General features: G+C 45.6%; 1 protein-coding gene across 2 annotated transcripts; it reads left to right on the forward strand.

The window, feature by feature from the left end:
• Positions 1 to 27,140: 27,140 nt before the first annotated feature.
• LOC146866026 (cytochrome P450 1A1-like) lies at positions 27,141 to 224,783 on the forward strand. Of its 2 annotated transcripts, none has more exons than XM_085633042.1 (7): positions 27,141 to 27,283; positions 111,540 to 112,367; positions 173,006 to 173,123; positions 174,194 to 174,283; positions 174,385 to 174,508; positions 191,586 to 191,672; positions 223,219 to 224,783. In XM_085633042.1, exons 2-7 carry the CDS (start codon positions 111,558 to 111,560, stop codon positions 223,499 to 223,501), a joined length of 1,512 nt encoding a protein of 503 aa, XP_085489168.1. In that variant the 5' UTR covers positions 27,141 to 27,283; positions 111,540 to 111,557; the 3' UTR covers positions 223,502 to 224,783. The 2 variants fall into 2 exon arrangements, with proteins under 2 accessions (XP_085489168.1, XP_085489170.1); XM_085633044.1 differs by lacking the exon at positions 27,141 to 27,283 and adding an exon at positions 32,956 to 32,970.
• Positions 224,784 to 288,358: the final 63,575 nt, after the last annotated feature.

Genomic DNA, 288,358 nt, shown 5'->3' on the forward strand with positions numbered 1-288,358 from the left:
CATGAAATTCCTTGTGGGATCCTTCATTCCTCTTGCCTTTGCAAAAAAGGATATGGCTGTGATGTGGCGTCTACCTGCCGCTACTGTGTGCCCTTCCTCCCTCAAGAAACCGAGATAATTGACCACCGTACACGGGTCATGCCATTCCTGCTCCCAACTGTCCCCCAAAATCTGACAAAAAGACCAAAACGCCCCTTCATACGCTCTCCTTGTCCTTTGCGTTAGGTTGGCTGCCACGAGGTCCGATAACCAAGCTGCCAAAGTAGTTCGGGGAAAGGTGTTGGGTGCAGTGCTGCCTCTGGGAGGTGGGACCTGAAAGCCTGCATTTTAAAATGAGACAATGCATCCGCGGCATGATTTAATACACCCGGTACCTGTTTAGCTCTAAATAGTATATTCAACCTCATACATTGCAACACGATCTCTTTTAACAGTCTCAGGACCAAGCTGCACTTGGCTGCTTGGTTATTAATGCATTCCACCACGGCCATGTTGTCTGACCAAAATATCACAGATTGATCTCTCAATTGCTCAGGCCACACCGCCAACGCCACCAGTATGGGGAAGAGCTCCAGAAAGCTAATGTTACTTATGAGTCCTGCATCCCTCCACCACCCTGGCCACCTCTGTGCCACCCAAGCAGACCCCAGAATGGCACTGAAATCCTCACTGCCCGCCGCGTCTGTAAACAGACCCAGTTCAGGGCTAGTTCTGGGTGGGCTAGGCCACACCACTCTACCATTGAAATTGCTCAGAAATGCCTTCCAAATGAGCATGTCCTGCTTGACCTCGCTGGATAGCCTAGTGTGGTAGTGCTTCTCTCTGCAGCCGGACATGGCATGTGCGATGGTGCAGGAAAATGGGCGTGCCATGGGAATTATACGAAGTGCAAAATTCAATTGACCCACTACTTGTAGCTGATGCAGAGTCACCTTCTCCCTAGCTAAGCACTGCTGTAGCGTTGCCCTGAAAGCCTCAACCTTCTCCTCAGGTAACCTGGACAACCCTTGGACGGAATCCAACTCGATTCCCAGGAATTCTATCGTAGTGCTAGGGCCCACTGTTTTGTCAGGTGCCAATGGCACCCTGAACTCTTGCATGAGAGCGCAGAACCCTGTCAAGGCATCCCCGCACTCCTCTGATTCAGGTGCCCCCAGGAAAAGAAAGTCATCAAGATAATGCAACACTCGTTGGTGACCCGAGCCCTGCCTGAAAGGCCATTCCAAGAATGAGCTAAATTTCTCAAAATAGGCACAAGACACTGAGCAACCCATTGGCATGCATTTATCCACATAGTACTGTCCTTGAAATTGGAAACCCAGCAGGTGAAAGTCCAACGGGTGCACAGGCAACAAACAGAAAGCGGATTCAATGTCACATTTTGCTCGCAATGCCCCCTGCCCTAAATGCCTCAGCATATCTACCGCTAGGTCAAAAGATGCATATTTTACTCTGCACAATGTGTCAGAAATCGCTTCATTCACCGAATTCCCCCGTGGTGCTGACAGATTGTGTATTAGGCGGAATTCACCTTGCACTTTCTTGGGCACCACTCCCAGGGGTGAACATACAAAATCAGTCATTGGGATGCTATCAAATGGGCCTGCCACTCTCCCCAGTCAGATCTCTTTCTCAATTTTTTGCGCTGCAATAGTACCATTTTCCCTAACTGATATCTGATTTTTGCAGTACGCCACCCCTTTGTAACCCTGCGCCGGTATCCTAAAACCGGTCAGGAATCCCTCTCTGATAATTCGTGCAGCTTCTGGACATTTGTAAATGTTTAACCAAGGTATCATGGCGGCAATGTTTACGGGAGAGCTGGCTAATTCCAGTGAAATACCCTCAATCCTGCTTCCTGGCACCCCTCTCCCTGGACTTTTTGAGACACTTGGACTCTGGGTGGGATGCGTTTCCACAGAAGCCACAATTATGTTTGAACCGACACGTGTCGGGAGCCCTGTTGCAGGTCTTTTTATTGAAATCAAAACACACCCCTTTTTGCCTGCGTTTCCTGTCCTCCCTGCGACACCCCCGCATTGCCTGAGGGGCCTGCGCGAAAGGGCAGAAACCTACCGTTTTCTGGCACTGACCCGCTGTGGCCCTCTGTCTGGCCTTGCACCAAATGCCTCAAATGGATAAACATTTCTGTCTGATTCCACCTTAGGGTTGGGTCATGGGCCTTAGCCCTTCTAAATTCTTTATCATATTGCTTCCACTCATCACCCACCTGGGAGGCCTGTGCTACCGTTAGTCTGTTTTGGTAGCACGCCATTTCTGACACCATTTCCGGGAAACGTTCTAGCATAATTGCCGTGTAAATGGTGAATGCCTGGACCCAATTTGCCAAATTTTCCTCAACTCTGTATTTCATGGCCACACTCACCCATTCCCGAGGGAGCAACCACTCTTTGCTTTTCCTATCTTCTTCCCTGTCTGCCTCGTCTATCAACAAAGAATAAATGTTAAGATACACCCCTTTCCATATTTTTTCCTTTGTCTTTTGAGACAAATGCCGCCCCAACTGTTCCCTAGACGAACGCAGTTCTCCCAAACCTAGTGGCAGGAGGGTTTTTATCATACCTGCTGCAGCAGAGTCAGGCGGCTTCTGTGTTTCTGCGACCGGTGGCGCACCTGCCGCTGCTGGACTTCCACCACCAGTTACCGGTCTTGCGCCCCCTGGTAATTGTGCTCCTGTTGGAACTGCCGGCGTTGAACCTTCTGCTAGTACTACCGGCTCTGCACTCGGTTTTGCCTTCCCCATTTGAGACATTATTTGTCTTGCCTTCTCCCCGCTGCCCGATGACCCATCCTCTTCATCATCAAAAACACTTTATTCGATTAATTGAAATCATAAAAAGGACAGATTTCATACAATAGATAATACAATCAAAAAATCATAATGTATACCATCAATATTAAAAACATATCTTCAAAGTTAAAAATACCATGCCGAAGAACAATCGTTAAAAAGTCAGTCAGGATTACACAAACTGGTGTAGAATTTTTGGGTTGCAGCGCACGGCTGCCACCAAGAAATTTGCCACGCTAAACACAATGCGGGTACTGCTCAGCTGCTGAAGAAATAACAAAGCAGGTCTAACTTGTAAAAAACTGGCTTCCTTCAGAATCGGGAATAAATATTTTTTTCGGCTAGCAGAATAAAACTCACAAAACATGATAAAGTGCAATGTATCTTGATATGAAAAATTATCACATTGGCACAGCCTGCTGCATTCAGGTTTACCCCAGGACGGATAAAAGCCTAATAAGTAATGGATCAGGTTAAATCTAAATCTCAGCAGTAGAAATCTATGGTGTGGATTAGAGACAATACTTAAATAGGGTTCCAGTGAGGGAGATAAGAGAAGCATGTAATGCGCTCTAACACTCGGTTTTGTGAGTTCCCTCTCTTCCCGATCCAATTTTGCCCTGTCTGTAAAGGACTGCTTAATCCACGCTACGTCTGCCTTTACAATATGTAATGGGGATGAGAAAAGCTCAGGACGTCCAAGACGGTAGAACGCCGCTCTAACGTACTCCAGCCAGGGTATTCTTTTAACATTGTCCATAGCTAGGATGTCATTAAGGATCATATGATTGAGAGTGATTTCCTGATTTAACCAGGTTTTCACCCAGCACAGTAAAGGGGCCATCTTCAGTTTGTCAGTAACATATCCCAGGCCAACCTCAGAGTGAATAGAAAAAGTAGGGGTAGATTGGGGAACTGAGAGCAAATGTCTTGGATCTTGTCCTGGGCGACATAGCCCCACAATGCAGCGCCATATGTGGCAATAGCTAGGCATTTCGAGGTATAAACTTTCAGCAGGGCCTCCATCGGCCGTGCCGCTAGTCTTTTGGCATAGCTCATCAGCGCTGAAGTGGACCTAGCTGCAGAGTTACTTTTAAGCTTAATTTGCGGGCCCCAGGTGCCTCTCTCATCAAAGAGGACCCCCAGATAGCAAAAGGCCTTTACTCTCGAGATCTCTTCCCCATTACAGAAAAAGGACCTAGATTTAGGTTTTTACACTGTTTCCCCACTACCATAAAATGGGATTTCTTTATATTCACCTTAAGGTCTAAAGCGACCATAAAGGCGCCAAACACATCCAGCAGTCTCTGATGCCCCACGCCTGTGCGAGCCAACAGAACAGCATCGTCCGCGTATAGAAGAACCGGTATAACTGAGTCTCCTACACGTGGTACGTCCGCCCTCAGGTTCCCCAGGGACTTTTCCAGGCCATTAATATAGATGGTAAAGAGGAGTGGGGCCAGGATACACCCTTGCCTCACCCCCCTCTCTGACCTAAAATGCTTCGTGCATTTTCCATCCTGGGTGACCCTTACAGAGGCGGAAAGATCCTGATGAAGTGCTGCCAAAAAACTCACTAGGGGGGGGGGTCAATGCCTATTTCCAGCAAGATATGCCATAACTTGGACGATTGACTAAATCAAAAGCTGAAGATTTAAGCATTGATCCAGGGTCCCCCTATTCTCTCTAAACCCATATTGCAAATTAGACAAAACACCCCGACTGTCTAAAACAACCCTAAGTTTATGGAGTAAGACCCTGCCCAAGATCTTCACTGCCGAGTCTAACAGGGATATGGGTCTGTAGCAAGAGGGGTCTCGACGCTGACCCTTTTTAAAAATTGGTATAATGACCGCAGTAGCCCATGATGCAGGAAACCTGTTACCTGGGACGGCATTAAAAACATTTGTTAAGATCCTTGCCCACAGTTTGGGGAATGAGCCGTATAAATCCACCGGTACGCCGTCGGGGCCCGGCGCCTTGTTTCTAGAGGATTCCTTTATGGCTCTCTCCACATCCAAAATGTCAAAGGATAAGCGAAGCGGAGAGTGGGGTTCGAGGGAAATACTACTGCTTGGGGGACTTAAACCACCCGCACCACACATATTACTAAAATGGTCAAACCATTGGTCGTCCGGGATCACACAATCCAGCTCTTTGCCCTCAATGCCCGAAAAGAATGGGTGATTAATTGTTGCCCAAAACTTTCCGCTGTCCCGTAGGACGTCGATTGATAGGAGATTATCCCAGGCCTCCGATTTTATCACCCTTTTACGTAAGGCAATAGCTTCTTTGTAAGGCCCTCTAGCTACGGCAATTGCCGCCTTGTCCCTGGGGCTACTTTTCAGCGCCTGGAGCAAGACACTATGGGCCCTAGAGCAACTTCCATCAAACCATTTTAAAGAATTGCTACATCTACGGGTATTGGTGGAAGTCAGGTCCCTAGAGATCTGTAAACAGATTGCCTCGAAGGCGCTGATTACCTCCGCTGCGGGTGAATTATCATTAAGGCAAGTGGCCCAAGGCCCATCAATTTTTGCACAGAGATCCTCCAAAAAGGTTGCGGGGACCACCTTAGCCCATTTGATCCTACGACCCTGATCTTTCGTGATCAGGGGAGGATCACTATGGTAAACATGGCACACGTCGCCTGTTCTCTCGGCCATATCCAGCTCCAAGTACACCGGATTGTGGTCACTAAGAGCAGACGGGACGGCTTTGTAAGCTCTGGCCCTCGCTAGGGCGCCAGTGGACATAAAAATATAATCGATCACTGTCCCTGAAATAGAGCTTTTATATGTGACAACCCTGCCCCCAACCTCTATAAGATTGGACTCATAAATATTGGTAATGGCAAGGAATTCCTCTAGAGCCTCCCCATGCTTGGAGTGCTCAAAATGGGAGGCTGCAGCACCTATTGGCCCCTCATGAGCCTCCTGGGCCCTAGCATGATACTCAGCATCACAGGGATGAAAATTAAAATCGCCCATGAGGACGATCTCGAAACCAGTGTTTTGTTTTTGACTATATTCTAAAATAAAACATTGCAGAGCGGCCACATGTTGATTAAAATCGACACAGTCTCTAGAATTATAAAAATTGATCAGTAGAATTTTCAAAGAGTGCGAGACGGACCATTCAAAACAGAGAAAATTATTCGAACCAGAGACCAGTCGAGTAAATGTACCCTTCAAGTGTAATGCAAAAAGAAGTATTAGACCCCCTTTCGCTCGTCCCGCCCCACCCGTGACAGCCGGTACCGCAAAGCTAGAATAGCCATCCATACAGAAGTTGCTTAAGGGGTCCCAAGATTCCTGCATGGCAATAATATCGTGTTTACCTAAAAAATCAAGCCAAATTGCATCCGCTCTCTTAGATCTAATCCCAGAAACATTCCAGCTAATTAATTTACACATAGCCCCTACAACAGGGTTAGCATAACTGTGTACGAGTGGCTGGTCCGACACTGTCAGTCAATCATTTGTCTCCAAATTAGACAGTGGGGTATAGCGATTATTCAAAATCGGGTTAGTGGGGTGGGGCAAAGGAACATTGGTGGGTAGCTGCCAGTCTCCAGACCTTAAAGTCTCCCCAGAACTTTGACTCCCCACTGTGGTTTGCTGTTGGCAGATAGATTGTGGCCAGGGGGGTAGGGGAGGAATTTTTTTTACAACGGGGGCAGCTTCAAAATGAGTATGTATACCACATGACAATCGAGCTGGTGGAGGATAGAAATACCCTAGGGGGACTGGTCTAAGTCCTATTTGCGCTACCTCTGACCCATCCCAAAACAGTCTGTCTGCTATATCAGGGCTGTTAAAGTTGACTGTTACGCAGTCACCCGCGTGCCGCTTGGGCCTCCGCCCAACCCACCCCACCCTTCTTGACATGATGATATTAGAAGATATGTCCAGGCCCCCACAACTGGAGGCAGTGCACCATGATTTGGACTCCCTCGGCAAATCATAGGTTGATTCCATCACTCCCACACGGAGCGGTGGGACCCCTACAAATACAGCCACCAGCGGGGCCGCTTCCGGGGGAAGGTCAAGGGTAACCGAACAACCCCTTGCCTGCCTCACACTGTGACCCGAGGGCTGGGCTACATCATGGCTAGCCGCAGGCGGCATGTTACCAGAGTTATGCCTGCCTAATGGCGGCTGCACGACAGAAGGAGATTGGCCCACACTCTGCAACCCACCTAGGGTACTACAATTCACCCGGGGACTTAGTTGATTCGTTGGCCCAAAAGGCACTCCCATGCCCCCCTCTGGTCTTTGTGAGCTATGCTTAGCCTGACTATCCCCCTTTTGTTGTGAGCTAAAGTCATTGATGGTGGCAATAATTTTGGAGCATTTTTTAAGCAGGTCAGCAACACAAGCGTTCAAAGTCTCGACAATATCTTTAGCAATGCCCACAAGTAGCGGTTCTATACGTGAGGTAAATAATTTGTCCAGTAATTCCACGAGAAGTTCCCTATTTGACCCTCAGTAGTTTGCGGAGCTTTTGGGGATTTGGACCTTTTGGCGATCTTCTTCTTACAGACCCTTACATGCCCCACATTACCATGGACGTGTGGCCCCAATTGATCAGCGCCATCCTGGGTAAAGTTAACAGTCGCTCACGATGGGTGGGTTCGACACAACCACCACGGGCTCCAGGGGTATACTAGGCACTACCACACAGTCAGTAGATTCGTGAGGTACAGAGGGAAGTACCAGACCTAGTTCCTGCTCTGCATTTGCAATTTCTTTAGTTAGAACCCCTACTGCGGTGGACAGATAGGAGATTATACTTTCCGATTTTCTGGCAACCTTCGCTTTATTTTTCTTCCCCTCCTCCTCCCCATTAACTGCTTGTTTGCGCTTACCCATAGCGACACCTTGGGGGGGTGGCCCGGCCCGACCTCTTTCGGCCTCTGACAGCCGTAGACGGCCCGCCCTTTGCCCGGGCTTTGCCCGGCACTGCCCGCGCGCGTCCCGCGCGCGTCCCGTGGGCCAGAGAAGGCTGCTGGCAATATCCGGTAGGAGGGGGCAGGGCCGGGTAGCGCTGGTGCCTCTCACGCTGCTTCAACCTGCCGCCCTGCTCTGCTCGGCTGGTCCCGGTGCCGGAGGCTGTGTCTCCCGCGAAGTGGGAGGCGCAAGGTGTTTTTCAGGTGGCCGGTGGGAGGGGGCGGGCCGGGTAACGCTGGTGCCTCTCGCGCTGCTTCAACCCACCGCCCTGCTCTGCTCAGCTGGTCCCGGTGCTGGATGCTGCGTCTCCCGCGAAGCGGGAGGCGCTAGGTGTTTTTCAGGTGCCCGGTGGGAGGGGGCGGGGCCGGGTAGCGCTGGTGCCTCTCGCGCTGCTTCAACCCGCCGCCCTGCCCTGCTCAGCTGGTCCCGGTGCTGGACACTGCGTCTCCCCGATGTCCCTGCTGCCGGCAGCCAGTTCCCCACTGTCTCTAACCATGGCAATACTACCGCCAGGTTGGCTAGAATATCTGGCTGGACCGGTGCAGTCCCACCCGTGCCTTCCACTGTGGGAACCCCTGGGGCCTGTGGCTGTGTCCCTACCGGAGGGGCCCCTGGGGCCTGCAGCTGTGTCCCTACCGGCACCTCAGGGATAGGGGGCATCTCTCCGGTATCTAGCGGGTCTGGCGTGGGAACGGCAGGTTGGGGTACACTCTCTTTAGGGGCATTCCCTGTCCCGCCTCTGGGCCTGCTACTGCCTGACTTGGGCCTACTCCTTTTTGCCACAGGTGGTGAGTATGGCCTAGGAGGTATAATAGGCCACCTGGGACTCCCCCCCCCCCACTCTGGACCATCGACTTTATCTTGTAATCGCGTCAGGGCCTGCCCCATAACCTGCACTTGCCTCCAACATAACATCCGTGCAGGATCTCTTTACCATATGTCTTACTTTTGGTGCCATTGTGCCCCCGCTAAGCGCACTGCGTACTAGGTGACGCGCAACCCCCTTTGCCCACTGATCTGGGACACTACCCAAACCCTTACCTGAGGGTAGTTGCGCAGCATCCCCTGCACCAATTACGCTTAGAAGTTCAGGCTTGCCGTTGTTAGCGCCTTCGCAAAACTCTGACCCCACTGTATTCCAGAGTATTCCTGAACCAGAAGAGACACAAATTACCAGTACCCAGCCACACAACTAGATGATGCCCTATTGACCGTCAAAATTGACCCCTTCCAATGTTACATGCAGCGCAGTTCCAGCATTCATGCACTGCGCAAACTTGTTCAAAAGGGTAGATCACGCTAATCAGGGACACGATATGCTGGCAACAACAGATCTGCGCAATCAGGGAAAAAACGGATTGCTGACAGGCTAAAGATCAGGAACAGCTGATGCCCCCACAACAAGGCACACCAATCAGATTCCCCATATAACAGTAGGCGCTGCTGATAACCGATGGCACCCCTCACCTCAACTTACGCCAACCCACAATTCAAACCTCAATGCTCCCGATGCCTTGCACACCCAATTACTGCTGCTAAAAATATTTCCCCACCTTACTGAAGGAAATTCCATTGCCTACACTTTAGACTGAGCAAACAGTGACATTGAAAGACCAGGGATCGAACACCTAATCTTCAGAGTAAGAGTCTAAGACCTTAACCATTAGGCCAGAGTGACTCCTTGATAGTGGTACACCAGGGATTCAAACACTTTGCCTTGAGAGATAACAAGCCTTTAACGTTTACTTGCTTCCCCCTTCTGGGCCAGCGCGAGCCTCGTGCTACACACCGCCCCACTCAACTGCACAGACGCGACTCACCGGGCAACAGGCAGCGGCCGCTCGCGGCTCCTCCTCCGGATCAGGGACACGCACACCGAACAGCTGATCCAGCTGCCGCACTCCTCGCTGCTCCGCCCGTCGATGCCGGTCCGCCTCGAATGCTCTGCTCCTCGCGACAACAAACGTCCCGATCCTCGATGCTCCTTCGATAACCAGCAGACCAAAACGCCTGATCCGTTCCTCACTCGATGCGTTGATACCTGCAAGATAAAAGAAAATGAGTTTAAGGGGCCGCTGGTGGCCCGGTTACCCCTAGGTGCAGCGGGAGAAGAGAAGAGACTACTCTTGCTCCCGCTGTCCCTTTTTAAAGGTTGCTGGGGGCAGGCTGATCTAAACCGGCCTGCCCCCCGACGTTGGCCGAACGCGAGAACCGGAAACACCTGAAGTGCTTACGGTTCACGCCCCCGGCCAAATTGCCCGCATCGGATAGGGTTGTTGAGGAGTTGGGGCAGGGCCGCGTCATCCAGTGGCGCACGACCCCTGCCCCTCCTTATCGGGGGCTGGCCAGACCGCCATAATGGCGGCGCCTCTATGTATCGCTCGCCTTGCCCAGTGGGTACGGTGCAGAACTGAGCCGTAAACTGCTTCACCATAAAGCACCCGGCAAGATAAAGTACTGCGAAGCGACTGGCTAATGGTGAGCGAAGTCTTTACATGATTTCAGGAACGCAGACCCCCGCACGCTATAACTGAAGGACCGCGCTGCTGCAACCAATCGGACCTGGGACGCAGAGGTTTGAGATCACTGAGCGGATGGCTGCTGCTGGGTGGCTCCGCTGCGTGCTGTGCCTGGGGAGGGCCCTTCGCAAAGCTGATCGGTGTGTTGGCCACCCCCCTGGGTGACACGGACTGGCTCTGAAGGAGGTACGGGGAGGTGAGTGCCATTGGGCCCGCTGGCCGTGGGATGTGGCCTGAGTGCTGCAGCTGACGTTGTGGGGCCTGGCCCGTGACTCTAGTGGCTGCGGGGCATGCTGTGGCGGGCGGACCCGCTTGTGGATGGGTTGCAGGCTCTGGTTGATCTTAGGCTGGCCCACCCCGAATAACCACACCAGCCGGAGGTTCGGCAGTAGCAAATAAACACTGATGGCGCTAGCGTCGCATAGATAGAAGAGAGCTGCACATTGATGCCTCGCTTAGCAGAGTGACAGGAACAATAGTGCTACATCATTAAAGATTCCCCAACCAAATTGCACAATGAGGTGCAGGCACAGATCAAAAAGCCAGATTGAGCAACGCTGCTAAATACAGGGCAGAAGTGAGTACTGCGACACAACAATTACTAAAGGTCCTGTGAAATATTACTGCCCCTAAGGTCTCATAATGGGGAGAGTGGACAGCAAGCAAGCGAAGATACCCTTTAAGCCTCGCAGGAACACGAGAGGCCCGGATGGTGATCAAACCTCAAACACGCTTGAAGGCTCTCTAGAAATCCTCCTTCTCCAAGGTGTTGACAGTGGAACGAGCACACTGTTCCCTAGCCTCGAGATCGCCCCCGCGATCCCCCCCCAGGCCCATCACAGCACGTCTGGCATGAGAAAAAAGAGACCTGCAACAAGATGGCCACTCCATCTCAATATTCCAGGACTTGAGTCTAATGGTCCAGTGAAACAAAAGTTACAATAGGCCAACATCCAATATGCGATGCTGTATCCAGCACGGTTAAGTTTTGCTCACCAAGGCAGACTACATGTATTTACCAATCCTCAACAGGCACAGGACTTCATCAAGAAGGCATTCTCTCGCAGCGCCAGATCAGACAGAGACGACAATGAATCCAGACCAAGCTCTCCACTACAGAACATTGACTGAAAAACAGACCTGGCTATATCTTACATTCCTGGTAGTCGCTGGGCGAACAATATGCAGCTTTATAATGAAGAAGAGACCAGGCCACAAACTGAACACAGGCACAGAGGTCTAGATACTTATACTTAGAAAACTCCCTTGCAGTTTGATTATTATTGATGTGCTTAGAATGCACCCAAAATCTATCCGCCTCCGGGCACCCGCGACCAACTGAGGTGGAATGTCTGGTACTCTTGTGTATGACCCCGCTATGGGTAATCCCCCACATCTAGATAATGGTAGATTGTTTTGTTTCTTGTTGTCCCACATATATGCAAGCTTATTTGGCCCACATTTGACTGTACAGGGCTGTATATGTCAAACTGTTGCACTTTAATTGCAGTCTGCATATTATGCCCTGAGGGACATCGTGATCCTTGTGTGTGACACCAACTTTTCATGGACACTTTGTGTGGGTGACATGTTTGGGGATTTGTAGGGAAGAATTTCCACCTGCTGGATTGGGCCATGGGTGTGGGTGGTGGGGGGAGGGATTGTTGTTTGTTGTAGCAGAATAGCAAATGTAAAATACGATGAACAAAGCAGTGGTACGACCACATGCAGGGAAGGTAGGGCTTGCCGTGGCACCAAAATGAAACTTGTTCAGATTACAAATCAACAACTAACAAATGAGTGCCCCTAGCAGATCTATTAATCGTGACATTACGCTACTAACTTGGAATGTCAGGGGGCTGCACGACCCTCGCAAGAAAAGGCAAATACTTAACTACTTAGATAGACATCAAGTCCAAATAGCAATAATCCAAGAAATGCACCAGGACCCAGGATCTGCACCCGGGTGTGCCGGGAAATGAGCCGCGCATATATGCTTCGCCTAATACTAGACATATTCAAAGGGCACTGCCATACTTATCAAAGCTGGAGTCAGTTATAGCCCTGCAGGCGCGATACAGGACCCCCTAGGAAGGTACTGCTTTATGTGTGGGCAGTTATCTGGTCAGTCCTTGACATTGGTCAATTGCTATGCACCAAATGTCGACGATGAGCAGTTTTTCAACACAGTACGGGGTCGCATTTTAGAAGTGGGTTCAACACACTTAATATGGGGGGGAGACTTTAACCTTGCCCTACATCCCAATAAAGATCGCTCTTCAGGCACAGGTGAATCTCACGCTAAGGCAATGCTGAATTTAAACACTATTATTGAAGAGAACCACATTCTCGATGCATGGAGGGTTAGACACCCAGAACGTAGAGAGGGTACTTTCTACTCCTCTGTACATGCTAGATGGTCAAGAATTGACTATTGACTATTGTCAGTGGGGCTGTTTATGTAGCTAAAAGAGGCAGAGTATCTCGCCTGCACGTATTCCGATCACTCCCCTGTGTTGCTTTGACTTTGCCCCCCTACTGACACCTCCCCATACCACTCCTGGAGACTGCAACCCACGACGCTCCTGGATGCTAACTTTTGAGAGGAGTTGAGGCAGGAGATTCAAGAATTTTCCCCACGCAATTTGGGTAGCGTGCAGACCATTGCTAGCGTATGGGAAAGCTTTAAGGTCACTGTCAGGGGTATCTGTATTTCCAAAAGCGGGGGGCACTGTGGGATATCAGAGGCACACTAAAAAGGCTGGAATAAAATATTAAGGAAACTGAAACCACCATAGCGGATACCCCCACTCTCCAATTGCATGTACAGTTAACGGAGCTACTGATTGAATATACAGACACGGCCGAGCGGGAAAGCCTGTTTCGCTCTAAATACACTCATGCCTGAGTGTACGGAGAAGGCGAGAGACCTGGCAAGGCACTCGCAGAAACAGTACAAGCCCCCTGGTTCATAAATAACATATTCAGAATAGAAACTGAGACAGGCGAAGTACACACTGACCCTACAGCAATACTTAACGCCTTTACTTCCCACTACCAACAACTGTATAGAACGCAAAGATCTGGGCAGATTGATGTGGCAGCATACTTTGAGGACATGGCTCTCGGTTGGATTAGCGACAGCCGCAGAGAGTTCCTTAAGACAGATATCGAGGAGGAAGAAGTGAGGGAGGCCATCATGCCATTACGCTCTGGCAAAGCCCCAGGCCCCGATGGCCTACCAGTTGATTTTTATAAATGTTATGCAGATGAGTTGGTACCTACTCTCAAAAGGGTATTTGAGGAAGCAAATGAGACTGGTGCTCTCTTGATATCCATGTGACAGGCCTTAATCATATCGCTCCTTAAACCTGCCAAAGACACAACCAAATGTGATGCTTACAGACCCTTGTCCTTGAAAAATTGTGACTCTAAAATCCTAGCTAAAATATTAGCTAACACACGCAGCTTGCTGATGAAGGGGTTGGTGCTGCCTGATCAAGCAGGGTTTATTCCTGGAAGGGCAACATCACACAACTTGCACACTATCTTTGCGCTTCTGCAGTACATTGACCCTGAATCCAACGCAGTAGCTGTATTCCTCGATGCTTCAAAAACATTCGATTCACTAGAATGGGACAACCTGCTCGCAATTCTGGGTAGAATGGGCCTACCGTCTGCATTCCTCAACTGGATAGTGCTACTGTACCATCAACCCACGGCCGTTGCACAGGTTAGTGGCCTAAACTCGGCCCCTTTCCAGATTGGCTGCCAAACTACGTCAACACCACAGAGAATTCGCTAAACCATACCCCTCAAGACACATCCTAGTTTCGCTCTATGCTGATGACATCACCTTATACCTCCTGAAACCGAGCATAAGCATGAACCCGGTACTCCGACAATTCCATCGTTTCGGCATACATCTCGGAGATACGAATCAACTAGAGCAAGTCTCATATTTTCCTTCTGACTCCATCTACACCAGAATTCCCTCTAGATTTCCCACTCACAAGTTGTGACTCGGAAATAAAATACCTGAGAGTGAGAATTGCCCGGAACAGGGAAGAGATGCTGAAGGCAAATTATGGCACCGCATTAGACGCCATTACTTCCTAATTACCCGCTGGATATCCATGCAGCTATCCCTTGCAGGCAGGATATCATTAAAAATGATAATCCTGCCAACGTTACTTTATTTATTCATTAACATACCATATCACCCAGGCCTCGCCTTCTTCAATGCGTTTAATTCCCAACTCATCAGACTGGCATGGGGAGGTTAACAACCTTGAATCAGCTGGCAGACATTGACCCTCCCATATTCACGTGGCGATTCAGGGCACCCAACATGGAGCTCTACTTCTTGTGCTCCCAGGCGCATCATGCCATCTACTGGCTCCATCCGCCACCCTTCATGCCTCACTTGTCTATCGAGCAGGGTTATATGATTCAATTGCCCTCGACTGCATTTCTTGGGGCGAGCGTCCCAGAATGGAGCACCAAGCATTCCACTGTAGCATGCACAAACCTTGCATGGGAACGTATAGCCAAAAAAGTGTGAAAGCCCTTCTTATACTCTCCATTGATGCCTCTCCCATGCCTCTCTCATACCTCCACCTTGCCCTGGTCACTCATGAAGCACCCTGTAAAAAAATGCTTAAAGAACACAATCTGAATACCCTGGGGGATCTATATCAGGATGGGACATTCAAGAATAGAACTCCTCTAGAAATCTACATGTACATCAGGCTATGTCACAAGATCAAGGCCAACACTCCCATGTTTCCACAAGAGCCCTCTAAATGTGACACACTATAGTCTTCTAATGAATGCGGCAACACACGTGGTGTTTAGGTTATATCGCATGGGTTTATTGGAACGACCATGGACGCAGCAAGAGGCGAGAAGGGGGTGGGAATGAGATCTCAGCTTCACACTCACAGATAAGCAGTGGGATTACTACTGTAAGCAAACAGAGGCTCTCACGGGGAGCAGTCGGCTAAGAATTATACATCTGAAATTCATTCAACGTGTTTATTAGACCCCTAGGCGACTGTGCAGGTATAAACTGCGCGATAACGGCCGATCGTTGTAAGAGTGAGGGAGCGGTATTTCTGCACTAGGCTTGGCAGTGCAAAGGCATACAGAACTACTGAGTAGAACTGCTGAATGAGATATCTAAATGACTGGAATACACATTACAACGACCCCTATAGTGGCATTATTTGGCTACACAGAGGAACTGCCAACGGCGTGTAGGAAGTTTTTTGCCCTGAGTATGCTAGCTACTAGCGAAGAAACGGGTGGCCTACAGATGGACTTGGGGTCGTGCTTCCAAGTTTAAGTAATGGCTCACTGACCTAATATTATGTAAGGACCAGCTCTCCATCTACGCAGAGCTATTACCCCCCTCTTCACACCCCAGGGACATCTGGGATCCATTAATGCCATATCTGCGCAGTCAATCTGATTAAGCACTTATGAGACATTCTGTTGTTAACCTCAGTACCACACATTCTAATGTGCATAAAGCGAGCGGGAGATGAAGCACCCCTTCATAACTGTGTTTAAGCAACGAACCAGCAACATTAGTTCCACTATCTCAAAATGGCCGCTGATGGAGGAAAAACGGTTGAAGTTCACTGAAATGTATGTAATGCACTGTGGGTACTCTGTTATATTGTAACTTGACGAACATACTGAGAAACTGGCATGGACATAACAGCTGTAAAGTGCCATCTCCTTGTAATTATGTGATTGTATATGCTGTATATTGCAAGTTCCTAAGACCATGTGCCGTACTGCTATTTATACTTAATAAAATTCAATAAAAAAGAAAAAAAAGTGTATGATTTCCTGCTCAAATCCTTCTTAAACCCACTCAAAATCCACAAATGTCTGATACCAACACTCAGGAAACCAGAGGGAACACAGATGTGCGCCAAGCCTTGGCTGAGATATTTTCCTGTGATAGGGAGTTATTAGGAAAATACCATGGGGGATATTCACAACAAATGGCAAAAACTATCGCTAACCTCAGTTAGCGTGCATTTTCCTATCGCCGTGTACAGCGGGAAATTATCCGCGTGTTAGCGGCATATGCACAACACGCCACTAACAGGCGATAGTTTCTCCTACCCGGTCAAATGTCTGGTGATAAGGTTAGCGTCGCAGCGATATAATTTGTCACGCGAACGTGAAAAAAGTGGCGATGGGCCAATTAGCGACCAGGAACGGCATGCTAATTAGCGTCAGCGCACCTTTTTTCACGTTAGGCATGAAAAACCACTTCAAAATGCCCGCTATGCAGCCCCAACACAAAAGAAACATTTGAGAAGAACCATGGAGGAGCCTGGACCTAGCACAGAGGCCAACAACAACCCCACAAACACCCAGGAGAACCAGCCAGAGACCCAGGGTAAGGGCAAGGAGAAGAGGAAGACACGGTTCAGTCAGCAGGAAAACCAGGTCCTGATTGCGGAGGTGACAGAACACGAACAACAACAACTTTTTGTCAGCTCCACTGTGACATTGGCAACCAAAAATGCAATATGGCAGTCCATCGTGGCCAAGGTGAATGCTGTCAGATGCTGAGCGCAAGACCAAGCAGAAACTTGCAGCCAACCTGAAAGTAGCAATGCAGACTGGAGGTACGAGTCCAGTGCCACAGGAGGAGCTGGATCCGTTGGAGGAACAGGTGTCTCAAGTCATCAGTGAGGAGACGGTGGTCGGAGACCGGGACAGGATACTGCTCAACACGACCAGACACAACAGCAACAAGGTGAGTACCAACCAGGGACTGGTGGGACGGGGGAGATGGGCCCAATGGCACTCATGCACAATTGCAGTACACACCCACAATGACTGCGGATCATGTCCCGGATCCCCTTGGCCCTGGTGGCATAGACACATCTCACCCTGCTCAACCAATACATTGCAAGACACATATTGGTGGGCACACAGACCTGTAAATGTTCACATAAAAGTCAAACAAATATAGTCAAAGTATCATATTAGACCACAAGATAAGGGCTACGTGAAAGAGCAAAGGCCCATATTGATCGGAGATGTGGCAGGCTGTCAAAATGGCTCCCTTGCCTCAACACGATGCATATGCATGTGCCCGTATGTCAGAGTTGTGTGCAAGAATGTGCATATGCATCAAGGGTGACACAATTGCACATACACAATCTTGCACACAATGCAGACATACGGGCACAATGCTGCATGTCTGCTGACATTGGTGGTGGCATGCCCATTCATTCACATGATCAGTCACACACACAGTGCATCCACATGTTAAGTATCAGAGAGATGGGGCCCTGTGCAGACGATTTGTAAATGGGTCATGTTGAGGAAAGGGGGCCATGTAGACATCCTGCCACATCTCCAGTAAATGTGTCCACCTGCATGTCCATGAGATGCAGTCCTGTGTACACAGTGACGGCTCGCAGCATGAGTCCTGTGGGGTGGTGGTGCGGGGCAGTTGGGTGGGGTAGGGGAGGGGCAGGATGGGTGTAGTGGAGTTGTACACACGCCATGCTGGAGTTAGGTAAGTTAATAAATAAATCCAACTAATTATCTTGGGCTTACTGCATCTCTAACTCGGTGGTGCAGCAAGTGCAAGGTAAATAGTTGGATTCATTTATTGAATTACCTAACTCAAGCACCTTGTGTGTCCAACTCCACTGCCCCCATCCTGCCCCTCACCTGCCCTGCACCAACCCTCCACACCACCGCCCTGCAGAACTCCTACCGCAAGCCGTCACTGTGTGTACAACAAGTGAGAAACCATCTAGTGAGTCTGCATACCAGAAACACATGCAATGTCATAACAAACTGCTCATGCAGCTAAATGGCTCAAATGTGCATATCCCACTATGCACACAAACAGCAAACTTCACTCAAAAGTTGATGTAATACAATGAGCAGGGGGGCTATTTGGATCTTCCATTGTGACACAGTGCGTAGAGGCCTCAATGAGGATATCACTTGGATTATTACATAATCAGGCAAGCCATCTATGTGGACCGTAAAACACTTATACACATATACACATACATTTATTATTCTTTGCCTTTCACTTCATTTGCCTCAAATACACTATCTTCATGTCTCTCAATTCTTTTAATGAAAACCTCTTTTCTACCCAAATTCTTTGGGGTTTTGATACTATCCATACCCTGTATTATATATTAGTGCTAAAAGTAAATAGTTACTTGACATTCCTTGTTTCCATATATACACAAATTGAACTTTAGTACTATGGTAATTTGGTGTTTTAACCATTCCAACATGGCGCCCAAATTTTGAACAATCTATAGTATAGCACACTTCAGTGCTACATACCACTCATGTATGGTACTAGGGAATGTAAACTGATCATCATCTTATTCACTGCTGAACCATTTCAATATGGCTCCTACAGCTGCATAATTCATAGTACAGTTCTACTTAGGCTGGCAACTATTAGAAAACTCCTAAATAACACACACACTCATCATGGCTACCGGAACTTTCCTTTTGGGGCCTCTCAATTTCTTTATCATAGCGTTCTTAGTTCTGTAAACACTTCTTAGTTCGGTGCCAATTTTTATTCAGGACTATCACATATATCTAAGATGGTGCTGACTACTACGGAACAGGGCACATTGTAAACTCCCCGCTTCATACATCCCGGGATTTCGGCCTATTCAATCTCCCTCCTATTTATCCAAACACATTTTAGGAACGACAGCCTTTCAAAGATGGCGGCTAGAGTCGCTCGATTTTCCTCATTGACATTTCACACATTGCGAGCCTTTGTGCTATTCTTTGAGACTCGCAAGAGTATTTAACATCTCGGAAACCTGGCGGGCATTGGCAAAGCATGTTACCCGACACAGAATGAGATGTCCGCACAGAGGTATGCTAACGTATTCCGCCTGTCCATTTCACGCATATATTAGCTTTAGTTTCTCGGCGCGATGTCTTTGCCGCCTCCTAGTTCCAATTCATCTTACAACCGGTTAGTGTTGTTTGTTTTTCCCTTCCCGTACCAAATAGTGGGTATTTGCTTATTAGGACACCATACTCAGAACGAGATGTCCGGTTAACGACAGACTCGCGTACCCCGTTTATTGGCATTACATGTAAATCAGCTCAGTCTGTCAGCGTTGCGTCTTTGTTGCTTTTTTCTACGCATATAACTCTATGGCTAGATGTCGGCAAGCCTTCAGGCGCCTATCAGCTACTTACTGCATGTTGACTGATGGGGGTCTACCTACAGAGAAACTGCGCTATTAGTAACAACGAGGGGCTTTCTATAATAGTCAATTTTTCCTCAAACACACAGCATGTACACCTAATAAAGGGCTCTAAACTATATAGCTGATAAGATGCTAATTCACATTGTACAACCATATCATTCATAGTCCTAACATCCCCATTATCTGTTACCTGTGTCTTTTACTCACAAGCTTTATTTAACACTTGTTAGGACATCGCAAGAACATAGGAGAAGATAACCCTCATCTGAAAAGAAGGTCTGTGACTGATAGACCCTCTACCTTGGATCCATATTAGGAAATGAGGTTTCGCCTCTCTTAGGGGTAAAACAATAGTGCCTTATACAAATACCATAACTGTGCTGACATAATTACATCTGCGAATTACCAGCATAGTAAAACTATTTATTTATATCTGCAGCTACCTGCCTTTGATTTACCGTACTTCAGCCTGAAAAACTTTCCTAAACAATTCGCATCTAACTATTTGCTGGAGGTACAGTCCACAATACATGCATAAAGGACTTTCCTAACTTAATTTTAATTTGAATTTACCCGAGCTTGGATCCGTCCATGTTTCATGTTTTCTACTTTCCTTTCCAGAAATCGATTCTCTTTGACACGCAATATAAAACTTCTCTTGCAAAGACAAGTGTTTGTTATACCAAATGAAGGTTAGCGAAACGTAGACTTTACTAAGTTAACATTTCTCTCCCATGGGTGTCTGCTTTCCCTTTTCTTCAACTTTTAAAGTCACTGGGCCAGTCTCTTTGTACTTCATGACTATTCCTTCTAACATAATGTGGGTTTTACTTCTGGCCATCCTTCCTCCTGCACTTGATCCTTGCATGATACACCCAGATATTTACATCATTCACAGACAACAGAGCACCTAATATAGCAGAGAGTTTAATTGATTTCTCAAGCACTATTACAATAATATAAGTATTTATATAATAAGGATTTATGACCTACCAAAACCTTCTGTTAGCTAATGTTTGCTCCCCTCTTTCCACAGACATCCCGTGAATGTTTTTATTGTTCCATCAACAAATCTCGGTCCTGAAGAAGGTGGTTTTCCACTGAAACGCGCGTAGACCGCGAACTGTTTCCTGTAAAGTGGTTTTGGAGATTTGTTTATCCCTTATCAGACGGTGTTGCGATTTGAATGTAACAGACCGCCTATTGACATTCCTGAGATCCTCCTTAGGATCTCACCATTTATTTTAGATAGCGTATTTAGCATTGGTGTAGTATGTATGCAGGTATGTGTGAGTATGACAGCAGAACTGAATGATTGATTATAAATAGTATTTGCACTTTTAGGTTATTTGATATTTAGGGGATGTCGTTTGTGGACCTAATGGTATATAAATCTCATGAAAAAGAAATTATGTGATATTGTTAATTTTGCATGGGCTATGGTAACAGATAATTGTGAAAAAAACTTTTATATACATGCATTTAAAGTTGTATAAAATCAAAAAAATGCTTACAAAAAGATAACATTTGTTAATAAAAAGTCTTACCAAGAAAGGTATCTCACTGACCTACCGTAAGCTGGTGAATCATCAAAAAGACCCCACGGAGCTCCTCAAACAAAACTGGGAGGCGGCAGTGGGTCCCATGGACGAACTAGAATGGTTTGAAGCGCTGGCATCTCCCCGGGAGGTGGCCATCCCGTCCACACTAAAGCTGGTGCAGCTAAAAATACTGCACCGGATATACTACACCAGAACTACACTTCACAAAATGGGGAGGGCACAGAGCCCGCTGTGCCTACGGGGGTGTGGACTGCGGGGCGCCTTCTATCACACTCTATGGGATTGCCCGAACATAGCTGCATATTGGGGGGGGGGAGTGGGGACGCTATCACAGGTCACCGGTCGCGTGGTCCCACTGGAACCCCGAATGTGTTTATTGAATGTATGGGATGATACTGACCTTAACCAGGCTGATCAAACCTGGGTGACTATCGGGCTAGCACTGGTGAAGAGGTCCATTGTGCAATACTGGGGGGCGCAGGCAGCCCCCTCGCACGGGAGATGGGCCCGCGACATGGACAGTGCCATGACAGCGGAGAGGGTGGTGTGTAAGAACAGAGGCTGCCCCAGGCGCTGGCAACGAATTTGGGGAAAATGGAACACGTTTAGAGGCAATATCTGTGAACCCCCGGTGGCGGACTCAGAGTCCGAGCTAAGTGACTGACACCGCAGCTACGCCATTCTTGCGGCCTAGGGAGGGATGTGATGTGGGATGGAGGTGTGGGCGGGAGGAGGCGGGGGGTGGCTATGGCGGGAGGGAGAGGTGTGAATATTGGGGTGTTTTTTGTTATATGTCAGGACAGGCTACTATGCTACCAGAAGTACTGCCTTGAAATATGCTGTAATGATCAAAGGTGCATCTTTGTTTTTGTTAATAAAATGTTTTCAAAAAAAAAAAATTAAAAAAAAAAAGTCTTTCAAAAATATTTCATGATTTCTATGTATATGTATTCCACACAGAAGGTCTTTTGGTAATTCTGAACCCTGTGGGGTCTAGTAAAAAATTAAATAGGTCAGATTAGAGGTCTTTATTTCGATCTCCCGGTCCCTGTCCATCTGACAGTGCGCGAAGATCTCCCAGGACAGAAGTGTTGTCACCATGGTCACTCCTCTGGGGCTCAACCTCCTGACTGGCCCTTGACCCACTGATTCTCCCACTGTGGGCTCTTTCCGCCTCTCACCCCTCAAGCTGGACTTCTCTCCACCCTTTTCCTAGGAGTGGCACTGTCAGACACAATAACTGATGGAGGCCTGACTACAGGCACTCCCAGCTTACCTAACACGGGGAGAGTCCCCATAACTGACGGTCCATCCGGACAGACTGGATTCCTTACCTGGTGTTCCCTCATGAAACCATCCAGTCCCGGAGACTTAGGTTGGGGCACTTCGGGACCTATCCCAGTCTCACTCCTGCTCCCACGAGACAGGATGTAAGGCCCTACAACCTCCTCACAACTAGGGGACCTAGCTGCATCACTCCGCACCTCTCCCACCACTCTGGGTTGGAAGACATCTGAACCACTCCTATTAGGGTCATTCCCTAATGCCTCTACAGAGCCTCTGGTACTCACCCAGAGGTCTGCCTCCTGTGCAAGCTCCCTATGATCAGAGAACTTGCGCTCTAACAGGTGTTGGTTTAGCTCTGGAAAACAGGAACTCACAATATGCTCTCCCACAATTGGATTACACAGTTCCAGGCAGGTGCTAACCTTCACCTCACAATCCAGTGCCTCACATACGTACCCCACACCACTCTCCTGAAATGGGCTAGACATTACATGACTGTCTCTATCACTCAACCCATACTCTTCTGGGCGATTCTCACACTCATACACCAGGACTTCAACCACGGGGGAACCCCTCTCCCTGCACCTCACATCTAGAGTCAGTAGGGTGTCCTTCCCCTCACTAGGACTATGGGCCCCTGCGCTAGTTCCCCAATCCACCTCAGGGACACTGCACACCAATGGAGCTACCTCATATCCTTGAATCCCCTGGTGAAGATAAACCCCCTTCTTCAAGTCAGGTGCCATATCTCTGGGTGGGTGTACTACACTGTCACCATTACATAACTTAATTTTGCTGCCACCACTGGACCTCACACTCAGTGGTGAGTCCAGACAATTAAAACTGCACTCAGGGGACAATCCACCCTCCCAAGCTAACTTCTCCTTTACTGCTATCTGCGCTAGGTGTGCCTCTAGCTGGGCAATCTCAATTTGGAGCCTCTCTAATTCCAGCTGGTTCTCCCTCTCCCTCTGTCTGTCCAACTCCTCTGGGGACCATGAAGGGGATTGGGCACTACTCTGGGCACTAGACCCCGCAAGGGACTCCCTACCTATGGGACCCTCCCACCTGTCCACCAACTCCTCTGGGGACCATAAAGGGAATCGGTCACTACCATAGGCACTAAACTCAACAAGGGACTCCCCACCTCTGAGATATTCCATAACACTTTCTCCGTCCTCTTCAAATTCTCCAGAGCCACCCTCAGACCAACTACCCTCTTGGTAGGTGTACTGGGACTCCAAGAATCTCCATCTGTCTTGTTGCCAAAGCCTCAGGGATGTCTGCAAGGATAGCTGAGTCTCCTTCCTACTCACTGTTAAACCTCTCTCCTCACTGAACCCCCTTAGCTCTTCTAGACTGTATGTCAACAGATCCTCTATATAAAAAGTAGGTCTCATTTCAGCAAGACATATTGTAGCAATAGCTGGCAATATCAATCAAAAATAGAATTTAAAAAACCTCAAAACCTTATGTGGTTATGTTATGGTCTGCACTCACTAGTAGTGTACACTATAATTACTGTATGCAATCATAATTGCAAGTCCAGATCCTCACCGCTGACCACCAATGTTAGAAATGGGGGTCTCTAGTTGGTAATGGCTGGCCACTGTCCAAGTAGGGACCCTTCTTCCTAAGTCAGAGTAAGCGGGCTACACCCTTTGATAACCCCTGCTCAACCTTGTGGTAACGTAGCACGAGCAGCTAGGCTTATCTCAGAGGCAGTGTGTGAAGCATTTATGACCATACACAGTAACACAGTGAGGAACACTACAAAGGGACACCACACAAGTAGTTATAAAAATAATTATCTTTATATATAGACTTAACACAAGACCAATAACAGTAAAAATTCACAATAGAGGGTTACTCTTGAAAGGCTGCAAAAATAGTTCAAAGTGTGCAAAGAGAAGTTCAGTTCAAGGCAGTGGTCTCTGCGACCCTTTTACTCACAAAATACCTGGATTCTGTAGCAAAGCAATCAAAATGTCGCTAAGGAGCTGTAGCGATGATTTTCCTCACGCATGACCAGCGATGTGTTGAATCCTTGCCGCAAGGGAGGATGATGCGCTGATCTGTGTGCAGGACAAAGCGACAAACTTCTCCGCACTAATTCGGCGAAGCGTTGAAATCCTTGCTGCAAGGGAGGATGATGCGCCGAGCCTGTTGCATGTGTGATCTTGATGCGATGAAAAGAAATGGCGCTCCGTGAGGGAGCGACGATCCTGATGCAATGCGATGAAAATGGCGGACGCTCGGCGACCGTGCTGCGATGTCGTGAAGCGATGAACTCGATGCGATGATCTCTGGTTAGCGAGCCTTTGGCAGCCCGCAAACAGGTGATGCGATAATCTTGAGGTTAGAGAGCATTTGGCACCCCGCAAACATGTGATGCGATGATCTCCGGTTGCGAGCACTCAGCGGCAGCAGCGCGATGATTTTTCATACATGCTTCAGCTGCGGCAGCTCGCAAACGGGCGTTAGCGATGATTTTCAGCACTCTCTTCTCCACAGTAGAACTAGAGGCCCTGGAACTCACAGGAGCCTCACCTGCAGATAGAAATCCTCACTGGGAGGAAACAGGAGGCTGGTGGTTGAGTCTGATGTGCATGAGACTCCAGCAGGAGGCTAGCTCTCTTCTAGCCCTTGGGTGATTGCTGTAGCAAAAATAAAAGTTCCTTCAAAGTCCTTTTCCTCTTCTTCCAAGTCCAGTAGAAACCACTGCAGGCCAGTCCAAGAAACAGCACACAAGCACAAGGACAGTCCTCTCCTGCAGATTCCTTCAGTTACACAGACAGAGGTTCTTCTTGTTGTCCAGGAGCAATACAAATTGTAGGGGTTTCAGCACAGATATTTATACCCCAAGTCTTTGTTCTCAGAAGCTACAAGTCACTGAACCCAGCCAGAACCAGTTCTGCTCCGTCTTGGAGCACTTTGTTTACCAGGCTGCTTCTTTCCTTTCAGAGTGCAGGGCAGAGACATCAGACGCACCACAGGAGGTGGAGCCAGCATTGTGGAGGGAAGGCACAGCCCTATTCTGGTCCCAGGTGCAACTCCTCCCACCCATCTAGATGCAGATCTCTCTATTCACCACTGGGACACCTCACCCTGTCTCCTGGAATTCCCCAGCCCTGTCACTCCAGAACCAGACAGCCATTACACATAACAGCAGAGCACACTGGAAGGGTTAGCCAAGGGAAGGTTCAGGGGCTGGGAAGTGGGTGCACTTCACAGCCAAGATGGCAGTTCTGGACTGCACACAGACTCTGCAGTGACAGGTCTGAGACACACTTTACAAGCTGCTTCTGTGGGTAGCACAAACCAGTGCTGCGGGCCCACCAGCAGCATTTGGTTTACCAGGCCTGGGCACACACAGGCCACGCTACTAGGGACTATCAGGTAAACCAAAGAAGCTAATCATGGAGATACCAATTCACATGTCATATTTACAAAGGGAGAGCATATGCACTTTAGCACTGATCAGCAGTGGTAAAGTGCCCAGATTCATAAAGCCAACAAAAACAGGTTCGGAAAAATCCAAGAGGAAGGCAAAAAGCTTAGGGATGACCCTGCAAAAAGGGCCATTTCCAACAGTAAGAGACACTGGTTTGGCTTTGATGAGACGCATGAAGCGTGATTTGGCTTTGATAAGAAAGCAGTGGTCCGATTGTGCGGTTATCTGAACGGAATTTGTTCCTCGTAGGGTCTGGAGAGGAGCGGTCAATCCGGCAGCTGTAGATAGTGCCAGGAGAAAGCTCAACACGGAAATGGTGTGTTTTTGTGGGCACTTGGGTGTTTCTAGGATCAATCACAGGGACTTCAAGTAAGATACTCCGGAATTTTTCAGGGGGGATGGGGTTCATTTATCCAGGCTGGGAATGGACTTGTACATACTAGAAATCAGGGAAGTCTTGGCCCGGTCGCTGAATGTGCAAAGACGCTAATAGGTCCAACCTAGGAGGCAGGGGGGGCAGGAAAATGGGGAGGCGGCATTTCTGCTTACCCTCCCGCCTTTTCTTGGGTGGCGGGGTTGTTGAAAGTTGGCCAAGATTGGCTGAAGTTTTAGTTAAGTGTTGGTAGTTTGTGAGCAGGGGCAGGGAAGGGGTAACCATGAAGGCTAAGTTTAGATTAGAGGTGTGTTAGTTACAGTTGCACAAAGGCAGGTAGGGGTTTGGGTCATTGAAGGATAGGATTTTTAAATGAAATATTGTGTAAGATTGTGTAATATGGTTGTTAGGTAATATTATGTAATGGTATGTAATGTTATTTTGTATTTGGCAGGGTGGGGGATTTAATGTGGGGATCGTAGGGGTGGGGGTGGAACAAGGGGTCAGGTAATTCTATGTATAGTGAGGTTTTAGTTTTGTAAGGCAGTTGCCAGTGTTAATAAAATGTGATATGCACCTGTTTCAATAAAGCGGCCTTTTCCACACACAAAAATTGGTCTTGGTTTGGCTTGCCCCTCTCCCTCCCAATGATAGTAGCTTCCAGTTATGGCACCGGCCCTCGAGGCCCCCTTCTGGGGAGGCTGCTGCGAAAACATTTGTAACAAACGATTTACAAAATACAATTTTTATGGGGGTGTATCACCCCAAACACACACCCTGAAGCTTCTCCTCTGCCTATGGCTTGCAGGTATCAAAGAAATCTCAGCAGTTAAAACTGTGCCTGCTGAGCAATGTTGCCGGCTGTCTTTAGAGCTAGAGAGCCCCTGCAACAACGGAGTTTGCACTGTCCCTTTAAAGGAAAGGAGTGGCGAAGAGCTTTCTCCTGAGGTCTCCACTGGCTATCTTCAAATCTACAGAGAGGGAGCTCGGTGAGCGAGGGCAACGGGTGCACGTTACTAGAGAAGCCTGCATAACACATCAAATCCCGCTTCGACCCGGTACTGAAAACAAAGGTAATTTTACTACAAGATAAGCAAATAATGTTTAACTAACAAGACTTGGATGAGGTAATTGGTTTAAAGGAAATGTTTTCAAACGTGGAGGACTGGAGATTTTGTATTTTTTTTTAAAGCTGTTCAAGGCTAAGGTATTCGTTTTTTTCCCTACAACATTCTTTCTCATCGTTTCCCAATATTTATTCTCAATTTTGTTTTCAACATCTTTAGGTTTAAAGTGTATCTGACTATTGATCGGAAAAAAACCTCTAATACTTACTCAAACGTTTTATGTCTCTATTACAAAAGATGCCCCACACCCTTTTTTATAGTTTCAAACATCGGAAGGTGCCCCTTTTCTTAAATTGGTTTCTGAACTACAGAACCCTAGGAAAAATGTCAGTGGAAGAAGAATCCAGCCTTACAAAGCGAAAAGAAAATATTTAAATGACCACCAGCCGCTTGTAACTCAAATCTGGAATTGTTCAAATCATCCATGTTTCAATCGCGTGAGAATGAACACTAAAACCATGCCTTTTGGAAGTGTCGCTCTCCTTTCAGCCCCAGGCCTTTGACAAAGTGAGGTTTAAAGATCAGGTAACATGCCTCCAGTCTTGGTCTGCTCGGGCATGTTCAGTGAATGAATGTTGCTGTGCAAGGGGTTGTTCCTTACCGAGCAAAATATCGGTTCGTTAAGTAAGAGTATGTAAAACAGTACTCCTTTACGTACAAGTATGTAAGAGGGGAATAATACAATGGTAATCAAATAGTAATATTCATATACAATTAACACAAATTAAAGCGACCACATTCTTTGCACGTTTCCCAATAGAGCGATGGACATATTCGGGCTAATTCACAAAGGTATGTGGTGTACACAAAAGATAGTCCTGCAGTACTCCTTCCCATACTCCTAGATGCTTTTGTGAATTTACCCCAATGTCTTCAAAGAACACAGACTACTTTAAAGCATGCTTTGGCATATTCAGACTGTAAATGGACCTTTTTGACATACCTTCAATTAGTAAAGATCCAGATTTTGGAATAAAGAAAGCCTGCGTTATAGAAGGTTTTTTAAAAAAAAAAATAGATAATTGTTGGTATTTTCTGTCAACTGGAGCGATGTTTGAATTATATTTTACTATATGAATTAGAAAAAATGTTTGGAAGAAGTATATAAATTAAATGCATTTTCAGTGCCATGTGAGGAGACAACCTCATCCAGTCCTTATTTAAATTTTCGTCCTGGCACTTGTGTCTGCTTGAATAAAAGAACCAGAATGCAAAGCTGAACCCAGAACTGGATCATTTGCTGCCAGCTGAATTGATCTCGGTAATCATGCTGTATTCAAAATAGACTGTGTCAATTCCTAATGACGAAGGATAATTTGGGAACAATTATGTTATGTGAAATGGGCTCAAATGATTGTAATATCTCAAATTTTCATGCTGTTGACGGTGCATACTATGTCAGGCTACTTCTCAGAGGTCTGTGGGATTCCACTGTAACGAGGAAACCATGATAAGTCCTGGCATTGTCCCTGAAGCATCAGGATGCAGATACTAGTGGAAACTCACTGAATTTCCAATTGGCTCATTTTTAGTGCTTGACTTTCAGGGAGTAGTGAGATTGAGCAGTCAATGCTTACTCTTGAAGTTTGGATGGGAAGTATAATGTTAACTTCTGCTAGCACTTGCATCTAGCACAGTGACAAAAAATTCCAGGCACTGCCATGTCTTGTATGCAAACATAAAGCTATATTTCAGTTGAGTATTAAAACCTACGTATTGTTATATAGCTCACAATACATCTGCAGAACTCTATAACAGCTTTCAAGTTTTAATGATTCCTTCTATAGTTCTCTGGGATTGCTAAAATGGATTACGAGAGAAACGGACAAAGCAGCATTTTTCGTTTTGGGCGATACACATGTCTTTTTTTTTTTTTTGTTTTTAAATTTTTTATTAAACAGGCTGACAAGAGAGACATACATAAATACATGCATTGGTGAACAAAGAGAAAAAGATATATCATTAAAAAAATTATATCGTTCATTCATCACAAAGTCGTAGTGAAAAAAAATATTACACATTGCTAGACATATAATAAAGGCGCTTCATTCCATAAAAGTTCCCCAATTATTTTCATGTGTGCTCAGAGAGCGTATCCCTCTTAGATTTGCTAGTGCTAACTCCATTGAATAGATCTCAATTACCAATGCCCACCAATCCCATTCCGTAGGTGGGTCGGGACGAATCCAGGCTCTGGCCAGAGTTAACTTAGCACAAGACATAAGAATTAAGGCCAGAGGAGCCTGTGGGAAAGAAGTAGGATAAATGTCTAACAAAACCGAGGCAGCAGTAAATGAAGGTAACTGAATAAGCTTGATTTTGAGAACCTTCTGGATGTCCCCCCAGAAGACCTTAAGGATAGGGCAGGAAAACAACATATGTGTCAAATCCGCGGCCTCAGCAGAGCATTTTGGGCATTTGGTTCGATCACCATTTAAATTGTTAACAGACCATTTAGAAATTATTTCAGGCGTGTAATACAGCATACAAGTCGTTCTAAACTGTTGGAGCCTTAAGCTGGATGATCGAACCCGTTTATTAATATTTGACAGAGAGCACTCTATCTCTCTCACTGTAATATTTTGGCCTAATAACCTGCCCCACTTATCAGCTAATTTAGAGCAATCATTTGATTTAAGGCTAGTCAGAATACTATAGGTGTCACTAATTATTGATTTTTTTTTACCAGAGTATAGGCAAGTCCATATATCGCTATCTGAGACCACCAAGAGCTGTTTTGGGCGATACACATGTCATAAGTTTTTAGTCTCGATCAATCTTATTGGGAGCAACTATAGGACTGTAAGTAGCACCTGGGCTCTCATAAGTAGTATCAGCAGTAAAGGGGTTATATCTTCTGTGAGTTATTGTCAGGGGCGCAACTAGACCTCAACTGTGAGGGGCTAAGCCTCCCAGCAAGGGCCGGCTCGAGCGCTGGTGGCGGCTGTTACAACAGTCTTTTTTGGCCATCTCCTCCCCCATATCCTCCTACTCCATGAATTCCCTCACTACAACTCTACTACATTGCACCTCATCTCTCTATAGACTCTCTCTAACTTGCATTTATTTGGTTTATAGTGCTATTCATAGCTCAGTCACACTCAGTTCTGTGATCTCCATGGTACACTTTCTTTGCAGCAGGCCCACTAACCCTCCGTGCTACTGAATGATGAGCCAAAATTGCAACTAGACAAAATTCTGAACTCTCACTAGTAGGAACATTAATCACCAGAGTTAGCTTGATATTTTTATTGTTGCCTGAAAAGTACCTCATGCACAAGGAAGTTCATGTGCTTTTAAACCAAAAATTATTTTTAAACATAGCGCCCTCCACCAAAGTCAACACCAGGTGTGCCTGCACCGGTCGCACCGCCCTAAAGCCATTCCTGCTCCCAACAATGGTACAGGACAAGCATTTCCAGAAATGGGGTGAGAGCTAACCTCAAACCCATTATAAGAGGAAAAAGATCTATGTAAGTGGTTGGATGTGATACATCCTCCAAATTCCAGGAAGCAAAACAAGTTAACCGATTTCTTGTAGATAATTTAAGGGAGAGTAGATCGCTCCCCTGCGAATTTTTTGTAACTTTAGCCATCAAAATTTGCTGAAACCCGCAGATTCTTATGGGCATTCATGAGAAATTTCAGAACTTGTGCACCAGGGAAGCCTGGCCTTTCCTAGGAGTGGATCTCGTTTTTCCAACTGTCTTAAGCCATTAATTTCTTCCACTGTACCAATGTCATCCTTTTTTCATGGGTGAGCCCCTTATGCCAAGGAATACATTCAGTATGACAGAGACAGAAATATACCACGGATAAATCAGCCACACCCACGGGTCCCTCTAAAAATTCCATCTGGTTTACAAGGGTCAGCATTTTGCCATTGACACACCCTATAAAATGAATACAGGAAATCTTATGACAATAGTTACCTCAAATATCAGTTTTAACATTTTGCTATGGATCCATCCAGTATGCTAAAAATTATGTGCATTGTCTCAGGGCCATCCACTAGGTGTGGTGGTGCATGTTTTGTCTCCCTGTCGCTGCTTATAACTGGGCTAGTGGCTTTTTCAGTTAGACAGTTCGAGTCCCCACTGCCAATGATGGTGTGTTAATAGAAGCATGTCAGGGCCTGCAGTTTGCCATATGTAACACCGCTCATCTATATTCTGTTAGTGCCCTTGTCCATAAGGCAAGAATACCCTCCATTATGCCATACCACCAGCATACTTGCATGCCTAGCACACATACACTGACACTCATTCTCTCGCACACACATTCTCACTATGTCTTGTACTCTTTCGTACATTTGCACACTTGGCACCTGCCACTCACACTTTCATTAGTCAATTTGCTTTTGTTGTGTTGAAAAAGCTTACCCTGCTGCTTCTGCTATACTTGCCTTACATTTTAGTGAAACTTAGTAAAAAACATATTCTCTACGCTATTAAAAAATAATATATTGCCTTGTAAATGTTTGTTACAAGTATGATGTGAATGAAAAGTAAACTTCCTTAAAAAAGCTGTAAGGGGCTTATATTTGGTTTCACATGGAAATCTAGCCGTTACAGTATTGGAAATGAACAAATCCACATTCCAGCATGTAATATCACAGCATCCAACTGATCTTATGAAATGCTTGACTTCTTCTGCAACCATGGATTTTATCCAGTACAACTTTGCATTTTTTTATTTTTTAGACCCAAAATACAATGTAAAAAAAAAAAATCAAAATCCATAAGTCCTAAGATAAAGCATTGTGTTGAATGGAAAGCCAGGAATAGCGGAAAGTGTCACATGATCCTCAAACTATCAGCATTCCCCAAAGCCTCAGCCCTAGTCTCCCTCCTCTTGCCATCCCACATTCTCAGTCCACTCTCCCCTCTTGCACCAGCCCCGTTGTTGCAGACGAGGCATCTAGTACTACGGAATGAGCAGGTACTCTGTGGGTACCATTGTAGAAATATGTGCATATTCATGAGTGTTGTATGATTTTTATATGTGCAGAGTAAAAGGTGTGCTCATGTTAGTGCTGGGTGATGTTGAATTGTGTAAGTTAGTGCAACGTGAGTGGTGCAAGTGTAGAGTGAAAAATATGCTGATGTTTCGGATGAGCTACAGGAATGCAATGAGAGGTGTGGCCATGTGCATGTCAGTTGAAAGTAGTGCGTGCAGAGTGACAGGAGTGAGTACAGGCTGGTGTGAGCAGTGTAAATGCAGGGTGAGTGGTGTGCCTGTGTGTGGTGCAGGGTGTGCGGCAAGAGTGAAGGGTGATCTGTGAGTGACTGGTGAGTGTATGGTGTGACGATTTAGTGCAGAGTGAGTGATGTGTCCCTACGAGTTCAAGCAGATTATTGTCCCTGTGTGCAGGCAGGATGAACAGACTGTTGTATGAATGCAGGCTGGGAGGCTTGTCAGTGTGAGAGGAGGAAGTGCAGTTTGAATGGTGTGATTGCAGATGAGTGCAGAGCCCATGTGAGTGAAGGTTGAGCTGTGTTGGTGACAGGAGTGCCTATGTAAGTGCACAGTGAGCGATGTGACAGTGTGAGAGTAGGGTGAGAAGAGTGACTGCAGGGTGAGTTATGTGACATATGAGTTTGGGTGCAGGTGACCCGGTACTGAAAACAAAGGTAATTTTTACTGCAAGATAAGCAAATAATGTTTAACTAACAAGACCTGGATGCGGTAATTGGTTTAAAGAAATGTTTTCAAACGTGGAGGTCTGGAGTTTTTTTTTTTTTTTTTTAAAGCTGTTCAAGGCTAAGGTGTTAGTTTTTTCCCCCACAACATTCTTTCTCCTCGTTTCCCAATATTTATTCACAATTTTGTTTTCAACATCTTTAGGTTTAAAGTGTATCTGACTATTGATCGGAAAAAAACCTCTAATACTTACTCAAACGTTTTATGTCTCTATTACAAAAGACGCCCCACACCCTTTTTTATAGTTGCAAACATCGGAAGGTGCCTTTTTTTAATTGGTTTCTGAACTACAGAACCCTAGGAAAAATGTCAGTGGAAGAAGAATCCAGCCTTACAAAGCGAAAAGAAAATATTTAAATGACCACCAGCCGCTTGTAACTCAAATCGGGAATTGTTCAAATCATCCATGTTTCAATCGCGTGAGAATGAACACTAAAACCATGCCTTTTGGAAGTGTCGCTCTCCTTTCAGCCCCAGGCCTTTGACAAAGTGAGCTTTGAAGATCAGGTAACATGCCTCCAGTCTTGGTCTGCTCGGGCATGTTCAGTGAATGAATGTTGCTGTGCAAGGGGTTGTTCCTTACCGAGCAAAATATCGGTTCGTTAAGTAAGAGTATGTAAAACCGTACTTCTTTACGTACAAGTATGTAAGAGTGGAATAATACAATGGTAATAAAATAGTAATATTCATATACAATTAGCACAAAAGAAAGCGACCACATTCTTTTCACTTTTCCTAATAGAGCATGGACAATTTCGGGCAGTTTCACAAAGGTATGTGGAGTACACAAAAGATAGTCCTGCAGTACTCCTTCCCATACTCCTAGATGCTTTGGTGAATTTACCCCAATGTCTTCAAAGAACACAGACTACTTTAAAGCATGCTTTGGCATATTCAGACTGTAAATGGACCTTTTTGACACACCTTCAATTAGCAAACATCCAGATTTTGGAATAAAGAAAGCCTGCGTTATAGAAGGTTTTAAAAAAAAAAGAAAAGATAATTGTTGGTATTTTCTGTCAACTGGAGCGATGTTTGAATTATATTTTACTATATGAATTAGAAAAATGTTTGGAAGAATTAAATGCATTTTAAACAGCCTCTCAACTCTTCAGTTGCCAGGTGAGGAGACAGCCTCATCCAGTTCTTATTTAAATTTTCGTGCTGGCACTTGCATCTGCTTGAATAAAAGAACCAGAATGCAAAGCTGAACCCAGAACTGGATCCTTTGCTGCCAGCTGAATTGATCTCGGTAATCCTGCTGTATTTAAAATAGACTGTGTCAATTCCTAATGACAAAGGATAATTTGGGAACAATTATATTATGTGAAATGGGCTCAAATGATTGTAATATCTCTAAATTTCATGCAGTTGACAGTGCAAACTATGCCAGGCTACTTCTCAGAGGTCTGTGGGACTCCACTGCAACAAGGAAACCATGATAAGTACTGGCATTGTCCCTGAAGCATCAGGTTGCAGATACTAGTGGAAACTCATCGAATTTCCAATTGGCTAATTCGTAGTCCTTGACTTTCAGGGAGTAGTGAGACTGAGCAGTCAATGCTTTCTCTTGAAGTTTGGATGTGAAGTATAATGTTAACTTCTGCTAGCACTTGCATCTAGCACAGTGACAAAAAATTCCAGGCACTGCCATGTCTTGTATGCAAACATAAAGCTATATTTCAGTTGAGTATAAACACCTGCGTATTGTAATATAGCTCACAATACATCTGAAAAACTCTATAACAGCTTTCAAGTTTTAATGATTCCTTCTATAGTTCTCTGGGATTGCTAAAATGGATTACGAGAGAAATGGACAAAGCAGCATTTTTCGCTTTGGGCGATACACATGTCATAAGTTTTTAGTCTTGAGCAATCTTATTGGGAGCAAGTATAGGACTGTAAGTACCACCTGGGCTCTCATAAGTAGTATCAGCAGTAAAGGGGTTATATCTTCTGTGAGTTATTGTCAGGGGCACAACTAGACCCGAACTGTGAGGGGTGGGGGGCTAAGCCTCCCAGCCAGGGCCGGCTCGAGCGCTGGTGGCGGCTGTTACAACAGTCTTTTTTGGCAATCTCCTCCCCGATATCCTCCTACTCCATGAATTCCCTCACTACAACTCTACTACATTGCACCTCATCTCCCCATAGACACTCTCTAACTTGCATTTATTTATTTTATAGTGCTATTCATAGTTCAGTCACACTCAGTTCTGTGATCTGCATGGTACACTTTCTTTGCAGCAGGCACACTAACCCTCCGTGCTACTGAATGATGAGCCAAAATTGCAACTAGACGAAATTCTGAACTCCAGAGTTAGCTTGATATTTTTATTGTTGCCTGAAAAGTACCTGATGCACAAGAAACTTCATGTGCTTTTAAACCAAAAATTATTTTTAAACATAGCGCCCTCCACCAAAGTCAACACCAGGTGTGCCTGCACCGGTCACACCGCCCTAAAGCTATTCCTGCTCCCAACAATGGTACAGGACAAGCATTTCCAGAAATGGGGTGAGAGCTAACCTCAAACCCATTATAAGAGGAAAAAGATCTATGTAAGTGGTTGGATGTGATACTTCCTCCAAATTCCAGGAAGCAAAACAAGTTAACCGATTTCTTGTAGATAATTTAAGGGAGAGTAGATCTCTCCCCTGAGAATTTTGTCAAACTTTAGCCATCAAAATTTGCTGAAACCCGCAGATTCTTATGGGCATTCATGAGAAATTTCAGTACTTGTGCACCAGGGAAGCCTGGCCTTTCCTAGGATTGGATCTCGTTTTTTCAACTGTCTTAAGCCATTAATTACTTCCACTGTACCAATGTCATCCTTTTTTCATGGGTGAGCCCCTTATGCCAAGGAATACATTCAGTATGACCGAGACAGAAATTTACCACGGATAAATCAGCCACACCCACGGGTCCCTCTAAAAATTCCATCTGGTTTACAAGGGTCAGCATTTTCCCATTGACACACCCTATAAAATGAACACAGGAACTCTTTTGACAATAGTTACCTCAAATATCAGTTTTAACATTTTGCTATGGATCCATCCAGTATGCTAAGAATGATGTGCATTGTCTCAGGGCCATCCACTAGGTGTGGTGGTGGATGTTTTGTCTCCCTGTCGCTGCTTATAACTGGGCTAGTGGCTTTTTCAGTTAGACAGTTCGAGTCCCCACAGCCAATGATGGTGCCTTAATAGAAGCATGTCAGGGCCTGCAGTTTGCCATAGGTAAAACCGCTCATCCATATTCTGTTAGTGCCCTTGTCCATAAGGCAAGAATACCCTCCATTATGCCAGACCACCAGCATACTTGCATGCCTAGCACACATACACTGACACACATTCTCTCGCACACACATTCTCACTATGTCTTGCACTCTTTCGTACATTTGCACACTTGACACCTGCCACTCACACTTCCATTAGTCAATATGCTTTTGTTGTGTTGAAAAAGCTTACCCTGCTGCTTCTGCTATACTTGCCTTACATTTTAGTGAAACTTAGTAAAAAACATATTCTCTACGCTATTAAAAAATAATATATTGCCTTGTAAATGTTTGTTACAAGTATGATGTGAATGAAAAGTAAACTTCCATAAAAAAGCTGTAAGGGGCTTATATTTGGTTTCACATGCAAATCTAGCAGTTACAGTATTGGAAATGAACAAATCCACATTCTAGCATGTAATATCACAGCATCCAACTGATCTTATGAAATGCTTGACTTCTTCTGCAACCATGGATTTTATCCAGTACAACTTTGCATTTTTTTATTTTTTAGACCCAAAATACAATGTAAAAAAAAAAATCAAAATCCATAAGTCCTAAGATAAAGCATTGTGTTGAATGGAAAGCCAGGAATGGCGGAAAGTGTCACATGATCCTCAATCTATCAGCATTCCCCAAAGCCTCAGCCCTAGTCTCCCTCCTCTTGCCATCCCACATTCTCAGCCCACTCTCCCTTCTTGCACCAGCCCCGTTGTTGCAGATGAGGCATCTAGTACTACGGAATGAGCAGGTACTCTGTGGGTACCATTGTAGAAATATGTGCATATTCATGAGTGTTGTGTGATTTTTATATGTGCAGAGTAAAAGGTGTGCTCATGTTAGTGCTGGGTGATGTTGAATTGTGTAAGTTAGTGCAACGTGAGTGGTGCAAGTGTAGAGTGAAAAATATGCTGATGTTTCGGATGAGCTACAGGAATGCAATGAGAGGTGTGGCCATGTGCATGTCAGGTGAAAGTAGTGCGTGCAGAGTGACAGGAGTGAGTACAGGCTGGTGTTAGCAGTGTAAATGCAGGGTGAGTGGTGTGCCTGTGTGTGGTGCAGGGTGTGCGGTAAGAGTGAAGGGTGATCTGTGAGTGACTGGTGAGTGTATGGTGTGACGATTTAGTGCAGAGTGAGTGATGTGTCCCTACGAGTTCAAGCAGATTATTGTCCCTGTGTGCAGGCAGGATGAACAGACTGTTGTAAGAATGCAGGCTGGGAGGTTTGTCAGTGTGAGAGGAGGAAGTGCAGTTTGCATGGTGTGATTGCAGATGAGTGCAGAGCCCATGTGAGTGAAGGGTGAGCTGTGTTGGTGACAGGAGTGCCTATGTAAGTGCACAGTGAGCGATGTGACAGTGTGAGAGTAGGGTGAGAAGAGTGACTGCAGGGTGAGTTATGTGACATATGAGTTTGGGTGCAGGTGAAAGGGCAGAGTGAGAGGAGTGAATGAATGCATGGTGAGTGATGTGCTTGTTTGAGTGAGATTGAAGAATGAGCATTGAGAGTGACAGGTGAGTGAAGTGTCACAAGTGCAGGGTGAGTAGTGTGCTCGTGTAAGTGCAGGTTGGAAAGCGTGAGTGCATGGTGAGTGGTGTGAGTGCAATGTGATCACTGTAAGGGCAGTTTCCAGTGAACTTGCAGTCCCGCAGCTGACCAGCTACACCGACGCTATGAGCAGTGCAGCAGCCTGCACCATGCTGACGTGGATTCCACCGCTCAGCTGAACCTCTCTTAAGTCCCCCTTGGGGGGGCACCTAGTTTTTTTTTTTTTTTATATATTATCTTCTTTATTCGGTTTTTTACCGATTTAAAAACCATAAAAGAACATTTTTAAACAGTAGAATACATAATGAAAACACATTTTAAAACAGAAAAATGGTAATTAAACCAAACAGATGTGGTATAATCTTCGACCGAGGATTCACGTAATTTCGCTTCGTCAACAGGGACTAAAATCAAAATCCATTTTACAAGTTATTCCTATGTTTCACGATACATCTTAAAAAGTTAAGGACATGATAACAGATCAATTCAGATTCTAACATTTGAAGACGTAGCATCGCCGGACGACATTGTCTTAATCCCCATCGCTTTAATACAGGTAGTAACCAAACCTTCCTATGTGGATGATAACATTTACAAAACAAAATTGTATGTAAATTTGACTGCATTGATACTTCATCACAAGGACAAGTGGTGGGAATCAAATCCCATCTATTTCTCTCGGGGAAAGATACCAGTCTATAGAAAAAATCTAGTCTGAATCTTGTCAGTAACATTCTGTGATAGGTGCTAATCTGTAATATTAAATATGGTTGGATAGAATGAGTGGTCTGAGTCAAATTGGCGTGGAGGACCGATGATTTTGTTGCCTCAGATGTCAACCTCAGAGACTCTAAATGAGTTAGAGCCAGTTTTTTCAGCTCTCTCTTCGGTAGTTCAATGATTTTTTTGGGTTCGGAATATTATTTCTCCAGGCCGAGATCCTTGAAGAAATTTCTTATATACCGAAGCCAATTTATTTTTAGAGAATGATCAATGGTCATTGAGTCGATCAAAATTTCCTGTGATAAGTCATTATTATCAGAGGTCCAAATACGCCGCCAGAGCAATAAAGGCTGAATTCTTATCAGATCCTCGAGATAGGAGATTCCAAGTTCCAGATGGAGAGCATAGACTGAGGTACTCCTTGGTACAGCTAAAAGAAATCTAAGAAAATTGTTTTCAGCGACCTGAAGAGCACCAACATCTACGAATCCCCAAACTCCAGCTCCATAGAGGGCAATCGCCTGGCATTTGGCTAAGTAGATTTTTAATAGCTCCACTGGAGGCCTTTTCCCTAATCTCTGTGAGAAACTCGTCATGGACATTATGGCTCTTTTGAATAGATGACATCTAGCCTCAACTGCTGGTCTCCAATTAAGCCTATCGTCAATCATTATTCCCAGGTAGCAATACTTAGTGGTCACCTCCAATTTTTGTTCTTTGAGGTAGATGTTCTTTACTCGTTTTTTGGCTCGACCAGCTACCATGACAAATGTTTTTTTGACATTGACTTGTAGGTCCAGGCCACCCATAAACTCAACATATCTATTCAGGGACTTCTGCAGTTCACGTGGAGTGCGTGCCAAGATGACCGCGTCGTCCGCATAGAGCAAAGCAGGTATCAAACGGCGTTTTACCCGAGGTAGGTCCAAAGCCCCCCTCATCATCTCCACCTCCAAGCCATTTGTGTACAGAGAGAAGAGGAAGGGAGCGAGGACACACCCCTGCCTAACTCCTCGCTCCACGCCGAAGGGCGCGGTCAACTCCCCCTTCGTGCCAAAGCGCACCCTTGCAGAAGCCCCTGAATATAGCTCTCTCATAAAATCTAAAAGAGGGGGGTCCACTCCCATATATGTCAAAATTTTCCAAAGTTTTGTGTGTGAAACACAGTCAAAAGCGGCGGATAAATCTACGTAGGCCACATATACCATTTCTTTTTTTGCTTGGCAATATTTTCCCATGATCAGGCTAAGATTAAGGGCCTGCTCCACCGTTCCAAACCCCTCCCGAAATCCAAATTGAAGGTCTGAAATAATATCTCCCTCCTCAGCCCACTGCCGGAGTCGTTCAAGCACGACTCTACCAACGACCTTGCCTAAAGAGTCCAGTAGGAAGATAGGACAATAACAATTAACGTCCTGACGATCTCCTTTTTTAAAGATTGGGACCATAATTGAATTTGTCCATGTTTTAATCAAACCCACCTTTGCCGCTGCGGTGCATACTCTGGTAAGGATGGGGGACCAGAGATCTGGATTGAATTTAAACAGGTCTACTGGGACCCCATCAGGGCCTGGGGCTTTCCCACTCTTACTTGCTTTCAGGGCCGCTAGGACCTCAGTAATGTCAAAGTGCAGGGAAATAGGATAGTCAACTTTTGGTAGAGAGAGTTCTGGTCCTGTTATTACTGTTACTGTTTCTTTAAAGATCTTGGAAAAGTGTGCCACCCAAGTATCTTCATCAATAGCCACTTCTATCTTGGGGCTATCTAAATCCAAGAAATATGGTGTTTTGACAGTTCGCCAAAAAACCAAACTATTCTTTGAGATGGCACTAGAGTGTAAGTCATCCCATAATTTCTTTTTTAATTCAAGGATTCTTTGCTTCCGTGCGCAAACATATTGCCGCCTCAAAAGTTGGATCATTGCCGGAACTCTATCTGTTTTCTTCAATTCCTTCTTTAGATTTGTTAGGGCCGTGGTACAGCAATGATTGAACCACCCTTTGTTAGTTGGATGTGACCTCTTTGAAGTTGTGGTAAGAAGTACCTTGATTTAAAATTTCTACATCAGATTGTGATAAATCAAGGCATTTAATTATATTTATATATGCCTCTTTTACCAGTTTTCCAGTAATTACTTCCGGATTGATCGCCTCCCACTTCAGTGTATAACCGTTTATCCTGCCTAGCTCCAGGTTGTTCTGTGCGAGAGTTGTCGCTATAGCAGCAGTTGCAGGTTGACCCTTCGTTCGATATAGCTCTAATCTAAGAGCAGAGTGATCACTTAAAGTGTTTAACAAAACCTAAAAAGACCTCACTCTGGGGGACAGACCTGACGAGAAGAAAATATAATCTACTGTCGTACTATGGCCCCTGCCCACATAAGTTGGTTGCAAAAGATTTGACCCTGGAATTAGTTCATTTGCTATTTCAAGTTCCAAGTCTAATAACACATTGTTCATGGCGGTCCCCACTTTGCTATGGGTAAAGTGCATAATGGGAGCATTATCTTCATCCACAATCCCACATCTGTTTTTCCCAACGTGTGGGCATGGATGTAGATTCAGATCTCCACCACATATAAGGTGGATTGGCCCTTTACCAGCCCTAGAATTATTTATCAATTTCTCCTTAATATTGGAGATAAGAGACAAAAATTGATCGTCCTCTAAATTATTATACAAGTTAACCAAGAGGATAGGCTCGGTTTTATCGAAAACAAGCTTAAATAGTTGGAAATTTGGGTCAGATGCAACTAAAGATGTTTTGAAATAATTTACTGTGTTAGCAATATAGGTGGTCAGCCCCCCCTTGAGTCTGCCAATGCCACCTCCCAAAGCTGGCGTAAAGTATGTTTGAAAATCCGGGAGATGAAGCTCCGTCAAAGACCAAGTCTCCTGTAGACATATAATTTTACCCTGCTCTAAGAAGTTTGCTGCCGAACCACCTTCAATTTTGGAGCGAAGCCCCGCTATGTTCCAAAAGAGAATAGATAACGGCTGCGGTTCTGCATTTGTCACAACTTCATGTATTGGGCAATTCGTTATAGAATTAGACGTTGAATGTAATATACTATGGTTGGTAACTTTAGATGAAATTAGTGGTCAGTCAACCATTTCAAGGACACTGAATCTATTGTCCGTTGGAATACTGGACCAGGGTTCCCTTTGGGGTGGCTCTCTGTTTGGCATCCGCTGTGAGTGGGCACCCCATTCATCTCGTCCTCCGCCCCAATATCGTGGTCCCGGTATGTACCGAGAACCACCATGCTCACGGAGACGGGGACCCACTACTTGCCGTTGGTTGAAATATTTGCCGTGAACTGGAGCTGCTGTTTCCCAAGGAGGAGCATTGTTATTGGGAAACTCCCTAAGAGACATAGAGGGATAAAAAAAGGAGAGTCGCCAGGTTCCTATTTCACCGTATGCATTCGGAAACTCCCATGAGCATATGTAATCCGCCACCCAAGGATGTTCGAATGAAATCAAGATACAGTCTCCCGGTATCATTTTCCTACTATTTCCCAACCAAGGGGTTCTACGAACCATCAGAATCCTAGATGACCCAGGTTCTGAGATGGGGCGATTGTTGTTTAGCCAGTATTGAACCTTATTTTTCAACGACCATGTGGGTTCCACGACATGGTCTTCCAGCTCGGGCACTCCTGTCATAACTACAACAAATGGGCTTGCTTCCGGTGGCAAGTCTACCGCCAGTCTACTTTCAGGGAATCCCCCCATATCGGCTCTGCTGGTTTCAGTTGTTACTATTTTAGGAGCCTGTTTATTTAGGGTCAGAGTGTTAGTTTGAAACAACGATTTTTTGGGGGGAGGAATTTTAGGACCTGAAGTTTTTACTATCGGGACATTATCCTGGAGAGAATTTATATTAGTGTTAACGGAAGGTTCTTCTGCTCTATCTATATTTCGTGCTTCAGAAGGTTGTAATTTAGATGGAATTTCTACGGGTGCAGTTTCATGTTTTTTGTTTTGCATGTGTGGCATCTTTTGAGGAGGTGACTTAATTCCCCTCTTTTTTTTATCCCCCAGTACTTGGTTAGGTTTCATGATATTAACAAGGTGCAGTAGCTGGTGCTCCATCTGGGACAGTTTTAATTCAAGTGGAGCAATGACGGTTTTTAGAAGCTCTGCGATGTTATTTATCAATTGTGAAATTGCATTGTCCCTTTGCGTGTTACTAGATGGAGAATGGGTGGAGATTCTCATGTATGGACTGGTTAATGGCCGACGAGTCAGGAAGGTAATCAACATGTAGAGGTGTTGTAACTTTTTCTTCATGTTGGATGCTAATATCATGGTGGATAGGATTTTTTAAATTTGTCTTTCGTTTCCTTATCGCGCCCTCCCTCCTGCCTCTAGTATTCCTTATTTCATCTGGTGTTAGTTTGGGAATTAATTCTGGTGTCCTTTCTAGATCTAAGCTTAGTTTAAAGTGGGAAAGTTGGGAGGCCGACAGGTCTACATTATTTGGAAGGCTTCTCCTGCCCTTACAGATCGGCCCGCGCCCACTATTATCCGGCATATCCGGGGTTTTTGCGTCCCTTAAATTTCCTATAGATGACCTTTTTGCCAACGCAAGATCCAAAGACACCCTGCCTTCAATTAGACTAATGCTTTGGTCTATAAAAGTATTACCCTTAATGATAAAATCATCCATAGGTCCTAGAGACTTTCCCCCACCCCCCTTTACTTTAGTTTTGCTTCCTCTCGTTACAACCATATCTACTACGGCCCAATACAGTTACTTGACGGCTAATATGAATGGAATCAAACAATTGCAGTCAATTAGGGGGCGCACACACACAAAGATGGTAACCTGGCGATGTCGGTGGTTTTCAAAACGTAAACCACTACATATAGCAGGTTCGTTTTTAAGGATGGGGCCCGGTCCGGTCTCTTCCGTTCTCTGACGGCCTCAGACGGCCCGCCCTTTGCCCGGGCTTAGCCCCGGGCGCTCCCGCGCTGCGGAAGGGTGGGTCCTTATATTTGGGAGGTACGTAGGCACGGAGGCGTGTCGTCCAGGGAGAGCATCCCAGGTGTAGGCAATTGGGCACGCAGGGACTCCTGGACAATGGAGTCCCCTGCTGCTCGCAGCCCTGTCCACTAACGCTCACCCCGCTTGAGGCAACCCCGTTCCACACCGCCCTTACGGCGTTCGGTGGACGCTGCGGGACCCGCGCAGCAGGTCCGGCGAGATGCTGGAGCTGGAAGGGCAAAAAGAGTCACGCTGTATTCCCACGTCGATCTCAAAGCGAAGGTAAATCCCAAGGATAGAGACTTTGCACTCCGTTTTTAATGGCAGCTGTGCAGGGGGGCGTGTCGTCCAGGGAGAGCAGCCCAGGTGTAGGCAATTGGGCACGCAGGGACTCCTGGACAATGGAGTCCCCTGCTGCTCGCAGCCCTGTCCACTACAGTCACCCCACTTGAGGCAACCCCGTTCCACACCGCCCTTATGGTGTTCGGTGGACGCTGCGGGACCCGCGCAGCGGGTCCGACGAGATGCTGGAGCTGGAAGGGCAAAAAGAGTCACGCTATATTCCCACGTCGATCTCAAAGCGAAGGTAAATCCCAAGGATAGAGACTTTGCACTCCGTTTTTAATGGCAGCTGTGCAGGGGGGCGTGTCGTCCAGGGAGAGCAGCCCAGGCGTAGGCAATTGGGCACGCAGGGACTCCTGGACAATGGAGTCCCCTGCTGCTCGCAGCCCTGTCCACTAACGCTCACCCCGCTTGAGGCAACCCCGTTTCACACCGCCCTTACGGTGTTCGGTGGACGCTACGGGACCCGCGCAGCGGGTCCGGCGAGATGCTGGAGCTGGAAGGGCAAAAAGAGTCACGCTGTATTCCCACGTTGATCTCAAAGCGAAGGTAAATCCCAAGGATAGAGACTTTGCACTCCGTTTTAAATGGCAGCTGTGCAGGGGGGCGTGTCGTCCAGGGAGAACAGCCCAGGTGTAGGCAATTGGGCATGCAGGGACTCCTGGACAATGGAGTCCCCTGCTGCTCGCAGCCCTGTCCACTAACGCTCACCCCGCTTGAGGCAACCCCGTTCCACACCGCCCTTATAGTGTTCGGTGGACGCTGCGGGACCCGCGCAGCGGGTCCGATGAGATGCTGGAGCTGGAAGGGCAAAAAGAGTCACGCTGTATTCCCACGTCGATCTCAAAGCGAAGGTAAATCCTAGTTGCGAGAAGCAAGACAAGGCAGTAAGGCCACGAACGAGCCTGCCAACTGTGTCAACTGTGTCAATGCAGCCCAGGCAGCCTCAAGGCGACGAGTGTGGCTGCCATTAGAGGTGGTTGCTGAGCGTGTGCCGGGGAACCCGCGGAGACAGTCCAATAAGGTTGGGTGCAGCCTGTGGCTTCCATCCCAAGTGCCACGCTCGTTTGCCTGCTATGCCACACTGCCACTTGGGAGCCAGAGGCAGAGAGGAGCCAGGGGGGTCTCCACTGCCATCAAGCAGCTGCAGAGTGCCACTTCGTGACACAGGTAGGGGGCGCCCCGCTGGGGGAGGCCCAATCTGCAGCTTCTAGAGGCGTTTAGCGGCAGGAGCTGCCATCAGACATCTGCCAGCAGACATCTGCCCCCCCTGCCATCTGCAATTTGCCAATCCACCAAGCTTTTCTGGCCTTTCTGGTCCCTCTGAACTCCTCCTTACCCTGGGCTGTTGGCAACTGGGCTGGACCAAGGGTTTCCCAGGAGCCCAACGCAGCTCAGGGGTGCCAGGAGAGCCCCTGGAACACCATTAGGCCGCTGAGGACCTGCTGGTGCCCCCATTCACCAACATCCCACTTAACTCCACCCGACCTCACCAACATCCCACTGAACTCCACCCAACCAGGCCAGACCAGACAAACACCAGACAAATACCTGCAGACCTGCACCATAGGCAACTTGGTGTAACCCAACACAAGGGGACCAATTGTGGCCATTTGTGGATAGGAAACAGAACCTAACGGTCCTCAACGGCACTCCGCCAGTCATTACAACTCCTCAGCGCTTCGCACCACTTTTGAGGTCCCTTCCCTCAGTGGGGGTGTGGGTACTTGACTGCGCAGCAGCAGGCAAACGGCTGCTTGGAGGTCAGTCTATAGAACCAAATATTAGACAAACTACTCAGACAGGGGCTCAAGCCTGGAGCACATAGCCACCTTCTTCTTCCCACCCTGTCCAACCAGAAGTCCACAAGCAGGCACAGATGAGGTCGGGGAAAGCAAGAGTGGCCACTTCCCCGAGGCCAGGGGCAAAGAGAGGGAAAAAATCAAAATAATTCCTCCCCTGCTCAAGCTAGCGCCAGCGCCGCATTATTCACAACTGACTCTGCATCAAAAGATTTGCCAAGTGGTTTTACTGTACTAACCTAAAAAGAATCTACACAAAATTCAGCTTCCTCACTGACTCAGGCTCTGCAATATATTCTAGCAATGCTACCCTCAAAGGTCTGCATTCCCCTCTGCTCCCCTCACAAACTGAGTTGACCAAACAAACTTCTCAGACACAAGAGAAGACCTGCCCAAGCACCACGGAGCAGCCAAGCTTGCCACTAGCTAACAACTCAGTCACAAGAATGCTTACCTCTCCAGTGGGCCCAAGGCCCTCTCCAGAGACCTGCAACAACCACCGCTCCCCTTGCTCCACCTGCTACAGTCAGCTGGGACCCCCAAAAGGCCGCCCCACCACAGCAGACAAAAATCAGCCCTTTTCCAGTCCCGCAAATCCCCACAGAACCTGGAGCTCGATCAACTTACGACAAGTACAAGCACAAATACACCAAGGTAAAAATAAGTCATGGGCAGCCAACTGTTTTGACTCAGAATCCGAATTAGCACTGGAACAGGCCCCACTGGAGGCCACAGCGGGGGGGGGGCAATATCTCACGAGCGCTCACCCCTAAAGGCTGCCTGCCCACGGGTCCCAAACAAGAGTATCATCGCCAAAAAGTACCATGCTGTCAAATCAACTATAATCTGCCTCAGAACGCCCCCCAGAGTGCGACTTAAAGGACTGCCCTTTCCTGACACAAAAGGAGAACAGTGCCTCATGCCTGACACGCTCAGAGAAAATCCAGCAGGCAGAACGAGACCTGGAAAGCTATTTCAGCAACTTACTGACATGCAGGGATACCATACTGGCAGCCTCGCTGCGGCCGGCTGACACAACTGTATCAACCCCAGACCCTCCACGTCCACAACTTTGGACATTACCCATCCCGCCCAGACCTTCTGAAGAAACAGGTTGGGTCTGCTGACCTGATCCACCAAGTGTGGGGGGGGGGAGTCAATGTGTAGAACCCTATCCTATCTGAACACACAAGAATGGGAGAAAATGCTTGCCTCTTATTCACTTGGCCCGCAACAGAGCGCTACCCCAGCCACAGCCCCTCAGCTGTGCTCCCTATGCTCCAGCCAATCACCTGGGGAGGAGTCCGCAGATAAACCTATAAGTGGGACACTCCCCAAAGAGCAAGTCAGCAGCACCTGGGCCTCCCTCCTAAACACGATTCAACTAGCTGTGGAGGCGCTCAAATATCAGTCTGAAAAGATGGATATCCAACTCTCACCCTTCAACACCTTGGCTCTCTTCTCCGCAGGCATCGACGAGAAATTGGGGTCCCTCAACGGCCTAATTATGAGGGCTTAATCTGATGCTCTACTCAACTGCGGCTGTAACTACATAGTGGATAAACTTTCCACCCTGCCCTCAATGTTACACAACCTACTAAGGGAGATGAGAACCGCAACAATTGGACCTGAAAACAAGCCGCTAAGTGGCATCACTACGGCACCAGGGCCGACCGAGGGGCATCAGGCAACTCTGAACGGTGGGCTGCTGAGCCACCAAAACTAGCAGCCTGGATCTGACACCAAGGAATCAGCCGGGCCGCCAGGGCCTCACAAGGATTGCATGACTTAAAGCAAAACGCCAAACAGCGACGCCAACAGAAAAGGAAAGTCCGCAATCAGAAAATCACTGAGAAGCCCACAATCTTCTACCCAATCTTCTCCCGTCAACACACACAGCTGCCCACTAAACCTGGTTCAACCAATTTTCAAACCAGAGACCTCCCGCCGAATAACTATCCGGACCAAGTAAGTCCCTTTTTTTTTTTTTTACAAAACCCCGAACAGGAGCTCAAGCCAATCAAAAGAGACAATGGAAATGGGAACCTAACTTCATCTAAAAAAAAGAAGGCTCTCAAGAGCAGCAGCCAACCAAGGCCTGAACGACCAGAACCAACACAATCCCAGATCAACCACGATGATCTACAGTATTGGATTGGCCTAGACCAGTGTCACTGGGGGCAGCCTCAAAGAGTTCTAAGCCACAAAAGGTTATAAGCGAGGAGATCGGCACTGAATTCCTCAACAGCAAAATTGAGCAGCCCTGGATGGTAGTGCACAATTCGAAAACCCTGCCCTTACCGGCCATCCTTACGTCTGGAAGGCACCTTGTAGATCAGAGTGAGAATCACGCAGATCTGCCCGAACTGAATGCTCAGCACCCCCCTAAGCATCTCTCGACAGAGGCAGGCTCTGGGCCATTAACACTTGAGATAGAGCCAAGGAATATAGCTGCAAGTTTGCTGAGTAACGACTGGGATCCCCTGCCAAAGGCAGTACTACAAAGTAGCTGCCTTCCTGGCACACAAGCCAGTCAATGACCTCCAACAGAAAACTCCTTCGAAGGGAGACATGCAGATGGCGATCATGCCCCTCTCCTCTACTCCATGTTTACATCAAAAGGACTTCAGGACACCCTGAACAGTGAGAATATTCTAAGGCTACTGCAAGCGATTCCAACCCTCACTGATCTGAGCTCAACTGACATACTCTCGATTGAATTCATTTGCCCCGCAGACCCTTCAATGCCAGAGACCACAAAGGCCACTTGGATATCAGCAAAAGTTTCCCAGGAGGTACTAGCTGGACAGGGCACCTTCAAAGCCTGGGGGATAGATATTGCTCAGTATCTAACTGCCAGCAGTCACCAAACATCAGGGGGGTCCAATTTCAGTGCTTAGAGGGGCCCTAGGCCAATCACCTCAGCGGTGGGCCAACCTGAGGACGGACAGACAAAACAGCTCCTGCGCAGCACCGGTCACACAAAGCAAACCGCCCGCCTTCAGCTCAATTATACGGACAATAACCATCTCCGCAGGAAGGCAATGATGATCAACACAAAATGGTCTTGGGGATAGAACAGACGCCAACCCTCTCCGCTTATGCTCGTGTAATATAAACAGCTTGTTGCCCAAAATCAAGGATCAAAACTTCTTACAATATCTCAAACTTTTCAACATAATCATGCTGCAGGAAACATGGCTCACAATACCGCATCACATCCTAGGCTATATGTGTTTCTTCGCACCGGCCATAATGAGCAACAAATATGGACACCACTCAGGAGGGCTGTTGACCTATGTCTCCACAACGAGAGTCACCTCAGTGGCTCTGGTTGGCCCCCTTGCACCGGCTACCTCCGCAGTGAAGATTGCCCTCTCTATGGCGGGCAAGATGAGGTGGTCCTCGTCAATACTTACGCCAACCCAAAACGGAAAGCCAAAGATTCAGAGAACTTAACAGCCAAAGTATCCAGTTTCACAACTGAAATGGAAACCCAATATTTCATAGTAACCAGAGCTTTAATCAACATCACCTTGGCACATGGGGTGGTGAAGAGACCGCCATCCTTACTTCACTCTGCAACATCCCGCCACAATCTGCTTCATCAGCCGCAAGCAAGATCCGGAAAAAAAAAACGTCTCTTAGAAGACCTAGAACATCTAAATCTAAGGGCTCTCAATGGCAGATTCCCTGAGGATTCTCCAAAGCTCCCTCACATTACACTAATTCATCATGCTCAATTTTAGATTACATGTTCGCAAGCCTATCATTGTTTCCCTTTATTCATGGGTTCAGAATGGGGGACAAGTGGGAGAGCGACCATCGTCCACAGGAAATCCTACTGTCAGCCACCGTAACCTTCGCCACCCAGCAAGAACTAGCTTTGGGGCCTACCTACACTTCAAATTTAAGGAGGATCAAATGCGCGGCAACAAATACTTAGTCTCTGTCAAAAACAGCAACCAAGCTTTTTCAATCAACAGTAACAGGTACAACTGACTGAACAGAACACAGGGAACACTTTACTGCAAGCTCTTAAGCCTCTGGGGCACAACACTGCCAAAAGCAGACTCTTGCTGGATAACTGGCCTGAGCAACAGGATCCCCAAACTCAAAGGGACCAACAAAAAACACTCAAGAAATCAATAAACTTCACCCTAAGTTGCTTGTGGAGACATCCAGGGGACTTAAGTGCCCGCACATTCTTGCAAGACTGACAGGAGCTTCTGAAGAAACTAAACTGGGAAATCAAGAAAGAGCAAGGAGATGAAATCTGGGTACATCTGCTCCATGATGCTAATCACAACGACAGCGCCCCATTCTGGAAAAAGGTGAATGCTATAATCCGCCCACATCACAAGGGAATCTCATCCCACATTTCAGAGGAAATATGGCTCAAACGTCTATCTGAGTAGTTTAACAACGGAGCCAGGGACATATGCTCAATGGACCAAAACAGACGCACGCAACAAGATTGCCTGGAAGCAGGCCCAAGACAACGCGGGCATTGAACATTCTTGATCCAGAAAAATTATCAGGGCACGAGTCAGGTGACCCACTCCCATTGGCAATCAAGCAGCAAATCACAAAAGGGAGAAGAGAGGGGGCTCGGGCCCGAATGGAATCCCACAGGCCCTGTTCAAACACAAATCAGCCGTCTGAGCTAACTTCCTGCAACCTCTATTTTCGGAAATCCGGTCACAAGACAGAATACCCGAATCATGGAGAGGCTCAATGATCGAGCTGATCTACAAGAGCGGCGACAAAGCCTGGCCAAGCAACTATCGCCTAGTGGCCCTGATTGACAATGAGGCAAAGTATTTTGCAGGTACCATCTTGGAGGATCTTGTAGCCTGGGCAGACTCCAACAAAAAAATCCAGCCAAACCAAACCGGCGTCTGAATAATGACTCGTACGACAACAAACATCCACACACTCTCTCTTCTTATCGATGCAGCCAAAACCGCCAACTTGCAACTATATGTATGCTTCATTGACTTTAGTGCGACTTTTGATAACATTGAGAGGGGGAAACTCTGAGGGAAGCTGGCACGTTCGAAAATCCCTTAGGACATCTTTGACATTCTGCTGCTTCTACACACTTCAAAAAGAACTGTTCATGGACAGAATGCAGAACAATGTCATACATTCACCCCAGTACAGAGATCTGGGCCTAAATCCATCGTTTTTTTGCTCACTATGCCATTCCAGTTTGGACCCAGCCTTATGCAAATCAGTCTTGACCCTGTGCCCTATGGAAACAGTCCAGCCCGAACTGCCAGGCCAGATCCTCCCTGGACTGTAAACAAGCATCCTAGGACTGGTTTTGGGGTTTCACCCCTCTTCAGCCAGGATAGCTTGATTCCAGTGGCATGGAGAGCACGGGACTCAAGTCTGAGCTACCCGTCCCGCTCGGGTGACTAATGCAAAAAGAACTGTTGATGGACAGAATGCAGAACAATGTCATACATTCACCCCAGTACAGTGATCTGGGCCTAAATCCATCGTTTTTTTGCTCACCATGCCATTCCAGTTTGGACCCAGCTATATGCAAATCAGTCTTGACCCTGTGACCTATGGGAACAGTCCAGCCCGAACTGCCAGGCCAGGTCCTCCCTGGACTGGAAACAAGCATCCTAGGACCGGTTTCGGGTTTAACCCCTCTTCAGCCAGGATAGCTTGATTTCAGTGGCATGTTCGGGCTGGACTGTTCCCATGAGGCACAGGGTCAGACTGATTTGCATGTCTGAACTGGGGTGGTGGAGTGAGCTAAAGAATGATGATGGATTAAACCCAGATCAGTTGACTGGGGGTGAGTGTTTGATTTGCTCAAACGATCCGTCCATCATCCCCTTTGGTATCGCTTTTACACACTGACACTGATAGGTGAAACTGGGAGAGGGAACTTATCTCTCTAGAAAAGTTCCTACAACCAAAGGCTTGAAGCAGGGTTGCGTGCTGGCACCCGCTCTGTTCTACCTCTATTTGGACGACCTCCCTCAGGCTCTCAACATCAGCAACACACACACACCCAGGCTCGGAGGAAAACCACTGACAAACCTTATGTATGCTGATGACGTGGTGCTGCTCAGCCGTACATATGTTGGTCTTCAGCATTTACTAGATGAAATGCAGAAGTACGCTGTAGGAAACTGGCTCTATATATACTACACCAAGATGAGGTATAGTGTGTATAGAGTCCAGGTGACCCCAGAGGTAGGCAGAGGCTAAAGTTAGATAGAACCTTGCTCTCTATTTGTGGTAGAGTGGTCGAGCAGGCAGGCAGTATCAGAGGACAGTGTTAAGCATTTGATGTACACACTCAGTCAGCAAATGAATACACAGACGCAAGGACTGAACTCTAGACCAATTGTTTTTGAATAAAAAATATACTGTTGTATTATTTTTAGAACCAAGCAAGCCTGGCATAGGTAGGCATTAAGTGCTTTACAGTAATAAGCTGCTGAATGTAGAACAGTTTGAAAATGCAATAGGACTTGTACTTTGTTTGATTTACAGGGGATGCAGTAGGTTGCAATACGTAGCAAATACAGTACATTGAAATGAATAGGCTTTTTCAGTAAGTTACAGGTAAGCTACTTTTTACGTTACTTTTCTAACTCCATGCTGGATACCTAGATTCCGCACTGGAACATTTCCTGCAAACAGGTAAGTAAATAGCTTTTGGGTATTCGTGCGATTTTTAAAGAATATTTTTAGATTTCAAAACTCCACACTTAAAAACATTTTGGAAGAAAATTGTCAATGTTATCCTATGGAAGAAAAACAGGTTATCGGTTCGCAGGTAAGTTATCGACTGTGGGAGTTAAGGTTCTCGGGTTAGACTCGGGGGTCCCCCAGGGTCAGTGATGCATGTTTGTTACATCCTCAGCGACACTAGGGCGGCTGAGTGTTGAGGTCCAATGTTATCCAATGGTGGATAGGGGCCTCCGGTTGGTGGCTGCTGGCAAGCAGGCCACTGGGTTGTGGGAGCAAAGCTCCTAGGGTTTAGGTCAGGGCAAATGGGGAAACAAAGTAGCACAAAAGGTGCACCCTCAGCGGCACTGAGGCGGCCGGGTGCAGAGTGCTGTTTCGACGTCATGCGCCCTGTTGTTTTCAATAGAGAACCACCGGTTTGCAAAAGCACTGCTGGTAGGGAGACAAAGGACTTCTTGGTGCGACCACCACTTCGAGAGGTAAGTTGGGAAGTTAAGGGTTGGTTAGGCACCGTTGGTTTGGGCACACAAGGCCGTGGGGCATTTTTCTACTCGAGCTCGATTCGGGTTCGGCGAATGCAGAGTGGGCTGGATTCGCAGGTGCTGGCTGCTGCCAGAGGTTTCAGTGGAACAAATCCGGTGTTCACGGGAGAAGCAGTCTTTGGAAGTGAAGGCAGGCAGGTCCTCCGGGGTTATCGAGGTTGCTGGCTGCAGGACACACTGGGATTTCGCAGGAGCAGGTTTGAAGGGAGACAGGCCTGTAGGGCTGGGGCCAAGTCAGTGGGCGTCTTCCTCTTGTTAGCTGGCTGCGCGGCTTTTCGGTCCTTCTTCTTCTTTTCTTCTTGTGGTTTCTGGATCTGAGGAAACAAGGTTCAGGGTGGCCTCTAAATACTAGATTTAGGGGCGTCACAGGTAGGTAAAGGGCAGGGACCATTGGGTCCCTTCCCTTGGGTGGGTACAACCCCTATTGTGGTTCTCTCCAGTGGGAGGGGGGCAGGAGCCTGTCCCTGGTTGGTTGGGTCCCCCCATCCTTAAGATGGCGGGGACACAGAGTAGTGCTTCACCTCGCCTCCCCCCACCTGTGGGGTGGAGTTGGCAGAGGTGAGCACACCTCTTTTCCTCACTTGTTTTTGCCGCTGGTTCTCCCACCCAAAGTGGGGGGTAGAACCAGTGGGGACCAGTTGCTGAAAGCAGCAAATGGTCTGAGGAGGCTCACAAAGGCAGCATGCCTTTGAAGCTTCCCCTTCGTGAACCCTCCCCATCCTGGGGGAGGAGGCTTGGCACCTCGTCCCAGGATGTGCATTGTTAGAGGCTCCGAGAGCAGCATGCTCGCGCTCCAGAAACATGTCTGTTGGTGGGATGCCCTCTGTTGTGCGTTTTACATTAAATCCCACACTCGCATCAGTGTGGGTTTAATGTGCAGAGAAGTTTGATACCAAACTTCTCCATTTTCAGTGTAGCCATTATGGTGCTGTGGAGTTCATAGTGACAAACTCCTAGCCACATATACTCTTAATGGCAGCACTGCACTTACAATGCCCAGGAATGGACTTGGACACTGTAGGGGGTACAGGGCTCATGCACTGCGGTGCTGGCATGTTTCGTCTCACGGGACACATAATTGAACTGTAGAGTGGACGAATTTCTCAGACTGGCGAAACAAAAAATGAATCAACATCATAGGAGCGCACAAGTCGCTCTAGTATTAAGCGGACAATAAGGAACCCGACATGCCAACCGGAAGCTGCTTCCTTAGAACTTAATTATAAAAAAAAAACTTAAAAAAGAGCCCACTGAGAAGGGAAATTCCGTCCTGTCGCTCAGCCATCAGGAGCCTCCTCCTGATAAGAACTATGAGAAGTTGGCCTGGCATATGCTGGTCACTAGTTATAGTGGCCACCTTGCACCAGTCCAATTCGACTCTTATGGTAGATAGGCTTAAGACAACCTTTTAAAGATAGCTATCCTAGTGGTAGCTGTGGAGAGAAGCCTTCAGCCTAAGTCTCAGAGGAATGTAAAGCAGCTTGTTTACCTTATAATCTCTTGAAATACTAAATGAAAGGACACCACACAGGTATATATATCAAATATATATGCATTTATTTCTAGACACACTCTACTAATCTCTTTAAGAGATTAGAAGCCAGGAACGCATTCAAATATCAACGTTTCACAATAAGTTAAGCACAAATATGGCTGGGGCCCTAGGGGCATAGCAGACCATATACTAAAAAAGAGGTTTAGGAAAGTCGACTTGCAAGGGGACAAGGCCTAGGGCCAGTAGAATCGTTGGGGCTTCACTAATGCAGCAGAAGCAGGTTCGTAAAGGACCCACAGGAGACGCGTGCAGTGTGAGAACACAGCCGTGGGTTCCCTATTGATTACAATGGAGCAAGTCGCGGTTTGATTTTTAAAGTTTTAGGGTACTTCGAGGAAGTCTACAAGCAAGCCACTTACAAGGTAAGTAATTCGAGGGCCAACACACAATAGGGCACCGGAGTGCACGAGTTACCTCACCCAGGGAAGCCGGGTGCATAGGTGTCTTTTGGTGTCGGGTCGCGTCGCTGTTTTCTATGGAGACCAAGGAAGATTTGCTGCTTGCGAAGACTGAAGAAGAGTCCGGTGGAATCCAAGGGTGGATTCAAGATGAAGATGACCTGAAAGCAGAAGGGACAGTGTTCACAGTCACTTGCCAGTGACCCTGGGCCAGGAAGATGGATGCCCACGGAAGTCGGGTGATTTCAGGTGATCAAGGGTGTTTTGACTCTTTGCTCACGAGGTCCAATAGGGATCGACGATGACCAGCAGCTGGATTTGGAGTGTCCCACAACGTCTGCAGCTTACTGAGGCAACCAGATTGGAGCCAACAAGCCTTGGCAGCAGCAAGTCTTGTGGAATGTGAAGAAAGTCAACGGTGCAGACCACAAGGTCTGAGAGACTCACCCAGCAAGGGTGAGTGAGGGCAGGCCTGGAGCAACCAAGTTCAAGTTCAAGTTTATTTGTGTGATTAATTAAAATCTTACAAAAAAATGATTAAAATAGCCTTCAATATAAAAAAACATTAAAACGCTATAATCACAATTGCTATCATGCCTCTAATACAATATCCAATATATATATAAAAAAAAAAAATAGAATACATTATTATTCCCCTAATTTTTTATCCACAGTGCTCAAAAATTTTACAAATGCAGAAATCATGAATATATCTTTAGGGTTTAGACATGCCATCACTGCTTGTCTGCATGACCTTAGTCCACGTTCATTAAATAGTCTCTTTAAAATGGCTTTTCTTTCCTTTTCTAACCCAGGGCAAAGACATAGTAAATGTATAATATTCTCGTTACCACATTTACATAATCTACAATCCGTATTGATTGCGTTTTTTTTCCATATGGGTACATGACATAAACCCGGCAGTAACCCAAAGCGTGCTCTGATAAAGATTTTCTTGTTTTTCAATGACCATGGTATTTCTAAATATTCTTGGACATGTTTTTTGATATATCCATTTATGATTGGCCATGCATGTTTTCTTTTCGCAAATATATCTTTATCTTTTATCAGAGAAAAATGATTGGTAAGTTTGTTAATTGTTTTTTTAAAACTTTCTTGGGTAATCGTATTCTCCCAGATCGATATTACACCAAATTCTTCTTTTGCTTTATTTAGATAGGACCAAGCTTGCAGCTTCTTATTATATTTGACTTCTTGCCATAATAGCTGGGACATTTGATTTTCTTGGTCATTTTTTACTCGATTCCAAACTTTAAGAGCTTGTCCTTTTCTTGCTAGAAGCTGGTTATTTATCTCAAATTCTAGCCTTACCTGAGCTTGCGAAGCATTTTTTGGCAGGGAAAATAAGATTTTGTACGTTTTTGAAATTGCATTATTAATAATCTGTGCGTCTTTCCCATTTAATACCTCAGAACCATATGTTAGTGTAGGTAATAGCTTTGCTGAGATGATCTTTAGTAAAGGACGAAAAGACAAATCAGATATTGAATTCTGAATTATCCTAAAGGCTGCAGTCATAGTGTTAGTGTTAGACCTGACATCCTTGGCGTGGGTTTTTCCCCTATCTTTCGCCTCTGCTACCTGGATTTTTGATGCTGTGATGGATTTCGTTTTGCTGGTTTAGATGATTTGGACACTCTGCCACTGCTAATCAGTGCCAGAGTGTAAGTGCTCCCTGTGTAAAATATCGTATTGATTGGATATACCTGATTGGCATATCTGTATCTCCATGAAGTCCCTAGTAAAGTGCACTGTGTGCGCCAGGGCTGGTGATGACAGATGCTATAGTGGGTCTGCAGCGCTGATTGCGCCACCCACCTGTGTAGCTCTAAAACCGTGTCTCAGGCCTGCCGCCGCAGGCCTGCCTGCAGTCCCCGGACTGCCACGTCTTCCTGGCCAGTGTCCACACTGACCGGGCCTAACCCTTCCCTTTTTATACACGTCAGTCATCCCTATGGAAGGCCCAAGGTACCCCCCTGGGCAGGGTGCAGTGTATGTAGAAGGTAGAGCATGTACTAGTGCAGGTAACATGTTCTGGTAGTGAACAACGGCCATTTTGTGTGTTCACTGCTGCAAGGTTATCTTGTTCCATAGGCTAACATGGGGGAGGCTGGTGCCAATGGCTATCCGCCTATCTTCTCATAGGAACAAGATAAGACATGAGTGTTTGATATCCCTGAGCTCAGCATTTAATAACACATCTTTTAGGAGAGGTTGTTTTTAAATCCTGAGTTGGAGAATAGTACTTATTAGAGAGTAGCTGTTCTCTTGTCTGACCCTTCTGTGTGCCTGGGCGTGCTTGTGGATTGACTGTCTGGTTTGAGAGTGACAGGGGCTGGGGATCCCCCGGGAGGTTGGCTGAGTCAGCCCTCTGCTGAATGGCGACATTTACAAGGAGAGTGGAGGGAGGAGATAGCACCTGGGATTGAATAGGGCTGTGCCTGCCTGCCACTCTGCTGTGTGCTGACCCTACCCACTTGACCAAACAAGACTTTGCTGTGTGCTGTGTCTTCAACTGAATATCCAAGGGCCTGAGAAGAGCTGGCCTCCTGTTTCGCAACCCAGGGATAGAAAGGTTGCCAAGAACTCAAGACTCTGCTGTGTCCCCCCTGCGCTGCTGTGTGCCGCAGGGACCGTGGACTGTTCTACCAAGCTTCTCAACATCTGCCTGTGAGGTGGGCTGGCTGCTCTCTGTCTTGCTGGAGAGTACCGCACTGACCCGGGCCTGACACCGGTTGCCGCATCAAGAAGATCGACGTGCTCATCGGCACGTGCCTTGCCGCGACCCGGAGGCCTGAAGCAGATCGAGAGTCGTACTTCCCTACTCTACGAAGCCGCGCTGTGAGTGGCTGACTCCGGTGACGTCGACATCGTCACTGGGGGCTCGTCGAGGGAGTTGTGGAATCCTTGCACCGAACAGCCTGAGGAGCGCTTGTACAACGAGTGCAGCGACACCGCCGGAGCAACGTAGCTGCCTAAACATCAAGAGCCTACAAACTGATTCATTCTCAGTGAGTATCGAATCACACAAGAGACTAGAGACTATCGTCTTACGATCCCAACCAACCAAGAAAGCGAATATTGTGTAAACCTTTGATGCTTGATTTCAACTGCGGAAACTAGATAAAGATATATTATTTTTGATATAACTCACCAGTGTGGTCTGTTTGTGGTGTGCGGAGGGGGGATCATTGTGGTGTCTACGTGCAAATACCTTACACATTGCCTTGGGGATAAGCCTGTCTGCTCGAGCCAAGCTACCTAGAGGGTGAGCAGGGGTTATCTACCGTGTGTGTCCCTGTACCCTGACTAGAAGCAAGGGTCCCTATTTGGTCTAAGGTGTATACCTCTGCCAACTAGAGACCCCCAGATCTAACATTGGTGGTCAGCGGTGCGGATTAGAACCAGTATTTGCACTGACCTGCAGTGATTCTTCGTACATCACTAATCTAGTAAGCAGTTGCATCGCACGAAGTTTTTGCGAAGACTATTCTTGGAGGATCGACGAAGCATCATGTCTCTGAATGGAGTAGGTGAGGAGGTAGAATTGCAATTTGAAGTAGAAAAGTTGCTCACGTACAAGAAGGATCAACTAAAGCAATTCTGCAAGCAGCTTGGATGCCCAGTGAAGGGCGGCGCCAACAAGACGGAGCTACAGAAAGCTCTAAGGGCCTGGTGGGAGGCCAAGAATGGCGCAACCGAGGAAACTACTGAAGGGGATGGCACACCGGAGCACGGATTTGGATCCGATGATCTGCCAGTGAATAGGCCAGCGTCTAGGGCTGGCAGCGTCCATTCCAGTAGGAGCCTTTCTCCAGAGGAGCTGGAGGAAAATCAGAGGGTTAGGGCCCATGAGATTGAACTTTTTAAGCTCAAAGCTCAAGCGGAAGAAAGGAAACTGCGCCTTGACAGTGAGAAAGAGGCGGAGGAGAGGAGGAATGCTCTCGCTTTGGAAGAGAAGAAACTCCAGTTGGCTCATGAGTTGAGCATGAGGGAGCTGGACATTAAAGCCAAACAAGTGGCGTCCAGTCCGAATGGTGGCAGCGCACAACCAGTACAGGCGGGTAAAGTATACATACCGAAAGATTTGGTGCAGAATTATCAGAGGGGTGAGGATATCTATGCATGGTTTAGATCCTATGAGCTTGCCTTGAAGATGAATGAAGTGCCTGAGAAGAGTTGGGGAGCAGGTTTGTGGAAGCATTTTGAGGCCTCTGGGAGGGATGTCTTAGCACCCTTAGAAGCAGCAGGGACCTTAACCTACCCCACTATGAAGGAGGCCTTATGCCTCAGGTATGGGCTTACACCAGAACAGTACCGCCAGAAGTTTAGGAACTTCAAGAAACTTGATTCAAGTACGTGGGTGGAGTGTGTGAGTATGTACACGCGTGCACTGGAAGGTTGGATAAAGGGCAGCAAAGTTACTGATTATGTGGGGTTGTGTCACTTGATTAGTTGGGAGCACTTGAGTAGTCTATGTGTTCCAGAGCTGCGCCAGCATCTTTTAGACAGCAAGTTAACTGATCCCAGTGAGCTTGCTAAAGAGGCAGACCGCTGGACTAGCACCAGGGTCAACAAAGGGGTGGTAAGTATGCCAGCCAAGGGTGGACAGGGTCCCCAGCAAAAAGGTGGGGAGGACAAGGGTAACAGTAAGGAGTTCTCTAAAGGGCCCCAAAACAGTTCCCAGGAGAAGGAGTCCCAAGCCCCCAAGCCTAAGAGGTCTTGGCCCCCTAAGGGCAACAGACCACCACCTACTTGCTATGCTTGTAGGGAAGTGGGGCACATCGCCCCTAAATGTCCCAAGAAACCCCCAGCACCAGCTGCTGCTCCAGTCCCAGGGTTAGCTAGTGTAGCTTTGGGAGGGGATTTGATTTCCAGTGGGGAAGAGGGATTAGCTATGATGACCCTTGTCTCGTTAGGAGACCAAGAGATGGTCCAGGATACCTTGATACCCGCTAACACTAAAAAATACGGGCAAAAGGTGACCATCAATGGGAGGGAGATAGAGGCTCTGTGAGACACCGGGGCTAGTGTGACATCTGTCAGGTGTCAGTGGGTGTCTGAAGAGCAAGTCATTCCCAATGTGCTCCGCCCAGTAGTGGCAGCTGACACTTCAGTTCGCCTCTGCAAGATGGCGCGTGTTCCCTTTACATGGGGGGGAGTCTCTGGTACCTTGGAAGTCTGTGTCAGTGATACCTTGCCAGTAGATTGTCTGTTGGGTAACGACCTGGAGAGTTCTCCATGGAAGGACGTAGAGCACAGAACTCACTTGGAGATGTTAGGACTGCCAGCGTGGATCTGTGTATCCACACGTGCCATGACAGCCAGTAAGGGTGGATTAGTAGAACCGGAGCCTGGAACAATGGCCAAGGAACCTGCCAGGAGAGGAAGGGGCAGAGGGCGCGGGAAACCGGCCCCCACTGTTCCCACGGTCCAGGAGGAAGCAGAACCTGAGGGGGATGCCCTGGAACCTACAGGGGAGCAGGTGGCCGAACTGGGGGAGTTGCCTGAGCTGACCCATTGGCAGCAAGAGGGTGGCCCCTCCAGGGAGGAATTCTGCCAGGCTCAGAAGGAGTGCCCTTCTCTCATCGGTGTGCGGCAGCAGGCTGCAGACCAGGCAGCAGGCCTAGGGTCCAAGGAACATTTGATTTACTGGGAGGATGACTTACTGTATAGTGAGCCTAAGTTCGCTGAGCCCGGTGCAGCCCGTGTGCTGGTGGTACCCGAGTGCTTCAGGAACTTCTTACTGGGTCTGGCTCACTACGTGCCTCTCGCAGGACATCTGGGGCAAAACAAGACCTATCACAGGCTTGTCACCCACTTCTACTGGCCCCAGATGAAGAAGCACGTCGGTACCTTTTGTAAGTCTTGCCAAACCTGTCAAGCCAGTGGTAAGAGCGGAGGGAAGTGTGTGGCGCCCCTCCAGCCGTTTCCTGTAGTGAGCACCCCTTTCGAGTGGGTGGGCATTGATATCGTAGGGCCCCTGGATCCCAAGACCGCCTTAGGCAACAGGTTTATCCTGGTCTTGGTGGATCACGCCACTCGGTACCCGGAAGCAGTCCCTCTCAGGACAATCACAGCACCCGTGGTGGGCCGTGCATTGATGGGGATCTTTTCCCGTGTGGGGTTCCCCAGAGAGGTGGTCTCCGACCGGGGTACCAACTTCATCTCTAGGTATATGAAGTCTCTGTGGGAGGAGTGTGGAGTAACTTATAAGTTCACCACTCCTTACCACCCTCAAGGAAATGGGTTGGTTGAAAGGTTCAACCACACCCTGAAAGGTATGATTATGGGCCTAGCGGAGCCCATGAGACGTAAGTGGGACGTCTTGTTACCATGCCTGTTGTTTGCCTACAGGGAGGTGCCTCAGAAGTCCTTAGGGTTCAGCCCCTTTGAACTGCTGTATGGCCACCCTGTTAGAGGACCTCTCACACTGGTGAAGGAGGGGTGGGAGAAATCCCGTGGGAAAACCCCCCAGGATGTGTTCAGCTATGTGCTGGCCATCCGCAACCAAACGCAGCGCTTCAGGAAGCTCGCTCAGGAGAACCTAGAAGCCAGCCAGGAGGAGATGAAAAGATGGTACGACCAGAATACCACTCTGGTAGAATTTCATCCTGGGCAGAAAGTGTGGGTAATGGCGCTGGTGGAGCCTTGTGCGCTCCGTGACAAGTGGACCGGGCCATATGAGGTGGTAGAGCACAAGAGTGAGGTGACCTACCTGATCAACATGAAGACTCCTAGGCAGCCCCTTAGAGTCTTGCATGTGAACCGCCTCAAACCCCACTTCGAGAGGTCTGAAGTGACGATGCTCATGGCTACAGATGACGGTGGGGAGGAGGATAGTGATCCTCTCCCTGACCTCCTGGCAACAAAGGAGCAAGACGGGTCAGTGGATGGTGTGGTCCTCTCGCCCACCCTGACCCCAGAGCAGCAGAGAGACTGTCGCCAGGTCTTGGGTCAGTTTGCCTCCCTGTTCTCCCTGACCCCAGGTGTCACCGATTGGTGCGTCCATGATGTGGACACTGGAGATAGCCTGCCTGTGAAACAGAAGTTTTACAGAGTAGCTGACAAGGTCAGGGCCAGCATCAAGGAAGAAGTTTCCAAGATGTTGGCGTTAGGGGTAATTGAGCCCTCTAGCAGTCCCTGGGCTAGCCCAGTGGTCCTCGTTCCCAAGAAATCTGCTACTCCCGGTGGCCCGTCAGAACTTCGGTTTTGCGTGGACTACCGCGGGCTCAATGCGGTCACCAAGACTGACGCGCACCCCATCCCCAGAGCTGATGAGCTCGTGGATCGGTTGGGAGCTGCCAGGTACCTCAGCACCTTCGATTTGACTTCGGGGTACTGGCAGATTGCCTTAACTGAAGGGGCAAAGGAGAGGTCGGCATTTTCCACGCCAGAGGGGCACTTCCAGTTTCGCGTCATGCCCTTTGAATTGAAAAATGCCCCTGCCACCTTCCAGAGACTGGTCAACCGGGTACTGACCGGGCTGGAGCAATTCAGCGCCGCGTACCTGGATGATATTGCTGTGTTCAGCTCCACTTGGGAGGAACACTTGCAACACCTCTGCGAAGTGTTGAGGGCGCTGCAGAAGGCAGGCCTCACTATCAAGGCCAGTAAGTGCCAGATAGGGCAGGGATCGGTGGTGTATTTGGGACACCAGGTGGGGAGCGGCCAGGTGGCGCCCCTACAGGCGAAGATCGATACCATTCTGGCTTGGGAACCCCCCAAGACGCAGACAGAAGTGAGAGCCTTTCTAGGACTCACCAGGTATTACAGACGGTTCATCAAGGGATACGGCACCATTGTTGCCCCCTTGACAGAACTAACCTCTAGAAATCAGCCCAGGAAAGTGAATTGGACCGAGGCCTGTCAAACTGCTTTTGATGCCCTAAAAACTGCAATGTGCACAGCACCGGTGCTTAAGGCGCCTGACTTTTCAAGTGAATTCGTAGTGCAAACAGACGCTTCAGAGCAGGGTGTGGGAGCAGTACTCTCACAGATGGACGACGAGGGTGGGGACCAACCCGTAGCTTTCATTAGTAGAAGGCTACTTCCCAGGGAACAGAGGTGGAGCGCTATTGAAAGGGAAGCATTTGCTGTGGTCTGGGCCCTGAAGAAGCTGAGGCCCTACCTGTTTGGGACTCACTTCCGTGTTCAGACCGACCACAGGCCCCTCAGATGGTTAATGCAGATGAGGGGCGAAAATCCAAAACTGTTGAGGTGGTCCATCTCCCTACAGGGAATGGACTTTACGGTGGAACACCGTCCCGGTACAGAGCACGCCAATGCTGATGGTCTGTCCAGGGTTTTCCACCTTAGCGATGAGAACTCCCAAGAGGGTGGGTAGTTCTCCCCACTTTCAGCTGGAGGGGACACGTGTTAGACCTGACATCCTTGGCGTGGGTTTTTCCCCTATCTTTCGCCTCTGCTACCTGGATTTTTGATGCTGTGATGGATTTCGTTTTGCTGGTTTAGATGCTTTGGACACTCTGCCACTGCTAATCAGTGCCAGAGTGTAAGTGCTCCCTGTGTAAAATATCGTATTGATTGGATATACCTGATTGGCATATCTGTATCACCATGAAGTCCCTAGTAAAGTGCACTGTGTGTGCCAGGGCTGGTGATGACAGATGCTACTAGTGGGTCTGCAGCGCTGATTGCACCACCCACCTGTGTAGCTCTAAAACCGTGTCTCAGGCCTGCCGCCGCAGGCCTGCCTGCAGTCCCCGGACTGCCATGTCCTCCTGGCCAGTGTCCACACTGACCGGGCCTAACCCTTCCCTTTTTATACACGTCAGTCATCCCTATGGAAGGCCCAAGGTACCCCCCTGGGCAGGGTGCAGTGTATGTAGAAGGTAGAGCATGTACTAGTGCAGGTAACATGTTCTGGTAGTGAACAACGGCCATTTTGTGTGTTCACTGCTGCAAGGTTATCTTGTTCCATAGGCTAACATGGGGGAGGCTGGTGCCAATGGCTATCCGCCTATCTTCTCATAGGAACAAGATAAGACATGAGTGTTTGATATCCCTGAGCTCAGAATTTAATAACACATCTTTTAGGAGAGGTTGTTTTTAAATCCTGAGTTGGAGAATAGTACTTTTTAGAGAGTAGCTGTTCTCTTGTCTGACCCTTCTGTGTGCCTGGGCGTGCTTGTGGATTGACTGTCTGGTTTGAGAGTGACAGGGGCTGGGGATCCCCCGGGAGGTTGGCTGAGTCAGCCCTCTGCTGAATGGCGACATTTACAAGGAGAGTGGAGGGAGGAGATAGCACCTGGGATTGAATAGGGCTGTGCCTGCCTGCCACTCTGCTGGCTCCACCTCCTGCTGGGCGGCTGATGTCTCTGCCCCTCACTCTGAAAAGAATGTAGAGGCCAGGAAAACAAAGTGCTCCAGCAACACCCAGAACTGGATCAGACCGGGCTCAGGGCCCACTTGCACAAAGACTTCAAAGACTTTTAGGGGTATAAGTATACGACCCCTGACAACAGATTTTTAGATTCGACCATCAAGAGGAACCTCTGCTGAAAGACGGACCGCTGAAGAACTAAAGGAAGATTGCCGTGCTGTGTGCTCTAAAGGCTGACCTGTTCTGCTGTACAACTGAAGCTGAGGAGGAGAAGGGGTCTTGCTGTGTGCTGACCCTACCCACTTGACCAAACAAGACTTTGCTGTGTGCTGTGTCTTCAACTGAATCTCCAAGGGCCTGAGAAGAGCTGGCCTCCTGTTTCGCAACCCAGGGATAGAAAGGTTGCCAAGAACTCAAGACTCTGCTGTGTCCCCCCTGCGCTGCTGTGTGCCGCAGGGACCGTGGACTGTTCTACCAAGCTTCTCAACATCTGCCTGTGAGGTGGGCTGGCTGCTCTCTGTCTTGCTGGAGAGTACCGCACTGACCCGGGCCTGACACCGGTTGCCGCATCAAGAAGATCGACGTGCTCATCGGCACGTGCCTTGCCGCGACCCGGAGGCCTGAAGCAGATCGAGAGTCGTACTTCCCTACTCTACGAAGCCGCACTGTGAGTGGCTGACTCCGGTGACGTCGACATCGTCACTGGGGGCTCGTCGAGGGAGTTGTGGAATCCTTGCACCGAACAGCCCGAGGAGCGCTTGTACAACGAGTGCAGCGACACCGCCGGAGCAACGTAGCTGCCTAAACATCAAGAGCCTACAAACTGATTCATTCTCAGTGAGTATCGAATCACACAAGAGACTAGAGACTATCGTCTTACGATCCCGACCAACCAAGAAAGCGAATATTGTGTAAACCTGTGATGCTTGATTTCAACTGCGGAAACTAGATAAAGATATATTATTTTTGATATAACTCACCTGTGTGGTCTAAGTTTGTGGTGTGCGGAGGGGGGATCATTGTGGTGTCTACGTGCAAATACCTTACACATTGCCTTGGGGATAAGCCTGTCTGCTCGAGCCAAGCTACCTAGAGGGTGAGCAGGGGTTATCTACCGTGTGTGTCCCTGTACCCTGACTAGAAGCAAGGGTCCCTATTTGGTCTAAGGTGTATACCTCTGCCAACTAGAGACCCCCAGATCTAACAGTTAGCTTTTCTTGTAATTTCTCTTTTTTGCGGGAGAAAATTTCCATTATCGTTGAATATAACTCCAAGATACCGGTAGGAATCAACTTGTTCTAATTTCGTTCCCTCCAGGTTCCAATTATATTTATTTTTTAGCCTTATATTTTTCGTAACTACCATTACTTTGGTCTTTGTTTCATTGATCACCATATCATTTTGTTTTGCATACACTGATAGACAATCAATTAGCCTTTGCAACCCAACTTTAGTGTGACTTATAGGTACAACATCGTCCGCGTAAAGGAGATTAGATATTTGTTTATCTGCTAATCTAGGCGGATGTGTATTTACCTTATTCAATGTAGTTGAAAGATCTGCTAAAAAAATATTAAATAGCAGAGGTGCAAGGACACACCCTTGTTTTAGACCTCCCGTTGTAAGTATCTTGTTGGTTAGTGTTGGCCTGTCACCAATTCTTACTCTAATCCAGGTGTCAGTGTACAGTAATTGTATCATTTTCAATAATAAGTTTGGAATTCCTTGCTCTTCAAGTTTTTTCCACAGATGGTCCCTGTTCACACAATCAAAGGCCGATTTGAAGTCGACGAAACAAAAATACAAAGGTTGTTTAACTAAAAGTGCCTTATCCATTAATACAGATAGAATCAATGTATTTGTTGAGGTTCCTAAACCTTTGATAAATCCAGTTTGGTTCGGTGGCAGTATCCTTTTATCCTTTACCCAGTTAGTCAAACTGGATAATAAAAGCCCTGCGAACAATTTTGCATCAGTGTCTTGAAGGGTAATCAAGCGATAATTCTCCGGTTGTTGCCAATTTCCTTTTTTAAAAATTGGAGATATCAATGAACCTCTCCATGATTTTGGGACCATCCCTGTTCATGTGACTTCCTTAAATACCTTTGTCAAATAAATAGCCCAGTAATCTGGTTCTTCTTTGTAAAGAGAAAACGGAATGCCATTGGGTTCCGGTGCACCATTTTTTTGGTTCTTTATTAGTTTTACGAGTTGGGTTTCTGTAATAGCGATTTCTACGTCACATTCTATCAATCAATCAATCATGGAATTTATATCGCGCACGAAGGGTCTCAAGGCGCTTGGGGGAGGGGTCTGCTACTGCTCGAACAGCCAGGTCTTGAGCTGTTTCCTGAAGGCGAGGTGGTCCTGGGTGAGCCGCAGGCGTACGGGCAGGGAGTTCCATGTCTTAGCCGCCTGGTAAGAGAAGGATCTTCCTCCGGCGGTGGCTCTCTGGATGCGAGGGATGACGGCGAGGGTGAGTTTCGCGGATCGTAGCTGGCGGGGGGGGGGGTGTAGAAGGTCAGGCGGTTGTTGAGGTACCTTGGGCCCAGGTTGTGGAGGGACTTGTGTGCGTGGGTGAGGAGTTTGAAGGTGATCCTCTTGTTGACAGGGAGCCAGTGCAGGTCTCTCAGGTGGCTCGAGATGTGGCTGCCTCGGGGAACGTTCAGGATGAGTCGGGCGGAGGTGTTCTGGATGCGCTGAAGTCTTTTCTGAAGCTTGGCTGTTGTTCCGATGTAGAGGGTGTTTCCGGAATCGAGTCTGCTGGTGACGAGGGCCTGGGTGACAGTCTTCCTGGTTTTGGGCGGGATCCTTTGGAAGATCTTGCGGAGCATGCGGAGGGTGTGGAAGCATGATGAGGAGACGGCGTTAACTTGTCTGGTCATCGATAGGGAAGAGTCCAGGATGAAGCCCAGGTTGCGAGCGCAGTCCGTTGGCTTGGGTGCGGTGCCTAGGGCCGGGGGCCACCAGGAGTCGTCCCATGCGGAGGGCGATCGTCCAAGGATGAGGACTTCTGTCTTGTCCGTGTTCAGTTTCAGGCGGCTGATGTTCATCCATTCGGCGACGTCTTTCATCCCTTCGTGTAGGCTGGTTTTGGCGGTGTCGGGGTCTCTGGTGAGGGAGAGGATCAGCTGGGTGTCATTGGCGTAGGAGATGATGTTGAGGTTGTGTTGGCGTGCGATGGCAGCGAGGGGTTTCATGTAGACGTTGAAGAGGGTGGGGCTGAGTGATGATCCTTGCGGGACGCCGCAGATGACCTCGGTGGCCTCAGAACGGAACGGGGGAGGCGGACTCTCTGTGTTCTGCCGGTGAGGTAAGAAGTGATCCATTCCAGGGCCTTCCCTTGGATGCCGGTGTCGTTGAGGCGTTGGAGTAGGGTGCGGTGGCAGACAGTGTCAAATGCTGCGGAGAGGTCTAGGAGGATTAGTGCTGCTGTGTCGCCGTTGTCGAGCAGGGTTCGGATGTCGTCGGTGGCTGCGATGAGGGCGGTCTCGGTGCTGTGGTTGGCTCTGAATCCGGACTGCGATGGGTCGAGGGATCCGTTCGTCTCGAGGAAGGCGGCCAGTTGCTTGTTGACGACCTTCTCGATGACTTTGGCAGGGAAGGGAAGGAGAGAGATGGGGCGGAAGTTCTTCAGGTCGGTCGGGTCCGCTGTTGGTTTCTTCAGCAGTGCACTGAGCTCGGCATGCTTCCAGCTCTCCGGGAAGATGGCTGTGTCGAAGGAGGTGTTGATGATGTCTCGGAGGTGGGGTGCGATGGTGGAGGCTGCCTTGTTGAAGACATGGTGGGGGCACGGGTCGGTCGGAGATCCGGAGTGGATGGTGTTCATCATGCGGGTCGTGTCTTCGGGGGTCACCTCGGTCCATGTCTGGAGGGTGGTGGTGGGGAGCGTGGGTTCGACCGATGGGTGTGGGGGTGGAGCGCCGAAGCTGTTGTGGATGTCGGCAATCTTGCGGTGGAAGTACGAAGCGAGGGAGTCGCAGAGGTCTTGTGAAGGAGTGATGTTGTTGCTGACGGTGCTGGGGTTGGAGAACTCTTTGACGATGGTGAAGAGCTCCTTGCTGTCATGGGCGTTGTTGTCCAGTCGTTCCTTCAGAGATTTCTTCTTGGTGGTGCGGATGAGCTGGTGATGTCTTCGGGTGGCGAGTTTGAGGGCGGTCATGTTGTCGGCGGTCTTGTTGAGGAGCCAGGCCTTCTAGAGGGTGCGGCAGGCCTTCTTGGAGTCCTTGAGTTCGTCGGTGAACCAGGGGGCCTTCTTGCTTCTGGGCCTGGTGAGTGGGTTCTTCAGTGGGGCGAGGTCGTCGGCACATGAGGTCAGCCACTGCGTGAGGTTGCGGGCTGCTGTGTTGGGGTCCGTTGTCCTGACAGGTGGGCTCTGGCTGAGGGAGGTGGCGAGCTGGTCGGCGGTGATCTTGCTCCAGTTTCTGTGGGGGACCTGCTTCGGGTGATGGTGGACCGTATTCTTTCTGAAGCTGAAGTGGACGCAGCTGTGGTCAGTCCAGTGAAGTCCGGTGGAGTGGCTGAAGGTGACGTGCTTGCTGGATGAGAAGACAGGATCAAGCGTGTGGCCGGCGTAATGGGTGGGGGTGTTGACCAGTTGCTTGAGTCCGAGGTTGGCGAGGTTGTCCAGCAGGGCGGTGGTGGTGCGGTCGTTGTTGTTCTCCAGGTGGAAGTTAAGGTCCCCGAGGAGGATGTAGTCGATGGAGGGGAGGACGTGAAGGCTGATGAAGTCCGTGATGTCTTCGCAGAACTGTGTACGCGGTCCTGGGGGTCTGTAGATGAGGGTGCCTCTGAGGGTAGTCTTGGGGTCGGTGTGGATCTGGAAGTGCAGGTACTCGGCGGTGTTGAAAGCGTCGATGGAGTCAGTCGAGATGCGAATGGTGCTTTTGTGTACGATGGCGATTCCTCCTTCGGTCTGGTTGACGCGATCCCTCCTGATGATCTTGTAGCCGTCCGGGATGGCTATGGCGATGTCGGGGGCTGAGGAGGCGTTCATCCAGGTTTCCGTGCGGAAGGCGACGTCAGGAGAAGCGGTGTCGAGGAGGTTCCAGAGTTCCACGGCGTGTCTGTGGACGGAGCGGGTGTTGATTCTACATCGATCTTATTTGCCCTTAAGTATTTGTTGTCTTTCGTAACTGATTTGTGTTCCTCAATATTCACTTCTATATTAGGATTTAGGATTTTTATGAGATATATGGTCCATTCCTCTTCAGTTAAGGAGGATGTGACTACAGATTTATTTGGCCTAGTTAATCTGTTGGAGGGAGGATTCATTACGGGTCAAGGAATCTAGGGGCGGTACTCAGAGCCCCGGGAGCCACCACAGAACTGAGCAGGAGAGTGAGCCAGGGACAAAAGGGGCACCTTAGTTTGAACCGGGGTGCCTAGGAATGCTTGCTCTAAAATTGAAGAAAATAGACATGTGAGACATGGAATTGGAGGCAGAATACAATGGCAGTTTAATGAGAAGATGCAACTTCAAAGAAACTGCAAGACAAAGGCATAAAATACAGAATACAGAATTCAGATAATCACATGGAGCTCATCATGATACCCTCTGTATCTGCACTATTGTACTGTCAGAGAAAGAGAACGCATCTATAAGTGCAATTGAAGAAATAGGTTACACCAAGGAGAAATGTTTCAGAGTATAAGAACTCTGTTACCTAGGAACTCTCACGTTTACTCTAGAGCAAGCATTCCTGCAATTACAATGAATACATTATGTGAATACAAAAAGGAAAAACAAATAAAGAGAACAATGGTTAAACATGACAAGACATTTCATATGGGTAAAATACAACATAATGCTAAGCAGACGCAAGAGCTTCTTTTGCTCTTGGGGAAAACTCTACGCAGTCCGTAACCCACATACAGACCGCGAGGTAGTCCGTCTATGACTGTGGGTGCTCCCTATTTATACTATTTTCTGGGCTCCTTTGCACGCAACTTCTACCTACGTATGCTACCCAAATAGCTTCGTCTGCAGTATTTACCAGACGTGTCGTCATTTACCCACTTAATGCTGACAATGAACTAGGTGAAAAAGGTCAGTGTCTCAGGCCAATCGCTTGTCGTAAATTTCGCAGAGCAAGCAGAAACTATAAGCAGACATTGTACGCGACTCAGAAAATATAAACAGATATTGTGCGCAAATTGAATATGGACACATATAAATCTCTTCAGTTCTCCTAACTTGACACTCTGCGGTTGCCACTTCCCTTAAAAGCGGGACCCCTGCTCAGGAAACAAGTGCCATGCCAGGATGCAGCTTACTGTATGTCGAAGTCTCAAGGGGATGCTGAACTTTGATTCCGATCACAGAGCACGGCAGGGTGGGGGCTACTAGTTTGGAGCGGGAAACCTCGCAGAAAGAGGAACTGAATATGAGTTGGGTCAGACCTGCCATCAGCCTGCAATACACTAAAACGGCAGAGCTATGGTCAATGTAACAAAGGCCTATATTTCGAACAGAAGGGCCTACACAGCAGTTTCATGCTGGCTAAGTGGGAGGGATGTCCCAGGGTGACTATATAGCAACACAGGACCCGCTGGTCAATGTAATACGGCCTACAAATTAGGCTGGCAGGGCAAGGACAAGGGTCTCATAATTCAGGTGTGGCCAGAACGGGCCAGGGGCCCCCTATGATACAAAACCTACCCTCTCTCAAATCCCTTAATCACTTAACAGAACTCCCTTGAGTTCGCTTGATTACTGGCATAGAAGATTTTTGCCCACAATCCCTGATTAATTTAATTTTTTTCGTTCCAAATTGGGGTCTGGAGCAACCAGGGGAGCCCTTTGGTCAAAGAAATAGTCTTCGGGGGACCCCCAAGCCAACGGGCAAGGGATCGCGAAGATGCCTTGAGAGGAAATGCTTCACAGGAGCCCACGGTCACTTGGGATAGGGTAGGCCTTTGATTTTCGCTGCAAAACCTGCTGGAGGCTTCGGCCACAAGTGGTCCAATGCACAAGTTCATAGAAAGTCGTGAAGGGGTTGCACTCGACAATAGTACACGGTACCCGGGTATTGCTGTTCCTTGTCACTCGTGGCGTCCACTCGCCACAGCTTTGCTGGGGACTCACAATGGCTGTCGAGAAGTCAGGAAATCCACTTCTGGGGATGCAGGGATTTCGGACTCCAGCGGGAGCGGGAAATTTTGCGACCGTTGATTAGAGTTTTTGGTGCCTGCCAAGCAGGGGAGTCACTCCTTGACTCCAAGGGAGATTCTTACGTCTTCCAAAGGTAGTGGAACGTCGAAGGGCCAGGATACTTCTTGTAAAGTGTCGTCCAGGGTTATCTAACTTGCAATGGCAAGGTTTCCCTATCTTATACCGAAGGTAGGGGAGGGACTAGCTCTATGACAACTCCTCTGGGAGGGTCAGGGTAGTGGGTGGTTACACCCACTTCCCTTTGTCTGTCCAGTTTCGTGCCAGAGCAGGGACAGGTAGCCCCTGAACCGGTTTGAGCTGGCATATGCACAGAGGAGCCTAGTGCAGGACTTCAAAGCACTCTAGAAGTGCACCCACTCAGCCCCAATACCCTAAATCCTGTCTGGAAGGTAGTGACACCTCCCTGTGACAGGATGCCTATTGTTGGACCTCCTCCACTGCGAGTTTCAGTCAGCAGCAGGAGGGCAGCCCAGTGTCTGTGCTGGTGGCATCCATTTTGTGATGCCAAGGCTCTTTCAGATTTATACCGTGTTACCACAGTAGGTACATGTCGTCCCCTCTAGAAGGGTGGGATCATACTTTCACACCAGTTACTGGTGTGGGGGTATGATTCCAAGTTGTTTGACACCAAACACAACATGTTTTGATGCAGTCATTTCAAAGTTGGCATTTACCATTGGGTTATAATGCACTTAAGAGTATATGGTTTAACCGTATTCACAAACAGCCACAGAGAATAGACTCTGCCAGCTGCAGATGGGTCCTGCTCATGCAGAGGCACCCCCACACATTGTAAACCAAGCAACCTGCCCTCAGGATTGATAGGGCCTGCCATAGGGGTGACTGATAGGTTTATATGTGTGTGTATGGTGAGATATAGAAACCTATACCTCAGTGAGGAGTGCTAGCACTACCTCACCCAGGCTGCACTAACAGGCCTGTGGTGTCAGATTGAGTCTGCTTCCCAAAGGGTGGCATAATACATGCTGCAGCCCCTGGTAGGCCCCTGGTAGGCCTGTGAAGTACCTATGCCCTTGGTACTTAGGGTACCATATACTAGGGGCTCATAAGGTACCACAGTATCCAATCACTAGTGCATCTAATATGCACACCAAGTCGCTTAGAGAGAACAGAGACTGGGGCCCTGATTAGCAGGGACCCAGCCAGACTATAGCCAGAAACCAGTGTAATACATCAGAAAAAAAGTGGGAGCAACATAAGTGCAGATCCTACTCTCCTACAAGAATGCACTCTCTGCACTCTGCCCTGTGGTTGTTTGGCACCATTGCCTTGTACAATAGATGCTCACCACAGGCCACACTAATCATTATCATCACAGCCATGTAGTACTGCAGTGTACACTATTTCGGGCCCCTGTGGGTTTTTTTCTTGTTTTTTTTTACTGTTTTTACTATCATACCTTTGACATTCACCAAATGTTTTTTTTTCAGTCTTATAAACTTGTATGTAAGAACGGAACAGCACTTTTGTCATGTGTATCAATGTTTTACTGTTGAACCATAATAACATTTTTATCTTGATAGCACATAATTGTGCAATGGTTTTTAATAACTATGCAGAATAAAATAAACCTAATCCTAAAAACCTGTGAGTGCGGGGTAAGCGGTGTGCTCATGTGACTGCAGGGTAAGTGGAAGGAGATCACCGTGAGTTCATGGCAAGGGGAATAAGTGCAGTGTGGTTGCTGTGAGTGTAGGGTGAGTGGTGTACTTGTGTTAGGGCAGGATAAGAGGAGGATGCACGGTGTGAGTACAGGGTAACAGCGTGAGTGCAGTGTGATCACTGTAAGTGTAGGGTGTGTGGTGAAAGTGACAAGTCAATGGAGTGTCATGTGCTTGCAGGCTGAGCGGTGTGCTTGTGTAAGTGCAGGGTGGAAAGAGGCTGAATAGCGTGAGTGCATGGTGATCAGTGTGATTGCTGTGAGTGCAGGGTGAACATCAAAGTGAAGGATCAGTGCCGAAAATGAGGAGGGTGTTGTCTGAATGCAGGATGTATTCCCAATCACCTGGGGTAACTTGGCGTTGTATTGACGGCTGGCGTAGGGTTTCAGATACAAGTTAAACTATTGCTATTATGGCATCAATCAGGGATGGAGGGTGAAGGAAATAATGTGCTGATCCTGCAACAAACTTAGGTCTCCAGATTAGGGTTGCCAGCTGATTGGATTTATACCAGCACCACCAGTTTGATGTCCCAGCCAATACAATTATAAGCAAAATCACCGGTATTTTTAGCATAGTGCAAACAGTAAATATAAATAGCACTCTTAAATGTGTTCTAGGGCTGCATTAATAATCCATGACTAATAATTAAAGGAAAGAAAGACGGAAAAGTCATGTTATAATAAAATACATACCATTTTATTTACAGCCTGTTAGAACTGGGGGTCTCTATTTGGCAATGGTATACACATTTGGCCAAATAGGGACCCTTGCTTCTAAGTCAGGATAAGGGGATTACACTCCTAGATAAACCCTGCTCACCCCCTTGGTAGCTTGGCACGAGCAGAAAGGCTTATCTCAGAGGCAGTGTGTTAAGCATTTGTGAACACATACAGTAATACAGTGAAAACACCACACAGGTTTTATAAAAATAAGTATTCTTTATATAGACTTAACACTAGACCACAAACGACAAAAATCCACAATACTGTACTTAAGATTGACTTAAAGATGGTGAAAGTTATTTAGTTCAAGTTGATAAGTGCGACACAATTCTCACAAAAGTACCTGGATGCGTAACGCAAAATAAACAAAAGGCTCGCAGAGGGAGACGCATTGGTTCCGTGCTCCAGGAGAGATGATGCGTTGTGCCTCAATGCTTGCACAGTGTAGGGGATGCGTCGTTATCCTTACCGGTGCGGGGGTAATGCGTAGGTTCTCGGCTTGTGGCCCGGTGGCGATGCGCAAGACGGCGCCTCGATGCGATGCAACAATCCTGGTGCGATGCGGGAAGATGGCGCCCTTGATGCGTCTATGCGAGAGCGATGCGTTCACGCCCTGGCAGCCTTGCGATGACTCTTTACTTTGGAGCCGCGACAGGCCCTGCGACGCGCTTCTCCGGTGATGCGATGGCGACCGTCTCGATGGCGTCATGATTCTCCGGTGATGCAACAGCAGACAGCTTCGATGAAGCCACGCTTCCTGGGAGATGCGGCGGCACACTTCTCCGGATATGCGACGACTACAGCTGCGGCGGCGACACGCTTCTTCTCATTGCGTCACGCTTCCAGCGATATGCAGGCTTCTGCAGATAGATTTCCCAGCAAGGAAATTTAGAGGGGAGCTGGTGGTGAAGTCTTTTGTCCCCGAGACTTCATCAAGAGGCAAGCACAAGTTCAAGCCCTTGGAGAAATATTCTGTAAGATGATGAAAGTCCTTTGAAAAGTTCCTTCTCCTTTCCTAGGCAATGAAGAGACCACTGCAGGCCAACCCAGCAAACAGCACACTGGCAGAGGGACTGTCCAAACTCCTGCAACTTCCTTGGTTCTTCTCCTTGGCAAAAGGTTTGTCTTGTTCCCAGAAGTGATCTAAAGTTCTTGGGTCTGGGTCCCAATATTTATACCCCAAAATCCTTTGTTCTCTGAAGGCAGAGAGGCCTCTGCCTAGTCCAAACCAGTTCTTGAGCACTTTGTTTACATGACTCCTTCTTTCCTTTCACAGTGCAGGGCAGAAACATCAGACGCCCCACAGGAGGTGGAGCCAGCATTGTGGAGGGAAAGCACAGCCCTGGAGCACTTTGTTGACATGATTCCTTCTCTTCTTTCACAGTGCAGGGCAGAGACGTCAGCCGCACCCCAGGAGGTGGAGCCAGCATTGTGGAGGGAAGCTCCAGCCCTATTCAGGTCCCAGGTGCAACTCCTCCCTCCCAACTAGATGCAGATCTCCCTATTCACCACTGGGCTGACTCATTCTGTCTCCTGGAATTTCCCAGCCCTGTCACTCAAACTCCAGACAAGGAATACACAACCTAGCAGAGACAGGCTGTTAGACAAGAAAATACCTACTTTCGAAAAGTGGTATTTTCAAACACAGAAGGTTAAAACCAACTTTACTAAAAGATGTATTTTATCATTCTAAGTTCAGGCATACTAAATTCGAATTTCTACCATATTCCCTGAGTCAGTTAGGATTATAAAATGTAATAATCTAACTGCCCATTCTGGCCTATAGAGAACTGGTAGCCTTGCAATAGTGAAAAACGAAAATGGCTGTAATTCACTATTAGGACATGCTACACACACACCAGGGCATGTCCTACCTTATACGTACAATGCACCCTGCCCATGGGCCTACAATAGGGTTGTCTGATATAAAGAAAAGGGAAGGCTTAGGGACAGGCAAGTGGGTGCACTTGGACAGTCAACATGGCAGTACCAGACTGCACATAGGTTCTGCAATGGCAGACCTGAGACACACTTTACTAGTTGCTTCTGTGGGTGACACAACCAGTGCTGCAACCCCACCACCAGCATTTGATTTACAAGCCCTGGGCACACATGGTGCACTGTACTAGGGTCTGAAAAGTAAATCAAATAACCCAATCATGGAGTCACTAATCAATACATCAATTTAAAATAGGGAGTACTTGCACTGTGGCACTGAATAGCAGTGGCACCGTGTCCAAAGCATATAACCAGCAAAAACATATCAAAAACAGAGGAGGCGATCCGACAAAATGGAAGTGAGACTCACGCCAATGATGCCAGGCCTAACATGTGTCCCCTCCAGCTAAAATATGGGGAGAACTACCCTTCCCCTTGGGAGCTCTCATCACTAAGGCAGAAAAATCTGGACAGACCATCAGCGTTGTTGTGTTGTGTACCAGGGCGGTGTTCCACCATAAAGTCTATACCCTGTAGGGAAATGGACCACCTCAACAACTTTGGGTTCTCACCCCTCATCTCTATTAGCCATCTGAGGGGCCTGTGATCGGTCTGAACCAGGAAGTGAGTCCCAAACAAGTATGGTCTCAGCTTCTTCAGTGCCAAGACCACAGCAAATGCCTCACGCTCAATTGCATTTTACCTCTGTTCCTGTGGAAGTAACCTCCTACTGATGAAGGCTACAGGTTGGTCTAGGCCCTCTTCATTAATCTGTGATAGAACAGCCCCCACACCATGCTCTGAAGCGTATGAACAATTAATTATTTTGAGAAGTTGGGCGCCTGAAGCACGGATGCGGTGCACATGGCAGTCTTCAGGGCATCAAAAGCCGTCTGACAGGTGTCAGTCCAGTTCACTTTCTCGGGCTGCTTTCTGGAAGTCAGCTCAGTCAAGGGTGCAACAATGTTGCCATACCCCTTGACAAACCTCCTTTAGTACCCCGTGAGTCCTAAAAAGGCTCTCACCTGTGTCTGAGTCTTTGGGGGTTCCCATGCGAGGATGGTATCAATCTTGGGTTGCAGGGGCGCCACATGGCCGCTCCCTACCTGGTGCCCCAAGTACACCACAGAACCCTGCCCGATCTGGCACTTACTCGCCTTGATCGTGAGGCCTGTCTTTCGCAGAGCCATCAACACTTCCTAGAGGTGGCGCAGATGTTCTTCCCAACTAGAGCTAAACACTGCAATGTCTTCCAGGTAGGCGGCACTGAAATCCTCCAGTCCAGCCAACACCTGGTTGACCAACCTCTGAAAGGTGGCAGGGGCATTCTTCATCCCAAAAGGCATCACCTGGAATTGGAAGTGCCCATCTGATGTGGAGAATGCGGACCTCTCGAAGGGCCCCATCAGTCAAGGCGATCTGCCTGTACCCAGACGTCATATCAAACGTGCTGAGGTACCGTGCAGCACCTAACCGATCAATGAGCTCATCAGCTCTGAGGATGGGGTGTCCATCAGTCCTGGTGACTGAATTGAGTCCTCGGTAGTCCACACAGAACCGAAGGTCAGGCGTGGCACCAGGCGAACCACCCTTTGGGACAAAAACCACTGGGCTGGCCCTAGGACTGTTTGAGGACTCAATCACCCCTAAAGCAAACATCTTGGAGACTTCCTCCTTGATGTAAGCTCTAACCTTGTCAGTTACTCTGTAAGCCTTGTGCTTCACAGGAGGACTGTCCCCGGTGTCCACATCATGGAAGCACCACTCAGTGATACCAGGAATCAAGGAAAATAGATCAGAGAACTGTCCTAACAGTTGGCGACTATCTTGCTGCTGATCAGGGGTCAGGGTGGCAGAGAGGCTGACTCCATCCACTGACCCATCTTGCTCTGTCGCAGACAGGAGGTCAGGAAGAGGCTCTGTATCCTCCTCCATTCCACCATCTGTCGCTAGGAGCATGCCCACTTCGGACCTTTCTAAATGGGGCTTCAGGCGGTTAACATGTAGGACCCGCAAAGGGTTCTTGGGAGACCACAAGTTCACCAGATAGGTGACATCACTCTTGCGCTCCACCACCTCAAATGCACCGGTCCACCTGTCCTGGAGCGCACAAGGCTCTAGATGGGCCATGACCCAAACTTTCTGTCCAGGCTGAAGCTCAATCAGAGTGGAATTCTGATCGTACCACCGCTTCATTTCTTCCTGGCTGGCTTCCAGATTCGCCTGAGCGGGCTCTCTGAATCACCGAGTCTGGTTCCTGAAGGCCAGCATGTAACTGTATACATCCTGGGGAGGTTTCCTGGGAGATTGCTCCCAGCATTCCTTGACCAAACTCAAAGGTCCTCTTACTGGGTGTCCATACAACAGTTCAAAGGGACTGAACCCTAGGGAATTTTGTGGCACCTCACGGTAAGCAAACACAAGGCATGGCAAGAGGACGTCCCACTTACGCCTTATTGGTTCCTCAAGACCCATGATCATGCCTTTAAGGGTCCGGTTGAATCTTTCAACCAGCCCATTACCTTGGGGTGGTAAGGAGTGGTGAACTTGTAGGTGACACCACACTTCTTCCACAAGGACTTCATATAACTAGATATGAAATTGGTGTCACGGTCTGACACCACCTCTCTGGGGAACCCCACACGGGAGAAAATCCCCATCAGTGCACGTCCCAACATGGGGGCCGTCACTGTCCTAAGCAGGATGGCTACTGAGTAGCATGGTCCACCAAGACCGGGATAAACCTGTTGCCCATGGCTGTCTTTGGGTCCAGTGGCCCCGCAATGTCAAGGCCCACCTGTTCAAAGGGGATACTGACTACAGGGAAAGGTTGGAGAGGGGCCTTGTGCCTCCTTCCACTTTTCCCACTTGCCTGGCAAGTTTGACAAGTCCTACAATGAGTATCTGAACTCTTCCGCATCTGGGGCCAATAAAAGTGGTTGGCAAGCCTTTCAAAGGTCTTGTTCTGCCCCAGATGTCCAGCTAAAGGTACGTCATGAGCCAAACCCAGTAGGAAGGCTCTGAAGCACTGGGGTACCACCAGCACACGGGCTGTCCCAGGCTCAGCAACCTTATGCTCGCTATACAGGAGGTCGTTCTCCCAGTAGATCCAATGTGATCCAGACTGATCACCTGCTGCCTGGTTTGTGGCCTGTTGCCTCAAACCCTCAAAAGAATGGCAGTTCTTCTGCTCTGCACAAAATTCCTCCCTGGAGGGCCCCCCTTCTTGCTGCCAATGGGTCAGCTCAGGTAGGTTCCCCAGTTCAGAAACTTGCTGCCCTGTAGGTTCCAGGGCATACTCCTCAAGGTCTGCCTCCTCCTGGACCGTGGGAACAATGGGGGCTGGTTTCCCACGCCCCCTACCTTTTCTTTTTAAGGCAGGTTCCTGGGCCATACTTCCAGGCTCTAGGATCTCTTGAACACCCTTGGCTGCCATTGACCGAGTGGTCACACACGCCCACTCAGGCAGACCCAACATCTCCAAATGAGCCCTCTTCTTCACTTTAGCCCAAGGGAAGCTCTCCAAATCATTGCCCAACAGACAATCTACAGGCATGGCTGGCCTCACAGCTACCTGAAGAGTACCAGAGACCCCATCCCACTCAAAGGGAACCTGAGCCACCTTGCAGTGGCTCTCTGTGTTGTCAGCAGCAACAACTGGGTAAAAGGCATTGAGGACCACCTGCTCTTAAGACTCCAGGTGACACTTGACAGCTGTCACATTGGCTCCTGTGTCTCCAAGAGCCTCCACTCTATGGCCATTGATGGTCACCCACTGCCTGTATTTCTTAGTGTTATCAGGCAGCTGAGCTTGAGGGACCATATCAAAGTCTCCTAATGAGACAAGGGACATTTCTGCGGGACCACACCCACCTTGGGCACCCTTCTCCTCCACTCCCAGGGCTACACTGGCCATCTGACGGGGGTGCAGGAGGTGGCACATACTGACCTTTTGGGGACATTGGGGATCATACCAACGGAGTCCCACCTGCTTACACTGAAATCAGGTAGCAGGCCCTCTATGAACAGGTTTACCTGTCAGGGGTTCTGACTTCTTCTCAGGGGGAGACTGGGAACCCTTACCTTGGTTCCCTTGGGAATTACTTTGGGGCCCTTTCTGGAACTTCCTCTGTTTACCTCCCCCCCACTCTTCTGCTGGGGACCCTGCCAACCTTTGACCGTTGTGGAACCTGGTACTGACCCAGCAGTCCGCCTCCTCAGCAAGCGTCCTAGGGTTAGTCAACTTGCTATCAATAAGGTGCTGCCGTAGCTCTGGAAAACAATTAGCAGACAAGTGCTCCCTTGCAATCAAATCATAGAGAGCTTCAAAATGCTACCCTTCACCCAACCATCCATAGCTCTGCAAAAGAAAGATACATATTCTACCCAAGTGGTTCCCTCCAGCTTCTTACAATTCCTGAACCTCTGTCTATAGAGTTCTGGTGTCAAACCATATCTTGTCATCAGTGCCTCCTTCAGGTGGGCATAAGACATCCTATTCTCGCTGGGTAGGTCTAACAAAGTATTTCTCCCCTCACTCACAAAGCGGCCCCACAAGCCCGCTCCCCAATCTTTCTCAGGGACCCGAGAAAGATTGCTATTTTTATTTCATAGGCTGCAAACCACTGCCCAATATCTTCATGCTTATGGAAATTTTTGATGAAATACTTGGGAATATATACCCTGCCTTCTGAAGGCAAAGACGGTGTGCTGCCACCAGAGGGACTGATCTCTAAGCCCTTTGCCTTGATCTCTAACTGCCTCAACATCCTCTCATGTTCCATTCTCATTCTCTCTCTCTCCAAGCACAATCTGTTATTCTCTGCTTCCCTTTGACCCTCCATCTTAAGCTTAGCCATCTCCAGCTTTTGTGCCCTATTTCTCTCCCTGTCTTCCAACTCTCTGGGGGACAGGTCTTTGGAAGAGATACTACTGCCAGGTGGGGACGGTACCCCTCCCCTGGCTGTCAACACTGGTCTATCCAGTTGCCCATCTGCATCCCCAACTGGCTCCACCACAAGATCCGGGGCATTTCTTGCTTCTACCCAGGCCCTCAGCGCCTTTTGGTATTCATCCTTTTTAGAAATGCCTGGTCTAGCAACTTTCAATTTCTTGCAGAGATGCTTGACCTGTTTCAAAGTGTAGGTTTCCAACCTCTCTTCCTCAAAATCAAGATCCAGAGATGCAACAGATGCTGGTCTACTCATTGCAGTAAGAATTGGTAGTTCTCAGGAAAAAAATAACAGTCCAAGGAAAAAATTCTACTCAAAAAAAGTATGTGGTCGCGTTTGGTCTGCACTCACTAGTAGTGTACACCAATCACTATATATGAGTCACAAATGCAGGTCCAAATCCTCACCGCTAACCACCAATGTTAGAACTGGGGGTCTCTAGTTGGCAATGGTATACACCTTTGTCCAAATAGGGACCCATGCTTCTAAGTCAGGATAAGGAGATTACACTCCTAGATAACCCCTGCTCACCCCCTTGGTAGCTTGGCACGAGCAGACAGGCTTATCTCCGAGGCAGTGTGTTAAGCATTTGTGAACACATACAGTAATACAGTGAAAACACTACAGATGGACACCACACAGGTTTTATAAAAATAAGTATGCTTTATATAGACTTAGCACGACCACAAACGACAAAAATCCACAATACTATACTTAAGATTGACTTAAAGATTGTGAAAGTTATTTAGTTCAAGTTGATGATAAGTGCGACACAGTTCTCACAAAAGTACCTGGATGTGTAACGCAAAATAAACAAAAGGCTCGCAGAGGGAGCTGCGTCGGTTCTGTGCTCAGGGGGAGATGATGCGTCGCGCCTCAATGCTTGCACAGAGTAGGGGATGCGCCGTGATCCTTACCGGTGCAGGGGTGATGTGTAGGTTCTCGGCCTGTGGCCTGGTTGCGATGCGCAAGATGGCACCTTGATGCGATGCAACAATTCTGGTTCGATGCGAGAAAATGGCACCCTTGATGCGACGATGCGACGGCAATGCGTTTACGCCCTGACAACCTTGCGACGACTCTGTACTTTGGAGCCGCGACAGGCCCGGCGACACGCTTCTCCGGCGATGCGATGGCGACCCTCTCGATGGTGTTACGTTTCTCCGGTGATGCTACAGCAAACAGCTTTGACGAAGCCACGCTTCCTGGGAGATGCGGCGGCACACTTCTCCGGAGATGCGATGACTACAGCTGCGGCGGCGACACGCTTCTTCTCGTTGTGTCGCGCTTCCAGCTCCCAGCGACACGCAGGCTTCTGCAGATAGAATTCCCAGCAAGGAAATTCAGAGGGGAGCTGGTGGTGAAGTCTTTTGTCCCTGAGACTTCATCAAGAGGCAAGCACAAGTTCAAGCCCTTGGAGAAATATTCTGTAAGATGATGAAAGTCCTTTGAAAGTTCCTTCTCCTTTCCTTGGCAATGATGACACCACTGCAGGCCAACCCAGCAAACAGCACACTGGCAGAGGGGCAGTCCAAACTCCTGCAGCTTCCTTGGTTCCTCTCCTTGGCAAAATGTTTGTCTTGTTCTCTGAAGTGATCTAAAGTTCTTGGGTCTGGGTCCCAATATTTATACCCCAAAATCCTTTGTTCTCTGAAGGCAGAGAGGCCTCTGCCTAGTCCAAACCAGTTCTTGAGCACTTTGTTTACAGGACTCCTTCTTTCCTTTCACAGTGCAGGGCAGAAACATCAGACGCCCCACAGGAGGTGGAGCCAGCATTGTGGAGGGAAAGCACAGCCCTGGAGCACTTTGTTGACATGATTCCTTCTCTTCTTTCACAGTGCAGGGCAGAGACGTCAGCCGCACCCCAGGAGGTGGAGCCAGCATTGTGGAGGGAAGCCCCAGACCTATTCAGGTCCCAGGTGCAACTCCTCCCTCCCTATTTACCACTGGACTGACTCATTCTGTCTCCTGGAATTCCCCAGCCCTGTCCCTCAAACTCCAGACAAGGAATACACAACCTAGCAGAGGCAGGCTTTGGATAGTTAGACAAAAACATACCTACTTTCTAAAAGTGGTATTTTCAAACACAGAATGTTAAAACCAACTTTACTAAAATATGTATTTTATCATTCCGAGTAGAGGCATACTAAATTCGAATTTCTACCATGTCCCCTGAGTCAGTTAGGATTATAAGATGTAATAATGTAACTGCCCATTCTGACCTATGGAGACCAGGTAGCCTTGCAATAGTGAAAAACAAAAATGGCTGTAATTCACTATTAGGACATGCTACACACACCAGGGCATGTCCTACCTTATACTTACAATGCACCCTGCCCTTGGGCCTACCATAGGGGTGTCTGATATGAAGAAAAGGGAAGGTTTAGGGACTGGCAAGTGGGTGCACTTGGTCAGTCAGCATGGCAGTACCAGACTGCACATAGGTTCTGCAATGGCAGACCTGAGGCACACTTTACAAGCTGCTTCTGTGGGTGGCACAACCAGTGCTGCAAGCCCACCAGCAGCATTTGATTTACAAGCCCTGGGCACACATGGTGCACTGTACTAGGGTCTGACAAGTAAATCAAATAACCCAATCATGGAGTCACTAATCAATACATCAATTTAACATAGGGAGCACTTGAACTGTGGCACTGAATAGCAGTGGCACAGTGCCCAAAGCATATAACCAGCAAAAACATATCAAAAATAGAGGAGACAATCCAACAAAATGGAAGGGAGACTCACGTCAATGATGCCAGGTCTAACACAGCCCAATTTAGTGTCACAGCGAGTCCTTTGCAGACTCTTTAAACAACAACCAATGGCAGGTATTTTTCTCTGGGAAAGATGGCATCCCTACTCCTGAGATTTCTTTTCACTAAATGCATTATTCCACTGTGGAAGTAAAAATAGAATACAAATGAAAGGAATAGGCAGAATGCAGACTCAGGAGGTACTGGAAACTGTGAAAAATTAAAAGCCTTGTTAACAAGTTCATAAAGATATGTAAATGTTCTTTTAACCCCTTCAGCGCGGCACGGATTCCCGCGCCACGCTGAAGGTTCGTTGCGCGGGCGGGCTCATGACGGAACGGTTCTGTCATGAGCACAGCCCAACCGACGCTCATGACGGAACCGTTCCGTCATGAGCGCCGAAGGGGTTAAAGACCTGTGAAAAACTTGGGTGTGGTAGAGATAAGACTCCAGACACTGCTCAGTCAAGCGCACAGCAGCTCAAGGTGCAGCAGCCTGGGCTGAGACACTTGACAGGAGTGGTCGCGGACTGGTTTTAGCCCTATGGAGGTTGCGCACCTGGTCAGTGTAGTCACTGTAGTGATAGCCAGGCCAGGGTGCAAGCTCAAGGGGAGGCGCCACCAATGGACATTTTCCAGGGGCAGCTCACGGGCAGTCTCTTGCTATAAGGGGTTGAGAAGGGCCTGGGCAATTTGTGACATTCAAAGTGGCTTGCACGGTTAATTTCTTGACCTTGCTCACACTCACCCTTGGCCATGCAATGTTATCTTGATTTGAGTTGGCCAGTGGCAGGACTTTCTAGATCAAAGTTCCTCATTACATTGCACTAAACACTTTATTCTTTTGGTTCAATTAAGCCTTGCTCTCTACACGCTGTGTAGTACATCTGCTTCTTCCTTTAGTTTGCAGCAGCAGCAATTCTTTTCCACAGTCAGGAGCATATTGCCTATTCCTTCTGGATAGGCAGACAGATTATAACCAAGAGTTTATCATATATATAGGAGTGTATGCCTTGCCTGGCTCTTTACCCTTCTGGCCTTGCTCCCGTCCCTCCCTTTTTCCTACTTTCTGTTACTCCCCCTCACTATCCTAGCTTACACCTTGCCTCCCTGGTCCCTGCTCCGTCATTCCCCCATCATTGCTTTCGGTCTTGTCTCTTGCTCATGTTACCCCTAGCCTCCCTTCATCCTGTTCATTGCTTCCTTCTTGCCCAACCTTTCGCCATTTTCTAGAGCCTGCAGATGTGCAATGGTCTAGTGGTCCATTTAAATGGATCTGTGGCTCTGTGACACATTACACCATATCACAGATTGTGGGTGAGCAGTCTAATGAGCTTCATTTTAGCATCTTAGGCATGGTTTTAGTCCCCTTAAAGTTGACGGTTACTTATTGCTCTCTTTTAATCTGCTCTTAAATTGATTTATTTTGCTATTAAAATATATAAAATGTCAAAGTCTTATCAGAACAGTCGGTGCTAGAAAGAAAGTGGGCGGACATGCTCGCCTTCATGAAGTATTTCTACCTTTCTTGCCTGCGTATCCCTCTAGCAATGGCTTGCCACCTCAGCTGTCTGTGCGGCACAACAAAGATCACACAGCTCTGTTCTCCCTCATCAGGCACTGGAGAATGGCAAGTTCGCTAACTTAGGCACAGACAATCAGGGGTTCCTTTCTTTGAATACTTGTGTTATTACAGGAACAGGGCCTGGCTGTCGCAGTTCCGTTTGTGGCTCCTTCAAAGCACTATGCACATAATCACTGTCATGTCTTTAATACAAGAAAGTGGATTAATAAAGGGAATGTGATATCTGTTGTCTGCCCAACCTAAAGAGAAATGTCAGCTTTTGAGCACAAGATCCGAGCCTAGTTTAGTGGTTTAAGGTGGTCTTCTTGAGATCACTGCTTCGTGAGCATATCTCCTACGGGAAGATTCCTACCAGACATGCTATCTACCTCTAACCTCTCTATCCCCTGCCTAATGCCCTTGACCCACAGCATCCAGAAGAAGAATACACTCATAACATTGAGCCACATTCAGGTAGGTATGATACGTCTTTATTTAGCCGCATCTGTTGCCTGCAAACTATGTCACCTGGAACTGTTAAATGGAAAAGTAGGATGACAACACTTATTTTGTACCATTATGTTGCTGGCACGCTAACCGCTACAGAGACCAGTACAAAAACTACTCTCTTTGAAAATACCTATGGACTCTACTGAGCCTGCTTCTTCTACAACATCAACCCAACTTAAAGAGGGTTTTCAGATGACTCCTGATGAAGAGTTGTAGAGTGGAGAGTTCCCCATTATACTCAGATCGGCTCTGTGTGCAACTCAATTGATCCTCTAACTTGATAATACTAATGGACCACAATTGGAACACTTCCGCTTATAATTCTGTTTGGGACAATGTCTTTCTTGTGTAAGTTCATGTTAAATATGAATTTAATTAATAGGATGTGCTAGGCGCCACTGAAAAACGGTAATAATACAATTAGCTTTACCTAGCCTTATTGAAGACTTCTTGCCTACCAGGGCTAGACCAAAACATGAGTCTGCTAAAGCATTTGTATGCAACTAGGGCCAACTTTAGCGCTGGTGGAATAGCATTCGTTACATCACATAGGAATACCACGCATGCCTTTACAACGTGGGTATTACCACGCGATGTCAATTACGAGTACCATTACAACACAAAATTATACCACGACTATACCTTTACAAGGCATGCGTGGTAAAGGTATACTCCTGGTAAACGTTTGCAAGGTAAGTGACTCCAACCTACCCTACCCTAATCCCTAATGTAGTTCCACTGCACAAGCCTCCCCGACCCCCAGTCCTCTCCCTACAATAACACTACAGTACCCTGTACAACCCCCCAACACTACACTATTCCTAAATACTACCTTACACTACACAAACAACACACAACACGACCCTAAGCCCTAAAACTCTACCCCATGCACGACCCTCCCCCTACCCCCAGTCCGGTCCCTACACTCTAACACTACCCTGCATGACCCCCAACACTACCCTAAATTTTTACCCACTACCCTACACTACACAAACACCACAACATTACCCTAAACCCTGACACGCTACCCCCAGTACGACCCTCCCCTTCCCCCAGTCCTGTCCCTACACTCTAACACTACCCTGCACGACCCCCCACACTAGCCTAAACCCTAAAACACTACCCTACACAAACACAATACTACCCTAAACCCTAAAACACTATCCTACAATATGCAAACACCACAACACTACCCTAAAACACTACCCTACACTACACAAACACCACAACACTACCCATAACCCTAAAACACTACCCCCACATGACCCCCAGTCCGGCCCCTACACTCTAACACTACCCTGCACGACTCCCCTGACACTACCCTAAATCCTAAAACACAACCCTACACTACACAAACATTACTACACTACTTCGACACTTCTCTAAACCCTTAAAAAGTAACCCACAACCCAATCGCAATCCCCCTTACCTTTCTCTCCTCGTGGTTCCTCTCTCCTGGTTCCAGGGTCGACAGAGGGGTGGTGCACGTTGTTGTGAGGAAACGGAACAGCCATGTTTTCTCACAACGATGTGGATAACCATTACATCGCATGCGTTTTAAAAGTGCATGCGATGTGATGGTTTGCGTTGTAATGGTAGTCGTTGTTACATCGTGCGATATAACAACTTCCCTGGTAACCGCCTCGTTGAACCCCTACTGACCTCCTTCTCCACTGATTCCATCACTGCCATCCTCCACCAGTGACCCTGATCTCCCAATAGCCCCTCTCTCACATGCATTTAATTTTTTTAACGTGCTGGTTGAGATTGGTTTTACTAATATTTGTAACTAACCCTTTTTAGAAACATTAGAAATGGGGGGAAATGCATAATATTGTAACTAACCTATACTATGTAGTTTACATGCAGCTCCTTGATGGCGGTTCATAAGTCACTGTGATGTATAAGGATTGTAACTTTTGGACTGCAAGTAACAAAAGAATCTCTGTGACAAAAGCGATAACCCACTGAACTATCCACATACAATACAATTTTGTGGTCTGCATACTACACCTGCTTTCTGTGCTATGTTAGGAAGAGTCAAAACGCCACTAGACAAAACTCCCATCTCTCTTCAGCAGGAACATTTCTCACCAGAGTTATCTAGACTTTTTTTTTGTTGCCTGAAATTTAAGGGGCACACGGGAAACTCTGCAGCATGTGCTCGGAAACCCATAGTTATTTCTAAACACATCTCCCCAAGGTCAGCGCAGGTGCGCTGCACCTGTCGCACCACCGTAAAGCCAAACCTGGCTAAAACTTTAGAATTTCATCAAGCAGGGATGCACTAGCAGCTTGGCAGTGGGGGCCCAATATGCACTTCAGCTTTCTTCTCCTATTAGGAAGTTCTCATGAGCATGAACTCCCCGAATTCAAACAAAATATATGATTTAGCACTGCTCCCCCTCCCAAGTGCATGCTGTGCAGAGACACATCCTTCTTCACTGACTTGCTGCACTCCATGTGTAACATGTGTCTGTTGCTGTAGTTGTTTGCACAACATATTGGGGTACTGCTGTCTTAGTTCACCAATTGATTGATTGCCATGATGCTCACTTTCATCTGGATAATGGTAATTGCCAGAACTAGCGTGCTATCTTTTTCCTATGACTTATTTAGGTCGTGGACGGCTACTCATGTTCAGCCAGAGTACGTGTTTGGTGCCTTCTCCTTGTTCATACGTGATTCATCCCATGATGTTCATGGTTCACAACCTTCTGGCACAGAGCGTGTGTATCAACATGTAGTGTCCGTTATCCTGTGTCAGAAACATTCACCAATCGAGTATTTTGTGAAGACAAGTTTTTCTCCTATGTACATACCCTTCCCCCATGTACTGATGCAGTAACTGGCGGCGGCATTTCCCTTTGCAATTGCTCGTTTATTTTGGTGTTTCTTGTCCTTAGAAATGACCTTGGATTAAAACACACACTCTGGAGCTGGACCTGGAATACAGCCTACAGAAGACAACTAGTCTACTGCTGCTCTCCAGGCAACTGTGTCCTTTCAATCGCGTGTTCTTGCGTTGGGCCAGAATACTTACAAAACTGTACCACTGCTGTATAGGTGGGGAACTAGTCTATAGAAGATGTCAGTCACCATCAACATCAGGATCACTGGTCATAGGTCAGGACAATCGTCAGTTACCAGTTGATGATAAAGTCTGCACTCTGACAGCTATAATGTTAGTAAGTGTACATGTCTCTGATCTGGGAGCAACTGCTCAACTCCCTTTACTGTAGAGTTTGTGGGCGGATGATACGTCTTTATCTTACTTTTATCCTATCGGCATCTGAATCTAAAGATCTTAGCCCTGGTCGTGATTGTATACCCTCTGGATCATGTTCAGGTGGCAGAAGTGATGTCACAGTTGCCCTTCTGGATATCAGAGGGGTAAATATCACATTTGCTAGTTAACATTACATAGCATAGATTTAGCAACAGATACCCCACTTTGCTCTGAAAAGGTGATCTGCTTTGGAGGGAGGACGTGCTAGTGACGTTTGCAACTGGTTTTGTATTGCGACTAAACAAGTCAGGATCATCATTGATGAATGAAGCTACAGTAGTATTTGCCAAAAAAACAAACTTATCCTTATTTCCCTGCAGACATGGGCGAAAGAAAAGGCATTTTCATTAGGGGTGGCCAATAAATTCTGCTCTGCCGGCGGAGATTTGCCCGGTAAAACTGCGTTAACCATTGCATAGCGGAGTTTTTTTTCTTGTGTGCAGCTCACCAGTAAGTTGGCGAGTGAGAATTGTTATCTCCTAGCGTAATTTTCAGGCACTAGGATGGCACCCAGCGAGATTTTCTCAAGGTGGCAGTTGCGACTGTTTGCTGTTAGAAAGCTGCTGCTAGAGTAGAAAATCTACTCGAGCGGCAGCAAAGAAGCAGCATCCACTGGTGCACCGCATAATGCACTTCGTGCTGATTTTGCAGCGTGAAACAAGGTCCTGGCACTAAAAATCAGTGTGACATGCTGATTATGCCCGCTCGCAGAAGTCCACGGAATACCACAGAGTTTCTAAGTAACGCTGCGAAATTCCACAGAGTGAAACTCTGTGAGTTCCACCCACCCCTAATCTTCATAGTCGCCTGAAGTAGCGGGTGTGGGGGTTGCTGCAGCACCCCTAAAATAACCATAGTAGTGTGCAGAAGGTGAATGAGCAATAAAGATGCCTTTACATTTTGTTTTTATCTTGTCACATTTGCTGTGTGTTCAAAGACAGAGGTAAAATGTCTGGCTATAGCGTCTGACAAATTACTCCTTATTGTTTTAAAATGGAGATTGGTGTTTTACGTTTCTTTCTCTGACTACAAAGTGAGTTTTCTGTAAAGTGAATTATGTAAACTATGTGACCGTCTTACTGGCACACATGGAGTGTGAAAGGAAAGGTTGTAAGATTTCTATTTTTTCTAACACACAATACAATTTAAATACCTGTAAATGAAATGTATACAAAAATTAAAAGCAAATATCAATAGTTGGCACCATTCTTTTTTTTTTTTAATTCTAAAGCGTGATGGAATCAAAGATTTTAAATGGATCAAAACAAATCAAGAAACTTTACTGGCTGGGCGCAAATCACAAATATCCACTAAAATCCAACACATTATTTATAGTTTTATTAGTAAAACTGCATGTGTGTGCAAATGCCATGGTGAATTAAATGGCATTTATGCTGTTTCTAATTGGCAGTGCACTGTCACACCATGCATTAGTAATACATTTGCAACTATGTGCTCTCAAATCCTCTACTGGCTACATGCCACATTCCTGCTGAATGAGTGTGGCTCATTTACTACACTTGTATTTTTGTGCAACACTTCTATTTTTCACTATACGTTTCATGATGTAATATTGATGGCCGCATCCCCACTGTGAAAATTGTTCCAGCACCACTGGACATTTTATGTTTTTACATAGTCTCACTCATTCAAGATAATCTTCTTCTGTAGAATTAAGGAAGAAAAACAGACTTCCTACTGCTCTCCACTCACTAGTGCAGTGTTTAGTCACAAATAACATTTTTTCGGAATCAAATTCTTTTTTCTTGCTATGTTCTCACTGATAGTGTACAGTTAAACGGAAGAATGTGATAAAATATTTTTGGAAAGAAATAGTTTCATTCGTAGAAATGCCTTTTTATTAAGTTATTGTCACAATCCCATACCAAAGGTCTGAGAAATAATTGGCTGTTAAAGAAAGATTTTTAGCTGTTTCATAGAGAACACCGGCTGTGTTGAATCATGCAGCAAGCGTGCAAAGCTTGAACGTCACACATTTTAGCCTCTTAAGCAGTCACCTACAGTTTAATTTGAAAACCTACTTTGCCTGCTTTGCTGCATTTGCCACAGAATCCATCTGCTGCATAATTTGCAAATTGTAGCAAAAGGAATTTTGTTTGTAGCTCAAACCCTTCAAAAGTTATTAAAAGCGCAGCAACACTTGCTGCCCGGCCTACTATGACTCTTTGCGAAGGTTGACTGGTCACCTTTCTGCTGCTTATTACTATAATGTGGGTGCTAAACTGGTACTAATGAGGTGCAACAAGTGTCCAGGCAGTGGTAATAAGTGTAAAAATTACTAAATAATTATATAATACTATCACAAAATGTGCTGCGGTATGACGTATGATTTGCCTTTTCTTGGTGCATAATTTCTTCAACCCTGCTGCATAATTTGGCCAGCACCTGCCGCATAATTCCGGTGGCACTAAATATAATGTCTGTCACAGTAGAGTTTCTCTAGGCCCAGTTTAAATTTCAAAATTGCTGTTTAAGCAACTGTTATCTACCAAGAAATTCAATTTTAGATCCAATTGTTTCTAATAAACTACATATACTTGGATGCCCATCGTTCATCCTAATTGGTGTTCTTTATTGGATCTCTTAGGTGTCTATTTCAGTTGTGTCCTATTGATTTGGTTGCTTTCCTCCCTGTACTTGTGTTTGTACCACTCAGGAGCATTTCATTCTCACAGTGTTCAAATTGGATGATTTGTATCCTTCCATTGCATTCTTGAGGGACTCCTGTTTAGGTCGAGCCTACCAGACAGTGCAGCTCTCTCATAATGACCTATTGTCAGTTTATCGACAACTAACAATGGGCTTAAAGCCTGCCCTTTTCTTACCATTGGTGGTTTAATCGTCCTTCTCAATTGCTTTCTTCTTATTTTATGGTTTGCCTTACCCATTTTGTGTTTGTCCATCCTCTGGGGCATAGCCTCTTTACCTGTGCTCTTCCACTGCTCACGTTTTTGGGAACTACGTGTTTCTTTTAGCTCAAGCACTCCATGAGACTGCATGTGATTTCCAGCTGTCTCCCTTCGTTTGCTTCTCTCCCCGTGCTCCATGTTGTTTCCCTCAATTGTGTGTTCCCCTGCTCTATGTTGTTACCTCTCACCCATGTGCTTCTCTCTTTTGTGCTCCGTGCTGCTCTCTCTCTTGTTTAGGGTCTTACCTCCGCCCCGTGTTGCTGTCCCTTGTGTTTGACTTTTTGCCACCCACACCCCCATTGCTTACCACCCTACACGTATTCTTCCATTGTCCCCCAGCAGTCCATTTTTTAAAATTACGTTTTTTGAGAAAATATATACTTAAAAAGTGCTTCCGTACTACCTTTTTAAAAAATGTATATTTGATTTATATTCACAAACAGTTGAAATGTATTTGAGCACCTATTGCCACTTCTTACTTACACCTTGAAGTTTTAGGAACAGATGTTTGGACAAGTGCACCAAATATAGCTAATGTCAGAGATAAATTGGAACTAGCAGATTTTTAAGGGAAAACATTCACAAAAAAATGCTCTTTCAGTTACAAGCCTGACCCATTACGTTTGACAATACCTGTCATCTGAAGCCCACTGTCAAGGTGACATGGAACCACTAGTTACACTGAAAAGTTAGATGGGTACCCGAGTCTCAGCAGAAGGATAAGCAGATGCATTGGTCCCAGTGACGGAATGAAATTTGACTCCCATACAGACTGAAAGCTAAGAAGCCTCGCAAAATTAAGACTTCAGTACAGCATCTCTTATTTGGGTCGTCAAGCAATGGGTGGGTGGCAGGATGAAAGGAGCCACTAGGGGCGCTGAAACATAGCAAGAGCCCAGCATCAGGACAAAGGTGAACTGCTGGCGTATTCAAAGGTAGATGTCCACCAGAAGTCTTTTGACATTGAGACTTTGAAGGTGACCATTTTAGGGTCATAGCATCCTCATTGTTGGAAGCCGGAGTCCCAGTCCCGCACTACTGTCACCAAATGCGTGAACCGAGACTCCTCACTCAACGTTAAGCCAGGTAAGGGCACCGTTTGAGATAGCCCTGCTCACCCCCTTAGTAGCTTGGCACGAGCAGCCAGGCCTATCTCCAAGGCACAAGTGTATAGTATGTGCAACCACGCCCACAGCAACCCACTGGTGACAACACAAATGGACTCCACGCAAGTTTGATAAAACGAGTATAAACTTTATATCAGAAGATATACTATCAGACCACACGATACAAAAGCAACCATATAATAAAGGGTAATATTTGTTCCGGCTGGCTGGCTGGTAGGTTCAAATCCCAGCCACCGCTTTCACAATGCTATACTGGTCGCAATGCTAGAATCACACACACGTTGCAATGAATAAACAATAGTGCGCTGCGTAACGAGACAATCCTGTGCTGGGCAAAGGAGAAATAATGCAATTCATAACGATACACCCCAGTACCTTGCAATGGGAGAAATAATGCAACGTGTACCGCTACAATCATGTACTGCGCAACGAAAGAATAAGGCAATGCATGCTATATACAAATAATTATTTGTATATTTTTACTGCGCCCTAATTTGTTGCTTTTGTCAACACTGGAGTACAAGTTTGACCCCAAGCTGGCCACCTCTATTTTTGAAATGTATGTAGGACTTGGCCTTTATGGCTAAAGTTCCCTAAAACTTATTGCTTTCCCCCTAGACCATTTTTCTGACCTAGAGTAGCCAATTTAGATGCTTTGGGTACTTTGCCACTGCTGATCAGTGGGGAATTCAAAAAGAGAGGAGAATACTCTAAGGTGGAGTGGGAGGCAGTTGCACGCTTTAGGAGTGATTAAGAGAATGCCCATCCTCTTTATCCTGTTCTGTGTAAGAGGGAGTGTGTGAGAGTAAGAGTTCTGCCCATCAACGGTGTCTGGGTGCTTGGTGAAAGATGTTGCAACTATTCAGGTAGGTGGGGCTTGAGTTGTATTGTGCCTTCAATTTGGTGTATCAGAAGCTTCCTAAGGGATGGTGTGATATGAGTTCTATGTGAGAGTTTGAGGATGAGTCTGGCTGCTGAGTTTGGGAGGGTTTCTAGTCTTCTAGCAAGTTGCTTGGTGATCTCAGCATTGAGGGGTTTCCCATAGTCCAACTTGCTGGTGACTAGGGCATGAGTAACAGTTTTTCTAGTGTTGCTTGGGCGCCATTTGAAGATTTTCCTTAGCATCTTCAGGGTGTGGAAGCAGTTTGCAGTGACAGCTTTGACTTGTGCGGTCATGATCTGTTTGCTGATGGTGAATATTCTAAGGTTGCTGGCGTAGGTTCTGTGTGTGGGTCAAGTTCAGCCAGCCACCAGCTAGAGTCCCATTGTGAGTTGTTCAGGAGCAGGCTCCCGGCCCAGCTCTCCCGCGCTGCTGCACCACTCTGCTTCCTCACTGTTTTTCTGAGTGCTTTCTCCTGCTTTTGCATCGTTTTTTTACTTTTTTCTCCTTCCTCTTGCTCCCATTTTTCTGGGTGCTTTTGCTGCTTCGCCTCATTTTTCATGCTTTTTCCATCCTCCCTCCCCATTTTTCTGACTGCTTTTCCTGCTTTCGCCTAATTTTTTTCCTTCCTTTGCCCCCCATTTTTCTAAATGCTTATCCTGCTTTTGCTCTTATTTTATTGCATTCTCCCTCCTTTCCCCTATTTTTCTTGAGTGGTTTCTCCTACTTTAGCCTTGTTTTTTACTTTTTTCACCTTGCTCTCCCCCATTTTTCTTAGGGCCTTCTCCTGCTGTTTGCCTTGTTTTTCACTGCTTTCTCCATGAAGCAGCTAGCAGCCCCACCACCATGAGACCCTCACAGGTGATTTGCCCCACTTTGTAAATTCTGACTGATTGATTCTTGCTGAAGATCACTACCTCTGTCTTGTTGGTGCTGAGCGTAAAACCGGGGCTTTCATCCAGTTAGCGACTTCAGGTAAGCAGGCGGTGAACTTGTTTCTTGTGTTGTGGGCCTTGTCCGAGAGGGAAAGTCTGAGTTGCATGTTTTCAGCATAAGAGAGGATGTTGATGTGTGCTGATGTTGGCCAAAAGAATCATGTATATGTTGAAAAGGGGGTGGACTGAGTGATGAACCTTCAGGTACTCCACAGATGAGTTTGTGGGCTTTCGAGGAGTAAGGTGCCTAGCTGACAGGGGCTTCAGAGGAGTAAGGTGCCTAGCTGACACCTTGTGGTTTATCCATTAAGGAGTGGATCCAGCAGACAGCTGGTCCTTGGATGCCAGTCTTGTACAAGCCCCCAATGAGAATGGGGTGTGAGACTGTCTCAAATGCTGCAGATAGGTACATGAAAATGAGTGCTGCCTTGTCTTCTCTGCCAAGGGTCATACAAATGACATCTGTGGCAGCTATGATTACTGTTTCTGTACTGTGGTTGGGCATGATTCTGGACTGAATGCATTGATGAGCTGGTGGTTGTTGAGGTGGTCAGTGGGGCGTCTGTTGATTAGTTTCTCTAAGACCATCACCAGGTATGAAAGGAGAGAGATGTGTCTGTAGTTGGAAAGCGTGGCTGGGTCAGCGGATTGTTTCTCGAGCAGGAGCATGACAGTGGTATGTTTGCTTCTTCTCTTGCCTTGAGCCATGTACCTGAGTAGGGATGGGTTGCTGCAGCACTCCTGCTACAAGGTGTACCACACGAGACATCCTCCCTGCAGCAGGAAATCCTAACGTTCAGTGGACCTGCTAAGCACAGTTACTTTAGTTTAGGTGGAATCTGAAGAAGGCAGAAATCTTTGCCTGGTATCACCAGTGACAATGTATTCACTTTTCATAACTATTCTTGCAAATATTTTCCCTTTGCCCAGGTCAAATGAGAATTCATACAGTAGACAATATTCAAATGCACATAGCTAAAGGGTGGAAAGGAAGCTCATTTCAGAATTGGTTGTGAATTTCACACATTTACTTGAATAATTTATGGCTTGCAATTTCTGACCATGTGCAAGCGCAAATTATGATTCTCCTAATTTAAAAGTGCTTTGTGAATCTGGGCCCTAGTTCGCTTTCTTTTTTACATGCTGGTTGTAGTTTGTTATTCACATTGTACCTACATCTCAATACGTTGTTGCAGAGCTTGAGTCTTGAGCTCCGCCAAGCTCCTAGAGAGTTGAGAGGTTCTGAAGGCACCTTTAGCTCGTGAATACAGGAGTTTTGGGATTGTGGAGTCCTGGCCACAGTGATTGCAAAGAATCATTTATTTTCCCTACCTCCATTTTTCATTTAGAAACGTCTTCTTAGTACTCTTTCTGTAATTACCAAAGTGCTGCCTGAGGCCAAGCTTGGGTGCGTTGCATTAGTGGATCATCTGAGGAATTCCTATTGAAGAGGAGTGAATCTTTGTATTCGTAGTGTTTTTTTCTCATAAGAAAAGTGCCAAAAGCAAAATCTGGTAGATAGAAAGACAGTATGTTTTGTACATTTATAGCACAATAAAGGCAATTTTGGAAGGGAATACTAGGAATCGTTTGGACTACCCCCCCCCTTCTGCTAACGGGCTGCTGTAAGTTTCCTGGTAAAGAGACGGTAGGGCTGTCTGGATATAGAACGGAGCATAACTGCACCAACAGGCTCCACTTAAACGCCAGAGGTGGACATTTGTTGTACTTTCACAGAGTGCTGGGTGAGTCATGCTGTATATGAGTGTGTACCTGCACTTTGCAGTGCAGATTCAGTCTTTATTAGTAAGAGCATGTGGTCCCAACCAGAGCTCTGACTTTTTAACACAAATTACAGTGAGATTCTTCAACAAGTCTGGACAGATTTAGACAGTCACTGCATAGCATCATGCAATTCAATCCACTAACTTAGTTTACAATATGACCAATAAGGAGGGTGTTTAATTATTTGTTGATCAATAAAGGCTATTCACTGAAGATTATGTTAAACTTTAACTGCAATGTGTCCCCACTGCCACATCTGGAGCCGGGGTTTGGGGATTTCATAATGCTGCTGATCCAGCGGAAAGGGGGCAAATTTACATATCCTCCCTGCGTCACAGATCCATCAACCACACTTATTCATTCGCACATGCATACATTGGTGGGGCTCATAACACCAACACTCACACTTCTCACTCTGAATCTGCACGCAGGAGGATGACGTATCCGCTGGACATGTGGGGGGGTGGTACCTTATTACCTATAGAGAAGGAAAACTTGTTACAATATATATATTTACATCAGTACTTATAGGATCCTAACCTTAACATCAAGGCACTCCACCACTTGGTCGACGGACCAATTAGTTGGACTGGTTGATGGTGATCTAGAACCAGCTAAAACACATTAAAGCTGCGGAATCGGCATGCAAATAGCAGTTAGTCCCGCGTGTAATTCGTGTTTATCAAGGTGCACTTTATTGATTAGTATATCACGGCACACAGTTAATATGGGGTAATATGTAAACTGATTACGTCATTAATATTTTCATGCAGAAATAGAGAAGGTATACACATTTTGTTTTATCTGCTTCATCAATCCCCCCTTCGGTGATTCTTAATATCACCACAAATTCCACTAAATGTTGATATATTTTTTACGCAAATGAATTCAGTTCTTTTAAGTTTTGTTACATCACATTATAGTTTCCCCTGTCTCATCCTCTCTTGTTTTCTTATACATATTTTCTTTCCATTCTTCCAGTCCTATGTCTCTTATTTCTCTTTCCTTTCTTTCTTTCTCTCTTTTCTTAGCGACTTCTCTTGTTTATTTTATTTTGTAATTTTCTTCTTTTTACACATACACATCCTAACCTCATAATTAATATTAATATTATCACACAAGTTACTGGAATTAGAATCTTACCTATAAATGAGCTACCTAGTTTTATCAGAAATTTTTTAATAGAAAATCCTTTCCCAATCTTCTCCCAAAACACTCTCAGCCTCCAATGAAACAATTTCCTCATGCAAATCCGTAATATTTCGAATATATTTCTTTAAATCATGACTTTCGTCAGGAATATAAGTACAACAATGTTGTACTTTCAGCATTCCACAGCCTCCTCCCTCTTTTGCCAAAATGATATCAAGGACAAGTCGATTCTGCATTATCATGGCTCTCATGGCAACCATTTCGGTATTTACCAGCAAGAACCCTCCAGCAGTGCTTGTCGATAAGCGATCCACTACTGTAGACAATTTTCTAATTTTGTGTGCATTCAGAGATATTCCAACGGCTGGTATCAGTGCTCCAAAAATATCCCCTACCATTTCTGACCAAGTTTCCCTCCTTCTACGTGTTAGTTGTTTACCTATCTCATACGCACCATCTTTTCCCCTTCCCACATGAAATACCTTTGGGAAGACCAGGCCTAGGCAACATGTGCCATACTAATGGTCCGGTAGTTGATAATAAGCTTTATTCCCACAGATAAAATATAATCCAGGGAATACCGGATCATTTCCTCCTTTAAATCCCCATCCTCCCATGATTCTATACGTATCATGGCATTCACTCGTACCTATAAAGTAGTTACCATACACAGTTTAATTCCTTCTAATACACAATTTCCCTCTCAAAGGCCAATCTAAAACCATAGCCTTACTGGTTTCTCCTTTCAATTGTTTTTCTCTTTCAACGTCCCAGACCGTCTTTTCTCCCTTTCCCTCAGTTATCTTTCTTTGCATCTTGATTCTCCTCTCTTCCACCATATCCAAAAAAGTCTTTTCTTCCCTCTTCAGACTACAAGTGAGATTATTCCTAGATACTGCTTCTAAAGTTAATTCTCTAGTTTCTAAGAAATATTCACCTAAAACTTTACCAGGTTTTATCTTATTAAATTGAGGAACTCCAGGTACTTGTGAAAAAATGTTATCTACATCAGAGAAGTAATATTCTAGTTTCCCTGTTTTATAAAACAAACTTGCTAATACACTACATGTTATTCCATATGTCACAGGAAGGTGGTGGTACGTAACACCTTCAGACACTGATGCAGGCAACTGCATGCAGACGTAAGAATCTCTCACATCCATAGTTTTTACGTATTCATATAATAACTTTGAGAAAACGTTGTTACAAAATTAGGTTATGGACCTATCCTTATGTAAATCAGTTCTGTCTATCACTCCAGTTGGATGAGTATCATGAATCTTTTCTATATTAGTCTTATTCTCACTATGACCCTCTATCATTTTGAACGTTACTTTAAATGAAACTATTAAAGCTAATACACTCCACAGAAGCATTAGTAATCCTGTACAACAACAACACACCTTGCACCATCCTCGAAGGAACACACATGTAGATTTTCTACCTTCTGTATTTGCCATTTCGGAAATAATCAGTGTCTTTTGACTTAGCCTCATTTACTCACAACTAGTTTTGTCTAAACCCAAGGCTCTGAGCTCCTACTTGGTTCCTTTCGGGTATGTGTCTTACTCAGTATTTCAATTTCTCTGGAACACCTTCGTCCCTTCAATCTGGCATTTGATCGTTCTTCACTTCATTCTCACAGTCTTGGTTCAGAATTTCCTGAACATCCGTCTCTTCTCCGATGTCGGACAAGATAACTCTCAGGATTTCCGAATCTTCGTCTTCCTCAACCACTGCTGGTATAGTCACACCTAGACTTCCTTGGCTGTCTGCTTCCTCGTGTACTTCAGGAAGTGCCACGTATGTCAATTCTGGTGACTTATACTTCTGGTTGGGTTTCCTTGTCCGTTTTCCCTTTTCCAAGGGTGTCTGATCAATGTTTTTTGATTTCTCTTGGCTAGACAACTCATTCACTTGTTCTGCTCTAGATGACTTTACTCATGTCAATCGATACCTTAATCTCTTTATCTTGTTTGGCCAAATTTCCTCCTTTGCTGGCCTTTTCAACTTACTTCCCTTTTCACTTCTTGCAGTTTTCCATGCTCTTTTTCTCAGGACTCTACCTTCTTGTACTTCTTCTTCACTGTCTTCAGTTTCGGTTCCACCTTGACCCTTGCCTTAGTAGTTTTTCTTTCCACAACTTCCTGTTCCTTATCTAATTCTGCCCCTCCTCGTGTTTCTTCCATGCAATCTTTCTGCTAACTAACTGTCCTTTCTTCTACCTGGATGTGTGGTTTCCCTACACCTCCTCGGGGGTCTTCCGCAACAGTCTTACCCTTACTCTCTGTATCTAGTACCTCGCCTTCTACTTCTGTGACCTCAGGTGTAATTTCTCTCGTATTTACATGTGGAGCTTCTTTATCAAGAATTTCCTTGACCGTTTCCTCAATGTTTTCTTTTACATTCTCATGTACTTGCACTTGTTCCGTATCTGATTCTGAGCTAGTGTCAGAAATCTCCAATCTCATTATTAAGGGCAGATTCTCTGGTGCTATAACTGGACTTGATTCCAACTACCCCCTTCCAAGAGTCGGTTTTGTTCTTGCATCTTCTGAATCCGACTCGGAACTGGTATCAGATTCTTCCAAGTATTCCTCTTCAGGGTTATTCACTGGATTAGGGATTCACAAGGTATGACTCACATGAATCCAATTCTTCACTCTGGCACATTTCACAGCTGTCGTCGTGGTCAAGATCACTTGACGTGGTTTTCCCCACCGTGGGACCAGACAATTTCTTCTTTTATGCACTTTAATCCTTACCCTGTCTCCTGGCTGGCTTCTTTTCAAGAGTGGTTGCATCCGATCCAACCTGATGAAACACAGAATGAATGGAATCAGCCAACCCCTTGCAATAATCCAACACTAAGTCATCAGATATAGGCAGTAGTTTGTTGACAGGAACGAACACGTCTCATTGCCCTCCCCATTATAATTTCGTGGGGACTCAGTCAAGTATTCCTATCAGGGATAGATCTAATAGTCATGAGCACCAGAGGCAAGATATCAGGCCATTTCAAACCTGTGGCCAAACACATTTTCCCCAATCTATTTTTAATGGTGCCATTCACTTGTTCTACCACTCCAGAAGCCTCTGGGCAATAAGCACAATGCAGTTTTTGCTGTACATTTAATGCTTCACAAGTCACTTTCATGATTTCATTATGAAAATGTTTCCCTCTATCTGATTCGATCAGGACTGGGAAACTAAATCTGGGAATTAATTCTTTCAATAGGAGTTTTGCTACTGTAATTCCATCACTCCTTCTAGTCGGGTATGCTTCCACCCAACGTGAAAATAAGCAAACTACTACTAGAACATACCTCAGCCTATTGCAGGGGGGCATTTCAATGAAGTCAATCTGCATTCTGGTGAAAGGCCCTCCTTCCTGTCCTATCTTTCCTAGACTCACCACTCATTTTCTTCCAGGATTGTATTGCTGACATATAAGGCATCTCTGACACAGGCTCTCAGCTACAAGTCTAAATTTGGCATTATACCATGTCTGTTTGAAAAGCCTAATCATAGCATCCTTTCCTACATGTGTCTGTCCATGATACATCCGTGCCATGGTAGAGACCATGCTATCAGGCATGACTGGTCTTCCATCCCTATAAACCCAAACATGGTCTGTCTCTCGGGGTGCTCATCCTGATTTTATCCACTGTTTCCTTTCCTCATCTCCTGCCTCTTCTTGTAACTGTCTCACCTCCTCCCACGTATTCACTGTGTTAGTAAAATGTAAGGGACATGAATTCATTTCTTTTTCCCTGCCTCGATTAACCGAATTCTGGTTGCGCGCACAATATTGCACCATGTTATTTGCAAATTCGTTCCCAGCCGACACATAGTCAGTGATCTTCGAATGGGCAGCACATTTTACTACTGCCAATTGCTTAGGCAGCTGTATCGCCTCAATAACTTTCCAACCACCCCAGCATTCCTTATAGGAGTTCCCCTTGATGTCAAGAACCCTCTTTGGGACCACAACTGCCCAAAGTCATACATCACACCAAAGCCATACTGACTATCGGTAATCACAACTTGCACGCTCTTGTTAATGCAAACAATTCAGCAACCTGGGCTGATCTCACTCCTTTCAGACAAGACGCTTCCAGAACAGCCGCTACAGTACATACCGCATACGCTGCACTCAGAATTCCCTCGTCCGTTCTCAAACATCATATAGTCACTTTGTTTCAGAGGCACATCTTTTATATCAGGGTTTGGTTTAGTGCAAAAGTCAATCATGATCCACGTCATCCCTTACTTCCACATTCTCAGCATCAGGCAACAATGTCGATGGGTTCACATTTAGACATCTCACAAGGCTCACATTTGTTGCACCTAAAATGACCTTCTCATACTTAGTTAGACGACTGTGTGTCATAAACTGGGTGCGACTCCTAGTTAAAAGGATCACCACGTCATGAGGCACAAACACTCTCACAGGATATTCCATCACAATTCTTTCACTCTGTTCCAAGCTTTTAAACAACCAGGCAATGCCACAGCCACAGGATCTATTATAGACGAAAAATATGCAATTGGGCGCCTCAATTTTCCATGTTTCTGTACTAGTACAGAAAGTGCACACCCATTTCTCTCGCTGCAATAGAGTTCAAACTCCTTTTCATAATCAGGCATGCCAAGAGCTGGGGCTTCACACAAACCGTCTCTTAATTGTTTGAAAGCCTTCAACTCCTCCTTATTCAATTCAAGGGGGTCTTTCACATCACTCTGTCAATCGTACCAGAGGTTTTGCAATCAGTGAAAAGTTGCTGATCCACTGACGGCAATATCCAACCATTCCAAGAAACATTCTCACCTCTCTTTGAGTCATTGGTGCTCTCATTCCTTTGATTATACTGATCCTATCTGCAGTCACCTTTCTCAGCCTTTTTTAAATTTTATGGCCTAAATACTGTACTTCTTTTTGGCAAAATTGTAATTTTGATGGGGATACCTTAAGTTCTCCATCCGCTAAATGATTCAGCAACGCAACAGTATCCACTACACAGGCTTCTCGAGTTCTCGATGCCACCAGTAGGTCATCGAGATATTGGACTAGTACTGAACTTTCGGGCATTTTTATATCTTCTAGGGACTTCTTCAGAATCTGATTGAATATCGATGGACTTTCTGTATACCCCTGTGGCCTCAATAACTTTCCAACCACCCCAGCATTCCTTATAGGAGTTCCACTTGATGTCAAGAACCCTCTTTGGGACCACAACTGCCCAAAGTCATACATCACACCAAAGCCATACTGACTATCGGTAATCACAACTTGCACGCTCTTGTTAATGCAAACAATTCAGCAACCTGGGCTGATCTCACTCCTTTCAGACAAGACGCTTCCAGAACAGCCGCTACAGTACATACCGCATACGCTGGACTCAGAATTCCCTCGTCCGTTCTCAAACATCATATAGTCACTTTGTTTCAGAGGCACATCTTTTATATCAGGGTTTGGTTTAGTGCAAAAGTCAATCATGATCCACGTCATCCCTTACTTCCACATTCTCAGCATCAGGCAACAATGTCGATGGGTTCACATTTAGACATCTCACAAGGCTCACATTTGTTGCACCTAAAATGACCTTCTCATACTTAGTTAGACGACTGTGTGTCATAAACTGGGTGCGACTCCTAGTTAAAAGGATCACCACGTCATGAGGCACAAACACTCTCACAGGATATTCCATCACAATTCTTTCACTCTGTTCCAAGCTTTTAAACAACCAGGCAATGCCACAGCCACAGGATCTATTATAGATGAAAAATATGCAATTGGGCGCCTCAATTTTCCATGTTTCTGTACTAGTACAGAAAGTGCACACCCATTTCTCTCGCTGCAATAGAGTTCAAACTCCTTTTCATAATCAGGCATGCCAAGAGCTGGGGCTTCACACAAACCGTCTCTTAATTGTTTGAAAGCCTTCAACTCCTCCTTATTCAATTCAAGGGGGTCTTTCACATCACTCTGTCAATCGTACCAGAGGTTTTGCAATCAGTGAAAAGTTGCTGATCCACTGACGGCAATATCCAACCATTCCAAGAAACATTCTCACCTCTCTTTGAGTCATTGGTGCTCTCATTCCTTTGATTATACTGATCCTATCTGCAGTCACCTTTCTCAGCCTTTTTTAAATTTTATGGCCTAAATACTGTACTTCTTTTTGGCAAAATTGTAATTTTGATGGGGATACCTTAAGTTCTCCATCCGCTAAATGATTCAGCAACGCAACAGTATCCACTACACAGGCTTCTCGAGTTCTCGATGCCACCAGTAGGTCATCGAGATATTGGACTAGTACTGAACTTTCGGGCATTTTTATATCTTCTAGGGACTTCTTCAGAATCTGATTGAATATCGATGGACTTTCTGTATACCCCTGTGGGATTCGGCACCATGCCAAAGTACGTTCGCCAAACCGGAACGCAAAAATCTGTTGGCTGTCAGGGTGCAATGGGATGGAAAAGAAAGCATGACACAGGTCAATGACTGTGTACCATTCTGCATCATGAGGAATCTGGTATAGGATCACAGACGGATTTGGTACAATGGGACAACATGATACAACAATCTTATTCACTTTTCTTAGGTCTTGTACTATCCTAAATGTTCTGTTAGGCTTTTTCAGACCCATAATCGGTGAATCTGGGCTGCTCATTATCTCTCTCAAAATACCTTGTTTAATCATGTTGTCTATTAAAGGGGTGACTCCTGCAATTATTTCAGGTGTCAATTTATACTGGGGAATATTTGGGTAACTTATTCCTTCTTTCACAGTAATCTTTACGGGATCTACATTTCTCATTAGTCCCATGCCTTCTCCCGTGAAATCCCATACCTCAGTTTTCACTGTTTTCTTTAATTCCTGAGGTAATTCTTCTGGGTCAAATACAGCAAATGCCTCAGTAATCTCGGGTTCCATATTGGCCATGGTAATTTTGAACAGTACATCCTCGTCAGGAGTCTCAAAAGCTATGCCATCAGGAGTACAGAAGATTGTACAATTCATCTTACACAACACATCCCTCCCTAACAAATGTACAGGGCTGGTGTCGCAGACGACAAAGCGGTGCATGTCGGAAAAATTCCCTATTTTAACCTTAACTAGTTCAGTGAGATATGTTTTTATCTGTCTGTTTGAGATTCCAACTACTTGGATTGTGTCATCCGAGAGAGGAAGATTTTTAACGTCAGCTGATCTAACAGTTGAGCGAGTAGCACCAGTATCTACTAGGAAAGTAATATTTTCATTATTTAGCTTTCCGTCCACAAAAGGGCCTGTCTGGTCTACTTTCAGAGTTGCGCCAAGTACGCACTCTTCTTCCTCTCCTCGGCACCGTCAATAACTCTCTTCTGACTCACTCTCATTGCGTTGCAGCCAATACTGCGAAACAGCACTAGTGCGCGGCAGCTTAGTTACCTGTTCCTCGGAGTAGAATCCTGTCTCATTACTGTATCTCTGTGGATTTACGCTCTGTGGGAAAGGTGGTTTTGGCACCTGACACTGTTGGGCAACAACCTGCTGCTGTCGCTGTGGTTGACAACTCACCTCATTCTGCACCTGTGGATTTAATGATGCATTATCGCCATTAGCACTTGGGGGTAATTTACACTCTGATTTCCAATGCCCTATCTTTCCGCAGTTATGACATGGCCACTTCGTTTTGGCTTCGTCTAAACTAATCTGTCCTTTCCCTTCCCAATATTGGGTTTTTGTTTTACATGGCTCATGCCATTTGCCTGTTCAAACAGTTGAGCTTCCTGTCTTTCCGCCACCTTAACCTGAGCCCACATGGCCTTTTCTTTTAGCTTACGTTGCTTGGCTTCAATCTCGTCACTAAAATATTTTGCATGCCTCAATACTTTGTCTATCTTTTTATTTTACCAATCCACAGTATGCTGCTTTATCATTTCGCTTAATTCAGGTGGCAAGTGGCAACCCGTACACAAATCGATATACAAAATGACTTCAATCTTTCTCACTCAAATTTTCCTCACCACTGTATTGTTTAAAAGCCAATAACAATCTCTCATAATAGGCATGTACAGATTCCTTTACTTCTTGGTGAGTTCTATCAATTTTTACCTAATCAGTTTCTTTTGGAGGTACTTTATTTTTCAAGAAGGTAACTACCTGTTTGTATTTTCTCATTACTTCTGGATCAGGGGCACCTGTTTTAGGATCTCTAGGGTATTCCTGAGTGGGCCAACCTACTGTAATTTTACAATCTGCCCATAGATCTGCTGGCACAATTATGTCGAATAGACCATTCAAATATATCCATAGTACTTTGGATAATTTAACAAACCTATCTACCTGCCGGTACTATTCCACCGACTTCTCGCGAAGTCGGGGGAAGTCATTTGTAAATGATAAAATGTCCTGCCTAGTCCAAGGAACATGCACATAGCCCCCTCCTGGGATTTCCCTTATGGGACATTCAGTTACCACTGTCTCTTTCTCTCTCACTGTGAAAGCTGAAAAAGCCTTGTCTGTTACATTGTCTCGTTTCTGAAACCACCTGCTCTTCGATTTATCTACATCACCCCATTTCCTTAGCAAAACAATCAGTTCTTTAATTTGAGTTAATCTTCCTGCGGTATTCAAATTCTCAAGGTCCTTTTCAGCAAAGTCTACTCTGTATGGTTTCTGTAACGATTTTATTGTCTCAAAATCAATACCCGTTTCACTCGCCACTTCTTCCAATTTTTCATGCAAACTTCTCGCCCTCCATGTTATACTTTTACATAGAAACATTAGCTCTTCATCCTGATATGCTTTTAACTTTTCTGTGGGAATAGTCCCTACTATCAATTCTTCCAAAGTTATTTTTAATTTTGCCACATCTAAAGGTCGAGGTTCGGCATCTTTTCGCTGTAGGCTCCTTAACTAATCACTTACTTCATCAGAAGTGGGACCTACAGGGATAGTTTCATTCCTTACTCGCTCTAGACTCCTCTCTGGGGATTCTGGTGCCGATTCTGTTGTCATCAATGTTTTACTTGCTGGACTTTGATTTACTGTCAAATTTTTAGGAGTACTTATCCCAGAAGTTCCTACCAAATTTCCCCATGGATTTTCTTCTGAATCCCTTTTCCCCATTTCAATTTGTTTATTACTATTGTAAGGAATCGTTAGACAATGCTCACCATCTTTCTGCTTATCAAAGACAGGCATCACTGGTCCTATTGTTACAGGAACAGTTATGGCTTCCATATTTTTGGTCAATTCCCTAATCTTTTCAGTTAACTCCAGGGTAGTTCTAGCTAAAAACTTCATTTGCTATCCTAACGGGCTGTTTATTTTCAGATTCCTTAAAGGGATTATATTTCCCTAAATCATGTGGTGTTGGCTCAAAATTCTTATTTCGTGGTGCTTCTTTTACTGGCGCACTTGGCGTTAGCAACGTGGAATTTGGTTGGTACGGGGGAGGATTTTTATAGAACATGTCCTGGAGTACATCATCCTCCAACTCATTCACACCATACTTGTAGCCTTCTAGCCCTGTATTGTTTCTCTTCTCTGTAAACTTTCTACTACTAGTCTCTTCAGCATTTCTCATAGGGAACATCGCATCAGCCATATTTGCACTCCACTATCTCCTCATCCTGTCATCATGACTCTCCTGTCCACACGGTCTCCCAAACATGTATCTATACCTTCTGCCACTCCGCTATCGCTCCCTTTCATACATCTGATCTTCCCATTCTGTTAAAGCTTCAAACTGAGGAGGTCTAGGTTTCAGTTTGAGTCTCATCATCCTTTCTCCTAAATTCCTTAATACCGCTAAACTAAAAGAGCCATTATCTGGGAATACTCCAGTATATTTCGCTCAATTATCTAACCAAATACACGTATGATACCCATATTTCGCCACCATAAAGGATGCGGGCGATTTCGGCGGGGGAATTATCTGTCCTTACCTAGTCACAATTGGCTTATCCTTTTTAAATAGGTTCTTGATTTTTCCAAACCATGATTATTTCTCTTCCTCTGGTGGATCGTAATACATCATTTTCCTTGTCCTGTATCGCTAGCTTTCCTCTATGACTAGTCTGTGTTCTTATCCAATCGTAGCGCGACACTAACGCACCAATCCGGAGCGTTTACATCACTCTGTAATTCTCCACTCCTAGCGTGGCCTACACCAGCGCACCAATCCGTGAAGACCTCGTCTTCCTATGGCTGGCCAATCCCAGCGCGGTCTTTCACACGTCAGCTTTTTCTCACTACTCCTGCTTCTGCTGACCCCTCCTTTACAATTTTTATCGGCAAACTTACTTCACGTTCTCTTTCACTCAAAATCTGTTAGTAACGCCATAAAAAACACCACCATTGTCCCCTTCGCTAAACCAAAGAAATAGTTTTGTCCTTTTACCCAAGAATTCCGTATTTCTCGAGAGCAGCGCTTACCTCTGCCCTTCCACAGAATTATTCCATTTGCCGATAAACTAGCACTTCCCTCTACTGTACCCTTCTAACAACCAAAGGCTAACCGTTTCTCTCGGGATAAAACACATGTGGAGACTACAATGCTCCTGAGAATTAAGGCCAGAGTTTCAAGAGAAAACCGAGTGCTATTTCACTTACACACATTCATACAGAAATGTAGTCCATTTGCACAAGAATTCCATATTTCCCGAGAGCTGCGCTTACCTCTGCCCTACCACCGAATTATTCAGTTTCGTCGATAAAGTAGCACTTCCCTCTACTTTACCCTTCTTACAAGCTTAGGGGAGACCTATTACCCTTCCAGTGATAAGTGTAATCAGAGCTCACAATTGACTCCTGAGCTTAAGACCGAAATTTCACAGGTGGCCTTTGCTATCCATACACCACTTTCACACAGAAAATGTCCCTACCGATAACACACGACGATGTTACCAATTTGAACCCAGACAACACGTTGTGCGACTCCAAACGTCACACGTTTTCCCCGTGTAAATATAGGGCAACAAGACAATACACCGTGCGACTTCACTTGCCACACGTTTTCTCCGTGTACCTACAGGGCATCCAAATTCCAACATCCCGGAAGTCTTCAAAAACAACATAAAACGCGACGTGACTCAACATAGAATGTTAGAACATAAATCAATAATCAATCAATCATTCGATCATCAATAGTCAATAATCAACAAACCAAAACAATAAAACCATAACTCTGCTACCAGAAAAACTGATCCAGCGGAAAGGGGGCAAATTTACATAACCTCCCTGCGTCACAGATCCATCAACCGCACTTATTCATTCGCACACGCATTCATTGGTGGGGCCCATAACGCCAACACTCACACTTCTCACTCTGAATCCGCATGCAGGAGGATGACGTATCCGCTGGACATGTGGGGGGGGGGTATCTTATTACCTATAGGGAAGGAAAACTTGTTACAATATATATATATATATTTACATCAATACTTATAGGATCCTAACCTTAACATCAAGGCACTCCACCACTTGGCCGACGGACCAATTAGTTGGACTGGTTGATGGTGATCTAGAACCAGCTAAAACACATTAAAGCTTCGGAATACTTATTTAATGTCCTACTTAAAGAACCACAAACTCATTCTCTGTTAATCAATGTTTAGTTTATCTAATTACTTGCTTTCAGTTGCATAATTAGCATTTCGGTCAACAATGTTCATATTTAATTATTCAACACATGACATTCATGACATTTATATTTACCTATTCTTGCTATCGGGGGTCTTTTCTCTAATTCTGTTAGCTCTGCATAACTCAAATCTTTTCTGATAAATCGTCCCAATCAAATGCAGGCCAAAACTCAACAAGTCCGAAAAGTTCATTCGCTCAGCACGGCACAGTCCCAAAGATATCTAAAGGACCAAGCAATCGTGCAAGCAAGGCGATCACACAAATTCGGGACACCCCTTCGGAACGCACTAACCTTTCTCTATTCTACTATGCTTTTATAACAAATCCCGGGGAACGTGTAACATTTACTGAATTGGGAACGTTTTGCGATTGGTTGAACCCTTTAAAGTTGCAATATGGTCCTTTATTTCTCATAGTCCGGAGTTCTAATAAAATTTGCTATGTCATTCTCTTAGCTCATACAGTTCTTATGCGAAAAGGTCCGATGTATCGACACGTTGACCTTCCGTTTTAGGTGGTTATTTTTCTTTTCGGGTCATTTACAATGGCTGAAATCTGGCAGTCCTCCACGTTCCTATCCTTGACCAGGAACACTGTGCTCTGAGTTGAGGATGCCTGGAGATCTTCGGAGCCATCCGAGTCTCCGCAGTAGACATCGCGCTCACAAGACGGTTGCCACTTCTGAACTCCATTTTGAATATCATAGCTTGGTAGGCCCGAATGCCAACTTAAGCAAAACAAACATAAAACATAATTAATGTACGGAAATGAAGATTCTAATGTTTAAACTCACACTAATCCCATTATTTATTAGTATTTTCCTAGCTCATAGCTACATTTTAAAGCAATAAAACTCACCATTTGGTCCCAACAGGAACGCAAAACATCACCAAAGCAACACAAATCATGCAATTTCTATCGCCACACCTTCTATTATTAATATGCGTACCACAGTTAGTCATTATAGTTATTCTGCCAGGCAAATAGCAATTAGTCCTGCGTGTAATTCGTGTTTATCAAGGTGCACTTTATTGATTAGTATATCACGGCACACAGTTAATACAGGTTAATATGTAAACTGATTACGGCATTAGTATTTTCATGCTGAAATAGAGAAGGTAAACAATTTTTGTTTTACCTGCTCCATCTCTGCTGCCATACAAGTAGAAGAAAACAGAATTTGTAGAAGACTGTTGAACCTTCCGCCATCAGGTGCCAATTTTCTTTTGTGCTCCAAACTGAACCTAGAGTACATTTCATATACTGTTAAACTGGCACCCCTCCTGCTTTGGGTGAGCGTATGGAGTAACAGCGAGGCACGTTTCAATAGGGCAGTTATTGAGGACTGTCGGAGATTGGATAAGGTGCTCCCCATTCCCTGGCTGAACTATATCCGTAAAGCCCTAGCTGATATTGGCCTTCCTGATTTGTTTAGTAACCCTGGTTTAATTACTAAGAACTGCAAAAAGGATGGTCAAGCAGAGGTTTGCTGAACGTACCTCCTCACAAAGGATTCAGAAGGCTATTAGTAAACACAATATTTGCCATTGTTATTCCATTTCTGCCACACATGATACTGGTATGTATCTTATGCTAGATTTAACACGCTGGGAGAGGTATGTCCTTTTTAGGCTCAGGTTGGTTGGTTTTGCGTTTGGGAGAGGTCTGTCCTTTTTAGGTTCAGGTCGGTTGGTTTGGTGTTTAGCATGTTTTTATGAAAGGGCTAGCTAATGTGTGGGGGAGCGTGCTGTCCCCCTTGTCCCCGTAATGGTAAGGTGGGACAATCCTTGGTGCATTTTATGTTTTTCTGTGGCTTCTATCGTAAGTGTTTTCAGCTTTGTCTTAAACCCACATTGAAAAAGTTAGCCTTTCAGAAGTGTAGGGTGTTCTTAACTTTACTTTTTTCTTAAGATGGCTACTCGCAGCAGAAAATCCATGGAGGGTAGGTGAGGCATCTAGAGAGACAGTTTCATACTCTTTTAAATAAATTTGCTGTATGTGAATGATTGATGTGATTTAAATGTTTTTAGCTAATCATGAATACATTCAGAATGTTATTTATGATACTGCATTTATTTTTATAGGTTTTCTATTTGTGTTGTTTTTATGATCTTTTTAAGATCAAATAAAGATCTATTGAATTAACTAGTGATTTAAAATTACATTTTAATAAACAAAAATGTGCTAATTCTTGCAGGTGACCTACAGTACAGAAATGATGGCGGTTGATTTTACATACCCAGAAGTGATGATTGCACTTATAACTTTTGCACTAGTCTTTAAGGTCCTAAGAAACATGAAAAAGGAGGGTAAAACTCCTCCAGGGCCATGGGGACTGCCAGTGTTCGGAAATATATTTCAGCTTGGGGCTCTGTCTCATATCGCTCTTTCAAAAATGGCAAAGCAATACGGAGATGTGTTCCTCGTCTATCTTGGAACTGTGCCAGTCCTTGTTATCAGTGGTCAAGAAACCATCAAAAAAGTATTGGTGAGGCAAGGAGACAGCTTTGGTGCCAGGCCAAAGTTGCACTCGCTGTCTTTGATGGCAGAAAGCAGCATTTTGTCGTTTGCCCCATACTTTGGAGAAACGTGGAAGCTTCATAAGAAAATTGCCAAAAATGCTCTACGGACATTTTCAAAATCCGAAGCAAAAACATCCACGTGCTCTTGTCTTCTTGAAGAATATGTGTCTGCTGAGGCGGAGGGACTGGTGACAACACTGTCTGAGCTCACGGAGAGAAAAGGTTATTTTGATCCCAGTGGAGAAATCGCCCTTGCTGTTGCCAATGTTGTTTGTGCTCTCTGCTTTGGCAAGCGTTATGATCATACAGATGAAGAGTTCATTGGTATGGTACAAAACAACGAGGAAGCGCAAAAAGCAGCAGCTTCGGGGGCTGCAGCTGATTTTATTCCACTGATACGTTATTTGCCTCTGCCAGGCCTTAAAGCGCTGACAGAAAGCTTTAGGCGTCTTCAGAACTTTGTCAAGAATCGTGTCGATGAACATTATGCAACATGCGACGAGGTAAGTCACTAGCAATGTGAGTTGGACTATTGTCTGGATTTTAGTTGGATCTATCAATTTTTGTAACGTTGGTGGCTTAAGTTATCCATCTTTACCCATTAAGTATATTTCACATAATCTATTTTTTTTTGGGTAGTCGGTTTGAAAACACTGTTTTGTCGAAGTGCAGCTAATACGATCCACTGAATGCAATTTCCCTTTATGAATAAATTGTTGATAAAACAATGGCAAATCTTGAAGGTCACTAGATGTCTGAGCAGTATGTGAGTGTGCACATGAGTCTGACTGCATGAGTGTTTGAGTGGGTCTGTGAGTGGGTGCATGAGTTTCTGAGTGGGTATACAAGTGAGTACATGATTGTGTGGATATACAAATGGGTGTAAGAGTCTCTGAGTGGGTATGTAAGTGGGCACATGAGTCTCTGAATGGGTCTCTGGGTGTACGAGTCTTTGGGTATATGAGTAAGCACATGAGTCTCTTACTGAGTCTGTGACTGGGTGCAGCACTGTCTGAGTGGGTATGTGAGTGAGTGTATGAGTGTCTGAGTTGTTATACAAATGGGTGTACAAGGGAGTGGGTCTGTGAGTGGGTGTATGAGGCTTTGACTGGGTCTGTGACTGGGTGAATGAGTCTCAGGGTGGTTCTGTGACTGGGTGCGTGAGTGATCCATAACTTTTAGTGGGGCTATGAGTGGGTGCATGAGTTTCTGAGTGGACCTGTGACTGGGTGCATAAGTCTCCGAGTTGGTATGTGAGCGGGTACAGGAGTCTCTGACTGACCAGCAGGAGTATGAATGTGTATGAATGTGTGTGTGTGTGTGTGTGTGTGTGTATATATATTTTTTTTTTACAAACCATTGTCAAAGGACACACAGGACTGCGCACTTGGGCTCATGAAAATTAATGTAGATTTATTCCAGCTTTCTTCAAAGAATCAAAAGCTCCACCTGGCCTTTGTTAATGTTAGTTGCCACACTGATTATTCACCTTTTAATAACAAAGCTAATCATTCGTCAAAGAAATTCATTGCAAAAATAAAAAAAGGACTTGTGTAAGAGTGGTTTCTTTAGGTGTTTCTGTGTCGGCCATCTTAGCTTGTACCATTATGGCTGATCAGAAATTCATTTTTAGACAATTAGGAATAGATTCATGATTTCAAATAAATTTTTAAACATCATTGTGTGTGACAACTTGTAAATTGCTTATCACAGTTTCGTTTTCCACAATATTATAGATCTTTCATAGACTTGCGCCAATGCACTGAATCCCGCCCTAAATGGGCTTGTCTTTGTGCATATAGACCCAAAATTAGTTCTCATAGCAATTTATACGGCTGATGTTTACCCTTTCCATCGTACTATTGAATAAAAATAACAAGTAACAAGTAACAAATGACAAATAACTATTCTTGTTGATGAATGTCATATAAATAGGATTATTATCCATGGACAAATTGCGCCCTCGATGGGCAGAAGAGCCATTCAATATTCATTATGTCATCCTATTGCCTAATTGTCTACTTGTCCCTATATTTACCATAAAATAATGGGCAGCATATGGTAACACGAAAAAGTGGTTCTTTGATCAGTGACACAGATAAATAGAAAAGAAAGAAACCTATGAATCAATAGAGCCCTGAATGGGCCAATACACAACTGCGTCTTTTTATCCCACAAATGACCAGAGTCCCTCCTCACTGTTAAGCCCCCAGGGAGTGCGGGTTCGGAGCTCGATAATATATCTTGCTTCCAGCTGTCGCAACAGTTTTACCTTATCTCCTCCTCTCTCTTTTACTGGAACTTGGTCCAGACAAAAGTAACGCAACTTGTCACTTCTGGAGTCATGGGCTTCCACAAAGTGTCTGGCCACTGGATATGAATTATCATGATTGGTGATTGCCCTTATGTGCTCCAGTATACGTTTCTTTGCTGGATGAATCGTCATTCCAATATACTGGAGACCACACGGGCAAACCACATAATACACCACAAAATTGGTGTTACAATTGAGAAATTTGCTGAAAATGTGTTTGACTTTTGTGCCTGGGACTGCGTACTCCTTAACCTTGATGCTATTTTTACAACCTTTACAGGTGATGCAAGGATAAAATCCTGAAACTGGTGTTCTCATTGTTATTCCCTTCTCCAAGAAATGGCTTTGGATCAAAATATCTTTTAATGACACATTCTTTCTATATGTGATATCTGGTCTAATTGGTAACGATCATCCAATTACACTATCTGCCTGCTGAACTTTCCAATTCCTTTGTAATAGACCTCTGATTTTATGTAATTCAGCTGAAAAGCCAAGGATCAACCTCACAGCTGATGTATCATTCCCAGTGTCAGACAATATAGCTGGTTTATAAGTCAGCAGTTCCTGTCTTTCGATGGAGTGTACCTTTATTACAGTGTTATACAGTATGTGATTCTTGTACCCTCTCTTTCTGAATCTTCTAAGGGATTCACCTGCTGCTTTAGAATAATCCTCTGCAAGTATGCTGTTTCTTTTAAGTCGCAATAGTTCCCCATATGGGATACTATGAATCAAACTATGTGGGTGCTGGCTTTTAGAATGAAGTACAGTATTGCCTGCTGTCGGCTTCCTGTATAACTTTGTACAGATTCTATCCTCTGCCACAAAGACCATAAGGTCCAGGAAAGGCACCTCTTTACTGCTAATGTTGCTGGTAAACGTGAGATTGAGGTCATTGTTGTTTAGGATCTTAATGTATTTTTCCACTTCTGAAGCGGAGCCCTTCCAGACGATAAAGGTAGTGGATATATCTTGCCCATAGGGCTATCTTCTCGACCCACCCCTCATTGTCTTTCACGTGCTTCTCCCACCAGCCTACGAAAACAGTTGCATAGCTGGGGGCGAAGCACATGCCCATTGCAATTCAATTCCCTGTGTCAGTAGGTAAAGCTGCCCTCCAAACAGAAATATGTTGTTATTTAGGCAGAGGATAGGCAGAGGATAGAATCTGTACAAAGTTATACAGATAAGAGTGAATGTCCAACACAATGTGATTAATACTTAGTTTACACAATTAAAATGTATACATGTGATAATTACGAAACTCTGAATATAGTAATTGCATTGCAATTGTTAGAATTATAAAAAAGAAAAAGAGAAAAGAAAAAATAATAGAAAAAAATAAGGGTAAAAAATGTTTTGAAACAATGATGATGAAGTAAAGATACACATTAATTCTAAGAATTAGTATGTTCTCTATATTCATTTGTCACATGTCAAGCATGGAGCACTTTAACTGGTGAACTGTCTTTTGTATCGTTGTCATGTGATCAAGGCCGGTGAACGGCTGAAACGTGTAATGACAACAATAACTCTTCAGATGGAATAAAAGAAAAATTGCACTTCTCTGCGGTCATCACTCGTTTCTTTGGGAGAATATGTGAGTGTTGGTGATATTTTGACCGTGTTGACTTCCTCCGGTATATCCGGACCCCACCCTTGCAAGCAGGCTCTGTATTCGCCAAGTCAGTCTTCAGGCAAGTGCAGTGTCCTGGTTGCGGCATCTCTGTACGTGGCTGTCGTCACTGTGCGAAACCGGAAGTAGTATCCGGTATTCTGGGTCTCGGAAATCACGGAGGCCCCTTGACGACATGGATTAAGGAAATATTCTTGGTGGATAGCCGACAGCGTGTAACGAGACCAGCGCGTGCTGGCGGCATTGATGAGCTGAGGACTGAAGGTCATAACGCCAAAACCACAGGAACAAGGTAGGCGAAAGACTGTGTGCAATTTGTCAGGAAGGGAGGTGGACCTATGGGGATCATAGCGGGAGTGTACATTATCAACCGCGTAATCCCCTGAGGTGTCAGTACAACAGGCTGGAGCGGTATTATGTCTGCCAACACGTTAGGAGACAGGGAAGCAGCTGGAGAGGAGATGTTCTCGGACTCTCCAACAGCGCAATCAGATCAAAGCAGAGGGGCAGCAGGATCAAGTGAAGGGACTACTGGAAACATCAAGGAATTATTTTGCAAACTTGAGAAGGCAATGAAGCAGGAGCAATCCAAGTGGTGGGAGTTTAAGTCCCTCCAAAGATACTTGGATGTTGGCAGGATTCCTAGGGAGCTGAGGATCATGATAGCCCCCAGCTATGAAACCCCAAACCTGCGAATGATGGCTGAGTGGGCTGGATTCAACCTTGAGTCGTCGCGCAAACTAGTCCAAATACTGGTGAAGTATGCAGACATTGACAGACAGGAATTGCAAATCAAAATAGATGCATTTAATGAAGATATTAAAATATTAGGGGAAAATCAGCAGACTAAAAAGTTGCGTGATGAAATGATAACTAGATTAAGGAAGGAAGAAGACAAGATAAAGTCCAGAAAAACCTATAAATTTAAGAAAGATAAGGATGATTTTGACAATGGTCAAATCATCACGTTCTCATGCAAATTCAACTCACTGAGAAATGCCAGGACCAACAGGCAAGCACAAAAGGAACAACAAAAGAATTCTAACCAGATTTATGCCAATACACCATCAGCATCTGATTTAGGTTCGGCGCTGGACAGTGATTCTGAACCTGAAACAAATGCAGCTAGTTTGAATAAGAATCCAATTAAGCTCTCCCTGGGTGAAGAATTGGATTTTTTGAGGCAAAGCAGGAGAGAGACACTCTGCCCGAGGAACAGCAGTCAAGCAAAAAGCGGAACAACAAGAGAATACACGAGCAAAGGAAAGCCTGCAGAAAACGGTCCAAACAAGAAGCCAGCTCAGGGTCGAGGATATTGGAAACGCAAGTAAATAAAACTATATTAAAATCAAGCAGTAGTGCTAATACAATAATCATCTTAGCGCACATAGATCTTACAGCAGCAGAAGAACAACTACTTGCCTTAGGTTTGTCCTACTGTCCAGAGAGTAACTTTGATTATACGCAGACTAGTACAGATGTATACAAGTTCATAAGAAAATTCAAATTAAAGAAATATTATTTGCTCCAAAATACAACAAAAAATTACAGCAATGTGGCATCAAACCTAGTATTAAGGGACAAATCAAATCTGACACAAGAATTACCTCTATTACAAGACCTCGAGCGCCTACAAAGAGAAAATGTAATCCAATTCAATCTAGGAGACTCAAATGAATTACAGCACGCTACTAGCATCCCTAATGCGACACTCAACGAAATATCGGCCAAACCCAATACCCTCTTCAAAATGAAATTGAAATTTACTCCTATTGTGCCTCAGGACTCCTTGGATATTTTTAATGAACAGTTGGTAGCAGAGGTTAACAAATTAAAAAAAAAACAAAGATTGAATGGGAACCTACAAAGGTTTAAGAAAAAATATACCAACCAAGAAATAAAATATCATCAACTAATTGAGAGGTTGCAAAAGGAAAAACAAATGGTCTTCAGAAACTCTGATAACGGAGGTAATATTGTCCTGTGGCCACTTGTGGATTATATGAAGGAAGCAGTCACAACTTAATGATATCGAGTGTTACAGGAAAAGTTCATTTCAAAAAATGAAAACTATAAAAGATGATCTCTTTTCCAAACTTCTGGCATGGAAAAGCATGGACCTTTTGAGTATGGATGAATATAAATACTTAAAGAAAGAATATCCTACAATACCTACCATTTATTTCATCCTGAAAATTCATTATTGCGGCATGCGATGGTCTTTTAGAAAACATGTCCAGATATTTAGGCTTTTTCTTACAAGATCAGGTGAAAAGTTTACAATCGTATGTGCAGGATACTGGTGATTTTTTTAAAATGAAATTCAGAAGGTGCATTGGCAACCCGGATATCTATCTATTGCACTCAATGTCACATCGCTCTACACAAGTATTGGAAATAAGGACGGAATTAGAGCGGTGGAATACTTCCTTAACAGTTGTGATTTAAAATTTGCACATCATAATAAAATGCGGATCAATATGCTCACGTTTTGTTTCGAAAATAATTTCTTTATGTTTAAGAACCAAGTCCACCAGCAGTTACGAGGTGTGGAAATGGGGGCCAGCTTCTCTCCCACCTATGCTTGTCTACATATGGGCTGGTGGGAGGAGCTGGTCCTCAAACAACAATATGATCACACACTCAAAGACAAGGTTATAAGTTGGTTGAGATTCATCGACGACTTGTTTATAATTTGGGATGGAACTGAGCAGAGAGCATTAGATTTCATTTCACAAACCAATGTAAATCATATGAATTTGCATTTTCCAGCTACCATCAGCTCAGGTAACATTTTTAGATGTACAGGTGTACATAAATAATAATTTAATGAAAACATAATTGCCCCGAAAACCTACAGCTTTTGGAGTTTAAATTTGGAGTGCAACCTGAACTTAGTTTCACATATGGCCCCAATTTAGATGACGTGGTGTTGGTAAATCCTCTAAAAAAATGGGATTGAATGGGTCCCATGAGTAAATTTGTGCTGTTCCTCCCTCTGTGTCCCCCAAATTATGTAGGATGGGTAGTGTCTCAATGTCAGTGATAGCTAGATTGGTTAAGATTGGGGGTCTGCTGGTATGGCGGTTCTACTCATTCTTTTGTTTTAAGCAGTTTATTTGATACAATTTCAGCCTGCTGGCAAACTTTATAGTGGTTAAATCTCAATTGTTCATAGTCTATTCTCATATCCGGGCAAAACGAGAGTCCCAATTTCAAAGTCCCACATTCTATCCCTGATAGTTTCCATTTAGACAGGTTAATTACCGTGAGATGCTTTGTCGGTTCTTCCATTATTCTTTCTTCCATTACTGGCCTCTCTTCCCATGCCAGTGTTCTTCTCTGTGCCTATGTTCTCGTCTTTTTTTGGCTTCGTATTTTCCAGCCTTTTCCTTGTCCTCTTGATTTTCCTCTGAATGATTATATTTAAATATTTTTTTTTTCGCCAATATTCACGATGTCGCTGCAATAGTTGTGACTTTCCCACCATTGTACACGATGGACCGCACTGATGGTCAGGGTGTCATCACGAATATTGTGCGTAATTTAAAAAAATCTATTTTTGACACAAAGCTTGTGTCACTATCACCCCTGTGTTTGAAACATGGGGGTCAGAATACCACCACCCTGACCCCTTATGTCAGGTGTCACAGAAATTTTCGGCCCCAGGAACCATTCCTCGATTGATAAAATGGTGGCCGCAACTTTCAGTTCAGGTTACAGCCAGCCAATCACAGCATTCCTGTTGGTGCGTGCATTCGTAATTATCCACTATGTTGCAGCAAAATATCCTCAAACAGATATCACTATATTTTTCAACTTAAATTTCTCAAGAACTACTGAACGGATTGACACCAAATATCAAAAAGCACTATCAACGGAACTAAATTTAGCTTTTTGCCAAATTGGGTGTAATTCTCTCCAGTGGTTCGGGTTGTAGTCGTGTTGACAGGTCCAATGGGAATTACCATTGCAAATGCACCCTTTTTTCAACCCCATTTTCCTCAGCCACCACGTCACGATTCGCCCCAAAACTTTGTGTGCAACAAGACTCCCCAGAGCTCTTTTTTTCACATTTTGTGAAGATTCCTCGAACGACGCCAAAGTAAGCAAGTAAAAAAAAAAATCCTAAAAAAACATGCTCCTAACTAGAACTATCTCCTGGCGACCATGATATATTAGGAACACAGGCAGTTCCGATTTCACTGCAAACAATAGAGCGCACTCTCGAAGCCGATTTGGTTTCAATCATTTAATCCACATCATACCAGGATGACAGACGGGTTTCGGCACGCTCGCCTTCCTCAGTGTCAATAACAATGGTTCATTTACATGAATAATAAAGTTGTCTTAATACAAAAAGAAAGTTCATTGAAATCGAAAGAGGATGAGTATGTGACTCATTGTGATGACTGTGACGGCCATCTTGTAACATGTTGGTTTATATACCAGATGTATATAGTGCTAGCCAATAAATGCTTGATGCATTTTCCAACTGAATTGGCATCTGTCGCCTCATGGAATAGATGTCCTACATAGATTGCTATGCTACCCCTGTGGTAAAGCCCTGTATTGGCAGTTACATTGAGGACAGTCTGTCCTCAATCTGATGCATCAACGAAGATTACAATTGTGCCCTGGATGGGCAAAACATCTGATTTAAACCATATGTATGTCAGCGGTACTTCTCTTATTATCCTATATGGATCCACATTTCCTCCTCATTGTTCAGTCCTCTCGGGGCCTTACTCTGCATTTGAATTATAAATCTTGATTCCAAGGTTCGGAGTTTCCTGACTCTAACTCCTCCCCTCTCGTCCTTACTCACTTGGTCCAGACAGAAGAATTTCAGGAGACTGCTATTGCTATTGTGTTCTAGCTCAAAATGCCAGGTTACCGGATAAGTTTGATCTTTATTTGCGATTGCCCATAAGTGCTCAAGTATTCTTCTTTCAGTGGAATGGATTATGCTCCCCACATGCTGCTTGCCACATGGGCATGTTAAGCAGTAAACTGTATGGTCCGAGTTGCAGTTAAGAAGTTTATTTAGCTGTATCTTCGATTTTCTGCCTGGCACAGTGTACCCCTGCACTTTCTGACTATATCTACAGGCTTTGCATCATGTGCATGGGAAATACCCTCTAATTGGATCTTTACTCTTCGCCCTGTCTGTGAAGTGACTTCTAACTATGTGTTCCTTAAGTGAGGTGCTCCTCCTGTGGATGATAAGTGGTGCATCTGAAGTACATTGCCCAATAGTATTGTCAGTCTTAAAGATTTGCCAATTTCTTCTGAGAATTTGGTATAGTTCCGATGCCTTTTGAGTTTAGTCTGTGGTAATTCTTGCATTAATTTTCTCCTGAGTGCTATCCATTGTGTCTTTTCATTTACCCTCTTTGTTCAGAACTCCTTTACAGTAACCCCTCTTTAGAAATCTCCATCTAGCACTTGCTTTGGATGTGCTGTATTAACTGAGCGTGGAGCAATTTCTTTTGATTCGTAAAAACTCCCCAAATGGGATATTGTCAATCACACTTCGTGGATGACAACTTCCAGCGTGGAGAATTGAGTTACCTGCAGTAGATTTTCAGTAAAGAGTGGTGTATAATATGTTATCTTCAACGTATACTGTGAGGTCTAAGTATACCACTTGTTATTTACTAATACAGCTCGTGAATTTAAGATTCAAGTTTTATTATTTTTAAGAGCTGTTATATCTGTCTTCTGCCTCTCTCTGGGTGCCTCCCCAGATGTTGAATAAATCATCTTTATAGCGTGCTCATAGGGCCAGGTTCAATCAATCAATCAAGAAATTTGTATAGCGCGCTACTCACCCGGAGGGGGAGGGGGGACCGCTACTGCTCGAACAGCCAGGTCTTGAGTTGCTTCCTGAAGGAGAGGTGGTCTTGGGTCAGATGGAGGTGGATGGGGAGGGAGTTCCAAGTCTTGGCTGCCAGGTAGGAGAAGGATCTTCCTCCCGTGGTGGCTCTTCGGATGCGTGGAACGGCGGCGAGGGCGTGGCTGGTCGATCGTAGCTGGTGGGTGGGAGTGTAGAAGGTCAGGCGGTCATTGAGGGACCTGGGGCCCAGGTCGTGTAGGGCCTTGTGTGCGTGGGTGAGGAGTCGGAACGTGATTCTCTTGCTGACGGGGAGCCAGTGCAGGTCTCTCAGGTGTCCGGAGATGTGGCTTTGTCGGGGGATGTCCAGGATGAGTCGTGCGGAGGCGTTCTGGATGCGTTGGAGTCTTTTCTGTAGTTTGGCTGTGGTTCCGGTGTAGAGGGTGTTTCCGTAGTCCAGACGGCTGGTGGAGAGTGCCTGGGTGACCGTCTTCCTGGTTTCGGTGGGGATCCATCGGAAGATCTTTCGGAGCATGCGTAGGATGTTGAAACATGACGATGAGACGGCGTTGACTTGTCTGGTCATCGAGAGGGAGGAGTCCAGGATGAAGCCCAGGTTGCGTGCGTGGTCCGTTGGTTTGGGTGCGCTGCCCAGGGCAGGGGGCAACCAGGAGTCGTCCCAGGCAGAGGGTGATGATCCAAGGATGAGGACTTCCGTCTTGTCTGAATTCAGTTTCAGGCGGCTGTTCATCATCCACTCGGCTACGTCTTTCATCCCTTCGTGTAGGTTGGTTCTGGCGGTGTTGGGGTCGTTGGTGAGGGAGAGGATCAGCTGGGTGTCGTCGGCGTAGGAGATGATGTTGAGGTTGTGTTGGCGTGCGATGGCCGCGAGGGGGCTCATGTAGATGTTGAAGAGGGTGGGGCTGAGTGATGATCCTTGTGGTACGCCGCAGATGACATCGGTGTCCTCGGATTCACCCATTTCTTATTTTCTCCTGCCCAGGCCACGTGCTCCACCCACCAGCCTACAAAGAGATTTGCATAGCTGAGGGCGAAGCACGTGCCCATAGCTGTACCCTGTGTTTGCAGGTAAAGTTGTCCTGAGAATATGAAAATGTTGTTGTTGAGACAGAACGCAATGTGTTCTAATAAGAGCTGATTATGTTCCTGGTATTTTAAGGACCTCTTTTTCAAAAAGAAACTCATAGCTGTTAAGCCGTTCTCATGTGATGCACGTGTAGAGACTGGTTATGTCTAGTGTGATCAGAAACATATCATCCCCCCATTGTATCCCTTCAATGATTCTGAGAAAATCTTTTGTGTCTCTGACAAATGAACTTAAAACTTTTACCATCGGTGCAAGAAAAAAGTCTATATTGAGGTGTTCTCCAACAAGCTGTTCTTTGAGGACACTATTGGACATCCTGGGTGGAATTGCATGTCCTTATGTATCTTTGGGTGAGAAAGCAAAAGACACACAATTGATGGACAGAATGCAGAACAAATCAAAACATTCACCCCCAGTCAAGAGATCTGTGTTAAATCCATCATTCTTTTGCTCACAATGCCACCCCAGTTTAGACCTGGCCTTATGCAAATCAGTCTTGACCCTGTGCCTCATGGGAACAGTCCAGCCTGAGCTGCCAAGCCAGGTCCTCCCTGGACCGGAAACAAGCATCCTAGGACCGGTTTCGGGGATTCACCCCTCTTCAGCCAGGATAGCTTCCTTCCAGAGGTATGGTGAGCCCAGGACCCACGTCTGGGTACACCTGGCACACTTAGGGCGAGAAAGCAAAATAGACACAAGTGATAGACGGGATGCAGATCAAATCAAAACATTTACCACCAGTCAAGAGAGATTAGTTAAATCCATCATTCTTTTGCTCACCATGCCACCCCAGTTTAGACCTGGCTCTATGCAAATCAGTCTTGACCCTGTGCCTCATGGGAACAGTCCAGCCCGAACTGCCAAGCCAGGTCCTTCCTGGACCGGAAACAAGCAACCTAGGACTGGTTTCGGAGTTTCACCCCTCTTCAGCCAGGATAGCTTCATTCCAGTGGCACAGTGAGCCCAGGACCCAGCGAGCAAAAGACACACAATTGGCTTGGCAGTTCGGGCTGGACTGTTCCCATGAGGCACAGGGTCAAGACTGATTTGAATATGGCTGGGTTCAAACTGGAACTGCATGGTGAGCAAAAAAACGATGGATTAAGGCCCAGATCTCTGTACTGGGGTGAATGTATGACTTTGTTCTGCATTCTGTCCATCAACTGTTGTTTTTGTTGGTGTATCTTTGTCAAGTGATAAAAGGTTGTCTTTCCATTTGTTCAGAAGTCCGTTGAATGCAGAAATGCTAGTTTCATAGTCCCTTCTGGTAATGGGAATGTGTCAGTTTGAGGGATTCCTTTAGGTATTGTTCTTTGTTGAGGATCACTGTATTTTCTCCCTTGTCAGAGGGCTTGATTATTATTGAATCGTCTTGTTTTAAATCCATAATGGCTTCCCGTTGGTCTTTCGAGATGTTTCTTTTATTAAAATTCTGTTCTTGTAACTTTTTTAATACCTCAATCACTGCCTCTGGGAATGTATAAATTCCATCATGCGCAGATCGCGGAATAAATCTGGATTTGTCCCTTAGGTTGCTCTCACAACTCTTCTGGGCTATTCCTGTTTCCTCCAGCATTCTAACTGTGCCTCCTTCTGTTTCCCCATACACGTCTGACTATTTGTCCAGTCCGTGCAGTATCGATAAAGTCTCCAAATCCGCTCCTGTTAGGAGATCCATTACTTCTTTTGTCTGAGAACTGTGATCGTCTTTCTTTTTGCAATTTTGTAGATGTAATTTCATCAATTTCAACTTCCATTTGAATTTATATAAGTCGATTCGTGTTTGTGTGTCGTTAAATTGCATAATTGGGCAAAAGGTTAAGCCCAGTTCCAGTACTCTTGTCTTATTCTCTGTCAGATTTCTGTTAGACAAATTCAGCACTGTTTGTTTTGATCCTTCTATTTCCATTTCGCTCCCCGTTTGCTGCGTGTTATTCTCAGTGTTTGGAGTTTTCCCCCCTTCTTTTTCCCCCTTGCCTTCCTTCTTTTTTCTCCTGGGATGTGTTCTCTGCGCTGGTCATTGGCGTATTTCCCTAATAGACTCGTACTCCTGAAAATAGGTCAGTTTGCTTCTTATGTCACTTTCCTTTCTACTAGTCAACTGTTCACCTTCTGATTTTTCCACATCTGACTCAGAAGTATCTCTTTGTGTCTTTTTCAGGCGACTAGTCGATTGTTTTAATTGCTTTCTAGGTCCATCAAATTTTCTCACAAAGGTTAGGATTTGTCCTGTTTTGTAATCATGTTCGTCCCTCACAGACTTAGTTTGCTTCCTATGTCTTATTGATTTTTCATAGTTGATGAGGCGTCTTTCCTCTGCTCTCTTAGTTCTTCACTTTTGGTCACATCTTTTTCGGCTCTAATCAATGCTTCCAGCCTTTTGATCTCCTCTAGGAGTTTGGCATGGTAAAAAAAATGTATTATATATGTTTGTACGTATGTATGTATGTATGTATGTATGTATCTCGACTTTGAAATAGGAGATGACACAAATCCGAAATGGTTCCACATATATTTTATTTTTCCGCTCTCAAAACCATAATTCCAAGTTCACGCGTTTCAGCAAAAAGCCTTTCACTGGGCTATTGAGTTGCTATTTAAAGGGACTTCCCTCCTAATTCCACCATCACCCAATTAAAATCCACATCAGGTCTTTCCAAAGTTTTCCATTGCTGTAAAGTACCATTTGTCAGACACCTGTTTTCTGAAGCATCAGGGGGCATACAATTGTGCACATTTGAACTTTAAATATACAATTCTTTAACTAAATAGCACCTTTTTTTTTACATTTTCTAATTTTCTTTCTTTGTTTTTATTCTTATTGGGATTTTTTGGGTAAAGTGCCCTTTTCTTTTTCTTATTGTCCCCATCATTTCTATAGACAGTAGAACTTGTTCCAAATCATCCACAAGAATTAAATACATTTCCCATCCTTTCCAACAAAAATGCCACTGAAATTTCCAATTTAAGCCATGAAAACATTTTTTACAATCCTACTCCACGCCTCACAACAGTAAGACAATTTAAGATCTCTTCCCTTGTATCTGTTAGAGACCAGTTAATATTCAATTACTTTGATTATAAATATTTTGTATAAATAATATCATGTTGAAGGCCTAATATATACTTCCAGTTGAAGTATGATTGAGCACCAGGAAATGTGCAAAGAAGCTGCAAAGAAAGTGCAAACTAGTCATGCAAAGCAGTGCAAAAAAGTGCCAAGAAGTGCAAGCTAGTCCGCAAGCCTTATCTAAGGAGTGCTATTACGAGGTGATTTGTGCAAAAAGATGTAAGACGATACAGAGGGATATATATGAAAAAGATGTATATAAGAGACTGCATAAAAAAATGATGTATTTCCCAATCCCAATCTTTTTTTCAAAAAATGATTTCCTCTTATTATCTCTTCCTAAATATTGTATTTTACAGTTCATAAAATTATATGATGTCTTCAAGTGCATTCATTTAGCAGCATGATTCAGCAACAGTACTCAATACTGAACTGCATAAAATACAATTCCATATTCAAATTGATCCATACTTAAAAAAAGAACAATCAGAATATAGTCTAATTCATAACAAGACTATATATATATATATATATATATATATACTCACACACACATATATACCAATCACAAACACACACGTGTTTTTAATGTACCTCTTTATTACCGAGTTTCTTCCGGCTTGGCCTAGAGACTCTCCACGGCATTAATGCGGACAGATTATTAACGGATGCTTCACTGGACCTGTCAAAAAAGCATACACACACCTCAAAGTGATCCTTTCAAAGTTTGTGCATATTGTTGTGCAAGAGCGTCCAAAATTAAACTGCATTTTCCACTCAAATACCAATTCAAATAGAAGTATTTGCTGAAGGCTTCAGCAGAACTGATGGATAGATTTACACCAGTTGTTGAGAGCACTTTTTTACAGGATCATGAACTCGCAGTCCATGTTAGTGAACTATAATGGAAAAGAAAATTCCCTTTCAACTTGGGTTTAAAAAATGAAAAAACATAGTTCAAAGAGGAGTGATTGATGATTGGACTTCTAACCTGAGCTAGTGATAAGTATATATATAGCCCTTCTATTGATTTGCTGCCAAGCAGGATTCTCCAAAATTCTCCTTTCCTATCCAGAGCATGCCCTGCGTGCTGTTTTTCCGGTTAATGTGCCCTTGTTGCAAGCATAGTCCCAAATCCAGGGTGTGCAACATGTGAAAAGAATTAGAACATTTGAGTAAAATATAATAACTAAAATGACACCAAAATGACAAAAATCCAATCGGGGGAACCAGAGATATGAATTTTTTAATTCTGAGTAGAAAATAGCATAATGAAGCACCAAGTGGCAATGATAGTCAATGGTAGCTGTAGAGCAGGACCTAAGTTCAATTTTGACGCTGACTGCAATAGAGTTTTGGTTGGATACAGTAATCCGATTCATCCTGGTCAAAGATTTTACCTTCTGACTTTAGTCCGTTAAGTCCAAATCAACCATATGAGTACCCTTATACAGCACCCAGGACCTCAAAGGAGACACTTTGAGACTCACAAAGTGTTAGGCAGAGGCCACTCTAGGGTCCAGTCCATTTCCAGTTACTGCTGGTCAGTTGCAGGAAAAGGCCTTTTGTGACGTGTTGTGGTCCTGTTGTCGTACCAGGAGGTCGGTCTTATGACCCTTGGAGTCTACTTCTTTGTCCTGGGTACAAGAGGGATATCAGGTGCAGTCTTCAGGATTCTTCTTAGGTCACGGATAGCAGGTCCAGTCCTCTTCTGCTCTTCCACAAGTCCACAAGTGATCTGAAGCGGATGCTTGGAGGTGCCACATTTATGCCTGGCACAAGCTAGTAGGTAGGAAAGAACCAGTAGAGTAAAGGTTCCCGGGGCTACTCCCAACCCACGTTCAGTATTTTTAAGATGACCACACTAAACTTGGGCTCTGAGGGTAGATCTGTGTGTGGGGAGCGTACTATGGTAATCGTGATGTCCTCCCACATCTAAAACTCTTAAATCCGGTTATAGCCAGTCCCTGCAACCCCTAACAAACTCTGAGACAGAGTCTGGTAAAATCAAAGCTGAGTTTTTAGCTCCCATACTTTTAGTTTTCGTTGATAACTTCCAGACCTTGTTCAATTATGTTGTCGTTCGGTACATACTGACTTTTCCAAGGAGAAGGATCTATGTAAAATGTCCAACAGTGTCCATTAAGTTATACCAGCAATAAGGTACTTGTGACCCTGTCAGACCCTTGCCAGCATGTGCTTGCAGCATTGGTCATGGTATCAATATACATATAAAAAAACAGCATCCCCAACAGCCCCCCCAATCCCTTTACCCTTAACCACCCCCACCCTCTATACCTGACTCACTCCTTCACATCTGTCTGCGATGTGGGACTTAGTTCAAGTATATTTGTATTTGCTGCCCTGCCTGACTGTAGGTTTGTATTCGGTCAGCAGAGTGACCGGGGGGGGCTCCGGCACCGTTCCTATGGTTAGCATGTTCTGTAATGCTTCATCCTATACTGTATCATGTTGGTAGGGGTTCCAAGGTGAGAAATCCCTCTAATATTGTGTCCCAGTTCAGTTAAATCTGCGTCTTCAAAACAACCTATTCTCTTCACGCCTATTGGCTGCACTCTCTGCTCTGCCCCATCTGACAACCTCCCCATGCCAGCTGAGGGCCACCGGGGTGCATAGCAGACTTCTACCTCATAGTAACTGATAGTTTAGCTATGAGCAAAGCAAGGTTAGCAAATCAGGCTTGCACTTTCTGCTTCTTGTGACAGCGCTGTAGGCCCAATATACAGTATGCTGCTGTGTCCCTGCCTGTAGTTTCAGTTACAGTCCCTAGGATCTCTATGATGGCCAACAAGCGTGGGCAGGCCCGTAGCATGTTTATGAGGTCGGCATTGTGTGTGAAACATCGTGGGCAATGGACTTTCACTTCTGGGTATATTCTGTTCAATCGGTGTGGCATGAGATAGGCCCTGTGTAGCACCATGTACTATATAAAATTAAACGTAGCATTTCTGGACACTTTCTTTGGATATTCCAGAATGAGATCCCATTACTTGTCCAATAGATCCTGTCCAATGTCCACACTCTATTTTGCTCTTAGTGCCTCCAGCGAGACTGCAGCGTGGGTGCGAATGCATTAGCCACGGAGTTAGGTTACATCTGTTAGCCATTAGGTGTAGTGCATGGACTTGCTCCTGCTTGGGGGGCTCTTCATTTCCTGGTGCCCAGTGCTGCTTGACATGCCTAGTGATGCGTGCGTGCACTATATAAATGAATCTCGGCACCCTTTGCTCCCTGGCGAAATTCTCATGGTCTAATAACATGCTGGTGCCGAAGAGTTTACGCCTTCCTGTGCCCATATGGAAATGCTACAGGTAGTGATTACCCCTAAAGGTGTGTGGATCCCCATCAGCGGAATGTTGTGGGCACAAAGGAGTCTCTGATTTGTGCAGTGTAGAGTTTGTCTCCAATATGTAAGGGCTACCTTCAGTAATAAGAGGGCTGTGGGCTGGGCACGTCCCTTGGGCAATAGTAGATAGAGTATGGAGGGAACCTTGGGCTAATGCTTGCTGTGTGAACCTTACCTCATGGAGGTTATGTCCAGCAAGCCAGTATGCCAAGCATTGTATTTGGCTCGCGTAACAATGTGCCCTAAATGTATTACTATTGATAAAATGGTGGATGGCTGAATTTTATATGGTTTTGTAGAGTGGATGGTTTTTTTTTTTTTTTTTTAAACAAAAGGAATTTAGGAAACCGTTTTCTAAAATAGTGTTCTTTAATGTGAAAAGTTTTTGAATTTCGTTGTAAATGCATTAAAGCTAAAGGCATACTCGCAGTAAAATAAATTACTTTAAAAGGTAAGTATTAGAGGTAAGTATTATGTGTAATATATATGTGGAAAAGTGTATTTTTAAGGGTTTAGGGTGAGTATGGGTTTTTGTGTGGCAAAGGAACTTTTTAAGTTTTGGATGGGCATGGGTTTTTGGGTGGTAAGTATATTTTCAGGGTTACGGGTGGGTATGGGTTTTTGGGTGACAAGGGTAATTTTAGGGTGGGTATGAGTTTTTGGATGACAAGGGTAATTTTAGGGTTTAGGGTTGGTATGGGTTTTTGGGATTGCAAGGGTATTTTTAGGGTTTAGGGTGGGTGTGGGTTTTTGGGTGGAAAGGGAATTTGTAGGGTTTAGGGTGGGTATAGGTTTTTGGGTGGAAAGGGAATTTTAAAGTTTTGGGGTGAGTGTAGGATTTTTGGGTGGAAAGAGATTTTATAACATTAATAGTGGGTATAGGGGTGTGTTTATGTGTGTGTGTATATATATATATATATATATAGTGTTAATACTTACCAATATTAACTTTACAATGCATATGTCTTTAGCATGCATGCCTTTACCACGAAATTCAAGTGTTTTACAGGTACATAAAAACCCATTACCCATACATACATGTATATATATATATACATATGGGTTTATACTTACCAGTAAAATAGATACATTAATGGTGAAAAGGCAAGCGAGGTAAAGGCACAGTAGTTGTAGAAGATAGTTGTTGTTAAAACTTTAGTGGTTTAGACTAAGTAGTGGTTAAGGAGTAGTTGTTTAGACTGTAGTTGTTCAAGTGGTAGTTGTTCCATCAAACAACCATTTAAAAAATATATCAGTCTGGATCACTATTGATAAATTGGTAAAGTAGTAGATCGGTCTCAGGAGCATGACCATTTTGGTGATGGCCACTCTTCCCGCCACAGCGAGTGGTAGTGACGTCCAGAACACTACCCCGGTTTTGAGTGTTTTAATTGCTCACCAAAGATTGCCATCTAGTAATTCCTACAGACCCCTATATATTTTTGTATGCCTAGATATTTAAAGGTGGTGGGTGCAATCAGGAGCGTTAGAGGGTTGAAGCGTATAGGCTTCAGTTGTTCCGCAGCTTGAAAGTAAAAAGTATACGATTTGGTCTTGTTAAGGGTGAGGCCGGAGGCTCTTTGGAACTGAGTGAAGATGCGTGGGATAGGCCAAACGTTATCCTGAAGATTGTTTAGGTATAGAATAATATCATCTGCATATATTGACAGGGTGTGTGTAGTGCCGCCAATGCGTATACCCTTCCCTTCAGCCTCCGTCTGCAGCTTTATGGCTAGGGGCTCGAGTGCTAGTACAAATAATAGGGGTGAAAGCTGGCAGCCTTGTTGTGTACCACGGCTGATTGAGTGAGACTGTGGGATGTGTACTCCTGTTCGGGCTCTTGCTGTGGGTGACGTGTATAATCGCCTAACCCGTCTTATATAGGCCGGCGGGATGCCGTATTTCGCACGTTTTTCCAGCATATACTTTCAGCTGAGAGTATCAAAAGCCTGTCTTAAGTCTAATGAGAAACACCCCGTCCCGTGGAAGTCCGAGGCAGTGGCGGTCAGCACATGGTATAAGCACCTGCTATTAAGAGAAATGCTACGACCTGGGACAAATCCACATTGGTCTATATGTAGAAGTTGTGGCAGAAAGGGGAGAAGGCATCGAGACAATATTTTACTTAAGATTTTGTATTCGGTGTTCAATAGTGAGAGTGGTCGGTTCCCAGAGATGTCAGAGTCTCTGCCATGCTTGGGAAGTGACTAGTGCCTGCATCGTAGTAGGGGGGAGGCACTCAGTTTCTAGAGCTGATTAGTAAAGGCGCTCTAGGCAGGGAACCAGTGCAGCCGAAAAGGTTTAATAAACTCTGTTGGTAGTCTGTCCATCCCTGGGGTTTTATTGCGTGGTAGTTCCTTAATCACCGCCCTGATCTCAGTTTTAGTTATAGGTGCTGCTAGCTCCTTTTGGTATGCCTGTTTTGGCTGAGGGAAATTAAGACTATCCATAAATGCTGCGAAGGACGCCCCCCCGTATCCACAGGGGCCTCATACAGTGTTTTGTAGTAATCCCTGAACGCTAGGTTGATGTCTACTTGCGTATTCAATCTTGTGCCCTCTGCCGTTATAACCTCATGGATGGGGGTGAGGGTAGCGCATCTCGTAATATTCTGGCCAGGAGAATGCCCGATCTATCGGCCTCTGCGTGCTGCCGATGCATGTATGATTGAAGATCTATAACCTGTAAATCTGCATGTGTTATACGTGCTTCTTGTAGGGCTGGTTCCTTAGTAGGGTCGGAGACCGCGGCCTGCTCTAACCTGTCCAGTTTATCTTCACCTTCCTGTAGTTCCTTATTGATTGTGTGGCGGGCTCTCAATGTGGTACTAAAAGCCACCCCTCTCACTACAGGCTTGAATGTTTCCCATTCTGTAAAGTGTGAGGATGTAATGTCTGTGTTTTCAGTGAAGTAATTAGTAATGGTTGTGGTGAGAGTGGTGCAAAACACGGAGTCTTCTAGTAATTGCGGGCGCAATCTCCATGTTGGGATCGGGATCTACCCCCAGGAAAAGGTGATCTCTAGGGGTTGTGGTCCGATAGTGTTTTTCCCAGGTAAGTAGCATGTGTAGTTTGAGTGCCCAGGGTTGGGGAGCCGAACACCCTATCTATTCGTGTATGAAGTCTGTAGGGTGAGAATAGATAGAGTACTCACGGTGGCCTGCATTTTTAATAAATCATGCATGAGTCAGTGACCTTCCTTCAGCCCATCCCCGAAGCGCGTTTGACTGTTTCCTGGGTGCTCTCCTCTTCAGTGGAGGGAGAGAGTGGTCTAGGCTTATATCTAAAACAACATTTTAGCCCCCCCCCCTGAAGTTCCAGGGGTAACATACCCAGTCTGTCAGTAATGTAGGATTCCCAAGAATTTGTCTTGTTGGCAGTTAGGAGCGTATATGCTGCCCAGCACCACATGAGTGCCATCTGGCGTGCAGTGGACTAGGGCATATTTACCTAGGTTATCTATACGCTGCTCAAGGGCTATAAAAGGGGTGCCATTCCTGACCCATATAGAGGCTCCCCTTGCAAGTGCCGAGTAAGATGTATGAAACACTTGCCCCCTCCACTTTTTGCGTAGTTTAGAAGCCTGAGTTAGTGAGATGTGTCTCTTGCATAAAAACGATGTGTGACTTTCTTCTGGACAGTTTTGCATAAATTCTGTGCCTCTTTTACACGGACCCCATACTTCGAACATTCCAGGTTATAAAAGTGCACTTTCCTACCACAGCCATAATTGTATGTGCAGGATATTGCACTCCATCACTTCCTGGTAACTGGGGATCCTGTAGGACATGAATAGGAGTGAGTCAGGTGATTAAATACCTAATTATTATTATATTTGCAAAACCCAATACAAGGTCTACCCAGAGAACAACGGTGGACCAAACTAAGTAACAATGCAGAAAACAGTGCAGCTCATAACATCATGCATTCGCTACGGGGCAGTGGTTACAGTGTCCTGCAGTAACTCCAAAACCTGCGTCAGCTTGACAGTAATGGCTCTGGTCAGGCCCTGGCCAGTTATTAAACCTAATGTATTGAAGGGAGCACTGTGAGGCCATAATGACAGACGAATCAGCGCTCTACCACCTCTGGGCGCACTGTGGCCAGGTTTGGTAATTAAGTACTGGTATTATCCCAAGTAATCTTTCACTAATTGCGGGGTGAGTGTTGAAAACATGGCCAGACTGTTCTCTGAGTCCGATTGGGGGTTGGAGTCTTCGGAGGACTCAACTGAGGAGAGCTGGTCCCTATCGTTGAGAGTCGCTGCTGTACGTAATGCTGATTTTCGACTCTCCATGACTTGTTCCGGTGAGCGGCTCTTCATGGTGTCCATGTGGTTTGTTGTCCTCTGACGTGTTTTCCCCCTTCTGCTGGTTGTGTCCTTTGACTGTAGTTTTGTGTCGACTCTTGAGATAAAGCAACAGGGAACGTAACCTCCATCCATTCTGCAGCTGCCTCCGGGGCTCCAAAGAAGTACGACTTCTGCTTGTGCATTACTTTGAGCCGGGATGGCAAATAGCAAGGCATATTTGAGATTGAGAGCTCTGTGTTTCTTTTTGACTTCATGATAGGGGGCCCTTTGGTGCTGGACCGCGATTGTGAAATCTGGGTACAGCGAGATCCAGTTGTTTTCTAACAGGATTGGAGACCTCTCTCTGGCATTGCGGAGTAAAGTGTCTTGGTCCTTGTAGTTGAGTATTCGGGTTATCATAGGTCGAGGTGGCGCTCCAGCTATTGGTTTCCTTGTGGGTATTCTATGTGCTCTTTCCACACTAAAGAAGTCGGTCAGCCCCTCCGGTGCTACCGTCTCCCGTAACCACTGTTCCACAAAGTGTGTTGGACTGGCCCCCTCACAGTGCTCTGGTAGTCCCACGATGTGTACATTATTTCTGCGCGACGGACCCTCCGTGTCTTTGACACTGACCTGAAGGCTGGCCATTTGACTTCGCAGCTGCTCTAGTTGCTCCGTATGAGCCTTGTGTTGTGGCAGGATCTCAGTGATGTGCACTTTGTTACTTTTCACAGTGGTAGCCAGTTTGTCATGGTCAGCTTTTAGAGCGTAAACCCAGTAGTTAGAGCACCAATCTGTTGTTCAAATGCCTTTCGCTAGTCGAGGTCCTCCTGCAGAATAACGTCCAGTTTATCTGGTGGGGACTCCATGGCTGTCGTCGGAATATAGACTGTGGTAGGAATCTTGGCGGCATCTTCCTGCCTGGTGTTTTCTATGCTTCCTGATGGCAAGGGGTCGGGTTGTCTACCCTTCGTGCGGCCCATCATGAGTTGCACTGTGGTCTCAGATGTTGCAGCGATGGGCTGAGTGGGGAGGGATTAAGACCAGGCAAGGGGGAGGTTGATTTGATATGTTTTTACGCTGTTCCCCCAGTTGGTAAGTGCTGGTATAATGCACCAGCCTCCGTGTGCAGTATTGGACGATGTCTGATGTGGTGTAGGTGCTCTGTTGGTGCTCTCACACTCCTCTGCAGAGGGGAGGTGTGGCTGGGCCCTTTGCCCACCCCACACTCAAATCTGCATGGTGGTAGTCCAGCAGAGCCCCCCTGCTGCAGCCTCCTTACCAGGGTAAGTGCTCTGTTAGTTCAACGCCTCCTGTGTCAGGGGCCAACTCAGTCTGCCGTTTTAGGCCCTCTGCTGTGTAGCCCCAGGAGTGACCCAGCCCATCCAGTGTCCACCTGATCCCAACTTCAATCCCCACAGTCGCTTGCTAGTGTGGGGTCTTTGGTCATTCTGGAAGGATACCCCCTTCGCCCACACCGGAGGAGAACTCCCCAGCATTCAGTTTCTTGGTTGGGACCTCCAGGGCTACAGCATGAAGCGGCCCAGTGAAGCGGTCCCAGGCTTGGGAGAAGAGAGGAGGCCTCCGCTTCTTTGGCGCACCCCCACCACCACTTTCCAGGTGTCCCTGCTCATTCGACGGGCATTTAGTGCACGCTCATCAATAGGTCCCAGGCCCCGACCGCAATATTCAATTCATTAAGCAGGTTCACTTACCGCCGGTCAGGCCCTTTTACGGTATGCACACCGGAGTTGTAGGTTGGTCTGGGCCCAGCCTTGTCGGCTCCGCTGGTGGCGCGGACAACCCGCGTCGCAGGCCACAACACGCACTCACCCTAGGGGTGTAAGCTCAGGCCTGCTGGCGCGGAAGCTGCCAATCACAACCCGCAGCAGCAGGACACCTTGGCTCGGTGCTCTCCGATGGCGCTTTCCGGGGGTTTTCGGTGTCGGTTCTGTGTTCAGGATGGCACAACACTTAGGAGCCGCTCACCGCCTATGGAGGCCCTGGTCTCTCCACCAACAGACCGGCCCTGTTCAAGAGAGACCACCGCAGCTGGTTCAGCACGGTCGGCATCGGGGTTCACACTCCGCCCTCCTGCTCCGCAACAGTGCTAGTAGGTAGGCAGCTTGTGTGGGATCCAGGATGGCCCCGCAGTGCCGCTGATGTCTGCCGGATCACAGACCCAGCCTGGAGCTTGGCAAAGGCACGTCCACCATGTTCGGGGGTTAGCCATGCCCCCTAGCTGCCAGACAGTTGATACACACAAAGTGCTTTAGCATTCTGTTTCCCTCCTTTGAAATGCACCCCAAATGTTATTTGTAATCCCAACAGACATGTCAAACAGTAGTCCTGACACTGTAATTTCAAACAGAGTCCCACTGCAATTGGGGCCTGCCTGGCTGGCAGTACGACATAACAGCCTCCCCAAGTATCACCTAATATTTGCCTGACATAGGAGAGGCCTCTTTAATCCGCACCCCAACTGTTATATGAAAACCACGGAAGACATGTCAAGCAAGATGTTGCATTAAAGCACGACTGGATACTTGAATGTCACAGAAGTCTTTCCTGCAGATTCTATCCTGATCAGATGGGTCATCTCTTCCCATTCAGATCAGCCTGTTTGCTGATGGGAGCAGTTCACACTTCACCAGAAAGGATTCATCAGCTGTCAGATGAGAGCTAGAGGGCACTGAAAGGCTTTGGAAGCTTTAGGCAGCCAAAGCATAACTTTTCTAAAGTACCTTTATTGTAATAGTTAAATGAAATTCGACTTTACCATTAAATTGGATTTAATTTAACTATTTTAAAAAAGAGTCCTTGTAAAAGTTCTCTGTTTCCTGTGCGGAGATAACATTTATTAACCCTAATATTGTATCCCAGTGCTTTACCATGAACAGGTAACCCTGCTATAGTGCAAAAGGCTATTAGGGGCTATTTTGACAAGTCGAATTTGCAGTGAAAACCTGCACCACTGTTGCTACACATGGCAAGCCTGCAATCATGTCAATCCTGTCACTTCAGTGAGTGACACAATATGGGCTGCAGCACATTGGGGATACTTAACTTACGGTTCTGGGAAACGTTGGGCACTATATTCTGGGGACTTGTGGCAAAGTTATATTGTCCAATTTGGTGTATAGCAATTTCATTATGTTAAAAGAAGGAGCAAAAGTGCTTTACCTCTGGTTAGCAGGGGAAAAGTGCACAGAGTTCTATAGCCAGCAAACACAGGGCTCAGAAAAAAGGCAAAAAAAGTTGCAGTGACCCTGCAGAAAGAGCCAACTTCCAACAAGTCATTTGTTCTGACCTTCCGAAGTATAGATTACAGAAGTGAATAACTGTACTGCATGATATTTCACGTCCATTGAGAGTAAATTTAAAAAGTAAGCACATTTGATGTTTTCTCTCAAATATTATGCCCTCAGCCACAAAGAGACAATAACATAGTATTAAAATATACTTCAATACTATGGGCCATATGTAGGTAGCATACAAGTTACCACTTCTTAAATACCGAACTTTACCGATTCGGTATTTAAGAAGTGGTAACTCGTATGTAGGTAATCATTCGGTAAATATTACCGAATCGTAGAAATTTGGTAATTACCGAATCGGTATTTACCGATTCGGTAATGAGGCATACCTTCCCATTGATTCCTATGGGCCTGGAGGCCCATAGGAATCAATGGGAAGGTATGCCTCATTACCGAATCGGTAAATACCGATTCGGTAATGGGGGGAGCACATTCAAGGGTGGCAGGGTGTCACATTGACACCCTGTTGCACCCCTGATTCCTGCATGTGTGCACATGTGGCACACATACATGCCCTAAGGGCATGTATGTCTGCCACATGGCACTGTTAGTCCAGCAAAATATTGCTTTTTGCAATGAATTCGGTATTTAAATACCGAATTATTTTCCCTACACATCACTCATTTGAGTGTCACCTACATCTCATTTCAGGATTCGGTATTTACCGAATCGGTAAAATTACCGATTCGGTAATTTTACCGATTCGGTAAATTTCCGAATCCTGAAATGTTCCCCCTACATAGCAAAAGCCTAAATACCGGTCGGTAACGGGATATTTACCGAAAATCGGCCGTTACCGACCGGTATTAGGCTACCTACATATGGCCCTTAGTCTTTTGCACAATTGTTTCACGAGATTTGAATATGGATAATGCATGGGCTTTGAAAATTATATAAACTGGCGATGCAATCAAGGCCAAACCAGGTCTTCTTACTGTCAGTGACAGACTCCGTTTCGAATTAGGTTACTGGTACCACAGACTAAGGTTAGATATAGTAAAATCTTCCATCAGGGGACAGACATTGCCATATTATCAATGCCCACATGACTTCAACATGCAAAGCCCACATTCTCCATTTTCTCCTCAGTAGGTAGACCGCTATTGATGCCCTGAGTCCCTATTGCCCAGAGTGTAAGAAGCGCTACTACTATGTCACTACCAACACTGGGCCCCTCTTTCCAAAACAACCTGTCATGAAGTATTCACTTATCATTAAGTATGTCAAGCATACCTTGACAACATTCTCGTCATCTGTAAAGCCTTATTACCATTACATTATCCAGTCGGTTGAGAAAAGCCATAAAATTATGGATAGAAATTCTTGAGTTGATCTCAGCTACTGGCAAATTAATTTCTCCTGACCTCATTCTACTTTCTCATTGTGCTCAACATGTCAACCATAGTACAATTAGCCACAGTCTTGATACAATAAGACTAGTCAAGCAGTAATTCCTAGGCCATCTCTCTAGAAGGGAGTACAAGAACTCCAAGCCTTGTAAGTCTTCATCCGTTGGGGGACGGCTTATTCCTATAAAAGAATGAGCTAATGCATCTCAATGGTTAAAATAAAACAAAGGAGGTATGAATGGAAAATGTCAATTCATCTCCGCCTGCATTATCTATACTAGACACCTTCCGGTCCACTGTTGCTCACAATGCGACTACCGACAGGGAGAGACCTATTCTAAATCAGTCGCAGTCCTGCTCTGATGGGAACAGTCCATCCCATATTTATGGACCACCTACCCCCTGAAAGGAATCCTTAGCAGCACCAAATTGGTTTCAGCTTAGTGAGTATACATTTTGTTGCAGTTACTATGTGCTATGGCCGATATTATATATGCACACATACCTCTCATTATTTAAAGAACTATTTCCATGCAGGATTTACATTTTAGCAAGATTTAAAGCACAATTACGATGTCGGTATCCATATTTCTTGTCTTTATGTAAAGCACAACCGTCACACCAGTGACTGCATTGCCCTAATACAAAGGCACCACTGCTCAGCAGCATCACACATGCTCACAGTATGGAGAGCACTATTTCAAATCAGTATTCATATTGCCCTTATATGTAAAGAGCTCTTGCTATGCACTATCTGCAGTGCCTAAGAACATCAAACACAATCCCCATGCAATGTCATTAGCGTCCCCAGTATTTATATCACCATTACATGGGGGAACCACATTGCCCAAGGTAAAACACCATTGTTATGACAGTATATATACACTTGTAGTATGGAATGCACTTATGCCATGCCAATATCTATACCGTCCTGAGGTTTTTTGGCCACAATAATTTTATTGATTTTTATTAAAACATCGTAGCAACTCCACGCATCAGTTCCTAGAATTTCCTAGAACCGTAGATCCAATAGCACGCTAAAGCATTTGTGCCAGCGATGGTGTAAACTCCCCCACACACTCTGTTACTTAGGAGTGGAGCTCATAATTATCCACAGTTGTCGAAATGGGGATAAGCAATGTAGCAAGGAAGCAAACATATTTGTGCTCCCTCATGATAGAATATATAGAGTTCACAATCATTGAAGGGTCGTAGTTCAATCTTTAATGACCTTATGACTCTAGGGCAGGACATTTCTGAAGTTTTGTCCTTAAAGTATCCCACCAATGGATTTCCAAATACCTCACATTTCTTATATTCCCCTCCAGCTACATATTCCAAAATCTTTCTGCCATCTGGACAATTTGAGTGGTTTTGGATACTTGCAATGCCTCACTATTTTCTCCTTTTTAGGTCTCGCGACCTGTGTTGCACTGCATAGCAGTGCTCGCGCAAGCGAGAGTCCTTTTGTCCGGGGTTCAGAAATGGACCCTGGAAATGAACACGCTTGTGCGTGTGTTTTTACTTTTACGGCCTGCTATTGGCCTTTGCCTGTATGTTTGTTTTAAAGATAGCACACAATAGGCCAGAGGCGGGCGCGTAGCTCCGTCCATGGCCTATTGGTGTCTATCACGTGCATTTCTGCCATATGGTTTCAATTATCGTGCCCAGACACGGGCGCGATAATTGAAACCATATGGCTCGCTGTGGCATGCGTGAGCACACCACTCGCGGCTTTATCTGTTACGTGAAAGTGAAAGCGATCTCTTTCCTTGTTATGTTCTGGGGCTAGAGGTTTCCCCGTGACAAATATAACAAGCCACGACACTAATGTCGAAAGGCAAAAAATATCACTAAGGTACAGTAGTGATACGATAACCACCTTTATTCTCTTATGGTGCAAATAGCTACTACTAGAGTAGTTGAGAATGCACATGCTCTCTTTAATAAAATACACATAGGTAAAGTTGTGCCAAGGGCTATCTCAGCATATAAATGTCATAGAAACACTGAAATTAAACTTTTTATTTGGCCACTGTTCCTACTTAGGCCTTATATTTATATAGATCGAAGTATGTTTCACGGAACCATTCTAAAAATCAGCTGTTTCGGCCTTTATTGGTAGATGATTAGAAACTATAGTGGTCTGTATTTCCCATATCATAACCTTGCTAGACGAAGTCACATAGCTTTCGGGCTTATTGGCGCATTCAGCAAGGTCCACAGTAGCTACGGTTTTTAATTGGAGAAATCTACACAGGCTGAAAATCTACACAGGCTGTTACACTGGCAGCAGGACTGGTGACAAGTTTATAGGGCAGTTGTTGAGCATGTCTTTGCTTAGCTATAAGATACTTTAGGGAGTGCTATCGAAGATGCAAGTGGCCATTAAATATCTCCTATGTGGTAGTCCTAAATTACTTCTCTTTACCCTCCTGTATTGGAACTTGGTGTTGCAACGGATTTGCTCTATTCCCTTATTACAATTCCTCGGCTTCAATCTATGGAGATGTTTGAGTCTTGGGTGATTTATTTTGGATGTAACCAGTTAGCCTGGATAAATACAACAGATATACATTATGGAAATGTAAATGTGAACGTTGTGTCCCCATTCTTAATTCCACTCCTACCAATATCGACCAATGTGTTAAATTCATAGGAACAGGCAAATTCTCCATACCTCTTTTCCATTCCACAGGCCTTTGAACAAATTGTGTTACTTCTAACTCTAACACAGAATCTTAAAAAGATGGTGCATATTTCTTTTAACACTGAGATGTTACCACATTTTCACCCACCGCCCAGTACACTCATTTCAAATATGCCTTAGCCGCTGAAATTTTGGAACAATTGTAGCAGCATTATTACAAACCTTTATTGAAGGCAGCCATCTACTACACTTCCTCCAGCTCGCCACTGGAACGGATGCATTTTTGCAGCTTTAGCAGCAAATTCAGCCCAGTTTTATATACCCTAACCCCCTGGCAAAAGTGCATGCTAAAGTCAATTTAGTAATGGCTGCTGGTGCTAGCGTCTTGCGATGTGCCTGGTGCGAGTTTTTCACTTGCCTTCGGGTCCGCAAATAGAGTAGAACATTTACATTTTTTCGCAGGATGTTCAACCTATTTTTTTTCAGCCTTATTGTGAGAAGAATGGTGGCGCTTAAAAGTGGTTGTCCTTTTAAAGTAGGGATATTGTTCTTGTTGGCTTTTGTCTTTAAAGAGGGATGGTATGTTATTTTAAGTAAGTGAGGCGATGTATTCACTCTGACTCACTTTCAAATTCTTAAGTTCTACTCGAAGAGCAGAGTCCACATCACTGGGTTATCTTCACAGGAGTAATTATTTTTCTTTTTCTTTGATGATACATCCCAAAACAAAACTGCCAATACGTGTTTCGTCTCCCCTTAGACTTTGTCAAGGCAAAAAGCGAACTGTTTCTTGGCCATACCATGCATCCCCTTGGCAGTTTTGAATTTTTCTCTCACAATTGCCATAATATTCACCACGAATCTAGAGACGGCAAGACAATGAATGGGGGTCATCTTAATCAGGCAGGAATAATCCTCGAGGTCGTGCCCAGCACTCGATCGTGTCGGACAATCAAGGCCAGCGTTTCAGCGAGAATCATCCGTAGCAGGCTCGAGGTACAACAACAAACAACCAAAATCATATCCTTCTTAGAACTCACTATATCTTCAGATACTCCTCCCTTCACATCATCAGCATACACCAAATTAACTTTATCCTTGGACACCCATACCTTGGCAAAATGTCCTTGCTTATCCCACTTGCGGCAAGAGGCATTCCTGGCATTTCCTCATCCAGACGGCACATGTCAAAAGTAGCCGCTCTCCCATGCAAAAGTTCAAAAAGACTTTTGTCAGACACTTGATTGGGGGTTGTGTGATGTGCCCATAACATGCTTTGCACAGCCTTCCTCACCTTCATCCGGTTGCTCACAGCCCACTGTATACATTTTACCAACAAACGGTTCATGCACTCAATAAATCCATTGGCGTGTGGATGATACAAAGCCACTCTATGATGTAAAATATTGGCCTGTTGTAAGAACCCTGTCATTTCCTTGGATGTAAATTGAGCTCCATTGTCCGAAACACTTCCCTTGGGGAAACCCTCCCTTGTAAACAATCCTTGGAAAAAATGGATCACTTCTTGAGTGTTGGGATCAGCCATCAATTGAACCTCCCACCACTTACTATAGTAATCATCAACCACCACAGCATACATATACTTATTAGAAAGAATATAGAATGGCCCCACAAAATCCATAGACAGTTTCATCCAGGTTGCCATAGGAAATTCAACCACCTGACTGGGAAGAGTGAAGGTTTTAATGACGTAATTGCTCATACAACATGTCACACATTCCTTGACAACATCCTCTTAAGATGACAATGTATAGATGGCCATCAGTGAACCCTTAGACTCCTCCTTTTAGTGCTCATCTGCCCAAGATGACCCTCATGACCAGACTGAATAATGCGGTCCCTTAGCTTCTCGGGAGGTATAATTTTTTCACCATGCATGATTATGTTGCCATCTTTCACAGACAATTCATCCAGGATCTTGGCATATGGCTGAAGTTCAAACTCTAAATTCTTCTCCTTAGGCCACCCTTGGCTGATGTGCTCCTTCACTGTGTTGGGAACTCTGTCTGACTGTAAACCCTCAAACCACTCTTTTTTGAAAATTCCACTGACACCACACACATCCACAGTAGCAATCAAACATTCCTCATCTTCATCATCAACAAATTCCATTCTCAAAGGCAGGGGTGATCTAGAAAGAAAATCTGCTCTTGTATTTTCCCCCTCTGGAATTAGCTCAAACTCAAAACTGTACTGCAACAATTTAGTCTTGCAATCCGTGGCGTATGATCTTTAACCTAATTTTCATTCAATATAGGGATGAGAGGTTTGTGGTGTACCTGATCATACTACCCAACCCACCAAACTAGCATCCACCTAAACATTACATTCAATTGACGGATCAAAAAGTGTGAGAATCTTATGCATAAGTACTTTCTCTTTAATTAGATCAAATTCCTTCTTACATAAACTACTCCAAGCAACGTGACCTTCCTCTTCAGCAATTCCTTCATGTGAGCAGTCTTGGCTGCAAAACTGGGAATGAACTTAGCATAGAACTTGCAAACTCCCAAATATGATGACACTTGGTCCTTGGATGTGGGACAGAGAGGCAAATGTGAAAGCCCCATCAGGCCCTGACACGGTTCAATTCCCTCAACAGAATTGACATGCCCCAAATATGCAATAGACTCAACACCAAAAACACACTTCTGTTTGTTGGCAACAATGCCCTTTTCCTGTAGTCTGTTTAACACCTCAGTCAAATGTTTATCATGTAATTCTTTCGTTTTACGTGCAACCAAAATGTCATCCTGAAATACTGCGGTTTCCTCCACACCTTCCAAAACCCTCTTCATGATGCGATGGAAACCAGTGGCTGCCGAGGCAAGTCCAAAAGGCATCCTTCTAAATTGAAACGTCCCTACAGGAGAAACAAAAGCTGTTAGGTGTTTGAAACTACTGTCCAACTCTACCTGATGATAGGCCAAGAATAAATCGATTTTTGACAAAAACTTGGCCCCAGCAAACTTTGATACAATATTATCAATCCTCGGTAACAGATGTGAGTCCACCCATATTTCTCTGTTCAAACTGTGCAAGTCAATGCATACCCTTAAATTACCATTTTTTGCACGCAATGTCCAAAGGTGAAAGCCATAATGGCGATTCAATTGGCTCAATGACCCCTGACTAGCACATCTTCCTAAGTTCGTCAGAAAGATCATCCCTTACACTTTTACTTTTTACTGGAATCACTTGATCCTTTACCTTAGCAAGGTGCTTGAACCCTTTAATGCAGCTCATTATATTAGCAAATATTTTTTTTTGTTTATTGGCCCACAATAGCACACCATCACCTTGGTTGCTGTACACCGCCAGCGACACTTGTTCTTTAGTTCCTGGCCTTAAGGTCATGCCAAAAAGACCCTAAGATATTAAGTCCATTCTTGGCTACGTAAAACTTGCCCTGAATACATCAGTCTATCAAAAGTAAATGTATTTAAAAAAATCCCTTTAAGTTCTCTCCTCTTACCCTCATAAGACACAGGACGTCTAGTTGGTACCTTCAATGACTTGCTCACCCATTCTTGATCAAACAATTCTTCAGTGATCATGTTCATACGTGCCCCAGAATACACCAACGGCAGCAATGATTTACCATCTACAACTATATTTACTTACGGATCCACACAATTGCCTGACTCATCTTTAACAACCAAAATCATATCCTTCTTGGAACTCACTACATCTTAAGATACTCCTCCCTTCACATCATCAGAATACACCAAATTAACTTTATCCTTGGACACCCATACCTTGGCAAAATGTCCTTGCTTACCCCACTTGCGGCAAGAGGCATTCCTGGCAGGACAAAAACGGCTATTTGGATAATGTGAGGGAAAACCACACTTTTCACAAACATTTTTTTAATTCATACATTTATTTTTTGTTCTAATAGCTGGATTGCTGCTGAACTTCTGTTCATTAGTTTGTTTCTCCCCTTGATTTCTACATTCCTTAATGGCTCCCACCACTGCTTTATCTGTCTTCAACAACTCCCTTGATGCTTTTTGAGATAGAGCTCTGTGTTCTTGACGATGCTTATTGTCTCCTGTAACAATGGATTCTTTAGTGTAAGAAGTTTTGTCTGTACTGTTTTATCTCTACATTGTATTACAATTATGTCGCGTATCAAATGTGTAGTAAAATGTTCAAATTCACATTTAGATGCCAAAATATGTAGCGCCACTAAGTACAACACTATACTTTCACCAGCCTCTTGTTCCCTCACGAAGATCTTGTGTCTAGACACAACTAAGCTACCTTCCACATAAAACAGTTTTTAAAACCTGGCTACTGCCTCCTCAAATTCATTGAGGGCATCTTCACCCTCAGTACTTCCAAAGGAGGTAAATGTTCCTGCACTGTTGCAGGGATTCTGCTTATACACAGAACTATGCGTAGAACCCCAGGACCTCAGTAAGTTGTGGTGTACCAGAAACTCACCTCAGAACCCAGAACCCAGTATCCGGCTAGCATAAGTGTCCCATTCGTTATCCGAGATTTAGCTCGGCGGTCCCAATGAAAAGACAACCCAGAACACGCGACTCAGTACATACTCAGGAATGGTGGGAATCGGAAATACCTGTTCGTATATGTTGGACTTGGCCCTTCTGGCCGGTTCACCCCGAAACTTTTTGCTTAATATTGTGACTTGGTTTAGTGATTTTATGGACTTCTGCGCACTTTACCGCTGTGTCCCAGGGTAAAGTGCGTGCGTGTTGTGAGGTTGGCCTGCCCTCCCATAGGAATGCATGGGGGAATGTATGTGTCCCGGTAGTTCCTGATGCGTGGAGTGTGCAGGCCCGTGTTTGGTATGTGCGGACTCGTGGGAGTGAATGCTGCGCGTTGATGTGTGCGGCGTGCATGTACCTGGTGTGGAAGTGCCACTTCTAGAAGTGGGCACTTCAGTGTGCAGTCTGAAATGTGTGGCTTGTCTGGCGATTGGCTGGTGAGGTCAGGTGACGGACTAGTGAATTCCCCAGAGTCAGGAGGAGTCACCCAGTGGTGAATGGGGAGTTAGCATGTTGATGGCTGGGGAGGAGTGTACCTGGGTCCTGAATAGGACAGGGATTCCCCCACACAATGCTGGCGCCGGCCCCTGTGGTGCGTCTAATGACCCTAGCCCTGCCAGTGAATAGGGAGAGGGGCTGAGCAAAACAAAGTGCTCAGGAACCTGCTGGAACTGGTTCGCCCCTTCCCTGCACCTTAGACAAAGCCTTGTACTGTATAAAAAAGGGGCTGTGTCCCCTTACATGTTGTTCTCTTGCAGGATCCACTTGAGGGGGGGCCTGCTGCTGCTGGGCGCCAGGAGAGACCGCCACTGGGGACTGCCTCCCTGCTGGAGGGCCCTGTGAGCTGGCTCTGGGCCCAGCCTTTGCCCCCTGCTCTCTGAAGGACCTTTTTTGTTACTGAAACCTGCTTGTAGCGCCTGGGAGCGCTTTTTGGACTTCCTAGCGCTGGGCGCGCTGTTTTGCTGGACCTTCCTTTGTTTATAGCGCTGGGAGCGCTGTTTTGCTCTATAGCGCTGTGAGCGCTTGGGATCCGATAGCGGGTGCCCACTCCGCGATCCGGACGGTGTCTGCCAAGTTCGGCGGGTGCCCACCCCGCCGTTGTGCCCGCTGGCGAGGGAGCCTACCCCTCTCATTTGCCAAGGAATTCACCGCCGCGGCCGGGCTTCAGCCGGAAGTCAGGCAGGCCTGGGGGCGGGTCCCGAGACGGAAGCAGGAAGCGGACGGGAGCCTACCCCGCGCTCCTGTGCAGTGAAGATCCAGGCGGGAGCCTACCCCGCGCTGGACCCGAGCGAGGAGAAGTGCGGCCGGAGCTGGTGCGGAGGGGGCGCGAGGCACATTGTCGGTGCCTGCCCCTCCGCGTTGCAAGGAAGCCTCGGCGTCCGCCGGGAGGAGAGACAACGCGGGAGTCCCCGATCAGCCCGGTGAGTGTGTAGCAGGGCTGGGGGACTCCGCGCATGCGCTGGGGGTGCGGGGCCGTGTCAGAGCCCCGTGAAGGCTCCAACGTTGCCTGGCCGAGTAGTGGCCACCGGAGCGGCCCCAGAAGGCAGTGGGCTGCTCCAGCGTGAAGGGCACCATTCTTTCCGAGCCCCGTGAGGCTCCAACGACGGGGGCATTTCTTGTTTAGAGCCTGCGAGGCTCTTGGAGGCATTTCCGGCTGTCTTGGGCCCACGAGGCTCCAAACGAAGGGGAGCACGATTGTTTCTCGAGCCCAGTGAGGCTCCAACGTTGTGCTGAGCCACGAAGGCTCTAGGGGGCATATTTTACATGGTCAGAGCCCAGAGAGGGCTCCAGAGGCACGCAGAGTGCCTGAAGTCCGTTTTCCAGCTGCCCAGCACTTAGTGGGCAGCTGCCACGTTTAGGTGGGGGACCATTCTTGTTCTAGTCTGCGCAGCTGGCGCAGCTTAACTTTGTTGAACACAGGGCGTCCCAGCCCCTTCCAGGCCAGTTGGCCCAGGGACTGCCACAGGTGGTGGCATAGGAGTTTTGCGCAATTGTGTTCCTACCTGCACCTCTGAATGTGTGTTGATGCATCATGTGCCATTGCTTTTACACCTCTGAATGTTTTATGCATCATGTGTGTTCCTTCCCTGCACCTCTGAATGTGTTTTGATGCGTCATGTGCCATTGCTTTTACACCTCTGAATGTTTTTAGGCATCATGTGTTTTTCCTTCCATACACCTCTGAATGTGATGCATCATGTGTAACGTTCTATTACCCCTACAGGTATTGTGATACGTAGGTGGTTGTTGCTTTCTCCTAGTACAGGTGGTGCTAGTGAGGTTCTAGTTCCCTGCGTGACAGTCTCCTAAAGTAGTTAGGGGTACGTAGGTGGTACTTCCCCGATACCAGTAAGTACTGGTTGTGTGCTATACATATTATTTTTGTGCTACAGTGATTTTATATATTTTGTGTGCTAAATATCTAAAAAGTGCTAATTCCTGACAGTGGTCCAGGTGGCCCTGTCTTGTACATAATCCCTTGTAAATTCTGCCCGTGCCTGTTGGCACATTGTAATGTGTGTGTGTGTTTTTATCTAATGTGTTTTATTATAATACAAAGGTTATTTTTATAGAATACCTTGTGTGGAGTTTCCTTTGTGGTGGGCCTTGGGTGTTGTTGCTGGGTGCGCGCGCAAACGCTTTACACATCGCCTCAGAGATAAGCCTGACTGCTCGTGCCAAGCTACCAAGGGGGTGAGCAGGGGTTATCTTTGGCGTGTAACTTCCTTGCCCTGACTAGACTGGTGGTTTCTGCCTGACTTTGGCGCAAGCTTTAGCCAACCGGAAATCGCCAGGTCTAACAGTATATTATTCTCACATCAGTCCACAACAAGAATCAACAGAGACACGGTGAAAATAAAAAGAGTTTATTTTTATAGACCACGTGTCCTAATATGCAGTACTTTGGCTAATACAAGCAGACAAATGATTAAAATCAAAACCATTAACATAGTTACAATTCCATAGAATATAAAAGGGGTGATCATGTTATAATGACAGTGGATACTACCACTTTCCCTTTACTAAGAAGCTAATATTATTATTAGTCTAACAGAAGGTCTCTTAGGCTTGAATAGGGGACCCCATACCTCAAAGATCAGCTTAGTGAAATCACATCACAGGAGCATCAGGAGACTTCTCGCAGGAAGGCTCGTCTTCGGTCTGAATAATAAACATGATGTCCGTGATATTAAAAGCACCAACTTTCAGGTATGTGCAGCTGCTCGTGTGTTATGACTAAATAGTGGGTCGATCAACCTAGAGTGGAAAACATGCATTGTCTAACAACTCAGACTGTTTGTCACATCGTGTGCAGACCAAGGTCGCTTCGCAGAGCTCGGGATGGTAACAACAGATTGCTCTCGTGTGAGGCAAAACTCGAGTCAGCAGTTCGTTTAAGCAATAACATGTAAATGCAGTGTCGTGTGCAAAAGCAGCAAGATGGCTTTCCAACTTCTAACGCGGTTATGCTAACTTAACAATGTATGTACGTATTAAGGGAGTCCTTACTACATGCCCCCTTGATCGAAGCACTACTTAGTATGCAAGAAAAGAGCGAACGCAGAGTTCAAGCGCGACAGAGCAGAACAAGGCGTATCCAATTGAAAAAGGAACTGGTCAGTTCAGGCAAAGTTCGAACAGGAAAAAACCTCAAAAATAGAGAGGAAAAACAAAAAAATTCAAACTTGAATTGGGGAGGTGAAAAAAATGAAAAAACGCCTCACCGGGCAGAAGTGCAGACGTACAGGGCCAGTTCAAGACACGTGAGGAAAACACTGTGGACGAAAGTTCACCTAATCCACAAAAGTATATGCAGCATATGTGGCCACTGCCTCCAGCAGAAAATCATTGGCACGGCCACTGAAGGTTTCAGCCATCCAGTTAAGTAAAGAAAAGGAACATACGTGTTCTTCTATCAGCGGAGCCTCTAGCACCATCAGAGGGCAACCAGCGTGTACTTCCAAGTAACTCATATTCAAGAAGTCATATGCCGCTCTCACGATGTCCCAATTACCCAGGATACCATGTGCCGCACCGCAGGGCATAATCCGAACACCAGAACAGGCAGACTCGTGAGACACTAAGGGCCTCATCAGTCGATCAAAATCCGGGTCCGGAGACACCATGTTGGTTAAACACAAATCCATAGGCCATTCAAAGGGACAATCTAGGCAGTGGAAGACAGGTTGCACGCAGGTGAAGTAGGAATACCGGAAGGACAATCCATATGCCAGGCTCAAAGTCGCCAACGGCAGGACACCATAGTAATCAAGCATCCTGTCACGAAGAAGCTGCAGACGGGACAGGCTGACGTGTGGCACAGAAAGAGCAGCCATTCCGCAAGATGAAAAGTAATAGTAGCACACCTGCCACTAGAGCCAGAATTAACGGGACACCTCCAAAGACGCTGGAGAAAATAGAATGAAAAAATGCCGGAATCACACCAAAAATAGTTTGGAAAGAGGTCACGAGGCCCGAGCCCACAAGTTTAAAAAAATGAGCCAGGCCAGTCGTAGACGAGGCATTGAAAATTGTTTGGATCAAAGCACCAAAATGCAGGGGGAGGTCAGTATTCAAAAGCGCCTGTACCTCGGTGCGCGTATTTGCTACGTGAAGGACAAATGTTTCCCGGGAGGAAGTCAATGGCACCTCCTTTTGGGACAATAGCGCTCTTATTCTGCTCATCTTGTCGAACTCTGCTTTCAAGGTTGGAATTGAAGGCCAGATAGAAGCATCCAGCCTCCCATGCGGGGGTGGAAACAGGACGTTATTGCAGCAGACAACCCTCTGTGTTACAGTTACTATATACGGGATCCCCACCAACATCCCGCAGCAAACTTCATTGTTTAAAATTAAATAACTACCGTTTGCAAGCAGCGTGAAAGATGGCGTAATCACTGGTACCGGGATACCTTTGAGGACGCAGGCCAAATTCGGAGCGTGTACATTACAAGCACCGTGCAATTGAATGTGCCTACATACAACAGAATGATCAGGTGACGTTGTACATTCTTCACCCTTCAGATAAACCTCAGTACCGTCCCTTGTACATCTATACGTAAAGGGGAGGGACCAGACTTCATGTATGAAAGCGGTACCCAGCCGTTCATATCTACCCAGAGCATAGTGTTTCATACAAGAGGTAAACTTAAAAAGCGCAAACGGTAGACTTATCAATCCGTGTAAGAGCCACACAGCGGAATCGACTTCCGCAACAGAAAAAGGTAACGGCTCCAATTTCTCAATATGGAGCAGGGAATATGTAGCATCTTTCATGGACATGAACTGCTGTTTGTCAGTAAGGTTAAAAGGAAGAAATAACGATGTTGTATTCAGATAGTCCCAAGGGACCTTCCCTGCCTTCAATGTTTGTAATGTCCAAGCAAACTGCATAACCGAACGCAACTGGTTTTGACCATGATACAACACAGACATATCATCCTGCACAATATCAACAATTGAAGATACAATATTATCTAATGTATAAATGCGAGAAGAGAGAGTGTTAATGCTGTTATCAATAACTGCCAATACTTTTTCCATATTAGCCTGATCAATAGCTCTCAATCTCGAAGCTGCCTCAATTTGCGACAGTTTCCATACTTCGTTGTAAATAGCATACGCCCATCTCTTGGATCTGCCACCCACAGGACCTTTAACAAAATCATTCAAATCTATTTTGTCGAGGAGGAGCCTAGCGCGCAACCAAGATGGCCGCGTAGGTGCGAGGCTCCCGAGGACCACCACGACCTCCTGAATTAATCCTGGCTAAATCCTGTCCTTGTTGAGGGGACTGCATCGGTGAACCCGAGCTGAGGCGCCATCCGTTTTTCCTTTTCGAATCGGACCCCGGACACCGGTGGGAGCACCGATTGAAGGTTGCGGCCTTCTCCGCGCTGGCCCCCCGGATTGGAGTAGTGGGGCGATCCGGGGACAAAGCGAACAACAGCGGCGGGCAGGGCTAGGCGACTCGCGTATCCCGTGCTTTCACTTTCGCTTTTGCGCTCTCCTTGCCCTCAAGCGAGGTAGGGTTGCGGAGCGGGGTGCGGTGGTGTGGCCTTGTCCAGGTGCCCGGCTGACCCGCCGGCCGCGAGTCGTCCCGCGGCCCAGTGGTCGCCCTCCCCCCCCGGAACCCGTGAACTGGTTTAACGGCCCTTTCGAGGAGATTGGCACGACGGTGGGAGAGCAGGCATGTCCACCAAACAAGATGGCGACCGGGCGAAGGTGAAGACGACCCGCCGCGGCCCGGCGCCTCAATCCAACAGTATGGACCGCTACACCCTCCAGAAGGGATCTCCGGAGACATCGCGCACATCCCCGGCGGGCCCGATGGAGGCATCTGCTCAACCGGTGGATCTGACCCTCCGGGACGTCATGGGCGCCATCGCAGAGATGAAGGCCTCGGTGGACCAGCGCTTCGACACCCTAGCGCAAAAGATAGACTCGGTCCTGGTGGATGTTAGCCTTGTGAGGGCTGACTTGTCCAAAACCAACGACCGGGTCGATTCCCTGGCCCACACCACAACGAGCCTCACGACGGACGTGGTGGCCCTCCAAAAGGAGGTGGGCCGGCTTGGCCAGGCGAGCGCCCTGATGGACCGGCGACTGGAGGATTCCGAGGGTCGGGCCCGGAGGAATAACGTTCGCATTGTGGGAGTGCCGGAGGGACGAGAGGCGGAGGCGGCAGATCTTTTTGTGGAAGAATTGATCCTTACCCATCTCCAGCCCCGGGGGCTGAGTAAGCTTTTTGCGGTGGAACGTGCTCACCGTGTCCCTGGGGGCAGACCTAAGGCCGGTGCCCCGCCGCGGCCTCTCATTGCCCGGATTTTTAATTTTCGGGACAGAGACGCTATCCTGCAGACCTCCAGGCAACAGGGACCGGTCAAGCTTGATAACATGGATGTGCATTTCTACCCAGACTTTACTCCGGCGGTCCAAAAACTGAGATTGAGTTTTCTCGGAGTTAAACGTCGCCTACGGGACCTGAACCTTAAGTACTCAATGCTTTTTCCAGCTAAGCTAAGGGTGGAGGTGGATGGACGCACGCACTTTTTTGACCGACCCGAGGCGGCTGGGGACTGGTTGGACACTCTGCCTGGAGATCGGGGCCGAGGGGGTGGGGGGGGTGCGGTTGGCGGGGAGGGCCCGACGGATCAGAACTGAGGGGTGAAGAATAGGCCTTGCTCTGGACAACATTCCTTTACCATTTACTGATCGTTTAGGTTCCCCTCCGATGGAGGTCGTGTGGGGTCTGTTGGGGGCTTCCCTCCTCCTCTGGGGGACTAGTTAGTTTTCATCTATGGGGCGACAGGCACACTGCACTTTGGGGGGGCTGTCTGGGCTCATGCAGGGGTGCAGGGAGGGGGGAGTTCTGTTGGGATGGGGGGGTGGGGGGGGGGTTTGTTGTTTGTTTGCACCGCAAGGCAAGCCCTTTACTGTATTGTTGCTCTCGAGATGCTCTGTGGGGGACGACTGATTGCTTCTACGTATGATGGGGGGTAGGGATTTGACTGTGTTGTCATGGAATGTTAACGGCCTGGGGGACAGGATTAAGCGTGGTGTGGTCCTGCAGTACCTGAAACGTATCTCACCAGATGTTATCTTCCTGCAGGAGACACACCTTATAGGTAACTCCTTTCATGCCATGAATCGGCGAGGCTATCGTTTGGTGGCCCACTCGGGCTTCACCTCGGGCTCGCGGGGGGTGGGTATCATGATTAAGAACTCGCTCCCGTTGGAGATTGATGAGGTGCGCCATGATGAGAGGGGACGCTACACTGTTCTGGTGGGTAGAATGGAGGGTAGAGTGTTTGTTTTTATATCAGTGTACGTCCCGCCTGGGTTACAATCTACTACATTTGCGGATTTGGGGCGCCTCCTCCTGGACCTCCCGGGTGGCCTGCTGGTGGTTGGGGGGGACTTTAATGCGGTAGTTTCTGGGTCTACGGATCGCCATCCCCCTAGGGACCTCCCCCGGGCACAGGCCTGGCTGTCCGGCCTTCTAGATACTCTGGGCCTGGTGGATTGCTGGCGACTAAAGCATCCCGCACAGCGGCAATACACCTTCCACTCGGGTGCCCATGGTAGCCTCTCGCGGCTTGATTACATCCTTGTCCCGGCGGCCTATGCTGGGAGGGTGGGAGAGGTGTGCCACCTGGCGCGGGGCATTTCAGATCACTCCCCAGTCCTGTTACATCTCGATGTCTTCCCTAGGGGGGAGGGCAGGGTGGCTCCAATCAATGCTTGGTACTTGCGTGACCCCACTATTCGTGCCGACTTGATCAAATCCTTACAGCGATACTTTGATGAGAATGTGGGGTCTGTCCCTTCGACCATCTACCTGTGGGAGGCTTTTAAGGTAGTTCTCAGAGGGGAGGCCCTCTCCTCTATCTCCCATGCCCGGAGGCGCGAGCGGGAGGAGGTAACCCGGGTGGAGGCCGAAATTGCGGAACTGGAGGGTGACCTGGGGAGCGGGGTAACAGACGCCAAGTTGCATGTTCTGCACCTCAAGCAGGCGGCCTATAGGGCCCTCGTCACGGAGGCGGCCAGGGGCCTCAGTAGAGAGCAACAGGGGCGACTGTATGATGTGGGTGATAAGGCTGGTAAATTGATTGCGTGGTTGGACAAGAGGGAGAGAGCGAGTCGTGTGGTTCCTTTGATTGAGGGGATGGATGGTGTGCCTGTCACCGAGCCGGAAGCAATTGTCTCCTGATTCGCGGATTACTTTCGCGAGGTGTACTCCCCGGTTTCTCCCTGCTCGGAGGAGGATTCCCATGCCCTGCTTCGGGACATCGCGCTGCCCTCCCTTACGGTGGAGGACAGGGATTTGTTGGACGCTCCTCCCACCTCGGACGAAATTGCCCTGGCTATTCGCTCGGTCGCATCCGGAAAGGCCATGGGCCCCAATGGTATCCCCATCGAGCTTTACAAGCTGCGACCGGATGTACTGGCGCCCCACCTGCGCGCCATGTTCCTGGCGGCCCACTCGCAGGGTTCCCTCCCGCCGGACCAGCGTCTGGCCACAATCGTGGTGATCCACAAGGAGGGGAGACCCCGTGAGCGGGTTACATCCTATAGGCCAATCTCGCTCTTGAACGCGGAACCCAAAATCCTCGCCAAGGTACTGGCCAACCGGCTGGTTGGCGTGGTGGGCGATTTGGTCCACCAAGACCAATCTGGCTTTATACCCCATCGCAACACGGCTCTTAATCTGCGACGCTTGCATGGGGTGCTCGCGCGTGTCCCGTTTGTGCGGGAGCCGGCCATCTTGGCGTCCTTGGACGCCACCATGGCGTTTGACACGCTTGAATGGCCATACATCTGGGCGATGCTGGCGAAATTTGGATTTGGACCGGGATTCATCAGCTGGGTCAAATTGTTGTATTCGGGCCCATTGGCGCAGGTGGTGGTGAATGGGCGAGTCTCGGCCCCCTTTGCGCTGGGGCGGGGCACGCGTCAGGGTTGCCCCTTGTCACCGCTCCTGTTTGCATTGGCCTTGGAGCCCTTGGCGGAGTGGCTGCGGTGGCACCCCTCCATCCGTGGTCTCCGCTGGACCCCCGAGCATGAGGACCGCGTGTCCCTCTACGCCGATGATATCCTTTTGTATCTCGCCTCCCCGCGTAACTCGCTGATTGTCCTGGTTGATGTTTTGCGCTCCTTCGGTCGTAACTCAGGCCTTGTCATCAACTGGGCGAAATCCTGCGTGTATGTGCTCTCCAGGGAGGCTCCGGCCCTACCACGGGCCTGCCCGATCCAGATTGCCTCCCAGGGGTTCCGGTACCTGGGTATATATATTACTCTAGACCCGGAGGCCCGCTACGAGCGGAACTTGCTACCCCCCCTCCAGCGCTTGCGGGAGGACGTTGCGCGCTGGCGGCGTCTTCCGCTTTCGCCGCTTGGCCGAGCGGCCTTGTTTAAGATGATGTCCTTGCCGCGCTTTCTGTATGCGCTTCAGAACACTATGGACTTGGTTCCGGCGCGCTACTTCCGTGAGGTGGAGAGCCTGCAGCGGCGCCTGTTCTGGGACGGGAGGCCGCGTATTGCTTTGGCTAAATTGACGCTCCCGTGGTACGATGGGGGGGTTGCCCTCCCGGACATTAAACGGTATTACTGGGCCTCCCAGCTAGCTGCGATTAATCATGGCCTTTACGGGCCCGCCCTGAACCCGGCATTTGAAATGGACAAGATGCTCCTGCCCGGTGGCGACTACAATCGAGCGCTCTACTCTGGCGCGCCCGACTCCCGTCTGACGGGACCGACGCGTGTCATGGTGCGTGTCTGGCACGCGGCTAATGCAGCGATGGGGTGGAAGGACCGTTTGACCCGGGCGACACCGCTATATGCGTCTGAGAGGTTGGGCTCCCTGTGGACATCGAAGGGCTTCGAGAAGTGGGACACGATCGGAATCAGCACAGTGGGAGACCTCTGGACAAGGGGTGGATTCAAAACTTTTGAGACGCTGCGGACGGAATTTCAGCTGCAAGGCAGTGAGTACTTTCGGTACTTACAAGTCCGCCACGCGCTGGGCTCCGTCTTCCCTGATGTCGCGTCCATTCCGGAGTCTTCCCCCCTGGAGGACAGAGTGCTGGATGGCCATGTCCCAGACAGCACGATCTCCCTTATATATAAAAAACTGATCAACGACAGATCGTGCCTGCTGACTAGTCTCCGCGAGGCCTGGGTTGCCGACGGGCTGGAACTGGACGACGAGGACTGGATTTCCGCGGTGGCCTCTCCGAAGGAGGTGGCCATCCCGGCTCGCCTTCGCTTCGTCCAGCTTAAGATCCTCCACCGGGTCTACGTGACGGGGCCAAGGCTTCTACGTATGGGCTTTGTTGGTGACGGATTGTGTAAGCGTGGCTGTGGTGCCTTGGCAACTTTTATGCATATTCTGTGGGAATGCCCACAGGTGGAGCGATTCTGGCGTGGTGTGCATGAGGTCCTGCGTGTGGTAACGCGTGTTGCGCTGTCGCCTGAAGCGAGGAGATGCTTGCTGAATGTGTGGGAACCAAATGACTATTCGGTCCCGCAGACGCGGTGGGTGACTCTGGGATACATGATAGCTAAGCGTGACATTGCTCAATTGTGGGGATCCCAGAGGCCCCCGGCGGTGTCGGCCTGGAAAGAACACATGGATTGGTGTATGTTTCGTGAAAAGGTGGTGTATGTTGCGAGGGGTAAGCCTGGGGCGTGGGTGAAAATCTGGGGCCCCTGGAACGCCTATTGCGGGGGTATTTGTGAGCCGCCGCTGCTACCGGCTGCCTCGCCAGCTCCGTCCCCTTAGCCGACCCCCTCCCCCAGCCGCGGGCATGTGGTTCCCCTGTCCCTCATCTATTCCCATTCCCCTCTTCAGAGTTTGGCTGCTGGTTGGGATCCCCCACTTAAGGAGCACGTGCCGTCACTTTGGATGGCGGGTTGCCTTGCGGGTGTGGTTTTTTGTGTTGTTCTGTTTTGAAAAAAAGGAAACCGTATTGTGGGCTTGGAGTTATGGGGCCTGCGCTATTGATATCTCCTGATTTACCGATCTGCACCGCCAAGAGACTCTTACTGTAGGTATGTCATATGCTTCTGCCACTCTAGCGGCCGGCCGGATGGTTGTAGGCCCATACTTGTAACCCTTTTTTAACATGTAATAAACGGTTTCAAAAAAAAAAAAAAAATATCTATTTTGTCATGTAACTTTGATAAATGAACTTTGACAGATGCCAAGGTGGAATGTCGCAGCCAAGACTGACATAATTTCCCTACAGAGTATGTAGTTACTGTATGTGATGACTCAAACCGGGGGTCCACTCGATCTTGAGTATACCCCGGTTTCAGTCCTAGAAACCGACGTTGACAGGTATCAGAACTGCTTTGCCAAATTAACCATCCCTCACTATTAAATTTCGAAATGTTGAAGGACGAATTGGAAACCAATAACTGCAAAGCAGGAAGGGACAGATCTGTGCGATTATCCCAATTCGGGTAAGCACCCAGATCCGGCACAGAAGGCGAATTTAGTTTTTTATAAGTGGCCAATCCGAAACAGGTGGTTTGGAAGATGGTTGCATTTAAAAACAACATATGATTTGGTACTAGACAGGCACGGTGTAAAGCTTTAGTTCCCTGAACCTGCCACGGTTTGGAACCCCAAACCGACTTAAGATCAATAGTAGTCTTCCATAGATCATAACCTTTGATTGACAACTCATCCATAAAGGACTTAGAATATAGCAATTTGGTGTGTGTCAGTCTAACCTTGGAGGTAGACTCAGGCTTAACTTTAAAATAAAAGGAAGCCGGGGCTGAAACACTGAAATCAGTAAAATAAGTAAACTTATCAACTAATGTGTGTGAACTGCCAAACGAGGGGGTGGGACAATGTTCCCACTGGGTAAAATTTACAAAATTTCTAAACGAATTTGATTTATGCAAGAAGTGATTGCCATAATGTTGAAAACAATATTGTTCCGCATAATTAGCCGCATTCTCATACAAATCCTCTGCATCAAAGGCGGCATAATATCTCAAATCTGAAAACAGTGCTTCAATGGCGTGTACATCCCAATCATCAGAACGTATGTTCTGTTTAACTACATCACCCATAGAAACACGAAATACATTAGGCACATTAATGACCTCTGTAGGCACATGAATTTGAAATTTAACAGCATCCCATGCGATTCCATCCATGACGGGCCAGGCAGTAATATTCACAAAAGTCTGGTCCCTTTTCATGATGTGGGATGAGGAGTGGGGGGCCAAAGTTCCATTGATAAGTCTAATTGTCGATCTCTCTTTGAGATAATGGCCATCCACTAAACGGAAGAACACTACAACAAATCCAATGGACATGAACAAAAAAATACCAAAAAGCATCAACCAGATGTATGTCCAAGGAGCTATCAAAAAATGCTTCTTAAACCAGCTCACAAAAACAGCAATGTTTGATGGGGGAGGTGAGGGCAAAGAGTTAGTGTCAAAGGAAAAACGGGACTGGCCAAGCGCTGTAGATTGTAAAACAGGCGAAGGTCCACGTGTAGGATAAGCATACTCAGTCTCAACGGACAAACCACCAGCCGGTGGCATCAGCAAGGGATCGGTAACTGAATGCATCTCGATTGCAACATCAGACAAGGTGGTAGTATGAAACCGCCGGAGTCATACTAAGAAGTATCGGCCACTCGCTGAAGTTTGACATTGTCAATAGAGATGTACCTGTTTTCTTTGCGACCAGGAAGTGGAGGTAAAATGACTGTTCTTGTACCCTGCACTCCAAGCACTGGAACTGGTGCTCGATAAGAGGGGCCGAACTCCTTCTTGTTCTCCACCTTCTCACGGACCAGATCACCAACTCGGGGTAGCCAGCCGACTACCGGAATCTGAACCTCAGCTTCAGACGTGGAGGGCAGATGTTCTTTCGAAAGAGAGTCTCTGGCTTCTTGTAGAGTCTGCAAAACAGCACAGTGATCATCTACGTCAAAGGGTGCGGTCGACGCCGCAATGTCTAGACCATCAAGGTCTGGAACAAACATTCTGATTCCGAAGAGCATCATGTACGGGGTCCGCCCACCCAGAGACCTTCTATGGAGATTATTTAGTGCACGTTGAACGTTATACAAATGGGCTAGCCAGTTCCGGCCTGTGCCTAAAACACGTGCTGTCAATGATTGCTTTAAGTCACGGTTCATTCGCTCCACCACACTATTACCCTCAGGTCGGTAGGGAGACGAAAATTTGACAAGGACCCCCAAATTTTTCATAGCCTCCTTGTAAGCCTTAGAGGCGAACGCAGGGCCCTGATCAGAATGGAAGGTACCACACGCAAAAGTTCCCACAAAGACACGCAAATCCCTGATGACAGTCCGCGAGTCAGCACTCCTTTGTGGCCACACCCATAGAAAATGTGTGCACGAATCCACTGCAACCAAGATGTACTTGTACGCAGTATCAGAAGAAAAAGGACCGCAGTGATCTAAATAAACACAACCAAATGGCTTATTAGAGATGTACAGCTGTGTCTGTGGTGGGCGCGCAACAGTAGAAGGTTTAATCTGTTGGCAAATGTCACAATCAAGAACATAAGCGCGCGCTTGTTTATATAAACCAAACCACCAGTAACGTTGTTGTAGCAGAGATATTGTAGCTGACACACCGGCGTGGGCAGACGCCAACCCCTCATGTGCAGCCAAGATCAGTGCTGGTCTGCAGTCCGCGTTGGGAATTATTCTATCACCAACGTCGTTAATCCTCACTAACGGGACGTTATCAGGACTTAAATGGTAAATATACCGAGAGGGAAAACCCTTCGGGTAATCTCCTCCCTTCTCTGTAGCAGCAATAGCTGCCAAGATGTCATCATCAATCTTACTTTTGGATCTTGTAACTGCTGCCACTAAGTATGTAGCCACTGCTGTTTTCGCTGCCTCGTCAGCTAAGCTGTTGCCGACAGCATGGACACCAAGCCGCTGGTGACCAAGAGTGTGAATAACACTCACGAGTGGGAGACGGTCTTTAAAGTCTGCCACTCGAACCCAAAGCGTTTTATGCTTAATTGTGCTACCTTTAGTGTCACGGTAATCATTCTGAGACCAGAAGTGTAAATTGTCATTGTAGGACTGGACACAGTAGAAGGAGTCACTCACTATAAGAGTAGTGACTCGGGGATCAGCAAACTCCAGTGCAAGCACTAGAGCCCGGAGCTCCGCCAATTGCGCGGTACAATCACCCAATGACTGCGTATGCACTGCATCAGATTGGAATTCACCATTTACGAATGTACCTACGACAATTGCGCAAGCCGCTGAATAAGCGTGCTTCGATCCAATTGCGGGTTGCGCAGACCCGTCAGTGTATATGACACAATGGTATTCTTCGAGCGGGCGCAAAGACAGAGGTGCCGGATGAACGAATTCATACTGCAAGTACTCTTGAGTCTGTAATGAGGCATCAAAGATGTAAGTGACGTCTGGCGACGTCAGTGTTGTAGCCCATTGTATCCACCGTGGATGCAAAGCTTTAGAATTGGGTACACTTGCTTTAGTCACTGCCTCTAAAGCAGGATATGGAGTTACAACCAGAATCTGTTTCCCATGCGACAGGCCGCGTTCCTTGAGGATCGCCATCTGCACTGCAGTCAGAACTTTTTCGACCGTGGAAAAACGTAATTCAGCAGAGGTGTACAAGTGGGATTTGTACGCAATGGGGACTGTGTCGCCCTCATTAAACGTCAAATACGTGAACCCCACGGCGCCTGGTACTATTCTTATTACCAGGTTAGTGCGGTTATCACGTGTCAGCAAGTATTGTGAAGCAAGAAGGTCAGCCTGTAAAGACTTCGAAAATGAAGGCTGTACCAAGGCGTAAAGCGGCTTGATACGCTGGGCATAATCAGGAATATACGTACGGCCGAAATTCAGAAAACCCAGCAGAGATTGTAATTTCTTCAGTGTCGTAGGAGCACTCAAGCGTGCACACTTTTCCAGAAAGTGGGGGGCCAACCCCTTACCTTCATTGTTGAGCTCGTAGCCCAAAAACAACACCGTATATTCTGCGATGTGTGACTTCGCAAAATTGAATTTGTAGCCATAGTCTGCAAAACTCACGATAATATTGTCAACGCGAGACAGATGCGGCAACAGCTCATCATCCGTAAGATAGATATCGTCAACATATGAGTATGCTTCGGGGTCTATTCTTTCTAAAAGAGAAACCACGCGAGCAGAAAAGACGCCAGGGCTATTTTTGTAACCCATGGCTAATCTTGTAAACTGTTTTTGTTTTCCGCCCGAAGTGAACGCTGTCCACTGGCTACTCAGTGTGGACAGGTTGTGGCTAAAAAAGCCATTGGAAATGTCAAGTGTCGTTTTAAATCTTTTACGCACGAGACTGTCGACCAAAGCCGAGCTATGTGTATTTTGTACCGTGCAGGTCCGGCAGTGGGAGTTTAGGTGCCGGTAATCCAAAACTAAACGGTACGAGCCGTCAGGCTTCGTTACAGTGAATAAAGGGTTATTCATAGGGGACACACATGTTTCAATAACACCCTGATATTCCAATTGTTCAAGGATTGCCGCGACGTGTGGCCTCGCTTCACGACGCATAGGATATTGGGGTTGAGGCTGGGGCATAGACCGCAATGGAATCTCATGGCAGGGGGACAATCTGTCCCATCCCACCTGAGTGCGATACACCGCCGGCGCAAGCGCAAGCGCCCACTCCTCAGCATACACTTCAGCTTGGTCCTTAGGCACTGTGTGCGCAAAGGACGGGAAGATTACTTCCTCCCCTCTAGGAGCCTCTAAAATGAAAGCTGGGGGCCAATCTGCCTCCGCTAGGAGGATATCATAGGTAGTGGTCAGATTATCCCAAAAAATCCCTTTTATTGTACGTTGTATGTCACCCTCAATTAATAAGACTATTTCATAAAGTCTATCAGGGGAGCCACTCTGGTGTCAGCTGTTTCCACAGTAACCGAAATATCAGTTGCTGTCACCGCCAGAAATGGACGCAGAGCTTGACGGACTATGGTAATTTCCGCTGCGCTGTCCAGGAGCGTCAGCGCCCATGTCCGGTTCCGAAGCTGTGTCCGCACTATCTGAGGCATACCTTGCCGTCAGAGCCGCCACTTTCTTCTTCTGAAACGGGGGTCTTTGTCGTGCAAATTCGTCCTGCTTGCCTTTACCCTCAGTCTGTCGGGGCTGGTCACGCTGTTGTGGAGCACCCCGACCTTTGCCACCGCCTCCGCCACCGGACTGTGTAGCCGATGTTTCCTGTGAAGAACGAGGAGAGCGCTGTTCAGAAACCTGAAATCTATCAGGAGACTTTATAGCAGCACGATCGCGCAGATCATAAGTGCGTTCACTACTAGACTGTACGGGAGAGGCAGGCCGAGAGCCTTGTTTCTGCTGCTGCTGCTTCCCCTGTTGTTTAACCTGCCATTTTTGTTTAGGAAAAAAGGGCCGGTCGTCCTTACCAGACGTTTCTGCCTTACCCTGCTGCTTTAGATCGGGATTCTTTATGACAGGCTTAACTCCTAAAGAGCTACGACCCAAATCCCGATATGCCTCTGCGATTATTTTCGCAAATTCCTGCGGTTTGTCCTCCTCAGGAATTCGTTTCAGTTCATTACGAACCTGGAAATGCAAAGCATCACCCTTCAGGTTACCAATTATCATGGTAGCCACCAGGTCAAATTGCCCGAGGAGCCGCATCCCTAACTCTATCGCAGACTCCGCACCATGGTTCTCTTGAACTCTTTTGATTACGGAGGGCAGCTGCAACATAGACGGAGTGCTATAGCACTGCGCGTACGTCGCTGCAAAGACCTTGCCCCAATTTGTGCAATCGTCAATGTGTGGGACCAAGTCCTTAGGCAAACTAATGGTGAGGATCCTGTGTTTCTCCACAGGTGAAGTATTCGGGTAAACCGCTTCTATTTGGTCAAATTTCTCAGCAAGCCAAAAGGGAAAATCATCCCTAGTTAGGGGGCGCTTGCCCATAACAGAATTGACCATAACAGGACTAATGACCACCGCGTGATGATCAGTAGGCTGTCCCGCAACAGCAGGCGCCCCCGCCTGCATATTGCGCGACACATACTGCACCAACGCCCTATATACCGTAATGAGGGCAGTGTGTAGTACACGCAGCTCAGCCACCGTCACCGTGAGGTAACGGGGATGAGGCGTAAATCCGGCTAGTACCGGCCAAGTGGCCCCTGCAATTGATAAAGGGCCCATTCTCGGCGGTATAACCACATGGGGAAGGGCGCCATTAAACCAAATAAGATGCTGCCAAGCAGATATTGGTATTTCCTGTGTCCTATACGGCGTATAGTTCGCCGGCACTGCAGCGGCAGTGTAAGAATGAAAGGTGTCATCATCCCCCACCGCTGGAATCGTCACCCAAGAGTAGAACAACTCATAGGGATGAGCCGCATCGGCTCCTACCACAAAGATGACGTTCATACCAGTGTCCGGTACCCCATACTGCGTCAAATGACGTTTTAGAGCCGCACGGCTATGCGCCGCAATATCCACCGACATTAGGACAACACACGTGAAACTATCAGTAGCACAAGGGTTCACTAACCTTTTTAATTATCAAGCTTGAAAGAACCTATATCAATAGACCTAGGTAGGTTTAAATCCGTCAGACTTGTTATCCGGAAACAAGAATGAGGGAGTTGTGGACAAACGCGAGCACTACTAAGGCGTTTCAACTCATAGACCAAACGTTAGGTGCGCCATGTTGCAGGGATTCTGCTTATACACAGAACTATGCGTAGAACCCCAGGACCTCAGTAAGTTGTGGTGTACCAGAAACTCACCTCAGAACCCAGAACCCAGTATCCGGCTAGCATAAGTGTCCCATTCGTTATCCGAGATTTAGCTCGGCGGTCCCAATGAAAAGACAACCCAGAACACGCGACTCAGTACATACTCAGGAATGGTGGGAATCGGAAATACCTGTTCGTATATTATTCTCACATCAGTCCACAACAAGAATCAACAGAGACACGGTGAAAATAAAAAGAGTTTATTTTTATAGACCACGTGTCCTAATATGCAGTACTTTGGCTAATACAAGCAGACAAATGATTAAAATCAAAACCATTAACATAGTTACAATTCCATAGACTATAAAAGGGGTGATCATGTTATAATGACAGTGGATACTACCACTTTCCCTTTACTAAGAAGCTAATATTATTATTAGTCTAACAGAAGGTCTCTTAGGCTTGAATAGGGGACCCCATACCTCAAAGATCAGCTTAGTGAAATCACATCACAGGAGCATCAGGAGACTTCTCGCAGGAAGGCTCGTCTTCGGTCTGAATAATAAACATGATGTCCGTGATATTAAAAGCACCAACTTTCAGGTATGTGCAGCTGCTCGTGTGTTATGACTAAATAGTGGGTCGATCAACCTAGAGTGGAAAACATGCATTGTCTAACAACTCAGACTGTTTGTCACATCGTGTGCAGACCAAGGTCGCTTCGCAGAGCTCGGGATGGTAACAACAGATTGCTCTCGTGTGAGGCAAAACTCGAGTCAGCAGTTCGTTTAAGCAATAACATGTAAATGCAGTGTCGTGTGCAAAAGCAGCAAGATGGCTTTCCAACTTCTAACGCGGTTATGCTAACTTAACAATGTATGTACGTATTAAGGGAGTCCTTACTACAGCACTACCTGCCCCTCAAAATCTAAGTTGTGTTCTAAAATAAACCTTTTACGTTCTGCACTAAATCTTGTCCCCCCCCACAGTACCTGAATATTTATTTAGCACCCTAAACCAAAATTTCTACCTAACTGGTGGGTCTCCTGGAAGCTGTAAAAACAGTGAAGGTGCTTGTACATTCTGCATATTGTCAATTAATCTATTAGGTACACGCAAACTAACTTGAGACAAAATACAATGAAAAAATAATAATAATTACCACATACACAAATGTGCTAGAATGAAACACAAATAGGCACAAAAGAGTGTTAAAAAAGCACACTATCACCACCATAAAAGTCTACATCCAAAATAAAGTTCTCTTCACGCTGGATATTTACTAAAAAAAAAAAAATTATCACTCAATGAGAATACCTCTTCATCTTTACTTGTGAACTGGTTGATGCAAATGTCTTGTAGTAATTGTCCGGATGTCGGGCAATGTACCTGAACGATGCTATGAAGGCAGACGGCACTTCCACCTCTCTGTGGCAGACGCACACAAAAGAAACATCTATGCTGGAAACCTCTCCATCTCTGGGTTCAATAGACCAGTCGGTGACTTTGTAGCACACACAGTATGTAAGCTGTAGGGTGAAAGTCATACGTAGGTACAAATACCATGAGCCACGCAGGTGCGTTAGACGGAGGGTGTCAAGCATTTGCATGGGAACAACAGTCAGCAGACTAGCAGTACACGCTTACCCGATTGGACCAAATCATCAGTTGAAAGTGGGCACTCAAACAGCACGGAGCTCTGCTGTTTCAGTTGAGGGCTCTCACCTTTACCAAAGTGCCCAATGCTGCATAGCTCGATCGGGATATATGAAGTTGCCGCACTGAGCTGTTCACGCCCATCCTCATTGCTTCCCAGTCCAAGGAAATCCCAGCTGACTGAGACAACACTTCTCGATATCCCGGGTATGCGGAACAAAATTCAAACAGCACACGTAGGTGAAGATGAGGGTAAAGTCACAATCGTTGCCAATTTTTTAGTGATAATGCCGAGGCAGATAAGTGGGGATACACTACATTTATTGACTGTACATCTCCACAGCTTTCAGAGATAATCAAGTAGTCAACTTTTACATTCAAACCGTAACATTCCGTATCCTAGGAAACTGCATCACAATCACTGTAAGCAAATACTGACATTATCTAGTGCAAACAGGCCACAAGCAAAAGCCCCATCCCAAACGAGGGAAGCGTCCACCCTCCAGTGCCAGTGATGCTTCGGTGATCATCCACTTGAAATCAGATTCAGCACAGGACATCGGGTGTCCAGCGCAGTCTCTGGAGGCCACCGCACTGTCAAGCTCTGTTGCTCTTTCAACCTGTTTATTGATGCATTGCACCAATTATGGTTTAAGCAGAGACTTGGAGGCAGGAAGACTCACTGCAACATTCGGATCTTCTCCTGTGTCCCTCCAGCTTCTTCTTCTTGGGTGCAGCATGTCGATGGTGACATTCCAGTAATAATAGAGGAAAAGAGACCCACTTCACCACTTTGGCTGGATTCTTCAATGCTTCCTCTCCTTCTTTAGCTTCGCATGCCAATAGTGATTAAACAGCCTTTGGCAAGGCTGGAAGACCCATTCCAACACTCAAGTTGGCTCCTGTGTAGCTCCCATGCTAGATTGGGGCACAGTGGCTGGTCTCGCCTGGCCAGCCTCCTACTGCAGGTATATCTTCTATTTGCCTCTCTCAGCAGGCCAAGCAGGCTCTTGTATCACGGCAGACCCACAGATTCTTCAGCAGCTTGTTGCTAGCTTTCCAGATAAGATGAGCTTTCAGCAACATCAGTCCTGAGTCTCAGGAGTGCCTCTAATGATCTGTGGAATACCACCTCCTTAATCGGCAAGAAATCTGAAAACAAGAGGGGAAGTTCAGTCCTTAGTTTGCATGACAGCCTCTGTATACTGAAGGAAAAGTGAATACTGTAATAGCGGTAATGCCTTACATAATCTCACTAATGTGAATATTGCATGGAACCTTGCTCTCGTATTTAATGTCCCACTGCCATGCGGTTTTAATATTGTCCTAGTATTCACAATAGGAAAATTAAGTATCTTCATTGTATGTATTCTTGGTGGATCACCTTAGCCCCACAGTAACCTCATTTCTCCTCTAAGTAAATGAAGACTAGAAATTACCAATTGTCAAGAAACATTTTTATTATTACAAGTAAATAGGGCCTTATTGCTGTTTCGCTTCATTATTATATAAAAATGTCACCAAAGTAATGCAATTTAACTGCATCATGCATTTCCTCTTGCTTTGCAGAAATAACATCCCTGTCCTTACACCTGGCAATTTTTGCCTTTGCGTACAAAAGTTGAATGTTATGCAACAGTAGTGTAGTTGACCAGGGCCATACCAGTGTATTGTGTGGTAAGACCAGGTGACTTAGGTACAGAGGTTGGCCAGGACAGGCAGAACACTGCAAGGATATTCCTGTTCCCTGATAATGATGGGTAGTAGGTCACACCAGCTCCCCCCACCAGCTCATTTAATAATGCCTTTTGTGATACCCGATGAGTTCTGTCATCAATGTTTTTCCCTTTCACACTGCTTTGTCTAATGCCTTTCGTAGAATTGTTCAAAGCAGTGTCACAGTCCTGCCTTTGGCAGGTTTATATTCCCTCACAAAATTCTGGCCAAACTCCAGCTAATGTTGTGGGTTTATTTAACCCAAATTGCAGTCCACATTTAATATAGTTGATTGCCTGGGCCAGATCTCAAGACATTTTTGACTGGTGCTATTAAAAGTCATCAGTGGTAATTAAGGCAATGCTTGGGGCTAAATTAATTCTTTAAATGTTGCTCGGGTATGAATTTACCTTAAGAAATGAAAAGACAAGGGGCGTTTGGCAAAACAGGAACAAGTTGGTTTAATTAAACTCAGCGGCTGGGAGAGTATCGACAGAGTAACGTCTGAAGAAAGTCTCTCGTTGAACAGAAGTTCTGGCAGACCATTTATACTATTTGTAATGTACAATAAGCCAATCTGGCATTCATGGCCTGGTCATAAACAACAAGTACAACCATCTGATAAGGGGGACACAGGTGTCTCTCGACCTTGGCATGAGCTATTGTGGGCAAGTGTGTGTGTCCAGATGTCCGGCGTAAGGAGCACGTGATCACTACATAAAATAAAAACAAAATAAAATAACAAATGTAGAAGCACAAAAATGACCAGAAAAATGCATAAGTAGGTTTACGGGGAGACCCCAACTTGAAAAAGAGTGCAAACCTATTATCGCTCCTTAATGTTGTCCTAATCTCCAGGCGTGCTCCATTTGTGGTGTGTATGCTGTATCCTGATTGGCTGAGTGTCCCTAACTGTATGTGGCATCTATCTTTGTGGTATTTTGGGAATGTGTGCCTTCGACCAAATGATTTTTATTGGGGCCAGTTTCCTTGGACCTATTTGTGGTGTAACTGTCTATCTGTGGGATCGATCAGGGTTTTCCCTGGGTGAGCGTTTGTCTTTGAGCTAAGTTGAACCCCACTTGTGACCTGTCAATCGGTAGGCTTGGGTTTGGGGTGCAGGGCCTGTCTAACCACGTACCTATTACTCAGATTTTATGGGAAGGTCACCTTGAGTGAATCAGAGAGCAGTGATATGAGTTAACTAGATTGTGTACAATTAACATGACAGTCATTGATATAATTTTTACAGCTACCCTCCGTAATATGCGTACAGTTGTCATAGCGTACATCGATATTGTCTTTACTAATATTAACATTTTTATGCATTCATAGATTATGGCATACATTGACATTGTTTCTACTGATATCGACATTATGCAAGCACATTTTATTGCGTGCATCAACATTGCATTTATTGGTATTGCTGCGGTCGGGCCAGCATATATCATGGTGTGTAATAACATTGTATTCACGGATATCAACATAACCACCATATTATGAAAGCATTTTTGTGGAGGTGTTGATCTGTGACAAAATGGTTGTGCATATTTGATGTGTTGCCTTTTGCTGTGGCGTCGATGTGTTGTGTGACGTTTTCTGCATCATTATGGCATTTTGTTGTTCTGTTGTGCTGTGGTTGTTGTGTTCTCTTCTGCTATGCTTGTTTTCTTGGGTTGTGCCCTCCCTGATATGATTCTTGTGTGTCATTATGTTGTTTTGTGTTATGCTATTGTATTTTGTTCTGTGGGTTTCTTAAATTTCAATGTCAATAAATTCTGCTATATTTCCAGCATAAGGTTGTAGTTAAGCGCCTAGCGTTTCAGAATTTTTTATTAAAATCTGTCATTTTTGTTTTATTTACATGGAATAATTGCAATAAAACTGTATTTTTACTAATGAACCACTCCAGAGATCAAAGCCTAATGAAATGATCTAATTAAAATAAAGTCATAAAAACGTTATAATTATAACTATGTAAGGAAGGTGTAGTAGGGGTTGAATTGATCATAAGTATAAATATCAGGACCAAATTCACATTTTTCAGCTAAAACTCTTAAAGTCGCTAAGTAATCCTCACCGGATTCTTCACAGGACTGTTTGCACATTGTGAAATTAAACCTTCCTAACATAACACTTGTAGTATCAGAATACTGTTTAGCCATACGTAATTTTGCTTCAATGAAAAGATTCCAGACTTCATCTTTAGAAGTAGGAGCAGAATGTCATGGTAAATTATCAAAAACCCTGCGACCAGCTGTGCCTAAATGACCAACAGAGCTAGTTTCCTTTTAGGGGAGTAGATGTCCGCATCGATGGCAGTGAGGTAAAAGTCCCTAAGCCATTCCGATCATTTTAATTCAGGTTTTCCCGGTTTCAACAGAAATGGCGCTGGCTGAATGATGCCTTGACTGGAAGCCATGGAGCTTGAAAGTAAAACTGTGATACTCCAACACTAAAATGAAGTCAAATCATACGAATGTACAAAGTTTTAAGTGTCACCAATATGTAAGGACCGGCACGTGGGAATCACCGTGTGAAGAAAAGAAATGTATAACAAACTCACTGTAACTCAAAGCAGGAACAGTCAGGTGTGTGAATCACCGTGTGTCACACTGGAAGAACCGTTAAGTGACTTGAAATGATGAAGAACTGACAAGGGTGTGCGAATCACCGACTGCGATGTCGCACTAGTATGGAAAGCTGCAATGCCGATAAATGTAAAGTATGAAAATCGCTCCGAATTATTCTTTAAAGCAGGAGAAAATCACTTCCTCATTCATCCAATATGGCAGCCAACATGCGTATGACGTCAGCACGCATCCCAGGATGCAATGCAGGGAGAGGAGGAGAAGATGGAACTCAGGAATCTGGAAAACCGAGGTAAGAGCGAGGCAGGCTGCGCTGTATATTTTTAAATGATGGCGCGAGGTAAATGGAATTACTCCTGCGCATGGAAATACAGGAAAGAGGCAAAGTAAACTGACCTCAAAGTGCCCAGGGAGGTTTAACGAAGTGCCTCTAATTTTGACGGTAGTCCGGTGAGCTCTTGGATTGATGGTGATCAGTAAAGAAGCAGAAAATGTTGGCGAACATCCACAACCCCACTCCTGGTACCAAATTATAGTAGGGGTTTCCACAAGAACTGCTGACGCGCTGATATGAAGTTCTGAAATGAGTTTTATTGGTCAATCCCAATAAAGTAAATACATACAGAAGAGCTCACGGAAGGTGCGACTCATGAGGTCCATCCAGTGCCAGCAGCAACTGTCCAAGAAGGAACAGAAGCTGGATGACACCACCACATTCTGACATAGAATGCTTGTAGTTAAAGAAACAGTAAAACCCCAAAAGACAACATGACATACCACATAAGGCTAATTGCTGGATCGTGGTGGAATCAAAAATGATAAGGGAAGAAGCTGGAAACCTGAAGGAGTATTAAATAAGTAGGAAAGTGTTCTGTTTGGAGCCCAAGAATTCTTAATATTGGAGCCAATCACTAAAAGTTGAATACACCTGGCTCACAGTATAAGTGGCAAATTAAGAACCACCGAAAACAATTGGACTTGGGGTCTAGATCGGATAAAAAGTAATTACTATGCAACGCCAAACCACCTTATCTAAAACCTACATTTGAGAATATGCTTAAAGACATCATTATGAAAACAATCCTCCAACTAAATGACAGTATGGTTGAATATTCAAAAACACTGAGTGTCCAGATAAAAATTAGAAGTGACACACAGCTCTGGAAAGAACTGCTGATGGCAGGCAAAATAACCCCTAATTCTGTATACAAAGTGATGTAGCATTTTTATCTGTTGAAAAAGAGTCAATAGGCCGAGTTATTTATGACGTCAAATGGCTCCCGTTCTCTTCTTTAACACCTGGGAGGTCAGTACTGCGACGAAAGCCTCAATACACCTGACAATTTAGTCTTTCTGAGAAAGCACCAAAGGGAATAAAAAAGCTAGAAATAGAGAAACCGAAGTCTTCAAGAGGAGTTGCCCTTTTATCCTAGATGCAGCATCATTAAATGATACAAAATTTCAATGGTAAGCTGATAATTGAGAGAAACGAATATTCAAGAAATAAATTAAGCTTAATTCGCTAATGGAAAATGTTCACCATGGGCCAAGATCTTTAACCCCTATTTGATATCCATGACTCTGCCTGGAATGGAAGAAATGAGGTTATTTTCTGTGAGCAAAAAGAATCACTAGAACTCTTCATTTCAGACACTAAAGGGCTTATTTTACAAGCCCCTTGCGCCAGCGGTGCGTCATTTTTCCCCAGGTTTAAAGTGACGCAACGGCGGCGCAAGGGGGTTGTAAATAAGCCCCTAAGAATTTGTTGCTCAGAAGAAAAGTTGCATTTGAGACAAGAACCCAGGAAGCTATGACTTTTTTTCTTCTTCTTTTTACTAAATGACCAGTGTCCTGAGATCTCCAAGAGCATCTGGCCCCTTCATAGATACATGGTGGGAAGTGGAGAGGTTATCCAGCTATAGGAAGAGGGATTGGATCTCTCCAAGATGATGGAGCACTAGAAAAGTTGACAGAATCTGAGAATACACCATGGAAAGGAAGAAGCAAACGTCAATGAGAGGCAGGTTTAAGCACATAATCCTCCCTAGGAAAAGCTGACCCTATGCTGTGGGTGGCAGAGGCCCAAAGCCACATTCATCTGATCTACAGTGCTGAGGGGTAACCACATAAGTTAAAAAATAAATTAAAAAAAGAGAGAGAGCAACTCATATGAGGCACAAATGTGCACGTCTGGAGACTAGGAAAACATTAATGAACCAAAATAGGTTAGTCAAGTTGGAGTTTCCTTGTAAAATATAAACCTACTTTTTTCTGGTCATGTTTGTACTTGTACATTTATTTTAGTTTGTTGAGTTGAAAGGCAATGGCCAAAAGTTCACCTACTAATCTGTATTAATTTGAGTTGAATATAGTGAGATTAGGTGCTTAATTTGTGAAAGAATGAGTGACAGTGCCAAAAGATCAGCATAGAAGCTGGCAGCCGGTGCATTTAAACGTGGGCTCACCTAATACCAAGGCCGGTAGTCTTTAATCCACTACCAGACACAGCCTGCCCCCTTTGTCTCACACTTTACTTGCAGGTTCCTGCTTTCTGTTTGTGATGGTTTAACCATCTTTATCTTCCTGTACCTTTCAGTTCTGTGTGTTCTTCTCTCCCATGTACTCTGTAAATATCTAATAGAGGAAAAATTAGTGTCAATCCCCAATAATAAGTGCCAGTGCCCCCACCGTCAACCACCAGCTCAAAATAGGCTCTGGATATTACCATGTAGTAATAGAACAATCACTTATAGCAAGTGCCGCTATAGTTAGTGTTCACTGTAAAACAAGCATTAGTGTTTCAAATTTGAGTGATTCAGCCAGGGGCCAGTAGAGCACTGTCAGTGCTCATTCTACTTGATCACATCCAAAAAAGTTAAATGACATTCTGTGCTGGCTGCTTGGTTGGGCCCACTTTGCTATCTGGTGGTGATGTTTTGGGGATTTCACGTTTAAATTACACTGAAAGAGTCTGAAAGAGAGACTGCAAGATCTCTTGTTACATGAGCTCAATGATTGATTTGGAGGTGCAGAAAGATTATTGGAATCCACTTAGGGTCTAAATACAAGGTGCATGACCCGAGGTTTCAATTTCTATAATAAATGTATTTAGTATTAATGATTGAATTGAAGATAAATCAAACTCACGTGCTACGTATTCATTTGTTTATATATAGCAGTATTGTTCAGGTTGTCAGACTATTATTGTACACAAAAGCCATTTGTTATACAATAATTTCATTTTCTGGTTGCAATGCCATGCAATAGTTTAAATAGCTATAGCAACGTGGCCACATTATTTAATATTAGGTGACCAAATTAATATTTCCTTTCTAAATCTAGTGTACTGTAACATGTCTGGTTTTCCAAACTCATATAACAATCCGAGACAGATATGGATTTTTGGAAAGAACTGACCAATGCTTCTATTTATTTTAGAACTGTGTTAGAGATATTACAGACGCCCTCATTGGAATTTGCAATAAAACACAAACAAAAGACAAAACGTTAACCAATGAGCAAATAATGTCTACAGTTGGGGACATCTTCGGAGCAGGTAAATATTGTTTTTGTTATTTGTTAAGTAAGTAGAAAAACTGACAGACAGCACTTTAGTAATTGTTCTTTAAAGAGGTTGCTGCGAAACATCAGTTATCATCAGCTAAAAATCTTCAGACCGAGTAAATCAACTCAATAAAATTGACCATGGGAGATAGTTGCAGGCAATAGTATGGGTGAAGTGTTTTTAAATGCCCACATGATTGAGAGTATGTGTTTTTGTCTTTTCCTGGTTCAACATGCATTCCCAGGAACCTTCTTACGGGTAGAAGTGAATATTGGATCAAAAATATGCTTTCTTGTTGTATTATAGCAAATATCACTTATACTAGTAACAGTTGTAAGGTTAATCATTCTTAATGATACATGGACTTTACTCCTAACCAACACAGGTTTCACCCACAGTGAATATTGCGAGCGACCTTCTCAGGGGTTTGCGGTTTTCTTCATCTGTTATTTCTCTTTCTGTTATAAAAGGATCTGTAATACCTTTCTTGATTGGGTCCTGTGTACATCAGTCATTTTGCAGTTCAACCCAAATGACTTGAATTCACTAAGGATTGTCTAGCAAGTGCAAGACTAATTTGAAAATGGGTACTTTCCTGGTGATCTAGGCTGGACAAGTCATGAACAACAATCATTACATGGTTTCCACTGTACTGTCAAAATAACTATTGGGTTAACCTTTATTTCCCTTTCAATTGTCTTTCCCCCCTCCCTTTCATTTTATCTTCCATCATCATATTTGCAGTGAAATGTCATAGCATGGCTGAAAGCTATTAGAATTTTGAAAATTATTTAACATCTGGCAACACATATTTCTATTCTATGGATTTTCCAAGAGAGCGCAAGAGAGCCTGATCCATGCCGGGCCATTATGATATCCAAATAAGGAATCTTAACATACAATTAAACACAAAGGAAATCATAGATAAACTAGGTGATTATCCTGAAGGTGTGGGATTTAACCTGGCCTCCAAGACCTTACATTTGACACCATTGTCCTAAATGATACACAACATGCTTGCTTTAACCATGCAGAATAAATATCCCTTTGTTTTCCCCTAGGTTTTGACACTGTATCATCTGCTCTTCAGTGGATAGTTCTGTATCTGTTTCACTGTCCTGAAGCACAAATCAAGATCCATGAAGAAATTGGTAACATCAATATATGAGAACAGTTTAACATTTATAAATGATTGACCTAAATGAAACATGATTTTAAATACAGGCAAAAAAAGCTGCTATTTTCTTTGCAGATGAACAGATTGGAAACACCAGGCTCCCAAGGTTTGAAGACAGAACTAAATTACATTACACTGAAGCATTTATCAATGAAGTCTTGAGGCATTCATCCTTTGTGCCATTTACGTTACCTCACTGGTAAGTGCGTACAAGGATCTTCAATCCTGCATGCCTTTAGTCTAGATTCCTTACGACTGTTAAAGAAAATAGGAGCCAGTTCTGCCAATACTCTCTTAAGAGAAGATTGTGGGTGCACAGCATCTAAATCTATTTGTCCAAGTTGTTCATTTAGTGTATATTTATATTGATTACGAGCTTAAACAAACTGATAGTGTACATAGTAATGCAGAAAATATCAATAGCAAGGTGCAGACTTGAGTTTAGAATATAAAAGCTCATCATATTGATAGGCCACTGTCCTGTTTTATTTAGACACGGTCTACGTTTTACAAGTGAGCTGGTGCTCCTCCCAGTATACGAAAATCAAATTGCTCTGTGACCCTTTTTTTGGTGGGCAGTGGCTACATAAGGGCTAGTCAAAGTATACGCCCCTAAATCACATGCTCATCTGCTTTATTTCTCCATGGCTCTCATCTCATTTTCATTAGCTGAGGGTTACCCATTATTTGGAGTCTTGAATACGCCCACACATCCACTTGGCTGTTTCACTAGCGCTTTTGCTGCAACAGACAGTCCGTCCCCGCAACAATAATGGCCCGAGCTATGACTATCTGCACCACATAGCAGAATCCACCTAAAGGGTCCTGTTCGCCAATGGCGGATCACTTTTTAGAGCTGGGAGCTGCAGCTATGCCACCGTAAGGCAAGGTACAGGGAACCATGACTAAATGAGAAATACAGTTAAACTAGATAGGTATAGGGCCAAAAAGGAAGTTGCATAGAAGAAGAAAATTGATGTAACAAAAAGAGGCAAATGACTAGAAACAAGGAGAAATGGAAGCATAATAAAGTCTAGATGCAATATGAAAATGTGAATCACAGGACTGGGGGTAATGACATATAGGGACAGGCATTTTTGGCAATGGAATAGTGGCATAGGACTGCAGAGGCAATGAATATGAGAAAAGCAGGATTCTGAAGTCAATGGTGAAAAGAGTGACAGAATTGGAAATGCCAAAATGTAAAAGCAGACAGGATTCTGGAGAATGAGAAACAAGGTCTTGACTCTGTGGGCAATGAGAATGCCATGGACAAAGCAGACATCTTAGTGGCAATGTCATGGAAAGAAGAACATGACTACTGAGGCTACAAGAGAAGGTGAGAGTTAGGACATTTAAAACCATGACAGTGAGGGAAAGGACACTGGTAAATTTGAAAGAGCGACAGGATGAGAGGCACATTGTGAAAAAAAGGAGAATTCTCTGTTGGTTATCAGGTAGGTACAGAGGCATGAGGCAATCCACTATAAAGACATAGTAAAATGGGGAACACGAATGACACACCTATGATGGACTGTTGGCCAAATTTTCATTTTGAGAGCTTTTGTAGGTAAAACATTCTACAGCCAGTGCCAGCCCTCTATTAATCCTCCTCTGCTCCCAGGCCTCTGGTTCCTTACCTCCACTACCTTTTAATCTGCCTCAGTTATTCCACCACCTGACATACCCAGATTCAAAGTGTGCTGAGAGCTCTCTCACAGTATGGCACGTGGTGGTTCCATGGCAGACCAAAATGGTTGTTGAAGTTCAGCGTGCTCTGCAGACCACGTCAATGGTTCTGGATCTGAGGTGCGTGAATGAGAGAAAGGTGTTGGTAGCCATGTTCTTTATTAGTGCCATATGTGATGTCCAGAGAGTCTGCAAATAGGATAATGCATCAGAGAGTGATCACATTTTACACTTCTAGTGGAAAGCGATGAAAGTGTGAATTTAAGTGAAGACAATAGGTGTGAGGATAGCTTCAGAAGCAGTATATACAAATCAATAAGGGTGGTGGCTTTACAGGTACTTGACTCCCATGTTATGCAAACAGCTGTGATGTTCTCGCTCTTCTTAATTACAAATAATGTTTCATGGATTTGAGTTTCTTTGACATTTTTTCTGTAATTTGCATGTTGGTACTGGAAAGCAGCTACCCATTGTGCACAACAGAGGTTTTTGGAAGATATACTTCTGCCCAGTGTAGCACTTTGAATGCAGGGGCAATATGGCCCTTTCTGTTTAGGTTGCAAACTTTTCTGGCTGCAGATTTCAGAATTTATTGTAGTTTGGAGTTTTAATCAGAACAACTTACAGTCTATTGACATAGTACAGTCTTTCTATTACTCAAATTAGACAGACCCATACTAGAGCTATATATAAGAAACCCAGGTAGAGGTAAATGTTTTGTAGGATTCTCCTTGTATCAAATGAGTAACTAGTCACTTTGGGATTGAAGAGATGTGTTAGAGTCCTTAATCGCTACAATGTCTTTCACTTTAGTCAAAGTGATAGCTGTCTGACCCATATTCTGGGTCAAGGGGATATGGAGCTAAGTGTGAGTATTTCTGTTTTTGAAGAATTCAGCTTGAAATGATTCTCTAGTATCCATTGATCCACAGTTAATAAGAATCCCCAGATGCTTGAAGATCTGACCAGTGAGGGCTTTTTGATGTTTAAAATGATTTTAGTGTCATGTGCTTAGTTGTAGTAGGTGTGGTTAAAAAAATTCACGTTCCAGATGAGGGAGTAGGCAAATGCTGAAGAGTAGGGATATGATATTATAGCCCTTCGGAAACACTTGCTGAACTAGAGAAGGATGAAAGATTCATTGGTGATACGGAGACAATTTGGGGCCAGTACTGTGAGGTAGATTTTTATCTAGTACAGTGGCGTGCCATTGTATCCCACCATCATATAGCCTTCGATCTGGTAGCTAGTGGGTCACCCTGCATCAGAACCTAATAATAGGTTCAGTAATCATGGAGCAGCAACCCCATTGTTGTTGACAGAGATTTTAAGATTGTCCCAAATTGAGATTACTGCTGGTATGTTGTTTCCATAGTGTGAACCCATTCGCTCTGACTGAAAATCGTTAAGTTCAATGAAAGTGGCTATCTGACAAACGCTGCCTTTTCAATGAGTTTGCCTAAGAAAGGCCCCTGTGCTCTAAGTCTGTAGTTAGCTCGGTCAGCTTGGGTCAAATCACAGTTTCTTTAGGACAGGTTTGTTAGGAAGGAGTTTCTCTAGTCAGTATGCAGCAGGGAAGTCCAGTAGTATTGACTTAAAAATGTTCGACAGTTAAAGGCCAGTGGCATAACCAGCCATGTTTATGTCTTCAAGCAGTTTCTTTATGTCAGTAGGTTTAATAGGCACTGTGTGGGTTGAGGATTCAGAGAAGCCTGATTTGGTAGGGGAGATTTTGACTGGATGTTGCTTGGTTCTGAATGGAAATAAGCTTTGATGTTAGAGGCTTTCTTGTGGAAATGTTTTGCTAAGGTTTCACAGAGTTCCAGCAGTGTTTTTATGTACTAATATCAAATTCAGGTTCCATAATTAATTGATCATTCTGAAGAGCTCTTTATGTTTATGAAGTCTCCGTGATGTGTTGTGTTTAGTGGCAGACTTTGGCCTTTTTGAAGGAGGTGTGGTTGATTCAGTTTCACTTTTGGAGCTACTTTGTATCAATTAGGTTGAGTGGATACCTCCAAAGTCTTTCAAGATCTGGCATTTGTTTTTTTGTACTTTTGCATTGTAGATGAACTAGCTGTTTGTCCTGTTATGTCTCAGGCATATAATTTTCAGAAGGGTAACCAAGTCAAAGGACTAGGTTAACCACTGATGGAGTTGTTGTACAGATATTTCCAGTCACAGGTTTTAGGAGGTGGAAAAGGATTCTTGGAATGTGTTTACACTGAATTTCTTGTAAGATCTAATAGGTATGACTATATTACTGCTTATAGAATTGTTAGTTGCTGTGTTAATGTTCAGTGTGAAATGGATGGTCTGATAAGTATTCTATGTAATGGGGTTTATTCAAGCCAAGTGAGCAAGAATAAATCTATTCGTTTGAATATAGCATCAAGTTGGTGCAGGCTGAATGGGTTTGATTCCAGACCAATTGGTAGAAGCGGGTGCTTTAATGTTAGAAGGCAAAGAGGTCTGGCGTAGGGCTAGATTGTCAAGCCAGCTGTTTGAATACCCTAGTTTTCACAGGTTTGTGTTATCCAAAGTAGCTACAGTTATTTTGTCCAGAACTGAGTCTGTACAATTGTTGGGTGAGCATGAGAAATAAATGAGGAGGAATGAGGCTAAGAATGTTGCACACAGACAGTTTTGGTCTATCATTGATTAATTTAAAAAAATAGAGAAATCCTTGATGTATGCATGGCCTTTCTGTCGATCAATGTTTGTCCTTAAGATAAGGGCAATTCTTGAAGAGAGTTGTGTATTACGTCCCCATTGGGATTTTCTTTGCATAGAAGGTGAACATCAAGCAACATATCAGTGATGAAAAGTATGTCAAGTTTGAAGTCTGCTGATAGCTCATAGATATGATTAATGATCTAACTAAGAGATATCACATTTACTAGCTTGCTTGATAGTTGGTTTGTATTATATTTGGGCGGTGGCTAGTTGAATCCTGTCAAATGCTGAAGTTCTTTTAGGGACCAAATATTGGCCTTATCATTGTATTTTCTTTATAGGTCTCTTTATGGGCACATCTGTAACCATGTCTTTTAAAGATTCTTCTGATTGATACTTGCACAATTCTACTGTGTGAGATAGTACAAAATTAGGTGGGGATCAGATGTTCTGCCTTTGGAATCCCCTGTTGGAATTGACAATGGTGCTCATGCTGGAGCTCAGTTTATAGCTCATGTTGCATCCACAGCAGGTGAGGCTGCAAAGGCTGTGAGCATTATCTGTTACATGGTTCTTTGAGTTGCTCCAGTATTCTAATTAGCAAAGTTACTTGGTTTGGAGAGAAGGGAGGGTAGAGGCAAATACACCAGAACTGCTGTGAGGAGAGTGTATAGAGGAGTGATGGGGAAGGATATTGGAGTTACAAGGGAGTTAGGAAGAGGGTTTAGCAATATGAAAAGACAGAGTTAGGTGAGAAGATGAGTAGGCTACAAGTAATTAAGACAACAAGGACATTCTACTGCTAGACCAGTTCTGTATCTTCATGATAAATATTGTGGATATACATGGGGGAAGCTGGAAAGTGGTCAACAAAAAGTTGCTTTTGGGATTTGTAGTGGGAGACAGAGCACAGGAGAGAAACAAGCATTTACAATGCAATGGTCTCGGCAATATTATAGGTAGAGCTATTGGTATTGCTCATTATTTTTTTATCATTTTTGTATCCCTAAATAAATGGCATTGTCATTTCTATTGGAATTAGCTTTTTTTTGCATATGTGATACCTATTGCATTAGCAGAGAGAGAGTGAGGTAGTGAGATAGAGAGAGAGAGTGAGGTATTGAAATAGAGAGTGAGGTAGTGAGAGAGAGTGGGGTAGATAGAGAGTGAGGTAGTGAGATAGAGAGATAGAGAGAGTGAGGTATTGAGGTAGTGAGGGGGAGGGATGTTGTGTGGTAGTGATATATAAGCACAGAGTGATGTTGTGATGTAGTGAGATAGAGAGAGGTAGTGAAAGAGACAGTGAAAGTGAGTTAGTGAGATAGAAAGAGTGAGGTAGAGAGATAGAGAGTGAGTGATGTAGTGAGTTAGAGAGAGAGAGAAGTTGTGATATAGAGAGTGAGGTAGTGATCTTTTTAGAGAGAGAAGTAAGAAGTAGTTGGAAGTGCATTTGCTCTGAGCTCATTCACGAATACAAATAAGTGTTACAGTACTTACATTTACTTTTTAATTGTGTTCTAAAGTGGAGAACGTGCAGTCTGGGTCAAAATAACACGTGGCAGGAAAGTAGCAAGAGGGGTCGAGAGAGGAGCGCAATGTGGAGAAAGAGAAATGGAGAAGTGAGAGAGCAGAGGGGGGAGAATGACTAAAATATTGGAAGAGGAAAGGAAATGAAGGGAGGAAGAAAGGAAAGGAAATGAAGGGAGGAAGAAAGGAAAGGTGGAGGAGCGATGAGGGTCGAGGGTGACGCGGAGGATGCGCGTGTCTCTCTGACTCATGCCTGATACAATGCAGGACATACAGGGGTCTGCAGTGGGGGCGGTACAGGCTAAGGGGCCAACAGGTGACTCATACAGTCAGGCACCTGACGTGAGGAAATGTTCAGGCCTAAAGATCAGGCGAGCAGCGCTGTGGGCGAGCTGCAGGGGTGCTCCGAGGCTCCCGACCCCACGAGCTCGGAGATTCATTATCAGAGATTTCTCCCACGATGACCCCCGATCCCAAGCAGCGTTTCATGAGGCCCTTATCCGCGAGCGTGGCCCCCTGTTCTTTCAGTGCCCGGGCCTCATGTGGTCTCCAGTCCGGCCCTGCACATATAGGCCTTGGTGCCAAAGTCTTTTTTAATAAAAGTGGAAGTGGTCTGTCAGCCTCTGCGTTCCAAGCCCCGCCCCTCGTAACTTCACCCCCTGCCCCCAGTGCATGGGTTCCCGGAGTACATGGTTTCCAGTTTCAGCGCTGGATAGAGGTGGGTCGTGGGGGGGGGGTGAATCAAGTGACCCCCGCCCCTCGTGGCTTCACCCCCTGCCCCCAATGCATGGGTTCCTGGAGTACATGTGTTCCAGTTTCAGCGCTGGATAGAGGTGGTCCGTAGGGGGGGGGGTGAATCAAGTGACCCCCGCCCCCTCCCTCTCACAGATACGTTGTAAAGTAATTAAGGAGGATGTGCAGTTTTATCACCAGCTCAGCTCAGGGTGTCTGGCGCTGGGTGTGTCTTATCAGCAGTGTCCAGGAAAGGGCGTCCGATGCCAGGTAAGCCGGGCCCATCTCTACCTGGCCGAGGGCAACGGGCGGAGGGTGCTCTAAACACACCTGTGACGTCAGGAGAGAGACGTTTACAGCAGGAAAGATCAGCAGCTTGACTTCTACCAGAGACTGAGAGGATGGAGGGTCCAGGCTGTCAGAAAAAGAGCGCTGTGCAGAAGATTGTGGATGCGATAGAGAACAAAAAAGCCCAGCCCACCCCCGAGACCCCAGGACCGGCTGAGAGTGATGCAGACTGCGAGACAGGGACCCTCCCCCCCCCCCCTTACAAAGAGGCCAGCCCCAGGAGAGACCGGAGAGACTCCTCACCGTGCACCCCAGCAAGGGTACACCCTCCAATGCCCGACCCCCCCCTGTCCCTGCCGGAGCCCGGGGGCCAGGATTGCTCAGGACCGAGGCCAGGGGGTGTGGATGGAGCTGGCTCAGAGGGGCAGAGAGGGGATGGAGACAGGAGGGTTAGGAGGGATTCGGAGCTGGGGCTTCACGAAGACACAGAGCGAGGAGGAGAAGATGCGGAGTCAGGGGGTGAGAAGCTGCTGGGGAGGGAGAGTCCGGAAAGGAGAGACGCTCTGAAGGAGGGGTCTGGGTCAGAGGGACAGGGAGAAGAGGGGCTCATGCAGGGTAAGGGAGACAGGAGGGAGAACGGTGGCTCAGGGCTTCACGAAGACACAGAGAGAGGAGGAGAAGATGCGGAGTCAGGGGGTAAGAAGCTGCTGGGGAGGGAGAGCCCGGACAGGAGAGACGCTCTGAAGGAGGGGTCTGGGTCAGAGGGACAGGGAGAAGAGGGGCTCATGCAGGGTAAGGGAGACAGGAGGGAGAAAGGGGGCTCAGGGCTTCACGAAGACACAAAGAGAGGAGGAGAAGATGCGGAGGCAGGGGGATTGAAGCTGCTGGGGAGGGAGAGCCCGGACAGGAGAGAGGCCCTGAAGGAGAGGCCTGGGACAGAGCGGCAGAGCCTGATACAGAGGACAGGAGCTGAGAGGATGGAGAGTCCGGGCTGTTAGGAGGTGAGAGGTGTGAAGGAGCGTGTGAGAGCGATGGGGCAGAGAAAGGCCCACAGCACCCCAGGACCGCCTGCGAGTGATGCAGACTGTGAGACAGGGACCCCCCAACGAGGTCAGCCCCAGGAGAGACCGGAGAGACTCCTCACCGTGCACCACAGCAAGGGTAAACACTGAAATGCCCGACCCCGCCCCCCCCCGTCCCTGCCGGAGCCCGGGGGCCAGGTTAGCTCAGGAACTGAGGGGATGGAGGGTCCGGGCTGTCCGAAGGGGGGCGCTGTGAAGAAGACTGTGAAAGAAATAGAGTCTAGGCTAAAGAGCCCGGGCAGGAGAGAGGCCCCTCTTGCATCGTACTTGCGCCTCTCCCTCCATTCCGAGGTTGGCCGAATTTACCGACGAATTTACCGACCTAGAAAGGATGGGGGCTGGGTTCTGAAATCAATTTTGGACAGTAGTCCGTCAAATTATACCTTTAACGCCGCAGTGCGCGGATAGTCCGGAGTAGCGCCGCGAGCACAGAGGTGCGCTAGGCATGACCCAGGCTCCTGGGGCCCTCATACAAGCCTTTCATTCGAAGGAGAAAACGAGTTCGCAGCAGCTATAGTGCTAACACAATAACCTCACATCATTTGTAGCGCCAAAAAGTGTGCATTCAAGTGCCGTGCACTTAAACATCTATGTATACATACATAATACATCACTGTATTTCTTGAGCTTTTAAAATGAGCCGTGCGATCCCCGAAATATTAAAGGAGATATTGGTACTCATTTTATCAAGGTGAAAGGCAGAGGGCAATGGGATTCCAACTCATTTTAAATTTTTCTTCAGATTTAATTGAGAGAGGAGAATTAAACTTTGAGATGGAAAACGAAGTCCAACCAACTCAAAAGCCACACTTTTAGACTAGGAAGAAAGGATGAAAAGCTGAGCCGGAGGACTTATTTTAACAACGCGTCTACGAGTGGAACATTAAAATATTAAAGGGGTCGTGTCTCGGCAAACCGTTTCTTCGACATTTGAAACGGCAGCACTTTTGTGGAGTGGCGAGGGAAGGAGCCCTCTGCGATCAAAGGACAAGAAGAATCACTCGATACAGCAGGCTCTACCAACATATTATTTTGAACATTTATCGTACGCGAATTAATTTAGTTTGGCGCAAACTTCGAAAGAAGTCATCTCGCAGAGATTTGTATCGGGAGGAGGCTGTCGGTCTGTGATGCGCACAGGGCAGCCGGCATGGAGCAGGCTGCACCTGGGAGCTGTGCACAGGATTCCCGAGCCCGGCGCCGCCCGCAACGCCCTCGGAGCTTCTTGATTGCTAAAAAATGGCGGATGGAAGCTTCCAAACTTTTTCGGAATCGAGGGCGTGTTCCTGCTGTTCTAAAAGGGCGTGGCTAAAAAGTGGAAAGAACAGCAAGGAACACGCCCCCGAATCTGAAAAAGACGGAGCCTATTTGGAGGGATGGCTCTCTCCTCCAATGGCTGGCCTCCGTTTAGGAAGCCAGCCAATGGAGGAGAAGCAAAAAGAGAGGCGGGCTAAATAGCCACTCTAGGAAACATTAAATCTTCCGACTTCCGGTTCTGCCTTCGGCAGACCGGTAGTCCTCGACCTAAAAAGAGTTTGTTGAGAGAGGTGTATATATAGTTGGGGAGAGAGAGACTTGAAGCATAGGGATAGACTTGAACAAAAACCAAGAGGGATTTGAGACAAATGAGAGGTTGGGAACATGGTGATCAGTTTGCCTTTAGGGAGACCTGAAGATGGAGGTCGGCACATGCGAGATAGTTTAGACGGAGTGGTAGGGAAAGAAGGAAGGTGTTGGGTTAGGGGTGGAATAGAAGGTGATGGGTATGAATGAGGGAGGGGCAGGAGGAAATTAGAATTCTATTCATGCATAATGGAGGGCAACTTTGAGCATTCTCATTTGCAAGAATTTTGGCAGTTTCGTGAAGCACATGACCCATTGTTTCTTAACCATTGATTATGCTCAAGCAGTTTGCTGGGACTAATAAGATGGGCGATTTGTTCTGGATAATATAACAATACCAAAAACAGAATTATTAACTTGTGTAACCCAAGGATGTCCCTGGAAACCAGAGGTATCTAGGATTTGCCCAGAGGTCAACAATATTTGGTCTGAGAGGCTTACTCAGAGGTACAGCTAGGAAAATACAGGAAGAGATTTATATGCTATAGTAGTAGATATCAGAGACCCACCAAAATCAGGTTAGGCAACCCCAGAAAAAAAGATACACACTATTGTAGTAGACCTGAGAGGACCACATAGAATCAATGTTATATCATCTTGGGAAGGGTGGTTCTAACATTAAAATAGTTGGTCTAAGAGCCCACCCAGAAGCAAGTTAGGGGAACTCGTGAGAGGAACTAGACACTTCTGTGGTAGGTCCGAGATGCTCACCCAGAAGCAGAGTTAGGAGATAGACAGACTTAGACCAGAATTAGGATAACTGAAGGAAAGGAGTTAAACAATATAACAGTAGGTCTGAGAGGCTCATGCAGAAGTTGAGTTAGAGCAAACCAGGAGGTGAACTTGACACTATAAAAGTAGGTCTGGGGGGCCTAATCAGATGTGGGACTAGGGAAATCAAGGAATGGGAGCTACACACCACAGTACTATATTTCAGAGACCCACCCAGAAGCAAATTTAGGGCAGGCATTAGATACACTCACAAGAACTAAACGGAAGAATTTTAATGTGGCTACCTGAAGTACACCTACTCGGAGGTATCAGTCACACATAGATGGAAGAAAGGTTTATACTTATTTCTTCACTGGATGAGTCAGGTTTTTGCTGGGGAGATTGGAGTGCACAGAAGGATGATTTCTGCTTAAAGGCCCAAACATGTTTGACACCACATGAAGATGCCCTTAACCTTGCTACTCTTTGCTTAGACGCCTGGCTAAGTACCATAGGAGGAGAGGTTTAATTGAAGTAACGAGGAGAACCAGTTGAAAAAAAGGCCCACATGAGGAGAGGGCTAGGTGTAATATATTTATTTATATATTTGCAATTTGTTCTAGTGCTGCTTTAATAGGAAGGTGTAAGTGCACTTTAAAGAATAACTACAAAAGTACAATTATCAAATCAGAGATGAAATGCAGAATAACCAGTAGTAGAAGTGCCAAGGAGGCGAGAACAATCAGAGCATACCAGATGTGCCATGAGTAGAGAAGGCGACTGACAATGGTGATTGTAGGAATTAGTTAAGGTGAATGTGTAAAAGGTAGAAATGTTGACATTTCCTGAAGGTAAGCCCAATTGGTTTCTGATGGACGTAAGGAAGGAGTTCTGGAAGCTGGTTGCAGCTCACAAATACAATTATTTTATTTCTAGTAACGTGCTCAAGGCAGGAGTTTCCAAAAGAAGACAGTTTTTTTCTCCGAAGTCTTCTCTCTTCGCCAACCATAATGAGTCGGGTGGGCAGACTCACGGAGTTTTACTCCGTGGTATTCTGCGGAGTTGCATGAAAACACCACGAGATTCTGCAGAGTTCCACGAAAGGGCAGACATCAGCACATTGCGCTGCTTGCACTGATTTTAATGCCAGGAGCTTGTTCCATGCTGGAATATCAGTGTGAGCGGCATGCCAAAGGGCGCTGCTGCTCAAGTTGATTTTGCTGCCGCTCAAGTAGATTTTTTACTTGAGCTTCAACTTTCTCACCACAAGCTGTCGCCACAGCCCGTGTTGGGAAAATCTCACCTGGTACCCTTCTACAGCCCAAAAATCATGCATGGGGATGGCAATTTTCGCTCATCAACTTACTGTTGGCGAGCCGTGCAGGACAAAAATCTCTAATCTCTGCCAAGCGTTCATTGGCGGAGTTTTGCTTGAAGTCGGCGTTACCACAACTCCACCAACTCCGCCAGAGGAGTGGAATTCATTGTCCATCTCTAATGATAAGGAGAGCTGTGAGGTAAGGTAGGAAGGGGACTTGAGATGGATGGGTGGGGCATCCGATTTTGAATTGAATTCTGAAGTGAATGGGAGAGCCAGTGGAGCTCACTCAACTGGAGTCATGTTATGATATTTGCTTTCAGAGCAAACCAGCCAGACAGTTGCAAGAAATACTGATTTGGATTGGGGATACTGGGCCACAAGTGCCTGAAACTGAGCCCTTAATTATATGGTAGTGTCTATAGGAGGATGCACAACTAAAATTGGTGAAATAACCACTATCTTCAACACAGCAATCCAACTATACAAATCACATTCTGGATAGCAGCAACTTCACCATCGTATGGGCATCCTTACCCTCTAATATGAGAAATATTTGTGGCACACATTTGTGGAATAACATCCTTTTTATTCAATGTTTTCAATATGCCCTTGCAGTCTTTGTCAGGCAGACCTCAAGACTCCTGAAAATGAAGAACTTTGAACATAAATATAACATTCAGATAAAGGATCTAAAGTCTACGGTATCAAGACGTACTTAATAGATGGCTACCATGTTGCACAGTTACACGTGCAAGTATGTGACCTGATATGATCAATACCATGAATAGGCAGCCTACCCTGCACACTGCTGTAAAGAGTGCTGGTGGTGGAGAGAGAATCTTCAAATACAAAGGCTATTGGTTTTAAACGATAGACAAAAAATATGATAAACCTAATTAAAATATTGTGCCCTTCGTTATCAAAACCATTTTCTTTCCAGTCAGGAGGTTGTGCAAGCCTGAAAAAGAAAACTGAGGCAGTGGCATAAGTCAAGTGAAACGGAACCTCACGTTTATTTCATTGGAACTAGGTAACATAAGGTATTATTAGGCTATGTCAAGTTTGATATGATTTTTGAAGATTCCTCATTATTTCTTTAATAAATACAATTCATACCTCCTTAAGAAGGGACCTCTTGCCCAAAAATCTGTGAGGGGCTGTTTGAGAAACTAAGGATATTTGGAATAATATATACTGGATGTGATGTTTTTGCTAATATTTTTTGAAAATGTATTGAAAATGTTGAATAACAAGGATATGATTCCACAAAGGTGTGCCACAAATATTTGGCTCACAGAGCCAATATATTTTTCAGAAATTAAGATCTTGAATTTGAATACAGTGTCATATATTTTGAATTACTTTCCAATTCATAGGTCCTTCTGGGTCCACAACAAAAAGTGTGTAGATGAAAAAAATGCATAGCAGCCATATGATATATATAAAATAACTTAACCTTGTGGTGTGCATCTGAAGACTGATGACCTGACGTACAGAAACAAAATGGTAGTCAAGATCTTAGAAGTATAACAATGATTAGTACAAACACAGACAGAACGAATCTTAATTATCGGTTTACAAAAAACAGAGAGGCCCATAAATGCATTCCTAGTCTGATGGATGTACCCTAGTAAGGTCATATTGAATCCACAATGTAGTACAGGGTCCTATATCACACAAATCTGAATCGCTAAATGTTGCTCTGACCAGTGAGGGAGCTTATACAAGAAAGGGCTGGGTAGGTGGTCATGGGACAGCTGCAGTTAGAGTGCAAGGTAAGGTGGGTATTCTAAACATGCCTCTGGTGGTGTCTTTTTACGGACCATTTTCAGTTCACCTGACTAGTGGGTACCAACTGAAGAAAGTCGGGAAAAGCATATTTTATAGTTGTCTCCTTGAGGTTTGAGCCTTAAGGTAGCAGGGACCCAAATGAAAAGCAATTTAAAAAAAATAGGAGAAATTGAACCTAGGGAACAAGCACAAACCCCGGTAAAGGCGTGGAAGTAGATACAAAATGAGGACCTAGTCAGTAGCGGCTCCTCGTGGGTGTGCTGCGGGGCAGGGGTTAGTAAACTTAGTTAACTTCAGCTTATGGCTGAACGGAGTTCATTAAATAAATGAATAAATAAAACGAATTACATTGCGCGTCGGCAATGCAGCGCGTGCAATGTAATTTGTTTTATTTATTTAATAAACTCAGTTCACCCGTAAGCCGGAGTTTACTACCCCCTACCATGCCTCTCCCCCCGCCCCTCCTAGCCGCCCCACAGCACTCCCAACCGCCCGCAGGACTCCCGCGAGGAGCCACTACTGGATCTAGTAATGTCATAATGCTTTTTGGTAAGGGTTTTCTTCAACTGTGTTGAGAAGAAGCTGCTTCAAATCTGGATTTTGCAAAGAGAAAATGTCCTCCAAAGATTTTATTGTCTTTTGAAAGGATACTGTCCGTGCAAAAGTGTGGTCCTGGTTGTGTATTTATTATTGTTCCAAAATTACGTTGTTATGTACGTTATAGCCAACACGTGTTTCACCCTGTAAAGGCATGCAAGCCTATGGCTTTTTCAAGGATATATGAAACAAAAAACATTAAACTATTTTGTCATAAAGGTATTATTACTACATATATTTTTTTAAAAATAGGGTGTTACCAAGGAAAGGATCTCCGCGTGACTTTGTGATTCAAAGGAAATTTGTATTCCACCATGAAAAAGTGATGTTGAAAAAAGAACTCGTGAAGAAGGGTAAAAAGAGTAAAAAGAATGCCCCGTGCTTAGGATAAGCGAAAATAAAATGGTTGTTTTATAACATGGAAGGACTACTTGTGATCTAAAGGAGCTGCCGGTGTGTGTTTTTTAATTGGTATAATAATTGGCACTGGCAAAAAGTAAGTATCCTCAAAATGGATTTTTACCAGTGTTCTCCATAGATTGAATAACAAATAATGTATGTGTAATCACACTTTTCTTAAGTAAGGCTAAGTATATGTAAACCATCCAATGAAGTTCAAACATTTCCGTCCATTTTTAATCACATTTGTTTCATCAGTAAAAAAGTGAACAGAGCATTTGAAAATGTTTTTGTTTCCATTATCCGCTAAAGTTCGAGTGCCTGCCAGACTTTACTCATGTGATACACAGAGGTACAAAATTTCGTACAATTCAACGTGGAGAATTTAATCCCAATGCTTTTCGTGTAAGTGTTGCCCTTCCTCAGTGGTAACTACAATATAAAATCAGAGTAAACCCACGTATTATAAATGTACACTACTAAACATTTTGAAAAACACCAACAAATGTGTCTCAGTATTGTGCCCCCATGTTCAATATGCAATGTTCAAACATGTGCAACCTCTATAGTACAAACAAAACTTTCTCCCAAAACGTTTTACCAAAGGGCATGACTGGTTCTCAATAAATACATGCACTCTGTACTGCTTGTGAAAAAACCGGACCCCAGACTCATTACCAGTTCTCAATAAACGAGCGGCATGGAGCGGAAACAATTAGGTTCATTGGAGTGGGGAACCTTTTGATGCAAGTGTGACAACAAAGGACACCACCCCCTCCCTGACCAGCCTAGTATAAGTATAGGGTTTCCCACGAGAATCATATGGTAAAAAACACAGGTAGGACTCACGGTGATTGTTGTTCGATGATGCACCTGCATTACCCGAAAGGATAAACTGAGCCTAGTGGCTATTTTTGTGGGGATACTGTAGTCTTGACTAATGCCCCAGACCAGTGTGGCTAATTGTTGAGGGCAGAAACATGTTGGTGACTAGCAGACGGGTTTGAGCCATTGCGCTCTCCCTACCTGCCGAGGTAAGTGTTTTTAGTCCTACCCAAAGTCCTCACAAATAAAGGTGATAACCGAGGAACTTTGAGGTATTTTTAGATTTTCTGAACTTCCTCCTACCGCCAAGTCTTCGTAGAGGTCGAGTCCGCCCTGGTAGTACCATCTTACCAGGGTGGGGAGAGGTTGCCGATGATGAAGCATGACACTATTATGTGTGTGAGACACCCTTCTCCATTAAGGATCGCCTTCCCTTTTTAATTTGACACTCACTGAATTTAGTGATAACGGATAACCCCTCTGGTAATTTAGGACCCGGCAGTCTCCATGTATCTGTGAGCTTCTTTGCAAGCATCCTACTTGTATGTGATATATGATGTGTTTATGGGATGGTTGTATAGGTGCATTTACCTCCTCCTCTCTATTTTATGATATCAGCATGGAAGCCTAGATAAGCCTAGATAAGATCCTTTCCCTTACTGGCTCAACCAGAACTGCCAAATCAAACTTTGCAAACTGCATGCTTGGATGAAAAATAACTTCCTTCAGCTCAACACAGACAAAACCAAAGTCCTAATCTTCAGCAACAACCACTCCCTCTGAGACACCTCCTGGTGGCACTCTGAATTTGCCCACCCACCCCTACGGACCATGCAAAGAACCTCAGGATCATCCTGGACACCAACTTCTCCATGAGCAGACAGATCAACACCCTCTCGTCATCATGCTTTCACAACCTGTAAATGCTATGCAAGGTTTTTAGGTGGTTCCCACTGAACACCAGACAAACAGTCACCCAGGCTCTTATCACAAGTAGACTTGATTACAGAAACATCCCCTACATCGGAATCCCACCCCATATCCTACGCCAACTCCAAACCACCCAGAACACCACCGCCGGACTCATCCTTAGCATCCTGCAAAATAACCACATCTCTCCACACCCCACAGTCTCCATTGGGTCCCAGTCCATGAGAGATGCAAGTTCAAGCTACTCACCCACGCCTACAAAGCCCTCCACAGCACCAGTCCAGCTTACCTCAACCACCAGACACCTTCGATCTGTTTCCCAGGCAAGAGCACATGTTCCTCGCATCAAGAAGACACAAAGTGGAGGACGCTCTTTCTCATACCTCGCAGCCAAGAACTGGAACACCTCAGAACCTCCCCCTCTCACATGACCTTCCAAATGGACCTCGAGACTTGGCTCCTCAAGACAAATTAGGCCTGATCTCCCCCACTCCCGTCAGGCATGCCCTACTGAGTACCTGGACTCCCTCGAGAGTAATTAGCTGTGCTCTACAAATTCACATAACATAACATCTTGCTCTCTGTGTAAAAGGAAAGGCTAATCAATAGGCATTGGAGGATAGCATGGGGGATAGGGGATTCTGACTTGTGTTGCACAAGTAGCGAAAGCTGATAGCATACACCACATGTCACTTAGGTAACTGCTGGATCCAATGATATATACAAATATTTAAGCTGCTACCAAAATAGAACCTGTCTGTTGTAAAACTGGAAATATATTACATGATCTTGCAACTTTTAGTTTTCATTGAGAATTAAGGTCAAAAGATAGATAACAGAAAAGTGGCCACAATATTGTTTTGTCATCTTTTTGTGCATGACGTCCTTTATCATAACGTATTCTGCAAAGCTAAATCTGAATAGAAGTTGAAAAAAAGTTACTTACGTTTTTGTGGCGCCAAAAATATTTTATGGGAAAATGTTTCCTCCTTTTCTGATGATCAATATTCAGCTCGAGACAATTTGAAAGTAAAACAGTGTTAATGTTCTTACCCATATTAATGTAGTATGTTTTGATGTTTCAGTACAACTTCAGACGTTAATTTGAATGGTTACTTCATCCCCAAAGATACATGTGTTTTTGTCAACCAATATCAAGTGAATCATGATCCGTAAGTACAGCCTATTCTATTTCTAAAAATACATTGAGTGAATTAAAAATACATCTTCTTCTATGATGTATGTGTGCATCGAAGAGAGTCTAGATTAACGATTGTCAGAATTTGTTTCAACCTAATGTGGAGGTTTTTGGCAGATTCTATTCCACGTTTTGTGACATAAAAATAAACTCTCTGTTTAAAAAAAATGACCAAACACATTTATTGACCAATGGAATAAACTTACCCTCGCAACACATACAACAAATAAAATGTATGTCTAGTTGTATACCGATGACTTCAAATTTCATAAATCTGTAGATGTATTAGTGTATCCAATGAAGCCTTTTCCTGCTCAGTTTAGCATTTTCCTCTGGGGCTGTTCAGACCTTTTCTGAATTAGTAGGTGGGTCTGTGAGTGAGTCATTGAGTGGTTGAGCCGTCTATAGTGCACATTGTAGAGTTGATTCAATATTTGTGTTTTGACTCTTGATGGTCATGGTGCTGTATTCCACAAAACAAACACTGTCAATCGCAGAAAATAGGACCCAGTGTAGAATGCGGTTGAAAAGAAAAGTTGAGTTTTAACAAAATGTCTAACCCAGCAATATAATCTAATAGTTCCCAAATGAGATGGTTCTGGTGACTAGAAACATGTCTAAAGATAATGCTAACTCATGTATCGTACAAAACGTTTTTTTATGTATATTGTTGTAAAGTTGAGTATTTGTTTTTGTATTTATGGGGAATCGTGCTTGATTTTTCCGAAGTATGTGAAGAGGGTACCCTTTTTGTAGAAAGTCTTGTTAATGAGACCCAATGGGTTAAACCTGATTCCTGCATGGGGTCATTCGAGATTGTGTGTTCTATTGGCAGCATCTTCTCATTATATGAAATTGGGTCAACAACTTACAGACTTATTTAGTTTACCTGCACGTTTTGAATAACTGTAAGTACCCTCATTTGCATTCTTACAATCATTTATCACACACTTGAAGGCTCTTTTGGTATTTTAATTTTGAAATTGGTGTCCAAATTCATTGTTGACTATGTCACACAAGTAGCTGCTGGCAGAGAAAGAAGCATCCTGAACTCCTCATTAGTTTAACTAAGTCACCCATTCGATGATAAAGCTAAGTCTCCATGGGCCGTATTACAGAAGGTAACCGGGGGGTGCATTGGGTTTTTGCGCCCGCTTTGCACGCCTCCGGGGCACTTTGGTATTATAGAAGGGGGTGCAGACGCTTAAGCGTCCCCGTCTATAATACCAATAGCGCTGGCACACTTGAAGCGCCAGTGCTACCTTCAGAGGGTGTTCCCTCATTTGCATAGGGGTGTGCCCTATGCAAATGAGGGAATCCCTTTGACTCTGCGCCCACGCCATAATACAGAATGCGTTTCCCCCAATGATAATGTGTAATACGGCCCTATGTGTTTAAGTGCAAACTACATGACAGGAGAGCCACCTTGTAATTCTTATCAAATCGCACGTCTTCAAACAAACATGGAGTCACATTGTGACCTACTGTTCTGTGGGTGCATGTTAAATATTGGTGCCTTCGGTATGCAAGGCACTGGTGTTATGGCCCCTACTTAAAAAAAAGATATCAGCAAATGGTTTGCTATGCCCGCACTAACGTGTGGTATTTGCAGCCTTGCAATTGGTGTGACTGTTCCCTCCTTGGTATTGAAATCTATTGGTCCCAGGACCCTCCCTGTTCCACAGCGCTCATCTCCTCACTTTGGAGCACAAAACACATGCCATGGGTAGGGTGGAAGCATGCGCTGCTTTTCTCTGGGTTATTTGTCTGGGAACAGGGTTCCATTATACGAGTATGTGCAGAGGTAGAATAATTTACCTTATATCTATGGGGAACACTCATATGCAAATGAGCCCTAGCCATGGGCTTACCAGATGCCCCCACAGCCCCTGCGGTGAGGGAGTACACAGCATTCAACTCAAAGGGGGCTCACTTGGACTGGCCTGCTGAAAAAAACACTCAGAACTGTAGCAAAGCAGTGAGGGACTGGGCAAAAGGGACTCCCTCACCTTACCTTGCAGAGAGGCCCCCTGAGGATTTGTTAAGCCACTGGCCCTAGCACAGCCAATGTAATAATACAATGGTGTGCTTAATGTCTCTTCAAAATGAACAAAGAGTGACTATGCAATGCAATCAGAACTATTTGGTGTGCTTATTATGTTCTACAAACTCATTTAGCTATTGCGCATACACTTTATATAGAGTAAATATAAGCAAGTGACTACATTAAAATTGACAGAGCATATTCATAATATAGTGAAATAACACGAAACAAGCATTGGCAAAACCGATAGGCTTCGTCTGTGGGTCCTACTGACTTTGCCAATGCCTTTTGGCGATGATGCATAGCATCAGCAAGATGCTGTGCAGCATGGCCAAAACAGATTATGAAAAACAAGTACAACAACACAGCTGCAGTGGATTAATCGTTTTGTAGACAGGTTCATGCATGATGACGATGGTGCATCCTTTATTACACATGCACATCTACAAAATGTATGGGTGTCATTTTTTAATCCCCATTTTGAAATGGATCTGTAAAATAATAAAAATGAAAGCGCAGTTGCGCAAAACTGCTTTTATTTTAGGCAGTGGGGATGGCCGCAATTTGCTGGCTGGTCCGCCATGCAAAAAAAATTGTTTAAAAAAACAGAGATATTGAGTGTGGGGGCAACAGAACAACATGAGGAAGGAAAACATAGGGGCCAGCGAAAAGGCACACACATTGAAAAGCACAGTAGGCACAGGATTTGGCAAAAGAGAAGCACATGAGAGAGGTTGGAAAATGGCCCTCTCTGAAAGGTCACCCATAACCATTTGCGTTCCTCCTCCTCTTTTTCTGACCTCTTTTTTCTTGGCTCTAGTACTCTGAGCACTTTACCACTGCTAATCAGTGCTAGCGTGCATGTGCTCTCTTCTCTAAACCTGGTATCATTAGTTTTCACTTGTTTGGCAAGTTTAATTTATCTGTAAGTCCCTAGTAGAGTGCACTACCTCTACCCATGGACTGTAAATTCAATGCTACTAGTCGACATGCAACACTGATTGTGCCACACACATAAGTAGCCCTTTAAACGTGTCTCAGGCCTGCCACTGCAGAGCTTGTGTGTGCAGTTTTACTGAGACTCCGACTTGGCATTTAAAGCCCTTTGCCTAGGCTGAAACATATTACACACAAGTCACTCCTAAGGTAGTCCCTAGGTAGCCCATAGGGCATGGTGCTGTATAAGTAAATGGTAGGATCTGTACTTTTAAATTTTGCATGTTCTTGTAGTGAGAAACACCTACATTTGTTTTTCACTACTGTAAGGCCTACTCCCCTCATATGTTCAGCCTGCAACCCTCTACCCTGCCGAGGAAAAGAACTCAACCCATCTCACTTGAACCCAGAGTGACTCCAAGGGCATGCTGGCTTGCCCCCTGTTATGAAGTCACAGGGACATCCAAGACTTCATACAACCCTGCAACAGCACCTGGACTCTGCCATCTTTGAGTCCTGCCGTGCCAAGTGGTGCCTATTCAGTCCTGGGCCCTTGGAAGTGAGGTTTTCTCTGCTGCAACTCTCAATGATGATGCATCGCCGCTGTTGCGCCAGTCAGAACTGGTGCATTTCACCTGATGATGACTCATCACCCACCTTCAGTGCTGCTTGACGACAACATTTTTCCAGAGTGCATGGATCGACGACTGTGCATCATTGCCCTTCTCCTTGCATCTTGTCCTCGAAGACGACGCAGCCCCCTCCAAAAGTACTGTTTTAGCGGGCCAAGGCTGTCCCTGTTTTCAACCCATGCTCCATCGTGGTCTGCGTGACCTTTTGGATTTACTCTAGTAAAGGGCAACCAGATATCCCGGATTAGCACTTTAAGACTCTAAAGCACTATATTTTTGGATATTCTTTAAAAACTCATAACTCCCGTTCTACTCATTGGATTTTTGTCATTTTGCTCTTGATTTTCTGATAAAATTGTCTATTTTTCTAAACCAGTGTGGAGTCTTTTTGTGGTGATTCTGTTGTGTTACTGTGTGTTGTGTTGCACAAATAAAGTATACATTACCTCTTTAGATAAGCCTGACTGCTCTGTGCCAAGCTAGCAGAGAGTAAGCATAAGTTATGTTTTAGTGTGTATCTACCTTATCCTGACTAGAGTGGTGGTCTCTACTTGGACAGGGTGAATACCTCTGCCAACTAGAGACCCCATTTCTAACAAGAGGCAGCTTGCAAGAAGTTGGAGATAGCAAAGTGAAGTGCAGGGGACAGGTACTTGGTGACGGGAGAAGGACATGAGGGACAGAGCTGGAAAATAGATGCAGTCATAAAAAGAAAAAAATGTAGTTCTCTAAAAGTGAGCAGAGAAGGAAAAAGAGAGCGAACCAGAGGGTAAAGATGCCATGCTCCAGGCAGTGCTTAATTTGAAAATAATAATAATAATAAAATGCCAGGGCTCACATCAGGAGGCAACTCCAGCTTGCCCCACACATTGCCCCTACTATGGTGCCAATGATAGTAACAACAATACTGCTAACCATCACACTCCTACAAGCCTGAAAATATAGACTATTCCAGGCCGCCAAAGCTATAAGAATTGATTGGGCAGCAGTCATTTTTAATGTATATTGAATTAATAATTAACTGTTGTTGTGGTCTTCTCTAACTGAGCCAGACAGCGTAACCTTGTGGCAGGCAGTCACAACATCGATGTTGATAATTAATTGCTGGTGCCGAGCACTGGAAACCACCAACTCAAATTTAAGCACTGGCTCCAGGGCAGGGGAAGACACAAGATGAATGCTTTGAGACAAAGAAAGTCATTGAATAAGAAGCAAGCATATGAGAGTGACAATAAAGCCAGCCAATGTTAAGCAGTGGGTGTGCTATAAGCCACTAAGTTCTTCGTAAGCCCACAACACGTCTTTTGCTACCAGGCAGCTTGCAGTGCCTTGAAAGCTTGACATAAAAAAGAAAACATGCTAACATTTAAAACAAAATGGCAACACCCAGTAAAATATTTAATTAAGTGATCATGCAATTTTTTTCTGAAACTTTGAGGGTAGAAAAACAAAAAGATCCTAAGCAAATCTACAGTTTTCATTGGGAAAATTCTGCCCTTGATACTCCGAGAAAATAGTCTAGAAAAAAGTTTCAAAAGTGTGATTCAAACCAAAAGGTATAAAATTCCATACATTATTGAAGAACATCCAGTTTTAAGACAGTTCTCCATCAGTGCCGCACAATTTATATTTTTGGATGAAGTTTAGTCTAATTTTGGTTAGAAGGTGATATATTTATAATTAAATATAATCAAAAATTACGCAAACGAACATTATTTTGTAAAAATGTATAGCAAATAGGATCAGTATATTTAAGAACATATGAAACACAATTTGATGACATACCTTCAATCGAAAAATTGGTGAGCTATTATTTAGAATATTTCTAAAGAAGAAGCTACAAAAATTGCTAATTAATTACTCAGATGCTCAGGATACTTGCATGGTCATTATATATGGAATCACTTAGCAAAAGGGTAAATCATGAAAAAATTGGTTTAATAAATTTCAGGGCCCACATGTAGCTAAAGAACAACGAATAGTCAGAACACCCAGTCCATGATACACCTCTGTTGCTATGAGTATAAAGAAATCAAACTCCATTTACTTGCTGGAAAGTTCACTGGTAGCTTTGTCACTGCAGAGCCTGCGAAGGCAAGGATGCGCTGCTGAGCATTTATCTTCATATGGCCTCTGGGTGGAGGGTAAGGACAGGCGCATTACTCTGTCGGGAACATGTTCTGAGATGCTAGGTGACATGATTGGGGTGGGGTTTTAGGGTTATTTGTCCCAAACCATCATGACTGTCTTCAGTTGTGCTTCTTTGGGTAGCTCCCAATTTAACATGGTTTCCTTTTCTTTCAATGGTGTGTAGCATTCCATTTCCTGTTTCTAGGTATTGAAAGTACTGGCTAAATTACAGGTTAGATTGCAACTCTTCGAGTATTGTTTTTTTTTTTTTGTCCGGCACATTCTTTGCATTTTTTCCACTTTCTGTGTGTTTTTTCTCTTGCTTTCTTTTCAGAGTCCTTCCTACTGGATTTCAGTGTTCCTCTTGGTTATTTTTCTTTCTGACTCTACTGTGAGTATTGTAATCAAACCTCAAGGTGCACTGTATTCTTTGCATCAACTGCTACGATGCTACTGTCATCCGTAACTCCTGCATCTAGGTGTTTTATACCTCAAGCTTTTTCCTCCAATTGGTGTCATCTTTAAGGGGATGCAGGTGATTTTCAAGTTGATGTAGGCTTCCAAAGGTAGAAAATGTATTTACTTAATGAGCGGGTTATATGGTCTGACTTTTGCATTATAGACAAGCTGGGCTGCAGCATTTGAACCTGCTCTGAGAGGTTTAGCTTATAATTTTGGTAGACTGGCAAGGAGAGATTTGTCTCCATTCGTCTGTGAAAGGATAAGGGATTGAACAGAAGTCCTAAAATCTGCTGAAGAAATAGAATATTTTACTTTTCTTCAGCCGTGTAGTTAGTTGAATACTGATGTGGTGTTTCGTCAGATTGAGGTTGGATCTGATCTGATGCAGAATCTAAGGATTATCACTAACGGCACTAGAGATGGTGTGATGCACCATGGGCAAAGGGAATTGAGCCATTTTGGACTGGTAGCGGAGAGAGTTTGTTTATAGTTTGGATTTCGTTTGAGAGAAAAGGCTGACATCCATTTAGTTATTTCTTTAGAATAGAATTTAAAATGAATATCTGTGGGAATGGAAACTTTGAAATATAGCTGACTGTCATCAGCAAACTGAAGTAGAAGCTTTTTGAGCAGGGTGGCATATGAGCACCCAATGCCGAACGTTATTACTTCTACAAATAGGTGCAATATATACAGTGGCTCCACCCAGCACTTCACCTGCTGCACAAGGTGGTGGAGACAGATTATGCTTTCCCCTGACGACTGTCGTCTGCTCCTCTCCGAGGCGCCCGTGTTGCGATGTCGATACTGTGAGGTGCATGGAGAGGGCGTGGGATGGATCGCACTGCAAAACCTGATTGCCTACCCTTTACTCACCAGTTCTGCAATTTGCACGAAATCCAGCCTTACCACCCCTCACCCCCATCGGATGAACAGGCCTGCCGGCAGCTAACACACATGAAATTGGAGACAATTGTGGCGGGGTTGTATCCTGGGTGGGTCTTTATTTAGTTGTGAGATATACAGTCAGCTGTTGACTGGACACCCCTTGATGTCTTTCTATATTACCGGATGCAAGGTGTCTGTAGACAGGCACATGCTACTTTTCCTCAAGAGCCCTCTAGCCTAGTAGCATTGAATTTGGCCTTTGCATCACCCTCCCCCAAGAGATTGATACTACAACTCTACTATACTTTGCAGACTACTGTCCCTGTTGCTGAGCCCAGGGTGCAGTCAGAGTGACAGAGGGAGTTTAGCACCGAAATACCTAAGCAACAATGGAGGTATTGCTGCCCCAGACTGGTGCACTAACCCCAAGTTACAGGCTCCATCTCATACATATCAGGTTCTTGCACATGCTTTACCATACAGCCCTCCAGCTGCATAAAATGTACAGTGCAGTTGATATGTGTGGGGCAGAGTGTGCTCATTTTCTGCATCTTGCCTGGTAGTGACCGAGGTTAGTGGATTATTAGACTTGAGTGTTTGAATGTATTTAGGAGTATACTGCTATTGTAGTGCCTATACTGCCTGAGGTGGTGTTATTGGGTATGGAGGAGAGCTTCTGCCCAGTGTATGCAAGCTTACTATCATGATCACTGACCCTCAGAGTGACTGTTGGATCAAGGACATTGCATTCTGTCAGGAACAATTACGAGAATAGTGGCTCTTAATGCCCGCTGCCAGACAGCCGAAAAATATCAGGGCCTCATTTGAGACCTACCTGGCTATATAGGCACACTGGCAGAGAGATGTTGAGTGATAACTTCAGAAGACTCCTGATATACACAGCCCAACCTTTCAACAGTAGCACAGTGAGGCTGCAAAGCTGTCAACAATTGTACACTGCATCGAACCTCAGATGCTGATGCTCGGATACTGCCCCTCCAGCTTGACGATCTTATGAAATTGCTTATATGATGTACATGGTTATTGCATATACGCCATTGATTTCTATACTACTTGGATATGTAGATGGGATCGATGCATGTTTTTGTTCTTGAATTTAATAAAGACCACTAATAACATTTAAACAAAACATAGTGAAATAGGAGATGTTGTTATCGTGGACTATTTCACAATTTATTAAAAAAAGAAAAATGTCGGAACTCAACTGTAACAATTTATTACAGTTGGGTTCTAATGTCACAATCCATGCTGCCAGGAGCCGAGGAGAAAGGCAGGTCATGTCACACAACACAATTCAAGCAGTTGTTTAGAGAAAAACAAAAGGTTGCTTTTCTTTCTTCTGCTTTGTTTTTCTAACTTACAGTGACGAGCTCAAAGGGGATATGAAGTGCAACGTATTTATTTTTAGCACTCCTTAGGTAATTATAAAAGAGATTGACTCTTTCTGCATGTTTCTACTTTGAGGGAAAGATGACGGTGTGAACATGTATTATATGGGATAAAGTACCCCCTGCTGTTCATGATAAGAATATTGCAAGTCACCTCAGGGTTTAATACCTTTTAAGTCACCTCAGGGTTTAATACCTTTTAAAGGAACTCCGCTTTTGGCCTTGTTCCTCTATGTTGTCATGGCACTCTTGCATGACTTACAATATCCTTATAAAATCCGGCAGGGGGTCCTTTATCCCATATGTATAAAGCAGGCACAATGTCCATCACATTTGTGATGAGTACCAGTCTGCCAAACGTTAAATCAAGTACTTTGCTTTTTATACTCTTCCTGGATAAGTATTGTGATGTAGTTGATGATATAGAGTGCTGCAAATAGATTTAATATCTTCAGAAGGCACTCATTTTCAGCATCTAGTGTATTTAGGATATCATCTATAATTTGTAGAGCAGCTATTTCAGTGCAGAATTTGGGTCTAAAGCTGGATTGAAATTTGTTCAGGAGGGTGTATTATTGTTAAGAGAGTCAATTCACCTGGTTGTAATAATAAACAGCGAACTGGGACAAAGTCACTTCTTACTGTGTTTTTGACTATGTGCATGGTACATAATTAATTACCCAGAGAGAGTTTTGCTAAGATGATTTTGCTTGAATTTACCTTTTTTTGAATCATTTATCTTTAGTATTGATTCAGTGTTTCATATATTTATGCAAGAAGAGTGGAAAAAGGTTCCTATATTTTGGAATTACTTTCACAACATGTTTGACATCCGATACTTAGGGTCCGGTTTAGATATCCTTATTGCTAAAATAATGGTCCACCCACACAATTTAGATGTGGGCAGACCATTTGTTTAACCATTGCAGAGCCTACTCTGTCTCCGCGATGGTTGCATCCTTCTGTATGGGCCGTTAGAGGCTGACCTTAATGTCTGCCCACCAAATTTAGATGGGCGGGCATAGAGGTCAGTTTTCACTGCCTGTCATCACCAAGTAAACCATAGCAGTACAGGGCAGTAAAAACTGTTATAGTCCCCCTTGCCATCGGAGATAACATCCATGGGGGGCATTTTGTTTTCGAAAAGAAAATTCAGCTTTCAGTTTGATGGATGCCTCCGTAATGTTGACGAAGCTGTGCAACAAACTTCAAAAACATTGACAGGAACCGCATTGACAACGGTTCTTGCCAATTTTTTTACAAATGGTAGCCAGCTTGGCAGTCAGCTCTGAATTTGGCTGGTGGAGTAGCCTTTGCTTTGTGAACTTTAAGCTCCATGCCAGGCAGACGGAGATGACTCAGTACGCCAAATGATATATTGGATCCTTACTAAGTAAACTATGCATATTTCGTCTGTGCATCATATATATTTAAATAGCTGCCATCATGAATGTTATGACGTGAAGGTATTGACCACTTGTGCAAGTGCTAACAAACTGTGTGCCTGTTTGCAATGATATCCATTCCCAAAAAGGAATATTTGGGACAGACCAAGACCTGTAACAGGCTGGTCAACTATTTCTATCGCCCCCTCATGTCTAGCAAGGTAAAATAGTTTTTGCAGTTCATGTGGCACCTGTCAAGCCAATGGCAAGACAGGAGGCAAGCCTTAGGCTTTCTTGATACCACTGCTAGTGGATGGAACTCCCTTTGAGAGGGTGGGGATTGATATTGTTGGTCCCCTAGACCCATCAGCTGCTGCCTGGAACAGATATATTGGTGTCAGTGGACCGTGCCACCAGATACCCTGAAGCATTTCCCGTCAAGATGGTCACTGCTCCCACCGTGGCCAGAGCCCTACTTGGCATCTTCACCAGAGTGCGCTTTACGAAGGAGGTGGTCTCAGACTGGGTGACTAACTTTATTTCCACCAATCTGAAGGCAATGTGGTTTTACTTACAAGTTCACCACCCCATATCATCCCCAGACCAATGGTCTGGTGGAAAGATTCAATAAGACCCTGAAGGGCATGATAATGGGCTTTTCTGACTCAGGAGGAAATGGTATGTTCTCCTTTGATGCCTGCTATTTTCTTACAGAGAGGCACCACAGAAAGGGGTTGGTGTTAGCCATTTTGAGTTACTGTTTGGCCATCATGTAAGAGGACCATTGAGTTTGGTCAAAGATTGCAAACAAGTTCTGCTGTATTATGTGCTGGGCCTGCAATCTCGCATGGCAGAGTACATGACGAGAGCAAGCAACAATCTGGAGGAAAGCCAAGAGATTATTAAGCTCTGGTATGACAGGAAGGCTACTATGCCTGAGTGCCATCAAGGGCAGTTGATGTGGGTGTTGGAGCTTGTGACTCCCAGGGCCCTCTAGGACAAGTAAACTAGGCCCTCCCTCATCCGGTTGAAAAAGGCTGAGGTCACTTACCTGGTGGATCCTGGCACCCCCAGAAGGCCCCACAGGATACTCCATTTCAACAGATTGAAACGTAACCTAGATAAGGCAGACATGACCATGCCCATTGTTAGAAAGGATAGACGGACCTGGAGGGTCGGCCGGGGTCAGGAGGAGAGGTCTCCGGGGAGAGCCGTCTCCAGCGATCGTACAGATAAGTAACTTCCCTCCCCCACAGACAGATACCACACAAGGATAAGGTTCAGTGTTCTTTATAAGCACTTCTTATGGTACGGTCGAATGGTACAAGGAGGTCTGGACTCCGGGGTCCCCTCGATTCAAATCTCTCAAAGCAGGGTAAGGGGTAGCGGGACAGTCTGTCTACCAGTCAGGTAGTTTGGATGAGATGATGTTTAGCTCACAATCCTCGAGCTTAGATGGTGCGGGCCGCGGCAGCGCCAGCAGGTCCCGGAACGAGGGTCGATGTACGGTCCGCGGCGGCGCCAGCAGGTCCCGGTGAGGGTGGTCGTTACAACGGGCCGCGGCAGCGCCAGCAGGTCCCGACGAGGATGGTCGTTACAACGGGCCGCGGCAGCGCCAGCAGGTCCCGACGAGGATGGATGTTGTAGAAGGCCGCGGCAGCGCCAGCAGGCAGGACGATGGTTCACAGGAGTGGGCTACGGCAGCGCCAGTAGTCCGTCAAGGCTGAGTTCTCTCGGTGTCTCTCGACTCCAGGATACAACTGCCTTCCTGCTCCGGAGTTGCCCCAGTTATAGGGCAGGCGCTCTTTGATGTCCGGACCCTCGCACTTGGAGGTCGGAGGGCCCGGGATGAAGGTGTCCAGACACCCAGCAGGGGGTGGAGCCAGCGCCTGGGGGAGCTGGGGGCGATCGACACCTGGCGGGGGAAGAGCTCTTGACACTGCGTCCTCCCATTGACCTGCCAAGTGGTCCGCTCACCTCCTGGGTGGATGGTGGTGCCGGGATGTCGGGGCCGGTCAGGCCCGGGGTTAGGGTCGGGGTGAGGCCACGCGGCCTCGTGGTGCAGGGCCCAAGATGGCGGCTTGAACCGGCCGGGGAAGCCGGTGGGGCTGGGCCTCGTGATGAGTAGAGGTCCGAGGGCAGAAGATCCGTCGGGAGACGGGGTACGGGTGCTTTTCGTGGGTTATACCTGGTGGGCCGGAGCTCGGGCCCTGTCGTGCGGGGAGGGAGCAAGCCCCTCGTGTGGCCTGTCCAACATGCGTCCCCCCCAGCTGAAGACGGGGAGAGTCACCCATCTCCTTGGGGACTCTCTTCGTCGAGGCGGAAAAAGCGGGACAGGCCATCCGCGTTGGCGTGGTCTTGGCCTGGTCGGTGCTCCACAGTGAAGTCCATTCCCTGCAGGGAAATGGACCAGCGCAAGAGCTTTGGGTTCTCCCCCCGCATCTGCATCAGCCACTGCAGGGGTCGATGGTCGGTTTGTACCCGGAAGTGGGTACCGAAGAGATAGGGCCGGAGCTTTTTGAGGGCCCACACCACTGCGAAGGCCTCCCTCTCGATGGTGCTCCAGCGCTGTTCTCGGGCCAGGAGACGTCGACTGATGAAGGCCACCGGCTGGTCATGACCTTCGGGGTTTAACTGAGAAAGGACGGCTCCGATGCCGTGGTCGGAGGCGTCGGTCTGTACCATGAATTCCGGACTGTAATCGGGGGCCTGGAGCACAGGGGCGGTGCATAGAGCGGCCTTCAGTTTCTCGAAGGCCGCTTGACAATCGGGGGTCCAGTTAATCCGCTTCGGCTGGTTCTTGGACGTGAGACCCGTGAGGGGCCCCACGATGCTGCCGTAGTCTTTCACGAACCGCCGGTAGTAGCCGGTGATCCCCAAGAAGGCTCGGACCTCGGTCTGGGTGACGGGGGGCTGCCAGGACTGGATGGCAGCAATCTTAAGTTGTAGCGGGGCCACCAGCCCGCTTCCCACTTGGTGCCCAAGGTAGGTCACAGACCCTTGGCCAATTTGGCACTTGCCGGCCTTAATTGTGAGGCCGGCCCGCTGGAGGGCCCGTAGGACCTCTTGGAGGTGACGGAGGTGGTCGGGCCAGTGGTGGCTGTACACAGCGATATCGTCCAGGTAGGCAGCGCTGAACTCTTCGAGCCCCACCAAGACCTGGTTCACGAGGCGTTGAAACGTGGCGGGGGCATTCTTCATGCCGAAGGGCATGACCTTGAATTGGTAGTGGCCATCGGGGGTAGAGAAGGCTGACCGTTCCTGAGCCCTGGGTGTGAGGCCGATCTGCCAGTAGCCCGCTGTTAGGTCGAAGATACTGAGGTAGCGGGCGGCCCCCAGCCGGTCGATCAGCTCGTCTGCTCGGGGGATCGGATGAGCGTCGGTCCGGGTGACAGCGTTCAAGCCCCGGTAGTCGACGCAGAATCTCAGTTCAGGTGCGGTGCCGGGGGCAGCGGCTTTGGGGACCAATACAACCGGACTGGCCCAGGGACTGTCCGAGGGCTCGATGACCCCGATTGTGAGCATCTTGGCCACCTCCTCCTGTATGCAGCAATGTACCCGATCTGGTACGCGGTAGGCCCGGTGTCGGACAGGGGGACTGTCCCCGGTGTCCACGTCGTGCGAACACCAAGGGGTGACCCCGGGGGTGAGGGAGAACAGGGTAGCGAACTGCAGTAGGAGGTTCCGGCAGCCCTGGCGTTGCTCCGAAGTGAGGGTGTCAGAGAGCCGGACCCCGTCCACGGAGCCGTCATTCTCCTGAGTCTTCAGAAGATCCGGGAGGGGTTCGGAGTCTTCCTCTGCCCCACTGTCCGTAGCCATCAGGAGGCTGAGTTCTGAGCGCACAAAGTGTGGTTTGAGTCGGTTGGTGTGGAGGACCCGAAGGGGGTTCCGGGAGGTCCCCAGGTCGATGAGGTAAGTGACGGGGCTTTTGCGCTCGACCACTTTGAAGGGCCCCGTCCACTTATCCTGCAAGGCACATGGTTCGGTGGGGGACATCACCCATACTTGTTGTCCAGGCTCGAACTCAACGGAGGAGGCATTGTGATCATACCACCTCTTCATGTCCTCCTGGCTGGCCTCGAGGTTCGCCTTGGCCATCTCTCTGAAGCGCCGGGTCTGATTGCGTAGGGCCAGGAGGTATTTGAAGACGTCTGGAGGGGTCTTTAGGGGGGCCATCTCCCAACCTTCTTTTACTAGGCTGAGGGGCCCTCGCACGGGGTGCCCGTACAGGAGTTCGAAAGGGCTAAAACCGAGGGACTTCTGGGGAACTTCGCGGTAGGCGAAGAGGAGGCACGGGAGTAGTACATCCCACTGGCGACGGAGGGGCTCTTCCAATCCCCCAATCATCCCCTTGAGGGTGCGGTTAAAACGCTCCACTAGTCTGTTCCCTTGGGGGTGATAGGGGGTCGTGAATCTGTAGGTGACCCCGCATTGTTGCCAGAGGGACTTCATGTATTTGGATATAAAGTTCGTGCCTCGGTCGCTGACGACTTCTCGGGGGAAGCCTACCCGGGAGAAGATCCCCATTAGGGCCCGGCCAACCACCGGAGCTGTCACGGTCCGTAGGGGCACCGCCTCGGGGTAGCGGGTGGCATGGTCCACCAGTACTAAGATGAACCTGTGTCCTTGTGCCGTGCGGGGGTCCAGAGGCCCCACGATGTCTATCCCCACCCTCTCGAACGGGGTGGTGACCACAGGGAAGGGTTGCAGAGGGGCTTTCAGCTTCCGACCACTCTTCCCGCTGGCTTGGCATGTGGGGCAAGATCGGCAGTGGTTCAGGACGTCATTCCTCATCTTTGGCCAGAAAAAGTGGGTCACTAGGCGGTTGTACGTTTTATCTTGGCCCAGGTGTCCAGCCAGGGGGACATCGTGGGCCAGGTTGAGCAGAAAGTCTCTGAAGCGGAGAGGTACCACCAGTACTCGACCGGCCCCCAGCTCGGCGATTCTTTGCTCGCTGTATAGCAGGTCGTTATCCCAGTAGACCCAGTGAGTTCCGGTGGAGTCCCCTGCGTTCTGGGCGCTGGCTTGTTGGCGGAGTCCCTCGAGGGAGGGACAGGTCTTTTGTTCCTGGCGGAACTGTGCTTGGGTGGGCCCCCCCTCTTGACGCCACTGAGCCAGGTCAGGAAGGTCCTGGGGTTGCGCGTCCCCTTCGGCCGTCGGGTCTGGGAGGCTGGCCTCGTCGGTGTCTTCTACTGGGGCGACTGGGGGCGGAGGTGCTGGCCATTCTGGTTCTTCTGATCGAGGGACGGCACGGGCGGCCATGGACCGGGTGGTTATGCAGGCCCAGTCCGGGAGGCCCAGCATCCCCAGGTGCTCTCTTCTCTCAACGGTGGCCCACGGGGAACTCTCGAGGTCATTTCCCAGGAGGCAGTCCACGGGGGCATCGTCCCGGACCGTCACCTTCAACAGGCCGGAGACCCCTCCCCATTCGAATGGAACGCAGGCCATTTGGCACAGACTTTCAGAGTTGTCTGCCGAGCGGACGGGGCAGAGAATGTTCGGCAGGATCTGCTCGGGCTTCACCAGGTGACAGCGGACGGCCGTCACACTGGCGCCTGTGTCACGCAAGGCCTCGGCTCGCTGTCCATTAATGGTCACCCACTGCCCATATTTCCTGGTGTTAGCGGGTAGGGGAGCCCGCGGGACCATGTCTCTTCCCCCTAAGCACGCCAGGACCATGGCGGCCGGTTCCCACTCTTGCTGGGCCGGCTCATACTCCTCTGGTTCCTCCAATGATCGCTCTTCCCCCAGGGCGGCGGCAGCTACCTGGCGGGGCTTGGGTGTTTGGTTCTGCGGGCAGCTCGGGTCATTGGCGTAGTGGCCGACTCGCTGGCATCGGTGGCACGTGACGTTGGCTCGGACCCCAGGACGCCACGGGGGGTTGCCCCGACCGGCCGGAGCCGGGGTGCTGGCCACGGGTGTTGCGGGCAAGGCGTCTCTCCCTCGCCCCTGGCCCCCTCCTCCTCCCCGAGGACGGTGCTGGCCTTGGTTGTTTCTGTTCTGTTCGTGTGGCCCCCTCCGGCCCACTCGGGTGCTTTCCCATCGGTCAGCTTCGGCGGCGAGCTGCCGGGGGTCAGTCAGCTTACTGTCGAGGAGGTGTTGCCTGAGCTCGACGAAGCAGTTGTTTGACAGGTGCTCCCATACCATCAGGTTAAAGAGTTGTTCGTAGGTGGTGACCTGGCTCCCCTTTATCCAACCCTCGAAGGCACGGCTGAAATAGTTCACGTATTCTACCCAAGTTGTACCTGGGATCCGGGTGCAATCTCTGAACCTCTGGCGGTACATCTCGGGTGTGAGGCCGTAGCGGGTGAGGAGGGCAGCCTTCATGTGGTCGTAGGACGACATTTGGTGATCTGGGAGCTGCAGTAGGGCATCGCGCCCCTCGTTGATAAACCTCCCCCAGAGTCCGGCTCCCCAATCACTCCGGTCGATCCGGTGGGAGGTCATGGCGATCTCGTAGGCTTTAAACCACTGTTGTATGTCGTCTTCTCGGACATACTCGCGGACAACATCCTTGGGGATGTGGACTTTTTTCTCGATTGGCCCCGGGGTGTGTGGTCGCTCAGGCACCCCCAGTTCTTTATTCTGTTTCCGAAGTTCTATTTCCGCCAGTTTGCGCTCGTGCTCGAGCGTTATTTTTTTCTCCTCCAGCTCTCTCTGTCTCTGCTTCTCTTCTCGTTCATCTCGGAGCCTCATGTGCTCGAGGTTGAGTTTCTGTTCAGCTAACTTGAGTTCCCCATCCATCTTGAGTCGTGCCATTTCCAACTCGTGCAATCTGGTCCTTTCTCTTTCTCGGATCTCCTCCTGCGAGAGGCCCGTTCCCCGCTCCTCGGGAGCCGTGGCGTTCCCCTCTGGTGTGATGCTGCTTTGGTCGGAGGGTCCGGCGACCCCAGTTTCTGCCCACGACTCTAGTGCGTGCTTTAGATCCTCTTTGGTACTCAGGCCGGTGGTAGCAATGCCAAGTTCTATGCAGAATTGTCTCAGTTCGCGGTGGTTGTATTCTTCTAATTTCTCCATTTGGAATTTCTCGGTGGAGTTGCTATCTTTGGCTGACATCGTGTTGTTGTCGTGGGGTGAGCTACTCTCTGTACGATTACGCGTTGATTCGGATCGCGCCGCTGGCCACCAATGTTAGAAAGGATAGACGGACCTGGAGGGTCGGCCGGGGTCAGGAGGAGAGGTCTCCGGGGAGAGCCGTCTCCAGCGATCGTACAGATAAGTAACTTCCCTCCCCCACAGACAGATACCACACAAGGATAAGGTTCAGTGTTCTTTATAAGCACTTCTTATGGTACGGTCGAATGGTACAAGGAGGTCTGGACTCCGGGGTCCCCTCGATTCAAATCTCTCAAAGCAGGGTAAGGGGTAGCGGGACAGTCTGTCTACCAGTCAGGTAGTTTGGATGAGATGATGTTTAGCTCACAATCCTCGAGCTTAGATGGTGCGGGCCGCGGCAGCGCCAGCAGGTCCCGGAACGAGGGTCGATGTACGGTCCGCGGCGGCGCCAGCAGGTCCCGGTGAGGGTGGTCGTTACAAAGGGCCGCGGCAGCGCCAGCAGGTCCCGACGAGGATGGTCGTTACAACGGGCCGCGGCAGCGCCAGCAGGTCCCGACGAGGATGGATGTTGTAGAAGGCCGCGGCAGCGCCAGCAGGCAGGACGATGGTTCACAGGAGTGGGCTACGGCAGCGCCAGTAGTCCGTCAAGGCTGAGTTCTCTCGGTGTCTCTCGACTCCAGGATACAACTGCCTTCCTGCTCCGGAGTTGCCCCAGTTATAGGGCAGGCGCTCTTTGATGTCCGGACCCTCGCACTTGGAGGTCGGAGGGCCCGGGATGAAGGTGTCCAGACACCCAGCAGGGGGTGGAGCCAGCGCCTGGGGGAGCTGGGGGCGATCGACACCTGGCGGGGGAAGAGCTCTTGACACTGCGTCCTCCCATTGACCTGCCAAGTGGTCCGCTCACCTCCTGGGTGGATGGTGGTGCCGGGATGTCGGGGCCGGTCAGGCCCGGGGTTAGGGTCGGGGTGAGGCCACGCGGCCTCGTGGTGCAGGGCCCAAGATGGCGGCTTGAACCGGCCGGGGAAGCCGGTGGGGCTGGGCCTCGTGATGAGTAGAGGTCCGAGGGCAGAAGATCCGTCGGGAGACGGGGTACGGGTGCTTTTCGTGGGTTATACCTGGTGGGCCGGAGCTCGGGCCCTGTCGTGCGGGGAGGGAGCAAGCCCCTCGTGTGGCCTGTCCAACACCCATGGTCACAGAAGAAGGGCAGGAGGAGAGGGAGCCTCTGTCAGACGTCCTCTCCACCAATGCACAAAATGGGTCAGTGGAGGGTGTATTACTCTATTGACAGACCAGCAGCAGAAAGACTGCAGACAAGTATTGGACAGTTTGCTTGACTTTTCTCCCTGACCCCTGGACTCACCACTTATTATATACATGAGGTTGACACTGGTGACAGCCTACCAGTCAAAAGCAAGTCAAACCGGTTAGGTTGTCTGACCAGGTCAAAGCCAGCATTAAGGCTTAAGTAGCCAAGATTTGGGTGTTGGGGTAATTGATCTGTCTGACAGTCCATGGGCCAATCCAGTGGTACTGGAGCCCGTGCCAAAGGGCGAAAGAAAGAATTGAGGTTTTGTCTGCTCACCCCATACCTAAAGCTGCTGAGCTCATTGACAGGATGGGGGCTGCAAAGTACCTGAGTACATTTGATTTGACCTCGGGTTACTGGCAGATTGCCCTCAGTCTAGGAGCACAAGAGGGGTCAGCATTTTCCACCCCCAAGGACCACTTTCAATTCAAAGTGATGCCCTTTAGTTTGAAGAACTTTCCAACTTTCAGTACAGCTTGTCTGGATGACATTTGATTGATTTGATTTGAATTGATATTTATAAAGCGCAGCGAATGCCGTGGCGTCTTGGCGCTAACTGTGATACATGGGTAATTGGAACCTGAACCTGGGTGTTTTTAGTTTTTGCCAAATAGCCAAGTTTTTAATTCTTTCCTGAACCTCATCCGATTTGATTGGCAGCGCAAAGTAGATGGCATCTGGTTCCAAATTTTTGTCGCACAAAAAGACAGTGTGCGGCCCCCCCATCTTACCTTGCGTGTTTTTGGAACACAAACAAGGCCCTCCGTAGAGGATCTAAGAGTTCTTACTGGAAGATACCTAGTAAAAAGTTTCTGCACCTCCCCAGAAATGCCTCCATGGAGGGCCTTATGCACTAAGCAGACAGTTTTAAAATTGGCTCTTTGATGGACAGGGAGCCAATGTAGTGCTCTAATGGCCTCTAAGGTGGGACGACCCTTGGGAATATTCATGAGTCGTCTAGCTGCTACATTTTGCAGTGATTGTATCTTCCTCTCCTGTGCTTTATCAATTCCCAAAAAAAGAGCGTTGCGGTAATCCAATTTAGATAAAAACAGTGCAACTGCAACTGTCTTTTGAAGTTCAGGTGCAATAAACGGGAATATTTTCCTCAATGTTTTTAGGAGGAAAAAGCAGGAGGAAGTTAGTTGGTTGACATGGGCGGATAGATTAAGCTGTTTATCTAGGGTCACCCCTAAAATTTTAACTTTAGTAACGGGGGTAGGACAAACTCCTGTCTCCGTGGGCCACCAGTTGGTGTTCCATAATGGTGGTCCTTTACCGAATTCTAGGACCTCGGTTTTATCCGTGTTTATTTTAAAAAAATTTGAGCTCATCCACCACATGATATCTTTCACACATGCATGGAAGCCAATGGCTACTGTATCTGAAGAGTTGGCAACTGAGATAGTAAGCTGTGAGTCATCGGCGTACATAATCAGTGAGAACCCATGTTTCCTGACTAAGTTGGCCAACGAGGACACATATATGTTGAAGAGGGTTGGTGACAAAGCAGATCCTTGCGGAACACCACATGGGAGTTGGAAAGTTCCAGACTGTGTATTCTCCCAATGTATATTTTGTTCTCTGGTTTCTAAGAAGGAGGAGAGGAGATTAGATGTGATATCCTCCACCCTTATCTCTTTCAGCCGCTGCACCAACACCTTATGATTTACTGTGTCAAACGCCGCCAAAAGGTCTAATTAGACCAGAATTGCTCTGCCACCTCCATCCACTATCCTCCTATCCCCTCTGTGGCCAGCACCAACGCTGTTTCTGTCGAGTGACAAGACCTAAAGACATGTTGTGTGCGGTCTAACAGAAGGTTATCTTCTAGGTAGTAAATTAACTCCCTGTTTATGGCTCTTTCCAGAATTTTTGCTGGTAGCGATAATCGGGAGATTGGTCGATAGTTTTTTGGTTCTAGTGGGTCCAAGGCTGGCTTTTTAAGAATTGCCCTTATACAGGCCTTTTTCCATGCATCAGGATATTTACCCGTTTCAAGGACTTGCTTTAAGAGAGGGGTAAGATGTATACTGATGACCTTGGGGACCAGATGAAGAACCGCTGGGGGGCATGGATCATTTGGTGAACTTGATTTAGTGGATATCAGGAGGTCATGGACCTCCTCCACAGTAAGTGTCCTAATGCGTGCAAGTCTGCCACTTGCTGCCCATACGTTTATATTTGGAGGGTTGCTATCTGGCATAATATTGGCCAAATTTAAAAGATCATCATAGATCACTTGTACTTTGTTTTGAAAGAAATTGGCCATCACGTTGCAGAAGGCTCGGTCTGGTCTGAACTTGGCTGTGTGTTGAGGTGTAGCAAGTGGATATACAGTTTTAAACAGTTCCTTTGAGGAATGTGTTGCATCGCCTATTTTAGCAGTAAAATAAGCCCTTTTGTCTTTGATGATAGCCTGCTTATATTCCTCCAGACATTGATTATAAACTAGCTTATGCGCCGTACTGTAATCTGTTCTCCAGATCTGTTCTGTCCTTCTACATTTCATTTTTATTATTTTTACCTCCGGACTGTACCAGGGTGCTGTTGCAGTTGCTCTTCTGGTGGTTTTATTAATTTCAGGGGCAACATTAGCTACAGCTGTTCTAATCCAGTTATCAAATTGTCTGGCTGCTATATCATTGTCACTATTTAATACGAATAGACCCGAACTCAACACCTGTTCCAGGTCAGCCTTTTTTAGCTTATTCCATTTCCGAACCCTCAAGTTCGTGGCAGGAAAGGACTGAGGTAAAGTAAACGTTTTATTGATCACCTAAAAAAAAATGGCTCTATGGTCGGTCCAAGGTAAGGATAACGTTTTTGTTATAGTTATGCCTGATTGGTTTGTAAAAATACCATCCAGTGTGTGACCTGCTAAATGTGTGGGTTCCAGTATAATTTGGGAGAGTCCATACGCTGCCAAATTATCCACAAGTCTTGCCGTATCTAGGTTGGTTTCTAATTCAAGATGATAATTAAAATCCCCCATGATGGTAAAAAAGTCAGAATCCACACTTGACTCTAAAAAATTTAAAATGGCCTGTGAGAACACCGTTCTAGGTCCTGGTGGCCTATAGACAAGTAGCCCTTGGAATGTGAAGAAATCTTTACATTTAAATGAAAACATTAATGCCTCAGCTGGAAGCACCATTGTAGCCTCATGGCGCAATTTTAAATTCTCTCTATAAATTATGGCTATACCCCCACCTCTGCCTTCTATCCTATCATGTTGCACCATTGCATAGCCTGGGGGAATGGACATATTCCAGTCTGGGTCTGAGCTGGCATCAGTCCAAGTCTCAGTTAGAAAGACAATATCAGGGTTTTCTAGTTGGAGGAGACATTCTAATTGGTATTTATGTTTCACAAGTGAACGAGTGTTCAATAATATGCATGACAAAGTTTGTATTGGCTTCACCCTCGTCTCACCCTTCATAAGGCCATTATTACCGCCTGGTCCTTCTGAAGGAGCTTGTCGACTGTCTTCACCTTTATTATCTTTGAAGGGGTCTTTACTGCCTATGTCTAGTAGGGTGGAATCTTTCCCCTCTATCCCAGATGATAAAGCAAAATGGAACCCACAGGCCCGACATTTGTAGGTGTTTGGTCTTATCCCCTCCTCCCAGCTATTACATGTCAAGCACTCACCAATCTGAATATCGTAAAGTTGTTGTTGGCTATATTTATGGATGGGAGCACAACTAGGGGTTCTGGCGCAGGGCGCGTTCTGGGCGCATAGGGGCTTGCCTTTGGCGCTACGGTGGCGCGCCCGCTGCTCGGTCGATCCAGCGCGATATTTAACGTCATGGGGAGGAAAAGAACTAGACCGCTTACCCTTGAATTAGCGGGCTCGCTCTAACAGGTGGCACCGCGGTTCTCCGGTCGATTAACTTTTTAAAATCAGGTCAATTTAATTTTTAATAAACAGTCCTAAAACACAGTTTTTCAAATTTTTACATAAATGTTCAAAAAACGCAATTTAGCAGCAGCACATGCATTCAGTGACTCCAAGCCACGTCTCACAGGCTGCGCGGTCGATCCAGCGCGATATTTAACGTCATGGGGAGTAAAAGAACTAGACCGCTGACCCTTGAAGTAGCGGGCTCGCTCTAACAGGCGGCACCGCGGGTCTTCAGTCGATTAACTTTTTAAAATCAGGTCAATTTAATTTTTAATAAACAGTCCTAAAACACAGTTTTTAAAATTTTTACATAACTGTGCAAAAAACACAATTTAGCAGCAGCACACGCATTCAGTGACTCCAAGCCACGTCTCACAGGCTGCGCGGTCGATCCAGCGCGATATTTAACGTCATGGGGAGTAAAAGAACTAGACCGCTGACCCTTGAAGTAGCGGGCTCGCTCTAACAGGCGGCACCGCGGGTCTCCAGTCGATTAACTTTTTAAAATCAGGTCAATTTAATTTTTAATAAACAGTCCTAAAACACAGTTTTTAAATTTTTTACATAACTGTGCAAAAAACACAATTTAGCAGCAGCACACGCATTCAGTGACTCCAAGCCACGTCTCACAGACTGCGCGGTCGATCCAGCACGATATTTAACGTCATAGCAGTTATTCAGTTATACCTAATGGAAGTGCTTCAGGCCATGCAGCAGGCAGGCCTGACTAATAAGCCAAGGAAATTCCAGATGGGCAAGGTTTAGTGGCATGCCAGGGCCACCTTGTAGGTGGAGGCCATTTACAAACTCTCAAGTGCATGATGCAGATCATCCTGGATTGGGAAGCTCCTAAGACCCAGACACAAGTCAGGGCCTTTCTTAGCCTGACTGGGTATACTACAGGATGTTTGTGAAGAACTATGGAGGCCATGGTGGCTCCCCTGACAGAGCTTACCTCTGAGAAAGAACCCTAAAAGTTAATTTGGACCCCAGAATGTTGGAAGGCCCTCAACACTCTGAAGAGGCTATGTGTTCAGCACCAGTCCAACTGGCCCCTGACTGCAATAAGCAGTTTGTGGTACAGACAGATGCTTCAGAGCAAGGGTTTGAGGCAATAGTGGATGAAGTAAATGAAGAGGGCCAAGTTCAACCAATTGCCTTCGTTAGTAGACTACTACTCCCCAGAGAGCAAAGATAGGGTGCCATTGAGAGGGAAGCCTTTGTTGTGGTCTAGTCCCTGAAGAAGCTGAGGTCATATCTGATTGGTACTCACTTCCATGTTCAAACGGACCACAGACCTCTTGGATTGCTCATGCAAATAAGGGGGGAGAACACAAAATTGTTGAGGTGGTCCAATTCCCTATATGGGATGAACTTCACAGTGGAACACAGAACTGGAGCTGCCTACTCCAATGCAGATGGATTTCCCAGGCTTTTCCACTTAGATGATGAGAACTACCAGGTTGTAGTTTAGTTGCCCAACACCCTTCATCTGGGGGGGGGGGTAATAGGAAAGTCATCCTTTTTGCCTTGATCACCCCCATTTTTGACTGATGCTGGTGGCTACTGACTCTGACAGTGCCCTGCACTCTACTAACCAGGCCCAGGTCATTGCTCTGACCTCTAAAGGTATATGGTAATTCTAATTGGGCACAGCCTACCTGTAAGTCCTCAGTATATGGTAGGGAATGTAAGTTTAAGGACCCCAGTGTACTTAATGCACATAAGTGTGCTCTGTTGTGGTGTCTAGGATCATTTTAGGACTTTAGCATTTTATTAAGTTTGTTCAAAATTCCCTACGCCTACTTCCATTGGCTGGCGAGGTGACAAGAAGGTTTCGGGGGGGAGAGGGTGTGAGGGGGAGGCAAATGGAGAGGGGGAAGGAGGAGGAAACAGAATCAAACATCTTCAATAAACAATAACAAAAGAAAGACAAACCATGCTAATTTCACATTGATAAATAGGTCATCACTCTTCTTTTTTATCTGAATCGTCCGTAGAGGTGGTGGTCGTAATCTGCAATATTCACAAATATATTGGGCATGTGAGTTTTTGATATACTCCTGAAAGGTGTTTTATACATGTTCCCCATCTTTTCTCAAACTTGGGTAAGGTGTGACTGATAACCGCTGTCCATTTTTCCATTCCTAATAAGTGCCATAGTTTGTGCAGCCAGTCCGCCTGCGTTGGGATAGTATCAGTGTCCCATTTTGATAATAGGACCTGCTTTGCTGCACAGAGTGCCAAGGTAATAGTCTTCCCTTTCTTGGAATACAATGGGTAAGTTTGTGTATTGGGTAGTCCTAACAGGACGTAGCTAGGAAACCCAGGGTACTTCAGTGTCAAACATCTTATCGATTTCTGCAAGGACCTCCCTCCAGTATCTGTGGAGCTTGGGGCAGCAAGTGGGTGAGTGTACCTGAACGGGTGCAGTGTCGCCAACATGTATCCTCCCTTCCTTTTTGCCATTGAGTCAGACGAGCTGGGGTATAGTGCCAGTTATGGGCTAGCTTTAAAAGTATTTCCTTGCCTGAGGCGCTGGTAGCGCAGATGTGTGCGCATTGTAGGATGTCTGTCCATTCCTTGTCGGTAAATCTGCGCTCACATTCTAGCTCCCACCTCTTCCTAGCCGGTGTTTGTAAAGGGTTGGTCTGGGTGTTTAGAAAGGAATATATGTCGGACAAGATGTGGGTGTCGTCCTTTTAGGACAAAAGCCAGTGTTCAAACAGGGTCAATCATCTGCTAGCATCAGGGCTAATATCAGGAAGGGTTACCCAGTGTTGGATTGCCAGATAATGCCAATATTCTGAGTCTGGGAGCCCAAAATCCTGTCAGTTTTCTCCTATGTGGCCTTCGGAAAGTCATCCAGACTCCCTCTATTTGTGGGTGGTGTTGGATGCGCTCCGCCAAGGGCTCCATATAATGCGCGAATTGAAGTGGCGAGAGCGGACAGCCCTGGCAAGCCCCCCTGGAGATGAGAAAGGTCCGGGAAAGTCCGGGTTACCTATGATTGGCATGAGTGGGGATATCTGTGTAGAGAGCTGCTTAGAGGAGTACACCTTATCCCAAACCCATATTGTACATCTAACTTGGGACTTGGCAGTATTCACCTTAAAGCCAGAGACCACACCAAATGCTGTGAGTTCCTCAAGCAGCGGGGGCTGTGATTGACGCGGGTTTGTGATGGTCAACAACACGTCATCTGCGTATAGGGCTATTTTATGGGATTGGCCTCCCATCCAGACTCCCTCTATTTGTGGGTGGTGTTGGATGCGCTCCGCCAAGGGCTCCATATAAAGCGCGAATTGAAGTGGCGAGAGCGGACAGCCCTGGCAAGCCCCCCTGGAGATGAGAAAGGTCCGGGAAAGTCCGGGTTACCTATGATTGGCATGAGTGGGGATATCTGTGTAGAGAGCTGCTTAGAGGAGTACACCTTATCCCAAACCCATATTGTACATCTAACCACAGGTGAGATGTAGATTGCCGGCGGAAGGTGCTTGCGCAGGAGCCATGGAATTTTCCAGATGTGGATCCCAGGCAACGCCTGGTCTAGCAAACACCAGTGCTTCTTGGTCAGTGGGTGCTGCCACTCCACCATGTAGCGCAGTTGTGCAGCTTGGTAATATCTTGCAAGATTCAGTATGCCCAACCCTCCCTTGGCCATTGGTAGATAGGTCCGCTCTTTCTCCAGCCGAGCCCGCTTACCCTACCATATGAAGGCCTAAAGGGCAACTTGTAGCTTTTTTAAACCAGGTGGCGCCAATGGCAGTACCTGCATAAGATAGAGAAGTTTTGGCAACAGAGTCATATTAACCGCTGCTGTGCGTCCCAACCAGGAGTTTAGACCCCATGCCAGGATTGGATAACGGATCTCACCGTCTTTAATAGGTACGAGTAGTTTTGCTTCACCGAGCCTTCTATGGTACGGAGTAAGTGAATTCCCAAATACTGGATACCCCGTTGCGCCCACAGGAAAGGAAAGTCTGATGCCAACGGTAGTTGCTTGTCATGCGGGATAGTGATATTAAGTGCTTGGGACTTGGCAGTATTCACCTTAAAGCCAGAGACCACACCAAATGCTGTGAGTTCCTCAAGCAGCGGGGGCTGTGATTGACGCGGGTTTGTGATGGTCAACAACACGTCATCTGCGTATAGGGCTATTTTATGGGATTGGCCTCCCATCCAGACTCCCTCTATTTGTGGGTGGTGTTGGATGCGCTCCACCAAGGGCTCCATATAAAGCGCAAATTGAAGTGGCGAGAGCGGACAGCCCTGGCAAGCCCCCCTGGAGATGAGAAAGGTCGGGGACTGTGCGTTGTTTACCTTAACCATTGCTTTCGGTTCCGCATACCCAGCCCAGATCCACCATCAGAATCTGGGCCTAGGCCCACTGCCTCCAGCACTGCTTGCAAGAATGGCCAATATATACGATCAAAGGCCTTTTTGGCATTGATTGATAGAAATAAAGTCATTTTTTGGGAATGCTGGGTTTTATCCAGCAAATGGAAGAGCCGCTTGGTGTTGTTCCCGCAAGTGTGGCCAGGTATAAAGCCGGACTGGGAAGACTCGATCAGCCCCGGCATATATCTACCCAGTCTGCATGTCAATATCCCTGTGAATATCCTGGCATCCACATTTAGAAGGGATATGGGGCGGTAGGACCCACAGTGTTGTGGGTTCTTCCCGGGCTTTGGCAATGCCGTTATTATCGCCATGCCTAGGCGCTTCTAGCTGTAGTCTCCCTATTGCATCCAACACCTCCCGCTCTGTTATGTCTTTCTCCAAGCGTGTTGTGGAGGGGTCCTGCAATGTTGTTATTGGGGCCTGTACAATGTAAGGAATGCAATCTTCTGGGGACTTCCCGACAGCTCCATATAATTGTGCATAAAAACGACCAAACTCCTTGTCTCTAGTGATGTGTTGTTGGTCTCCGTCTATTAGGTCCTGCACGTGCCTAGGGTGCACCTGTGTTCGCAATCTGTGTGCCAGCAACTTCGCTGCCTTGTTTCCCCGCGTAATATTTTTTTCGCGTTGGTAACAATGCATACTTTGCAGTATCCATGACAAGTGCTCTAAGCTGTTTTCGCGCTATGGTCATTTGACTTCTAGTTTTATGTGAGCCTGTGCATTGGTGAGCCTACTCCAACTCTTTCACCATGCCTTCTAGGTTGGCACATTTCATTGCATGTTCCTTGTTGAGTCTAGCTGATATCGCTATATACGTGCCCCTAAGTACTGCCTTTAGAGTATCCCAGAGCGTTGCTATTGTTGTGTTTGTGGTATCGTTAATTGCTAGGTAGTCTACTATGGCTTTCCTCACTTCCTTGATCGCTGCATCATACAATAGCAGTTTAGGATTGAGATGTCACGATTTACAACCCCGGTGTGTGGTCGGGAGCTGTAGGTCCAGCTGAATGGGGCATGATCCGTCAGGGACGCCACATCGATAGTGGCCTGTGTTACTCATGGACATAGTGGGGTGGAAATGAGGAGGTAGTCAATTCTAGCATAAGATTGGTGTGCAGCTGAAAAAAAGGAATAGGACCGTGTAGTCGGGAGAACTGACCGCCATATATATGGCAACCCCGCCTCTGCTAGCCAATATGTTCCCTGTGGGGTAAACATCCCTGTATTCCCTGGTGGCAGGGGAGTTCTATCTATAGAGGCATCTGGTACCAGGTTAAAATCAACCCCCATCACTAGGATGGAGTCAGGCGATGTAAGTGCAGTGGCAATTGCCTTGCGTATAAATGGCTCCTGGTGATCATTAGGGCCATAGATAGGGACATTAGGGACATAGATAGAGGCTATAGTAAATGTGTGGTTGAAGAGGGAAACACGTAGGACTTTCAATCGTCCTACAATCTCAGATTGCATGCTAATGATTTTCCTTGAAAATGTGTGGCCACTAGGATTGTGACCCCTGCTTTTTCCCCCTGGCTGAAAGACCAGAATTGGCTATCGAACCATCTAGAGCGCATTCTGCTCCAGTCCTTTTTCAGGAGATGAGTCATATGTCACATTGGGCTGCTATAAGCTGGGTTAGAAGTGCTATTCTTTTGATTGGCAAGCTTAGGCCCCTCACATTCAAGCTAATTATGCACACCATGTCCCAGGGAGAGTGACATAGCTGTCTGGGTCCTGCGCGCAGCGGCCTAGAGCCCCATACCCCCAAAAATGAGTGGAGTGTGACAGTGTGGCTAGGCGCTGAGTATGATTACATTTAACTAACTTACTAATATTAACAATTAATAAAACAGTGGCACGAACAGGTGCAAAGCTTGCAGTTTTAGAGTGAGGGTCCATGTCATTTGTCGTGCGCATCAGTGTTCTTAAGAAGAGTGGGGAGGTCCGCAGCCCTCGCTGCTACTAGCTAATGTTGGCTGAGGTGTGGCACACCCCAATGGGAGCCGGCTTGTCCCCTCCTACAGGTCTCGATGGACACATAAAACACCATCAGTCAGCCTCTCTTTCCAGGGATCGATGTTGCTCCGGAAGTAGTTGCAGCAGGGCTGAGTGTTCTTTGATGCTTTCGGTCTTTGTTGGCTTGCTTATCTGTTGTTGCAAACGATTTCTTGAGTGCCGTCTGTGACGTGATTCACGGGAAAGCAGCTGAGAGAGTGTCTCCTGAGACGAGGACTCCTGATCGAGCTCTATGCCCAGAATCTCTGCTGCCTTGGGGGGGGCGGGCGCACTGCCTGGGTCTTGCCCAGCCATGCAAAGACCAAGTGGAACGGATGACCCCATTTATACCGTACTCCTTTGTCTCTCAAAAACAATGCAGCCATTTTGATGGGGGAGATGTGTTATCTGGCGAAGCCAGGGAGAGGAAGGGGGCTGGGAGAAAAGCTGGACTTCAAATACAGGAGAACAGTTGTCATAGGAGCCGGGCCAGCCCCCACTTTGAAAATCCCCAGCTGTTTGGGAGCCCCGCCAATTAGATTGAGAGGGGCTGGATGGGGAGTGTAGTGAGTTGTTAGCCATACCTTTTGGTTGGGTTACACAGATGCACACACTCGCACACCAAGGAGAGATTTTCTCCATTTTGATTTTTGTATAACAATGCATTCTGGGTCAAGAATATGCCACACTTCACAGGAAGTGGTCATAGCAGAGGAAGGTACCTTTACCTCTATTGGTAGGGGTGCCCTCCCCACCCCCCTTTTGCCAACCCAGAATGGAGGATGAACATAGGAGAGCTGCAGGATCCTTGGAACACTGCCTGCAACAAAAGGAGGACTGCCCTGCCAGCCCCTGGACTGCACCACAGAAGGCTTGCACCCAAAAGGGCTGCACCTGCTGCCCTCTCAAGGCTCCACAAAGAAACGACCATGCCTGACTTAAAGGAAAAGGAGTGGACCCCCTGATAACCAGCAGGAAAAACAGAGCTAGAATAAGCCATCTGCAAGCCCAAAGAAAGGATCACCCCAACTGGATTTTTCCTGGACTGTGCAAGTGCATTGTGGGGAATTGAGTCCTTGTCCCCAAGAGGTGATCCAGTCTCTGAACCCTTGGATTGAGCTAGTGGACACCTATTTTCCCCAAAGGAATCAAGAAACTTCAAGATATAAAAGTTTAGAAACTCTGCAAAGTTTTGCAGAAAAGCTCTGGGAGGAGACTGGCTCGATGTCGAGAGTCAAGATTCCATTGTGGATTTGCAAATCGGCCTGACTGCACTGGTTTGTCCTGCTGAAAGCTCCTGAGCTCCTCGCCATCGAGGACAAAGACTTTCAGTGACTCACCAAGGCATCATGCTGCTGCAGGCTGACATTGTAAAATCGAACTTTGGATCCAAGAAGCCTGAGGACCCACTTATGAGCCTATTGCCGAGAGAAACGCTCCAAGATAAAGATTAAGCCAGAAGCTAAACTTTGGACCGGGACCTAGCACTCAGCCTATCCGACCCGTGCTCCATTGTGGTCGGCATAAAACCTTTACTATGTCCCGATGCAACATGACCAGATAGCCGTGAGTGGCGCTTTAAGCTTTTTGGCTCTAGAATAAGCAATCTTTGATTTAGCCTTTAAAAATTCATATCTCCGGTTTACTACATTGGACTTTGTCTTTTTGGTGTAATTTTAAAGAAAAAATATTCTATATTTTTATAAATAGGTGTTGGATTTTTATTTTGTTGTGTCTTTTACTTATTTACTTTTTTGGTGCTATTAAATGCTGTACACATACCTGTCTCCTAAGTTAAGCCTGACTGCCCATTTGCCAAGCTACCAAGGGTTGAGCAAGGATTCATTTTGGAGACTTAACTGGACCTATTAGGCATTGCGGTAATATTACTAGCTGAAGGTGAATATCCCCACATACTAATAATCCACTTTCCTACAGGTGCTATATGCAAAAAGCGTGCTGGCCAGATCTGTATTAGGGAAACTCTTGTTTGCTTTTAATTTTAGAATAAATATTCCATTCAACCAAACAGATTGTTGGTGATCACTTGAACATCAACCATTATACTCCAAAAGACAATGCTATATAATCTTCTATAAAAATGAATGCTGTACTAGAACTGCAAGTAATGTGGTTCACTCTCATTAATGTCACAGACATCTCATGTCACAAATAAAACATTTTATCTGTGTCCATGTGGCACTAGCTTTTGTGTTAATTAATTATCAAATTGACTTCTGTTTCTAAAGTAAAGGAGAAGTGTATCAATTTGTTGTTCGTTAAGCTTCTCCTTCATGGAACTAGACTAATATGGCATAAGGAACAAGCTGCTGGTTCCCCAAGCCCGAATATCTATACCTACATGATAGACGACTGAATATGCATGATTTAACAGGCTGCAAAGAGGATGCACAAAGCATGTAAATGCTTAGAAAAGGTGCATATGGAAACAGCCTTTTCTACGCAGTACCATTGCAATGCAGGCAATACAATGAATGCGTTACCATGCGTTCCATTACCACGCAAGTCATTAACAATGACTTGCATTAGGGAACGTGTTGTTGGATTTGAAATCCAACACCTTCCCTACTGTTGCACAGACTGGCGTTGGAAAAGTGATAAATACTATTCAACAGTCCAGCGCTTCCCTAAGGAAAGTCGTTGTAACGACTTGCATGGCAATGGGCTCTGTGGTAACAACGTGTTTGTTGTATTGCCCGCCTTGTAAAGCATGCATGATTGTGTCATGCATTCAGGTGAATGCCTCATTTATAAACTAAGAGCCCGTTAACTTTGTACTAACTGCAGAAATCTTTTCAGCGCATATTCGCTCATTCCATTATAGATTGTATACTAATTTTTAGCAAAGTATATGTAACTCTATATATTTAGTGTAATTATATTGAACATAGTAAACGTTTTTTGGTGCCCACATTTCTGCTATTTTTTTTATTGTTCTCCAGGTCACTATGGAAGAATCCGGACTCCTTTCTGCCCGAACGCTTCCTCGATAAAAATGGGCAACTCAATCGGAGCCTTCAGGAAAGTGTTCTTACATTTGGAATGGGAGTGCGGATGTGCCTAGGAGAGGATGTCGCACGAAATGAAATATTCCTCATGCTTGCCACCGTTCTTCAACGGGTGAAGTTGGAGCTCAATCCACAAGAGAAGTTGGACCTAACACCAGTGAATGGCTTGGCAATGAAACCGAAGACATATCAAATTAAAACTGTCCTGCGCAGATAATAAGTTTTCGTTATATTCTGTTAATTTGATATCAAAAGAGAAATAGTTTGCCTCTCTTGAAATTTCACTCATTCTAGGTATATTAATGCACCTTCCATAATGTTTTAGCATCAAGACAGTGTGCTCTGTTCTTGTCTTGACTTGATGGAAATCACTGCAAAAATTCTTATCCAGCACATTCTTTAAACATATATGAGCTATTGTACAATGCTATATTTTTACTTTGTTGACATTTGCTAAGGTTATCCTGTCCTACTGTAAGGATTTAAACTTAAGATTTATGAACACAGGTTGTGATATCGTTCAAAAAATGAAGTGCCTTCATGCTGTTGAACTGTTGTGGGGTCCCTTATACATGCAATTGACGAGTGCCATAACTTAGTTGTTTAGGTGTTTGTAAATTTGACTACTCATTTGTTGTTGATAGAAGAAGCAAGAGTTTGGCACAGATTCCACTGAAATAAAAAAATAAAAAATCCAATATAGACTTGTGTATGAGATCTCATACTGCATTGCCAAAGCACTTGGTGACTAACCCCTACGTCGGTCTGTGTTGCTTGATTGGATCAACCTTTCTTTACAAATCACTGATTACTAAATTCTCAATGTCTTCAATCACAGTGTGGAAATATGGATTTTTCTGGTCAGTTATGTCCCCTATCTTGGACCCCAACGGTTCTATGTGCATGTCGCAAGTACATGTATGCTCCCTCCAGTTCCAGTAATGATGACGCAAACACATGTGCGTCCACCGTCAACATGTCCTCTGTCAGATCCGCCATAAATGGGCTGGATATTCCATTCCTAAATATGAAAGGCCACCGGCTTTATATGGTTCACTTATGCCATTTTACAGTCCAGGCAAGTAGGCCCTGATTCTGTCATCGAACTCCTCTTGCCTTCTGCCTCTGAAAGCTCCAGTTCAAGCCTGCATCTGTGACCATGAACTTTGTCTCATTCTCTGCGCGGCTCACGAAGCCTGACATCAGCCTATTCTCTGCCAAGAACTGTATTTCACCTTCGAATTATCTGCTTCCCCCTCAGCCGATGCATTCCTGCCTAGTAGCTTAAGTAAACATTCTTCCAGTTACCAAGCAAAAAGGCCCATCTTCTCTGCCCTCATGCAAGTAATTCATAGCCCTGTTACCATGGAATATTCCTACCCCCTCGCATTCAGTGTAGACACCTAGACGCTTGTACACGCACGCACAGTCAGTATAGAATAGATTCTGTCCGAGAGTCCTTCTTTTGTGGATAACATAGTTCTTTAAACATAGGATGTTAGATATGATTTGGGATTAGGTTGACTTGACCCCCCAGACTTCCTGTCTCCACACGTAGAGCTAAATGTCAAGTCCCCGTCACCCCCTAGTTACACGTCAATTACACGTCAGACTGCTGCGCGCGCATCAATGCCAAGTATTATCTTATAGATCCACCTATGTATTACATCATAGCCAATCATGTTCCTTTTTACTCATTATTACACCCATTTTCGGTTACGTAAAACCAAACGTCAATGTCCTTATCAATTGTTACGCCTACTGTATTCACTTCATTATGATGTATGTATTATAAAAGTTACTGCTTGTCAATAAAGTATGTACTTCACTTCCTGAACCCCCGTGGTGATGGAACTTGAAGCATCCGATTATAATCGCTTATTGGAATAAAGCCCATTCTGAAACTCTAATATCACGGATTCTGCCTCTCATTTTACTGAGCTACTTTATAATGTTCCTGTATCAAATTCAGTCCCGGTAAAGGAGAAATATTTACCACATGATGGCGCCCGAATAGGGACACTTTCTCATCTCACGCGCCGGCGGTGCGTTGCAGGCCCGGTCTCCTGCCACAGCTGGACGGACAATAACGCGTACCAGCAGGATTTCCTGTATCTCCCTCCGGTCAAGCGGGGGCGACTGAGACTGCAATCAACACCCAGACGAGGCGGTGAGAAGTGCGAAGTATCCCGACCAGAGCCTAGCTGAGAGAGCAAGATCCGAGGTATACAGAGACCCACCAGTCCGACGTCAAGCCCAGTGTCCGACGAGTCGAGTCGAGTCCAGTCCAATCCGAGTCAAGTTCAAGTTACTGAGGCCTTCCGTTTCCGAAGCTACCCGGTGAGTACCATTGCTGGGGAGGCATTTCTGACGTGCACATAGGTTGTGCCGGTCAAGACGGGTTTGGGTACACAAATCCGGTCTGCACTGTTTTAGCAGTGTATCTGTACTGTTTAGCAGTATATCAAGTATTCCGAAGTATTCCGAAGTGTCTAGTTATTTATCTAATTATTGTCGAGAATTAAGCTTGGTGATTAGTTATGCAGACAATCATCATTGTTGTTTCAGTTAAAGGGTTAATGTTTAATGTTTGAAGTGTTTAAGTATATCGTGGTATGAATGACTGTTCATTATCGTGTTTATTGTATTAAGTCTGTTCAAATTCAAGTATCAGGTCAAAATCAAGTATAAGGTCAGTTCTCAATATGCCGCTCTTCTCGAAATTAAGACAGATCACTACCAGAAAAGGGGTTCTCGAAGAAGCCGTCCCTATTCCTCCTAGGGACACTCCAGGGCATTTTATGTATCACAAACATGGCTTAGACGCTATATTATTTCTTGACTTATGGGTAGACTATACCAAGGGATTACCAGAAAGTCAGAGGTGGCCCACAGCGGGGACCTGGGATGCAGAGTGCATCATGAAAGTCGAGGAAGAGTTATGGAAAAGGAAAGTCAGACAGTCACAGAAAGACGCCGTTGAATTATGGCGTAAAGAATCACATAGACGAACAGAAAAAGCACGTAGACAGGAGGAGAAGAGTAAAGAGAGTTCCAATAAAGTTCGAGAGAATCTATTAATTGAGGAAGGTATCCGAGTGAAATCAGAACAAGTAGACAGACAAAGAAATGCCCTTATGAATGGTATGTATCCCCTTCTGGCCGAAGGATTACCTAAGGCTACTCCGGAAACGCCAAAAGACTTGCCAACCCCATTGTTCCCCATAAAGGTACATCCTAAGGGGCATCCTAGAACGGCAGAAGATGTTTTTCTTTCCTCATATTTAGATGACGCAGCTCCCGAGTATGCCAATTCCGCCCCACGTAGACCGCCTATCAGGGAGGTTCAACGCCAAGATCCAGTACCCGTATCCCTACAGCAACAAATCGAGTCACAAGTTCCGGCAAGCACATCTGTTTCTGTATCCGCTCCTACAGCTACTTCTATGGCTGTGTCCACACCTGTAGTTGCTGTGTCACGTTCAACGAATCCTTTTACACCCGACGCCACAGATGGGGCCGCGGGAGGAGCTACCAATGTCTTTTCTACGCCACCCAGAATAAATAAGCTTACTTTTCAAGAGTCAGCGCATTCACGTACACCCAAACTCCTTAGTACCCGTACGCTTAAGGAACTTCTTATAGATTGTAGATATGACCCGGTGCCTGGAAAAGAGGACGAAATGACCCTAGCATCATTGCGTATCAGACGAGCCGCAGTGTATTTAGCGAAGTTACCAGGAATGACTGCGCATCTAGATAATATATATCATTTTGTCCAAACAGGGCGAGATCCAGAATGTATTTACAGAGCTATGGAATACCAGAAAGTAGAGATACAGGGGGAACTGTTACGTTTCCTCATAAACTGTGTGATCAGAAATCAAGACCGACCGGGGGTAGACCCGGAAGCCATGAGAATTCTTACAAGATGGAGCCAGAATATATCAGAAGGGAGACATGATAAACAAAATTGTATAATAGCCATGTGCCGAAAGATCCGTAAAGAAATAGAACGCCTACACGAAGAGAGATTAGAGACAGACGAGTTCGAACAAAACGAGGAAGAAGGGCCAGGACTGCCCACAGGACAGTCAGACACCATAGCCTATGTAGGTAGAGGAAGATCTTGTAATAGGAATCAGACTAGATATCATACTGACTCAATACATCCGACGTGTCCAGATAATAACAGGAATTTTCAAATACCTATAATTAATATAAGGTCTAACGAGCATTCGTTCCAAACCGCCGACAAACTACTCCGAGAACGAAGGGGTTATCATTTCCTCGATTCTATGGATGAACAAGATTTAGCCAGGGCAGCTGTTCATTGGGTGGACAGTCCCGGAAAATATAGTGATGATACAGTAGTACGCACATTTTTGAATCTTACCCCAGATGAACAAAAGTTAGCTGGGATTTATATGGTCCAACAACTCATTATACTATATCGGAGTCAGCATTCGGACCCTGGTCCCTTGCCTGACATACTGACTGAATTACTTATGAATAAATGGAGAGGTCCAGGTACTGAATTAATTAAAGAAATTCTAGAATCAAGAAAGCAGTATATTCTTTTCGTATGTTCAGAACATGTTCCATTGTCCGTCAAGGAAAGAACTACGTATCACATAGATAGACAGAATCCCTTACGAGAAGTGCACCCAATAAAGGGTGAGGACAATGAGTTTAAACGCGTATTTGTATATACGCCTATATCGAAAATAGAATTATTAGAAATGAAGAAAGTAGTACCCAGTCATGACAAGGACCCAGCGGGGTTTCACCGAGAAATTAAAGACATGTTACTCATGGGAGAGTATACCTACCCCGACATTATGACAATATTAAAGGTGTTGATGCCTGCTGGCATTTATGAGAAACTCAAAGAAAAAGAGTGGGAGGTAGGTGATCAAAAGATAGAATGGTCAGCATTAGAAGCAGAAGAAAGAGCCCGAGGTCCAGGTTCGGGGCTTGGGGACAAAACTAAGGCATTACCAGGACTACTAGTACAGGTACTGCCACGTTTATTAACCACGAAAAAGGAAGATTGGGGTACAATTTCAGCCTGTAAACAGAAGCAAGATGAAGACACTAGTGATTACTATGCCCGTTTTGAAAAATGTTTTGGTATAAATAGTGGCATAAAAGCAAGTAGCGAATCCTATCCACATCTGTTTGTAACAAAATTAGTAGAAAATGCTCTGCCCCCAGTAAAGAATAGAGTATTAAAATTCGAAAGTACCTGGCAAGGTAACACTCCAACACAAATGTTACAAATGTTACAGTACCACCACAATAGAATTAAAGAGGAACAAGAACATGAACACAGACGCATGAAAGACACAAAAATGAAAATGCTAGTTTCCCAGACAGTTCCAGCTGAAGGACATAAAAAGGGTATGACACATTCCGATTCAGCAGGACCTGTAAAAGGGACATGCAATTATTGTAAAAAGCCAGGCCATTACGTACACGATTGTCCAGTTTTAAAACATAATATCGCCATAGGTAAAACACAAGAAAGATCACGGCCACTAAGACAAGACCAGAATGAACAAGGAGCTATACCGAATGCCCAGGCAATGCCAGCCGCACAACAGCCAATACAGTTTGTGCCAGCTGCACCCCCATTGCCTGTTGCTGCCACACAGACGACAACACGACAAATGTATCAGACCGCACAGTATGAATATCCCGAGTATCAGCGTTACGCATGAACAAGCCTAGAGAGGGAAGTTGACTTACCCCTTATCGAGATTCCTGTAGATCAAGAAGGACCTTATGTACATAGTAAGTTATTAGGTCAAGATAGAAAATTTCTACTCGATACAGGGGCAAGTCGAACAACTATAAAACGTAGTGAAGTTCCAGGGGCACCCCTCTCAGGCTCACAGAATATTTCCCTTGGTTTTTCAGGAAAACCTATTGTTAATGAAGTGTCACAACCTCTTCCACTTACGATAGGACCTCTGACCCGAACTACAGATTTACTGCTTACTAAATCATGTCCAGAAAATTTATTAGGAATAAAAACGTTAAAAGCTCTAGGAGCCATAATATGTTGTTCTCCGGAAGGAGTAAGATTGTTTTTACGTGATTTTAAAGGTCACTATGTATCTAGAGACATGGATCCCCGACTACAGACTTTACCTACACATCTATGGGCACAAGGCCCTACTGATGTTGGTTGCATGAATATTACACCATATCGAGTCACGTTAAAGGCAGGAGTGGTGCTACCACGAATGCGACAATACAAGTTACCACCAGATGCTGTAGTGGCTTTACTACAAATCATTGACGAGCTCATTGCCCAAGGAGTAGTTGTGGAAACAGACTCCAATATATGTAATTCACCGATAATACCGATTCTTAAACGAACAGATCCGAAGGCCCCGCCAGTATATCGATTGGTTATTGATCTGCGCGAGTTAAACAAATGCATTGTGCCACAATTCCCTGTGGTCCCAGATATCTCGTCATTACTGACAGCTATTGATTCCGAAGCGACATTCTTCACTGTAATCGATCTCAAGAATGCCTTCTTCAGTGTCCCAATAGATCCGGAAAGCCAATATTTGTTCGGATTTAGTTTAAATGGACGTAGCTTTAAATTCTCACGCGCACCTCAAGGATTTACAGAAAGCCCCAGCATCTATAGCCAAGCATTGAAACGAGAACTTGACAGTATCCACATGCCAGTTAACACGGCTCTGTTTCAATACGTCGATGATCTGCTGATCACCGCAAGAAGTGAACCTGAATGTGAGAAAGCATCACTGACAGTTTTACAATTTCTAGCCGAAAAAGGGCACAAGGTGTCCCCTTCTAAGCTGCAATTCTGTGTCCAGCGAGTTGTTTATCTTGGACACTCGCTGGACAAGGAGGGAAGGCAGCTTACACCCGACCGCATTCAGTTGATAGCTAACATGCCAATACCCAAGACACAAAAGGAGGTGCGGGCTTTCATAGGCCTCACTTCATACTGTAGACAGTGGATCCCGCAATATGCATTCCTAGCAAAACCACTCATTCAGTTGACAACCCAGGAGGCAGCCACATCGACTGTTCTCCCTTGGACTCAGGAACACACACAAGCTTTTGAAAAACTAAAGAAAGCTTGATGTCAAGCACCAGTTTTAGCAACACCATGTTACAGAAAACAGTTTACACTCTTTGTTACAGAACGCGAAGGTACTGCTTTGTCAGTACTCACACAGGAACAAGCAGGAGCACACAAACCATGTGCTTATTTTTCTAGTACATTAGATCCCGTAGCTCAGGCTTTGCCTGCATGTCTGAAATCAGTGGCAGCAACAGCCTTAGCAATCAGACAAAGCGATGCCATAGTGTTAGGACATCCATTAACAGTTCAAGTACCACACGCAGTAGAGGTTCTTGTAAATAGAACACAAACACAACACTTGACCGTAGCACGACTTACAGGGTATGAACTTACATTGTTTCAGCCACATATAGAAATAAGACGCTGTAACACATTGAATCCTGCCACACTTTTGCCAGTAATCGGAACAGACCCACTAGCCCATGACTGTATTGAAGTTATTACTGTAACGACAAAACCCAGACAAGACTTGACCGATGTTCCATTGTCAGATCCAGACCTGACATTTTATGTCGATGGTTCATGCATGAGAACAAGTACAGGAGAGTTAGTAGCCGCTTATGCAGTCACAACAGATACTGAAGTCATTGAAACTAATCGTATAAATACTTTGTCAGCTCAAGCCGCAGAACTCATCGCTCTGACACAAGCCTGTATTCAAGCCACGAATAAAAAAGTCAACATATACACTGATTCACGTTATGCATTCGGAGTTGTACATGACTTCGGCGTGCTGTGGCGAGAGAGAGGTTATTTAACTTCTCACGGTGCCCACATTCAGCACGGACCCCTCATTCATGCATTATTAGATGCAATACATCTACCCACTGCAATATCAATTATGAAATGTAAAGCCCATACAAAGGTTACTGATACCATTTCCCAAGGCAATGATCTAGCCGACAGAACAGCTAAACTGACTGCTCAAACTCAAACCCCCGATATGACAAAGACAATAGTCCCGACACCGACACATTGTATGACAGTTAAAGATCCTACTCTTGACGTAATTGACATACAGACACATGCTACACCAGACGAAATAAAGAAATGGACTGAATTAGGAGGGATCCAAACGGACCAAGGATGGATGATGAAGGAAAGGTCTGTATGGTTCCTTCCTGATTCAATGGTCCAAGTTATAATTAACACTATACATAGTCCAGCACATCTAGGAGAAAAAGCTATGTTAGACAGCATTCAACACATTTGGTTTAATAAGCATTTACGAGCAGCAGCCAAACAAAAGGTCCGTACCTGTATGATCTGTTGCCAGTTCAACCCAGGAAAAAGTGTTCCCGTAGAACAGGGTGGATTTCAGCCTCCTGATCACCCTTTTGAAGTCCTACAGATGGATTATATCCAGATGGAACGATGTCGAGGATTCAAATATGTTCTCGTAGTTGTCTGCGCTCTGTCCCGTTGGACAGAGGCGTACCCGGTTTCAGATTACACTGCTCCGACTACTGCCAAGCAGTTGGTTCGAGAATTCTTCCCACGATACGGTTTACCACGTGTTGTCTACTCAGATAACGGCCAGCCGTTCTCATCCGAATTAATGAAACACGTTTCGCTTCTGTTAGGTTATCAGTGGAAATTCCACTGTGTCCGACATCCCGAGGCAGCAGGTCTCGTAGAAAGACATAACCAGATACTGAAAATCAGACTGTCCAAAATATGCAGAGAGAAAGGGGTCGACTGGATAGTAGCATTACCAGTTGCACTCTTTTACATGAGAATGGTAGCACACTCTAGAACAGGGCTATCCCCGTATGAGGTGATCTTCGGTAGACCACCGAATATGTGGGGGACGCCCATACCACGCAAAATAACTGATATTGACTGCAATATGCTGACAGATTACTTGGCTTCCTTGATGTCTGCACTACAATCTTCTCGTTCGCAGGTTGCTGCAGCCTTTCCCGACAACACTGAGGTGAAACCCCATGACGTTGTTCCGGGTAATCTTGTCTTTGTGAGAAATTTCGACAGGAAAACTCAACTGGAGCCCAGGTGGAAAGCACCCAAGTTGGTCCTGTTGACCACAAGAACAGCCGTGAAGATCGAGGGCCGCAAGGGCTGGATTCATTCAAGTCACATAAAAAAATTTCATGGACTACCTTCGGATATAGACACTGTGCCCTGCACTCCCTCACAGACTGATACAAAGCTTCCTTTTGTTGAACCGAACAAATCTGAAAATTACAAACTAAAGCTTAGGCCCACCAAGTCGAGCAATTTGATTGTTTAAGTCCTCTCCAAGGTGAAGCGGTTGAATTGTCTCTGACATGTATCCCCTGGACCTAAGTAGAGGAAATACCGGGAAAATGTTGAAACGACAGGCGTATTGTAAATCACTGCGTAGCCACTGCATAGTGACATTATTAATTTTGTTTTTATTGAGTCTTTTAATAATTATTACAAGTATGTTGTTGCACATATATTACCCTATTTCTAGACATGTTTATAATGTTGCTGCTGAACATTCTTTTAGTGACTTACCTCCGCATGAATTGTCTTATAGACTTGCGCTGCGCAATAACACTTTCATTAGTATGTTACATCATTCCCATCAGACTAGTAACGCCACCAATTGTTGGGTGTGTGGCCGACTCCCTCCCTATCAGAATTATGAAGGAGTCCTGCCTTTCTTTCCGCATCCATTTACACATAATGGCTCCTGTGGAGCATGGTTTAGCTTAATTAATTCCATAGACTCAGACACAGCAGTTTACCAAGACCATTGGATATGGGGAAACCTGAACCTAGTTTTACTCAAAGTCTGCTACCCTGACAAGGAGGGTCGCCCCAAAAGAACAGGAACTGATCTAGAAAATGAAGTATATGGATTAGGTAATTTTACACCTAATCTCATGATTCTAAATGTCGTATCCGAAGTTGAGCTAGTCTTACCCACCATGTCAGTATTCCCAGCGAAAGGTGAATTGTGTGTAAGAAAGGTTGGTTCTATACATATGGGCCATAGTAAATGCACTACTACAGTAGAATTCAGTGATCAAGGCAAATCTTCATTCAGAGCTTCTCGCCACTCCTACTTTATATGTGGTCAGACTGCATATATGCGTCTACCTCTAGATTGGGATGGTACCTGCTACATAGCATTCCTTTTGCCACCTGTTTTCCTAGCTCCTCCTGATTATTACAGAAATATTCATTCAGTACACAACAGAGAACGGAGAGATCTCCCCATTGTCGATTACACTGAGACGGCATGGGACAAGTATGTAGATTTTAATAAAGGCATCTTTCCCTATATAGGTACTGTTACTAATAGTAAGCTAATACGTAGATTAACTAGAACCCTTGAAGCAGTAGTGAATGAAACTATTTCCGCCTTAGGCAATTTAACAGAAGAACAGTCTGCTATGCGGATTGTTGTGCTTCAAAATCGTCTTGTCCTTGACATCATCCTGGCTGATAGAGGCGGAGCTTGTAGGGTCATCGGATCAAGCTGCTGCGTATTCATACCAGAAAATTCGCCATCCGTATATAAAGCCATCACTCGCCTTCATAAGATAGTAAGCCAGATACACCAGAACCCAGGCACTTGGACTTGGTCCAGTTGGTTTTGGAATACGGTATCAGCCTGGGGATGGAGAGTTTTATCCTTCCTAGGTATTGGCCTTCTCATACTATTCAGTTGCTGTCTATGTCTGCAATGTGGACCAGCAATTTGTGGTCTATGTGCCACATCGTGCATCCCACATCAAGATTTTCATTCAAGATCCCGGAAGAAGAAAGAAGAACAAATGATACTATATGAACAGATCAATGGATTGATGAAGATTGATATCTCTTGAAGGGCAAGAAGGGGACAAGGAGGGAATGTGGAAATATGGATTTTTCTGGTCAGTTATGTCCCCTATCTTGGACCCCAACGGTTCTATGTGCATGTCGCAAGTACATGTATGCTCCCTCCAGTTCCAGTAATGATGACGCAAACACATGTGCGTCCACCGTCAACATGTCCTCTGTCAGATCCGCCATAAATGGGCTGGATATTCCATTCCTAAATATGAAAGGCCACCGGCTTTATATGGTTCACTTATGCCATTTTACAGTCCAGGCAAGTAGGCCCTGATTCTGTCATCGAACTCCTCTTGCCTTCTGCCTCTGAAAGCTCCAGTTCAAGCCTGCATCTGTGACCATGAACTTTGTCTCATTCTCTGCGCGGCTCACGAAGCCTGACATCAGCCTATTCTCTGCCAAGAACTGTATTTCACCTTCGAATTATCTGCTTCCCCCTCAGCCGATGCATTCCTGCCTAGTAGCTTAAGTAAACATTCTTCCAGTTACCAAGCAAAAAGGCCCATCTTCTCTGCCCTCATGCAAGTAATTCATAGCCCTGTTACCATGGAATATTCCTACCCCCTCGCATTCAGTGTAGACACCTAGACGCTTGTACACGCACGCACAGTCAGTATAGAATAGATTCTGTCCGAGAGTCCTTCTTTTGTGGATAACATAGTTCTTTAAACATAGGATGTTAGATATGATTTGGGATTAGGTTGACTTGACCCCCCAGACTTCCTGTCTCCACACGTAGAGCTAAATGTCAAGTCCCCGTCACCCCCTAGTTACACGTCAATTACACGTCAGACTGCTGCGCGCGCATCAATGCCAAGTATTATCTTATAGATCCACCTATGTATTACATCATAGCCAATCATGTTCCTTTTTACTCATTATTACACCCATTTTCGGTTACGTAAAACCAAACGTCAATGTCCTTATCAATTGTTACGCCTACTGTATTCACTTCATTATGATGTATGTATTATAAAAGTTACTGCTTGTCAATAAAGTATGTACTTCACTTCCTGAACCCCCGTGGTGATGGAACTTGAAGCATCCGATTATAATCGCTTATTGGAATAAAGCCCATTCTGAAACTCTAATATCACGGATTCTGCCTCTCATTTTACTGAGCTACTTTATAATGTTCCTGTATCAAATTCAGTCCCGGTAAAGGAGAAATATTTACCACAACAGAACTGTCTTTTGTTGTTTGGTTTTTAAGGTTGTACTGATTGTTTAACTTAGCATAAGGGCATAATCATTAGCAGACATGTCTGGTATGGATATTTGATACTATGGTTATTGTTTTGGGTGGTCATGCTTTTGTTAACCCCTTCGCTGCTAGGACTCTCCCCCTCTCTCCCCCCCCCCCCGTGCTAAGCCTTTTTTTGGCTATTTGGGGTAGTTCGCGCTTAGGCCCTTGTAACATTTTGACCACATAAGATATCCACCCCAAATTTGCGTCCTTTTCTTCTAACATCATGGGGATTCTAAAGGTACCCAGAGTTTGTGGATTTCCCTGGAGGGGACCCAGAAATTAGCCAAAATACAGCTAAATGGTTTTTTTTAATGGAAAAATTGGAAAAATGTGCTGCAAATGAGAGTGTGTGGGTTTTGCCCTGCGACTGGTATCAAAAAAGGGTTTGTGGGGCTGAAATCACCATTTTCCCAGCTTTTAGGGAATGACAGACTTTTGTCCGAAAACAAAAATATTTCACACAGTTTTGGCATTTTCCTGGGACATAGCCTATTTTTGCTATTCTATTTTTTGTGCTTTCAACCTCCTTCCAGTTAATGGTAGAAATGGGTATGAAACCAATATTGGATCTTGGAAAGCTATACATTTTAGAAAAGTAGACAGAATTCGGATTTCAGCAAGGGGTCATTTGTGTAGATGTTTCTTTATAGAAACTAACAGTTAAATATAGGAAAAATTGAAAATTAGTTGATAAAAACAGCCTTTTGTGTCAACATTTTCACCTATAACTTCTTCTAATTATGACAGCTGTTTGAAAGCAATATACCATTACATCCGCTGGACATTCCTGGTTGTGGGGATATATAGGACTTGTAGGTTCACCCAGAACCCGACAAACGCAGACCCAAAACCTGAGCAGCAACTTGCAATGGTGTTTTATTATGTACCGGGTATACAGCAATTAATGTGGAAAATGTATACATGGAAAAATCGGTATGCAAGACACCTATATATTTCTGAAATGGGAACAAAATATAGAGTTTAGAAACAATCGATATTTGCACATTTCCGAAATTGGGAATACTCATACTAGCATGAGAATTATCGGTCATTTTTCAAAATGACTTTTTTTTTACACATTGTCTTTCATTTGGAAGGCAGATATGCACCGAAAGTCAATAGGTAATAACAGTTGCTTTACAAATCTGAATTACTTCAAGTCTCCCGATAAAAATGGTACCTCACTTGTGTGGGTAGGCCTAGAGCCCGTGACAGAAAATGGCGCAAAACGCAACGTGGACACACCTCAATTTCTCAGTGAAAAATGCCCTTTTTTGGCAAAGTGCCTAGCTGGAGTTTTTGAACCCTAGCTCTGCCACCACGTAGGGAAACCTAGCAAACCTATACATTTTTGAAAACTAGACACCCAAGGGAATTCAGGGTGGGGTGAACTGACTGGCTCTCTACAAGTTCTGTTACCTAGAATCCCTTGCAAATGTAAAAAAGTTAAAAAAAAACAAATTTACCTCACATTTCTGTGGTGGAAAGTTCATAAGAATCTGCGTGTATCCACAAATTTCCACCCACCCCGCATTCCCCAATGTCTTCCGAGAAAAATGGTACCTCACTTGTGTGGGTAGGCCTAGTGCCCACGACAGGAAACTGCGCAAAACGCACACACCATAATTTCACAGGACCATACATATTTGACGGGCACGAGATTAGAACAGCTGCAGATTTCTCAAAAGAAACTAACGAGCTTCGCAAAGCTTTCCTTTCACTTAGACCCCTTCTTCACCATCTTGACATCAAAAATGACCTCTTTGAGCCTGCACGCTTGCGGATCACCAAAGATGGTGTCTCCAAGGACTTCTTTGATCCAGGAGACCTCTGTCATTTTCTAGACAATTCTCCTCAAAATATGGAGTGTGCAGAATTCATTCCAGATCCTATCTCCCATCCTCTAACCTCGAAACCTACGATATCTTCTTGTGAAACTCGACGTAACTCAGATCTTTCCCAAAGCAGAGGACAAGACTTAGACCGACCCATACGTTCTTTGGGAGATCGAGCACAGGCCCCTAAAGCAGTAACCGCCCTTACAAAGGATGGAGACAGAGACAAATCTCAATCTCTCTTAAAGCCTACACCACTGAAAGAAAATGTATCCTGAACTATAGTTAATGCATTGATTTTTTTGTTGCATAGACAAGAGGATTGAAACCTATCCACTTGGAATTTACTGGAGAAGATGCTCAGTTAAGTATCAGATGAGCACTTGAACTTTCATATTTTCTTCACAAACTATTTCTTCTATCTTTCCTTCTTTCATTCTATCCTCTTTCAACATTTCCTAATCTATGCAAATGTTAATATTCTTTTGATGTCAGAATTTTCTTTTATAGCCTATTTGCTAAATTTAACATGATAAATAATGTTAGATTATTGACTAAAAATATAAATTTCTGTTCACTTGATATTTAAATTATTAATTTCTTATAGAACATAGCATTACTTTGCTTCTTTTTTCTTAGTACTTTCCTTCACATTCTCTCTCCTCCTCTCTTGTATAATCTATTTATACTGTATTAGAATATAGGGTTAGTAATACATTATTGTTACAATAATCACTTAGAAAACATTTACTATTTATTGCTATCATAACCATTTTTTGTGAAGTTTGTATGACTATCATCTTTGTATATTGTGTCAATATATTTTTTTATAATTATAATTTCATTCATTAGCTTTGTAATCTGTCCCTTTTCCTTAGGTATTGTTTAAAACTTTTTTTTATCGGTATTAGGATAACTAACTATGCACACGAATGACTGTCTTATTGTTATCAACTAGTTATGAAAAATGTAATGCATGTACTATAAATTATAAGTACTGCTACATTCTATACTATTACTTTTCCTTTCATAGACTGTCCTTCTTTTTCCTTTATCTGTTCAGTATCTATTATATTGTTAGTATATTAGATAATAATAAGTAATATGTATTACTTAACTGTCTTAATAGTTGACTATGATAGTATCTAATCAAACAGTGCTATTATTTAGACAGGATTATATTTAAATGTGAAGCCTATTATTTTTGTTAACATTTAATATTCAACTTTAATTATAATTATTATAATATGCACAGTTTATTCAATAGTGCTATGTATTTGATCCCATATTATGCTGATCTCTCTTTCTCATTTATACTTTCCATTTTCTCTCTCCTCCCTTTTTCTTCTACTTACCCAACCCTTTTATCACTATATTCTTAAGATACTTGTCTCTTCCTTCTTCCTCCAATTCTGATTACAACATCTATGTAACTGTTTAAATATTGTTATTATTATTGTATGCATATATTTCTTATCATTGTCTTGGGCGCCGGATGGGTCTCCTCGGGCATGAATAGCCCGAAAGCTTAGACCCGCAGGAAACAGTTCTGTTCCATTTGTGCTGTGCTATCCCTGCACAGTATATTTACCACCCTTTCCCTTATTTTTTCACTCAATTTTTCTTACTTTAGCTTATTTCTCTATATAACATATAACTGACTCTTTTATAACTCTTTAATCTTTCTGAATTATTCAGAATATTACTCATCTTTAATCCACTCTTTACCCGGAGTCTCCGCTTTTCCTAATTCCCGCCCCCTTCCTCCTCTTTTCCCGCTCTCTCTACCCCTTTCATTATATATCAACAATTCCTGTTTAGATTTTATTTCTACACCACTTTATTTCTTTCTTTATTCTCATCACCTTCACAATTTCAAACCTTTTACTCCTAATATTGGCTTTTTCATTTAAATTAACATCTTTATGCATCCAACGCACATACAGCAATGAACACATCCTCTCTTTCTAGACCATTACGCATAATTTCCTGGAATGTTAATGCCCTTCCGCACTTTATAAAACGCAAAAAAAGTACTCTCTTATCTTAAAAAGAAAAAAACTGATATTGCTCTTTTACAAGAGACCCATTTAGATGCTCTGGAATCATCCAAATTACAGTGTGACTGGGTGGGTAAAGTTATTCATTGCGGATTAACAACACAATCCTCTTCTGACAAGAACCAACCACAGAAATGTGGCCATCCTCTTACACAAATCCCTACCTATATCAACTGTCAAAATGTGGATTGACCCAGAAGGAAGGTATGTTTTTGCTAAGTTTAAAATTTTAGACAGGATTTTCTGTATCAGTTCAGTATACCCACCAACAGGTTATAAATGCTCTAATTTTCTCAACTTGAACCGCCTGCTCGTGGAAATTGGAGCATCCAGTTATATCATTGGTGGTGACTGGAATCTGGCCCGTGACGCAATTTTAGATATAACAGGATCCTTAGACAGATGTAATGTTGGTGACTAAGATTTACTGGGTGATATAACATCGGTCCATGGTTTAGTAGTCATTGGCACCTTTGTCATCCATCAGATCAAGAGTATACCTTTCTCTCCTCTGCCCATGGCACACAATCTAGAATAGACTATTTTCTTATTTCCCATTCAGTAGTTGCAATCAATAATGAATCCAGTATTCTAGAAGCAGCTATTTCTGATCATTCTCCAGTTCTTCTCATTCTGGAAGTAGGTCTAACCTCTCCAGGTTGAAAACCATGGCGTATGAACATTCAAAAATACCGTTAGCCTCAGGTAAAACCCAACTGTATTCTTACCTTTCTGAATATCTAGCCAATAACAAATCCTCAGTTACCTTTTGTAGAACTATTTGGGCAGCTGTGAAAGCATTATGCATGGACAATTAATGAGAGATGCAGTTGTAGCCGATAAATTTGCATCTTTACGTCATACTGAACTCGAAGCTCAAATTGTTTCTCTTACTCGTTTATATACTTCTCATCCAACTGCGACCAATCGCAAAAGTTTAGAGATAGCTTAAATGGCACTTCATAATCTCTACATTTCAAAAGCAGAGTATGCTCTTCAACGTTTAAAAGGTAGACAGTATGAACAAGGGGAGAAAGCAGGCCGACTACTTGCAGCATAGCTGAAACAATGTGAAGCTTCCATGGCTATATCTGCAATATGAATAGAATCTGGTGAGATTCTCACCAAACCTCAAGAAATAGTAAACACTTTCACATACTTTTATAAAACACTTTACATGCCTGAGAATCCAGCAACTGCTGATCAAATAGCTGCATATCTTGCGAAAATTGATCTTCCATGTCTCACATATGAGGGTAGAGATTTACTTGGTGGCGTCATTACTAAAGAGGAAGTAGCTACATCTGTCTTTAAATTACCTTATCATAAATCCCCAGGTGAAGATGGGTTCCCTGCGTAATATTATAAACGATCAGGGGAAGAAGCAATTAATACTTTCATGAAGCGGTTCATACATCTCCTCTTAGTCCTATTTCTAATAAAGCATTGATAGCAAGCATCCCCAAGCCGGGTAGGGATCCGCTCATGTGTGGTAGCTACCGCCCCATATCCTTGATAAACGGCGATGTTAAGATCGTAGCGAGTATTTTAGCATCACGATTACATAAAGTTATTCCTTCTCTAAAACATCATTCACAGGTTGGCTTTGTCTCAGCCCGCTCCTCTAGAAACCATCTCCGATCATTAGCTCATACTTTATGGTCCTCAAAAGAAATGATGGAGGATGCAATTGCTCTTTCCTTGGATGCTGAAAAATTGTTTTACCACATTGATTGGATTTATCTTTTTTCCACCATGAAATGCTTTGGCCTAGGAGATCAGTTTATTTCTAAGGTTTGTTTATTAAATGATAACCCCATAGCACAGGTCAATTGCGGAGGTTTGCTTTCTGATTTCTTTCCAATTTGAAGAGTTACTCGTCAAGGCTACCCACTATCCCCCCTTTTATTCCTATTAACGATGGAACCCCTTGCTACAGTTATTCGCAACTCATCACAGATCTGGGGTATACCTATTATGGGAGGAATATCAATGTTATACTTCTATACTGATGATATCCTTCTCACAATTAAAGATCCCGCCCATTCCCTACCATCTTTACTTGACATTATCAATGAATTCTCAATTATTTCTGGTTATAAGGTGAATTGGGACAGAAGTGAAGCTCTTCCACTCTCTTCTGGTACCACAAAAGCTTCAATTGATGGATACCCCTTCTGCTAGATATCATTCCAATTAAAATAGCTAGGAATTTTGATTAACTGTGGACTTAAGGGAATGGTTTAGGATAATCTTTCAATTCTTATAGCACAAATGGAAACTGATTTTGCTAAAACGTCATTTATGAGCTTCTCTATGTGGTGGAGAGTTCAGGCGGTGGGAATGGTAACTCTACGCCGCTTTACTTATACTTTAGGAATGCTTCCGGTTGTAGTACCTTTGAACTTGCTTCGCCGTATAGATTCCCATATTCTGTCATTTGTCTGGGGAACCATGCCTCCTCGTTTGGCAGCTGCTAAATTATTGGCACATCGTTCCCATGGCGGCTTAGGTTTACCATCATTGGAACATTATTCCTTGGCCTTACACCTCTCACAACTGGCTTATTTACTTCCAGGTGTTATTGGTCCTCCACAATGGGTTACAACAGAACGTCTAATATTTAATTGTAATGATGGTCTCAATTTTTTATACAGTGCTTGTAAACCTCAACCTTCCCCTCCACATCCTGTTCTTCATGCTACATACCAAGCATGGCATAGAGCACATCGCCTTTTAAGAATTACCCATCGTCTACACTCAAAAGCTCCACTATGGCATAATGAATGTATTCAAATTAATGGTCAAGCACTTCACTAGACTTGCTGGAGTTTGAAAGGAATGGGGAGCTGAAATCCTTTGATCTTCTTTGTGAACAATTTGACCTTTCTTTACATCACACTTCGCATCATTTACAGCTACAGCACTGTCTAAAGAGATGTCTTTGTCCTTTCCCCTGGACGTTAGTGGAATCGCCGATATCAGACTATCTTCACGTCTGTGGTAAACATATGGGGTAATGTCAGGGTTATATCATAATCTAACTAATCATCTATACTCACAACCACTTAAAACTCTTTACGGTAAATGGCAAGAACGCTTACATATTTCTATAGACGAAAATGCATGGCCAGACATTCTGGAAGCCATGGACAAGGGCACTTGTGAACACGCCTGAAATTCTGCCTTTTTAAAACACTAACTGAATGGTACTGGACACCATCAAAATTGCAACAAGCAGATTACCCCACTCTAAATGTTGGAGATGTTCTGGAGTAAATTGTGATCTCCTCCATATACTTTGTGAATGTCCTTCTAATCAACATTTCTGGACAGAAATAGGAGACTTAATAAAGGAAACCATACCTCTTAAACGTCCTCTTGCATCCTCCACTATTTTATTGCATGACCTTGGAAATTCATATGATATTACGCCTCCTCAGCGCCGACTCTTACATACTGAACTTTCCACAGCCAAAATTAGTATTTTAAGGTTGTGGCAATCACCTAGTCCTCCATCTAAGGAGGGCTGGGTGGCAGCAATAATCCAGACAGCATTACATGAGCAAATAATATGCAAATTACAAGACCAAGAAGAAATATTTCAACAAGCATGGACACCTTTGCTCTGAGCTCCTTAAATAAATCCCTCTTAATGGTTTTCTTCCCTTCCTCTTTCCTGTTTCCTCTTTCCTCTCTCCTCCTCAAGTCCCATTTCTATCTTCTTTCTCTTTCCTGGTAAGGAGGTCTCACCCCTGTTTTTTTCTTACTTTTCATTTCTTTATCTATCCATTCTTCCACTTCCTTATTCACTTTCTAACTCATCTACTCGCTCAAATATGTATTTACTTATTTATTTATTGATTTATTTACCCATCTATTGATTTATCTACTTAATTTAACTCCTTCGCTGCTAGGCCTTTTCCCCCCTGTGCTAAGCCTTTTTTGGTTATTTGGGTTAGTTCGCGCTTAGGCCCCTCTAACTTTTTGACCACATAAGGTATCCACGCCAAATTTGCGTCCTTTTCTTACAACATCATGGGGATTCTAAAGGTACCCAGGGTTTGTGGATTTCCAGGAAGGGGACCCAGAAATGAGCCAAAATACAGCTAAATTTTGTTTTTGGGGGGAAAAATGCGAAAAAAGGACTACAGATGAAAGCGTCTGTTTTTTCCCCTACAAATGGTATCAAAAAAGGGGTTGTGGTGCTGAAATCACCATCTTCCTAGATTTCAGGGACAATCAGACTTTTGTCAGAAAACTAACATTTTTTGCACAGTTTTGGTAGTTTTCTGGGACATAGCCTATTTTGCTATTTTTTTGTGATTTTAACCTCTTTCCAGTTAATGGTAGAAATGGGTATGAAAGCAATAATGGATCCTGGTTAGCTGTACATTTTAAAAAGAAGACAACATTCTGGATTCAGCAAGGGGCCATTTGTTTAGATCCTTCAAGGTTTTTTTTATAGAAACTAACCGTTGAATATAGGAAAAATTGAAAATTAGTTGAAAAAACAGCCATTTGTGTCAAAGTTTTCACCTGTAACTTCTTGTAATTATAACAGCTGTTTGAAATATAATTCACCAAGAACCCGATGAGCCCAGAGCCAATAACTGAGCAGCGACTTGCAATGGTTTTTTATTATGTACCGGGTATATAGCAATTATTCTGGGAAAATGTATTCATGGAAAAATCGGTATGAAAGACACCTATGTATTTCTGAAATGGGTACAGAATATAGAGTTTAGAAACAGTAGATATTTGCACATTTCCGAAACTGGGAATACCTATACTGGCATGAGAATTATAGGTCATTTTTCAAAATGACTTCTTTTTTAAACATTGTATTTCATTTGGAAGGCAGAAATGCATTGAAAGTCAATAGGTAATAACAGTTGCTCTACAATTCTGAGTTACCCTAAGTCTTCCGATAAAAATGGTACCTCACTTGTGTGGGTAGGCCTACTGCCCAAGACAGGAAACAGCTCAAAATGCAACATGGACACACCACATTTTCAACAATTAAAAATTACCCTTTTTTTGAAAAGTGCCTAGCTGTCGTTTTTTAATCCTAGCTCTGCCGGCACCTAGGGAAACCTAGCAAACCTATACATTTTTTAAAACTAGATACCCAGGGGAATCCAGGACGGGGTGACTGGACTGGCTCTTGCCAGGTTCTGTTACCCAGAATCCCTTGGAAACCAAAGACTTGTAAAAATAAAAAAACACATTTTCCTCTTATTTCTGTGGTGGAAAGTTCTGGAATCTGCGTGGATCCACACAATTCTACCCACCACGCGTTCCCCAAAGTCCTCCGAGAAAAATGGTACCTCACTTGTGTGAGTAGGCCTAGTGGCCGCGACAGGAAATGGCCCAAAACGCAATGTGGACACACCACATTTTCACAGTGAAAAATTACCCTTTTTTTTGCAAAGTGACTAGCTGTAGTTTTTAAATCCTAGCTCTGCCGGCACCTAGGGAAACCGAGCAAACCTATACATGTTTGAAAACTAGACTCCCAGGGGAATCCAGGATGGGGTGACTTGACTGACTCTCACCAGGTTCTGTTACCCAGAATCCCTTACAAACCTAAAAGATTTTTTTTTTAAAAGAAATCAAATTTTTCTCACATTTCCGTGGTGGAAAGTTCGGGAATCTGCGTGGATCCACAAAATTCCACCCACCATGCGTTCCCCAAAGTCTTCCAAGAAAAATGGCACCTCACTTGTGTGGTTAGGTCTAGTGCCCGCGACAGGAAATGGCCCAAAATGCAATGTGGACACACCACATTTTCACAGTGAAAAATGACCCTTTTTTTGCAAAGTGCCTACCTGTAGTTTTTTAAACCTAGCTCTGCCGGCACCTAGGGAAACCTAGCAAACCTATACATTTTTGAAAACTAGACAACCAGGGGAATCTAGGAAGGAGTGACCTGACTGGCTCTCACCAGGTTCTGTTACTCAGAATCCCTTGCAAACCTAAAAAGTTGTCAAAAAATAATTTTCCTCACATTTCTGTTTTGGAAAGTTCTGGAATCTGCGTGGATCCACAAAATTCCACCCACCCCGTATTCCCAATGACTTGAGAGAAAAATGGTTCCTCACTTGTGGGGGTAGGCCTAGTGCCCGCGACACATAACGTGGACACACCACATTTTCACAGTGAAAAATGACCCTTTTCTTGTAAAGTGCCTACTTGTAGTTTTTTAACCCTAGCTCTGCCGGCACCTAGGGAAACCTAGCAAACCTATACATTTTTGAAAACTAGACTCCCAGGGGAATCCAGGACACAAGTGAGGTATCATTTTACTCTGGAAACTGAGGAGAACACTGTGGGGTAGGATATTTGTGCCGGCACGGTGATTCCACCCAAATATATGTGGAAAATTTGTTTTTTTCAGCTAAATGTGAGGGGCCCGTTTCACAGAACAAACTTAAGACTAAACCCTAAACTTAGTACCATTCTGTAATTCACAGAATGCACCTAGTACTTCTGGTATTCACAGAATAAACTTACTACTTTTGCTATTCACAAAATGAACTTAGGACTTTTGCTATTCACAGAATCCATTTACGACCACTAAACTTACATCCGCACTCGGGCCGTAATTTCCGCCCCTGGAGCGGAATTTCCGGGCCCGGAGCGGAAAGTCCGCACGCGGGCCGGAAAGTCCGCTCCGGACGCAGAATTTCCGCTCCCGGGCCGGAAATTCCGCCCTCGGGCTGGAAATTCCGCTCCCGGGCCGGAAAATCAGAATTGGGACCAGACTACATTAACTGTTACCATTGATCATTTGAGCCAAGGGGAAACACCTGTTCAAGTCCCTACCATCCCCCACCATGCATCAGCTGACGCACTCCAGCCAATCCCAGCCAACAGCTCCAGTTAGCCATCATGTTGCTAGTACCTACCATCCCCCACCATGATCCAGCTGAAGCCAATTAACACTGATTGACCAGCAGCAAAACACATTTAAAAGCAGCACACAGTGACGGAACAGGTTTGGCCACACACAGTTTGTATTTGCAAGCAGAGACCGGCTAAGAAAAATGGACCTCCTGAAGAGAAAGAGGAACTACACAGCAGAGGAGACCACCATTCTTGTGGAGTTCATTGTCAGGCACCACAAATGCCTCTATGGACTCCCACCCTACTGCACCAGTGGGACACAGAAGGCAGCCCTGTGGCAGCAATTAGCCACTGCTGTCACAGCATTGGGGGAGGAGAGGCGCACTATCCAGGACCTAAAAAAAAAATGGCAGGATGAGCGGCTGAGGGTAAAGGAGAAATACTCCAGGATTGAATTACAACGGATCATCCCAGCCGCATACTCTGGACCACGCATCCGCCTCACCCCACTGGAGGAGGATATCCTGACAACCATACACCCCCACTTGGTCCATGGGCTGCCTATCAGTGACGCCCGCTACGTGGTACCAGGTAAGTGGGATGAAAAGAAAACATGGCCACTGTCCAGTTGCATTAATACACCAGCCCGCTAAGTAGCAATTGACAAATATCAGCAGAGATGCGCCAGTAACAATGCCATACCCAATCCAACTCTTGTGCAACCGCGGATGCGTCACATTTACAATGCGGTGCACTGTGGCGCTGGGATAGACAGATTTGATTTGAATTGTTATTTGTAAAGCGTGCGAATGCCGTGGCGTCTTGGCGCTAGAATTGTGAAATCTGGGTAAATGCCATGTGAAGTGTGTCTTAGTTTTGCCCAAAAAGCCATGTTTTTAGATCCTTCCTAAATCGCATCCGGTTTGGTTGACAGCGCAGAAGGTTTGGCATCTGGTTCCATAGTTTTGCTGCACAGAAGGATAGAGTACGTCCTCCCCATCTAGCCTTCCGTGTTTTTGGAACACTGACAAATCCTTCCGAGGACGATCTAAGCAGTCTCGCGGGGAGATATCTTGTGAAGAGTTTCCTAAAATCCCTGGATATACCACCATAGAGGGCTTTATGTACCAAGCATCGAGCCTTGAAATTGGCCCTTTGACGGACTGGAAGCCAGTGAAGGGTTTTGACAGCCTCTGAGGTAGGATGACCCTTAGGAATATTCATAAGCAGTCTAGCTGCCATATTCTGCAGTGATTGAAGCTTCCTTTCCTGTGCTTTATCAATCCCTACAAAAAGAGTGTTGCAATAATCTAATTTTGATAAAAATAGTGCGACTACTATTGTTTTTTGGAGTTCAATTGCTAGAAATGGGAATATTTTCCTCAGAGTTTTTAAGAGGAAAAAGCAGGAGGACGTTAGTTGATTAATATGGGCGGATAGTTTTAATTGATTGTCTAGTGTTATCCCTAGACTTTTGGCCTTAGCCACGGGGGTGGGACATGCCCCCGCCTCCTTGGGCCACCAGCTAGTACTCCAGACCGATGGCCCTTTACCGAATTCAAGGACCTCGGTTTTTTCAGTATTTATTTTTAAGAAATTTACGCTCATCCACTCCATAATGTTCATCAAGCATGCATGAAAGCCGCTGGCTGCCATTTCAGACGGTTCAGTGACTGAGACAATGAGCTGTGAATCATCAGCATACATGATTATGGAAAGTCCATGTTTCTTGACCAGGTTGGCTAACGGGGCAACATATATATTAAAAAGAGTTGGAGACAGAGCAGACCCCTGTGGAACCCCACATGGGAGGAGAAAAGCTCCTGATTGCATATTCTCCCAGTGTATGTTCTGCTGTCTAGCCTCTAAAAAGAAGGCAAGTAAATTTAATGCAATGTCCTCTACCCCAAATTGTTTCAGTCATTGCACCAGTACCAGATGGTTCACGGTGTCAAACGCCGCCGAGAGGTCTAGCAGAACCAAAATTGCTCTGCTGCCCCCATCTACTGTCTTCCGGATCTCTTCGGTTGCCAGCACCAATGCTGTCTCTGTTGAGTGACAAGGCCTAAATCCATGCTGAGTACAATCCAGTAGAGAGTTGTCTTCTAAGTACTGGATTAGCTCCTTATTTATGGCCTTTTCCAGGATCTTTGCTGGTAGTGGCAATCGGGAGATTGGTCGATAGTTTTTTGGTTCAAGTGGATCTGCGGTCGGTTTTTTTAAGATCGGTCTTATACAGGCTTTTTTCCAAACCTCAGGATACTTTCCTGTTGTTATCACTTGATTCAGGAGGGGAGTAAGATATTTGCTAATAGCCTTAGCGGCCAGATGGAAAACTGCTGGGGGGCAGGGATCGTTTGGAGAGCCAGATTTAATGGATGTTAGGAGATCGTTAACTTCCTCATTGTTGAGTGTCGTAAAGCAGCCCAATCTGCTGTTAGTTGGCCAGGCCTTTATGTTTGAAAGATTATCATCTAGCCTGCTATTCACTGACTTTAATAGGTCGTCATATATTATTTGTACTTTATTTTGAAAGAAGACAGCCATTGTGTTACAGAGGGCTTGGTCAGGCATAAATTTTCCTGAATGTTGGGGAGTAGCCAATGTCTGTACCGTTTTAAACAGCTCTTTTGATGAGTGTGTTGCATCTTTAATTTTAGCCGTGAAATAGGTCCTTTTGGCTTTAATAATAGCCAGTTTGTATTCCTCCAGGCACTGATTATATAGTAATTTGTGCTCTTGGCTATATTCTTTGCGCCAGGCTCTTTCTGTTCGTCTGCATTTCATTTTTATTATTTTTACCTCTGGACTATACTATGGAGCCGTTGGCGTTTCTCTTCTATTAATTTTGTTGATTATTGGGGCCGTTTTATCTACAGCTGTTCTGATCCAATTATCAAATTGGCTGGCTGCTATATCGTTATCCTTACTTAGGATAAGTGGGTCTGAACTTAATGCCTCTTCCAGGTCGGCCTTTTCAGATGGGTGTCGCAACTGATGGCATTAGGGGGATGCTCTGCTGGAGTAGTGTCGCAAGTGTGACGCAACTCCAACTATGTCCATGAACCGCCTACACCTAACGTTCAGGGCAACTCATTACAGGTGCCTCAAGCTGGTTTAAGTTTACATGGCACCACCCTATGAAAAGTGACTACGTGAAATACCGTTGATTACAATGCATCACTTGTACGAGGCATAACCAAATAAACACACACCCTGCCTACATCACAGCTGATGCATGTTTAATGTTGCGCAGGACCGCACACCGTGAGGCATCCCCATAGATGCATAACATTGTGAATAAGTCTAAATGTGTCACCTGTATTACCCCACCGCTGTGTCACAGAAGTGACGCAACTGCGGTGTAAATGTATTACAAGGGGCGTGGAAACATGCCACTAAATCTCAAAGAAGTAAATCACCCCGTGCAAGCTTAAAGCACAAAGCAGAAGGTGAGAGAATCATCTGATTCAAAAGTCAGACACCTATTCTGTTGTACATTTCCCACCCTGCCACGCCATTACGACCCCAATGCACCACTGCTCCTACCTGCCCAGTCAGCGGCAGTACTGCATAACACTGTTAGCATGCAGAAGAAATGGGGAAATCACAGAAATGTTCCACAAGCACATATTCCAGATGTTTAGTTTTCTCTCTTCTCAGCCATTGACACATTCAGCCAGAGCACAGACAACTGCCGCAGCAGAGGTCCCTGCATCGACTGGGAGGAATCGCCACCGTACACCCTCACCGACTGGTAAGTCAAAGTGGCCAGGAGATGGTCAAAATGCATACATTGTCAGGAGTGACCGAGGGACATGTAGTGCCCACATATGAAAGTCAACCAGAGATGAACAAATAGCTGCATTACTATTGGAGTAGTCAATGGACATCCACCTTTAGCTAATTATAATTGTGAACAGCTGAAGACAATATATTACATGTCTTGGCTCATCAAACCTTCGTAATTGCGGAACATGACATGTTTTACAGCAACAGGCCCAGACCTGGGAATCCAATCCTGTTATCGAGTGCCACAACTACTCAAAAGGGTGCCCCCACTATGTTGTAATGGTGTCTGTAGACGTAATCAATCAAAGTAATTGACTGAAATATGGCAATGATGAACAAGTGAGATCCCAGGGTCATTAGTATTGACAATGCATACACTGTCCAACTTTGAATGTTTCCAATATAGATCAAATTCCCAGTCCACACAGCTGGTCATGTACCACTTACATTGTCTGGCGTTTGTGTTGCCCATCAACAAAACACGATAGTGGACCTCACATCAGGATCCGTAGACATGTCATTGTGATATTGGTTGCATCCAGGTAGTGGGCCCATTCGAAGTCATGTGGGAGCAATCATGAAATTACGTATAACACACTTCAGCGACGCTGGTGCCCACAACTGCTTGTGCTCATCCTTTGTGCCAGAAATCTAGTGCATCACATGTGGCTGCCGGAATGTTAAGTAGCAAAACACACTTATCATTGTAGGTACAACGAGGTCCTCCCAGAATCAAAGACACACACTGACTTCTGCTAACAGGTTGGCTGTGACATCTGTTCAGGGCCCACACACTGTTCCCGTGCTGGGCCAAGGGAGGGGAACCCAAGAATATATCAGGCTGACTGCTCGTGAATGCAAATGTGCCTTTCACGTCCGCCGTATGTTGCATGTGTATTACAACACTGTTGTTCTGCATCACAATATGCTCACATATGGCATTTGAACCCATGCAAGATCAGACCCTGGTGGCTAATGAAAGGATGACACAAAATGTATGCCAAGTGAGTGCAGAATGGACATTCAATAGTACCATGAGTCATATGAAGTGACCAAAACACAATCGGCTTGCAATTCAATGATAGGAAACACCATGATGAAAATAGCATGGCTGAGGCCAACACTGATGCCAGTAGTGTACCTTTGAGATGAATGTAGGGGCTGCTAAGGTGAATCTTCATGCAGTTACACCTGCTAAATGACTAGGCAGAAGAGCAACACGCTAATCCAGTGCAGGCAGAAGGCATCAAAGCCTCTCAGCCTATCCGCAATGTGTGAGTATAAACCAAATGTTACATTCTGCTTGCCTCCTCTCCTACTGTATTCACATGTATAGGTGAGTGTTTGACAAAAGAGGTTTGGATGTCTGCTGTACAAGACACCAATCGTCGTCAGCTAAGTAGTACCATGATCTGGGAAATAGAGTACGCAAAGAGAGGACACTCAAAGGATGGACATAAGACATCTGTGTTCTCTCATACAAATATGTGTGACTTCATGCGTGGGGAAGCACAAATGAGCAACATCATGTCCCTGACTATTGCAAATCTCACACATGAAACCCTTTCTGACTTGACAACAAACAACATGAGACTCTGGAAATATGTAAGTCTGAATGGCAAAGGTGATAGCAGTGTAATGGGGAGGAATCCGGGTCATTTATCCTTTCCTATCAGTAATCTTCTCATACATGTGTGTCTGTTGATGTGTCATCTCATTGATGTCACTGCTGTGTGGAGGGAACGGCTGGCAACTGCTGCATGTGAGCAGGTGCCCAAATGTAAAGTTCAGGAGCTAAACATGCTGCACATAGTTCTGGATTACCCACAAATGGTCATTGAGAATGACATGTTGGCTCAGAGCTACCATCTGTTGTTGCAAAATATAGACCTGTATGTCTTATCACAGCTGCTGACCGGATTACACCCCAGCAGCGTGCACCATCCCGGGGACTGAATGACATCCTGCCTGCAGCTGTTCAACCCTCGCGCAGCCGTCCTTCAGGTAATTCTAGCATGAGGTGTCTGTTGATGTGTCATCTGATTGATGTCACTGCTGTGTGGAGGGAACGGCTGGCAACTGCTGCATGTGAGCAGGTACCCAAATGTAAAGTTCAGGAGCTAAACATGCTGCACATAGTTCTGGATTACCCACAAATGGTCTTTGAGAATGACATGTTGGCTCAGAGCTACCATCTGTTGTTGCCAAATCTAGACCTGTATGTCTTATCACAGCTGCTGACCGGATCACACCCCAGCAGCGTGCACCATCCCGGGGACTGAATGACATCCTGCCTGCAGCTGTTCAACCCTCGCGCAGCCGTCCTTCAGGTAATTCTAGCATGAGGTGTCTGTTGATGTGTCATCTGATTGATGTCACTGCTGTGTGGAGGGAACGGGTGGCAACTGCTGCATGTGAGCAGGTGCCCAAATGTAAAGTTCAGGAGCTAAACATGCTGCACATAGTTCTGGATTACCCACAAATGGTCATTGAGAATGACATGTTGGCTCAGAGCTACCATCTGTTGTTGCAAAATCTAGACCTGTACGTCTTATCACAGCTGCTGACCGGATTACACCCCAGCAGCGTGCACCGTCCCGGGGACTGAATGACATCCTGGCTGCAGCTGTTCAACCCTCGCGCACCCGTCCTTCAGGTAATTCTGGCATGAGGTGTGTCACTGGCTTCGACTCCAAAGCCATGACAGAGATCCTGATTCCCCTCTGCATGTAATCAGCAGTCGTTGTGTAGTAAGTGAAATACAAATCAGGAGTGTCATGTGCCTGTCTGACAATTGGTGATGCAGATAATTGAGAATGTTGTCACTTCCCTCTACAGCTGCTGGTTCAGGGACAGCTAGGCCTACGAAAGCCGTGAGGAGACAGGTCCAGCAGGTGACACTAGGGGGGAACACCAAGGGACAGAGAGTTGTGGCTGGAGCTGGTGAGTTTGCCTGTATCTGTGTAACACCTCAGTGCTATGGGGTGAGCTGTCATTTGTGGTGGTACCCTACACAGGTCACATGATCCTCATCTGTTGATGCAAAGTACAGTTAATACAAACCCTTGTGTTGCACCACATGTTATACCAGTTCAATCCCTAATACGGTTGCAACCTCTGTTCCAGGGGATGCTGATGACGAGTCTGACAGGCCTATGACCAGTGCGGGCCGACGGGGAATCAGAGGGGAGAATCCCCTGATCCTCCAAGCTGTGATGTCGGCTGCAAGCACTGCTCAGGAGGAGGAGGATGATTTTCCTGAGGACGTCTACTTGGTGGATGATGAGGACTACATGTCTGATGACGATGAAGATGCCAATGCACGCTATTGTGCCAGATTGGCTAAATCGGTCAGGGCATCAACTCCTCTGCCAAGCAAAGTCCGTCAGCCTCCTCCCAGGCATACCATGGCCTGTCCCCAGACTCGAGCAAACCAGCCACAGCACCCATGCATCACAACACAGACATCGCTCCCTCACAGTCCTCACGTCCAGGACCAACATGGTGGTTCCCCTACCCACTCTTCCCTAGACAGTGTATCCCTGCCATCCTCTCCACCATCTGGGGGTGGTACCAGCCCTGTTGTGCTGCCGGAATCCCCTGGGCACCATTCACCTGCCCACAGGCTCCCACCTGCCACCCCCCCCCTGCTGTAGGACCTGCTCATCCCATCCATGGCAGACAGCTGCAGAGAGGGCCTGCACCTGGCTGTGATGACCAGTGGGAGCAGGACTTCTACCAACAGCAGAGCGATGTGAGGCAGGACATTAGTGCCATAGGGGCTACCCTGTCCGACATGTCGGACTCCCTGCAGGACATGGTCCACTTCCCTCAGGTGGTGGAGAGGCTGAGCCAAGTGTTGGATAGGATGGATAGGACTTGGCAGGACATGTACAGAAATATGCGAGACATGCTATCCATCCAGAGGGAAGAGAGTGCAAGACACCATGCCTTGGCCATGAAGATGATGGAGGGCATATTGAGAGTGAGCCAACCTTTCCCTTCACGGTCAACGCAGGGAGGGGAGCCATCATATCTGCCCACAGGACAGCACATCCCCACACCTGTACCAACTGCACACCAACACAGCAAAGGGAGACATCCACACCAGCGGCCTGAACTGGCACTCCCAACACCAACCCCTTTTCAGGCACTCCCGCCACCTGCACAACCACCACCAACCCCTGTACAGGCACTCCCGCCACCTGCACAACCACCATCAACACCTGTACAGGCACTGCCCCCACCTGCACAACCACCAACAACCCCTGTACAGGCACTCCCACCACCTGCACAACCAAAACCACCCCCTGTACAGGCACTCCCACCACCTGCACAACCACCACCACCTGTACAGTCACACCCACCACCTGCACAACCACCACCACCTGTACAGTCACTCCCGCCACCTGCACAACCACCACCACCACCTGTACAGGCACTCCCACCACGTGCACAACCACCAGCAACCCCTGTACAGGCACTCCCGCCACCTGCCCAACCAGCACCACCACCACCTGTACAGGCACTCCCATCACGTGCACAACCTGCTCTTGTCCAGGCACAACCATCAAGTGTGCATACACCATCTGCCCCAGCACATGTGGATGACCCTGGACAGTACCCACCTCCACGTAGGCGGCGAGCCAGACCTGAGCACTCCGAGCGGTCATCCCCCCCCAAATTGCGGCGTCGCACTCACCAGTGACAGGAACCCAGGACAATGTGATCACGTGATTGTGTGTGCACCAAATAAACACCTACCAAAAATAAAATTCTGTTGTGTATCATGTCCTGTGTAACGATGTAGGTGGCCTCGAGATGTGAGAAGGTATGTGTGTGTGTGACACAGTTACACGTGTAACCCATCATTGCAACCAGCCATTATGTGCATAGCAGATGACTCACCAAATATGTGTCCATATTCAGAACCAGACATTCAGAATGAAGTCAAACAAGTGGAAGTTATTAGTATTCCTAATTGTATTTTAAGAAGGTACAAAAGAACAACCGTCCGTTTGGAAGGGAGAAAGGAAAACAAATGATGATCTTAATGCAGAGGGAGATGGGAACCTGGATTGGGGTGGGGCAACAAAAATATAACACATCAGGGAGCGTCAGGGAAAACAGTCTATTTACAAGGGGAAAATGAAATAATTGTTCACGTAAAAAGTCAAGTGTCCTTCTGGTCATCCTCTAGGACCACAATGTCCAGATCCTCAGAGTCCGATGCAGGCACACGTCTGGCGGGTGCAGGAACAGGCACCACTTGGGTTCGTGCCACACGAGGAGTACGGGGGGAAACAGTGTGGGCCAACGGACAGGGGGAGACATTGACGGTGGTATGGGAAGGGATTGGGGAGACAACAGACGACATGGCTGCGGTCAGTGAATTGATGCTGGTGGTGAGGGTGGCCATTGTTCGGAGCATGTCCTCTCGCATCATGCGTACCTCCATACACACTTGTAGCTGGATGCGAGCGGACATGTCTGGCTGACCCTCACACATCCACATCAAGTCCACTGGCACAGCCACAGGAGGAACAACACCGGGAGGGGCCTGGGGGGGACAGGAGGGATATGGTGCCTGAGGTCCGGAGCCAATGATGTTGGGGAGCTGGCGGCTACGATGAGGGGGACTGGTTGCAGGGGATGCAGCTGGGTCCCCCGATGGAATGGGGAACTCTAGAGGTAGGGAGGGGCTGATGGCAGGCCCAGATTGTTTGTTGGCCTGCCCCGAGGACACCTTTTCAGGGACCACAGGTGAAGAGTCCTGAGGAGAGTAGCTCTCCAACACCTCATGGTCCGAGGTGTCGTGTTCACCCCCCCCGATTCAATGTCTGCAGCCTCCACCCGGGATGTGGCACCAGCATCAGGGTGTCCCTTGTCAGTCCGGGTGGGCGCAATCCCCTTGGCACGTGATGTTGAGGGTCCCTCCTCATCCTCCTCTTCCTCGCTGGTGGAAAGAGGGTGTAGCCGCCGCCGCACTGGTGGCCTCGCGCTCCGGATCTGGTCCTGCTGCCCTTCTGTTTCGCCAGCTGTGCCTGCTGAAATGTAAGCAAAATCCGAATGTTATGTTTGTGTCATGCAGGACGAGACACATTCATAGGAGCCAAGGTCAGACTTATTTTCCTCTGATCACACTCAATAGTTGTCAGTGTCTATGAGCTGACATTACGTGTATGTTCACCGTCATTTACTGGATTGAGTCTGACATGGCCATCTCACGTGGATGTGTGTGGCTTACACAACTGTATTGGCCAACCCTCAACCTGGCATTCTGGTGATCTGTGTGTCCTGCCACAGCTACATGTGCAGGTTCCAAAAGCAGTCCACCAATGGAGAACATGAAGTCCAGAATCTCAGATTATGGCCATTCATAGGGAGTCGCAGCTATTTAAGGTCTGGACAAGTGTCATCTGCTTTGTAGCATTGTATGGGACACGACAAGTGGCGAATGTGGGTCACACATGCACTGAGGCTCTGGCCTATTTCTGTAGCTAAATTGTGAGTCTAGCCTTTGGCTGTCCCCACACATGTTCTGACAATCCAGTGGCACATATTGGCTTTGGTGACTGATATGGTAATGCAGTACACCGCTGAACACTGGGGGAATTTAGTGACAGCTACCTGTACATGTGAAATGTGAAACAGGCCACTGAGGCTTAGACGTCTGTCAGTGGACACCCCTTGCAAATTTAGAAGCGCTTAAGAGTGATGCAAGGATGTCAAAGTCTGTCTTGACTCCATGGCACATGATGTTTTGTCACAATTGGAACCCAAACTCTAAAAATGCAATGCAAGTCATAGCATCCAATACCCTTTGGCCTGCCATGCGCACACTGGACAGTGTCTGTACCATTGCTCATCCAATGCACACATGATTTCCTAGTGCCAATTGTAGTGGTGCGGGAAGAGCTGATTTCAGTACAAATGCACAATTATGGCTCATTTAGCCAGTTGTCATGACGAGACTCCAACTCCCAAAATGCACTCTGCCCTGTACAGTCCATATGCCACAGTGTGCCTTTTTAAGCTTGGTGACTGCTGCATGGACACGGAATCTGTGAATGGAGGCATCGGACACACAATGGTACAGCACTGTTTCACTCACATCATACTCCCAGACACATTTAGCATATGATGCACTTACCATGTCCCTGCTGCTCATGCTCCTCCAGCTGAGCATGGAGGGTCGGCCAAGCTGATCGCAGGACCCTCCTGTACAGTGGGGATAGGCGAGGACGATGCACATGGTGCTGGGAAGACTGGCCCACCAGCTCCTCAGCCTTGTGCCGGGCCCACCGTTTTAGGTCCTCCCAGTGCTTGTGGCATGCCCTCGCACTCCTGGTGTGGACTCCCACTGCACTGCAGCGCTCCCCGATGTTGGCCCACAGCCTAGCCCGGGCTGCATTGCTCAGCTGGTGTTCAGGGTCCCCATATAGCTGAGAAAATTTGGCCAGCACCCCCTCAGCCAAGATGTTCAACTCACTTTCAGTGAAAGGGGGTGCCTTCTCTTCGTAACCCTCAGCCATTATGGGGATAATAAGCAGGATGAGAGCAGCAGGACGTCAGAGGATCTGTCTGTGATAGAGGATGACTCAGAATGAACACAAAATGGCTGCCAACTATTTCCTGTGATGTATTTCCTGCCTCCCACTTCCTGTAAAACATTTCCTGAATGAAATTATGTGTTCCGGGTCATTTTCGGAGTTTACGGCCCGTAAGCGCAGTTTCCGGTTCCGGAGCGGGGGGTCCGCACACGGGCCGTACGCTCCGTAATCGGAGCGTCCGCACACGGGCCGTACGCTCCGTAATCGGAGCTTCCGCTTTTTGGCCGTAAACTCCGAAAATGACCCGGAACATATAATTCCATACAGGAAATGTTTGACAGGGAGTGGGAGGCAGGAAATACATCACAGGAAATAGTTGGCAGCCATTTTGTATTCATCCAGATCCATCCACAATCTGGAATCAAATCTACTGCCATCCTGCTGTTCTGTTGTGGATAAAAAAGAAAAGACAGTGCATGTGAGAATTATTTAAATGTGACAAGAGGGTGAAAAGACCATTTCAAGACATTTCTGCAGTTTCAGTTTCAGTTTCTCATGCTTTGCATTATGGTACATGTAGTCCATATTAGGTGCTCATTTGCAGAGTTGTGTGATGTGTTACGGAACATTGTGTTGGAGAAGTGTGGATATATCACAGACACATGGGGCAGATTTACGGCTTCTGGCGCATCTCTGCTAATCAGCAGAGATGCGTCAGAAGAGTTGCGATGCATCTGCCCACCCGTGCACCAACACAGATGCGCCGCATTGACAATGCGGTGCACCGTGGTGCTCGGATGTGCAGATGCGTGACGCATCCCCCGTTGGAAAGGCGGCGCATTGCTGGAGTTGCGTCGCAAGCGCAACGCAGCTCCAGCAAGGCTCAGGGGTGCCCTATCCCCATGATGCTGCGTCAATCCTTACGCCTGCTTCAAGCAGGCGCAGGGTTTTGACGCAGCATGGCCTTAAAAGTGACTGAGTGAAATATTGTAGATTTCAGCCAGCCACTTTTATGAGGCGTTCCTGCGCCGGAAGGCCCCCCCCTGCGCCAGAACGCCTACATGTGGCGCAGGCCTTTACAACGTGACGCATCTCCCAGATGTGTCATATAGTACATACCCTGCAGCATGGCGCTGGCTTTGCACCGCCGCTGCGTCACAAACGTGACGCAACGGCAGCGTGAAAGGGCCGCAAGTCCCACATTAATCTGCCCCATGGTGTCTGATTGACCCATTGCCTCACTCACGTCGTGGGCGCATCATTTGTGGGGGAGTCACATCTGTTGATGGCACAGGGCCGACAATGCTATGGTTATGGCCTTTTCTGATTAAGTGACCCATCCTCATGAGGTCCGGCAAGGTCTCTCAGTACATGTATCATCTTCCATCTGCGGCTATAGATTCTTTAGGGACATCCACTACACTGATCGCTGACATGGGCACATGTGCTGAAGCAGGCTCAACCTTTTGACTACTGTCAAGAGCTGTGATTAACATGCAGTTAGTGTGGCTTGCAAAGTTGCCTTCAGAAGGAATTTATTGACACAGTCGTGTATATCCAAGTTTCATCATTGGCAACAAACAGCAATCCACATTTAGTCCATTCCACTACAGGTTGCTCATGTGAAAAACGTGGCAACAAGCTGCTCACGGACTTGCATGCCCTGACCTCGGTTATGTGCAATGGCCCGGTTTCCCAGATTCATAGGTAGCCGAGGTTCCAGCGGTATCTGTAAGCCATGCGTTAAGGCAATGTTGTGCAAGACACAACAAGCTAAAATGATCTTGCACACTACTTCTAGGGAGTACTGCAGCACCCCCCCTGTACGGTCGAGACATCTCAATCGCGACTTCAACAGACCAAAAGTGCGCTCTATGATGGCTCAAGTCCGTATGTGTGCCCTATTGTACGTACGCTGTGGTACAGTGTCTGCACGCCTGTAAGGGGTGAGGAGATGTGGGGTGAGTGCATACCCAGCGTCACCTGAGTAGAGGGGAAAGGGCAGTTGGTTACATTTCCCTCTTTGACTTGCACAGGACATGATCTATACTGTATTACATGCATTGTCAGGTGGGTCCTGTATCTAGCTTTATGATTCTTATAGTACAATGGTTAATGTTGGGGGGCATTCAGACATTTCAAAAACACATATTCCTCCTTTCTAACGCTTGGTACTTACCCAGTAGCCACATGTTGCCAAATTCTCCCGCAGCCATCCGCCGGGCAAGAGGTGACATGCGAAATATGAAGCTGTCATGGGTACTGCCGGGGAACACCGCATGCACATCAATGAACCTCCCTCTGGCATCACAGACAGCTTGCACGTTGATGGAATGCCATCGGTGTCTGTTGCAGAAGATGTGTGCAATGTGGCGGGGTGGCTGAAGGGCCACATGGGTACAGTCAATTGCACCCAGCACACGTGGAAATTGTGCAATGAGAAAGAAATCTCGTGCTGCCCTTTGTCTCAGGGCCAGTGTCTGTGGCATATGTGTGTGGTGGTGGGATCTTGCAGTGATGCATCGCAGTACCTGATGCAGGCACCGCGACTGGCTCGCCTGGGATATGCCCACATGGTCACTGGAGACCCTTTGGAATGAGCCAGTGGCAAAGAAATGGAGCGCTGATAGGATTTTTAGGTATGCTGGTATTGCATGTGAGCAGCAGGTCACGGAGTCAAGTTCCTGCTCCCACTCACATACCATATCCAAGATGATTTCTGGAGGGAAACGGTACCTGGCCCTTACATCTTGACTGGACATTCCAAATAAGTTGATCCTCTGTCTGAAGATCCTCTCTGCTCTGGCTCTCCTCCTCCTCCTCCTCAAGTCGTTTTGCCGCAAGGCAAGGGGCAGTGCAAAAAACACATTCAGTGACATGTTGAAAGGGTTTGTGTGTGTCTGCTCTGCAGTTATACATGCTGCCGAGCTAGGATTGGCTGGAGTGTGTCAGCTGATGCATGGTGGGGGATGGTAGGGACTTGGACAGGTGTTCACCCTTGGCTCACATGATCAATGGCCACCAAACCGGAAATTCCGGCCCGCAATCGGAACTTCCGGCCCGTAGCCGGACTTTCCGCCCGTAGCCGGACTTTCCGGCCCGTAAGCGGGACTTCCGGCCCGTAAGCGGACTTTCCGCCCCGTAAGCGGACTTTCCGCTCAGGGTGCGGAAATTCCGGCCCGCGAGCGGAAATTCCGGCCCGGGTGCGGACGTAAGTTTAGTAGTCGTAAATCCATTCTGTGAATAGCAAAAGTCCTAAGTTCATTCTGTGAATAGCAAAAGTTGTAAGTTCATTCTGTGAATACCAGAAGTACTAGGTGCATTCTGTGAATACCAGAATGGTACTAAGTTTAGGATTTAGTCTTAAGTTTGTTCTGTGAATCGGGCCCGAGGTTTGCAGGGCATTCTGGGTAGGAAAACGTTGGGGGACCCACATAAGCCATACTTCACTGGACTCCCTCAGGTGTCTAGTTTTCAGAAATGTGTGGGTTTGGTAGTTTTCCAAGATGGCCACCGAAACCGGGGCCAAAAACCCAAGTGACCCCTCTTGCAAAACCAGGTTGTTTTGTGATAGGTTATTTCTATGTCTCCTCAATACGTTTTGGGCCCTTGCCTGTCACGGGTACTTGACCCACCCAAGCGAGTGAGGTATCATTTTTATCAGGTGACCTGGGGGAACGCTGAATGATACGAAATGTGTGTATCCATGTAGATTCCAGAACGTTCCCACACAGAAATGTGAGAAAAAATTGATTTTTTCAGCGAAATTTGAGGTTTGCAGGGCATTCTGGGTAGGAAAACGTTGGGGGAGCCGCTCAAGCCATACCTCGCTGGACTCCCCAGGTATCTATTTTTCAGAAATGTGTGGGTTTGGTTGTTTTCCAAGATGGCCACCGAGCCCGGGAAGCCCACTAAAAACCAGGGATTCTTTTTTTTAATTGAAGTTGGGGTGGAGGCTGCCCAAAAAGGGTATGGCAATGCCCCCACCCCCCAGAGAAATGTAAGTCTTTCTGTCCCCCCTGGGTGGCAGATAGGGGCATTAGCCCCCAATCTACCTCCCCGGTGGGGCAGAAAGCCCACTAGGAACTAGGAAGGGGGGGGCAGAAAGACTTACATTTCTTTTGGTAGGGTGGGGGCATTGCCATGCCGTTTTTTGGCCAGCCCTCATCTCAACGTCAATAAAAAAAATGATCCCTGGTTTCTAGTGGGCTTTCTGCCCCCCCAGGGGCCGTTTGGGGGCTACTGCCTCCATCGGCCCCCTGGGGGGCAGAAAGACTAACATTTCTCTTGGGGGGCATTGCTGTGCCCTTTTTAGGCAGCCCCACCCCAACGTAAAAAAAATCCCTGGTGCCTAGTGGACTTTCTGCCCCCTGAGGGGCAGATTGGGGGTTTCTGCCCCCTCGGGGAGCAGAAAGACTGACATATCTCTCGCGGCATTGCCATGCCCTTTTTGGGCCCCCCCCACCCCAACGTCAATAAAAAAAAAATCCCTGGTTCCTAGTAGGCTTTCTGCCCCCTTGGGAGAAAATTGGGGGCCATTGCCAGGGTGGCAAGAAGACTTACATTTCTCTGGGGGGGGGGGGGCATTGCCATGCCCTTTTTGGGCAGCCCCTACACCAACGTCAATAAAAAAAAATTATCCCTGGTTTCCGGTGGGCTTTCTGCCTCCCTGGGGGGGGCAGATTGGGAGCTGACATTTTTCTGGGGGGTGGGGCCATTGACGTGTCCTTTTTAGGCAGCCCCCACCCCAATGTCTATAAAAAATAAATCCCTGGTTCCTAGTGTACTTTCTGCCACCCGGAGGGGCAGATTGGGGCCTATTGCCCCATCTGCCCCCCAGGGTGGCAGAAATAATGACATTTCTCTGGGGGAGCATTGCCATGCCCGTTTTGGGCACCCCCCACCCCAACGTCAATAAGAAAAGAATCCCTGGTTTTATTGGGCTTTCTGCCCCCCCGAGGGGCAGATTGGGGACTACTGCCCCAATCTGCCCCCTGGGGGGTAGAAAGACTGCCGTTTCTCTTGGGGGTGGGGGCATTGCCGTGCCCTTTTTTGGGTAGCCCCCACCCTAACATCAATGAAAAATAAAAATAAATCGCTGGTTTCTGGTGGGCTTTCTGCCACCCCGGAACCATTCCATCATGAGCACAGAAGGGGTTCATTATTTAGCTATTTTGTACCCTTCATGATCTTCTATCACCCATATGTATATATTTGTCATTCTACATATTATATACACAATATATTTTACTAGTTCAAAATTATATTTGCCCATCCTATTATGTACTTTGTCTACCTTTTTCCCATGATTATATCTAGCCAGAGTTAGATTTATTAGCATACAATGTCCAATATTCTCCTTTTCTCTTCTTAACACTTTGGGGGATATTCTCAAGAATGTGTGATAACTACCGCAAAAGTAGCTTATTGCAACTCTCCACATCGCTGTCCATTGCGGGAAAATAACACCTTCATAACGTGGCATTCCCAAGCCGGCAGCACCATGCGATAGTCCCACACTAACGCGTCAAATGTCCACAATGAAGTCAACGCGACGCCGCAAAAATGCGAAAGACCAACACAAAAAAAGCTGCGATGAGGACAGGCGCGATAAAAAAAACCGGCAAAAAGCAGCCACAGGCCTGCCATTCCCACGCGTCATGCGGGAAAATGCACTATAAAAGAACTCTAAAAAAAACACACCAAAACCCAATCAAACTGCGTAGCACCATAGATGCACCCGGAACAAGTGCAGAGGACAACCCGAACCCCACAAGTCCCGCGGAGGATTTGCCAGGAACCCCGTGCCCCTGGAAGGGCAAGGAGAAGAGGAAGAGGAAGACTGGGTTCAGTCTGCAGGAAGACCGGTTCATTGTCACGGAGGTGACAGAACACTACCAACAACTGTTCGTCACCTCCACTGTGCCATTGGCAACATAAACTAAAATACGGCAGTCCATCGTCACCAACGTGAATGCAGTCGGAGTGTCGAGGAAGTCAATGGAGGAGGTTGAGAGGCGCTGGCATGAAGTGCACAGCCTAACCAAGGAGAAACTCGCTGCCAACAGGAAGGCAGCAAAGGCGACTGGAGGTGGTACTCCTGCTCCACAGGAGGAGCTGGATGAGCTGGAGCAAATGGTGGCCACAGTCATCAGTGCAGAGATAGTGCAAAGAGTTGGGGGTCTGGACACAGCATGATATGATCTGACCCAACAGCAACAGAGTGAGTAACGACCGGGGACTGGGGTGACGGAGGGAGATGAGCACAATGGAACACATGCACAATCAGGCCCAGCTCACTGAACACCCACAATGAGTGTGGAACATGTCCCTGATACCCTTGGCACACTGCAGCACACATAGAAACACCACGTAGGCCCCCCTCCACAATGTGCACAAATGGGCCCCCCTTCATATCACCAATGCCACAACCTACCTATTGACATGCTGAAGCAAGAAAAGCTGCGGCTCTGTGAGCCACACGGACTATACAACTGACACTGCATGGCAGATAGCATGGCTGCAGTCACAATACATGACATGGTGCACAAGACGACTTAGAGCTGGCTGAGTGTGAACCACATCCGTAAAGGAGCAGGTCAAACTCTGACACATCCACGTGCACCTACAACCCATGACGTCAAAAACACATCTGCAGACAAACATTGCACAAGAGTACAAAAATATGTCCAAAAGCACAAATGACCCAAGTCCCAAACATCAGATCACCCGAGTCAAAGGCACACCGACTCATAAGGATGAGGTGCCTCCAAATCAGATCTGCAGGGCCGACTCGCCAACAATGCAGCACACACACATAGCATTCACAGCACATCAACATTGACGACAATGTGGTACAAAGGTCAACACCTACACCACAGGACAGAGGACACAACTGCTGCCGCTCATGCGTAGAAACTGGCCAACCACATCTGGCATTCCTTGACACTGTGAGATGATGTACGAGTACAACCTCACATCCGTCATGTAGTCAAAATGTCCACTGTCTCCCATCAAATAGGCAGCTCCTCCAAAACAGTCACAATGTACATTGTCATGCAGTCTGTATGTAAACATGTACAATGGGCAACATACATGCAACACACTGTTAACCTGCCTCTCCCCTTTACATTGCAGAGGGACAATCAACACCTCCTACAGAGCAGACCACACATCTCTACAGTGATGATGAAGAGGACACCCTGCACTTCTGCTCAGACACCCTCCAACGGCTCGTGGACAGCCTCTGCATCCCACCCCCAGGAGCAGTGCAGCCCAGCTGCATCAAGGTGACCCCACCGCCTGCATAGCCCACACAGCAGGAAGCACACACCACCACGGCTGGCCCACAGGAACCACACGACCAACACTATAAATTCCAACGCCATGTGTTAGCGTGCCAGGAGAAGTTGACTGACCAGCTGCGGGTGGGTTTCGACCTCGTGGCAGCCAAACTCGATGCCATACGTGGGTGTCTGAGTCCAATCAGGGACCACAAACGGTCCCTAACGGACACCCTCAGTCCGCACCTTGCTCGCTGACAATCCTTGGCTGACCTCGCTGGGGCCATCACTTACAGGAACTGCCTAGTCAGACAGGCTCCAGCGATGACAGCATAGAGTTGGCACAGATGTGGAGGACAATGGAGACCATGGAGCGGATGCAGGCTGGGAGTAGGGCTGCCACGGCTGAACACCAGCGACATGTTGCTGGGATATTCCAGGCCTTGCAGATCCTCATCTTGCCATTGCTGCCACTGAGCCTGTACCAGATGACTGCTGCAGGATCTTCGACACACACATACCCGCCCCTGATGTGTCAGTGGCAAACAGTGATGCAGCACTATCACCTTCGCACCCTGATGTGTCAGTGGCCCACAGTGATGCAGCCATAACACCACCACACACCTGACACACCGGACACAGAAGACGTCTCAGAGGACTAAGATGTGGAGTGCAATAACTGTGTGAGGAAGGAGGCAGTAGCAACCATACCCGCCACATGGCCAGTCCCTGCATGGTTCAGCCCCATGCATCATGCCCTGGTAGAACACATCCAACTGTCCCCCGGAACACTCTGCGGCATTCCCCTGGACCCCGACAAGGACTGCTATATTTGCCCTTGTACCAATTACACAGCCATCCGGCTGAGGACTGTACTCTTCCTCTTCAGATCAACTTTGCATTCCCCCAAGGACTCTGGTTGGCCCACCACTGGGCAACCACTTAATGTTGGCTTGAACTGGACATGTACCCCTCCATCTTGGATACTCCCCAGAATGTGAATAAAACATTCCAAATCACACAGATGTGCCATGTCTATGTTCACCCACATGTACTAGTATGGATGAATGTAGGGACGTTGATTGCACTAAGAGGTACACCCTGGTAAATGTCAGCAATGCGCAAGTTTGATCCTGACCCACAGGGCCAATTGGAATACTGTGAAGGTGTGAACTAGCTGTGGCCTCATTGCACATGCACAACAATCTTGCATCCCCCAAGGTAGCCCGAGGTCCATGTATCACATAGGGCTGTGTGTGTCAATGTCAGAATCGGTAGCCTACCTGAAGTAGTATCCCCCATCGCATGTGGCTGCAGAACTCCTCTTCGCATGACATACTCACACACATCAGTGTGTACACAGTCTGCTTCAATGGATCATATAGATCCACAAGGCAGGTAGTTTGACACCATACTCACATTGCTGAAGACACGTAAGGGCACAGGTCTACCAGCAAGTATCCCAAACACAATGTGTGGCTCACAAAGGTGGGAAAAAAGAACAAGGAGACCCTAACAGTTTGAAGGGACCAAGGGTGGACGTATGTTAAAGAAAACAATGGTCACATACAAGTTAAATTAATAAAATACCACAATTCAGGAAATCAAAATTGGGTGTACAAATGTATAAATGGGAAAATAAGGAATTTACTAACAATAAAGTACAGGGCAAGAATAATATACAAAGGGTGAGTGAGCAAAGCGTGACAGGGTAATGGGAAATCAGCCGATTTCCTTACCAAAGGCAAGTGACTTAAAAAGTGAGTTTTCAATTTACGAAAGTGTAGATAGGCAAAAAGTCACAATCAGAGTTACATCTCAAACTCCACAATCAGATACAAATTACAGTATAGAGTTGATGATGTATGTGTCGACAACGTTTCGATCCCAATTTAGGTATAGGGATCTCATCAGGACTTAGGGCCATATGTAGGAAGCCAAATACCGGTCGGTAACTGCCGAAATTCGGTAAATATCCCGTTACCGACCGGTATTGAGGCACTTGGGATGTAGGTGGCTGATTTCTGGATTCGGTATTTACCGAATCGGAATTTTATGAAATCGGTAAAATACCGATTCGGTAAATAATCCAGAAATGCTATGTAGGGGGCACTCAAGTGAGTGCATAATTGGTGTCTGGATTTGTTATTTACCCCCAACTACAAGTTGATTGTAAATGACGAATACCTTTAAAAAAGCACTTTTGTGCAATTTGTGAAGTGCCATGTGGCAGACATACATGCCCTTAGGGCATGTATGTGCGCCACATGTGCACACATGCACGAATCAGGGGTGCAACAGGGTGTCAATGTGACACCCTGCCACCCATGATAATGCCTCCCCTATTACCGATTCGGTATTTACCGAATCGGTAATAGTAACTGGCTTCCCATTCATTCCTATGGGCCTCCAGGCCCATAGGAATCAATGGGAAGGGATGCATTATTACCGATTCGGTAAATACCGATTCATAAATACTGATATTTACCGAATCGGTAATGATTACCGATTAATTACCTACATACCATTTACCGATTCATAAATACCGAATCGGTAAAATTCGGTATTTATGAATCGGTAAATGTAATGCTACCTACATATGACCCTAAATGATAAAACAAGTGCCTGGGAAGTTGCCTGGAAAAGTATAGGGAAAGGAAGGAGGAAAGTAGGAAGAAAAAGGAATAAGATAAAAGGTATCAAAGGGGGCAAGGTCATGTATGATTATAAGGAACAGTATAGAGATAATTAATACACAGATGTTTATCGATATATCAGAAAAAAGTAACACAGTAAAAAAGGTATACAGTAGTGATAAAACCGAGGTGACAATGCACGCACGGGGTCCAGTAAGAGCCAGGTGAAATAAAACGCGCAAGATAAGGGAAGCAAGTGGTCCCTGAGCTAATCCCTGGAGGATAAAGGAAAGGACAAGGCATAATAATGAGTAAGTGCTGCGAATTAGGTAAACTGGATAGGACGGATGGTACCTGCTCTGGTTGCTGGAGCCGTGAGAGGAGCACGCAGAGCTGCAAGGACAGGGATGGTCCAGCCAAGGACTGGAATAAAAATTATGCGATCCGCAATTGCATATTTAGGTCTAGGTGCAGGCCAAGAGGTGAGGGTTAGAAGACCGAATGACAGCATGTGGTGGGACAATTATGGGATGAGAAAATTACCAGGTGCCAAGTAACAATAGATCTGGCAAGGGAGGAATTAAGGGTTGAATCGAATAAAACTTACAGAGAAAGTCGGACAATAGTGTCCTCCTGAATTACTGGATGTAGGAGGATAACGAAAGTGTGATCGGGCTGAGGATGAAGGGAGATGTGGATGTAAAACACTACGGAACAACCGATAAGTTAAACATGGGAGGTAATAATTACTAAGCACTTACCGGAGAAATTAGGAGAGGAATGAGGCCCGTTACACCGGTGCGTCGGTGGGCATGGAAGGGTGGTTATGGTCCCATGCGGGAACCATGAGATGCAATTCCAGTCGATGCACGAAGTAAGGGTAGCCTGAAGAAGGGAAGGAGTGAGTGAGTATACGGAGGGGAGCATAGTAGCCGATGGTATCGGTATCATGTGAAAAACAATTGAACAGAAAAAAGCGCTTTCCAGTTAGGCAAGGTGCCGGGATTATGGACAGATCAGGTGCGTGCTCCGTATGTATAATGCAGCGATCAAGGGTGCTCAGTCCAATTGCTGTCAGTCGGGTGAATAAGAGCGCGTATTTTTGGCTGTTTGAAGGAGTCCGGAAATGACGCGATCTACGTACGTGGCCAATTGTCGATAAGGTATGAGAGTCAGATGCGGCCATCTTGGAAGGGAGGGTAATGTAAGAGTATAGGTGAGGAAAATAGCCGGAAGGGCATCAAAATATATATGGAGGCCAATGGTGCAATTCCGAGAATAGATGCAATGAAATACTGGTCACAGAAATGGATAGAAAATATAGAGGAATGAATTTGAGTAGGTGAGACTGGGGTTGCAAGGTATAAGAAAAAATTGTGAGTAAGAGTAACAGGGTTTGGCAGAGTATGTGGTTAAGGGAGGAGTCAGAACTAGAGTAGTTGAGGAAGGGCTAGAGAACCAAGGAGCAAGAGAAGATGAAAGTTGATAGAATATTAGGTGTCAGGAGAAAAAGGATCCCTAATTATCAAGGTCTGTGGCAATTATACAGCGGGGTAGGGAGGGTGATATTGATCCTAAAGTGAATTAAAAGGGGGAGAATAAATGATAAAATCGATAACTAGTAGCACAATAGTTGATTTACCAAGGTTGGGAGGAAATTGGAACATGAAGATTGATATAGACAAAATACTTGAGAGTGTTGAACTAAGAGCACAACAGAGGGGGGGGGAGAAGAAACATATGTAAGCAGCAGGTGTACTGAGATTATAGCAAGTTGGACCAGTTCTCCAAGGGATTAAGTTCAATGTGGAGAATGTCCGTTCGTATGATCCACTTTAGTTTCTCTTTGTTGAGGATTCCTGTAATGTTCGTAACTCTCGGGGGCTGATGGATTACTGCAATCAGTTGCCACCTTATGTCATCTTCAGTGTGGTTGAGGGCGATAAAATGTTCCACTAGTGGTTCATTCGGTGTTGTGCATCGTACCCGGCTTCTGTGCTGACAAATTTGGATCCTGATCTTTTGTGTTGTTTGGCCCACATAAATTAAGTCGCAAGGGCAAAAAATTGCATAAATAACGTTGACAGTGTTACAGTTTGAAAAATTGGTTAGAGTGACTTCAATGTTCGCATGTAGACATTTTTTGGTATTAACAGTGAGGTGGCACACGCTGCATCCACCGCATTTGAAATGGTCGATTACTGGTGGTAGTCTCCATGCCTCTCTCAATGTGTGATTACTTTTAGTGCTGGGGAGGGCTGCCCTTACCAAGTGGTCTTTAATACTCTTGCTTTTCTTGAAGGCAAATAGAGGGCGTTCTAAATTCAAGTTACCTGCATTCTACGTGGGCCAATGTTTCAAAATGGATTTCCTGACTGCATTGGATATAGGTGAAAAGTAGTGACACATACTATTTTGTCACTATTGCTTCTTTCTTTCGGGCTCATTAGTGTCTCCCTGGGGCAGTACCAGGCTTGTTTCAAGGCTATTCTTACTAATTTATGGGGGTAGCCTCTACTAGTCAGTTTTTTAGAAAATATTTTTGCTTCTAAGAAGTAGTCTTCCTTGCAATAGCAATTTTGGCGTAGAAAGTTCTCCAGATTATCATCTGCTCCATTCCAAATGAGGAAGATGTCGTTTATGTAGCGCTTCCATTCTAGGACGTGGATTCTGAATGGATTGTGTGGTGATAGTTTTCTTTGAGTCTCAAGCCAGTCCATATATAATATGGCAAAATTTGGAGCAAAAACTGCACCCATACTGGTACTCTTGACCTGTTGGTAGTAATTGCCATTAAAAAGGAAAAAGTTGCGAGTCAAACAGATTTTCAACAAATGAAGAATGAACAAAGTAGGGGCCGGGTGGGATTGGGGTCTGGAATTTAAAACCATCCCGATAACATCAATTCCTTCATCTTGGGGAATGTTAGTGTACAGTGACTCTACGGCAAGGGTACATAGAAGCCACTGTTGGGGATCAAAGGGAATGCCTTCAACAAGGTTAACCATGGCCATGGTGTCCTTGATGTAACACTGGGTGTTGGGTACAAAGTCCTTAATAAAGTAATCAATGTATCTTCCGAGAGGCTCAAGGATTGAACCGCATCCAGAAACTATTGGGCGACCAGGTGGTGTCTTGGAATTTTGGGGCATTTTGGGGAGGGTGTATATCACCGGTGTACGTGGTGATTTGGTGTTAAGGTATAGAAATTTGTTTCTGCTCAGAAAACCCTGTGCTAACCCTTCCTCTGTGATTTCAAGAATGAGTTTCTGAATCTCTTTAGTGGGGTCAGAAGGGAGTTTAAGGTAATGGTCTGGTATAGAAAGTTGTCTCAGGATTTCCTGTGTAAAAGTATCAATATCCTAGAGAACAATACCGCCCCCCTTGTCTGCTGGTTTGATAATTAAACTTGCATTCTGTTTTAGCCCATTAAGGGCATTTTTTTCAGATAGTGTAAGGTTGTATGGAATGTATCTATGTACCTGCTCCTGGTCCGTAATGTCTTTCAGTACTAACTTCTCGAAAGTGAGGATCTCAGCTGGTATGCTGTATTGAGGAGGGGAGAAGATGGAAGGTGGACGGAATGCAGTAAAGGCTGTGGGCGGTGTATAGGGTTTGTCAAGAAACAATGCCTGGAGACGTATCTTTCTGAAGAAATGTAAGAGTTCAATCTGGAGTTGAAGAAAGTCAGGTTTAATGGTAGAGACAAAGGATAATCCCTTACTGAGTAGTGTAATCTCTTTCTCAGATAGTTGGTGATTTGAGAGGTTGAAAATCGGGATGGAATCGGCGTCAAGCATGTTGTTAGTACTAGAAGTAGTAGTAGACTCAGAAAACGGCCTTGAGTACCTTACCATTGGTAATACCTCTGGCGTGTTTGCCTGTCCCCTGGTGCGCTGCACCAGCGTGGGGGCTGTGCCGTCCCACGGTTGGCCTGGCTTCCCTGGTCCTACCCTAAACAATTAGGGTTGTTGCCTCTGTTCCTGGACATACAAGGACCTTCAGCAGTGTCTGAGTTATCGGATGATTCTGCAGAGGTGTCAGAGAAACCTACTATGTTTTGTTGTTTATTGAACCTACCCCAAGTCACTGTGTCCTGGGGCCAGAATACGATCTATTAGTATAGAAGTCCTCTACTAGGTAGGGATAGGTTTTCTCAATTTTGTAGTTTTTTACGTCCCGTTTGACCTTAGTGATTTTCTTGTTTTGTTCAATTCTATGAAAGTCAGAGAGGGTTTTTTCAACTTTATATAATAGGGTCTTAGCGTGTTTAATACAACTGTTCTTTTTAATCTGTCTTTCAATGTCTTTTATTTCTATCTCTAGTTTATTTGCTTCGTTGGCTATGTCTATGCCCAAGACCATCCAGTGTCTTGAAGACGTTGTGCCAATGTAGCTGAACCCAGTGAGATATTTTTGGATGTCAGTGAAGACCCCAGGTAGATTACAAACTTGTAAGCCTGTAGGGATTGTGTTTGCATTGAGGTATTCCGTAAACAAACGGACCATCAATTGTAGTCTGATAAATTTCTTGGTGGACTTTTCTAGTTGGTCAAAAATTGAACTTTCTGTTGTGCTAGAGGTTTCGGTTGTTTCTGAAAAAAGGGAAGGGCCCGGTAAAATCTTTTTGATATATTCGTCTGAATATAGAGGAGCGTGTTGTGCCATGCCTTGCAAAAAATCTAACCAGGAGGGGGTGGAGGGAAGGAGGGGAGGGGGGTTGGGGGTGTGTGAAAGCCCACTAAATAGTAGTAGGAGGAATAAAAATAATATTCCTTGCAATCCAGCGATTGCGCTTTGGTATGAAAAAAGAACAAGGTGGAGCTGCCAATAGGGATTCACCACCTACGTAACAGAGGCAGTCTGTCCCTCCCTGTGTATGTACAATGCTCATTGATCCACACGATTTGTCAAACTAGTCAACACTCATCACAGTTGCACGCTGGTGAAGTTGTGTAGGGCTTATTAGCATGTGCGTGTCAGTACGGACAGAATGGGAACGTATCGAGGTGCATGGAATGGGGTGGCAAACATGTGCACATATCCTTACAGTTGGCAAGGTTCTCAGCCAACCTTGCCTTGCTGGCGAGTCAGAGGACACGACTCACAGCCCATGGGATCTGCATGGAGCTTTCCCATCGGACTGCACCAACTGTGTGCTCTGCTGAGACTGAGCAGGTTGAAAGGGACCAACAAGGTCACATGTCGTGCCACATTGGCATGTGTGTAGTCTACCTCCAGGAGTATGGCAAATTTGGAAACTTTGCCAAACGACGTTCTACAGCTCTGCCCATGGGGCTGCAGCACCTTGCACAGGTGTGTGGCAACACGCATAGGTGCACGCACATGCATTCTGAGTCCATGCGAATGCAGAATCGTCCACTGTACTGGCTTATGGGACCAATCCTCCACGATGCAACACGGTGTTGGGACCTGTGCTCTGGGTGTCAATCAGTTGTGTATGCAGGAAGGTAGTTACTCATCCATGAATGCGAACGCTGCTTCGTAGGCAATCAGTTCCAGAAGTACTTCGTTCTCGGATTCAAGGAACACGAGGGAGAGCCAATCCATTAACAGGTCCGGACAGATGTGCTCCGACCAGGCAGTTTCACTAATCCGCAGCACAGCCCAATAGGGGAGCGCCTTGATGTGGTCACTGCACACGATGACTTGTGCAATCTCCCATCCACTGCTGCCGGAACAGACACCACATATCAAGGCATCCCATGCCTGGGTATCCCGGTTGCACTCCTGTTCGTGTACCAACAAGGGTCGCACACACAAGTCGTAATCCAGTTCAGCTACCGTTGTGTTGGATAGACAGACCTCCATGGGCTACTCGAATGTGCATGAGCGACATTGGAACCATGGCTGGACGCATGTGACGTATGCAAGCCGAAAACTCAGACGGTAACTGATTTGCAGAACTGACATTGTCAGAGCTTCCAACAGATGCAGCATTCGTGCACGTTACAGTTCCACGTGACTGTGGTTGTGTATGTGCCCGTGATTGCCTGCCATTGCGTTTGTTGTTTTCGTACCATCAGCACTCCTCAGACTGGCGGCGGGTCTGTGGACAATATGCCACAGCTCGGAGTTATGAGTCATATGTGTGTTCAACGTTTTGACGTAGGGGTTGTCTCTTGTACCGATGTGTTGGGGGCATGCCATGCAGGTGTAGCTCGAGCGGGGATAACTGTGTGTGGGGTGTGGCCAAGTCGCTCATTCATTAGCGCAGTTCGTGGTGTGGGAGTCGACAGAGTCTGGTATGGTATCTCACTCAGGGGGTGCCGTGCACATTGGAGACCAAGGTCGGAGGTCCGGAGGGCCTTCTGCCTTGTGTTTTGAGACAAAGGAGCTTTCATGCCTAATTTTAGTCTGACTACTGCTTGCGTTTCTGAAATGTGATGTGGCCTTCGCGCTGGATATGTTGCCAGGCCTCAGGTTTTGGGTGCACCAATTGCGAGACATACGCAACAGTTGGCATGTAAGTGCCAAGGGCACGATTGTCCTTGTGCTCCTTGTTCAGTCTCTCTCTCTCTCTCTCTCTCTCTCTCTCGTTCTTTCTCTCTCTCTGTCCTTTGATGAGTGGGGGTGTGTGGTGTCTGTCCTGGGGGTGGTTGCGGTGGGTGTTGTTGCCCTATTGGGGTTCTGGGCTGCATGTTCAGTTCCTGGGGGCATCTGTTGTTCTTCATGTTTGGCTGTGGGCTGTGCTCCCTTGTCTGGTGCTGGTTGTTGTCCGACTTTGCACCAGGTCAGAGCTGGCGTTAATTTCCTGCTGGTAACGCGCCTTATCGCATGTTTTGTGATCTTATCGCTGATCTGGCTGGTCGTTGAGTTTGTTGTTTAGTGGTGTTGTTGCGGCTTTCTGCATGGTAACGCCTACTCTGCATCTCATTAGCGATAGTTGTTGGGGTCATCCGTGGCAATTTATTTTGAGGATGCAATCACCGGAAAACTGGTGATATGGGCTGTTAGCGCCGGCTTGTGAATGGGGTGGTAACTATATCACGAGTTTGGCTGCGATAAAGGGCCGTTAACTCGGCGATAGCTCCTTGAGAATATGCCCCGTAGTCTTTTATTTCATTTCTTCTATTTCCTCCCCTTTCCTTTCTTATATGCAAGTTTTTTTGTGTTTTTTTTCTTCTTTATATTATACTATATATGTTAAATCACTAGACTATTGTGGGTCTGCTATAATGTATTATACTTTTATGAATTTATATACCTTTAATTTCTCAATAAAGAATTACGACACAAAAAAAAGTGATAGATGTAATGCTTGAATTAATTAGCCACTGATAATGGAACTAGCCAAATGGAAATCAGTCTTGATCCTGCTCCAATTGGAACAGTCCAGCCCGAACTCCCAGGCCAGGTCCTTCCCAAACAGGAACACAAGCAACCCAGGACCGGTTTCCCCCTAGTAAGGGCTCTTCAGTCAGGTATAGCTTGGTTCCAGTGACTCCGGAACCCACGTCTGGGCATACCTGCCCCATTTAGGGAGACACACTAAAGTATAGAAAAAATGTTGGGTGGAATGCTTGAATTAATCTCAGCCTCTTCTAATTACAGAGCCTTATCCCAGTCCATCGTTACTTTGCACACCATGCCAACTCAGTTTGGACACTGCTCCAGTAGGAACAGTCCAGCCCAAACCGCTAGGCCAGGTTCTTCCTTGAACTGGAACCCAATCACTTTTGGTAATGGCATCATTTTCATATTGCTGTATACATCTGCCTTGTTTTTTTTTTTTTAGTTTATAATGCTTTATTTAAATAATAAACAAAGTAAAACATCAGTACAAAGTCATGTAGCAAGAGGATAAATATGAAAAGAATATATGATATAGTAACAAAAGAAAAAAAAACATCCTCTAAGGATAGAACCTGTACAAAGGAAAAATGCATTTTAACAATTTTAAGAGCAAGAGAGAAAGAAAAGAGGGAAGAGAGAGAGAGAAAGAAGGGGGGAAGGGAAATATAACGAAAAAGGTAAATCCTTTAGAAGGAGTATGCAAAAAGATTAACAAAAAGAAGATTAGCAATATAAAATTATGTAAAGCTAGAAAAAAGAGTAAAGTGTATAAGCAAAATCAATTATTCAACCGGGAAAGAAAAGATGTTAGTGGTAACCACAACAAGTCTTTTTTGATTAGCAGAGCAGTAGAAGTGGCATAAGCACGGTCCAGTCTATGATGATGACAATGCAAATCTCACCAAGCTTGAAATTAAATTTTTTAAGTATCCTTCCAATTGGTAGTTATAATCTGAAAAGTAATGGCTAAAAACAAATCAATAAATTTACCCACATTACTATGAGCGGCCCAAACAGACGAACATCTACCCAAAAAAACATGTATGATATCAAAAGGAACATTAGTTGATAGAATTTCATTCAATTTCAACCAAATACGAGACCAAAAAGAATTAACTAATGGACATCACTATGCTCGTGGGAACAAGACCAACACTTTGGGTAGTCAAGTAGTTTGAATCTATATAGATCTGTAGGAGTGAAAAAAAGTCTATTGTCAAAGTAAAAGAAAGTCTGAGTTGTGTTTGCGGAGAGTGAGGAGGTATGAATTTTTGAGGGAGTCCCATGGTTTAATGGAGAGATCTAAGGTCAAATCTTTTTCCCATAGAAGCTTCAGACTGGATTTAATTCTAGCCTTAGTGGGATGGGATAACATTTTGTAAATAACAGCAGCTTTAAATTGAGTGGAAAAGTCAATAGAAGGAAAGGGAATTTGATCAGGTGTAACATTAGGGTTCCTCTTGAGAGAAAGACGAATAAGAGCATCCTTAAGCAAAGGATAGTGAAGGGCGTGTGAAGAAGAAATGCAATAGGAGTTTTGAATATCCAAAAAGTCCATAAAGGGCCCATCCTTCATGAGATGTGCCGGTGTGATAATGCCTTTGCCAGTCCATTCTTTCCAAAATAGAGCTCTATTGTAAATCCTTAAGTGCTTATTGTACCAGAGTGAAGTGTGTGACATTATATCTGTATAAGAGAGATGGGTATTACGCAGAGAAATAGCTAATGCTTTGGAGTGAACAAAAATAGGAGAAGAGAAACGCTTCGGGGGTTGGGAGAGGCGAGTAGCTGAAATAAACGAAAAAGGAGAATATTGGGCCTGTTCCAATGAATTCCATGCTGTTATGGGAGACTCTGTGAGTCCATATAACAAGGGCCATATCTGCTTCAAGGTAAATGCAGAATCATAACGTTTAAGGTTAGGAAAGTAAGAAACAGGAAGCATAGAAAGATAAAAGTTAATAATAGGAAGGAGCATCATTTTAATTGTGGCTAATTGACCCCACCAAGAAAGGAAAAGCAGAGACCAACCATCAATCAAAGCTGATAGTTTTTAAGTATGTCAGCAAGATTAATTTTAACAGTTTCCCTGATAGTATTAGGGTAAAGGATGCCAAGACATTTGATATTACTGGAATTCCATTCAAAGCCTGTATCATGAAACATAGAAGGAAGGCAGAACTTATTTAAGGACAAGATTTCAGATTTGTCTATATTCAATTTATATCCAGAATCTTTAGAGTACTCTTGTAACAGGGAGAAGAAAGCCAGCAATGAGGTGGACGGATTGGAAATAAATAATAAAATATCATCTGCATATGCAGTAAATTTGATATCAATAATATTAAATTGAAAACCTGTATAGTGTGGTGAGCATCTAATTTTTTCTAGAAAGGATTCTAAGGCAAGAATAAATAGGAGGGGGGAAAGGGGAGAACCCTGTCTAGTCCCCCTACGGAGGGGGAAATAACGAGAATGACAACCATTCACCCAAACAGAAGTGGTGGGAGCAGAATATAACAGCTGGATATATTTAATGATAGGAGGGCTAAAACCATGCCACTTTAATGCACCGAAAATAAATTCCCAATTAACCCTATCAAACGCTTTTTCAGCATCCAATGTGATAGCTGCGACAGGTGAATCAATTTTAGAAGCCAGGTGAATAATATTAAGAAAAGTACGTGAGTTGTCAGTAATAGAGCGTCCCTTGACAAAGCCAGATTGGTATATATTAACAAGGTCAGGGATTACTTTATTGATACGAAGGGCAAGTAATTTAGCAACATTTTACAGTCCATGTTAATCAAGGAGATGGGCCTACAGATTTACATAAGGAGGGGTCCTTATCTTTTTTGGGTATTAGACAAAGCATTGCCTGGGTAAAAGAACCTTGCATTGTGCCAATAGTGAGAAAATGGTTGGTCAAAGAGAAGAGCTGAGGGACCAGAAGTGATTTGAAGTGAAACCAACAGGGCCCGGTGTCTTATCTTTGGGCAAAAGAGTGATTGCCTCAGTGATCTCTTGTTCTAAAATGGGAACATTCAAAGATGTGAGATTGATGTGACTCTCTGTGGATTTAAAAATATTTTGAAAAAAAAGGAATCAATTAGATCAGGAGAGGGGGAGGACTCCTGGGTGTAAAGGGAAGTATAAAAATCAGTGAAGCAGTCTAGAATCTTAGCATCTGAAATATGTTGAACTCCAGAGTTATCCCTAATAGCCACAATTTACGATTTTTGTTCTTTGATTTTGAGATAGTTGGCTAAAGATCTTCCGGCCTTGTTCCGCCCACCATACATTTTCGCATTGAATTTGAGGAGATTATTACAAGTTCCAAGATTATTTTTTATATTGTATTTTTGCCTTAATAAGACTTGACAATGTGTTGGGGCAGTTGATAGTAAAGTACTTATGCTCTAAAGTTTTAATCTGCTTCAGGATAGATGTTGAGTCTGAGAAAGCCAACTTTTTTCTGGGACACAAAGTTTATTATGAAACCCCTAAGAGCTGCTTTAAAGGTGTCCCAAATAAAATGATATTGAGAGACAGAGGAGCGATTGTTATAAAACAATTCCTAAGCAAAAATCATGAATTGTTCCACAAATTGAGAGTCCAGGAGAAGGGAATTGTTAAAACGCCAGCTCCGAGATGTAGGTTCAGATGACGGATAGTCCATGCCTAAAATAACATGGGGCATGATCTGAAATGAGAATAGAGCCAATTTCTACATTAGTCATGAATTTTAAGGTTGGTTGTGTAAGAAAAATGTAGTCTATACGTGAGAGAGATCTATGAACTGGAGAAAAAAAGGAAAATTCTAAAACATGGGGATGATATGTTCTCCATGCGTCAACAAGTCCTCTGGAGGTAATAGCCTTATGAAAAATCGTTTGCATCGGATATATTTGGTTTGGGATTTCTGATCAAGGAAGGGGTCCATAAGTTGATTACAGTCACCACCTACTATCAGATTCTCATCGGCATGGGAGGAGAGAAGGGTAGAGAAATCATTCCAAAAGGATAGATCAATACCATCAGGGCTGTATACATTGCATAAAGAGAATTGGGTATTATTGATTTTAGTGTTTAAAAAAAGCCATCTACCATTGGTATCTTTAAATTCATTTTGTAAGAGAACATTCAATGATTTATGAAATAAAATAACCACACCATTTTTGTTATTCACAGCCGGGAAACAAAAAATTTCACCCACCCATTGTTTACGTAGTGAAGGCAAATCTTGTGTTTTAAGATGCGATTCGTGTAACAGTACTACATGACATTTCAATCTAGCAAGGTGAGACAACACCCGTTGTTTCTTGACTGTGTTACGAATACCTTTAACATTCCATGAAATGATGCGTAAACCTTTCATCAATAACACTTATGTAAAATTAAACAAAAGTTACATATAATACTTAGAGAGTGAGCATTAAGAGAGGAGCGAAGGACCACCGGAAAGAAAGATAAGCCATCAAGAAGGAAAATAAAGAGAAAATATAGATAAAGAAGGACCCAAAAATACCCGTAAAACGTAAATAAGAGAAAGGGACCAAAAGGAAGGAAAATAGAGAATCTAGCTTGATGTATCCATAGTAATGAGCAGAGCGAAGAACAATAGAATATCATATGGGAAAAGTGTTAGCACAGTAAGTATAGGGAAGGATCTACAAGAGAAAGGGAAGTAGAGAGCAAAGAGGTGAAAGGAAAGAAAGAAGAAAAGAAAGGGAGAGCATAGTTGCCCAATAAGAGCTATAAGAGAGAAGATGACAGAAAGCCAAGTGGCTTTAGTAATAAAGTACAACAATAGGAAGAACATTAAGGTGGGGGGGGGCGGCGAAGAACAAAACAGCCACTCCAAAAGGGGGACACCGAGGGGAAACAAGTCTACCATACTATACCAAAATAGGGAAGAGGGGAAAAAAAGTCCAAAGACAAAGTGGTAGACAAATATAACAAAAAGGTAGGGAACTTACCAGACAATAAGGGAAGATACAGCAGAATGACTCAAATATTACAAACGTAAGGGCAACATGGGTATGAACATCGGCAGCAACTCTACACAAGGAGGACCTGAAAAACATGGGAGGGAAACAAAGAAGAAAACAATTAAGATTTGTACACTACGAACTAAAACCCTAAGGAGCAATAAAGAGAACAAATAACATAACAGTTAAGGTTTGCTCAGTTCCATAAGTTCTCCTTTATGAACATGTATGAATTTCCGAAGGTCAGCTAAATCATCAAAGGAAAAAGTTCTGTCTTTATAAGTCACTTTGAAAAAGCAGAGATGAATAAGGCCATAGCGGGCATTCATGGCTCTCAATGCTGGTCTGAGGTCGAGAAATTCCTTTCGCCGGATGGCAGTTGGCTTGGAGACTTCTTAACTGAAGAAAATGTTGTGGCCGGACCAAAGCATCTGCTTGTGTTGTTTGGCAGCATTTAGAATCGCCATGAGGTCAGAATATAGTAGAAAGTAGGCAAAAATACCTCTTGGTTTAGTTGAAGAAGAAGCATTCTGAGGCCCTAATCTATGCGCTGTTTGGATATTTAAGTCCGTAGACTTTGGGAGACCAATGATCTGCAGGACTTGAGTTTTCAAGAAGGAAATCATGTCCGAGCCTTCAGAACCTTCTGGAATTCCATAAATGCGTAGGTTGTTGCGCCTATTGCGGTTTTCCAAATCCTCTGTAGTCTTCTTAAGTTGAGTAACTTTTTTAGTGAGACTATCAACTCTGGCAACAACATCCTGCGCATCACTCAATTTTGTTCAACATCTAAAAGTCTCAAGTCCAGGCCGGACCACTTCTCCTCAATTCTCTGGAGAGTAGCATTGGTGTCCGTCATGAAATGTCGAATAAGACGCAGTTCATCCATAATGTTGTCTAGCATGGTGGGAAGCGGTGATTTTGATGGAGAGGATGGGTCTTTCTTGGGACGCTTGCTGGTGTTTGCAGCTGAGTCCTTACGACCACCAGAAGTGGCCCCCACAGACCCGTGAGGCTTATTTGAGTGTGAGAATCCATGGTGAAATACCGTGTAAAACGCAGCTGGATATAATCACCAAAAGCAAAAGAAGGCTCCAAGGTAGGAAATATTGCAGTAAATGAGAAAAACTTTGGAGTAACTGTAGTGCTACCAAATAGAACGAATGCTGTAATGAATTTGACCTCAAACCAGAAGCATCATGACACTATGAAGGCATTATTCTGCAGCGTCAGAGTCTGCGTGCGACTACACAGAGCTCAGAAGGAACTGTGCAAACAAGACTCCACTCTGGAGGCCCACATATAACCAACAGAGTTATGACTCCTCAGCTCCCCAATGCAGTTGCAACCGAAAGGAAGTTTTAATGAGTAGACTGAAGAGGAGTTATAGTCCTGAAGCAAGGTGAAGTATAAATGGCGGAATTTTAATACAGAGTTCCTCTCCTTTCATAGAATGGACTATAAATTAATGCCTTAATGGATTATAGGTGCAGAGAGACAAAAAAGCTGCATTGCGGCTGTATTAATTCAGGCGTCAGATGTGCACAAAATGGCGGGTGCGTTGTAAGGAAGCACTGAGGCAAAACAAAGTGAAGGTGAAAAAAAGTGCCAAATGGACCGTTTTCGGTGGGAAAACTTGTCTCATCAATTACTGCCACTTCCGATGCATGAAGACATCCTTTCCGTGCAGTAGCACTGAGGAAAAAGGCTTCCTTTATCTCCGAGCGTAGCTTGAAGTCCCGGAGCTCTTCAGGTGGCGGCCATCTTGCGTCGCCGCCGCCGCGCGCCTCTACATCTGCCTTGTTAATGCTATGAGGCAATACAGTGCACTCTTTTGAAGATGTAGGTGTTCGTGTTGGATCATGCCAACCTGCCCTGTGGCCCATATTTATACATAACTTGCACTTGTGACTCTAGCCAGCAACTGCACCAAAAAGAAAAACTCACATTTTACGACTAAAATTGAAAGTTATATTCTGCGTGATTCAGCCCTTTAGGACTGAACATTTCTCTCCCATATAAAGAAAGAAAATAGTCCATCTGTTGCATTTTCTTTGAAAATACCACTTTTTCTCTGCTCTTTTAAACCACTGTGTTTCATATGATGAAGACGAGCACTCTGATTTCACTGAAAATATATAGTAGATTGTGGCTTTCTAGTACTTGACATTTACAGGCTTAAAATCATATTTTACACCTAATGGTATAAAGAGCAACCTTAAAATAAATAAAATGCATAGTGTAATGTGCTCTGGATAAAAAGTCTCACTTTTGCAATAAACTAGTAATAGTGAAATCTTGTGACAGAAAATATCAACAATGAGTGCAAGGAAATAGTTTTTGCAGTCCTGGAAAGAATTTTCAAACAATTGCCTCATATTATGGAAGCAGCAGGGTAATTGCAAACCATTTAATTGAAAACATTACTGGGTTCAGGAAAAGGACAACAGAAGACGAGCTTTAGTTAAATAATGGAAGTTATAAGGCTTGCGATGTAATGTGCCTATAACCCTAACAAATAGAATATAGTCAGTGGTGTGAAGTGTTGTACAATATATACACCCAGTCACTTGGGGACTGAGTTTTGGACCCGATGTACGAAATTTCCATTTACAAAAAGTGGTTGCAAATTGTGGACCCCAAATTTGTGAAAGAAAAATAATTTTGCAAACTGACCTATGTACTCAGAGTAATTCACAAAACTCCAAATCATAGTGGGTTGCAATCCGACCTACCTTATCAATATTCACGAGATAGGTCACACATTGTGACCTACTACAGTTGGATGCCATCACAAGGATGGTGGCCTGCTGGGTTCAGTCCACCATGTCTGTTATTGTATTTAAAAAGTTCGACACATTTTCTCAAAGGAAATGGGGCTGCATTTAAAATAAGAAAAGCTTTTTCAAAGTTTGTTTACGATCGGATACGTATCACAAAACATTGAAACATACCACAAAGCTCTTCCAAATAGAGATTTGTTATCCGTTTCTAAACCCATTTCGTGCCCTGGAAACCTAGTACCGGATTGCAAAATGGGATTAGTACATTTCAAAATGTAATTTATCTGTTGAAAAACCTGTGATTTATTGAATCATACCTGTGACTGCTAAACGGCTTCATACGTCTGTCCCTAAATTGTATATCCACTCAGATGTTGTCAATGAGGTTTACAACATATATTACAAGCCTTGCTCCTTGTGTCCTGTCGAACAAGGTGAAGTTTTAATACATCAAGTTCTAATAATTTGTGTACTGATCTCTTCAATAATATAAGGAACAAAACGCAATGTGATGATATGAGTATTAAATGAAGAGCCCTATACAAACAAAAACTATAAGCGTTTCTGCAGCAAATGAAACCATGAAATAAGAATTAAGTGCCTAATTCACATTACTTTTTAAGCAAATAAGTTGCACGTAAGTGTGCAAAGTAATAATTTTACAAAAATAAAAAGCCAACCCTGAGTTACAGAGTTAGAACAGCTGGAATTTTACATTTGTCTGGTGCACATGCAAATCTAGAAATTCAATTCCAAAGTGTAATTGATGAATTCATAACTTTAGGTTTAGGGTGTGGTTCTGGGTATTTCTGGTAGGACAACCCTGGGGTTTCATACCTCTAGGTTTGTACTCATTCACATGCCTTTTGCAGGCCATTTCCCAAACTGGGAGCACATGCATATTTGTTTTGAGAAAAACAGGAGTACTTGTGTTTACAAGGTGGTAAAGGGGAGGGAACACCCTTATGTTTAATGTAGGTGTAGGTAAAGGGATTTCACCAATGCAGAAAAATGTTTCAGTTGTCAATGCATATTTTTCCAGATGGTAGAAATTCCAAATGAAAATTTTTACACATTGGAGTCCTCCAGGAACGCCGTTAGTGGTACAGATTTCTTGGAGTACTCCTAGTATCCTCTGTGAATTCTGCCAGAGGAAAGTTCTGACTATAAAAAAGGGGCAGTGTGACGTGCCAAGGACTACAGAAAATGACAACTATCACCATACACACTATACTCTGACACAATTAGAGGTGCAAAGTAATCAGCATCCTAATTTATCTGATTGTTTTTTGGTAATTCTCATTACACAGAATCCTTTTCTTTGTTATTATAATTGTAGTCGAATAAGTATGAATCATGTCTAGAAACAGCTAACTATGCCAGAATCTTTTAAAAAAGTGTATCATTTCTTATTACCACAATGACATAAATACTTGGCTTCTGTCCCTGCCATATTAATCGTACGGTGTAATGGATGGTGACAAAGAAATGTAGGCCCTATTCTAATGAGAGTTACTGCAAAGTAATCAGGGCAGTACACCTTCATCAATTTCCCTTTTCACAGCTCTAGTACCAGAGACCCTTTTTGATGTTCTCATATGAGAAGACCTCTACACCACTCAGCTACAGGAGACTAATAATGACAACAAGTGACAAAGCAACAAGTGCACCAAGGACCAAACCAAAGCACATCAGTGACACAAGTACATCAGCTCATGACGAGTAGCCATTTGACACCAAAGAGGGATATTACACAAAATGACCATAAGGACAAACAGGAGAGACCTCCAAATTAAAGCAATACTACTCCAACATTGAAAAAAACAGGGTGTCAAGTAAAACAACTCATTCTTGGCACAACCAAGCTTAATTGTACCAAAGAAGAAGTGGAAGCTTAAAACCAACATCTGGGTAGGTCATAAACAGCAGTACAGAAAATACCACAACATAAATGCAAAACAGTAAAAAGGCCAAGAAGTAATCACTGAGAGACCCATAATGTGAGAAGAGACACAAAGGTTAAACAGTCAGGCCAGTCTCAAGCATAGTGCCCTGGTAGAAGACGAGCACCATTTCTACATGCTAGGTAGGAGTATGAATCATTCTTAAGTACCCAGGAGGCAACTGTGGCTTCTGCAAAAACTATCAATGGAATTGCTGGTAGGACACTGAAAATCAGTTATACAGAAACAGTAAGTAAAGGAACATCAACAGAGTTGTGGTCATAAGAATTCCCAACATTCAGTTACCTGCAACCAAGCAACCACATGGTCACCAGAAAGACCACACACAGTTGCCGAATATTGAACAGTCACATCACAACCCGTATTTTGCATTTGTTTAAGCAGTTGAACTCTTTTGTAGCTAGGCAGCAACAGTGGCGGCTGGTGACATTTGCAAGTGGTGAGGCGTAAAATTATTCTTATACTGCATCACAGCGAGCGAGCAAGCCGGAACAACCTACATGGGGCTTTGGGGGGTTTACCCCCCGAGAACATTTTGAAAAAAGAGTGGACAAATGGTGCATTTTCAAGCAAATTTGAGAAAGCAGGAAGGTTAATAAAGCAATTGTGAAAGTTCAGTTATTACATTAATAAAGAGATGTCATATAGCATAGATAGCTGCTTATTCAGTATATCCACATTCAGAATATAAGCAATGTTCATTCTCAAAACCGTGATGTGAGCCTGTTTTAATATTAACTATTGTATTCCTGGTATCACAATATGGATTTTATTTTAAATAAAGTTTCGCTTCTATGTTTATGCAACTGAAATAGGTTTAAGCTGTCATCAACATTTACAAAACATGTGAGACGGTCATAAAGTAGTACAGACATTAAAAGGGCAAGCAATAAATAAGGTGATGTGAGTGAAGCACAATGCCAACTAATACCGTTCATGGTGAAGTTGGGTTTAACAGTATGCATTTAAACAACTAGCTACTGGTCTTGGGAGAGAAAATAAAATATGCGCAATTATAACAGGCAAAATGATAGCTAGATATTAACATTGGCTAGAATTACACATTTAAAAAAATCGTCAATGTTAGGAATAGCATAGGACGCTTGTGTTATTCTGAAACCACCACACGTAGGCCAGAATAAGCAACTTCTTTCACATTAAAGCAAAAGCCCACCAGCTAGAAAGATAAGCCCACCCCTATACATCACTATACACCTGCCGGTACTACTACACTCTGGAACTCCTATGAATGCACCATGCGCAGGGGGAAGACCTTGAAAGACTCTGACTAGGAAAAAGCACGTGGACCATGAAACACCAAGCTGTATTTCCCTTGCTAAGACATGCACGAGAATGCACTTCAGCTGCTTCACCAGAGACATGGAGGGAAGGTGAAAGAGTGCATAACAAATCAACAATTTCTGTACAAAACCGAACCTTTTCACCCCACTCGTACGTACTTAACAACATTACTTCTATGACGCATAACACATTCTACGGTTTCAAATTAAAGACTTAAACAGACGAATTTAACAAACCTAAAGAAAAAAACTTGGAAGCAAGTTAGAAATATGTACACATGGAGCCAGTAAATGTGGAGTAAGGTACGGTCAGAGTGGTTTGATGGGAAGATTAATAAATTATCACCTGCATACTGGTGGACAGAGAAGCCAACATTTCATTAGGAGTTTGAAGAAGAAATATCTAGCAGCGTAAAGGCTGATATTAATAAAGGACAGCCAGGCTCATCAGGAGCATCCGTGCTTTGACCTCAAAGTCCCGGCTTCTAAACGCATTCCCATATTTTCTGTGAAACATGCCTCTTTAAGTCGCTCCTGGGTCTATTTTCATGAGTTCCATGTTCAAGAAGCAAAACTTGTCTGAAATATGCTCCCGCCTTTTTTTTTATTTATTCTTATTTATACCCCAAATGTTCTTAAGTATCTGTATCACGCTTCTCCTCTCTCTCCATCCTTGCAGTTGAAAGTTATTTTATTCACCAAACATATACATCTTAAATCGCACACTTCCTGCAGCGGTAAAAATGCCCTTCTTCAAACCAAGAAGTGAAGGCACACAGCAACAGCGAGCACCGGAATGATGGAAGACTAATCATTGTAATGCCCAACTAACAACTGCCGTCACCCAATATAATTATTCACTCACTCCACATCAGCAGGATCATCAATCAAATAAGTTTGACACACCAAAGGGCAATACATCAACGGTGAAGATTGCCAGTTTACAAACAAAAATAAAAGCCTAATTGCCTCATTTCAAACTGCAAAATAAAAATAAGAGCGCAATTGCCCCCAAAGCATAAATTGACTGCAACACAGATTCTTTAATTGAAGTCACCTACCGAGGTTAATCAATCAGGCAATCGATGATGCAAAATGGTGCTATGTTCTTTGCAAATGCATCACTGACAAAAGTCAAGAATTGCAAAGAGCTTTAAGTGAAAACTAAAAACCATTGTGGCAATGGGCGGGGGTCTTGCGGGGAGGGGGGTTCTCGTGCGGGGGTGGGAGGTCGCAGGGGTTTGAAAATAAAGTACAAAGAAGCTTAAACTTACCTGACCGAGTCCACCGCCTCTGCTGTCTGCTTCTGGGCCGGGGTCTGCGTTTGGCGCCTTCACCGTCGTCTTCTGTGTGAGTGGCTGGCAAGCCCTCTCAGGCTCTCAGCCTATCCAGACACTGCTCCAGAGTCCAGCAGCACCAGGATTGGCCTGGAGCAGGGTCACTCCCTGCCCATTAGGAGACCGGGGGCTGCGAATGAAGCAATACTCGCTCTCCTAAGGGGAAGGCTTAGTGCGCATGTTCGGGCTGGTATTAAAAATGACCAGTCCAAAAACGAACATGCGCACTATTGCGCTGTCACTCACCCCTAGTGCTGCCGCAGCTCCTCCCCCTTCAGTGTCCCGCGTTCTACTTCTGATGCTAATTCCATTCCAATCAGGAGTGGTGATTGCTGGAATTAGCGTCAGAAGTAGAATGATTTCTAAATGGGGCCATGGGCCCGTGGTATTGGTGGGGCAATGCCCGAACGCCCCCAATGGACGCAGCGCCACTGGGCAGCAATTAAAGTCAAGTGGAACAGTTTTTATTCAAATACTAGAATTCAGAAGTGTTACAGAATGCAATAAATCTAAACACATTTTAAAACATGTATACATTCTTTATACGTTAATCACCAGACCAATGCATGCTTAGACCCTTTTCTTCTGGTAGTCACTTTGCAAGTGGCTATGCATTTACACATATACAAATCGAATCAAAATATTTACCTTTACAACACCAATATATTATTTGATATTACATACTACCCAAATAACCAGGAAATACTGTACTGTACGAGACAGGAGTTTTCCTATTATGAAACCACAAGTAATGGTATTTTATGCTATGAAATTATGCATTTGCATGACTTCTCATGTTTCGCATGTGCACAGTAGAACTCAGCAGGATATCAACATGTGATGGTTTTGTGATCCAGGATTTCTTAATGATTGTTCATCTTGGAGCTCCAAGCCATCATATGAAGATTTTCTGCTCGAAGATGTACTGAGTCATCTTAGAGCAGGAAATCGGTCAATGAGGTCATATGATGACTTCCTGCCTTGCTGCTTCTGGGCTGCTGTAGCACATCCTCCTGAGTCAATGTATGACAGGAAGGGCCTTTAGTGCCTGTGGAGGAGTGGGTTCCTCTCAGGATAGTGATCAGATTCTGAGACACATTTCCTGACTGGGTGTGGGCTTTTTTCTACTGTCAATGTGGTACCAGTGATGTTTGCTTTTCAGTG

The sequence above is a fragment of the Triturus cristatus genome, chromosome 2_1, assembly GCF_964204655.1.
Source record: "Triturus cristatus chromosome 2_1, aTriCri1.1, whole genome shotgun sequence".
In the NCBI taxonomy this organism is placed as follows: Eukaryota; Metazoa; Chordata; class Amphibia; order Caudata; family Salamandridae; genus Triturus; species Triturus cristatus.

Coding starts and splice junctions, on each gene's coding strand:
- LOC146866026 (XM_085633042.1), top strand. CDS start 111,558: ATGATGGCGGTTGATTTTACATACCCAGAAGTGATGATTGCACTTATA. Junction 173,124..174,193: donor TGGGGACATCTTCGGAGCAG/GTAAATATTGTT, acceptor GTTTTCCCCTAG/GTTTTGACACTGTATCATCT. Junction 174,509..191,585: donor CCATTTACGTTACCTCACTG/GTAAGTGCGTAC, acceptor TTGATGTTTCAG/TACAACTTCAGACGTTAATT.